General features: G+C 44.2%; 4 protein-coding genes and 1 long non-coding RNA gene across 13 annotated transcripts in view; 2 read left to right on the top strand and 3 right to left on the bottom strand.

The window, feature by feature from the left end:
* The window catches only part of Ltbp2 (latent transforming growth factor beta binding protein 2), a 90,856-nt gene extending 43,142 nt beyond the window's left edge, over positions 1-47,714 (bottom strand). Inside the window, exons 1-8 of one of the 3 annotated variants that reach the window (XM_052185415.1) lie at positions 46,928-47,714; positions 40,456-40,526; positions 26,742-26,994; positions 5,027-5,211; positions 3,970-4,140; positions 3,339-3,545; positions 2,399-2,682; positions 1,714-1,816 (exon numbers count right to left, since the gene is read on the bottom strand). In XM_052185415.1, coding sequence (XP_052041375.1) covers positions 1,714-1,816; positions 2,399-2,682; positions 3,339-3,545; positions 3,970-4,140; positions 5,027-5,211; positions 26,742-26,994; positions 40,456-40,526; positions 46,928-47,463 — 1,810 coding nt within the window. In that variant the 5' untranslated portion in view covers positions 47,464-47,714. The remainder of the gene's footprint in view (positions 1-1,713; positions 1,817-2,398; positions 2,683-3,338; positions 3,546-3,969; positions 4,141-5,026; positions 5,212-26,741; positions 26,995-40,455; positions 40,527-46,927) is intronic. The other 2 variants (XM_052185413.1, XM_052185414.1) reach the window with 2 other exon arrangements.
* A 38,024-nt stretch (positions 47,715-85,738) lies between these two features.
* Positions 85,739-139,078, bottom strand: Arel1 (apoptosis resistant E3 ubiquitin protein ligase 1). Of its 3 annotated transcripts, none has more exons than XM_052185421.1 (20): positions 138,929-139,078; positions 119,389-119,585; positions 111,593-111,653; positions 110,355-110,581; positions 108,752-108,989; positions 104,305-104,474; positions 103,907-104,087; positions 103,467-103,714; positions 99,465-99,542; positions 98,186-98,327; positions 97,959-98,080; positions 95,558-95,633; positions 95,000-95,109; positions 93,911-94,090; positions 93,155-93,280; positions 91,347-91,476; positions 91,209-91,267; positions 88,873-88,962; positions 88,284-88,459; positions 85,739-88,190 (listed from the first exon to the last, which is right to left on the bottom strand). In XM_052185421.1, exons 3-20 carry the CDS (start codon positions 111,606-111,608, stop codon positions 88,088-88,090), a joined length of 2,472 nt encoding a protein of 823 aa, XP_052041381.1. In that variant the 5' UTR covers positions 111,609-111,653; positions 119,389-119,585; positions 138,929-139,078; the 3' UTR covers positions 85,739-88,087. The 3 variants fall into 3 exon arrangements, with proteins under 3 accessions (XP_052041381.1, XP_052041382.1, XP_052041380.1); XM_052185422.1 differs by lacking the exon at positions 138,929-139,078 and adding an exon at positions 138,178-138,377; XM_052185420.1 differs by lacking the exons at positions 119,389-119,585; positions 138,929-139,078 and adding an exon at positions 119,236-119,354.
* Positions 99,552-101,993, bottom strand: LOC127687149 (uncharacterized). Its single transcript, XR_007978343.1, has 3 exons — positions 101,049-101,993; positions 100,975-101,011; positions 99,552-100,937 (listed from the first exon to the last, which is right to left on the bottom strand). It is a non-coding gene; the product is annotated as an uncharacterized LOC127687149 (long non-coding RNA).
* A 37-nt stretch (positions 139,079-139,115) lies between the features above and the next one.
* Positions 139,116-151,562, top strand: Fcf1 (FCF1 rRNA-processing protein). Of its 2 annotated transcripts, XM_052185454.1 has the most exons (8): positions 139,116-139,198; positions 139,450-139,517; positions 140,956-141,027; positions 142,356-142,504; positions 147,252-147,324; positions 148,509-148,596; positions 150,506-150,600; positions 151,434-151,562. In XM_052185454.1, exons 1-8 carry the CDS (start codon positions 139,196-139,198, stop codon positions 151,480-151,482), a joined length of 597 nt encoding a protein of 198 aa, XP_052041414.1. In that variant the 5' UTR covers positions 139,116-139,195; the 3' UTR covers positions 151,483-151,562. The 2 variants fall into 2 exon arrangements, with proteins under 2 accessions (XP_052041414.1, XP_052041415.1); XM_052185455.1 differs by lacking the exon at positions 139,116-139,198 and having other exon boundaries at positions 139,450-139,524.
* An 11,410-nt stretch (positions 151,563-162,972) lies between these two features.
* Positions 162,973-239,004, top strand: Ylpm1 (YLP motif containing 1). Of its 4 annotated transcripts, XM_052185408.1 has the most exons (21): positions 162,973-163,985; positions 178,305-178,541; positions 179,551-179,730; positions 180,258-181,204; positions 197,406-199,517; positions 202,515-202,632; positions 209,289-209,709; positions 210,535-210,627; positions 210,837-211,026; positions 211,627-211,745; positions 213,059-213,213; positions 218,132-218,194; positions 218,458-218,577; positions 218,937-219,113; positions 219,190-219,273; positions 219,535-219,618; positions 225,754-225,834; positions 228,811-228,862; positions 233,557-233,687; positions 238,134-238,314; positions 238,610-239,004. In XM_052185408.1, exons 1-20 carry the CDS (start codon positions 163,146-163,148, stop codon positions 238,278-238,280), a joined length of 6,351 nt encoding a protein of 2,116 aa, XP_052041368.1. In that variant the 5' UTR covers positions 162,973-163,145; the 3' UTR covers positions 238,281-238,314; positions 238,610-239,004. The 4 variants fall into 4 exon arrangements, with proteins under 4 accessions (XP_052041368.1, XP_052041371.1, XP_052041369.1 ...); XM_052185411.1 differs by lacking the exon at positions 197,406-199,517; XM_052185409.1 differs by lacking the exon at positions 210,535-210,627.
* The last annotated feature ends 11,774 nt before the right edge of the window (positions 239,005-250,778 follow it).

Here is a 250,778-nt window from a genome sequence, read left to right as displayed (position 1 = left end):
TTCAAATATGTTCTTTAAAATTAATGACATTCTTACTTATTTGTGTGTGTGGGGGCATGTGTGTGGTATGAGTGTGAACTTGTTGCTGTGGGCGTGTGGGGATCACAGGGCAATGTGTGTAGTCAGCTCTTCCACCATGTAGGACCCGGGGACAACTGAACTCCAGCTGTCTGAGTAGGGTGGGTGCCTTTCCCTGCTGAGCCCGCGCTCTGGCTCTGTCTTTCAAAGATCTTCTAGCTGAGATTGGTTGAATCTGCGGTTACAGAATCGTAGGTATGGAGAACCAGCTAAGACACGTACCATGTAGTGTCCCCACACACACACAGCAACTCTGTGAGCCTGACACTCTTATCCTTCAGTGCCAGACGTCACGGGAGAGGGGACCCAGGCAGGAGAGGTAGGCAAGCAGAACAGAAGCTGGACCCTGGCATGAGATAGACCTCCACAGAGGCTCACCGTACCAGAGGCCATCGGCACTTCATTTTAGCGTGGAAAATGCAGTTTACAGCTCTACTTCTGCGTCCGACGCTGGGAACAGCCCTGACCCTCCTGCCTCTAGGCTCTGCTCCAGGCTCCCCACCAAACCAGCTTACAGAAGGGATCGCCAGCAGGTCCAAATGGATGCCAGGCCCAGGCCCAGGAATGAGGGAGGCCTGGGGCAGGAAGACAGGCTGGGTAAGCGGAAGCCACACTCACACACAGGCACCTGGACACCCCTCCCTGGCATTGGACTGAGGCTTCTGGGAGCAGTGTGAATGGATTTTTGCTCACCAAATCCTCAGTACCAGGCACACAAGAGGCATCCAGCCAATATCTGCTGAATGGATAGATGACTGATTGACTGACTGACTGAATGAATGAATCAATGAATGAATGTGTGCTGAGTTTTACCCAGAGGGAACAAGGAACTGAGGCTCTCAACTCAAAATTGAGGGCATTTGGGAACAGGAACTCACTCATGTTTCAGTAGGGGGGAAGAGGTAGAGGAGGAAGAGGAGGACAAGGAGAAGGAAAAAGAGGAGGAGAAGGAAGAGGTAGAGAAGAAGGAGGAGGAAAAGGAGGTGGAGGAGGAGAAGGAGGAGGAGGAGAAGGAGGAAGAGGAGAAGGAGGAGGAGAAAGAGGAGAAGGAGGAGGAGAAGGAGGAGGAGAAGGAAGAGGAGAAGGAGGAGGAAAAGGAGGTGGAGGAGGAGGAGGAGGAGGAGAAAGAAGAAGAGGAGAAGGATGAGGAGGAGAAAGAGGAGAAGGAGGAGGAAAAGGAGGTGGAGGAGGAGAAGGAGGAGGAGAAAGAAGAGGAGAAGGAGGAGGAGGAGAAAGAGGAGAAGGAGGAGGAAAAGGAGGTAGAGGAGGAGAAGGAGGAGGAGGAGAAGGAAGAAGAGGAGAAAGAGGAAGAGGAGGAGGAAGAGAAAGAGGAGAAGGAGGAGGAAGAGGAGGCTTGAGGACCTCAGAGAAAGGAGGGAGACATTCCGGGTCCTGGAACCTAGGCACAGATCTATGTGAGTGTGGAGGGGTCCATCATAGTCTGGAATCCCTACAATATACTGCAAAACAGAGGTTCCCAAATGGACTATCAGGGTGAATGGAGACGAGCTGAATTGGCCAAGCTGTTGGGGAGGCTCCCTGAGGCACATCTGGATTGCCTTTCCCTGGGAACCCTGGGTGCTGAGGGATGGAGACAGAGACCCTCTAGCTCTCCATCTTAAGCCCAGTACTTACCTGGTCTGGGTGGGCACGGAGTACAGGAGGTCACCCCCCAGAAGGTCCCCACACTGCCACAGCAGTCCTCCTGAAAAGTCAGCTCCCCTAGGGGGTTAGCACACTGGAAAAGAGACCAGAGACAGCTGTGACGCCTGCTGTCCATGCGCCAAGGGTCCTAGGCGCAACTCACAGAAAGCTCATGTTCATCTGAGACCAAATTCTGAGCCTAGGGATGGCTCTTCTACTAGGGGACTTCCTTGGTCCCCTTCGGTGTGACTGGCACTCACTGACAGGCACTACACTCAACTTGGGGAGGAGACCCAACCTCTCTGTATGTAGCACCCCTCCCCCTCTTAGCACCATGAAACCAAGGATTACCTTGAGTTTCTGATCTGACTCCTAAGTGGTGGGATTATAGGTGTATACCACCATGCCCGGTTTATGGGGTGCTGGGGATCAAACTGGGGGCCTTTTGCATAGGAGACAAGCCCTCTGCCAATGGAACTATGGCCCCAGCATATAGGGGTACTTATACCCATATACATACTCCAATGTATTATTGAGTACTTTTATTTCGTGGATTTTTCCATCTGGGAAATGGAAACTTCTACAGTCACATTCCACAAGGACAAGGAAGGAGAGACATACACTCTGAGGAGCCACAGCTGTTCCTGAAGGCCTGAGGCAGGGACTTCCTTCTCACCTGTCCATTCACTGTACTCAGGTAACACTGGCCCAGAAGTCCATAATGCCTAGACAGCACTGGTGGTGGCCGAGGGGCCTCTCCGGCCTGAGCGGGTATGCTGTTGCTGGCCCAGTGGTCATGGCCTGGGCTGCCACGGGGGCGATGAGAGGCTCTGGTCTCCACACTGTTGTCTTCTAGCGCAGGGTCCACCTCACCCCGCACGCGGGCCACCTGGTGGATCTGCACAGAGGCCTCAGGCGGGTGATGAATTTGCACCTTCACCAGCGAGGGGTTCACAGAGGCTAGGCAGAAGGGTTGGGATCAGACTGGAGAAACAGGCTCCTAACCTCACTTTTCTGCCCTATGGAGAGTGCCCACTACCATAGGTCAGGCAGGCTGCAGACTAGGTGCCTCTCCAAAAGCCCCCTCCCATTTCCTGGCCTGTTATGTGTAACCAGAGCAATGCCCCGCCCCACTCCTCAGGACAGGAGAAAATAGTGACTCCTCCATCATGAAAAGCTTGGCATCAAAAGCTGCACACTTCTTCCTGAGTCTACCTCCTCTGTGACCCTGTGCAGCCCTGAGTGCCATCCAATCACATGCAGCCCATGGAATACCTTAGGACATCCCACCACACAGCCTTCACAGACACCCTGGGCTCATGGGTCCCAGCCCCCAACATCTACAGAATCCTGTGGGCTTGAACCTTTGATTTGCCTTATCGAAGGTAAGGAAATGAAATGTGTGCTGAGTTCTTCCCCTGCCCATTCCTCCCTCTATTGCCCAGGCTGGCGCATGGGGGAGGCTCCATTGGCTGCTTTGCCTCCCCCTGCTCCCCCCACACAGGTTAAAGGCACACACACATGGAGGAACTCCACTGGAATGGAAGGCAGAAATGTAGGGTATGAACCTGCCTGGTGCACCTCCTAGGCTGGCTGTCACAATGGATGGCACTCACCGAGCTGGTTAGAGAGAGGCAGTGTGAAGGTGGACTGCTTCAAGGGCCCTTCCAGCAGGGCTCTGTGCCGGGAGCCTCGCCCTGGAGGCTCCCTGTCTGGCTGTGGGACAGGCAGATGGCAGAACTTTCCTGTGGAGTTGGCTGGACACCAGCACTCGTCCCGGCCAATGCAGCGGCCCCCATTCAGGCAGGGAATTTGGCAGAAATCTACAACAACACTCAAGGTGATTGGTAGCTGATCTCCAGTTGGTGACAGGCAAGCAGGGGGGTGGGACACCAAATCTGGGGGGCTTGGAGGGTGCCGCACCCCATTGAAATTTAGGGACTTACTTTGAAGCCCTGACATAAAGAAAAGCCCCCTAGTGTCTTTCCAGCCCACCAAGAAGGACCTAGAACACAAGCAGAGGCTTAGTTCTTCTCTATCAACGCAACTTGGGCTCAGAGAGGTTGTGTGACTTGCTTGGAATCACACAGCCAAGCTGGGGACAGAGATGGGATAAGACTTTATTTATTCCCTGCTGTGATAGAGCTATAGGAAACAAGAGGTTCCAAATCAAGGAGTTCCTGAGATGTCATCCCCTACCACCCCTACCCCCACCACACCAAGACCATCTGTGGAAAGGGAACTCACAGATTCGGAAGCCAGACTTGGGGTCATGCCCATGGCCGCCCTGACTGTACAGGGTGGTGGTGTCACCCTTCTCACAGCTGTTGGCACAGCGCCCCCAGGCACAGGTCTGCTTGCAGATGGTGGGGGTGAAGACGACCTTGATCTTCTTGATTTTCTCAGTGAGGTTCAGCCCTGCAGAGAGAGGGGGAGGAACTTGGGTTCTGGACAGAGCTACACATAAACCTTATCTCCAGGCCCTTAGGATGAGGGGTGTGTCCTACAGCATCTTCTAAGACCTGGACACCAGGTCTGAGGTCAGGGCAGAGCAATGACCTCAAGAAGCACCCAGATGTGCCCCCTTCATGCTTTGTGCACACAGGCATGGCCTGACACAAGGTGAACCACTTACGGCGAGTCCCATTGTATCTAACCCATTATTTCATTTCACAGTTGGCCCGAGGTGGAGAGATATCTAGGGCGCCCGTTGTTACACAGCCACAAAGTGCAGAGTCAGGCTCTGAGCACAAGGGCAGGGAGCTCTGGCAGAGCTGGCAGAGAGGGGGTTTCCTAGGGGAAATGGAGGGGGTACAGATAAGGTCTGAGGACCTGCTAGAAACAGGGGTGGGGGAATCCAGTTATCAGCTTCATTTAGCAGGGTGTGGGGGAAGCCACAAAATATCAAGGAGGAAGTGGGGGTTGCAGGCATGACAGTGTGCATCGTGGTGAGTGCCCAGAAATGCCTGGGGAGGGGGGATTCCTGTGGAAGTGTGTGGGTCAAAGAATTGAGGCCCCCAGCTGGATATGAAGGAAGTAAAGACCCGCAGAGATGACAGAGCAGGAGACGGCAGACAGTAGTCAAGGGTCTCAATAGGAGCCATGTCTAAATGGATTAGTTTGGGACCCCGGGAATTGGCACAAAGCAAGTGCACAAAAACTGTTTGTTGGTTGGCTGAAAAGTGAAGGACAAGGTGACAGCTGAGTGTTCCGAGAGTGAAGGGGTGGGCAGAGGTGGGGCAAGAATGCGTCTGGTTTAGATGCCCTGCTCTCCCAGGTCCAGAGGCAGAGAGAGCAGTCTTACCCCAGGGGGGTGAGAGATGGTTCACATGTGCTGCTGCCTGTGGGCTGCTGTCTCTCAGCTCAAGTCCTGGTCCTGAGGGCAAAGCGTTGGATATCAGCTGGCCATTGGCACCAGAGGCCGGATAACGACGGACAGTCCTGGACAGCCCTGTGTGCTGCTGCAGGGGGCGGGTCTGGCTGAGGGTGCTGTGGAGAGAACCCAGGGCCCTGATGTTTGCATCCTGGGAGCAGCGTCTCTCTGGCCTCTCCCATCTGGCTGCACCCAGTCCAGTACTTGCTCTGGGAGAACACTCTCCATTAAGATGCCACCCCATACACGGCTGAACCCTGCATGTATACGTGCCCAAATAAAAGGACCTAGAATGGCCAATCTTCTATGGGGGAAGATCTAATCCTATTGGAGTATTCAAAAGAGACAACCTCTCTGGGCCTCAGGACCTTTGACAGCAACATGAAGTCGCATCAGGCTGTCCTGTGTAGCCCCGACGTTCTAGGAGTCTTTGAGAGCCCACTTACGAGCCAGCCCAGAATTAAAAACACGGTGTGTGCCAGAAGCCTGCTATTTTTGTTCACTAATACTGGCGATGAATCCCAGGAACATGCACATGCAGGAGTGCTAACAAGGGCGACATCCCCAGCCCTATTTAAAACATTTTATTTTGAAGCTTGGCCCAGACTAAACTCAAGTTCACTGTCCTCCTGCCTCAGCTCTCCCAGTGCTAGGATTACAGATATGCCTCATTACACCTGGCCCTGCCACTTCTCCATATAACCCTTTATGCGAATTATTATGGGGGAACTGATGAACAACAAGTAAATATTTATAGATCATTCAGGGGGCAGAGCCTAGATTTTATCTTCTGATTAATTAATATAAAATAATACAAGAACCAAAATAAAATAATAAAATACAAGAACCATATCCAAAGAGAAAAATGAATTCATCTTTCATCCTAACATAGCAAACATTTCCACCTGTTTTCTTTCAAACTTTGCTCACATTTATGACTTTTTAAGATTATCATCAGCTATGGATGCCAGTTTAAATGCTTTCACTTAACATTACCCCCTACTTAATACAAATACACATTTCCCCTGAGGCTTGTCATTTTCCTGTCCCAAGTCAGTGGAGCCGAATCACAGCTCAGACACAGGTTCCCTTTGCATTTTTAGATTATTGTTTTCTTTCTTTCTCTCTCTCTCTCTCTTTCTTTCTTTCTTTCTTTCTTTCTTTTGTTCTTTCGTTCTTTCTTTCTTTTTTTTTTTTTTTGATTTTTGGATTTGGTTTTTTTCAAGATGGGGTTTCTCTGTATAGCCCTGGCTGTCCTGGATCTCACTCTGTAGACCAGGCTGGCCTTGAACTCAGAAATCCACCTGCCTCTGCCTCCCAGAGTGCTGGGATTACAGGCGTGCGCCACCACCGCCCGAGATTATTGTTTTCTAAAATAATAATAATAATAATAATCACTATTCCTTTGGGAAATTCATTAACCTGTTCTGTATGTTTGATATTTTATGTGTGTTTATGGCTGTGCACATTTGTGTGCAATTACATGTGCGCATGTGTGTGAATGTGTGTGTCACCTTTCTCACCTACTCCCCACCTTATTTTTTGAGATAGGTTTTCTCAGAACTTATCAGTTGTGTTAGCATGGCTGGCCAGGAAGCCCAATGTAGCATGCAGAGCCCAAACTCAGTACTGTAGATGGTGGGAGGAAGAGGAGGAGGAGGAGGAAGAGGAGGAGGAGGAAGGAGGAGGAGGAATTTGGGAGGGCACCCAAGACAAAGATTTTCCATCTCCACCTCCGAAGAGCTGGAACTCTAGAGCCAGGGGTGTGACTCCACACCTGGGTTTTGTTTTGTTTTGTTTAGCATGATGCTTGGGACAGAACTCAGCTTCTCTTGCTTGTATAGTAAAGCCTTCCAGCATGTGAACCATACCCAAGTCCTGAAAGTTCCTACCAGAAGTTTATAGGTTTGAAAAACTTTTTAATAATAAACATTTTGAAAGCAGCTATGACATTAGGATTAACTCAGTTCCTCAGGCTACCAGGACTGCATCAAAGATTGCAAACAACTTCAGTTTTAATATATCTGGGGGTATTGTTTTCTGAGGGGGTCACATCAAAACAGTTAAGGGTCACAGTGCATACATCCATCAAGCATTACATTGAACCCCATTCACATATACAGATTTATGGGTTTTTTTTATTAGTTAAAATTTAAGGGGGCTGAAGAGATGGCTCAGTGGCTAAGAGCACTGGCTGTAGGGTGGGGGAAAACCCAGGAAGGCCCACCCTCTCAGAGGAGAAGGGAGGGGGAGGGAGGGAGGGACTCTTTGAGGGGGGACCAGAAAGGGAGCAGCATTTGGGATATAAGAGAAAAAGAAAGAACGAAAGAACAAAAAAACGAAAGAACGAAAGAACGAAAGAAAGGAAGGAAGGAAGGAAGGAAAGAAGAAAGAAAGAAAGAAAGAAAGAAAGAAAGAAAGAAAGAAAGAAAGAAAGAAAGAAAGAAAGAAAGAAAGAAAGAACCAGGCGGTGGTGGCGTACACCTTTAATCCCAGCACTTAGGAGGCAGAGGCAGACAGATTTCTGAGTTCGAGGCCAGCCTGGTCTACAAAGTGAGTCCCAGGACAGCCAGAGCTATACAGAGAAACCCTGTTTCAAAAAAAAAAAAAAAAAAAAAAAAAGAAAGAAAGAAAGAAAGAAAAAAACAAACAAACAAAGAAACAAAGAAAAAAACAAAGAAAGAAACAAAGAAAGAAAAAGAAAGACAGGCTGGTCTTCCAGAGGACCTGAGTTCAATTCCCAGCACCCACATGGTGGCTCACAACCATCTACCATGGGATCGGATGCCACCTTCTGGCTGATGCAGTCTTTTGTCATGCAGGCATATGCAAACAGACTGTTCACATACATAAATAAGTAAATCTTTAAAAAATGTTAAAGTGGGTTTAAAACTTAATAAAGTGTAAAACATATACCACACAGAGCACACACTCATTAGTGTAGCTCAGGCTAGCCCCATAGCTCTACTTTTCCTTTTGAGAGCTGGGGTTACAAGCATACACTCCCTACTACTCTGGGCCTTATTGCTAGATTGTGTAATATGTTAATGGAACAAGCATGAAAAAGATGCTTCAATGTTGCTTTTCTCTCCTTTCTAAATTTTAATTTTTAAAAGAGATTATTTTTGCCTGTGTATGTGTGTGGCTATGTTTGACTATGTCCGTGTGAGTACAGTTGCCTGCTGAGACCAGAGGCATCATATCCTCTGGAGCGGATGATTGGGAGCCGCCTGTAGGTGCTGGGAACTGAACTTGGGTCCTCTGTAAGAACAGTATGTGCTCTCAACAGCTTAGCCATCTCTCTAACCCTTGCTTCCTAAAAATACTTGAGGTTGGAATTTTGTTCATGACTGTATTTATGGCTTGTCCTTTGACAACTGCTTGACTTGTTTATTTCATAAACTTGAACAGATCGTCTACATGTTTGTTATTAGACTGCCTCTACTGTAAATACTCTAGCGTTCTGACAGTGGTATGAGCCACTGTATACACAACAACATCTGGACCATAGTGGGTGTGAGGACATGTGAACATGGAAGTTAAAAGGGGCTAAAGACTCACCCAATATTGTACAATAGCCAAACCAACACACTGGGATTCCAGATAGACCACCCTGACTCCAAAGCCTGTGTTCTGGGTCTGCACAGACCCCAGTGGAAGTCAGCCTGGGAGTTTCTGCTAGACCTCAGGCGTGCTCTACCCTTGGGTCCTACTCCTTACCTCCCAACTGAGTTTGTGCCCTAACAGGATATGGTCTGGGACCCTTGCTCCCTCCTACTCCAGAGCAGTTGGCTCCATGTGCTCAAGCCATAACACTGTTTACAGAAGCTAGATTTGGACAATGTCAGAACCTGGTTATCTCATCTACCCAGGACCTGCTCCAGCCACCTTGGCTCCTGGAAATCTCAATGCGGCTCCTTCTAGAACCATCAGCAGCAAACCTTCTTCCTGTTTCCCAGGTTTGGGGGTCAGAGTAGAAGAGGTCCTGTTGCCATGAGGAAATCCTAAGAATGATAATGGTCCAGAATTGAGGACCCAAACCTCAGTATCCTTCCTCTCAGGAGGAGCCTAGCATAATCCTCTCCATTGAAAGCAAACGCCTTCCAATGCTTCTGAGAGACTGCCCAAGAGAATTGTGCGCAAGCTAGTGTATCATTACAAGCTTCAAACATCTTCAGGACCAGTTGAATTACTTCTCAGAGAAGGACACTGGGCAGCCAAGCTTGCCTCTACTCGCTGTAGAGAGAGCCGGCTGACAGGAAGGGGTTTCAAACAGAAGGAAACTAATTTGGGTTCTTGCCAGCAGTGTAGTTTTGCAAGGCATTCCTTAGTCCCTCTGAGCCACAGGGTCAGGAATATCTACTTCACTGAGCGGCCTGGGAGAATTGAAAGGCCTGGGAGAATAGATGATTTTACTAATTATTTTACTAAAACAAGTGAGTGCTCACAAGACAAAAAGTATGTCAGGATTTTCAAAGTGCACGAAGAAAGAGATAGAAGATGGTGTGCCACAATTTGGATTAAATAGCATCTCCACACAAACCTACAACCAACCCAAGGAGAAAATATGATGGAGTCACTTAAAATTCTTCTCCATCTAAAAGGAAGAAGAAGAAAAAAGTGTGCTGTCCAAGCATCCATATACATAAAGGGCCAAGGGTCCAACCTGTTGTAACACATTGGTTTTTTTTTTTTTTTTTTAACATTCAGAGGCCCTCTCCTGAACCCAATTCATTGTCATCCACTCACGTGACAGAGATAGTTAAATGACAAAACCCCAAAAGGCCTGCTTACTGAGAGGCTTACAGCAAGCTAAGTAATGAAGTCCCAGCTCAACAATGATTGCAAGGGTATTCACTGCTCTGCCCTCCTGTACCCTAGCAAGCCCTCAGACTGCAGGGAGGGAAGACAGTGTGGAGGGGCAGCAGCCTCGTGGCTCACCTGTGGCCTCGTGGCTCACCTGTGGCCTCATGGCTCACCTGTGGCCTCGTGGTTCACCTGTGGCCTCGTGGCTCACCTGTGGCCTCGTGGCTCACCTGTGGCCTCGTGGCTCACCTGTGGCCTCGTGGCTCACCTGTGGCCTCGTGGCTGGGGCTTCCAAAACCACAGGCACCTGAGCTGAGCTGGAGACTGGGAGCCAGGAGTTTGTCCCAGCCACCCAACCTTGCTAACTGTGCTTGTCCTTAGACACACCACAACTTGACTGTTGTTCTGTGTGTTGCCTTGGTCTTTGGATATGAGACAGGAAGACAAGGCCTGGCACCGTGTTTGATCCAGTGTGGCCCTCAAGGACAACTGAATGGTGGCTACCAAGGCATGCAGAGCATCAGTAAGAAGATGGTAGTCAGAGACAACAGCCCCAGGGGAGAAGGGGATCTGATAACGCTCACAAGAAAGGCTTTTGTGTCCGCTATAGATGGACGTGTCTAAACTTCCTAAACGTGAGGATGACATCTGCCTTCTCCCCAGGGGTTGTTCCAGCCCAGTCCTAGTAATGGTACAGCGAACCAGAACTTCGTGATTTCATGAATCTGCCAGTTTGAATGAACTTGGGAGACCCACATAAAGCCTCCAGCTTTCTATTTAAGTGGTGTTATGACTAATCTTATTTTTTTAAATTTTTATCTATTTTATTTTTAGTGTATGTGAGCCTATGTGAGTTTATGTCTGCCTACAAAGGCCTGAGGCCATTGGATCATGTGGAACCGGAGTTATAAGTGGCTGTGAGCCATCTAAATGTATGTTTTGGGAATCGAACGCAGGGCTTCTGCAAGAGTAGTAAGTGGTTTCGGTGGTTTGAATATGCTTGGCCTATGGGAAGTAGCATTATTAGGAAGTATGACCTTGTTGGAATAGTTGTGGCCTTGTTGGAGGAAGTGTGTCCAGGCTTTGAGGTCTCCTATTGCTCAGTGCAGAACAGAGACCTCCTCCTGGCTGCCAGCAGAAGACAGTCTTCCTCTGGCTGTTCTCAGATCAAGCTATAAACTCTCAGGTCCTTCTCCAGCACCATCTGTCTGCACGCTGCCAGGCTTTCTGCCATGATGATAATGGACTGAACCTCTGAAACTGTAAGCCACCCCCAATTAAATGTTTCCTTTATAAGAGTTGCTGAGGTCACGTGTCTCTTCCCATCAATGGAAATCCTAACTAAGACAGTGTTCTTTAGCTTCTGGGCAATCTCCCTTCAGCCTCAGTGACAGTTAATCTTTATGGTCCATCTGATTGGATTAAAAACACCTAGAGAAATAAAGAGATGTGTCTCTGGGTGTGTCTATGAGGGAGTCCCAGAGATGATTAGATGATGAGAACCCCTACCTAACATCCATGGGCTCCTAATGTGAGCATTCTTGGAGGGGTGAAAGGTGGGGTCAGGGGGTTACCTGGGGAAGCAAGCTGGTGGGCTGGTTTCCCATGAGCTATATCTTGTCGTGGCTTCTTTCCCTTGACTCTCTTATCTGTTTCCAGTCCACCATAAAGAAGCTGCACACAAGCCCCCACCGCCATAATGCTCTGCTTAATAATTAGCCCAGAAACATGAAGACCAGTGACTATGGATGAATTCTCTGAAACTGTGAGCTGAAATACAGTTCCCCCTGTATGCCGCTTCTGTTTGGTATTTTGAAATGACAACAACAAAATATCAACTAGCATGGACAGATATGATGCTAACACACACACACGAATATGTACTGATCATTACCACCAGAACTTCATAAAGACCATCGATTCCAAAAATAACTATCTGAATAGATTTATTTTCTTCATCATTTCACTGGCCATGAAAAGTTTGTCACAGGCCATTACCAGGAGCAACCACTGGATCAGCCAAGAGAAACCTCTGACTTCTGATACCAGGACTTTTTCAATAAGCTAAGAGAGAAAAATGTTCCCATATCAGATAGCTGGGGCTGCAGACTTACAATGTGGCCATCTGGTTAAATGTGCAGAGTGTCTCCACCCCTTGCTCCCTTCATGAGGCTTTCAAACAGGCATGTGGAGTCACAGGTTAGGAGCCCCACGTTCTACCCCAGCCAGATTCACTGTCCTCTGGAGGCTCAGCTCCATCTAGTCTATATGCATAGCTGCACTTGGGCTTCCAGAGACTGTTGTATTTGAAAAGAGTCTTTAGGAAAAACATTTAACTATCAACAAATGGCACACAGAACAGCTGTGGGCACTGGTGCTGCGTATCCAGTGCAGAACCTTGCCCTGTCTGTGCTTCTTTAAAATGAGGGCAGGAAGTTACAGAATAACATGGGTATTACACTTCCAGTGAGAATAAACTCTCACTGGCCATGATAATGCACACCTTTAATCCTACTGCAAAGGCAGTGACTTTAGGTGAGTTCTAGGCCAGCCAAAGCCACATAGTAAGACCTTGTGTCAAAAAAAAAAATTCTCCTCCCTGCTGGTCTGGAAGGATCTGTAAACAGTGGGTAGGAGAGTATCTGTGTACATGCAACTGTGCTTTTAAGCTTCACATACGTGTGTGTGTGTGTTCTTAGATACTACATTATACCATTTAGCTTCATGTAGTATATTTATTTTTAATAAAACTATATACTTATTCTTGCCAGAATTTTATAATTTTATATTAATATATTATATAATCAGACATTATATATTATGCTTATAATTATATTATACTTAAAATATATAATATACAGTATATTGGTATATAATAATATATTATATAATGATATATAAAATGTATATACTTATACATTTTATAAATAAAGCAATCAAGGCTCAGCAAAGGTGTGGTAAATGTATAGAAATGTCTAGAACCCAAAATGGACTTTGAGGATGACAGAGTCACAGGGGTTCAGATGCAAAAACCAACTTATCTCATGGAAAGACTCCAGGAAGTCTCAGGCGAGAGAGTGAGGTTTGAACTTTTGCCAAGAGGCTGAATGGAGAGACTGGGTTTCAAGATACTTATGTCACGAACATGGAAAGACCAGGAGAGGAGGAGGCAGAAAGAAATGGGGGAGGTTGGAATGGCAAAACCATGGAAGCTGGAGAGACCGAAGGGCAGTAACGATGGTGGGGAAAGTGTTGTGTTTGTTTTGTTTTGTCAGACTTACACAAGCTAGACTCATGTGGGAAGAGGAGAAACTCAACTGAGAAAACGCCTCCATCAGGATGGCCTGTAGCCAGGATGCAGGCAAGTTTGTGAGGCATTTTCTTGATAACTGATTGGTGTTATCAAGGGCCTGGCTCCCTGTAGGTGGCACCACCCCTGGGATCCAGGGTTGGTTAAGAGAGCAGGCTGAGCAAGCCACAGACAGCAAGCCAGTTAGCAGTGTTCTCCTCTGCTTCAGTCTTCCACCACCCCACCCCCACCCCACCCCACCCCCACCCCAGGTTCCTGCCTTGAGCTTCTGATTAGATGCATGGAGGCCAGCCATGCTAATGAGTATGGTTCTGAAAAGCGCATAACAGAGCGGTCAAGGGGAGGAGCAATGCTGGGGAGTGTCTAGCATGTGGCGGGCACCATGCAAGTGTTTAACACCACTTGTCACTTAATCCACCAGCTCCGGGATCAAAACCCTCTGCTTGGCCGGAACCACCTTAAATAAAATGAAAAGACAGATGAGCGTTCGGGGAAATGCATGTGATCATGTCACGGACAAAAGAGAAATGATCGCGCCATCTAAAGAAAGGATAGCCCTGCAGCTCTGACAGAAAATCCGCAAAAGAGTCAAACAAAAACTCAGAGGAGGGGAAGAAGTCCAGGTGTGCAGTCTTCATGCTCAGAAGACGTGCGAATGAGAAATGCCCCTGCAACAGGCTTGTTTTCATCCACCAGACCAGCAAAACTCTCTCCCAGTTTAATTACATACGTGTTGGTAAGGCTGCAGAAACAGTCACTCTCAGCTGTTGCTGGCAAGGAGCTGAGCTGACAGAGCTCAGAGTCCTGGTTGCGCTGGCTCTCAGTACTCTGCACCGTGCAGGAAGGCTTTGCACCTGAGTGCCCACCTCTGAGACTGGTCTGCAGATAAACCTGCTTTGGGGGTGCTGCTGCTTTCCTGGGCACTTCTCCTTAGGTGCAAAGGTGGTGACCAATCACTTAAATCCATGACTTCCTGGGTCCTATATTTGACCAATGGGAACTACCTGAGAGGTCTCCTTACCACCATGACCATTGGAGTGATGTCCCCAATGGGAGGCCACAGCCCCCATCTCTCAAGATAGGATAGTTTTGAACATTCCATCCACAGTCAACTCAAAACTTGATTTCCTGGGGATTCCGTCCTTGGTTGGCTGTTTTGACTGGTCCACTCTGCTGTCCTCTCTTTGCTTCTCTCAAGGACCTGTCTGTCCCAAAGCACGTGTTCATATCCAAAGTGATGCAAATATAAGACTCTTCAGAGCAGCGCTGCTTTGAATTAGCAAAATATTCTGAATTGCCGGAGCGGCCTCCAGTAGAGTTGTGGGTAAATAAACTAGAGATGGCCACAGGATGGAGTCAGGTGCCCTCACAGCTCTTTCCTGTCAGGAAGGAACACGCTGGACTCTCCAAGACATATTGAAATGTGGAAACACAACAGCCCAAATCCAGCCTCCTGGCTGTTTTGTATAAGCTGTGACCCAACAATGGTCTTTACATTTTTAAACGGCTGGAAAAATAGTTAAAAGTCTGTTTCTTGACATGAGAAAATGATATAAAATTCAAGTGTAACTTTCCATAAATAAAGCCTCCTGGAGCAGGGCCACTCACTGGCTATGGCTGTCTTTGCTCTCCAGAGGCCCAGTGAGGAGTTGCAGAAGCCATATGTCACAGGAAGCTGAAAATATTTACCATGTGGCCTTTTATGGAAGAAGTTTGCTGACTTCTGGTATAAACGGCATGTAAAGTTATAAAAATACTGAAAATGCAGATCATATTGTGCATGTTCATAAAGCAGCCTTAGAAAAGGAACCCCTGGGAAATTAATAATGCTGGCTGCCTATGTGGGAGGGGCAGTGAGTAGGAAGTGGGAACTCGGGTTACCTGGTATAAAGATTTAATGAACACTTCACTCTGTGCAGGGCCCTGGACCAGTGACACACACCGTACGAATCCTCTCACGTAGGCTTCTCTATAACCTGGTCCCTAATTTCTACACACGATCCCCATTTTATAATGGGGATCAACAAACCAGAAGGTATACAGGGTTTACGCCCTGCGGAAGGTTACAGAACTCGTGATGCACACAGGCCAGGTTCCTAAACCAGGCTCACTTCATCCTATGTTCCCTCTCATTTGCTAATCATTACCATTTTACAGATGAGGACACTGAGGCTCTGAGAGATGAACAGGTTTGGATCCATATTCTGGGGCCTCTTACAACCTCCTCTATGCATTCAGGAAGCAGAAAGTGTTATGGGGCTGGAGAGATGGCTCAGGAGTCAAAAGCTCTTGATGATCTGCTGGAGGGCTAGAACTCTGTCCTAATATCATACCAGGCAGCTCACCCCACATGCAGCCCGAGCTCCAGGGAATCCCACACTCGCTTCTGGCCTCCTTGGGCATCTGCATACATGTGTGCATATACTCTCTCTCTCTCTCTCTCTCTCTCTCTCTCACACACACACACACACACACACACACACCACCACCACCACCACCACCACCACCACTATTAGAAGCAGCTATGCATGCCTGTCACTGGTTGGGTACTGGGTCTTTCCCTCTTAGACCCACTGGAAGCTGTGCCAAGTGACCAGCACCCAGCAAAGGTAAGGATGCCCAGGAGATACCAACATTAGCTTCGAGACACTCATAGTAGTAGGAGAGGGGAGGGCTGGAGGACAGATAGAAGGCTTTGGCTGTGGTCCAGGCTAGGAGCGACCAAGGATGGGACCGAGAAGGTATGGGTCCCAGAGATATTTCAGAAGTGGAGATGAGGAAAATTCCCAGCAACAGTTGGACAGAGCAGTGTCTGGGATGGTAGTGACAGAGCAGTGTCTGGGATGGTAGTGTTCAGGAACCCAGATTGCTTTTGTCATTCTGTTTTTTGAAGCAGAGACCCATGTATCCCAGAGAAGCATGTACCCCAGGCTGGCCTTGAGCCTCTTGTGCTGCTGAGGAGGCTCCTCTCAGGTAGGCCTCTCTACGCTGATTTTCCATTCTCTAGCTCTCAAATGGGATCACAGCCCAGGAGTCCAGATTGCAACCCAAGAGAAGTGGGTAGTGGGATCCGTTTGCAGCAAGATGTGTTTAGCATCTCAAGCTGAATTCCAGGGCACCTAAACGGCCAGATTCAGGCCAGTCAGTACAATACCTACAGTGGAAGGGTGTCCTGGGGGTGCCGGGGAGAGCTGATCTCATGGCTGGGGGGGGTTGGGCGACTGGGGGGTATGTAGACTGGGGGCCCCTGCTGAGCTCAGGCACAACTCCATTAACACCTCCTGACTTACAAGGAAAATCTGCTAATGAACAGCATGGCCTCAGCTTTAAGTAGCATTCCATAAATCCTCCAGCTTTGGCGCCTGCAGCTACTTGTCTGCTAGAGCAGGACTGAACAAATGATGGAGCAATAAACTAATATTAGTGGGAAAATGTGGCAACAGATTGTCACACTTCACTCAACAGTTCGCTCTTTCCATAGGTGTGTGTGTGTGTGTGTGTGTGTGCTCTTGTGCTTATAACTGGGTGGGTTTGGGTTTTTTTTTTTTCACAAACAAGAGATGTCATCATAGTTTCTGCTAACAAAACTTTCCAGCTAATTTCAGTCATGAGATCAACTGTATTGACAGTTCATGGTATTCCTTGAGACTTCCACACTCTGACACCTAAACATGTCGAGAAACTAAGATTGAGGAGAGAGAAGGAAGGCAGGGTGGCAGGGAGCATGGCCTGGCATCGTTTTAACCAAGCAGACTGTCTTTGTAGATCAAGGGCTCCGTGTGCTGACCGCCTTTGTAATCTTTGCTGTCTGAAATGTCCCTCCCTTTCTATCCAGCATGCCTAATGACAAACTTTTTGGGAAACTGACGTTCCATTTCACCTCCAAAGCCCCTTCCAAGAGCTTTCAGCTTTCTTCTGGGACCCAGCAGGACCTCCCAGAGCAGAGCCAGGGACACAGACTCCTCAGAAGAGAAGGAACAGATTCTAACCCTTTATGTCGTAAACAGACTTGACTGGGTACCCAGTTGCTGCCCTTAATAATTGATTACACCGAGCTTCCAACTTCATGGTTCCTTCATCTGTCTCTCCACTGGAGCCATCTACCTACCCCTGGAAGGGCCCTATTTCTCAGTCAGGACCGATATCATCTAGAAGACTTGGCAGGCCATAAGGAACCTAGGTTTTGTGAATTTGTAAGGCAATGTAGCCACGATATATTTATGATGCCCTTGGAAGGTGCACAAGCCTATCAGGTACTATGGAAGGAGTGCCTTGCCTACTGAGAGTTTACAGTCTAGCGGGAGTCCTTGTAAACCTATTGCCACAACGGAAGCTACCCCATTTCCTTCAGGAGGTTGTAGCATGGTACCAGGGCACGGTGACCAGAAAGCAGACTAGATTTTTACCCTGTTCATTCTGTAAATGGAAATTTGGTGTAGTAAACAATGCAAACACCTCCACATAGCAGCCAAGCGACCTGGTCCTGCATGTGAACCTTTTAGAAGAACCCAAGAGAGGAAAAGCAGAATGCCACAAGGGCCAGGAAGCTCTCGGCCAAGGAAGCTGTTCAACCCAAATATCCCAGGCCTCCTAAGCTGGCATGGTCCTGAGGCGGGAGCCAGCTTCCCTGAGTTGCGGAATGTGAGCTGGAATCGGAAGTGGGAGGGGCAGAGAAGACAGTGAACACATAGGGATAAATAAAGTATGTGCTCATGGTAATGCTCAATGGGGACAAAGGACAATTGAGGGGAGGGGAAACAGGAGGTGTCATGTAGACTGAGGCCTGTCCCTCTATGGGGTGGGGTCCTCCAGGAGCCATTGGCCTCTTTCTGGGCCCCACCATGCTGTGCTGAGCACGTCTCATACGTTAATTCATTTAATCACCATTAAAGTTAGGACCTAGATCCTTGGTCCAGTTCACAGATCTGGCCTGTAAGCTCGGTAACTTGTCTAAGGTCACCCAGCCAATGAGGAACAGAGACAGGCAAACTTTGCCATGGAATGTTATATGAACCCTTGGGTCTGAGCTGTAGAAGACCTTGTCTGGGCCTCATCTTATAGAACTCAGCAAAAAAGGAGAAGCCTTGGAGAGGTGTTGTGCTACGCGGCCAACCCCGGGAACTAACAAGGTTAGAGAGTGTCTGGTAGGAAGACAGCCATGAGAAACGTCCCTTAGCTGCAGCTGCCCACACAGCCCAGGAATGCTCTCTCCTTGCCTTCTTTCCGCTGACAGCCCCTCCAGATTGCTGGGAGCTCTTAGAAGATGGGCCTGAGTCCAAGCCATCCAGCATTCCATGTTACTTCAAAGCAAAGAAGAAGTGGAGGAGAGACAGAAGGATGAAGGGAAGGACAGAAGGCAAGCAGGCAAGCAGGCTATGCCTGAACAAAATCCTTGCCAGCTTCTGCTCGAAGCTCATCCCTTTTTTAGCATCCTCTCCTCTACCCAGCCTGAGAAATCCACTCAGGACACACAGACTGCATGGCGGAGGGGCGACTAGAGAGTGGGTTCACACTAGAGCTTTCTTTATTGGAGCCATCCTTTGGGAGATGAAACTGTGGGAGCAGCACACAGTGACTCCTTCTTAAGATGAGTTGCTATAGGGCAGACAAGTGGCAGTAGAGACAGACATGTTGCTAGAGACCTGTCCAAGGCCTGGGCCTCCCTCAGCTACTGGAACAGGATATTTGCTTACTCCAAAAGATGACCACTGTTCTCCCATCCCAGCGCAGGAAGCCAGATGAGCTGAGATTGTCTGAGAGCAGCTCTTCCTCTGGCTATCTGCTGTCTCAGGCTGGGTGGCTGAGGGGAGGTGGCACTCACTCTCTGAGAGCCACAATTCTCCCTACAGAATGCATCTTGTATCAAATACAGTAGTTCTCCTATAACACAGTGTGGATTTCCGCTGTTTCATCGCTAGATGCAACTGAAAGGATGGACCCTGGTCTGAAAATATTAAGTGGAAAATGCCAGAAACAATTCATAAGTTTTAAATTGTGTACCAGTCCAAAGAATGTGATGAACCTCTCTGTTCTGTACTTGCCAGAGTGTGAGTTGTCCTTCTGCCCAGCGTATATACCCTATAGATGCTATCTTCCAGAAAGCCATTTAGCAGCTGTTTTGGTTGTCAGATTACTCAAGATGGTTACCACAGAGTTTAAATGATGCTTCCTTTTGTCAATCCCGGTCACAGTGGGTAAGTGTGTATGTACGCTGGCAGCTCATAGGTGACAAAGAGGAGCCGTAAAGACAGGGAAATGTCTTTGTCTATAAAGTGCTTGCCATCTGAGTGTGAGCCCCAGATCCCCCACAAAAAAAGTCAGGTAAGGAAGGTGCTGTGCTCCTGTAAGCCCAATACCGAGGACACAGAGACAGGAGACCCCTGGGGGCTTGCTGGTCAGTCAGCCTGATCAAATGGGTGAGCCCGTGTCCTAGTGAGAGACTCGGTCTCAAAAACCAAGGAGAGAGTCCCTGAGATGTCACAGCCAAGGCTGCCCACACAAACAAGCACACATATGTGCATGTATGACCCTCCAACACAGACAGATATAAAAATATAAAAAGAGAAACCATAGATGCTGAAAGAAAACTGAACATTCTTGAATTAATGAACAAAAAAATAGAATAGAGTCATTGCTGAAGTTGCTAAGGTCTATGAAGCATCTATCCTTGAGACTATAAAGAGAAGAAAAATATTAGTATTCTTTTTTTGTCACATCTCAGACTGCAAAAGGCATAGCTGTCTTTCCCCAAGGAAGGTGTCTGGGAAGGGTGCAGGCTCTCTGGCGACTCAGAGGACCCCACCTCGCCCTCGGATCCAGATTCCCTCAAGCTGCTGTGATGTAACCCAGGGCACATGGGTGGACAAGTGAGGCTGTAGTCAGAGCGGAGGCGCCAGCAGGAAAGCACTGTGTGGGCAATCGGCTGGGAGCTCCAGAGGTTTTGATTTATAATCTTTGTTTTGCAAGGCTCGGGGATTTTTCCTTTCAAGAAGCACTCAGCTTCCTTGAATTTTAGACCTTTCACAAATATTTTCTTAGGAGAACTGAGGAGAAGAAAAGCTCTACCAAGTGCCTGCCGCAGCTACTCACTTCCACCATGAATCACAGACACAAGACCACAGCTCGGCAGCTCACAGGGAACTACGCATTTTCATAGTTCATCGCTGGGGATCATTTAGCAAGGTCACTGTCTTCTGCAGACAGACAGGTGGACCCATAGCCAGAAGCAACTCTGGGTTGGCATCTTACAGAAGGATTTGCATACCACCCTTGGGCTCTAATGCATTTCTAGGAAATTATCCTGATCAGTTTAGGTCTCTCCCTTAGGCACTCCCTTGAGGTGGAGTTCCTGTGTGTGTGTGTGTGTGTGTGTGTGTGTGTGTGTGTGTGTGTGTGTCTGTCTGTCTGTCTGTCTGTTGGCGTGTGTCTGTGTCTATCTGTCTGTGTCTGTCTTTCTGTGTGTCTGTGTCTGTCTTTCTATATGTCTGTGTCTGTCTGTGTCTGTCTGTGTATAACTGATGCACTGTGGCTGGGTCAGGTGGGGAACAGTACTCATCCCACCGGTGAGTGCCACCCGTAGAAACAAATGTGTATTTTAGAATTGGTGTCTTATTCTAACACCACTGGACTTTGCTGAAGCAAGTTCTTACCTGGGAAGTGCTCACTGGCTTTTCTGGCAGTGCCCAGTGAATGAACTGATGGCAGATTTACAGATTGAGTAACTGGAAAAACTACTGGGCCCATAAATCAGAAACTTCCTCCACACGCCTGGCAAGAGGTGAAATCTGATACAGCTGTGAGAGCTCTGAGCTCAAAGGAGTCTGGGAAACACCCACCAAGCAGTCTCCTGAGGCCCTCTCCACCCAGGCCCCGGTCACACGGTCCATCTCTAGGGCTTTGGCCATCTTTCCTTCCTTCTTCCCTCCTTGCTCCATAGCCTCATCCCTCCAAATGAAACTCCTGGAGGACTTCAGTCCACCAAGTGCAAGTGTGTTGTTCATATGAGGGTCACCCTCAGTTTTCTCACTGTAGACCGACGCCCCCCTTGCTCACAGGACACAGGCTACTCTGTGAGCTGGAGGCTTATCTACCTGCCTGGATGGCCCCAGATACCCCTCTCAGATCACACAAGACCCTGGAGCTTCTTCAGCCTGGATATTACCCAAAGGGGAATTCCAGGGAGAGATCAGAGCACAGGAGGCCCCAAAAGTGGAGGTCCCTCTTCTCACAGCCTCACAGAGAAGCACTGTAGGCTAGGCCCTGGGGGCAGCCTGCTCCTGCAGCTCTGCTGTTGTGGATCCTAGCAACTGCCTCTTGTCCCTTAAAAGGAGACCAGACTTTGTCACTGAGTTCCACCCCTCTCATTTCCCCATCCCCTGCCCACACCTTGTAAACAGAGTTTTTATTAAACTGTCCCCACAGAACCCCCTCCACTTTCCCATTGGAACCCAGATCGAAAGGAGAAACTCTCCTCGCTGTGGAGTACTGCATCCAGAGCCCTGTGACTCAGCACTTTCTCCTGGGTCTGTCATCTTTCAACCCATAGCCCTGTGTGGTCAAGCATCAGAGGAAGCTGCATATTACACTGAGTGAAGTGAAAAAAAAGATGCCCACCACATCCCACAGCTGGTGAGCAGAATCCTGTGAAACCATGCTGTCTGACTTACGAGCCTCGCTCACAACCGCTGGGCCTTCTTGTGGCCAGGGCTGGGTTAGATGGAACCCATAAAGCACCTAGCATCCCCGTTAGGACTCCAACAGAGAGGAGGTTAAAACAGCCATTCTACATACAAAAGACCCACAGTCTCAATCCTGATTTGTCACAACCCTGAAGTTCAACCTCTATCCTAATGCCACACCGGAAACCACCACACCACAGTTAAACTGTAATAACATCACCCTGAGTGCAGCCCTGGTCCTCCCAGCCTACCCTGAACATCCACCACGGTAGGCAGAGATGTAGACCTGCTAGCAAGGTGCAAGGAGCGCTGTGGACCTCTGGGGACCTCCTTACCCTTTGCTCTGGGGACTCACCTCCCTTGTCTCCATTTATACTCCAGAGGCATAACTGACCAAAAGACATTTGTACGGCATCCGCTTCCTAGCTATCATTAAGCGGCAGACTTTCATGCGGGGGTCGAAAGGAGGGTTGACTAGCACTGCAGCACTGTGTCTGAAACATGGTGGGTGTGCGGAAAGTCTGGGTGGTGGTGCTGGTGGCAGTGGTGATCAGTAGCCCCCACCACTGAGCTGCAGGATTTGAGCAGGTAAGCGGCCAATAGCTCAACTCCTTCTATTTGTAAATGGCTGGGGCTCAGGCAGAGCCAGGAAGAGAGCTCATAGGTTGTATCCGAACTGTCTCCCTACAACCTGGGGGTTAGAGGCTTGATCCCCAGGATGGTGCAATTTGGAGTTGGTAGAAATTTTACAAAAGTGGGGATGGCTAGTGGGAGATGAGGGGGAGCTAGTGGGAGGTCCTTCGGTCACTGGTAGGAGGGGCTATAGCCTCAAAGGGGATCTAGGACCATGGTATCTTCTTCATCTCTTGCTTCTTAGCCATGAAGTGAGCATCTAGCTTCCCCACACATTCTCTCTGGCTTGGCAATCAGAGGTCTGAAGCAATGGTCTACTCAATCCTGGACTAGAACTTTCAAAACTATGAGTCGAAACAAAACCATTTCTTCTTCTAAGTTAACCACCTCGGATATTTGGTTGTAGTGATGGAGAACTTTATATAGTTCTGTTCTAAAAACCACAGCTGGGGGCCTGCTAATCCTCAGCTCTGAGAGGTCTTTAGAAAAGAGAAATACTCAGATTCCATCAGAGATTTGGGGGTCTCTTTGGACCAGATTTCCTCATTCAGACTTACGGGTGGGGGAAAGGAAGAGGGGATTATGGGAAGTAAAACCTGACTGGCTGTTTCCTGAATGGAGCGGTGGGATTCTAGAGGGCCCCTGTTCCCTGCTCTCCTGAGTGAGCTGAGGCCTGCCTCAGCAACCCAGACATGTCTGCTTTGGGCCAAGCACAGCAGAAGGAAGAGATTCACTGGCTCTCCCACACAGGAGAAGGATGACACACTGTTTTTCACCTTCCTCAAAACTGCTCCCCGAACCCCTAGCTCTAGACTCAACGCTGGATTGCATGCCCTGGGCTACATCTGGGTTTCACTGTCATTCTGGCTGGCCTGGAATTCACAGAGATCCACCTGCCTCTGCCTCCCAAGTGCTGAGATTAGAGATGTTCACCACCTGACAAGTCCAGTCTTTGTATAATTTACACGAGTGCATCCCAAGGCCAGCCCTGCCCTGCCCAGAACCTAGGTTCTCTAAGTCTCAGATATCGTTGTTATCTGGGTATACGCTAACTCTTCAAAGGCCCAGAAGTCCTTACCCCTTTTGGGGAAGTCTCCCAGGAGAAAACTATCTTGAAGCAGCGTGCTTTGTATGCTTTGAAAGGGAGACAGAGCCTTCCCTGTCACCTCTCTTGGGAAGAAGCCAAATCAAGAATCACTTGCATTAGGCTGCAGGCTGTATAACTCTGCCTGGTCACTCTAGCTGCCAGGTCATTTCTGCTGGCCAGAGAGATGCTAGGGCAGTGGGGAGGGGGAGGGGACAAAGGACTCCCTATAAACCTTAGGTGGCCTTTCTACAGTCCCAGAACTGCCCCCAGCAAACACTCAGAAAGGGGACATAGGAGGTAAAGAAAGTTCTCAGCTGAGATGAGAGAGAGAAAGAGAGAGAGGTTCTTCAGAGCAGTAAGTAGTGATACCTGGAAAAACAAAACCTGTCCACTGATTTGGCTTCTCCGGTGTGGGTGGTAACAATGATCCTATTGTAAATACCACACCCCCAAGTCAGCTAAAGCTACCCCCAGTAGATCTGTATGCTGTACCCCTTTGGGCTGCACTTTTCTCTTCTCTACCCAAGTCCTCATGGCAAGAAAGAACCTGCCTACTGATGGCTGGCATACTAACTGACAGAATCAGATACCACACCACACCAAGTACCCTACTTAGCTGATCTAATTTCATCCTTCTGGTAATCCCATCAGATGGAGGCTACTGGCTCAGAGCGATTAGGATGTGTGCTAATGCCACACAGATGCTGGCTGTAAACTCAGAACAAGAGCCAGAGCTTAGAGAATCCAAAACCCAGGCAGGAAGCGGTGGCTCTGAACAGACCCGCAGCCTGAGCAGATATCACCTGGGGCCACAGAAGAGATGCTTCCTCCAGACTGTGGACTGAACACTGTGCATCGACAAGTTCCCGGAAATCAATTTTCAGGTTAGATCCTTGTCTAAAGCAGCTCCCCATAGCCCACTTGTCTCCTGTAACCAGCCTTGACTCCCAAAGCGCTTGTTCCTTTGCTTTGTAGGTAAGCAGGCCTTCTGCTCAGTTTTAGAGCAGAAGCCTGAACCTAGTGCTGGAGAAGGTCCCCAGGCTATGCAGCCAGCCACATCAAGGCACACTGGTCTCCATGAGCATCCAGCCTGCTGCTGGGACTCTCCATCCACGCCTCCCCCCATCTTCCTCTGGTCCACACATCCTAGCCTCTGCCTGGTGCTCTTCTGAAAGAGCTTCGACCATCACAATTCCTGCAGTGCTTTCTCCCCAGACATCTCCCCCTCCTTCCCTGTCCTAGAATGTCCTCTCTGTCATGTCACTGCTTTGTCTGGTCAGGCATGGCCTGTCCAAACCACTATCAGGACGGAGGCCAGCAGCTGTTTGGGAAACCTGGCCGGGCTCACAGGAAATGTTTAGCACTACCAGGCATGCAGGATTTGGCTTCTCAAAGCAAAACACAGCTGGGTGGACAGCGGCCGACGGTGGGGTGCTTATTCTCTCCCAGATTTCATGCATGGAGGCCTCGGGGCAGAACATGACGGGACCGGCCTAGACACTGCAGTGCATTAAGGACATCACTGTAGGCCTCTGGCCTGAGTGCCTGTGAGAGTCAGGGATGGCCCCGGTGTGGGCCAAAGACCTCACCCAGGCCCTTGGCCTCTGATAGGTCCTGCACCACGAACAATATCCCTTGGATATAAAACATACACAACTTAAGACTCACCTTGCAGTCATTCATTTACAGACTGATGGAGCACCTACAGTGTGCCAGGCACGGTGGTAGATGTTAGGGGCAGTGTACTTTATGCCTTTCCCCTCAGTGTTCCTGATCCAAGGAATAGCCTATCTGGAGGAAGAGTGAACAGCTCTGCAGAGGGAAACAGGGTCCCTGGCATCACACAGGCCTACTGCTTGCCACTCACAGCTTAGAGCAATCAGGGCCAGGGCCAGGCCCCGCCCACCAGCTCATAGCCAATCCCAGGCCTTCTCTATTGTCCACTCAGACCCTTGGTTCTGCCCTAACCTCTGCAAGCTTCGGCAGTGGATGCCTACTGGCTTTTGATCTTGGAGTGCCCTTAAGCCTCAAGCTGGGCTAGCCCATGAATCCTTTCTCCCTGCTGCCCTTGGAAGCACGTGTCTGGGTGCTCAAGGCCCCAGAACCTTATTACCTTAGAGCAGCCTGCTGACTTCAGACTCGCTGGGCATCTCCTCCTCTTCCTGCGTCTCAGCAGGTCTCTCTCAACCTTTCCTGCTGAGGACCTGCCTGACCTCAAAGTCAGCCTCCCCTCCCCCTGGTTCTCTTGGCTCAGAGAGGACCAACCGGTTTTCCCCTTGGTTCAGCAAGACAAGGTCGGTTGCAGCATTTCAGAAAGAACTCCCTAACTGGTGCGAATGGAAAAACCAACCTAAAAAGCCCAGAGCAAACAGCCTCCTAGAAAGGAACCAGTTTACCAAGTTCAGACTTCCCATCCTAAGCTAGAAAAAAAATCTAGCCAGATTTGGGTACGGGGGAGGAAGGGGGACAAGCAGGGCAGGGATGGCTGCCAGCCCCTCCCCCCACTCCTTTTATACTATTCAGTTTTTCCATAGGTACCTTCTCCTCCCTCTAAGAAGAGAAGCTTGGTGGTGAGTGGACAGAATGGGCTATCTATAGCTACATCTACATCTACATCTATATATATGTGTGTGTGTGTGTGTGTCTGTATGTGTGTGTTTGTGTGTATGTCTGTATATGTGTGCATGTGTGTGTCTATATGTGTGCATGTGTGTGTCTGTGTGTGTGCATGTGTGTGTGTGCGCGTGCGCGTGCGCGTGTGTGTGCATGCATGTATGTATGTGTGTGTCTGTGTGCGCGCGCGCGTGTGTGCGTGTGTGTGCATGTATGTATGTGTGTGTGCATGTATGTGTGTATGCGCGCGTGCATGTGCGTGTGTGTGTGTGTGTATGTATGTATATGTGTGTGTGCGCGTGTATGTGTGTGCGTGTGTGCGTGTGCATGTGTGTGAGAGTGACAGTAGTTGGAGGAGCTGTGACATGAATAAGGATGAAGTGGGGGGTTATAGAGAACTGGTACTTGTGCTCAGTGCTGCAGTCCTCACAGACCTGTGACACAGGTGTGGGCATTATTGTCTACTTACTGACGAGCAACTGTCCCACAGCACCCTCCCCACCCCAGGAGGAGACTTACCCAGATGGAGGTGGTGGCGGTGGTGGTGGCAGTGGCTGGATTCTAGTCACTAGACTTCCTCTGGCCTCGCTGCTCCTGTGGGGGCTGGGGGCTGGCTCCACTGAGCGTCTGGGAACAGGCCTGGCATTCTGAGGGTCAAATTCCTCCTCAGGGATGACCTCCTCGCAGCGCGCCCCACGGAAGCCGGAACGGCAGACGCAGAGCTGAGGCCTGCTGCAGGAGCCCCGGTTCTGACAGGGAGGCTGACACACAGCTGAGAGAACAGAAAGACAGAGTAATGACCGTAGGGCCCGGTACTGTGAGGCCAGGAGCCACTCACCAATCACACCCCAGGGGCTTCTGCCTCAGGGACAGGACCTTGCCCACCCCCTCATGGACATGAGAAGCCCACCACCTAGCCTCAGGAGGCTTCTACAACCAAAGAGTTGTGGCGTGGGCTCTTACCACACCACCAGAAGGGAAAGAACCACCTGGTAACCTATTTAGGCTTAGATATCCACTCCTATTGAGTTATAGAAACGCCATTACAGACATTTTATTTCCTATCCTCTGGTAGCTTCGGAACTTAAAAATAAAGATTCCTACTGAGTAGATTATCAATAAACAGTGAGTGAGTGAATAATGAATAAATGAATGAATGTCTTAATGGGAAAGGTTCAACATTAGCCTAAGAGCCTGTAGTTTGTGTTGCTTAGGAGCTATACGGCTTAGATGTATTTTCTGGGAAATTCCGAGGGTGGGCTGAGGAGACTGGGAGAATCTAAGGGCCTCTCAAAAGAGCATACTCACATCTGTCTGTATCCTCTGATAGCCCCTGCTTCTAATCCCCAGCTCAGCAAGATAGAATTCTGGTGTGGGCATTGGGATGATTCTGTTCAGCAGATCCTAATCTGTCTTAGAAACAGGTGAAGGCAGAAGAAACTGGCTTTCTTCCTCTAACTGGGTTCTCAGCCTACGGGTCTCAACCTTTGTGAATATCACCTGGGACCACAGAAGAGCTGCCCCTTCCAGACTGTGGACTGAACACTGTGCATTGACAGGCGGACTCTTGGTTCTGCCCTCACATCTGCAAGTCCTGGCAGTGAATGCCTACTGCGTTGAACCACCCTTTCACAGAGGCTACCTAAGACCATTGGAAAATATAAATGTTTTCATTACAACTCATAACAGTATCAAAATTGCATTTATGAAGTAGCAACAAAATAATTTTATGGATGTGGTCAGCACAAGATGAGGAACTGTATCAACAAGTCGCAGCATTAGGAAGGTGAGAACCACAGCAGTAAGCCTTGACCATGGGCAATCCTCACCAAATCCAGAGACATGCACTCCCGGTAATCTGCAGCCTCCCAGAATCCCCACAGAGGCCCACACCAAGATGCAAAGCCAGGCCTCTTCCTCCCTGGACCTCCCTGGAAATCAGGATTGATCATGGCCCAGGTCATTCTGGGCAGTCTAAAGCCAGGCCCCACCTGCCGGCCTCTCATTCCCTCAGTAAGTAGTTGTTGAGCCCTTTCGAGGACTCTACCACAAAGATTAAGTTATCTCTCATATGCAGTTTGCACATGTGGGAGAGGCTAACAGGAAGCGAGAGAACAACAGGATGCAGATCAGGTGGACAGACAGACGGATGGACAGACAGACGGATGGACAGACGGAAGGAAGGGAGGCATGGCGTTCCAGGCCATTCAGATGAAGTAGTCCAACACTTTACTGAAGAGGGAGGGGTAGTCCAGAGCAAATGGACTAGAAAGCTCTGAGTGGACTTCCAGAGGCAAGCACAGCCTCCTGGAGGCGACATGGAAGGAAGCGTACTGGGGAACGATCACTGGGTCATGGAGGCTAGGCTAGTCGGGTGAAGAGAGTATCCAAGGCCTTTCAAGGTTATGGAGGAAACAGCGCCCCAGTCATTCTAAGTGATTTTGAAACTATCGGATACCCCTACTCAGACCACATGTCTGCCGGGAGGGGTTCATGGGAAAGCTTTCGGAGTAAAATTCCCTATTCTAACCACTGGCCAGTTTAGCTAGAACTCTGCGATGGTTAATCTTGGTTGTCATCGTGTCTGGATCTCTACCGCTGCTAGCTCGGTAAGTCTCCTCCTGGGGTTAGAGGGAGATGAGCTCCTGGGTGCGTTCTCCTGGCCATTTTCTTTGTCGAGTTCTTTGAATCAGGGAGACCCTCCAAGTGGGTGGATCTTCTGGTGGCAGCCAGATTTAAGTAGGTGGAGGAGTATGTTTTGGGTTTTGCCTTGCTTGCCTTCCTGTTGTTCTGTCATGCCGGCAGGGTTCATTTGTTTGATTTGTAATCTTGGGTTCCTGAACTCTGCGGCTGCCCCCACTGACATCAGAACCTAGCGTGAACTGAAGACCAGGAATCTTCTAGACCTTCACTGCCAGATGGGGACGACTGAGACACCCCATCTCACAGATCGAGCTGCTTCTGGGCTGTCATTCTCTCCAGTGTGAAGACAGCTGTTGTCCGACTACCCAGACAGTATCATGCAAGCTAATTTAATAAATCCGTTCAGTGTATATTCATTCTGTTCCTCTAGAGCAGTGGTTCTCAACCTTCCAGACCTGTGAACCTTTAATACAGTTCCTCATGTGTGGGGACCCCCAAACATAAAATTACTTTGTTACTATTTCATAACTGTCATTTGCTACTGTTATGAATCATAATATAAATATCTGATATGCAGGATTGCTAATATGCAAATCCCCTAAAGGGGTCACAATCCACAGGTTAATAAATGCTACTCTAATGAACTCTGGCTAATACACTCTCCAGCACTCTAGTACATACCTGCCTTTCCCTCTCGGGAACCCTCAGTGTTCTTAGAATATAAGCACACACTAGCCACTGAAGACCTCCCAGCTCTGACCTTGCTGACAACACTCTAAGTCAGTCCACTCTGCTGAACTTGCCTTCTGGCTTCCTCGCCTGGCTGATTGCCTGGGTGCCACTTTTCCCTCAGAGTCACCTCCCCTGTCCTGGTGACCCATTGTTCAGTGGCTGCTGCCTCCTCTTTGAACAGACCACCGACTCATCCAGTGGATGGGTTTTCATGTTGTGCCTCTCTGTCCCCGTTTGTACCGGCGGCCCTTAGGAGTGTAATAGTTTAGCTCCTAGCATACAAAGCACCGTCTTTACCTTTCTTCAGCTGCTCTCAGTGGGTGCTGATATATGCACAACCTCATTTAATCCTCTCTACAGTCCTTTGTAGCAGGTGTGCTTATCATTCCTATTTTACCCACAATGCCTCTGAAAGTCAGGGAGATTAAGACACTTGCCTAAGGTCACCTAACTAGATAATGGACCTAGCACTCAAATCTTTGGCCTAAATAGTCCATCCTTATTCTTCGCCACCAACTCCCAGCATGACTTGTGAGGCTCTTTTTCCCTACCACCTCTGAGCCCAGTCTTGGAGCTGATGATAAGACAAAAGGATCTGTTGGTTTCAAACTATGCACCAAAGGGGGCCACTGGAAACCCAGGCCTGGGGATACTACACATCCCAGGTTGGCCCAAATTGGCCCAGGTTAGCCCAGGTTGGCAATGACAGCTCCAGGCCTGTTTGCCCTTCTGAAATCACATGCTAAATTTCAAAGTATGAGGGAAGATGTGTGCCAGCCAGCTCATACATCTGCTTTGATAAATATTTTTTATTTTTTTAAAAAAATTGCCAGGTGGTGGTGGCAGCAGCACACGCCTTTAATCCCAGCACTTGGGAGGCAGAGGCAGGCAGATTTCTGAGTTGGAGGCCAGCCTGGTCTACAGAGTGAGTTCCAGGACAGCCAGGGCTACACAGAGAAACCCTGTCTCAGAAAAAAACAAAAACAAAAACAAAAAAATGTTTGTATTTATTTCTTTATCGAGTGTGTTCACTGTAGCTGCCTTCAGACACACCAGAAGAGAGCATCAGATCCTATTACAGATGGTTGTGAGCCACCATGTGGTTGCTGGGAATTGAACTCAGGACCTCTGGAAGAGGTCCTGTGCGCTTATCCACTGAGCCATTTCTCCAGTCCCTTAATAAGTATTCTTAGAGCACTCCTCACAAGGTCTGAGATGTGATAAAAAAAAATGTCTCTCGTACACTTATGCAGAAAGGACACACAGAGCCACAGAACAAGTGTGATGTTGGCCAGAGCCTCTTACTCAGGCAGGAAATAGTGATAGTTAGGGAAGGTTTCCTGAAATAAGTGATGCTGACCAGCCATTCACAGGATGAGATTCTTGGAAATCCTACCCAGAAAGGAAATTCAGGGGGCAGGCTGCCTGATCAGTAGGTAGTAAGGAGAGTGTCTTAGTTTGGGTTTTATTACTGTAAAGAAACATCATGACTAAGGCAACTCTTATAAAGGCAAATATTTACTTGGGGCTGCCTTACAGGTTCACAAGCTTAGTTCATTATCGTCATGGTGGGAAGCATGGCAGTGTGTGGGCAGACACGGTGCTGGAGAAGGAGCTGAGAGTTCTACATCTTGATCCACAAGCAGCAAGGAAGACACTGTTTTCTGCAGTCAGCCAGGAGGAGGCGCTCTTCCTCACTGAGTGGAGCCTGAGTACCAGGAGACCTCAAAGATTGCCTACACTTCCTCCAACAAGACCACGCCTCCCTCAATAAGGCCACACCTCTTAATAGTGCCACTACCTACAGCGGAGCATTCAAAGAAATGAATCTATGGGGGTCAAACCTATTCAAGCCACCACGGGGATGAACAGTGACACAACTGAAAGATTCTGAACACGAGCTAGAGCCTAAGGTGAAGGTATCTTCTTTGGTGCCGCAGTGTCCCTTTCTGTCAGGTCCCTGATCCTCATGTAAGCAGATAATTCCAGAGAATTCTAAGTCAAATCTTTCCCAAGCACAAACTGCCAACACAGATCTTGGCCAATGTCTAGCCATCATCCATCTGCCCAAATATGACTAGTGACCACATGAGCACCTGCCCAGGCCCCCCTCATCACCATCTCAGCCACAGACATTATCTGCTAGGGCCAGCTCGGCAGGCAAACACCAAGGAGGGCAGATATGCCCTGAGTGCATCTTGAGCTTGCTATTTGTTTAGGAATGGAGAAGTCATGTGGGCCCACCCCTCTCGTCCAGCAGGAACCCAAAGCCTCGTATGCATGAGAGAAGGGTCTTGCAGCACAACCTCTGACCCTGCCTCAAAGGTGGCTTTTGATGTAAGATATCTTAACTTCTACTTTCCCCTTCTCTTCTGAGTCCCAAGGATGACCCACCCTTAATGTAGACAAGAACATCTCTCACTCTCTGGAAATATGAGACCCCCAGCCCTGCAAGCTAAGCCCCTGAGCCTCTTTCCACCACTCAGTTCTGGTTCTGCCTTCTTCGCCAGAGCTGTCTGGACAACACTGAGGGTACAGAGCTAAGTGAGCAGGCTACAGAGGAAGCCCTACCTGGTGGGGGTCCTGACGCTGCTGGGAGGGCTTTTCTTAACCAGGAATTCCATGCTCGTGGAGGTGTTTGATTGGTCCAACGAACCGCTCAGGGGAATGGGCAGTCAGGAGGGAAACTGGATATATCATTTCCTCTCTCATTATATCATCACAAATGAAAGTCATAAGACCTCCGGAGCAGCCAGCTGTGTTGATAGATAAACACCTTCCCAGGAAGGTGACCTTTCCCAGCTGGCTGAGGCAGGGCTTCCATGCCGGGAGGGTCTGAGCTTTGGACCAGCTCTCATCAGCCTGTCTTTTATGGTTTCCATACGTCTTGGCATATACTATACTGCAGTGTCCGGTTTGTTCTGAACCAATCACATGTGTTAAGAGACTGCTCCTCTTTTCTCTCCTACAAAGACACTCCTAAATGATCACAATGGTGGTTTCAATTGCCTATCTAAGGAAAGGAAAGTTATGACAGTTTTTACTCTGTGTGTGTGTGTGTGTATGTGTGTGTGGGGGTGGATGCATACGTGTGTGTGTGTGTTAAATGCTCTTTTAAATTTTCTTTTGGTGTGTAGACATGTGTTCACATGTGGGTGGGTGCACATGTATGTTCTGGTATGTGCACGTGGAGGCCAGAGGTTGGCAATGCGTGTTTTCCTTGATCACATGCCGTCTTAGAATGAAGCAGGGTTTCTCACCACGGAATCCTAGAGTTCAGCACGCGGCCAGGCTAACTCGCCAGTGTGTTCCACACAGCTCCCGGTCTGACACCTGGGATCGCATGCAGGCTGTCAGAAGCACCTTGCATTTGTGCTGTTGCCGGGGACTAGCTCTGGACCTTGTGTTACACAGCCTGCCCTTTATCCTCAAGTTACTGCCCTGGCCTCTAACATGGTGTCTTTAATAAATGGTGGTAGCATGTGGCAGTTCTTTTTTAATTCCCCTAATTCCCTCTCTTTGTAAAAAAAAAGAAAAAAGAAAATCTGGTTTTTATACGCCATCTCTCATTTCTATTTTTATTTCTGTTCAGTGTGCATGTGCAAGTATGGAGGTCAAAGGGCAGCTTTGCAGAGTCAGTTCTCTTCCGCCTTTACTTGGGTGCTGAGAGCAACCTCGGGTCCTCAGGCTTGTATGCCTTTACCAGCTGAGCCATCTTGCAGGCCTTTTTGATCCTGTACCAATGTGTGAAAATCTAGAGACACCGTGAAAGAGGGGAGCAATGACCGTGTTTAAAGAAGACTGGTGGGAAATAAATGAGCACAGATTTCAAAATGTAGCAAAAGCAAAAGCAATCTCAGAATCCCTGGCTTGTAGCAGGAGCTCTTTACAAGTAGCAAAAAGCAAAATGCTAAGCACCTAAGGCTTCAGGCAGGGCTGTGACAGCCGGAGAGAGACCCCAACCTCGGAGGCTTGTTGTTATTGTTGTTTTGTTTTGTTTTTGTATTTCCAACAGGGTTTCACTGTTTAGCCCTGGCGATCCTGGTACTCACTCTATATACTAGGCTGGCTTTAGATTCTCAGAGATCCTCCTGCCTCTGCCTCCCAAATGCTGGGATTAAAGGTGTGTACCACCATCTGGTGTTGAACTTTTATTTTGGTTTTGGTTTTTCAAGACAGGGTTTCTCTGTGTGGTTTTAGCTGTCCTAGAACTCACTCTGTAGACCAGGCTGGCCTCGAACTCAGAAATCCACCTGCCTCTGCCTCCCAAGTGCTGGGATTAAAGTGTGCCACCACTGCCCAGCTGGTGTTGGACTTTTATACCCACCTCAAACATCTGATTTTGCTTGTTGCAGAGAGATTACAATTTGCACTGGAGAAACTAACCCAGTGTGAGGTGTAAGACTCTTGTGGTTCTTTGGTGAATTACTGGTGGAGAGTTTCTAGCACAGAACTGCCTCCTCCTTGTGGAGGTTGATTCACTAGAAGGAGCACATGTAGCCTCTCCTCACTGGAGGGCAGCACTTGTGTAGCCAGGGGCTGTGTGTTCTCCAGCCATTCATAATTTGGACTCTTCTGGAACCCTGCCTTTTCCACCTTCCCCTGGCCCTCTCTTCTTCACTCAACATTAGGTACTCGGAGAGTTCAGCTCTCTACAGAGCTAGCAGGATGCCGAAAGAGGGAAAGAAACAAACTCTCCTGAAATTGCTTTGAAAGCAGGAAATGGATGGAAACCTTGTTCCCAGACATCCCACCTTTTTGGCTGTGCCCCTAGTACCTCCATTCTGCTCCAAAAGTTGGGCAAAGACATGTTCTCTTTCCACACAAAACACCTACCATTGGAAGGAGACCAAACTCAGAAAAGCAGGCCTGGGAGAAGGTTCTAGAAACAGCTCTCACAGTATAAACAGATGCTACCCTCCTCAGGTCCCCGGTGATCAGCTCCTTGTTAGTAGAAATGTCAGGAAGTTGGGGGTCAAACGGATATGATTTGAGCCAGCTCAGCCACCTCTGACTGTGAGACCTTGGATACTCCTCGAATCTCTGAGACACTTCATCCACCTTTAGTCTTGCTCAGCCAACAGACTGCTGGTTCCCCTCTCTCCATACAGATCCTGCCAGAGAACACCTTCTGAGCTCTCTAAAACCGTTTGCCCAACGTAATTCAGTACCACAGCCGCAAACTGTATGCGGTTATTTAAGTGCAAATGGCTTGGATTGAGATGTAATAAAATTTAAAACTCAGCTCCTCATTCTCATTAGCCACATCTCGAGTGTTTACTGGTCACCCGTGGCTTGTGGTGACCATATTGGACGGCAAAACATAGCACATTTCCACCATACTGAATAGTCTAGCAGACTACCCAAGGCTTAGAAACGGCAGTGGGCAGGGGACTGACCTTCTTAGCCACACCCCGTTCCCATTAGCCAGGCTGAGGCTATTGTGCAAGAGCAGACAGCCCCCACACACACCCCACCTCCCCAGATAAATGTTCCTGTCATCAGTTCTTCCTTCTGGATCCCAGAGACCCCTTCCTTTTCTCTCTACAACCTGTGAGCTTCCGCCACAGCCACACTCTCAGCTTCTCCTGTATTCTGCTTCTGGGAACTCTAACAACCTGTCCCCTGTGCGACTAAATTCTTTTTCACCCTGAAGACTTTACAGATCTGATGACTTCCAACCATTCACAGGACTTGCCCCAGGCCCTCCCTGGGCACCTCACCTTTGGAGTGTGTTTATGGGGTTGGGGGCAACACCTTGGGTCTAAATTCAGAGACCCTAAGAATCTCTGCCTCACCCAGCTCTCAGACCCTTCCAGCTCACCCCTTCCACCTAAGCCTGGTGAGGAAGACATTAAATCTCAGAACCTTGGGCCTCAGCCCCCAGGCTATAGAGAAGTCAGGGCCGCAGGCTCCAGAGCCCCTGCTCACACCACAGCTGGGCCAGGCCACTGCTCTCTGAACTGCTGCAAACAGCACTGAGGCCCAGAGGCCCGCCAAGCACTAGACTCCAAAATAGCAGTTGTATTCACATAAAAGCCTCTAATGAGAGAAAGATGCCATTTTTGGCCCCTTGCACACACTCTGCAGACGCTGTCTGGCAGGCCAAGTGGGCCTCTACCGTTTGGCGGCCGGAGGGGAGGAAGGGAAGGTGTGAGTCAGACTTTGGCCCCAGCCTCTAGGCCTGGACCGCCCTGTTAATTGCTTTAACAAACGCCGAGATGCTGGTCCACTTGGAGGCTGAGGGCCAGGGACTGGGGTAGAAAGCTGCCCCAGTTCCCACCATCTACCATGGGCACACAGAAGGAGACTTCGGGGGTATATTCATCCCCCAACCTTGACTTGGTTGAGAGAAATCAGAGCTTTGGAGATTTTAGTCTCAGCAGGGCCTCTAGGGAGGAGAGATCAATCATGAGCAGAACATGCACCATCAGAGCCCAGCCTGTGATGGGCCTCTTCCTGGAAAGCAGCAGCAAGACAGTTGAAGGATGCACAGGTAGCCATCTGCTCTTGGTCCCTCCAGCCCACGGCAGTGCATAGAGGAAAGTGACATCTTCCCATCACAGACTGAATCCTAGCCATGTGGATGCAGGGGCCATTACCGCTGGCCTGCCGTGTCTTTATCTAGAACATGGTTATGTAGCCAATACTTACTGCCTACATAGAATGGTAAAGAAGAGAGGCTGTGTCCATTCCTTCATGGAACTTCCAAATTAATCAAAAGGGCATAAGAAAACACATAGAGGAAGGGACAGAAGGACAGAAGTCAGGACATGAAAATATGGAGGTAGCAGTTAGGTGAACCAAGATCAGGGTAAAAAAAAAAAACAAAACAGACTGATGAGTGACAGTTATAAGCAGAATGGCTGGAGGCTGCTCCTCTGAGGAGGGGAGTATGACTCAGAGACTGGAACGGTGACAAGAGGACAGGAACCCAAAGCAGTGACTGGAGGCAGGGCCGGAGAGAGTGGCATTTGCTATAGACAAGAGGAAGCACATACCCAGCATCCAGGCAAGCTATGTGAATCAGGACAAGCGCTAAGAGCCCAGGCTAGAAGGGCACTGGTTCGGGGACCTCACAGCAGAAGGTAAGCTGACACATTCATGGGTTAGAGGGAGAGCAGCCAGCAGACACCTACAGACATCCAGGGGACATGGCCGCAGAGATGGTCAGGGAGACAATCTCAACAGATGTTGAGTAGGCAGTAGACTCAAGAGCCTGGAGATCAAGGGAGAAGTCTGGCTGTGGGTGTCTGTAAACAGGGGCTAGTGTGGACAAGACAGTGCCCACATCCTGCTTTCTCTGTATCACCTCTTCTTCTGACTATTATGGGTACCATGACCATCCCCGGAATATGGGAAACTGAGATTTACATTGGTCATAACCTTGCCTAACATTACCATGCTATTAAGTGGTCAGAGCAAGGGTTTATAGGGGATTCTGAGTCTAAAGTTGGAGATTTCCTCCTCTCGAGCCTTCTACAGGTATGACATGGGTGGACACAGGTGGGCACCATCTAGGAAGCCAAATGGAGCCCAGAAAATAAAACACAGGGTCCCTTAAAGGGACTGAGATAAGAATCAGAAGGAATCTGGTTCCAGGGCCAACCACACAGTGCAGAGGCTCTGGACCAGGACGCCAGGAGCAAATGCTTGCCCAGGACTCTATCACCAATCCCGAGGGACAGGGAGGGCTTCTGGGAGGGATCAGAGAACTGGACGACAGAGAGGGATTTTTCAGCTTAGCCAGGAACAACACAGAGGTCCTGCCCTTGGAAATCAAAGTGAAAGACTCAAAGCTCTCTATAAAGAGGCTCTAGGACACAGAAGACCATGAATGAAATGTTTAACCTAAATTACCTCAAGTGTTCCTTACGACTCTGGAAGGAAGCAATTACTGTTAGTCACAGCACACAGAAGAGGACCCAAGACACAGAGAGCTTGAGCAGCTTGGCCACACATCTACCAAGAGGGTCTCTAGCCCAGGCTCTGGGTGACTGTGCTCCAAAAACACAGCGTACCTAAGCATGCACCGTGCTGTCTGAACTGTGGCCTGGCCCTTAGTTGCTGGAGACTGGATTTACTCACAGGCTGCTGAATCCCCAGCTCCTGACTTGGACAACTATATAAGTTCATCTGCGGAGCAGGTGAAAGATCAACTCTAGCCTCAAGCGTCACTATATTAAAATCAGTAATATAGGTCTGGAGATTTGGCTCAGCGGTTAAGAGCACTGACTGCTTTTCCAGACGACCCGGGTTCGATTCCTAGCAGCTCACAACTGTCTATAACTCCAGTGCCAGGAGATTTGACACTCTCACACAGACAGGCATGCAGGCAAAACACCAATGCACATAACATAAAAATAAATAAAACAATTTTATAAAAGATTTTTAAGCCAGGCATGGTGGCGCATTCCTGTAAGCCCAGCACTAGGGAGGCAGAGGCAGGTAGATTTCTGAGTTCGAGGCCAGCCTGGTCTACAGTGTGAGTTTCAGGAGAGCCAGGGCTACACAGAGAAACCCTGTCTTGAAAAGAAAGAAAGAAAGAAAGAAAGAAAGAAAGAAAGAAAGAAAGAAAGAAAGAAAGAAAGAAAGAAAGAAAGAAAGAAAGAAGGAAGGAAGGAAAATAAAAGAAAGAAAGATTTTTAAAAATCAGTAATAGAAAGGGCTTATGATAGCACCTGGTATACTTCAAGAGTTATAGATTATCTTATTACTAATCCCAAAGCCTATATAAACTGTCATACACTGTGTAGCTGAGACTTAACTAAAAAAGGGAGCTAGTTACTTGCCCAAGGATGGAAATCTGAGGTTCAAACACCCATCTCCTTAGCTCTGTGCCACAATATTACTCTTAACCCCGAACCTTACTGCAAGAGCTGGGATTTAGACATGGGACCCTCCTCAGCCATTGCAGGAGATTGTTTCTGTCCTCCCCAGAGTGGACCCAGACTGTGTGTCTTCAGGTCAAGATAAGATAGGAAGGCTAGGGGAGGGTCTGTAACCCCTTCCTCAGCTGTGGAGACAGGGGTGAGCCGGAGTGAGAAGATGAAATGGTCTCCCCAAATCAGCAGCTATAGACGAGCTAGCCATCTCACATCCTATTGTCCTTCCTCAGTCCTCTGCCTCCACAAATACATAAACACATGACTCATGCGGAAGAGCTGGCGAGGCCACGGCAGATACCAAGACCAAGGGAGGAAACCACGGCCCGATTCCAGACCCCACCAAGGTAGAGGGAGGAACTGGGTACACACCAATGTGGCAGCCAGAGACACAGCAGCCCCCCAGGTTCCAGTGACATTCGGAGGAGGGAGCAGGCCAGCCAGGGAGGTGGAACTTTGTTGAGGCTTAGAATCGCTTCCGTGAGAGAAGAGAAAAACCAGGAATCAGGGGGCAACAGAGCCAGGACCAGCATTTCCGCACATGGCCAATGTATTGAGTCCTCTTCTATGAGGAGCCCGAAGATATACTAAGTCTCCATGTGGTTTGGGGGCCAAGACTGAAACGGGAGTGTGTCACACACTCTGTGTCTGTTCTTATCTCCCACCTGCCTGGAAGGCACCCCATGTGTATGAAATTGCTCGGACAGAATCCTGAACCTTCTGTGGCATGGCATCTCCCCGCGTCCCCGAGAGCCGCTGTGTAGTGGGCAATGAAAAGCCACTGGGGAAACAGAGAGCCAGCTGTCAGCGTATGGAGCCAAGCGCACCACATCCTAACACAGCCCTGGGCCCAGTGATCCGGGGCCAACGCCCCAGTACTCACGTGGTTCTCATTTGGCTCATTAGTGGCCAAATAGCAACAAGCAAACGGCACGGAGACCAACTAATCACCAGACAACTCTGTAGTGGGCCGCCCACTTTAAGCAGGGTAGGCCATTCTCCAAAGAGCAGCCAGCCTATGACCTGGCCCGAGGGTAGGGAGACAGGTTTTAGGGAGCTGGAGAAGCATAATCAGGCCGGACAAAGAAATAGAAATAATGGGGTGGGGGGGGGGGGTAGGGGTGGCGACCTGCACATCCCTCAGCAACGCCCTCTGAGACGTGAGGGCGCATGCGTGCTCGATCAGAGACGATCTGTGCTCACCCGGTCTCAAGTTTCCGGTCCCAAAACTACAGTTTGGCAAATCTGGTGAGTGAGTTGGGAGCAGCCTGCAGGCCTGGAGGGCTGAGTGTGGCCAGGCCTAGGTCCCCTCAAGCATCTGGGTTTCAAGCCTACCCACTGTGAGGCTGCCCTGTCCCAGTTGGCCCTAGCCACGCTACCAGGCAAAGGCTCCCTGCAAAGCCTGAGCTCCCTGGACCTCGCAATGCAAACAGAGTCCTCAGTGTGGTCCTAGGCCCTGCAGCTCAGCAGCCACAGGGCACTTGTGGGAACCATAGTCCCAGCTCTGCTTCAGACATACTTATCAGAATCTTGTCTACAGTAGCATTCCCTGAAATTCGCGGGTGGGGTGTGTGTGTGGGGGGGGGGGAGGGGGCGGCATTCCATCCCCGAGTAGCGGATACTGAACTCTTCTTTGTTCAACCACAGTTACAGCCATCTCTGGTAGCTTTAAAAATGGCAGCGTCATGCCCTAGCCGGTAGCCTTTGCCTTGCATAAAGCTACTGGGTCTGCTACTTCCCTGCTTTCTCTGCTCACGGGAGTAGCTTGGAGCGGATTTGGTCTTAGACTGTTTGTTCTCTAAGGAGGTGAGGGACCCTGAGCAAGTCACCACCTCTTCAAAGGTCATTTTATCACCTTTGAAAAATATGAATGAAGGTTAGGGAAATGGCTCCAAGACCCAGCACATTAATAATAATAATAATAATAATAATAATAATAATGAGGAAGAGGAGGAAGAAAAGAAGGCACTCACGTTTGATGCAGTGGTTGGTGCTGTTTGATGTCGTCCATCCCGGGCAGCACTGTCCCCCGCAGACATTTCTCCTGTGGAGTCACCATGGCAAAGTTAACACAGGGATGCTCGAAGCTGGTACTATTCATACATCCCTCTTTGACTGCCCCCACTCCACGGGGAGGCCGCCTACTCCAGGGATGAGGACTATGGTGTGATGGAGACCAAAGTTGAGCATTGTCCTAACATCCCCTGTTTATCTCTGGGAAACCTCAGTCTCTCCATCTACACAATGGAGAGAATGCCAGCCTCACTGAGTGACTGTGGTGAGAAAAGGTGTCTAATAAACAGAGAAGTCAGTACAGGGCAGAGCATGGTGGTATACAGATGGGGGTTCTAGGCCAGCCTAGGCTATGTATCGAGACCTCATCTCAAATAATAAAACACACAGACACACACACACAGACACACACAGACACACACACAGAGACAGAGATACACACACACACACACACAAAGTAACAGGGACAAGGTGGTAAGCCAGTTCATAGAAGTTCAGTCATTTGCCAAAGCCACATAACCAGAGTACCAGAACCCCATTCCAAAAAAAACTAAGTTGGAAGGCTAGTGGGTACCTCAGTGAGAAAGAGAGAGAGAGAGAGAGAGAGAGAGAGAGAGAGAGAACTTGCCTAGCTTGTTGGAGGCCCTGGGCCCTGGGTTCTATCCAGGACACCAAAAACAAAACAAAAAGCGCTGAGTTGGCTGAACTCTATGCCAGACCCCAAGTCTACAATGCCTCTCACCAAAACCCACACAGCATGTTCCCTGCCTGCTCTGCTGACAACTGCAGAGAAGTTACATATAAATATAGTCTTAAGGGATGTATATGTGTGTCACCTTCCCATGAATTCAGACAAGGAGGAGTCAACTTGGGCAGGCCCGTGTATGGTCAGACTGAGGGCTAGCAGGAAACTGAAGAAACAGGGCTCTCAGGTCACTGTTCAAGAAAGGCTTCCCTTCCACGGTGACAGGTGATAGGGAGGGGTCACATAACTAAGCCACCTTTGCCTGACAAGCACTTGGGAAGTGCTTTTCACTTGGGAAGGCCAATGGAATGTAGTTTATGGGTGATGCACCTGTCCCTGACACCCTTATGAGACCTTAGCTTTTGGTCTTGGTGGGACACACCCTCTATCTGCCCAGATATTGTCCTCAAGTGTCTAGTGAGGGCCATCAATACCAGAAGGTTTCCAACCCAAGCTCTTCACCTGTAGACCCCAACAACCAGGCAAGGGAAACTCCCAAGAAGGAGGATACTGGAGATGACTTCTTGGGTCAGACCTCTGGGGTCAGGACAACCAAGGCTGGCTCTGCCTCCCTGGGCCCAGTCATAAGGAACAGAAACGAAACACAGGGTGAGTGGGAAAAACAGAGGCTGGAGTGGGTGGCCATTCCTGAGATCCTTGGGGCCAAGATGACGAGCATCTGGTGCCGCTTAGGAGATTGTTTGACATTTGAGTGGACCCCAAAGCTTGTGTGGTTGTGGGAGTCATAAGAGGAATTCAAAATAAATTCCTAAAGCCTGCCAAGGCTGAGGCCCACTCCTGGCTCTCGGTCCCAACCTTATGGGGGCATGGCCTCCCAGGGAGCTTTCAGAATGTCCCTCTGGCCAAGAGCTCTGTTTTGCTGGTCACCACCTCCAGCATCATCCTGATTTCCTAATGCTCTCCCCCCAGTTAAGGCCCAAGTCACTGGGCTCTAGGGAGAGAGCTGTTCCCCAGGCCCAGGGCTTTCCAGCATATACCGCGGTAGAAGGGAAAGCAGTCCAGTTATTTGGAAGTCATCACCCATGGTGTTAGTGACCAGGCCTCTTTGTAGGCTGAAAAGTTCTCTGAGAGAAAACAGGCTGCACGCCCTGCGAGTTTTCTGACAAGCATTGCCTGTGGGAACTGAGCACAGATCTAGGAGCCTACTTGGGTGGGAAATCAGACCATAAGTCCTGCCCAAAGAGCCCCCCACAAGCCACCCGTCAACCCAGATACCCTCAGGATGACTTTGCAGCTAAGATGGTCAGGCCTGCCTGCCTGTGAGGAGTCCTGAGGGATGTCAGGGTCAGAGCAGAGACTGGCCAGAATCAAAGGCTGCCAGGCGTCATGGCAGGAGGGGTACTTAAAAGAGGCTCCGATACTCAATGGACATCTCTGAGGATAATGCAGGCCCAGCCAGGAGAGCAGCTGGGAGGTGATAGCCTGTGTTTGCTAGATGAGATCTGCATAATCCTTCCATATCAGACATGGTCCCTTTTGTGGAAAGCTCCTCTCACGAGGGCCTGCCCCTCCCCCCACTCGTTGTCTCACACCATTTAGCAGTGGCGGCTCACACCGCTGGAGTCTATCTCTGTCCTGGGTATCTCGAATGTTCTTTCCTTTCTCTCATTGCCTCCGTAGGCTAACACGGTGCCGTGAAGCATGGCGTATATTCAATGCTCCTTCTATCCGCCCAGTCCAAGGTTCCCTTGGAAGTGGGCAGAGCATTGCCGAGGGTAGGAAAGGAGATGTTAGGTTTACACCTCAGTCGCACTGACTCACATGGTAAGGAAATAATTCCCTGTCCCACAGTTTTCCTAACCTACATAGGCTTGTGAGCAGGTCTCCATCTGAGGCTGCGTCCTCTTGCTGGGTTCCACTGCTGGCCACACCCGGTGGTTCCTCCACACTTCATGGCCAGGGTAAGAGGTTCAGCTTCCAAGACAATGGGTGGTGCCTGACCAGAACTGAAAAACTTCACTTCAAAGTTTCTTACATTTCCTTTCTCTTCTTGTACTACTTTTAACTAGCAATAATGATGCAAAGTTTCCTTTTAATTATGGATTTATTTATGCAGAAAAATGAGTCAGGCTTTGTTCGTAATGATAAAAAAAATGTAATTCATCTAAACATCCAGAAATGAGAGGATGGATAAATAAACTATGGGATATTTAGACAAAGGAACAATATACGCCAGTTAAAATGAATAAACTTGGGCTGTATATTATCATAGTTAAATCTCAAATTCCTAATAAGGGAGGAAAAACATTGTAGGGGAATACAATATGCTACCCCTTGTCTAGGTTTAAGATGTATAAGGCAACATTGTATGTTTTATGGATACTTGCATCTGTTGCAATAGCATAAAATACATGTTGGAAATATTTAAATCTGAGTGATGGTTAACTATGGGGAAAGGAAGGCAAATTTATAGAAGAAATCTCAACTCTGGTGTACTGTGACTTTGATATGCCATGTTGGGCTGGTGTGCCTGGGAAACCTGCCCTTTATTGAAAGAAAAAGAGGAGGGTCTGGCAGAGGAAGAGAAAGGGGAAGTTGCAGTTGGGCTATAATACATGAGAAAATAATGAATATAATAATGAGAATATAATATATGAGAAAAGAAAAAATGAAAGTAAACTAATGTGTGAGCTCTGATATCTCTAATGCCTTTCGTATTCATGCAAAATTTCATAATTTACATCAAAAGTTATAGCATGGAATCCTGTTACTGTATTAATACAGAAAAAAGCTAGCACTGTGGCTCATTGGATAAAAGCACTGGCTGAGCCTTGTAGCCTGAGTTCAATCCCAGGAATCCCCTCGGTGGAAGGAGAGAGAATAGGAATAAAATATTAAGATGGTCAAGAAACACTGAGTACTGGAAAAGAATAAGTCCATAAGTAGACTATAGTACATAGTTACACGGCTTATCACTGCACCTCAGACAATTAGCACTGCCTGGAACACACACCCCCACCTCTCTCTCTCTCTCACACACACACACACACACACACACATTAATCTCTCCAGTACATTAGCAGTTCCATCAGACAAGGGTGTTTTGCTTTTGCTTGTTTCTTCTGGTGTTGCTGTTGTTGTTTTTCCAGACAGGGTTTCTCTGTGTAGTCCTGGGTGTCCTAGAACTTGCTCTGTAGAGCTGGCTATTCTAAAACTCAGAAATCTGTCTGCCGCTGGCGGTGGTGGCGCACTCTGGGAAGCAGAGGCAGGCGGATTTCTGAGTTTGGGGCCAGCCTGGTATACAGAGTGAGTTCCAGGACAGCCAGGGATATAAAGAGAAAACCTGCCTCAAAAAAAATCAAATACAAAAAACCAAAAAGGAAAAAAAGAAAGGAAGAAAGAAAGAAAGAAAGAAAGAAAGAAAGAAAGAAAGAAAGAAAGAAAGAAAGAAAAAGAAAGAAAGGAAGAAAGAAAGAAATCTGTCTGCCTGTCTTTAGAATGAAGAGATTAAAGGCGTGCACCACCACTATCTGGCAGTTTGTCTATTTTATCTACTGCTATATCCCCAAGGTTTTCAGAATAGTACATATTAAAGGAGTTCCACAAAAACCAACAAACAAACAAACACCAAAAAAATCCAAACAAAAAATTAGCAAATGTAGTTCTATATTCCACCAGCAGATGGCACTTGGTCCCTAGATCTGACCTGCTCACGATGGCCAGAGCGGACCTGGATTGAGGAAGTTTGGAATAATTTTGTCACTTGGACCTCTTCCCAAGAAATGAATGAGATGCCAGAAGAACTCGACATCTATCTACCAAAGCTGCAGGAGACAAAACTGAGGATCCGGCTCCAGGACAGGTATGTATATAGCAGGTGCCCACAACTTACATACCTGGCCGTTGCTGTCAGCTTTGTCCTGGTGCCAGTCTGCTTTGCTTCACTTCCTGACTTCACACACACACACACACACACACACACACACACACAAGCCTGCAGCATAACCATCCCCTCCCCATGACAGTCAGCCTTCACCTCAGGCTCAGCACCGCCCCACTTCCCGGCTCCCGGCTCCCCTATACCAGATCTTTATTCTTGTCCTCAGCAATGCTTATGGTAAAAAGCCCTAGTTCTGAGTCAATGTTAAACCTGCGTGACAGCATCATCTCCAGGTGCCACCCTGGCCCTCTCCTTCCTCCCTCAAGGGCCCCAGGTCACAATGTCTCTTCCCTGAACCACATTGTACTGCTCCATTGCCCTTAGCAGAACATGTCCCGTGTTTTTAGAAACACATTCACCAGCACATACTGTTCATGCCTCCAGCCGGGATTTGTATTCTGTGGGTCTCTGCGCCCTCTCCTATGCTCGCTCAGCACATGTAATTATGACGTTGCCCGCACAAGTCAGGATAGAGGGAAGGCTTAAACTTTTACCATTTGTCCATTAACTCTCCTTGAATGGTCCTATGCTGGGGCCACCTGGCAGCCCACGGCTCTACGCCCTGCAGACTTTAGGCTAGGCCTCCCAGGGTTGACAGGGAGTCCATTCAGACTCAGAGAGGGCCAGCTACGTGCAGACACTGGTCTGCTGGGAACCTGAAAGCTACCAAAACCCTGCTTAAGTAGAGCCTGTATAAGCCTGAGCACATAGGCAGACATTGAATTATGTTAGGGGGAATAAATGCTATAAAAAAGCATAAAGCAGGGTATGGGCGGGGAAGGGATGAGACACGGTGAATTCTGTGATAAGACCGCTGCAGCCAAGAGAAGAAAGTGCGTGCCCAGAGCAGAAGAGCCCCTGTAGTGGAACTAGGTGTGCAAGCACCGGGACTGCTACCTAGGACTACAGCAGGACAGGTAAACCAGACCCAGGCCAAGGGCCGAAGCCCCTCCTAGACTAACCAATGGCACCCTGCCCTGTCCGGCACTACCAGTCCTGTGCCCTCACTCCAGAGACACCTGGATACTCAGGCGAGACCCCCAGCTCATCACATTCTGGGCAGTGTGTTGTTGGGGAGGGGAGGGGGCCTCCTGTGATAATAGAGTCCAGGGCCCACAGCCAGTGGTCCAAAATAATAAGTTGAAGAACTGGAGCGAGGATTGGCCTTTCAAAATGTGCAAACAACGCTGACATACAGACTTATTGGCACACACAGACCCAGTCCTTTGCACAGCGTCAGGTCAGGGCAGCCTTCCCCTCCACAGAGCTCCTAAACCCCTGCCTAAGCCCTCTCTGCGAGTCCCAGCAGACCTGAGCCCGGACCATACACTTGTCTTGGCGCGCCTGCCTCGCTGTCAGCCCCTTCCAGGAGATGCGTCTGTCTTCGCGCCCTGGTGTCCCCACTCCCCCGCCCAGATCCTCCACCTACTGGCGCCCTGAGCCAATTTAACCTTCTCTGGGCCTCACGAGCCCAGAGCGCCCACCCAGTCACTGCGAGAACTCTTTAGCCCAGCACAGAATGAGTTAGAAACGCACAAGAGCTTAACGTCGGGGTTCTCGGAACACTAGTGCCCAAGGGAAAGGATAGTGGATTTATTTTCCCCTGAAAACTTTTGAAAGCTGGTCCCGAGCCCCAGCTTCAGGACCTCGGAGCAGTTTCTCTAGCAGTTACTGGGGACAAAGGGACAGGAGTCTCCTCTGCCCCGCACTCCACTGAAGGCATGACCGTCCGGGATCCCCGCATCCCTCGCCCCACCCCCAACCCCATTCCCTCTTCAGTGCTCACCCGGTGAGCCGCCCTCGCCGTGCAGACGCGGGTCGCTGAGGGGTTGCCAGGCGCACGACAGAAGGTGCAGCCCGGGCTGCTGGCTGCTGCTGGCCCCGGGGATGGCTTCTCCGAGTCTGGACAGGTGGCTGGACTCGTCGGAGCTGCTGGGCTCGGGACGGCCTCCTGGCCTCGGCCTCTGCGAGCCTCCCAGGGTTCCCCTGGCCCTGCTGGCTCCGCTCAGGGGGCGACAAGCCCGGGACCGGCGCGTCAGGCTCTCGGAACAGACTGTACACCTTGGCTGCAGCCGCTGCGGGGTGGCTGCCCACGGGGCGCCACAACAGGTTCGCATCTCTGTTAGCTGGTTCGTATCTCCCTACGGAATCCCTTTGGGCATGACTTGTCCCCATCAAGAGAGCCAGGACAAGTGGCAGGAAGCCCCTCCAACGCACCCGTGGGCTGCGTCCGGAGCAGCGGGCGGTGGTCGGCGCCCTCATGGCGCCAGAGTGGCTGCAGAGCTGTGGGCACCGGAGACCTCGCGGGGAGGTGCTCTCCATCCTTCGCTCCACGGATCCGCCTGGTGGCCGGCCCCTTCCCGTCTAGGGGACCTCTAAAACAGCCGTCTGGGGGGTCCGGGGGTTCCCAGGCAAGGGCTGTAGGGCGTGAGCAGCCCGGGCTGTACTCCCAGCCCGAGTCCGCCGCACCTTCGCGCTCGCACTGGCGCCGTCTGAAGGGAACCGGGGGGTTTTATTTTTGGAAACCGCCCCCTGCTTTTTCGTCTCTTTTATCCACGCCATGCCCCCTCCTTGGAGGGACAGCTCGGCCCCCTTATTACGGGAGACAAGAATTCCAGCAACACCCTCTTTGGCACCGAGAAGCGAGCGGGCGGCGAGGGGATTAACCCCTGAGGAGCTGCGGGCGACGCAGGGCAGACCCGGGGACTGGAAGGACAGATGGCATCTGCCTGGACAGGCGCATCTGAGCCGCCTTTCTCTTGTCCTGGGCAAGCTCAAGTGGTCCACCTGTCCTGGATGTATTTTCTGCTCCTGACCACACGGGCTCAGATGAACAAGGCAGCTTCTCAGACCTAAAGGAAGCTGGGGAAGGTACCCAGACCAGAATAATGGGTACCGAGCCTGAGGCATGCGCGCCTGCTCTCATCGCTTCCCCCTCTGACCGCTGGGGGCGCTAGGCGAGACTGCAGGTGTCCCTGGGGCAGCACCCAGGAGCCGGTTGCCTACGGGGAAGGTCAACTCGGGGCGCGCGCCCCCTAGTGGAGCTGGGGCACCGTCACCCTTGGCAACCGTGGTTTGTAGAGACACACTCTGCCAACCTGCTTAGAGCCTAGATATTAATCTGCTTCCTGTGGCGTCAAGCCTTGGCCTGGGCCCATGGTGATGGTGGCCGAACGCTGGAAGAGGTATTCTCTTTTTACAAAGGTAGACACGGAGCCTCTTGAATAAGGTGACTAAAGGAGAGCATTGCTAAAGATGGGCACTAAAACCCAGGCCCGTGGCCCCTGGCCCACAGTCCACTCTCTGAACTCCTATCACAGCCCCTCATTCCTTGGGGGATTTCCCCAGGGAGACTGCACGAGCCTTTGATTGGTCCCTGCTGGGCCGGGTTCTCACATCGTCTTGTGTTGATGAGGACAGGAGTGTCAGTTGCCTCCCACCTGAATTTACCTTCTTCCCCGTGTCCCCTGGCCCAAAGCACAGGCATGTATGGTTTTCCTGAAAGCGTTTTCACAGCCCACTGCCTCCTAAGAAGACAGGATGAAAATGACAGTAAAGGACACCAATTACAACTTCCCATACCAGCGTCTCCCCTCCCAGAAACCTAAGTAATACCTAATTGGAGAAGAAAGCCTCAATACTTGGCACTGGCCTATGGAATCCCCCCACCCCCACCCCCATCCCCATCCCCCACACGGCTGGTTCTTTGGCCGATCCGAACTTCATGCTCGGTATTCATTACACAATACCCCTCCCTCACTGGGTGCTCTGCTCAGCAAATGTTTGATCCATTGTGATGCCTCATTTCTCCACCTGGAGAAATCTTCCGGACCGCCTCTCCATCTCACCTCACAGGACAAACGTCAGCCTCTATAGTGGCCATGAGCGCTGTTCAGCTCCCCGTTCCTGTGAGGAAATATCCGAGATTACCCACTCAGGAGAAGGAATCGTTTCTTGGGGCTTTGTTGTTGTTTTGGTTTGGGTTGGTTGTTGTTGTTGTTTTGTTTGATTTTGGTTTTCTCAAGGCAGAGTTTCTCTGTGTAGCCCTCCCTGGCTGTCTCCTCTGTAAGATGGGCTGGCCTTCAACTCAGAGATTTGCCTGCCTCCTGAGCACTGGGATTAAAGGCATATCCTGCCAGTTCTTCCCTTCTCTTTTAAAAACATATTTTAAAAATTACTTTCAGCTGTGTGTAGGTATGTGTGTGTGTGTGTGTGTCTACACATGGGTATGTACACACAAGTGCAGGGACCTTTGGAAGCCAGTTATACAGGATCCTCTGGAGCTGGACTTTATAGGTGATTGGGAACTGAACTGGAGGCCTCTAGGGACAGCAAGTACTCTTCACCACCGAGCTCTCTTCAGCTCCATTCTTCTTTACTTAATACACGTCAGGCACAGTCCCTGGCTTGCCAATTTCTACCAGCTACAAGAACAACAGCCTTTGTAACTAAGATCAACTTTAGATGCTAAAGCACCAGTTCAGGTTGAAAGCTCATTCAGTTTGATCAAAATCATATCCAATGTAATCCTCTTCCCCTCCCCACTGCATCCCCATCAAAAAGCTGCCAGCCTTATAGTGAGGAAACTGGGATGGGTGGGATCTGTCCTTCAGACTCTCCTTTCATTCTGTGGCTCTCCAGGGGTCCCCAGGAAGTGTCAGAGAAGGAGTAACAAAGTCTTATTTAGCTGATGCCCAAGCATTGGTCAGCTTTTTCATAGGTGTGTGTGGGTTCTTTGGTGTGTGTGTGTGTGTGTGTGTGTGTGTGTGTGTGTGTGTGTCTTCCACCCCAAACTGTCATAGTGAAGTCATCTTTGACCAACCTCTTGACAATCCTGTATCCCTTGCTCCAAGAGACATTCCAGGCCAGGCTGCCAGGCCAGGCTGTGGTAAGGTGGCTAGTTACTTCCCTACCATGTAGACTATTCTAGCAAAGCTTCACAGTTACAATTCTCCATCAGGAAATGCATGTGAGTTTCTTCATATATGTTCTTGCTCAGGTCCTAAAGATGCATGTTGCGATCTGACAAGAACTTTCTTACTGTGACTTGGCACCTGGGGGGATCTGTAATAGCAATCAATTGTCCAAGCACCAGAGGAAGGGCAACTGTCACAGCATCTCCTCTTCTGGCAGATGATGGCCGGCATTAGGAGTGTCCTCTGGCTCAGGGAAACCTCAGCCCTGTCTACTAAGGTGACCAGTGTATCCTCACCCCAGTGACTAACTCCGTCCTTTTCACTGGTGGGAAGGAACCAAGGGAGTTTGTAAAAAAAACTGTTCTACTTAACCATGTCCTATACTTCTCTTCAGAATGCCATGTTCTAGGCTCTGGCACCTGAGCAGACATTGTGTGTGTGTGTGTGTGTGTGTGTGTGTGTGTGTGTATGTGTGTAAGGCACAGTAAGAAAGTTCTTGGCAAATCCCAACATGCATGTTCATGTGGAGGTGCACATATGTGTGGTAGCCAGAGGTCACCCTTGAGTGTCATTCCTCAGTGGCCGTCCATCACGTTCTTTGAGACAAGATCTCTCACTGGCCCGGGTTTACTGAATCACTAGACTAAGAAGCCCCGGAGATTTATCTGTCTCTGTTTCCCCAGTGCTGGGAGTAATAGGCGCATGTTTTCATGCCTTGTTTCTCTTTTCCTTTTTCTTTCTTTCCTTTTCTTTTACTGTTCATCATCATCATCATCATTTTAACCTGTGTTCTGGGGACCAAACTTAGGTCCTCATTTTTGCAGGCAAGCATGTCACCAACTAAGCCATCTTCCCAGCCCAGCTTCAGCAGACATGCTAAAACCACAGGAAGAGTCCTGCTCAACAATCTATAAAATTACTCATCCATCTGACTTCCCTAGCTACTGTATCTCTAACTGAGCTGGTACATTGTTCAGTTTTCCCCAGAATATATGACAAGGCTAGAATCTGGTGGGCAGTCAAGAGATACCTGGACGGTGGCTCTGAGATGACTGACAGAGTGCCCCACCAACCAGGCAGGACTGGCACCACTAAGCCCTTTTGAAGAGAGGAAATCTTGAGCTCTGGGTGGCCTCTCCTGGTCCAAACTCTCATGCTTGCTGTCCTTGGGGGTGGGTGCCACCTCCATCCCCAGAACGCTACGTTCCTTCCCCTTCACAGTGAAGCAAGCGCCAGCCCGTGCTGACTCTTCCTGCTGGAATGGGCGTCCATCTCTGCAGTCCACACCTTCCTGTTCTACCTGCCCGGTGCCTTCAGGGACCCTCCTCTCCATCCCCCAATGATCACCTCACATCCCCAAGAGCTTCTCAAGGCCAGAAACCTTGGCGTCATCTTGTCCCTGAGCTATTTTTTCCTCCTGTGTGTCCAAGTCATTATTACGGCTCTGTCTCCCCGGCCTGCATTTCTGGAAGGCTGCCGCCCATTCAGCGTCTCACTGTTTGCCTCAGCCAAAAGCCTCAGCAGACGCGCTTCCCTCACCACCCGGCACCCCTCCCACTCCTCAGTGAGTACAAGTGGTCCTTGGAAATCCCCACCCTGTTCTCCTGGGCCCACAGCCGCGATAATCTCCAAAGCTTGGCATCTGCTACCTTTCTGAGCACCGTCCTCCTGTCCCACTATATGCCTCACACATACACACACACACACACACACACTTTGAATCTGGCACTTAGTACGGCTCAGGCACTGTGTTAATCGTGCTAGGCAAATGACTCATGTACTAGACCTATAGGGCAGTGTTTCTAAACCTGTGGGTCAGAAATCCTCCCCGCCTCCCACCACCACCATTGGAAAGTACAGGTATATACATTATGATTTGTAACAGTAGCAAAATTACACTTACAAAGTAGCAATGAAAATAATTTTATAGTGTGGGGGGTGGGGAAGTCACCACAACATAAAGAACCACATAAAGGGTCAAAGCATTAGGAAAGTTGAGAACCACTGCAATCAGGAATCACTATTTCCGCAAACACAAAGAACAACACTGAGTCTGGGAACAGCTACTGGCTTGCCCAGGACCACACAACACACAACAATAAATAACAGATACAAGATTCAACCTGGCTCACCTAAACCCAAGCTTTTAAGACCATAGTATCCTGCCTCAACCCAGAGCTCCCATCACAACTGAGGGGGACCCTCCCAACTACCCCCACTGTTGTGACCACTAACGGATCTCCAGTGCCTAGTTTCAAATGCCTCCCTCATGCCTGCCAACTCACGACTTCATACCCTGAAGAACTGGGATGATCAGAACAATCTGCTCCCTCGAACCCTGTCTGCCCAGTTGGGACAAGGGTTAACTGTTCCCAGCATGGTCCCTGACTCACCATGTGTCATTTCCCTGTCACCGATGAGACAGGAGAATGCTGTTAAGCCCACTCATACATCTGTGGAATCTGGAGAGGGAAACCCTCTCTGGAAAGCCCTGAAGACTTTGTTCTAAGGGGTCAATATATTGGTCAGGACACTTGTCCGCCAAGGGGACGGCAGTGTGCTGGACACACTGGGCGACCTAATGACTTTCCCATGTCTTGCTGGGATGGTGCTGGCAGCCAGAGAGCTACCAGGACCTGAACTAATTTGGTAAATAAGACCAAAAACAAGAACTGCATTTCTGCTTCCTTCTCTGAGACCCAGACTCCCCACAGAATTCCAGAGATTCTTCTTCCTTGGAAGTCACTGGACCTCCAGCCCCGAATTCTTGTCCCCAGGAGAGCTTGTTCCCCTGCTCAGAACAAATAACATATTTCCTGGTTAATTGGAAGTCAGGATGGCTTGAAGAAGGATGATTGGACCCCTAGTCTTCCAGAGGGATCAGCTCCATGTCCTCCTCAGACTTTGGGCAACTGGGATTCCTGTATGGTTTTAAGGATGGAGCTGTACTGGGTGAGCTGGTGTCTCTTCTTTGCGATGACTTCTCTGCCCATAGAGGTAGGTTACCGGGACCACTCTGACTCAGCATCACAGCTTGGTATCCCCCAAACTTACAAGCACCAGAGCTGATCTGCTGATGCCTCTCCCTCCCAGGGAGCCTAGCATGCTGGCTTTAGTGATATCAGCCATTGCATGAATGCCCATGCAGAGATCAAGCAATCTGATCTAGTGTTGTAGAATGTTCTGGAAGGGCTGCCTTCTGTAAATGGGGCTCAGTTCAGAGCTGCTATTTTCTCATTTGAAAATGGAGATAATGATACCCTCTCCTGCTATTCTCTCCTTTAGGGAAAATGATGCTCTGTCAGGGGAGGGGACTGATTACTGCTGTTCCCCGTGGTGCTTCAAAAGTGCCAGGCCCTGTGCTCAGTGCCTCACACTCACTTCCTTACTTAATTTTAGCAATAATCCTGTGAAGGAAATGTTGTGTTTTACCATGTCGTAGGTGAAGAGGTGAAGACCCAGGGAGTAAAATGACATAGCCACAGTCACGGGTATAAGCAGCTACGTACAGACTCTGTCCTGGTTTATCTAACATTAATATATTGAATCCAGACATTCAAGCCACACTAACTTCCAAGGGCAGGGAGGTCGCCTCCAGCCATGATGCTCTGGGTGATCGGCATCATGAACTCAGCATTTGTGGTACAGTAAGGGTACTGATGGCCTTGGAACTGTTGTTAGTCCCAAGCAAGACTCCTGTCAGCCTTGTTCATCAGCTAGGGGTCCACTTTGTGTCAAAGCAGACCAAGGCCAACATGGTGAGTTTCAGAGACCCTGATGCCGCTCACCGAGGAGAAGGAGGGAGGTCACATTCAGCCTCCTGGGAGTGGCTTGCCATCCCTGGCCGAGACTCATCTTGATCTCAGATGTTCTCTTTGGGGAAAGAAAAGGAAAGATACAAATGGAATGCCCATGCAGCCACAAGACAGGCAATCTCCAGGTCACAAACTCGCAGGAGTAAAGGATCTTGCTTAAGGTTGCACAGGAGAGACGAGCCAGGATTCATCTAAAAAGTCTGGGTGGCTCCAAAGTCTGCGAATTCTCCACTATAGCGCACTGTGCTCACTCCGGGGTATCCTGCAAAGATGTGAAGAGGGCTGCCCTTCAAAACAACTGACCCCCTCCGTCCCCTGCATTTCCTGGCTTTGGTATAAGGGTGAACCGACCTGAAGTCTCTGTGTATGTACTACTAAGCTGAGATGTCATTTCCAAAACTTACTTGCGCATATTCCTTCAGTCTCTGACTAGGGTAGAGTGTTCTAGAACTCCTGGGATTTGGAGCACAACAATCTCCTTCCCCTCCTCTTCCTCCTCTTCCTTTTCTTCCTCCTCCTTTTGCTCCTACTCCTCCTCTTCCTGTTTGTTTGTTTTGTTTTTGAGACAGGGTCTCACTGTGTACCCATGACTGGCCTGGAACTCATCATATAGACCAGGCTGGCCTCGAACTTATAGAGCTCTATGGGCCTCTGCCTCTCAAGTGCTGGGATTATGTTTGTGCATTACCACACCCCACTGAAGTATTTCTTAGGCAGAGGCTGCATTCCTGAATCACATGGGCATCTGGAAGCCCCCCTTTTCATCCATCCTGTAAGGATGTGTTTCCCTGGGGTGAAGGTGGATGGGTGATTCTAAATCTCCAGGAAGATAATTCTAAAGTCTGGGGCAGGGGGGCAGACCTATGCAGGCTTCTGGGGTGGCTGTGCAGGACTTCGAGGACAAGACAGAGAGGGAGCAGCTGTCCTTGGCTGTCACTGAGGTTCCTCAGCCTGTTCACATCTTGGACTCCTGCTGGGACAGTGACACCCTCACAATGAGGCATGAGGATTGTAGGAACAGAATAAAGGGGCAGCTCTGGGCTCTTTCCCTGTGGAGACCAGTCCATTCTTTTCTTCTGACACAGAGAAGATGCTGTCTGCTCCCGTCAGCTGAGACACAGGACAAGAGTGGGTGACATTCATTAAGTTTGCTCTGTCTCTAGGGCCTCAAACCCTTGGGCATAGACCTGGACCCTGAAAGTCCCCAGGAAAGATCACAGACACCGGGCTAAGGGGGGAGGGGAGAGGTGCAGCCAGAGTCCACTGGCCCAGCCAGTCCCTGTGACTCATTCCCTGTTTCTGTCCACTCTGGTCTGAACGCCTTGGCCAAGGGGCCTTGAGGAGGTTGTAACATAGGCTGGCCCCTTGCCCATCTGGGCTCAGCAGACAAAAATTAAAGATCTCACCCCTTAGGAACTCACACAGACAGCAGAGGCATGCTCAGTGCGCTGCCTCAGAGACCAGACTTCAGGCCAGATAATGCTGGTTGCCAAGGAGGAGGGGCTGGCCCTTGGCTCCTCCCCCTTCTCTGTACCCTACAAGTCCAGCCCTGGAGCCCTGAGGACTGTTCACCTCCTTCTCATTTCTCCTATGGTCTGGGTGGGTCTGAAGGTGGCAATGCCAACCAGTGTTTCCTCAGGCTCCCCTTTCCCAGCCCTCCCCACCTCTGCCTGAAGACAATAGGCCACGTCGTCCAAGAGAAACGGACTTGTAACTAGCTCTCCATACATTTCTGGACTGACTATGTCACTCCCATTGCTCAACAACCTTCAGTGGCTCTCCAGTACTTCATTAATCAAGCCCAAGCCTTTTACTGGGGTTGGCACACAAGTCTGTCTCACATCAGACCCTACTCGATTTATGCTGAAACCCAGCACATCCACTTACTCAGAATCCCTCCTCATGTCTCCCCCCCCCTGTGCTCTTATCCCTAAACCTCAGCACGCACCATTTCCTTCACCTGGAATGCTCTTCACAACCCCCACTTGCTCTTCATCTCAAAGGCCACCTCCTCCAGAAACTTCCTAGATTACTTCTTCCACCCGGAAAGCTTGCTGCCTCCAGCAGACCTCTCTGCCTTCAGTGCTCCTCTCTGTCCTATCTGTTCAGTCCACAGCCGTAGATCCTGGAGTAGTGGAAGAACATGGAGCGCAACCATTGACCAGCCTCCCAGCCTGAGCTAACTGATGCTTTGAGCCAGCCACTCCTCACTAGTGGATGTTTTTCTATACACAGCTCCTAGAAAAATCATCTATATATTATCAGTGATGCAACAACCCAGACCACAAGGGACTGGGCCAGGGATGAGCCACCATCCTGAAAGCAGTCTCTTTGTTGTCCGGTGACCTAAGACATCGAGGGAGGAACAAATACAGACATCGTGGGATGGGTCATACTTTCAAAGAGACTTTGACCTAGGAGTCAATACTTTGAAAGTCCAAATCTGGAACTCCAATCCCAAAGTGGCAAGTGTCTGTTCTTCAGAGGTCACATTCCAATGAGCATCATTTAACCAGAGGAGTATAATGACTGGCTAGTTAGTAACACGGGGAAGGCAGGAGCTTGGGTCTACGGGCTTGGGTTTGGTCTAGATTGGTTGGCTCCTGCTACAAGCGCAGAAGGTACCCAGCTCTGAGTTGGTGCTCTGAAGACTGAAAGCCACCACACTCTGATGCCAGCCATGCAGAACATTTGGTGACTCTGGGGCAAAGGCTCTTCCATTCCAGACAGTTCAGGCCAAAGTCAGATGGTTACAGGAAACAAAAACCCTGGGTCTAATCCTGTATCTACCACTAATGGGACTCCTGACCTGCCCTTCCCCCTCCCCAGGTCTCAGCTTTATATATATATATATACAAATTCAAATCCCTGTCAACACCAAAACTTTGATTTGAGGAGCAGACAGACCAGGGCTATGGAGCCAAGAACTGTAAGGTCCAGAGAACGTGCCTGCAGGAGGGAACTTCCTTAGGGGACCAGGCAGCCAATGCTGTTAACTTACAGTTCAGGAAACTGAGGCCCAAAGAGGGAAGAGAGGCTTGTCCAAGGTCCCATGACTGATTTTGGCAGCACCCAGCGCTCGAATCAGGGTCTCCTGACTCCCAAGTCTTTCAGCTCTTTCTCTTTCAACTCCTGTGGAAAGCTGGGAGCGATTTGACTGTCTGGGCATGGGAGGCCAGGAGTCTCTGAGCATGTCAGAGTGGGGCCTCAGGGCCTGGGAATATCTCTGATGGGGAGGCCATGTGCCAGAGCTGCCGGAGGAGAGGAGGGGTGTAGGGCCAGGGGGGACGACCCAGAGATAAGCTGTCAGCATCCTGCTCTTCTGGTTGGCAAGAGGCAGAGAAGGATGCCTAGTGATGGGGGAGAAAACAGCCCCACTTCTGGTTCTCCATGGAGAACTCCCCACAATGGTGCTGCCCAGTCTGCCTTGATGCTGAAAGATTCCTTCTATTGCTTCATCTGCTACAGTATAGCCATCCACTCAGGCACACTCAGGAGTCCCTACACACCTGCTTCTGTCTGAAGCTCTGCCCATTTGTCTAGGATCACAGTGCTCTCCCTCTCATTCCACAGAGGTTTTGGGGACCTAATATGACGTGCCAGCATCATGCTAGGCCGACCTCATGGTGACCTGGGAGCAGAGAAAGGAAGGGATGAAGTAAGAGGAGCCATAGACAGCAGGTGTAATCAACAGCATGCTTCTAGGAACCACATGCAGCTAGACACCACCTCCTAAGGTTTCCAAGTAGCACTGCCCACTGGGGACCAGGCGTATAGCACGAGAACCTCTGGAGAAAATTCAAACAGCAACACCGACCACTGCACCAGCAGTGGAGATGCACTAGGTGCATGGTCGATCTGCTGAAGTACATGGGACCAAGTGGCCCTGACAGAACCATCTGAAACTGTGACCCAAAATACAATTCCCTCTTTTAAGTTGCTCTCTTGGATGTTTGGTTCACGATGACATAAACGTAAGTAATGCGTGAGTACACCAACCGAAAAATTAGCAGTCTCCCAGGCTTTCTGAAAACTGCTAATCATGCAAAGTTTCAGCTGATGAGGAAGGGTCTCTGGCAAGCTCAGGCCATTGAGTGAAGGGCTTAACCCTAGCAATCTCCTTTCAGGAAAAGGGATCTATTCCACATTCATCTGACCCAACCATCCCTGGAGTTTACAGGCTGTCAGTCCGGGGCCTTACTGTCTCTTGACGTCTCCAGTCAATGGTAAAGAATCAATGCTAGGGAGAAGAGGCAGGGTGTCCTTAATCTCCACCGACTGATCAAAGTCATCCAAAGAGATCGGTGGATACAACAGCCTGCTTCAAGCCTGCCCCTCAGAGGTACTCCTCGGTTTTACAGAAATGGAGAGAGCCACCTACACTTTAGGGTGGCCTGGCTTCTGACTCCTGCAATGGTGACCCCCATCAACCAGACTATGTCCCTTTCCTCTTGAGCATGTTCCCAGATCCCTGCATCTTTCTAAACCCGGTCGGAACATCTTACTTCCAGCCTCGCTGCAAGCCTCAGGGTCCCCCGTCTCCTCTCCCACACTGGGGTTACCATTGCATATCACTACACCTGGCTTTCTTAACATGGGTGCTGGGAACCAAACTCGGGTCCCTATGCTGTGAAATCAACATTTTACCCACTGAGCCATCTTCCCAGATAGTTTGAAGAAATATGAAGTCCTTGGTAATGCAGTTAGATGATGGCTAGCTGTCAGACACCCATCCCCCCAGGGTAGTGGCTGGGTGGAGGTTACAGAGGTCTGTGCTCATTCGAGACAAGGACCAACACAAGGCTTCTCACAGTTGGGGATTGGGAAAGCATTTTTTATTCTCAAAATTTCACATGATATAGAGCAGAAGGAATAGATGACAAAATTGGATGCTGGAAACAAGATATGAAATGAAGTAGATAAATTGAAAGTCAATAGAGATAAGTAAAAATGTCTTGCATCTTGGTCTACGTAAATAAGGAAGTACATGAGGAATGGGAAGTGCTTGCTGTGAGAACCAGTTGTATTAAATAACCCGAAATTGGCGGGTGGGGGAGGGGGTCAGGGTGAGTGTTACAGAGACTGTTGGAAATGGAAATCCTAGTTCATCAGTGGTTTAAAAATGAGCTCCTGCTCATGGTGGCACACACCTTTAATCCCAGCACTCTGAGGCAGAAGCAGGCAGATCTCTATGCGTTCAAGGCCAACCTGGTCTATAGAGTGAGATCTTGTCTCTTAAAAAATAAAAAATAACACTGACACCTGCTAAAGGATCTGGTATCTTCTTTTATTGCCTCCAGGTCTAAGAATACAGAGTGTGACTGTGTTGTCCAAACTGTTTGGATGCTATGGAGGTTTTACACTATTATACCGAATTTTGAGTGGCATGTTACAACCCTGAGGCAAGTCTGAGGGGAGGTGGTCAAATGGAGATCAATGTGACCCAGAGGAAGGACTGAGAGGCCAGCGGAGAGAAGTGTTCCTACACAGACTCTAACTCCACACAGGAGTCTGTGGGACTGTTGGCCAGGAGAGCGAGTCCTTGTTCTGGGTTCACATTAGTCAGAGCAGGCTGACAACCTCCACAGACAAGTGTGGTGACTTCAACACGCTTTTATTTCCAGCACTCAGGAGGCAGGAGAAGGTGGGTCTTTGTGAGTTCAAGGCCAGCCTGGTCTCTATAGTGAATTCCAAAGCCAGTCAGAGCTAGACTGATGCCCTATCTAAAAATAAACAAACAAACCAATAACAACACACACTCAAAACTGACACACAAAAAGAAACAACCAGAGCATGTAGTTGGTGACAGATCCCTAGTTTGGCCTTCTCAAGGCCAGGGCTCAAGCCCCAGGGATTAAAACAAGTTTGTTCTTGCTCACGGCCACACAAGCTTCAAGGATCTGAATCCTACCACCTACAGAGTTCCAACATTTGACAGAGATTCTTCCTCTGTGTGTGGAAAGGTGGAGCCTCAGTGGACCCTTACAATGAAGAAAGAACTCAGGAGTCAGGGACCCAGGAGCCCTTGCCACCAGTCGCCCCACAATGCTCCCAGCGGACAGGCTGTGCCATGCTGCCTTCTCTGCTCTTTCCTCAAGAGTCCCAGGGGCCAAGGGGTCCCAGATGACAGCACCCTCACTGCCACCTGTGCCAGCTACTCTTCCTGCGCTGTGACCAAATATTTAGACAACAGCAACTTAAAGGAGAAAGGCTTTATTTTGGCTCGTAGTTTGAAGGTGGCAGAGTCAAGGGGGCAGGGGTTTGCCAGAGCTGATCACTTTGTATCTGAAGTCAGGAAGCAAGGAACTTGCTTGTGCTTGTCATTCTATGTGGTCTGGGAACCAAGCCCAGGAATAATGCTGGCCTCCTTTAAGACAGGTCGTCCCACCTCAAATAACCTACTTAACATAATCCCTCCCAGGAGTTCCCAGAAACCAAAACTAATCTAAGTAATCCCTAAGAGGTGCACCTCCAGGCTTGCCTCCCGGGAGATTCCAGGCCCTGTCAAACTGACAGTGAACACGAACCGTCCTATACACAAGCATCTCCAGTAGCACCGGCCAGCTGGAAGCTGGGTTTTCAACCGTTTCACCACAACTCGCGGCTGGAAGCGTATCTTACGACATGGCTGGATCCTTGCTCGCTGGGGCGCATGCTCGTGGTCTCCATTACCTCTCTTCTGTTTTCCATTTTAATGCCAGCCGTGATTCACTTCGGTGATTTCACAGCCCTCTGATGGATTGCAATGCTCAACTCAGCCCTGGCGTTCCAGACAGACGCCAGGAAGCTTGGGAAGACCTGAAAGACACGGCGTGAAGCGGCAGCCAGGATGGGCGATGTGGAGGACCCAAGAAAGGCCCGGAAGCCCATCGAGTCGAAGGGAAAGGGAGCAGTAGGGCACTTACGTTTCCATGTTTATCAAGGCATCTTCTCTATGTGGTTTTCTTTGTGATCACTGAGAGTAGTGCTGAGACGGCTTATTGGCCGAAACTGACTGGGAAAGATTTCAGCTCATGAGGGATTGGCCGCTATGTGAGAAGAGAGAGGGCAGTAAGAGATGTTCACGAGGGCAGTAAGAGATGCTCATGGTAAAAAAAGCTCGTGACATTTCCCCTTATTCGTGGTGAGCTGAAGGCAGGTGGATGAAAAAAAAAAAAAAGCAACCTGTTTGAGCACTTGTTAATCTAAGATGATTGTGTTTTCCCAAAAGACAAAGGAAAGGCGTGCTGGCTCATGGGGAAATCATTCAGATGATTCCTCAGGGGTTCACAAACATCTCAGCTCACCCTGTCCAAGGTCTGCCTGTGGACCTGCACCCTGGCTCATGTTAGCTAAAAATACTCACGCAGAAAGACCTCCTGGCCTCCACACACCAAACAGAGAGTCAGGGTATGTGAGGCTCAGGGAGAGAGATTTCAAGAGAGTGGTTCCGTGGTTAGGGGCTATGCCTGTGCACCAAGCTGGGCAAGGGACAGTAAGTGATCAACCCTAGTAGAGCAGAGTCATGAGCTCAGTGTTGGGAAGGAGGCGGGTCTAGCCCATGTCACGCCTGCAGGAATGTGCTAGAAACAGGTGGAAATTGCCCAGGAGGTGAAGGTCAACAAAGGAAAGGGCTTTTCCATGCTTGCTAGACAGGAGGAAACAAAGGAGAGAGGCAACAGGCTCATCTTTCCCCCCATAACCTGAGTCTCAGCAGAAGCTGGCACCTCCGTGAGGGCTTCTCAGGTGACTGAGATAGACGCCCCCTGATGGTAGGAATCAGACAGGTATGAAGGGAGCCTATTGCAATCAGAAGGACGCAAAAGTTGCAGAGGCTCTGGGCAATCTTAGGGAGAGGAGAAGTCCTCTCTAGGGAGGCTGTCAGCTGCAGTCCCTGAAGAGAGATGTTGAATAGAGGCATAGAGACAAAGACGGGGCCTAATGACAGCCCACCAGGGCAGCACAAATGGCCACAAGTATTTGCAGACTGTAAACGCCAGGAGGGACAGGGTTTGTCTGGATAGACAGGGATCTGGCTAGAACTGATGGAAAAGGGCCCAGGGTAGGAAGAAAGCTGGAGCCTGGCACCTTCTGTGGTGACTGCCCCAGACCATGGGGGAAACTTTGGGAGACGCCTGGACAATTTAGAAGATCTCACCAAGCCAAGAACTAGACACCACTCCAGATAAAGATCTGGGGCCAGCGTGTGTTTCTGTAGGAGCAGGATACCTACAGGGCTCCCTTTGGAGTCCAAAGTCCAAAGCCTCAGACTGGCATTTCTGTTTGAACTTGATACATGGTGCTATAAAAGTATAAAGAGCTGGCTCTACCTCCCAGGACCAGGGTGCATCTAGGGCAGTTCAATAAATATTTATGGAGTATGCCCATCAACCTGGCACACGTGGGGTGACCCTCCCAGGGACTTCCATATGGACTTCACCACGCTCCTCCTTTCCTGGCGGAAGCAGAGCCTGTGGATCCAGGCTCTGTGCAGCACCAGGCTGGTGAAACACTCAGGGCCGACTGCAGGTTAGAACCTAGGCTGTGGCAAGGACACAAAGGACCTAGGCTAGAACTGCTTCTCAACCTGGGGCCTCCTCTGTTCACCCAGCTTTAGCATGAGGGGTCTTAGCCCTCTGGCAGCCACAGATTTCATTGATTACAGCCCTTGGTTTAGCCTGTGGTTGCTACGAGAACAGTCCATACGGGCACTCAGCAGGCTGGAGCGTTCGTTACGCTCAGTCTGTGACCCCCTTGTCTGCCCACTACCCCTTGTTTTGTTCTCATGCGATCATCCCTTTTCCTTTAGAAAGCTGCCCTTCTGTTTTCTAGGCCCTTTGATGAATGGCCAGTTACTATACTTGCCACAAGGCACCTAGCCCAAGCTGGCCCAATTAGATTCTCTCCCGTGATCTGACCCTGATGCAGATAAACATTCTAATAGAATCATCCAATTTGTAGCTCTCCCAGAAAGACATGGCCTAAGGAGTCCCTCAGGCCAACTACAGTTGTTGCTAAACTCCTGGCTTTCTTGACTCTTACTTCTGCAGCTCATGCAGATGAACCGCAGGCTCTTCCTCTCCACTTTATGGCCCAAGGGTGGCTAAGGTCTCCCCGTAACATTCAGTGGAAGTAGGAAGCACGGTAGGGAAGATTCATTTGTTGGACAAGACTAGGGGTAACTTCACGTTAGAGGATGTGCTCAGCAATCACAAGGCCCTGAGTTCAAACTCCAGCACCAAGAGAGGAAACAGTATGAACAAGAATTACCAAGCAAATCAGTTATCCCAGACTTGGCTTGGGAACTTATAGACCGTAGGTGCTCCACTGCATGGAACTGGATTCCTTTTTTTAATGTGTATTTTTATTTTATATATAAGTGTTCTGACTGTGTACATGTTACTGTACTGCACTTTTTTCTTTTTCTCCTCTCTTCCTTCCTTCCTTCCTTCCTTTTTTTTTTCTGGACACAGGGTTTCTCTGTATAGCCCTACTGGCCCTGAACTCGCTCTGTAGACCAGGCTGGCCTCAAACTCAGAGCTCCACCTGCCTCTGCCTCTCAAAAGCTAGAATTAAAGGTTTGTGCCACCACCACTGGGTGGAACCAGTACTCCTAACCACTGAGCCTTCTCCTCTGCCCTCTGAGTCAGAATTTTGAAGCCAGTAACTCCACTGAGAACAAAGCTTAATGAGTATCAGGGGACACTAGTCAAAGGAGAAGCATAAACAGCGCTGTAGACCCTGCTCTGGGACCAAGCAAGTCCCATTATACACAAGTGACTGAGGCACCGGGGAGATGTGACCAGGGCTTGTGTCACCTCTTCACTGTTATTCTCTCTAGAAGAGGAAAGATGCTTTCACTTACTCCGCAGTGGAAGGGATGGATGGGACTGGTTTCCTGAGCGGTAGCAAGAGGGGCAGGTAGCTAGGGGTTTGGGGGTATAGAGAGTCACAGTGATTTACACGTAAACTGTAAGAGAAAAGTAGAAAATGGAATCTGGGGTACAAGGAACTGTGAGGCAAGGCAGCTTTGGCTCTCGAACCTTAACGGGGGTGAGGGGGAAGCAGGAACTAACTGAAAAGTGCCGAGTGCTGAAGGGGGAACTCCACAAGGCCTGGGAAAGCCAGTGACGGGGCAGCTGTGGGGCTCTGACGGCAGGCACTCAGAAGCCATCTGGCCTCTGCATGTTCTCAGCCTTCATTGTTGGTAGTGACTCCCACCGAGACTCAAAAGTTCTCAGGAGAGTCTGATGAGGGCAGGGTCCACCCTTTGGGAGTGGAGGGACGGGGACATCCCATGGCCTGCAACACCATGAGGAATGTATGGAATTGTTGCAGGGTGGGGTTCCCCAAAGGAAAATTGGTTTTCTCTTCCCCAAAGAAGAAGGAGCACTGGGGCATAGGCACACAACAGATGTTCACAACACATGGGCTGTCAATTGAGAGAGGAGAGGGCTGAGAAGGGTGGGGTTTGAGAATTTCCAGGACTCTCCAGCATCTGCCACAGGGGCCAAGACTCTTGCTCCATCCCTGGATTGCATCTCTCTCTCCCTCTAAAAGAGCGAGCAGAGGAAAAAAAAAACAAAAAAGCTGTTTTTGCTCTTGACAGCTCGATAGAATTGTCCCCTTAGCTTCCAGCCACGGTCTACTTCTGCTAGAATAATTACCACCCACCTGTTCTCTGGGCAAGCATTCACAGCCAGTGGATGCACATCTGGCCTGTAAAAGACATGCTTGGAAGTCTCCCAGGCTGCTTGGAACAGGCTGGGGACAACGCAGGGTCAGCCACTGATTTGAAAGCAAGGAAACAGCTGGCCTGACAGAGCCATGGTCACTTGGCCTGGACAGTTGCCCACCCACTGCCTGCAAGGTAGCTCAGTGGATGTGGAATAGGTGTACCCCATAACCAGAAAAATCCCTGAGACTCAGAGAAAGTCTGAAGAGGGGGCTGCCCTGCTCCCTCAACACACCCATTTCTCTAGGTATATGAGGGGAGCTGGGTGCTCTTTGGGGGATGTTTTGATTTTTTTCTTAACATTACTGTCTACATCACTCTCTCCTAAGCATCTCAAAGGTAATAATCTAAGGTGGTTTAATCTAAGAACTTGGGAAGCAGAGGCAGGAAGATCTCTGTAAGTTGAGGCCAAGCCTGGTCTACATAGCAAGTTCTCCAGGACAGCCAGGACTACATAGAGAGACTCTGTCTCAAAAGAACAAAACAATAGAAAAACGGGGGATAAGAGATTTTTAATGGAGGCTGGAGGCACCAGCAATTTATTGGTGATAGAAGCAGCTGTGCTTTGGGATAGGAATGAAGAACTAGAACGGACCTGTGAGCTTCTCAGTCACTGATTCCAGGCATTTCAACTTCAGCAGCAAAAAACTTTGTTCAGTGTTCCAGCATGCATTACATGCCATTCTGGGCCATGTATGTTGGAAGATATAGCAGCGGCAATCCAGACCCCACCCCTGCCCTCGTGAGCTTACTGACAGTGTAGTCGGGGAGACCCACGGAGAAGTACTCAGGTGACTACTACAGCTTTCAAGGGAAGTAGAATTAGGAAAGAGGCACAGAGTAGACTTGTAGTTAGGAAAGAAAAAGAGAGACATCTGATCCAAGATCTCAAGGATACCAAGAGGGGAAAAAATCAGGGGTGAATGAGCCAGGCAGGAGAGGTTAGGAGAAATATCCCTAGTAGGAAGGCACTGTGTTAAGTGGCTACCCCAGGCAAGACAAAACGATAGTGTGGGTGACACTGGTGGGACCCAGAGGCCAGACCACCAGGGCCTTATAGTCCCATCAAGGAAGTGAACAGAAAACTTGGGAACCCCTGTGGCTGAAAAGGGGTTCACCATGACCTCCCCATCTTTCACCAGTTCTCAGTCACTGAGTAATCTTGGCAGAACCACAGGTTTAGTAGACTATAGCTTTAAAACCTCAGTACCAAAGCTGGACCTTGTGTGAGGTACATACTTGGGATGCTAAGGCAGGAGGATGGCAAGCTTGAGGCCAAGACTGTCTCAAGAAAAAAAAAAAAAAACCTGAAAACCACTATCCCAGCCTGCTTGACATTAATTTTCTTACATATTTATTTTATTTTATATTTATGAGTGTTTTGTCTGCATACATGTCTGTATGCACCACATGTGTGTCTGGTGCCCAGGGAAGTCAGAAGTGGGAATTGAATCTCCTGAAACTGGGATTACAGATGGTTGTGAGCTGCCATGGAGGTGCTGGAAATCGAACCTGGGTCCTCTGAAAGAATAACAAGTGCTCTTAACAGCTGAGCCATTATTCCAGGCCACCCTTTAGACAACTTGCAGACAAGATGCCATCACCGCACTGGTGGTCCACCACAGCGAAGCACTGTTAACTCTGGGCAGCTCACTGTCCTCTCGGGGGCAATGTGATGTGGGGACACTGCACATCTTAGCAGTTCATGAATGATAGGAATAGTCTCAGCAGTCACCCAAAGATGTGGCACGGGGGACGGAACCCAGGATGAGATTCGACCCCCTGAAATCCTATGCTGAGAGAATCACTGACCTCCCCAAACCCTGCCTGTCCCCATCACTCACCCCAAGACATAGACAGGATGCCTGCCAGGACAGCAGACCCTACTCAAGCTCCAGCCTTAACATTCCTCTTCACCCAGGGGTCAAGGTCAAGTGCAGGGTATTTTCCCAAGCTTTAAAGAGTAGCGGCGCCTCCTGATAACTCCAGTTACTACTTGACTACCAGGACAGCCAAGCTGGAGAACAGAGTAGTCAGCTGGACCTCAAAGCCAGAGTGCAAGGGAAAGAGGCCTGGGGAAGAGGGCCTGGGGTATATCAACAACGTCAGCCCCAGGAAATAGAAATCTAGCAAGACAGGAGTCTGAGCTGAGGCTCTGTCAGCTTCCAGAAGAGACTGGAATCTTCTTGCCCAAGCCAAGATGGTTCTCATATAACTAGCCCAGGGCTTGGCCTCTCTAGAGACCCCTAACGGCCTGTCTGCAGCTGAAGCAGGAACCAAAAGTGGCTCAGCCTAGAGACGGTAGGTACAGAGCCCCAGGCTGGAGACCGGTAGAAACAGGCACTGCAGATACCTTTGCAGCCTGCAAAGGTACAGGGACCCACCCAGTAGGTCTGAACAGAAGAAAGAGGACCCAGAGGCTATTACCAGAGCAGGAAAAGCTGTAGAGAGAATCTCTGGGGTCCTGGAAGGCAGTTTCATCAGTCAAGGCTGGCCTGTGGCACACGGTGTAACCACACTCTCCGCTCTTCCTGTCTCTCCCTTCTGCCCTCATGTGGCACACTGCTCAGCGCTGAGTACCCACTGCCCTTCCCCAGGGCAAGAAAATACAGAACATAGGAGCAGGGATCAGGAAGGCGTGAATTAGATCTAGCAGCTCCTTCTCTCACTGTGTGATCTTCAGCAAAGACCTCGGGCTCTCTGAGACCATCTTGTCTCTAAAAATGGGGTGTAGAGCTGGGCGGTGGTGGCGCACGCCTTTAATCCCAGCACTTGGGAGGCAGAGGCAGGCAGATTTCTGAGTTCGCAGCCAGCCTGGTCTACAGAGTGAGTTCCAGGACAGCCAGGACTACACAGAGAAAATCTGTCTCAAAAACCAAAATAAAACAACAACAACAAAAAGGGATGTAGAAAGGTTACTGTTGGCTCTCTTATACCCACATTCAAAATCCTCAGATTTGACTATCCACAGACTGAAAATTGCATCTGGATTGAATATGTACAGACTTTTTCCACTGCTGTTGCTCCTTAAAAATTCAGTATAACCATTGTACAATGAACATTTGCCTTATACTAAGTATTATAAAGAATCCAGAGGTAATTTCAAGTAGGTCCTGTGCCATCTGACAGATGGGACTGGGCATCCTTGGGTCTTGGTATCTTCAGACAATTTCCACAAGGATACAGAGGGACAAGCACTCTTCGGAGTGTAGAAACACTTGAATGAGGAAATGAAGGTAAGGCTCATGTCACCATGGCTATGCCTTACAGTATGAAGGGGACAGGAAGGGAAATAGGGCAAGAAAAGGGACAAAAATAGGGACAATAAAAGGGAACCTTTGAAGTTTAAAATGAGGAACCAATGGACCAAGTCCCATAAGTAAGTTAAAGGCCATGCTGAGGGTGGACATTGAGGACACGGGGTGGGAAGATCATTCTCTATTAAAAAGAGCAAGGAGAGAGGAAGTTAAATTCACAAGGTATGGGAGCCAAGAGACTGAGCAGACAGCCGCTTCTCTGGGGGACGCTGGTGTCCTGCACTCTGGGACTTCTGGCAGCCACCACCAAGCTCTGTTACCCTCATTATCACAGCTGCTGCCTGGCCCATCCACACTGATGTTAAGGGCCAGAATGAATTCAGAGTCCCCAGGCAGACAGCTGCAGCTTCCTTCAACCTCCTCCTCATGGAGTCGCATCGGTGGACTGAACTCGGGTGGACTGCAGGGAGTCGGATGGACAGCGGGTCCTGGGGGTGGAAGGTGAGAGTCAGGAGCCTCAACACTTGTGTGTCACCTCACTGAATCCACACAACCATGCGATAAAATGAATAGCATTGTTATTCCTAGTTTACAGACAGAGAAACCAAGGCATCAGGCAATACCACCCACCAATAGGCCTATAACTTATTAGGGAAATAAGACCAAAAGGTGACACTTTGGCTGAGAAAATGACAAAATAACTGTTTACCTCTGTCCCAACTAGCTCACTTCTCAGTTTTCTTCACTGACTCCATTTGCCCATACTTCTAGTTGCTACTATGGTGGCTAGGGACAAAAGGCAGCCCTCATTTTCTGTTCTTGGGATAGACATACTCATTGTACCAAAATTCAGTGAAGCATGATCAGAATTTCTCAAAGGAACTTAACTAGAAGGGCTGGAGAGATGACTTAGTGGACAAGAGTGCTTGCTTCACAAGCACAAAGACCTGAGTTCAAATCCCCAGAAGCCACATGAAAAGCCATGTGTGGCCACAGGTCTGGAACCCTAGGGCTGGAAAGGGGGACAAAAACAGGAGAATTACTGGGTGGTGATAGCCAGTAGCCTAGCTCTAGATTCATGAGAGATCCAGTTGAAGGGAATAAAGTGGAAAACAGAGCTAGACGTCTCCTCTGGACTCATATGTGAATGATATGTACACCCTCTCAAGAGTGCTCATATACAACACACACACACACACACACACACATACACTATCCCCTACTACCCTGCCCCTACCTTCCCACCCTGAACATTAAGTTGCTGAGAGACTAGGCACATCCTCTCCCACTAAGGATAGACAAGGCTGTCCATGTAAGGGTGTGGGGTCCACAGGCAGGCAGGTGGGCAACAGGCTCAGGGACAGCCCCTGCTCTACTTGTTGGGGGACCCACATGAAGACCAAGCTGCTCATCTGCTACATATGTGCAGGGGTGGGGGGAGCTAGGTCCAGCCCATACTCACTCTTTGATGGGTCCAGGTTAGTTGACTCTGTTGGTCTTCCTGTGGAGTCCCTGTCCTCTTCATGTCCCTCAATCTTTCTCCCAACTCTTCCATAAGACACCACAAGCTCCATCTACTGTTTGGCTGTGGGTCTCTGCGTTTCTTTCCATTGGCTGTTGGGTGGAACCTCTCAGAGGTCAGTCATGCTAGATTCCTATCTGCACTTTTGTGTTCTTACTATATGCCATTTTCTTTTGTCCTCAACATATGAGACCTGGGTTGTTATCCTCACTTCACAGATAAGGAGAGTGATGCTTAGAGAGTTAGACCACCTGCCGGCTCAGATAAATGAGGAGTCATCCTGCACACCTCTCTCCCTCCTCCTCTCTGTCGTTGCAGAATCAGGGACTGAACTTTTGAACATGTTACGCACTTTCTACCCCTGACCTATAACCCTTCCCCTTGTTTCTGTTGCTGTGTAGCCTAGGTTGGCTCAAACTTAAGCCTCCTGACTGCCACTACATTTGTCTGTGCTCTAAACCCCTAAATGAAAGAGGTGGTGACAAAGGGATGCTCTAGACTTCATGCCTGTGTGTAGAGAGAGGTGATTCTCAGTGGGAAAGTTTGGGTTGGCACCATGGCTCCATGGGATAGATTCCCAGATTTTTCCCAGGAAATAACGAGCACTTTTCCTCTTCCAGTTTATCATATGGTCCTCATATCTGCCAGCCAAAAGAAAATAAAGAAATTAAAAACTGTATTTCCACTTCTCCTTCATTTTAAGGTACCTCATGACAGGCTGTGTTTCCATATTCTATTAACTTTGAGTTCACAATGCCTGAGGTAATGTGAGTGGAGCCTCTAAGCCAGGGTCTGGCTTCCAGTCAACAGTCAGTGCATTACTGTGCTCATCACCTAGAGGCCTCTTTCTTCAACTACATCAGTAGGTCATCCTGGTTCTCTTGGTACATGAAGCATTCATGAAGTCTTCACTGCAGCTGATAATAATAGTTACTGAGAAGGAGCAGTTATTGAGTTCATGAGCTGTCTCTTTTAATCTTCATAGCAATCCAGAGATACAGAAATTCTTCCTGCTTTCTCTCATTTACAGAACAAGAAACTAAGCTCAGAAATGTGAAATAAGAACATGGCAGGGACACACAATTCCTCAATGACAGGGCCAGGGTCTGAGCAGCTAATACAGAGCCCGCACACCCTCTCTACCCTGTCTGTTCTCTGTGAGGATCTGACAAGGGATGCGTACCACAAAATAAGGGAGGGAAATGGCATCATGCTGGGTGTGGGAGGAGTGCATTTGGAGGAAGCATACCCTGCTGTATCCTAGAAGTAGGAACAAAGAAGGAAAGGAGTGGCTGGGGGATGGCTCAGCAGTAAATAGCACTTCTACTCTTACAGAGGACCCAGGCTCAAATCCCAGCACCAGACATGGTGGCTTGCAACTGTCCATAACATCAGTTGTGGGGTATCTGATGCCTTTGTCTGGCCTCCTTGTGTACCAGGTATGCATATGGTACATACATACATACATACATACATACATACATACATACATTCATACATACAGATAAGTAGATATAGATACACACACAGGTAAAACACTCATACAAATATACAATTTTTTTTAAAAGAACAAAAGAAAAAGAGAGATGCTTTAGGATGGAAATGATACTTGTATCTACTACATCCCAACCACTGGACATCAGAAGACTTTCCTTCCCCAGGCCATGAGGGTTTGCTTATCCTTTGAGACATATGCTTGGCCAACTGGTCTACCCAGGAAAGCAGTCAGCACTTTTAAGAGCACGAGGGAATGAGAGCTTCACTATGTCCCCAGAAACACTGTCAAACAACAGCAAAAGAATCCCTAGAAGTCCCTGGACAGGCTTGACCAGGGTCCAATTGACTCCCTGTTAGCTTCATATGAACTACAAGGCTGGCCTTGATGAATTTGTGTTTGGTACTCTAGGAGGAATGGACAAAGGAAGAACTCATGAGCCTCAAGTCTGTATTAATTCTCAGTAATTATAGGCAGACACTTCCACCTCTCAGAAGCCATAAAACTGGTGTTTGGAACAGAGTGTACTTCAAGACTGGGCAGTTGGAGTCTTCACCTCCCTACAATCTGACAAGACACAGTTGAAAGGTCAAATAAGGCACACTTGGCATGTGGCAAGCAACCTTCTGTAAGCCCATCACACATGGGACCTCACCTGTATGATCAAAATCTGCCAGCCAGTCCCCTAGCTGCCCCATTTGTCAACCTATGTATCTCCCCGTGGTGTGCTCCTGTATGCATATATATGACAATGCATCCACTAAGTCCAGTAAACAAGGTAAGGAATCATCTGTAGGGACACTGGTACCGTATACTTCATCTTCCTGGGATAAAAACCTAAAGTGACCTCAGATGCACTGAGATGCTCGAAAGAGAGGGTGCTAGGAGGACCCTGTGGCTGTGTTGAGGGTTGGGTGAGGGAAGGATATATCACTGAGGAGTACAGCTTCAGCAACTGGTGGTGTCAGCAGTTCTACAGCCTTGGGACCATTTTTTGCACGTATGTCTGGGGTTATCTGGCTCTGTGTCTGTGGACAGTCATACATCCAAGAGAGTGATGGAGGATCTCTGGGGGAGCCATACAACATGACCATCTCTTCTTGCTTGCAAGCTGCTCAAGTGAAGGCTCCAGGGAAGGCTGGGCCACTACTGGCGGACTGGGGTCTGAAGGGGAACATGTGTGCTCCCCAGGCATGGGCCTGGCTGTCACAGGCACCGATGGAATTTCTGAGTATGTCTGTAAGTCTGCACCTGTCCCTTCTCACTTAGCCCCAGTTTGGCCCAGGCAAGGCAGGCTACAGCCAGAGGCAGACTAGAGAGAACTGGCTAACACTTCTGAGACCCGGTCTGAGGCCAGAAATCATGCAAAGTCTGGAGTTCCCACAGCTGCTAAGGAATCCAGGTAGGAGCCCAGGCTTCAGCAGCTGGTGCTCACAGCTCTCCACACACAGGTCTGGGGCCTTGTGTGTTGTGTGTGTGTGTGTGTGTGTGTGTGCGCGCGCGCGCGCGCGCACGTGTGTGGGTGGGTGTGTGTGCATGCACAAAATTTGCAATCCTATCACATATCATGCCGTCACTCCTCACTGTGTGGTCTGTGGACCAGGAGCAGCAGATAGATGTATGTGAGAATCACGGCCTCTCAAGCTCTCCTGACTGGATCATAACCTATATCTGAACAAGATCCCTGGTGATTGAAATGCATAAAGCTTAAGTTCTGAGCAACAATTGAAGGAAGACCAGGGCTAATCCTTATTGGCTATCTAAATACCCACTTCTGTATCTCATGTGCTCAGGGAGCAGTAAGAACTAATACACATATGATTTCACCTGCTATTCTGAAATAATTGGTGACATAATGAAAAGTTGCAAAAATTAGTGCAGAACATTCTCATACACAAACCCCAATCTCCCCTAATAGTAATAGCTCATAAGACCATAGCAGAACTGGCAAATGAACAGGAGGGCGTTAACCTAAGAATGAGACTATTAACGAAACTGCAACCCCTTTCCATTGCCATCAGTGCCTCCCCATCCCACTCCATTGGCCTTTTAGTCTGTTCTAGAATACTCATGACTTTTAGTCATTGATGTCTTCAGTGTCCTACGATCCGTGACGGTTCCTCAACTGTCCTTGACGTCTATGACCTCCAGGGAGACTCTTGAGACGCTTCGCAGTCTGTCCCTCAACTGGGGGCTGTCTGCTGTTGTTTTCTTCTGACCAGTTTTGTTTATTTTTGTTTTGTTTATTTACTTTTTGGGGAAAAAGCCACTGTGGTGATGCCAGACTCCTCCCAGGACATCTTCTCAAGGAGTACCAGATGTTGGTATGTCTTACTACCGGGGATGTTGACCTTGGTCATTTGGCAAAAGTTGTGTCTGATGATTTTTCTTTCTTTCTTTCTCTCCTTAATAAACATCTCAGAGGAAAGTTTTGGTGACTCTGCAAATATGTTGATCCCATTTCAACTTTTTCCCATTGAGCTTAGCACCCACCCCCTGAGGATCTCTCCTACAACCAATATTGCTGCCCTGTCTGTCCAATGATGATTCTAAATTTCCCGTCTATATTTATTAACTGGAATTCTAGTAAAAATTTTTTATTCTAAAACTTCACTATTTTTTTTTCAGTAAGGCCTTTGTGGGCATTTGTTTGATCCTGTGGCTTATAATCTGATATTTAATTACCATTTTTTTTATTTTGCTGCTTAAATTGTTTCCCAAATTACTCTGCTAAGTTGGTTGCTGAGTCTCTAGACATGCTCCACCCTTCTCTAGAAACATCCTTGTTTACTCCTAGGCTCATCTCGTTAGTAAATTTCTAATAAATCCATGATAGGTGAAAAACTAGACAAATGTATAAGACCAATCTTCCTTCCGGTCCCCAACTTGGAAGCTGTAGGTGATTCAGCTCTCAGTCGGGAAGAGCAGATGTTCAGACACCTCAGAGTCTCTTGGCTCCACTGTTCATCAAGGAAGGCTAGAAAATCTTCTAACCTGAAGGCAAAGGCAACAAAGTGAGGACTGGGAATTTGCTTCACCCTGAAATCCCTTCACGAACTGTCCACATCTACCAAGCAGTGTGAGAGTGCTTACTAGCTCACGTAGCAAAGCCAGAGTCCCGACTGTATGACCTCCCTATGCCTCGGTTTCCCATCAGTAAAATGCAGGTCATCATAGGCAGTTATCAGTGACCTGAGTAATGATTGGCTTTGAAGTGTGGAAATGGCTTAGGCCATCTTGCACTATGCTACAGCAGTGACTTGTGACCCAGTTCTTAGCAAGACTTGCTTCCGGGTCCCTCATGGTAAGGACCATACAAGCTCAGCCTAAAGAATAAAGCCATCATCACTATTTCAGAGCCAGAGTGAAGGGAAGAGTCCTGCTGGCCTTGTCCAAGCCCCTAAGTCAAGAATATGTCTGAAAGTGGGCACAGGGCTGTTTGCCTGTGCCTGTAATAGCAGCAATCAGGAGGCTGGGCCAGGAGGATTGGAGTTCAAGGCCAGCCAGCTATCCAATGAGGCCTACCTTGGTCCTATGGTCTGCTTCTCAGTTGTACAAGCCAATAAATCCCCTTCCACTGCTGCTGCCTGTGTCTTGGGCCTACTTTAACCCTTTAGAAAACTGATACTTGAGCTGTTACTGTTCTCAATGCTTCATATTTCCATGCCTTGGCCACAAGTTCACAACACACACACACACACACACACGTACACATACATGTACAACCATAGTGCATTGCCTATCCTTGACTTCTCTCTTGCTTGCCTTGATCTTGCCCAAGCTACTCTTCCCAAGCTACTTCGTCCCAGGCTAGTCAGAATGAATTCCCAGTCCCCAGTTTGGTCCCTGGTGGGCTTGCCTTCTCTTCTTCAGAGGACGGAGGGACCATAGCTTCTCTCAGTCAACCAGCAGGGTAATGCTGACCCCAACCACCGAAGGCTCCCACTCTAGAGGGTCTTCCTATGCCATGGCCTCATCTCCTGCCTCTGAGATCTCCTGTAACTCCAGGCCTGGGTGTATTCAAGGATGTCTGAGCCCTTCCACCCATGCCCAGTTAGAAAGCTATATTCTAAGGGCAGACCAAGAGAAGCCAAACCCAAACTCCTTCACCCTTTGGAAGTATTCCCACCTCCCTCTCCCCTAAGGAATTCAGTGTTCAAATCACTTACACACTGATTGATGGCATTTCTTGTGCTCTTTTTCAACTTCTTTAACTGGTATGACTATTCGCCTAGCGTGGTACCTAGTCGACAATGAGGAAATTATGGCTGAAGAAATGAATGGTTGGGTAAATGGTGAAACGGGTGAATACGGAAGAAGAAGGAAGAAGAAGGCAACAATGGGGCCTGGGTAGAGTAGCAGAAGGTGAGAAAGCCCAGGGACAGAGCAAGGGGCTGGGGGGATGGGACAGCTAGCCTGACAGAGTGTCAAGAGCAACACAAGTCCCAGGTCTCTCAACTCTGAATCCATAAAAAATAAGGCCGGCTCTGGATCCTTCCACAATTTAGAACACACGTGCCATTTCTCAAGGACACTGCATCGTGCTTTGAGGTGACCAGTCATGGCAGATGAGGGCTCTGCTCTCATATCCCGTGCCCCAGATGGAGGAAGGACAGACTGGCTGGGTCAACAGCCTAGGTATAGCCTCTCTGGCGGGGCTCGGGAGCTGCCTCCCTGAGAGGGCTGCCAGTCCTCTGCAGGCCAGGGCCGCAGCACCTCTTCTCTCACACAAACCTTCCTTCTCTCTGTGCCACCGATTCCCATGCCTGGTCCTACACTGGCACTGCCCAAAGCCGACGAGACCTCAGGCAACCCAAGAGAGCTTTGGGTGACTGCATGGATGGATTTGCAGCTACGAATGAGAAGCCACGTTTTGTTTTGAATGGATTGTGCTCTGGCAGGAAAGCCTGGGATGCAAATCCACGGAGGGAGCGTGCAGATGGGAAGCAGATGTGGGGATGTTGCAAGCCCTGCTCCAGCGCCTTGGGCCCACCTTTGAGAATGTGTGCCTTCTGCTGTAGAAAGCTGATGGGCAAGACTGTGCCTAGAAACCGTGGGAGCGCCAGCTGCCACCCTTGCTTTCTCACACCCATCCCCCACCACACACATACGCACTCGGGATGAAACATTCCTTTTCTTACATTCTTTGAAAACATGTCTGTCCTTCCTGCCCTCTCCTCTGCCCCCCTCTTGCCCTGTCTCTTTATGTCACTTGCCTCTCTTACTCTGTCTCTCTCTCAGACATTCTGTCTGTCTCGTCTCTGCCTCTCCCTCCTTTGTCCTGGCTGCTTCCCAAGGCTTGTGCCCCTACCCTCACTGCTTGGATAAATCTGCCAATCAGCTTGAATCCCTGGGGTGAGGAACAGGAAGAACCTGCCAAGGGCAGACAGCAACCCTGGTTCCCTGAAGGAAGCTTGTTTTAAGCCAGCTAGGCCTGGGCGGGCTGAGGCCAAGAATTTCTCACTTACCCTCAGGGCTCTGATATTTAGTCTGAGTTGGGGAGGGCAGGTGGCAACCAGCCTGGAGCTCCTAAGCCTGCAGGAGTCCCGGAGCTGTCCCAGCCCTCCATCCTTCAGCCCCTGCCCCTCTGGACACTGTTCTCCCCATTTTGGCTGGGGCCCAATCCTTCCCAGCATTACAGAGAGGCAGCACAGCTGGGTACTGTGCTCACTATTTCCCAAAGGCACAGGTCCAGAAGAAGGGCAGGCAGGACAGGAAGAAGGATATTTTGTATCCTCCACTGCACCGCTAAGCAATCCTTCCCTTCCCGCCCCTGCAAGGCCCCAGCCAGCCTCCGAAGGCACACGTGCTTGTTCCTTGGCGTGTACACCGAATACATACTTTATCCAGTTGATACTGAGCTCCACACTTCACTTGTCTTGTTTTTCTTTATGTTCTGCAAGCCCTCTTAAGTTCTCAGACAAGACCTCAGGACCATTTCTAGCACGTTCCAGGGGTCACCGGCCATCTCAAATTTTGATTTTGGACTTTTGAGTGCTACTCAACTTTTGAGGAGAACTTGAGAGACATACTGAAAATCATCTAAAAATAGGATGTTGCCATTCCCAGAACACTGAAACCGTGTAGAGGGACATTTCACAGAGGCTTCTGTGCGTGTGAACGAGGATGCTGTCGGAACACAGCTGTGGCCTCTCTCTGGCGCCATCCAAGCATCTGTTCAAGGCTGTTCCTTTCCTCTAGCAAGCATTTGCTCCAGGACCCATGGGCACTTCATGGTCCCCTAATGGTCCTCAGTACTGGGAAGCTCTGTATCATAAGATGCAGTCTCAGGAGCTTGCATTCAGTGTGGTACCTAAGTGTGGTTCTGGAACCCTTCCTGCACTGAACATTCATTACACATGTGCCTCACACGATGCTGGGCCATGGTTTTGAGTGGTGGGTAAACTAGGAAGCTGCTCATGAAGGAGATGAACGGGCTGGTGACACATGAATCACAAGGGAATCCCTGCAGCTCAGGGTGACTCTCGCCAGGTCACGACAGCATCACTGAGATTCAGTTTCTTTACCCATCGGAGTGGGGGAGGTAGTCACAGGACTGCCATGTGGACCCACAGAAACTATCAATACAAGGGGTGATCATATACCACCAGTGAGAAGTGCAAAGCTAAAGCCATTAGCACATGGGGTAGCAGATGCCAGAGTAGTGGTCCCTGTTTACCTGTCCCCAGAGCCCCATGTTAGTGCAGGATATATAGTCCACTTCCAAGAGCCAGCACTGCGTCTTTGTCAGAGGCCAGCCTTTGACTGTTTGACCCTGCTTTGGCCATCTTGGGTGGTTACTTTCCTGAGCCCCAACAGCATCCCTAGGGACTCTGGGAGTAAAGGAGAAATGCCTAGTCTCCCTGCAGAGGCAGCCACTTCCCCTCCACAGCCCTTGGGTTGATATTGAACCCTTGCTTGGCCTCCTTCTCTCTCCAGCTCCACCCTGGGAAGATTCCTAAGAAACTGTCACTTTCACATAAACCCTTGTTTCTAAATCTGTGCCTGGGGAACACAATTGAGGACACTGGGAAATGCTAAGTAAATCTTAGGGTGTGTTTCCTAAGCTACGTGATTCCTCCTTCCTTTGGCCAAGGCAAATCCTTCCAAATCTCTGCAGACTCAGTCACAACACATTGGCCATCTAATGTCATGGCCATCTTGTCTCTGCTTCCCGTATGTGGCAAAGGCCAGACTCACAGAAGCTGGCAGCATGGCCCTGGTATATGGCCTCTCTCCCTCCGCGGACCAACACAGGACACCAAAGAGTAGTACAACATTCATCCTCGACAATCGTCACCTTACTCTTGTGCTAGATGCGCTGGGGTAATGCTGAAGTTAACCTTCCCTTTCCTCATGGAGTAGGCATGAAGTGTTAACAAAGGCCAGCTTGAGAGGTCAGCCTGGGGATGTATTACTGGACTTAGTGATATTTATGGACGTTGCCTTTAAGTTGCTTTGATTTGTTACGGTTGGTTTTCCTTGTTCCAAACATTCTTTCTTAACTTTCTGATTCCGCCCCCCCCCCCTTAAAGATGACTTCCAAAACTCCCAAAGCTTGAGGCAACCTGAAATCCTTTGATTATCTGATGTTTGGGAGACTTTGTCAGACCTCAGTCTCCCTCCATACACTCAACCCTTGCTTCTCTACTCATCCCTGTTAATCCCATTGTTAGATGGAACCAAACCGATACATTGTAGCAGGCCCACTTAAAACATGCCTAATTCCATTCTCCCAGTATCCAAATGTCCAAACCACCCACCACCACCTGACACAGAGGGACACATGGTGGAGGAGAAATCAAAGTAGAATCAGAGAATTTGAAAACCATTAAGGATGCTGTGATTGACAGCTCCTCTGGCTGTCATTTTCCCCCCAAATGTTAGCAAATAATGTAAAACATAGAACCTTGAAAAAAGATACGACTTTGGGAGCAGCTTGTATAATCGAGGGGCCCTGAAAAGAAGCCCAAAAAGCTTAGGAAAATGGCCTCTGGTCTCTGGACTTAAGAGAGTTCTGGACACACAGTATGTTAAGGTCTGAGGGTTTTAGACATGTCCTAAATGGTCAAAAGTACGGCTGTGCTGTCCATGGCTCTCCTTCCTTTGGGGCTCCTTGGTTGTGGCAGGAGGACCCTATAGCATATCCAGGTGGGCTGAAGAGGAACTGGAAATGTTCACCATGGTTATGGCTAACAGCAAACTTGGCTTCTGACGCTGGTCTTAATGTCAGGAGGTGTCTGTCACCCACCAGCCCAAGCGCTCCTCTCCTTTTACACATTTTTTGTTTGGGGTGACCTCTCCCTTAATTTTTCAAAGTTTCTTCTAAAAAAAAAAAAAAGAAAAATTCCAGGTTTCCTTTGGAAGGGCAAAAGGATTAGCTCTGTCTGGGGAGGGCTAAGGTGGGAGCCCAACAGAAACCGGAAGTGGGGAAGCGGCGTCAGCACTTCCAGACTCTGCTGTGGTTTTCAGAATGTGTCTCATCACCATTACTGCATTTGAGTTTCAAGTTCCCATTGTACTGCACATTGTAGTGCATATTAGAATCAATCTTTTCAGCTTCAACAAGAGACTAAGCCATCCATGTAACAGTGGATACTTATCCTCCATTAAATTCAGCATAGTCTAAGAGAGCTGTGCATATTGGTGTGCCATTGTAAGTACTTTTTAAAGAGGATGGGGGGGTCACAGTGTAACTCACCAGTGGAACATTTGCAGGGAATTTTGAGACTCTGGGTCCTCAATACCACAAAAGTAATGACTGGAGGCTGAGGAGACAGCTCAGCTGGCACAGGCTTGCTGCTCAAGAATAAGGACCCGAATGTACATTCCCAGCCCCCACTTAAAAGCTGGATGCAGGAGTGCGAGTCTATAACACCGCTGTTTGAGAGAAGGAAACAGACCTTGGAGGCTCACTGCTCTGTCTAGCCAAAATGGTGAACTCCGGGTTCGGTGAAAGACTCTGTCTCAAAACAGAAGATGGAGAGTAATAGACAAGGACCCGTTATGTTGACCTCTGGATCGCACAGGGCACACATGCTGCCCCTGCCTCCCAAATGCTGGTGGGCATTTTGCAGGCATAAGCTGTATCTACCCCCTTTTTTTGAAGGGAATGCCAACAGGAGCTGGAGAGATGGTTCAGAGGCTAAGAGCACTGACAGCTCTTCCAGAGGTCCTGAGTTTAATTCCCAGCAACCACATAGTGGCTCACAACCATCTGTAATGGGATTCAATGCCCTCTTCCAGTGTGTGTGAAGAGTGACAGTGTACATTAAATAAATAAATCTTACAAAAAAAAGTCTATGTCAAGATACACACCCCAAACACACACAAATGTGTTTTTTCTCTAACCCTCATGTCCTCTGACACAAGCTGGATTTATAGGCTGAGGATGGACAGTCCGAGAATGGGAATACGCCTCATTGAATGCATAGTCTAAGCCAGGAGCTGAGCTTGTTCAGCCATTCACCCGCACCTGGCCATGCCTGCAGAGGTACTGTCCCTGGACTGGGCCCCATCGGATAGGCCCCCAGCACGTCTCCAGCACGTCTCAGTGGAAAGAGGCTGGTCCTACATCAAGACGGCTCTGGCACAGACCGAAGACAACTGGAAAAGGCCTGTGGCCTGTCGTTGTCCATATGGCCCGTGCTCAGTGAGACGGAGAGAGGGTAGCCAGGGGGAGCTGGTATGTCACGAAGGCGCCCACATTTCCAGCCAAGTGATGGACTTGGCTTTTGCCCTGAGCTTTGAAACGGCAGCCCACAGCTTGGCCGGCTCTGGTGCCTTTGCTTTCTTCCATTCCCCACACGGGCCTGGAGCGGGACACAGGGCTGCGGCTCTTCCCCAAACATTTGGGAATTGAGAGATGGAGGGATGGCAGCTGCCCTGGAAGGAGCAGTCTCAGGGAGGCAGAGTGGCAGGATTGGCTGGGGACATGGCCACCAGATGGCTCCCTGGGGACCCAGAAGTTAGGGGCCCACACAGTCTGCCTCGGAGGATGAAGGACACCCTGGCCACTCTCATGCAGGGATCCTCTGGACTTGGCTCTCTGCTCCCAAGTCACCTCATTCGCGCTCGCGGGAGGTGAGGTGTTGGGACCAAGCTGACACCAAGATTCATCTAATAGACATGTAACGTTGCACAGATTACCCCCTTATGCCTCAGACTGTGAAACAGAAATACTGAATACAGCTTATAGACAGACATGAATACGAAGAGTCAACACAAGCCAAATGCTTACACACTTTATTGCCCTGTGTGGAATAAACTCGAATTAAATGTCACCTGTTATTACATAAGTTCTGAAACCATTCCTTTAATTATTTCCTGTTTCTTAGCAATGTTCTGAGAATCAGGACAAGTGCTAGAGAAATATAGCTTCTGTCTCAGGAAACCATTAAGGATGCTGTGATTGACAGCTCCTCTGGCCACCTAGCGGCAGGCTAGTTTTAAGGCTCCAACTTACTTGTGTCTGTTTCTGCTTATAAACCAGGTAGAGGTGTTTAAGGACCCATTAGCACCTCACTGCTTGCTGTAGGCACTACCTCTTCAGGCAACCTCTGGGCTGGTTGAGCTGCCTCTAAAAAGTAGTTCTGCCATGGTCCAGGCTTTCTCCAGCTATTCCCAATTCCTTCTCCCAGGTCACCACTCCCTTTACCCAGAAAGTGAAACAAGTTACTGGCTAGATTTTGGAGGCACTTGTGTTTTTGAAAAGGGTGTGTGTGTGTGTGTGTGTGTGTGTGCGCGCGCGCGTGTGCATATGCACAAGCATGCGTGCATGCATATGCGTACAGCTTCCTAGTTTGCTGTACTACCTGAAGATCTTAGAGCAGCTTTATCCAGAACCTTCTCTTCTTCCCCACCTGACACCTGCAGAGCCACCCTCACCCTCACTACCCATGGTTTAGTCCGCAATCAGGCAGGGGCAAGGGCTCAAATCTGAAGCAGATGTTTGGGATGGTGATTGAAGCTGGGGTGGGGACAACAGAAAAGATGTGGACCCTTCTAGAACTGCTTGCTCTGACCTGTTGCCAAGGCTGAGGGAAAATGAGTGAGTGTTCCTGGTTAAATACCCAGCTATTCCCTGTGCCAGGCTTTCCTGGGCCTCGGTCCTTTGAGGCTCTGGCTCAGCTTCCAGAGTTCTCCATATCCTTGTGCCAACCACTATCTTGGCCCCCTGTTCTCACTGCACCAAGCCCCTATGCCCAGGCTCACCCCAAAAGTCAGGGCTAGAGTTTTGCTTCCTTTTGTTTCCCCACAGCTGATCCATAGTGACATTTTTAAAACCAAAACTCAAGATACAGTCTGACAGAGAGATTTGTGCTGGTTCCTGGTGTGAGGCTGTCTGGAAGACATAACTTAGAAGCCAAGACAATAGAAGTTCCAAGATTCTGGGGGCAGAAATAGAGGAGAATCATGGAGTCTGCAGATGGCTGCTCCCCGTCCCCCATCCCCCCCCACACACACAAAGGTTCCCAGGGCAGCCCACATGAGCCTTCCTAGATTCGTTCAATATGTTCATTTCAAAGTACCCTCTATAGAAGTTTCACTTCCATTGCTGGGACTGAGAAAACCGTCTTGGTATTATCATGAACAAGGCTCCAAAGAAATCCTTTTAAGGGAGTAGAGCGAGTTGGTATTCTTGAGGCAGGGTTCAAACTAGCACCCATCTAGCTGCTGATTAACCAGAGCTGTCCAACCTCCAGGGAGGAACAAGATGGCCATGAAGGGATGGTCACACCGCACAGCAGAGAACTCAAGACTCATTTCCTGGGTTTGACTGACACTATGGGAAAACTGGACTTGAATGCGGTGTTTCCACCCATGGTGGCCACAAACCAGTGCCATGCTCTTCACCCAATGCCGTGCTCTTCAGTGCTGATTCACTTCCTCGTGCTTTGGGATTCATTGGAAACGGCTTGGTCTTTCCTCTGCCATCCAAATTATTTCAACCAAGCACAAATCTGTTTGATTGCTATTAATGTTGAAAACACTCCCTTTCCCCATTCACTCAAGATTTTAATTTCATTCACTGAGCTGCAGGCAACTGGCCAGGTCCCTGCAGCCAAAGTCAATATCTAGGTCGTGTGTGTCTGGGAGAGCAGGTTAGAGGAGAACTGGCCTTAAGATCACGGAGTTTCCTTTCCCAGCCTGGTCCAGGATCTACTAGGTGATAGACTATTTATGGTACAATGAGAACTTGCCCCTTGGGTCTATTTGAGTCCATCTTTACAAGAGTTCTTTCTTCTCTGAAAGTCAGAGAGAGTAATTTCCCTTTGTTAAAGAAGCTAGATATTTCATTTGCGGCTGTTACTGCTTGATACAGTCTCCAAACACATAAACATTTCCTACCCCTGTGAAAACGAAACAGAATGTCACACATGGAGGCATGTGGCCCTGAGTTTGTATGCCTAAGTCTCAGGGAAACAGCACAGAACTGAGGTACTCACAGGCTGGGACCACATTCTATTTAACGTCCAAAGCTCTCTGTGGTGTCCCACACACAAGATGTGTTTGCTGAAATACAGCTATGGACAGGACCAGGGGGGAAGGGGGGAGACCACAAAGCCAGGGGCGGAACCAGATCCCAGGAGTCTTTTGCAGAAGTTGAAATGACAACTTGGGAGAATTAAACCTAGGACTTAGGAGACCCCAAAATGACACATAATCTTGTTACACAATAACCCAACATTCTGCATTCAAAATAGCCTAAGAGTCATCCACCTTCTCCAGCTGGCTTGCAAATCCTGATATCTCTGACTCTGCTAATGGACCGAGGAATGTCTTGGCAGTTCCTCTGAGTGGGAGTTCTAGAGAGGGAACACTCAGCCTGTAAGGCATAGAAAGCTTCAGACCCCACCTTTGACAAGCCAACCAACAGTGCAGGTGAAATGTGGCAGGTTGTCAAGATGAACCCATCCTGGAGAGGTACAGGATCCTCTCACCACAGAAACTGACCCTGCTTATAGCTTTAACAGAATCATGGTGTCCCTGCTATGTCAGAGGACAACGGGTGTTTCCCTTTTTCTGGCACTCTTGAAACTGTATGCTTTTCAGTGAAGTGTGCTCCAGGAATTTGGCCTTTACTAACTGGTGCTGTTTCATATAAGGAAAGCATAGACAAGACGTTTATTCAAATGAGTCTTTCTCTGCAGACACAGTTACCAGAGATAAACATCAGAGTACTGTGTCTGACCTCATTGTAATTATCCCATTTGCATGTGACTAAGGATTTTCCAACGTAGAGATAAAAATAATTTTAGGACTCGCTCCCCTTCAGTTACATCCTCAAGGGTATCCTGTGTTCTTTATGAGGGATTATTTCAAAGTTGGCAGTCTCTTTCCTCAGGTTATTAGCTCACAGTTCTACAAAAATTCCTCCATGTAGATTTTAAAGCCATGACTACTCACTGCACCTCTTAGAAATTCTCTGCCCTGGAGTAGGGCCTTCTCTCCATCAACCCTGAATCACAGTGACTAGTAGGTAAACAAAAGTACAAAGTGTCCGTTCATCTGTCACATCCCGCACAGAGTAGATGTGAGGCAGGCAGGAAGCACTGGTGGCCCAATGCCTGGGTTCTCTACTAATCTTCAAGAGACAAAACAAAAATGTCAAGTTTGGGTTGTGAAAAGTAACGGATTCATTCTCAAATGTTTCTGCAGCCAAGCACATGCACATGATGGTGCATGACTTTAATCCCAGCATTCAGGAGGTAGAGGCAGGAGAATCTCTGTGAGTTCTAGGTTAGCCTAGACTGGACTATATATAGAGACCCTGACTTATAAAAGAAAAAAAAAAAAAAAAGCAAGAGATTTCCTACTGAGTCTGAAATACTAGCCCAGTCCTCAAGTTTGAGGATAATTTACCATTGAGTAATTTTCAGTACTCCCGTACTTATATACTGAGTAACATCTTCTTATCACAGAGAATCACAATCATGTCAGACCACGCCAAAGACAGTTTATAAGTACCTAGGAGCATCCAACACAGCAATCTCAGAACATAGGATTAATTGGGTTCAGCACCAGGTGTCTGGGCTAGATTCTCATGAGGCTAAGATGGTCTTCAAGGACTTTAAAAACCAACTGAGGACGCAACCATGGGAATAGCATGTGGAGGACGGGAGCCAGTAAATACGAATGCTGTGAAGTCTGGAGGGCTGTCAGTGCTGACAGGAGGCTGGGTGACTGATCCCTGAGCACTTCTCATCCACAGTTTTGTCTGGGGCTTTGTTACTGTTTGCTACTGAAAGGGTTTTGTTTTATGAGGCAAGGCCCACCATGTTCTCCGACTGTTCTCAAGTGACCCTCCTAGCATGCCCTACCTCACCACCTTCCTTGATCCTTCGAGGTTTTTTTTTCAGTGTATGTATGTGCCTGTGTATGTTTGTGTGCACCCTGTTTGTGCAGATGCCTGCGGACAACTTGGCTCCCTGGCTCCCCTGGAATTGGAATTACAGGCAGTTGTAAGCAGCTCAGTGTAGGTACTGGGAACCAAAGCCAGGCCCTACAAGAGAAGCGGGTATCCTGAACTGCTCGGCTATCTCTCCAGACCTCCTTTAACTTGTATAGAAATTCTCTCTACTGATTTCCTGTTGTAAAAAACAACAAACTAATCCTTAAAGACATATAGATACCCTTTGCTCATATCAAACTAGTTTCCTTCCTCAGACTCTGAGTACAAACACTTTCCCCACTGGATTGCTATCTACAATGAGTTAGCACAGGTGTGGGAGACAAGCCAGGCCCCAAGGACACACCCTGTCCACAGCAGATTGCTTCCTGCTTCCAAGAACACATAAAGCATCTGTAAACTATTTCCTTCCCATCTTCCATTTAAACACCGCCCACCCCACTCAAACAGACATTTAGCCCTTGATTATTGTAGGCATTTTATTTACTGTACAAAATATTTACATCTCCATCCGTAGACATCCAGTCCTGGTCTGAAAACGTGCAGTGGAGCTCAGCCTCTGCCAAGTTCTAAAACCAAGCTGCCACTCTCCTTGGTGCTCATGACTGGTCTCCTACAAGGACACCGAAAAGCCAGAAACCAGGAGGGCAGCTGGCCTCCCAAGTACCTAGATCACAAAGCATAAACAAAAGAACCGGCCAAAATAAGGAATATGAATAGAAAATTGACCAAGAAATAACACATGTTTTTATCTGTCCAACATCCTGGATCTCTTCCCCACACTGGCTAGGAACAAAGCAGTATTAGAAAACAAGGTGAAAGAAAATGCAAAAGAGAGCAAAGTGCTTCTGAATAGTCAGGAGAGCAAGCTGGAAGGATAGAAAACCACACAGTACTAGAGGGTGTTTTTTGTTAAAGACTCTGGGGTCTAAAGACCACCCTGGGATACGAGCTACCCCAGTTGGGCTGCAACAGTACCTAGGAGACTCTGAAAAAGTGCTATGACTAGAGCTTAAAATGAGAGGTCTAGCCACGTACACACACTGGCCCCCTGTGAGTCTGCAGAGGGGTGCTGGAGCCAGGGTTACAGAACCTAGGAGGAAGAACTGCCCCAAACGGCCAAGCAGCCATGTACCCAGCTGGAAGCCCCAGTGGAGGCCTGAGAGGCAGCAGGGTAGTGGCTAAATGATCGTGTACGTGTTCCTTGGGAAAGTGTGGGCAGGCAGCAGCACCTTGTCCCGGTCCCTGAGGAGAGCAGTGACCATGTGGCATGGAGGATCCTGGGTGGAGAGGTCCTGATGCCAGGTCCCAAACCCCGAGGATAAGTGAGGTGAGCACCCACGCCAAGAAGACAGATGATGACTGCGAAGGAGGTCAGGCAGGGTTCTAGCAGCTCAGGAGGGCTTGTTTCTCATGATCCCTGGGAACAGGAGGGCTCAGACTGCTTCCAGGAGGCCAAGGCACCATCACAAGAACTGCCTTGTCTCGGGATTCTGTGTACTTGCTGGTTTTGGCAATAAAATGGCTTGTAATATTCTGAGTGAGTGCCCCATGGAAAATAGTGGCTTGTAGAAAAGCCTTATTAAAGACAGAAATTGGGAAATCCATGTGATATTGAGCCTTCATGTTGTTTTCATTCAAATGCTCATGAAAAGATGTTATCTTCCTCGAGACTGAGAAGTTCTCTTTGATCACCATGTAACTGTGAACCCAATATAGCGTTCTCCCTCCATGCTTCCCCCAGTTCCTGGTAACTGATGAAGCCAAGTACTTAGAATTGCTAGGTATTTACTGCTGCTGGAACTCCACCTTGTCTATCCCCAATGGCTTGACCCAGGACCTGTGATCGCCGCTCCTTTGCCTTAGCGCTGCCCAACATCACCACCAGAGCTGGCAGGCTATGTTCACTGTCCCAGTCCATTGCTCCCAAAATTCTCCCAGCAGAATGCTGAAGACAGCTCTTAACAAACTCCATAAGTTGGAGGTCAGGCCAAGCTCTCCTTCAGTGCAAAGAACAAACTCAGAGAAAAGCATCAGCAGTCTTCAAGCCATCCACATGCCTGGACACGGCCCTTCTCCAAGAGAAAAGTGTCCCCAGCACTGGAGGCTCCAGCACGGACAACCTTCCCATTCTTCTGACTGCTTTTCTCACTGGCTCAAATTCAAGAGAAAGCTTAGCAAATTCCTTATAGATTAATGAACATCTTAAAAAATGCCCACAGGGAGTGTCTTTTCCAGTTCTGTCATCATAAAGAGATCCTTTTGTACTACCAGTCCCCATGAGAACTAATCCAGTGCCATGGCCTGTGCCTGCCATTATGTGGGAGGGCAGATCAGATGGCTTGTATGAGCCACTTTCTAGCTGTGCTTCTCCTGGCCACTGATGAGAAGAGGTGATGGGTTGCCCAGTCTGGTCAAGTAGTGAGCTCACGGAGGGCTGGAAGGAGGCACGGTGCAAGGCTCTCACGTGCCGGCTTTCCAACAGAATTGCATCCTCTGTGTCATGCGTCTCTCCCAGCCACGGAGGCAGATCCAGCCACAGAGATCTTCAAAGGACCGACGAAAAGACAGCAGCATGGTCCTCTCATGACTGAGCAGAGCTCAGATAGGGGCCACATGCTCTAGTGGCCTGTGGTAAATGTAGACAGAATGCGAGGTAAGAACAGTGCTCGTAGATGATGGAATACTCCAGACACAGGGGAGCATGCAGGATCTTCCGGCTAATGGCTGTGGCTAAGGTCAGAGGTTATGCTTGTTAACATGTGTCCAGATGCTCTGGAGAGCTTGGGAGCCAAGCAGGTGACAGAGGAGCAGTCAGAGCATGCCAAAGCCCTCGCAGCCTTCACTGATGGCCAGCTGTAGCATCCTGTGCACCTCTTCATATGAGTCATATGTAGGGAGGCACAGTTGGTTGAAACTGGAAAAACAAAGAAGATTAATTCACACTACAAGAAACATGGGCAAGGGCTAGGAAGAGAATCTCCCACAAGAGATACTTTGGGCAGCCTACCATGTGTGTGCAGTAGGAAGTGTGCTGTGGGTTGGAGCAGCGATAATCTGAAATGAGGGACAGAGGGCAGCAAATCCTCCAGGTGGGAGCTGAGAAGAGCCTGTGGTGAACTGAAGCAGCCGAGCCAGTTCCTCCTGGGTCAGACTGGAAACCACAGTCCAAAACCACCTCATGACCTGGCAGGAAAATATAGGGCTTTAATCAACTGGTGTGCAGCCTAAGATCTGATTCCTAGGAAGGACCAGGATACTGTGGGCAGGCATGTGCTCCCACTTACAGTACTGTAAGGCATGGATAACAACCCCCACCCCAAGAGAATTCACACTGCCACAGGGTCAGAGGGCAATCAATCACCAATGGATGGCTTGGCTCTGTTTACCTGCATCGCCACCCGCTACCCCAGTGGTAGTCAAGGTATCTGTCTTTAGAGACCTGAACTCCTTTCAGCTTAGATAAGTACCTTATTTTCACACATGAATCATCTTTTTGCCAGCCAACATATCAACTTCTTCAACTCTTCTACTTTTGTCTTCTAAAACCATTCCACACAAGTAGATATCAACCCAACCGTGAAAGTTTAGCCCGTTACCTTTTCTCTGAAATGCCAGGATCCACCAACCACTACAGCATGGGCTTTGAAGTCAGACACACTGATGTCTCCAGTCCCACACATCAGCAGCTAGACAGGCAGAAGGACAAAGACACTATTTAGTCAGTTACCTACAGACATGGGAATGCAGAATAAAACCAATGCCAAGAGAAAGACAGAAAATGAGATCACAGTGCTAGAATGAACTGCAATAGGCCAATGATTCCTAACCAGTGTGGTATAGAAAAAAAACACAGTGTTAGAAAACCTACACTGCTTAAATACACACACACACACACACACACACACACACACACACACACACAAATTCAGCAGAAAACAAAAGTGATTATTGTGCAAGCCAGCCTGAGTTGGATCCCCAGAACCCATGGGGGAGGGAAGTAACAAACTTCTAGAAGTGGTCCTCTGACCTCAGATGCATCACAGCACACAACAAACCCTATGGCACACATATATCTGTATCTTAGACTCGATTTAAAAGACAGACAGATGAATACACTAGATGTACTGAACCAGAATCTCTAAAGTTGAATTATAAGCTTATATAACTAAAGAGGTTTCCTAGGTGTTTCTGAGGAGTGTGCCTAGTTAAGAACTGCTAAGGATTCTCTGTAATTACAGAATGAAATGAAAGAAATAAAGGAGCCGAGTCTGTGCTCTTGTCTGCAGAGGAAAAGCCTCTTTACGAGTGCTTACTCTCAGGTCTAGCTGCCTTTTGTGGGTTGAACTTTTACTACTTCCCTTTAGCTCTGCTTCCAGCTGAATAGATAAACTAAAAGGTAGAGAGAGAGGGAGAGAGAGAGAGAGAGAGAGAGAGAGAGAGAGAGAGAGAGAGAGAGAGAGAACATTAATGACATCAGAGCCTTACATATCTTGTTGATGTGCTAATTTGGCTCAAGAGCCAGCATGTTACTTAGCAGACTCTGAGTACCCATCCAATAGCTGTAAGGGACGATACCTCTTAATAAAAAGACAAAAAAGCCCAAATTAAGCCCTGGAAGCTTTAGCCTCTTGAAGACCATGCCAGGTCAATGAGCGAGCAGGGGCAGTTGAGGAACAGCTGTGGGCTGCAGCTCTTCTCCCCCGCTCCAGTGTGCTGTTTCTGGCGCTCACGCTACAACAAAATACCCCGGTGCCCCAAAGCCCGAGCTAAGAGGGCTATCAGAATGCTAGACTGAGAGGTCAGGGTTTGGATTTTATATCTATCTGGAGGCACAGACGGTGATGAAAATCACAGAGGCTTTGACTGCTCTCTAGGACGGTTCAGCTAACCCAGTAAGAATGACACAGCCTCACCTGGTGATGACACTATTTTCTTAGGAATTTTAAAGTTTCTCTTTTTTGTAGTTTTGGTTTGTTTGTTTGTTTGTTTGGAGATAGGGCTTCTGTATAGCCCTGGCTGTCCTGGATCTCAGAGATCCAACTGCCTCTGCCTTCTGAGTGCAGGAGGAATTCAGCCCCTGAGGGACTGCTGGCGTCACTGCAGTTTCTTTGGCATCTCAGCACACAGTTCACAGTTCACCCACACCTAAACAAATACACTCTATATTCACTTAAATATACAAATACTCCTCATTAGTCAATTAATATTAATAATACTTGGTAGATAAATATTAACCACTACTCTTCATAACTACTTCCTGCTCTATGGCTTTTAACATTCTAATTTTTAAAAGATGAGGAAAGGGCTAATGAATAAAGAGTAACAACGTAAATCCAGGGATGGAGAGATGGCTCAGTGCTTTCAAAGCATTGCTGCTCTTCCGGAGGACCTGGGTTCAATTCCCAGCATTGACATAGCAGCTCACAACTATCTGTAACTCAAGTTCCAGGGGATCCAATAACCCTGCTCTGGCTTCTGCAGGCATCAGGCGCATACAAGGTACACAGATACACGTGTAGGAAAAGACTCATATACAATAAAAAAAATTTTTTTTGAAGCGAATCTAACACCTGTATAATAAAAGTCTTTCTGGCTACACAGTGAGACTGTCTCAATCTTCTCAATTCCCAAAAAGAAAAAAATGGACTTTCTTGCCATACCACTAACAGAAGGCACAGCAAGCAGGGGCCCATAAGGCATGCTCTCGAGAACAGCAGTCTTGGGGCTGGTGAGCTGGCTCAGAAGGTAAAAGCACGTGCTGCCAACCAAGCCTGACCACTTGTGCCGATCCGGAGACTCATGTGGTGGGAAGGGGAGAACTACGTGGGCAAGTGGCGTTCTGACCTCCATATACCTCACGTGGTACCGTGTGCCCCCTGCAAGTCAACAAAGAACAATACAAACAAGATAGGTTCAAATCCTAAGCACTTACCTCAAGCTCATTCTCATCAAAAATAGCCAAAAGATTCTCAGGAACCAGCTCATTCAAGCCTGAAACAGAAGTGTCCAAGTTAGAGCCACACCGCAACTCTGGCCCAGACGTCTGAAGCGCAGGGAGACAGGAGCCCACCTTTCAAGAAATGCTCCACCTCCTCTTTCACTTGACTGGCCAGCCGGTACTGAGCCAACAAGTTTAAATAGAAGATTTTATTTGCATTGGTGACTGGGGTTTGAGCTCCACCTGTCATGAGTTCTACAATCTGAAACAGAAGGCAAAAGACAAGACAAGGTGAGTTGTGGGTAAAACTGTAAGCTGTATCAGGTTGAAATGTTCTACAGGCAGTCCCTGGACTCCCTCAAGTTTCTCGCCCACATTAGTCTTTTTAACATACTTGCTTTTACTCTCCTATACTGACCTCCAGGGCTCACACCACTATTCCACACTCCTCGAGCTATGACTTCCACAGTGGGCATCAGGCAGGGTCTTCTCTCAGGCATGAATGGCAGAGATGTATCAAAGGTTCTATGGTCTCATTAGCATTCCTTTAATTCTTCTCCCTTAGGTAAATCACTAATGGCCTTTTCTCAAAGAAGCTCTTTTACATGACAGAAGCAGCTGTTCTCACACATTCCTATCTCCCAAGTACACAGAAGGAAAGAGCAACACCTGACACTTGGGGATTTGGCATGGTACTGACTTGCTACAGAACGCCAGTCTATTAGTTGTTTGTTCCTCATTTGTTCTGTAATTGTCTATCTGTGAAGAAAAGCTAAACAGGCTTCCTAAGTCACAAACAGAATAAACACTCACACCCAACAGACAGCTACCAAGGGGCATGTGAAGAAGTCCCAAAGCGTTAAAGCCTGGAGACTCTATAGAAACCAGAATTGTCTCTGTGAGTGTAGGAACACCTCCATTAGCTGTGAGTTCAGATATCTTAAAGACCTGTTAACATTTTAATTGCACTAATGTGGATAAATCTTAATAACATTTCTTAGGCCATAGCTAGACGTACTTATTCACAAAACAAACCACACCAAATTATAGCAGTAATATAATATTCATAATTACAGAAAAAAAAAGTTCTACTGTCAATCTGTTGAAAATCTTGCAGGTGAACAACCTGCTGCTATTCCTATGCCAAGACCTCATTCTGCTCACTAGCTACTTTGTTAAGTCAACTCAGGAAGCAAGGTGCAGACCTCACTAGCACAAAGACAGAAAACTGGCATTCCTAGCCTTTTCAATAGAGCATTTAGTTTTGTTCTCTTTGGCCTCTGTTTGTAGAGCAGGCTGGCCTCAGACTCACAATGACCCACCTGCCTCTGCCTCCAAAGTGCTGGGATCAAAGTGCATGATCACACTCAGCTGCCATATCTTTGCTACTTTCCTTTTAATTACATATTGATAACCTAGTGTTGCAGTGGCACTATCAAAGCTGATGAGGTTTAATTATCTATTATTACTCTGACTAGCTTCACTATTATCATTTGATATTGAACAACTCCACAATATAACAAAATATATTTGCAACAAATATATATCCGGCCAGTAATCTCATCACTCAGGCAGAGGCTGTGGATGTCTGTGAGTTCAAAGCCAGCCTGGTCTGAAAACCAAATTTAAGGCCAGCCTGAGCTACAGAGTGAGACCCTGTCTCAAAACCAAATCAAACCAAATCCAACAAGAACAACAACAACAACAAAAAAGGGTTTTACCACGTACAGTCATTGTGTTAAACAAAGAACCAGGCACCTATATCCAACCACTAATCAATGACAGTCATCCCTCCCAGACCAGCTCAGGCAAGGATGCTTCATTAGTATGTTACGCAGTCCTCTTCAGAGTCTTTCCTTTCCTTCACTGCAGAAAGTCCTAGTGGTGCTACCTTAGAGGTGTCTGGGCTCCAGGGACTTATGTGTCCTGGTCTCTCTCACCTTATCCAGTTGACCCGATTTGTTGTATTTCTCTTCTGCAAAGACCAGCTCCATCTCACTCATGTCATTGTTGAGGATAAAGCACACTTTGGATTTATAGAATTCTGGGTCATCTGTTTCAAAGTACTGTGGAGACAGGAAGACAAAGAAGCACATAAATACTCTTTTGCCATGAATGAGATTTTTAACTGCTTGACACCACTTATACTTTAAATCTTAAAAATAATCAGCTCAGGGGGCTGGAGAGATGACTCGGAGGTTAAGAACACTGGCTTTTCTTCCAGAGGTCCTGGGCTTTGTTCCCAGAACCAAAATGGAGGCTCACAACTGTCTGTAACTCTAGTTCCAGGGGACCCCAGGCTTTCTCTTCAGTGGGCACCAGGGATGCATCTGGTGCATGTACATACAAGCAGGCAAAACACACACATACATGCAAAAGAAAAATAAATCTTTCCTTTTTTTTTTTTTAAAGATTTATTTATTTATTTTATGAATGTGAGTGCACTGTCTCTCTTCAGACACACCAGAAGAGGGCATCGGATTCCATTACAGATGGTTGTGAGCCACCATGTGGTTGCTGGAATTTGAACTCAGGACCTCTGGAAGAGCAGTCAGTGCTCTTAATCGCTGAGCCATCTCTCCCAGAAAAATAAATCTTAAAAAATAAATAAATAAAAGGGAAAAAAGTACTTCAGAAAATCAGCTCATCCCGAGGCCGATGGCTAACCTGTCTTTAGTGAAAACCTAGTGTGTTACCTTGTAATGCATACGGAGTCCTATGATTTGGGCCAGGAAAGACCGAGTGAAACGGGCACGGACCAACTGCTTGTAGGCTCCCCCTAGAGAGGATTCATACAAACACTTGCCCACCAGCCGCCCTGCGAACTCGTACATCTTCAAGCGCAGGTGAGCTGGGCGATTAGGGTTAGGATGCACCTGTCAGAGAAAAAAACAAAAAGGCATTTGACCATTTTTTCATCCATTCTAGCTAATTCTGGATAGACTCCCAAATCCTAGGTACTGCAGTTTGGATCTAGAATGTCCCCCAAAGGTGTATATATTTAAAAGTTTGGGTCCCCAACCCAGAGTGCCATCAGTAGGACTCAGGCTGCTGATGGTATGTCCTGGAAGAGAACTACCTGGTCTCTTTCTATCTCTCATGCCCTAGCCCTGAGATGAATCTCCTTCCATACTCTGCCACTATGATGTGCTGCCTCACCACAAACCTAAAAGCAAGGAAGCCAACCAGCCACAAACTGAAACCTCTAAAAGTCTGTGGTGAAATAACATTTTCTCTTTATAAGCGGACTGTCTCGGGCATGTATTAGAGCTGACTCACACCCAATGCTAAGGGGATACAATTCCAGCTTAGGGATCACAGAGCAGACAACTAAGTGATGTAAAGCGACTGGAGGACAAAGACCACTGAAGAGCCTTAGGTCAGTCTGTGGTCCTTAGTTGAACTGAGTACAGGTGATTAGATGCCTGTTTCTAAACATGAGCATTTCCAACAGTCATGTACTGTGTTTGTGATTCCTTTCTAGTCAAAGATCTAATACAGAAGACAACTGGCATAGGCTTTTCTCTTTGGATAAAAGCTTAATTATTATAAGTGAGTAAAGTTACAATGTAATAATACTCTTAGCCAAGTGCTCAACTCTTTCTTCCCATTCTACAGATGAAATAATGGAGCCAAATAAAAGGTAGGCAGCTTGATTAATTCATTACGAACAGCGTATGAAGAGCCAAATTCAAGCTGTCCAGCCTCTAAGGTCAGCTGGGGAACCTCTGTGTATTCAGTGTAGCTTTCCACCCCCCCCCCCCCCAAGGAAGGCACGGACTCACTAGTGCTTGGTTGTTGTCACTGAACCGGGTGAAGAGCTGACTGGTGGTATCAAACAGTGCTTTGCAGATTAGCTCAAACCATTCCCGGCGAGGCCCTCCCCAATCCAAAGCTGAAAAGTATAATGAAAATTAAGAGATGCTGGCTTACACCACCAGCTATTACTTTTCTTCCTTTAGTTACCACTTAGCATTCTCCTGTTCCTTCTCTCTATTCCACTACCTGTTTCTTCAGTGCAGCTCACCGATGTGGTGAACACTTCTTGAAATCCCACTTCCTTCTATAGATTCCAAGGTATTCTAGTCACTGAGCTAACAGAAACACAGAAGGTCAGAGATCCAGGAAACGGACACTATGGATCTGCAGTGGTTATTCTGTCCTTCTGGTGTGAACGGTGAGTGCTCACCCCCATGTCTCTGTTCTCTAAATTCCAGCACGCTGTCCAGTCAGGCTCCTTTCCTAACAGAAGCTGGGGAGCTTGAATGGGCTGGTCTGAACTTTTTTGAAGAGTGGGAGTAGGAAGGAGAATTAAAATAATAAAATGAAACTTTAAAACCCACCTTCCTCATCCTGGAAAACCACTTCAAAGTTCTTGCTCCAATCTGAGATGGAAAAGTTCCGAGTGGCCTTCAAAGACTAAAAAGCAGAGTGAGGAAGGAAGCTGTTAGGATACTGGCTGCTCCCTCAGCGCCTAAGACAAACCCTCAAGAGCAGCACCACTGCCACTGAGCAGCCACTCCGTGGAAGTGGCAGATGGCACACAAGTAAGACTCATTGATATCATCTTATATTCAAATACACAGCTCTCCAGGAGAAATTCAGTATTTTAAAAAATTGGGGGCAACCACACCATGCAGCCAGGTGGGCAGACAGCACCAAAGATGACCCCAGAAACCCAGAATCCCTGTATGCCACTAAGATGAGCAAGTAAATGGTAGAGAGATGGAAGAGAAAGAGAAGGATGTGGGTACAATGAAGAGAGGTAGATCTGGAGTCTCCAGGAACAGCCTGATGTGAGGAGCCAGCAGTGCCACCTAAGGCCAGGGTAAGGTCCTGGCCTGTGCTGCCTCTGAGGGCCACGTCTGGGTCCGTAGCCCAGCAGCAGAGTGCGCATGTTACCATCAAAGGCTGCACAAACATCCCTGGTCTGGGTTGCCTCACGGAACCAAGCTGATGTCTGAGGGCTGTGCAGAGCTCCTGCCAGCTCTGCGGCCATGGGGGAAGAGCTGTGCCCCAACCTCTCCCAGGAAGCACACAGTGCTGGCCCTGGTTGTGGTGGTGGAGGGTGGAGGGGGTGTTGCAGGTGAGCTAGCCACGAGGACTTATTTGAATGCTGGAGAGCTGGCCCTGGCCCTCTTGATGGCAGCACTTAGGAGAGCAGGCCCTGCACCTCACCTTGGCAGCGAAGTAGAGCTGGCCTTACTGGCTTGGGTGTGAGCAAACTGGCCCTGAGGACACGAGAGTGGGAAAACTGCCTCTACCCTTGGCCAGCTGCAGCATCAGATGGGCTCGCTGGGGCAGTTCTAGAGAGCTGGCCCTGGTGGTGTGGGTGCAGGAGCGCTGGTGGGCTGACCAGCTTAGCTAGAAACCAGGTCTACATCCAGGGTTTTGAGTTGGCCCACCCCACCATCTACACCATCTATGAACTACTGGAGCATACGAAGGGGTTCAAGTCCTACAGATCCAAAGCTGCAGGATCTCCACGACACAGGGAAACAACAGACTATCCAAGAGCAGTTCCAGTGAGGACCCAGGATTAATAGAGCAGCAGAAGCCAGAGGCCTCAAATCACTGCAATGATTTACTGCAGTGAACATTTGCAAGTATAGAAGTGTGGACAAAAGGGTATCCTATGGGACACCCTGTGACACACTACAGCTTCCACAATGAGAAGTGTTTTCCATTTTTTTTGGGGGGGGGGGGGCGGCAGGGGGATGTTCCCAGGGCAGCGGGCAAGTACAAATGATGGGGAGGTAAGTACAACTGGTGTGTATGATATGACACATATAAAAAAATCAATAAAAAGCTAAATTATAAATAATCTAAGCACAGTAGCAAATCCCCATGATCACAGCAAACATGAGGCTGAGGCAGGAGGACTGCAAGTTCAAAGCCACCCTGGTCTACAGTGGGAGAGCTTCTCCCTGGACAGAAAACAGACAGACAAAACCATTTAACCTAGATTTAAAATTATAATTTGTAAGTAAGAATTGTTTCGTTTTTCTTTTTTTAAAACAAATTTCATTTTATTAACGAAAAACCTCTTACATAATTTTTTTTTTAAAAAAGTATTCAAGTAGTAAGCTGTAAACAAAGAGCTAATGAGTCTTATTTTCCAGTGAGGTACAGACTCTCCATTACTCATCTTTATCTACCACAAAGCAAGGCTACACAGGGAGCCATGCCACATGGGGTGTGTGGCTAAGAAAGGGGTTGCCAGTCAGTTACCAGAGACAAACACCACACACTTTCTGGACAGGCACCAAGCCTTCTCACTCTGGGGGAATGTCAGGCCCATGCCAGTGTCTGTGGTGGGGACAGACACTCATCAGGTGTTCCATTTCTACCAGACTAGAGGAACAACAAGAATTACTCCCTTCTAATCCAGCAGAAGCCTCTACCCCAGCGGTGCACTATCAGACCGCTTCTCCAGCCATGACTTCTACTCCCTACACTGCAGACTGTCCAGGAACTAGTCAGCGCAGACCAGAGAGAGCTGATGGCTCTCAGTCTCTCCGCAGTAGCATGCTTCTAACACAGTGGCCCCAATACAGTATAATAAAGTATATGTTTAAAGGCATAACATAAAGTATATGTTGAAAGTATATAAAGTAATATGTTTAAAGGCAGAAATTTATCATCCATTAAAAGAAAAGAAAAAAGAAAGGACACACTACAGGATATAGTCAAATACTAAAGAGCTCCTTAGCTGGAGAAATTGCATATGAAGACATTACATACCGATTCTAACAAGGCGTGTCTGCTGACCTTCAGGGTGACTTTGGAATGAGGTCTCTTAATATGTACCTGCCGAAGCTCTCTCTGGAAAAAGTTCACCTTGTCTTGAAAGGTCTCGGAGCCTCCTGAGGAGCAAGCAGCAAGGTACATCATGGCTTACTGTCAAATGTGCGCTGGAGCACGGCTCTACAGACACACACCCTCGTGGCTCACCACCTTCTCCATCTTACCAATGTTCTTGTGCAAGGAACGGATGAAAGTGGCGGCTAGAATGTTCCTTTCCTTGCAGCTGAGCTCCACGGGAGGCTGAATGCCATCATCCACCACCAGTGTGAGGAGCTTATGAACGGGGTCAGGGCCAAGGTATGAAAACTAGCACAGAAAATGTAGAAGGAAGTGGTTACTTCAGTCTATAAAGCCCTTCCTTCCAACAACGCCTTTCCCGTGCCTACTCTGCTGCACAAACAACAAAAACAAGACAATCCTGTTTGTTCCAAACCCGTACCTGCCAAGAGTACTCATCTCCCTTCTCTTATATATTTATTTAGTGCATGTACATGTGTATGTGTGTAGATGTATGGGCCACATATGAAGATCAGAGGACAGCTTGTGGGCATGGGTTCTCTTCTTTCACCACATGGGTCTGGAAGATTGAATCTGCTCACCAGGCTTGGCAGGCATGTTGAGCTACAGAGCCATCACATCAGCCCTCTGCCAGGGTCCTACAATTCAGTTTTCTGTTTGTCTCTGTCTCTGTTTTAGTGTGCATTCCCATGCTGTCTTCGGGAGTTGGTTCTGCCTTGCTGGATAAATACTCCAGGATGCTTGGCCCTTGAGCTTCCAAGCGAGTCTCCTGTGTGTGCCTCCTGTCCTGCAGTGTGAGTGCTGGACCATGTGCCATCACACTTGCCTTTTTACATGGGTCCTAGGGATCAACTCAGGTGGTTGGGTTTGGACGACAAGTATTTTTACCACTAAGCCATCACTAAGTTTGAAGAGAAACGGCCTTTAAGTAAGGATCAGGCAACACTGCACTTCATCATAAACTGTAAGATGGGGATACAACTATTATTCCAAACTGCCCGAAGGAAGCGATCTCTACAAACAACATATCCAGGTTAAAGTTTAGATTTAGACCCAGAGTAATTAAAAAACAACAAAAAATGAAAAAGACAAAATTTTCAATATATGAGAACATTCCATCTCATAGAATGAGCTCCAGCACACAGGAGACCATGTATAGGCACAGAAGCTGACATCCTTTAAAAGTGGTGCTCAAGACGGGTAACACATTCTGAATTACTATTGGTCATACTGGTAAAGTACCCAGCTCATTACCACACTTCTTGTTAAAAGTTGTATGTTCCTGGCCTTTAATGAGGAGATAACCTTCCCTTTGTTTGGAAGTAAGTCTGCACAGAGAGAGACCGTTCAGAAATACTGAAAGCCCTCAATGACAACGAAGACTGACCATCCCAGAGCCGAGCCTCAGCAGGAGCTTTGACTTACTTTTGTTCCGGGGCATACTCGGAAGGTGTAGAGGCGCCAGGGGATGATTTTCAGGTAGAATTCCTTCACTGAGAATTGCTGAGGGCCAACACAGAAAGTGGGGTGAGTGATGAAGAGGAGTGTCCAGTCTAGGCATAAACAATACAAACACCAAAGCCTTGTCCATGTGATAATTTAGTCAGTACTGCAGTATGTCCATGGAAGGCGGAGTTCAATCCCTAGTGACACCGTAATTCCCCGGGCACATGCTGTCCCAATGCTCTAGTCTGACACTCATTGTAGAATGCCTGCCATTAGGTCTTCACTTTCTGGAGAAAAAACATTTCACCTCAGAACAACCAGGACCCTCTGCCTTGCCCGCTGCTGCCCAGTGACTCACCAGCTACTTATAGCTCCCTATCTACTTGATGCTGCTGGTTTGGTTTGAGACAGGGTTTTACTCCCTAGCCCAGGCTATATTGGGACTCACTAGGCAGCCCAGGCTGCCCTTGATGTCACAGTGACCTTGCTTCAGCTTCCCGAATGCTGAGACTATAGGTGTGAGCTACCATGCCCTGGCTCTTTCTTCCTGACTGAATGGTACTAAGGACTTGGCATGGCTGGGGGATGTGATGGTTGGTCTACGCTTGGCCCAGAGAGTGGCACTACTTGGAAGTGTGGCCTTGTTGGAGTAGGTGTTATCGCTGAGGGTGTGTGCTTTGAGACCCTCGTCCTAACTGCCTAAAAGCCAGTATTCTGCTAGCAGCCTTCATCCTTTAGATGAAGATGTACAACTCCCAGCTTCGCTGCTGCCATGCTCCTGCCTTGAACCTCTGAACCTGTAAGCAGCCACAATTAAATGCTGCCCGTATAAGACTTGCTTTGGTCATGGTTGTCTGTTTACAGCAGTAAAACCCTAACTAAGACAGGGTGACAGGAGGAAGGGACATGTATACATGTGCAGAGAGGCCTGGGGAGAAGTACAGTGGGACTTCATGCAAAAGTTATCTAGATATCTTATCACAACAAGGAAGACCTTTCTTGTGCCATTTTTAAAAGACAATATAATGCAAGATCGATTTATTTTTAAATCTGCTATGTAACTGTTGCCATCTACTGTTCCTTTTTTAGTGCTTACACTGCCCCCCACATGACATAGGCATTAGATTGCCCCTCACATGACATTGGCATGTTCTACCTTAGACTGCCCTTCACACGACACAGGCATGTTCTACCTTAGACTGCCCCTCACACGACACAGGCATGTTCTACCTTAGACTGCCCCTCACACGACACAGGCATGTTCTACCTTAGACTGCTCCTCACACGACACAGGCATGTTCTACCTTAGACTGCTCCTCACACGACATAGGCATGTTCTACCTTAGACTGCTCCTCACATGACATAGGCATGTTCTATCTTAGACTGCCCCTCACATGACATAGGCATGTTCTCCCTTAGACTGCCCCTCACACAACAAAGGCATGTTTTACCTTAGAATGCCCCTCACATGACATAGGCATGTTCTACCTTAGACTGCCCCTCACATGACATAGGCATGTTCTACCTTAGTCCGCCCCTCACATGACATAGGCATGTTCTACCTTAGACTGCCCCTCACATGACATAGGCATGTTTTACCTTAGACTGCCCTTCACACGACAGAGGCATATACTCCCTTGAACTACATTCTCAGACCCTCCATGTCTTCCATGTCTTAAAAACCAATGTCCTTTAAAGAAAACTTCCAACAACACTAAAAACTTTGTCAATTTTAAGAGTAAGTAATTCAATTTTCCACCTCACTCATTACCTCACTGCCATCCCTTCTACTTCACAAGGCTAGATTTTTTTTATATTTATTTACATTTCAAATGATTTCCCCTTTCCTGATCCCCCTTCCTGAAAGTCCCATAAGCTCTCTTCCCTCTCCGTTCCCCAATCAACCCCTTCCCACTTCCTTGTCCTGGTATTCCCCTACACTGCTGCACTGAGCCTTTCCAGGACCAAAGGCCTCTCCTTCCTTCTTCTTGGGCATCATCTGATATGTGAATTGTTTCTTGGGTATTCCGAGCTTCTGGGCTAATATCCACTTATCAGTGACTGCATACCATGTGTGTTCTCTTATGATTGGATCACCTCACTCAAGATGACATTCTCCAGTTCCACCCACTTGCCTAAGAATTTCATGAACTCATTGTTTTTAATAGCTAAGGAGTATTCCATAGTGTAAATATACTACATTTTCTGTATCCATTCCTCTGCTGAAGGACATCTGGGTTCTTTCCAGCTTCTGGCTATTATAAATACGGCTGCTATGAACATAGTGGAGCATGTGTCCTTATTACATGCTGGGGAATCCTCTGGGTATATGCCCAGGAGTGGTATAGTAGGGTCCTCCAGTAGTATCATGCCCAGTTTTCTGAGGAACCGCCAGACCGATTTCCAGAGTGCTTGTACCAGCTTGCAACCCCACCAGCAGTGGAAGAGTATTTCTCTTTCTCCACATACTCGCCAGCACATTTTCTCCTGAGTTTTTGATCTTAGCCATTCTGTAGACCAGCTTGGTCTACAAAGTGAATTCCAGGACAGCCAGGGCTACACAGAGAAACCCTGTCTCGAAAAAATCAAATCTAAAAAAAAAAAAAAAAAAAAAAAAACCAACCAACCAAAAAAAATACTATTAACACAATTACTCTGTAGTACTGCTTGAGGTCGGGGATACTGATCCCCCCCCCCCCCCTGAAGTTCTTTTACTGTTGATAACAATTTTAGCTATCCTGGGTTTTTTGTTATTCCAGATGAATTTGAGAATTGCTCTTTCTAACTCTATGAAGAATTGAGTTGGGATTTTGATGGAGATTGCATTGAATCTGTATATTGTTTTTGGCAAGATGGCCATTTTTACTATATTAATCCTACCAATCCAAGAGCATGGAAGATTTTTCCAACTTCTGAGGTCTTCTTCAATTCTTTATTCAAAAACTTGAAGTTCCTGTCATATAGATCTTTCACTTGTTTGGTTAGAGTTACACCAAGATACTTTATATTGTTTATGGCTATTGTGAAGGGTGTCATTTCCCTAATTTCTTTCTCAGACTGTTTATCCTTTGAATATAGGAAGACTACTGATTTGCCTGAGTTAATTTTATATCCAGCCACTTTGCTGAAATTGTTTATCAGCTGTAGGAGTTCTCTGGTGGAGTTTTTTGGGTGGCTTAAGTATACTATCATATCATCTGCAAATAGTGATAATTTGACTTCTTCCTTTCTAATTTGTATCCCTTTGACCTCCTTTTGTTGTCTAATTGTTCTAGCTAGAACTTCAAGTACTATATTGAATAAATATGGAGAGAGAGGGCAGGAAGGCTAGATTTGTTAGTATTTATTTATATTACACTAGAAAGCACAAGGGCCTCTGAGTTTAAGGCCAGCCTGGTCTACAGAGCAAGTTCCAGGAAAGCCAGGACTGCACAAAGAAATACTTGTCTTGGAGAAAGAAAAGAAAGGAAAAGAACAGAACAGAACAAAACAGAACAGAACAGAACAGAACAGAACAGAACAAGGGAATTTGAAGTCAGTCTTGATCATGAGATTAGGAGCTGTAATAGGATGCTCCAACTGTCTCACTTTTGTGAGGACTGGATAAACATACCGTCAAAAGAAAGCCTCTAAGTTCAAGGCTTGGGACTCACCTTCCTGTGCCTCTGCCAAAACTTCATTACAATCTTCAAGTGGCTTCACATTTTCACAGAATGAAAGATCAAATTGTTTCCATACAGCATAAGGGGCCAACAGTGATTTTTATCCTCACACAAAACAAACCACTTCAGCAGCAGAGGTAGGGACCTGTTCTATGCTAAGAAGCCTCTCTTACTGTCACAGAAACACTACCTGGACATGATCCAGTCCTACTGACACTCAAGACTGTCCCTTTAGAGTGTCTATTACTACATTCTGACCACATACAGACTCGGAGGTGGGAAGGGGGATTTTATTTTAAGGATAATAGAGGCTCCAACCTTTGGTGACACATAGCAGTACACCTTCTTCGGTTTCTTCACCTTCTCAGGGGTGTGGCACTCTGAGGGGGAGTCTTCATCGTCCTCCTCAATAGCAGTGGAGGGACGGCGTTGAGAAGAGGTTGTGTGCATGGGCGGGAGATGCCATGGTGTGCTGGTACAGTTGTTAGCATTGTAAAGGTAAGCCTCAAAGTAAATGCTCACTCCTGACGTGGACACATTGCGTTCAACAATATTCTTCTCATTTTCTGAAATACAAGGAATAAGGTTTGAAATAGGAATTAGGGGAGGGCAAACTGATCTACTGATGGTCATTTAATGTACTACAAGGCAGTTAGGTAAATATGGCTCAAATAACAAATGTTTGTGGGGTGGGTTGGAGAACAGATATATAAAGAGGAAATAGCTAGGAAAAGACCAAGTCACAGCTTTCAACTCACCACTAAGGACAATAATGTCAAATTCGCCATTGTTGATGGGTTGGTTCTGATATGAAATGCAGGCATGGAAGCAACCTCGGGAGTGGAGGGTGAGCCGCAAGAACACCTGGCAAGTCTGCCTGTTGGATGTCACTGACTTCTCAAAGGAGACTTCATTATTCTCTTCTTCTTGAGGACCAAGCTATAGGAGGCAAAGCATGATATCACATATATCTCTTTCTGCTTCACAAAGAGCTTCCCTCTGGCTCCGTTAATCTAAGCCTCACATTTCCTAAAGGGACAGGTACCAGCAGATAAAGCCGAGAAGGCTCAAATGTCAGGGAGAAAAGTTAAGAGGGAGGGTACCAGGAGAGCCCGACTGTCCTGGACAGGGAAGAGAGTAGGTGGGTGGCACTCACCTCACGAATGGCTAAGCTGTAGCTGTGCTCATCTCTCAGGGACATGGAATTGTTGGTTGGGTTGTCATACTCATCTCGGGGCACTATTTGCAGAGTGTGTGGCTGCCCACACGTCAACACCAGAGTAGAAAAATGGCACACAATTTTGGTTTTGGAAGGAACCACCATTCCTGAAACAATCAATGAAGACCAATACAAAGAAGACTCACAGAAATGAACTGTGAAGATGTGGTTTTGCTGTTTTGTCGGAAAATGACTTTGCTTTTCTTGTTATTTTTAACCACTTTCTACACCAAACGAAATGAGAAAGAACTGAGAAGCACAAATACAGCGCTGCAGTCCCTCAGAGAGCCTTGGATGCACACCTTTAATCCTAGCTCTTGGAAGGCAGAGGCAGGTGGATCTCTGTGAGTTCAAGGGCAGCCTGGTCTACATGATGAATTCCAGGACAATCAGTGTTATATAGAATGACCCTATCTCAAAAAAAATTTTTAAAAAGCCAAAAAAAGTGTCAGGAACTGGTGAGATTGGTAAGATCGCTGAACAGTGAGGCACTGTGCAAGCATGGTGACCTACATGACTCCCAGAACACATGAAAAGGTGGAGGAGAGAAAAACACTCCACAAAGCTGTCCTTTAATTGCTATGTGCATACCTGCCATTGTAAGGTGCCCACACTCATATACACACAGAAAATAATAAGAAATAAAATAAGAAATGAACACTGAGAACGGCGAAAGCAAAAAAAAAAAAAAAATCATAGGGCATGAGACAGATACAAATCTAACAAAGCACACATAAGACTGCATCTGGAGCACCATTAATGCTGTGAGCAAAGAAAATACAGAATTTATTTTTTTAAGAATTACATGGCCAGGTGGTGGTGGCATATGTCCTTAATCCCAGCACTTTCGAGGCAGAGGCAGGGAAATTTCTCAGTAGAAGGCCAGCATGGTCTACAGAGTAGGTTCCAAGACAGGGGCTATACTGAGAAACCCTGTCTCAAACAACAACAAAACAAAACAACAACAACAATTTTCATAAACAAATAGAATACATCTGATCATACCTATCCACACACACCCAATCTCTGTCTGCCCATCACCACCACAGGCCCCTCCCAGCTCCACGTTCTCCTCTTTAACCCAGAGTCCAGTCCCTGTGCATGGGTGAGGGCATCCAAATAAGTAAGATACCATGCTTGTGAATTAAAGGATTCAACACAGAGGACCTGCCAACCTACCCATGATGAAACACGGGTTTAACATGGGTTTAATTTTTATTAAACTCTTAGGAAAATATTCACAGAATTAGACAGTATACCAAAATCTGTAGAGGAAGGAAAAGGAACTGGAATTAGCTAAAGCAATTTTGAAAAAGATAAGTGGAGGAGATCATGTGATGTGACAGTAAACAAGGCTCTGATGCTGAGGAGGGGCAGACACATCACCCAGCATTGTCATACAGAGCGTCGAGCAAACCACACACATACACCCACCCGGCTGATTTTGGCAAAGATGTAAAAAATCTATCCATGATGGAAAGACAACTCTCTCTCAAAGAACCTTATCACAAGTGTCACATATAAAAATCAACTAAATATGGAGGGTGACTTTAACATAAAAGTGTAACAAACCAGTGGAGAAAAGTCTTTAGGATCTGGAATTAACCAGAGACCTTTGACATCAAAAGCATGATCATGAAAGGAAAAAAATATGTAGGTGTGTATGTGTTAAGTTTTTCAATATTAAAAAGGGTTTTACACCATGGAAGATCCTAATATGACTAAAAGAGGAGCCGGATTTTAACTGTTGGGCAAGAGACTAGTGCAAGGAATTTATGTCAAGAGGCTCTGAAAGCACAGTGGAAACCCAAAAATTTGTAATTAAAAAATGTGCAAACGAAAAGATATTTTATCAAAGGTGATAACACAGCTGTCAGATGAGAACGTGCAAAGATGTTTATCATCCTTACCTCAGGGAAAGAAATGCAGGTTACGCCCACACTCGTCAGAAGGTCCAAAATAAAAAAGTGACAATATTACAGTGGCAAGGATGTGAAGAAATGGAGCCCAAATGCTATAGCCACTCTGGAAAGACTTTAGCAACTTCTTTCTTAAAAAAACTAAAAATGCAATCATGTCTTGGCAAACATCTTCCAGAGCATTTAAGAAATGGTCTCATTAAAAAAAAACAAAAACAAAAACACCCTATACATGAATGTTAACAGTAGCTTTGTTGATTATAGCTAGGAACAGGGAACAATCAGGATGCCCTTCAGTAGATGAATAGCTAAACAAACATTCATGTTATTGGACAGTACCCACAAAACAGAACCAGGCACTCACACATTTGACAACTTAGACAGATCTCTCGAAAATTCAGCTAGTTGTGAGAGGTTACTTCAAGCACTCTTCAAATAAATTGTGGAGAACTGTGGTTTGGAGCTTTGGTTTTAGATAGGAGCTGTGTATCCCCCATTGGCTAAGGAAGATCTTGAGCTCCTGATCCCCCTGCCTCTATCTCCTGAGTACCAGAATTACAGATGTAGGCATGGGTCACTGTACCTGGTAAAAGTAAAGAAATGGAGCATAGATTCCTGAGTTCTCAGGGAGTCGGAAAGAAGCCTGTGGAGGAGGAAAGATGAGAATAGATACAACAGAGCAGCAGCCCAGGAGGGAGCTATACAATGCCAAAGAGGTTCTGTCCTGTAAAATAACTTTTCCAATTTTACTTTTATTTTATTTGTATGTGTGCTATGCCTGCATGTGTGTGTGAGCACCATGTACATGCCTGGTACTCATAGAGGCTAGAAGAGGTTGTTGATTCCCTGGAACTGGAGCTACAAGATGGCTGTGAGCCACAATCTGAGTACCAGGAACTGAACCTGGGTCCTCAGCCAGTGCTCTGAGCTGCTGCGTCATTTCTTCAGCCCCATGTACCTTAACTGTATTAGTGCCAGAAACCCAGCTGTGATGCTGTACTGTAGCATCATTACACTACAATCTGAAAGATGTGACCACTGAAATACTAGGTAAGGGTATCCCCTATCTCTTATTTATCATGCATGAGAACATAATTCTCAACATAATAAGTTTAATTTAAAACAGAGATGGTGCATAGTCTCTGAAGGTGGACAGTCTCTGAATGAGGCATCCAGGCAGGAGACTGACAATGTGAAAAGAGAGAGCTGGGCACCACTCAAACAGACATTCCAACCATTAGGATTTAACTCCCAAAATTAGCTAATGTCCTATTATTTCTGAGAATACCAAACTAGCCGGTATCTAATGGCATGGTCAAAAAAATGCTAGAAAGGTACAAGTAGACAGGACTCCCAACACTAAACACTGATACCGCAGAACCAAGAGTCAAGAGTCAGAAGTTACAGTTCAGACTTCAGCATCAATGAGGGTTTGTTGTCCGGCACAGAGGCATGACTCGTGGATGCTCTTCAGGATGAAGTAAAATACATACTAACAGTACTTGTGGATTTGGGCCAAGGTGCTTTTACTTAAAAAGGTCTTAAAAAAAAAAAAATCAGAAAAATGTTTCTCCTTTCTGTTCTGCACCCTAGGCAGGGCCTTCGGCACCCATCAGACTGACCTCTCAGTAATTCTATTCCTGGAGAAATGCAAACACAGGCTAGCACAGAGACTCAAACACAGATGCTGGAGAGACCACAAAAGTAATCCTACTTCTCTTATTTGGAAAGAAAACATTACCTCCAAGCCTGCTGATCTGAGTGTGATCCCCAGAACCCACGGATGAAGGAAAGAGCTGATTTTACATGCTGTCCTCTGGCCTCCACATGCATGCTGTGGCCCGGGGGATGCCCCTCCCCCAATAAATAAGTACATAAATGAATCCCGGGTGGGTAGACAGAAACCAGTACACAAATGTTTATAGCTGTCAAGAAGTTACATGGGAAGAAACAACCCCGATGGCCACAGCTTACAAAAAGACAAACAATACACAACATGTTATTAGGCAAGTGAAAGGGGTGAAGGACCAGACAGGATACAACACAGTGGACCTGAAAGGGCCTCGTTAAGTCAGACAACAGTCAAAGGGCCTCAGAGTTTATGATTACACTCACAGAACTGCCCAGAGAAGGCAAATGCACAACGTGTATAGTCTAGGGTTTGGCTAATGGCTCTGGGGTTTCTTGGCATATAATGAAAATCCTCTAGAATGGACTGTGGTGATGCCTGCTGAGCAATAAATTTTAAAAGCATTATATTTAAATTGATGAGATCTGTGACATGTAAGCAAAATCTCAATGTAAGTGGTTTTTGGTTTGTTTTTTTTTAATGAAGAACTGGGAGTCCCGGTCAGAGACAGAGCCCATCCTTAACATGAGGTTATGGATCCTACCATACCCTACCAGGAAAGAAAAGAAAGCATGACAGAGTAAAAGGAGAACCAACAAATGAACCAAGAACCTACCAGGCTGAAAAATTTTGTAGTAGGGACTATAGGCCACATTTAATCCACCAAGCTTCACAGTGATCTCATAGCGCCCAGCCTTGCGCACAGTGAAGGCCACCTTCACAACGTTAGAATTTGGCTCCTGGAGGACTTCCTGGGTCACTGGAATGTCCACTGCTAGTTCAACGTGAGAGATGTGAACCCGCAGTCCCACAGGCCGATGTGCGGGGAAAGGCTGTCCATTCTTATAGAACAACTGCAATGGAGGAGAGGGGTGGGCACTCATTAGTACAGAGAGGGAGAGAACCACTTCCCGCATGACCAGGGTGTGGGGCAGAAGAAGCAGCTGCCCAAGGTCACCTGCTCCTTTCAGTTCTGGTCTTAGGAACACAAGGAGAGGCAAGTTTATATACAGAACAAAGAAAACCACTAAATAATGGACAAGTTCTTTGCCTGTGTAGGGGACAGGGCAGCATATGCTACAAAGTCAAGAAGACGCAGAGAACACTTGAGGTTTCTGAACAGTGAATAGAACTCAGTGTCCCCAGCTCTACTCTACCATCAATGCGAGCCCAACCGTGAAGGCAGCTGACCAGCAGCATGGCATCCAGCATTGGACTGAGGGGAGGAAAGCACCAGGCAAGGGTTGAAGGATTCTGGATCACACACCAAACTTAATGCTACCTAGTGCAGAGTTGCTGCATGGGTTGTAAAGTTCCTTTGTAAAATGCCAGAGAGTAATAAGTATTTATGGCTTATATGAACCACACACAGCTATCCTATCTATGCAAATAAGAAAGCAGCCAAAAGATGAATATGGCTGTGGTCCAACTAAAAGGCAGCTACAATGCCAGGCAGTCATTGTGGCCTATACCTTTAATCCAAATGTCAGAAGCAGGTGGATCTCCATAGGTAAGGCTAGCCTAGTCTACATAGTGAGTTATGGGACAGCCAGAGCTACATAGAGAAATTCTGTCTCAGAAATAACAACAATGAAAAAGGAGAGGTAGCATTTAGAGGAACAGAAAGTGGGCTAGCTTGGGCTTTCAGGCTACATTTACTGTCCTAATCTACATAACTCCTCCCACCTTTCCTTCTACCCAGTTCTTTCTTCCCTGCTCCCTTTTTTAGATAAGGTCACACAAGATAGCCCTGGCCCTGGAACTCATTATGTAGACTAGGCTGGCCCAGAATTAACAGAGATCTGCCAGCTTCTGCTTCCTGAGTGCTGGGATTTTTTGTTTTATTTTGTTTTGAGCCAGAGTCCCATCCAGTTTTGAGAACCCTATGGACACAGGATGACCTTGAACTCATGATCAGAAAAAATTCTGCCTCCCAGGTGCTGGCATCAGAGCAGCGCATCTAACCAGCCACAACACTTTTTTCTTATTTGAAAAAAAATAACATTAGGCTTTACACATCCTCAAAGCTATGTGCCCAGTAAACCAAATGATAGGAAAATTCAAGGCTCTCCAGATATTAACAATTCCCAAGTTGCTGGGAGGGACTGAAAACAAGGGAAAATGTTAACATTCCAGCCTGCACCACAAGACAGCACTGGTCCCTGGAAAGCAAATGACTCAGAACCATGATGGGTATGGAGACAGAAACATTCCCTTACATGCACTCGGAAGGCCATGCTGTGGCCCACCTCATAGGGGTCCTTCCAATCCCAGGACACTTTGCAGGACCGGGGATCCAGGTAATTGCCCCGCACGTAGTCATAAATAGTCCGGTCCCCTCGGCGCTCACGGTCTTCATTCTGAAGAAAGCTGACTACACGTGCGGCAAGCTCAAAGAGGAACTTAATTGTGAAGAAGAATGCAACCACAGACACTATGATTCCACCTACACGAAAGAGAAACACAAAAACCAACATCCAGTTATACATTACAGTGACTACAGAACAGATTAGCCAGCTCTCAAAGCTTAAAGGAGGTCAGAAGTATCTGTGAGATTGTGTGGAAGGGAGGGAGGGAGAGTGGAAGGGAGGGAGGGAGAGAAAAAGGAAGGGAAAGAAGAAGGAAGGAAGGGAGGAAGGGAAGGAAGGAGGGAGGGAGGGAGGGAGGAAGGGAAGGAGGGAGGGAGGGAAGGAGGAAGAAAGGGAAGGAAGGAGGGAGGGAGGGAGGGAGGAAGGGAAGGAGGGAGGGAGGGAAGGAAGGAGGGAGGGAAGGAGGGAGGGAGGAAGCACTGTAGTGCGTAGAGAGGCTTCTAGAGCACAGGCAGGTAACTGTGACCTCGAGGCAAACCCCACACTGCTGGTTCTGTAAATGAAGCCATGCTGGGACATGGCCTCCCCAGTCCTAAACAGACATCTATGACTGCTTGGGCACCACCCAGGTAGAGCTGCCAAAACAGGAGTATCTGTTCACTTGCCTTTTACTAAACAGCCTGCTGACCCTGCTCTGTCAGGAGGCCCAGGCGCGGCCCCATCCACCGTCCACCTTCCGGCTGGGCTGCCCCTCAGCACAGTGAGCTCTTGCTTCCCTCCACTTGGGGGCCTTGTGTTTTCTCATCCACAAGCCCCATCAGTTAGGGATTCCTTCTCTTGGGCCCCCTCAAACTTCTGTGTCTACCAACTTCTTCCTACTTACCTACCTCCCCCTCTTGTTGAGAACTCCTTACAGGCAGATTTTTGCCTGGAGTTGGACTTTACAGTAAACAGTGTCTGGCACAAGCTATAATTACTCAATAAATATTTCCCAAATGAACGACCTCTGCCAACTGTGTGAGGGTGCATTCTGGCACAAGTGGAGGTATTTCTAGCTCCATTTGCAAGGAGAAGGTGAGATAGGGAGGCAAATGAGCACTCGACAACATTAACCAAAAGTCAAAAAAGAAACCTGTTCGATCACATACCAATAACGTAAAACATCAGGTCTCTTCAATGCCAGCAGACAGCCGAGGATCACAGCTGCAACTAGAAAAGAACATCTGTTCAGTGTCTTCCAACTTTCCTTAAAGGCACCTCAGGGTATAAACTAGAGCACATGTCATAAGCCTACCAGCTCTCATCTAGTGGCCTAACACCCCCATCCTCTCTGCCAAGCCTGATAGGGGCCCTATGCCATGTGTCACACAAACAAATAAAGGCTGTGCTACTCTGCCTAAAGGGTTAGGATCTACTGACCATTCTCAGAGTGCCACAAGCAACCACCTGATTTAGTGCTAACTACATATGACATGATACAGCTCTCATCTTCTTAGATTCTGGCTTCCCTCTTCTATGAAGAGTGTGGCTAATTAGTACAAGGAAAGAGGATAATGGAGCTCTTCCCTCATGTTATCTGCCCTCTCAAAGCAATCCAGCTAAATAGAAAGAATGGCTACATAAGTTGAAGATATTTTTACAAGTAAATATGATCATTATGCTAGCATCATGAAACAAAAATGAACTCTGGGTAATCCCAATAATAAATAGTGGGTACAAAGGAGAAGTCATTCATGACATGACCAGATCAGACAAACCGATGGTCCCTAAGGAAGATGACTTCAACAGAAAGCCAAGTTGAGGAAAAACAGGAGGGGATGGAACCTTCCGTCCTAAATGGTGTCCACAAAGTCCAGAGTTTGAGGGGAAATTTTCACAGTTACTCAACTTGTTTCCCCGCCCCCCCTCAATGTGTACATCAGCACCCAGAACTCAGAAACAAGACATCTAAAGATTTCTAGACTCCAACCTTGGAGAGCACAAAACAATCTGAAAAGGGAAAAGGGAAAAGGAAAACAGGCACCTGTGTACTTTTTATATCTGATTGTGCTTCAAGTTTTTATGAGAAAAAGAGGTGACACATGGCTTGAGACGCAAGGACAGGAAAGTGCCTGTCTGTCTCTGACAACTACAACCTTTTCCCCACCATGAGGCAACTGGCAAACAGCAAGCCAGAAACAGGAAGCAAGGGCCAGGGCTATAACTAACTGCACAACCTCTGCGGGTGTGACAATTTTTGCTGCTATAACAAGATTTAGCATTTTCATCTCCTCAGCATGACTTTGGCATAACTCATCTCGGCAATGGCAGCTCTAAAGTCAGAGAGTAACAAATAGTAAAACCCAGAGGGGCAAGGCAGCAGGGCCCTGAGCCTTGAGTTAGATCCATAGGTTCAAACTGTGACACTGGCCAAGCCATCTAATCTCTCTACTGAGAGCCAGTTTTCCTCTCTGTCAAATGGAGAGAATACTCACATGTACTCATTTGGGTGTTATTAGGATTTAATGGGTTAAAATGTTAGCAGAGAACCACACAGAAACACGGGGAGTTTTTAGTCTTCATGCTGTTTATCTATAGAATCAGCATCATAACTTCTTTGCTTCAGAGCTGACAGGAAATTCAGGAACCTCTACTGACCCCAATGCTCTCCAGGGAGAAATGTATTAACAATTACGAAGGACATGATTTCTCATTGGATCAACAAATTATTACCCTTGAAGGGAATTCTTTACACTATTCTAATGTGATGACTGAAAATCTTTATAAGAAGTTAAGAACTTGCATTAAAGCAAGCCATCCAACAAATACTAAGAGCTTCCTGTGTCAGGCACTGGGGGACAGCCTTTGCCTTGCTGAACCTCAGTCATTATTTTTCCCTATTAGATTCTCAATCGAATTATTAGTACTGGCTTTCCCGTCACCTAGACCTTTTCCAGTAAGTCATTTCTATTACCTCTACCACAATCCTCTCACTAATTAATAGCCAGGACCAATGACTACTTTTTCCCAAGTGACTCTCCTCTTCTTAGAACTTATGAGTAAGGCATGAGCTCTGTCACTTGCACACTCACTGGTCTGACCTTTCTAAACCATCCTCTCCGCTAACATCACAGCCCTAAAGCCTTAAGGTCCCAGTTTCCCCAAGGTCACATTCTAAGCCTGTAATCCTCTCATCTCCCTCCCTCTCCTTCCTCCTCACTACCGGCACACAGCCTCCCTGACTGTCATGGGTTCTCTGCCCTGTCTGTCCTGCTCCACCATACACTGCTCTCCTTAGCCACACCTCACATACTCTTTCCTCATTTCCCCTCAGATTCCTGTTATTAAGGTTCAGTGATCAGAACCTTAACACTCACACATATACCCCCTGAATGCCCTGTCTCCATGTCTTTTCAAAAGCCATCTCCTGGTACAGTAAACCTGGTCAAAAGCCATGAGTGAGGTCTCAGACCCCAGCAGAAAAGCTACTACTATAGCTGGGCTAAATGGAAATGTCTTTTAAACTCTTCTAAGGAATGCTTATATTCAGAGGGCACTGCTGTTGTCATTAGTGGTTATTAGAGAACTTTTGCTGGGCAGTGGTGGCACACGCCTTTAATCCTAGCACTTGGGAGGCAGAGACAGGCGGATTTCTGAGTTTGAGGCCAGCCTGGTCTACAGAGTGAGTTCTACGACAGCCAGGGCTACACAGAGAAACCCTGTCTTGAAAAACAAACAAACAAAGAGAGAGAGAGAGAGAGAGAGAGAGAGAGAGAGAGAGAGAGAGAGAGAGAGAGAACTTTCAATTTGCTGTAGACAGGGGTAGCTGTACTCACGGCTAAACAAATGATAAGAACAGTGACTTGAGTGAATGCTCAAGAATAAATGAAATATCTGCATCATCCTACTCAAGGCTGAAGGCACACTGCAGAAGAGAGGCCACAGAATCTAAGAGGCAAAGACAGAGGGAAGTGGTGGGATGCTGTCGACCAGACACGGAGTGGCTGCCACATTTTTTTTTTTTCGAGACAGGGTTTCTCTGTGTAGCCCTGGCTGTCCTGGAACTCACTCTGTAGATCAGGCTGGCCTCAAACTCAGAAATCTGCCTGCCTCTGCCTCCCAGAGTGCTAGGATTACAGGCGTGCGCCGCCACTGCCTGGCCTGGCTGCCACACTTTTGAGCTCATAGGAGCTATATGACTTCCTGTACAAGACCTGCACAAGATGGAGCCTGCTAACCTCCTAGCATGGAGAAGGGATGAACTCACAAGGCCCCACCCCCTCCTGAGGATTTATGGGTAGTTAATGGACGCTATTTGGGGAGGTATTTTCTTCTGTGACACAGCCACTGGTAAAGTGCCCATGCTCCTGCAAAATATATCTATATAATATATCTATATATTACCAAAAATATATCTATATAATACCAAAATGTATATTTAATTAATATATGTTGATAAAAACTTTGTAAAAAAGTCATGGTCACTATCTACACATCCTCCCATTTTAATATCTGTTCATGCTGACCTCAAGCTCTAGGGAAACGCCTAACTAACCCCCTACTTCCTAAAATTGCTAATTTTCAATTTAGAAATTCTTTCTACCTCTGGATTTGTACATAACTTTTAAAAATTTGTTTTACGGCATTTACGTTCTTTTCTTCTTGTTTTGTTTTTCATTTCAAAAAGGTAACTAATATGAGACAAAACTAATCTTAAGCCTTCTCTTATGGGAGCTGAACGTGGCTTAGTTGGCTTGGCTCCTCATGCACAGGCACAGGGACCTGAGTTGGGGTCCCCAGAACCCATCTAGGAAAGCCTGCAATCCCAGCCCGGTTGGGGACAAAACCAAGCAGCTCTCTGTGCTCCCTGGACAGTCAGCCTAGCCAAACTGACAATAAGCTTCAGGTTTAGTGAGATTCCAGCTCAAAAAAAAAATAGAGGTGAAAGCCATCAAGCAAAGACACTTATCAATCTTGGGCCTTCACACGTGTATGCATGTCTTAGTGAGGGTTTTACTGTGAAGAGACACTGTGACCAAGGCAGCTCTTATAAGGGACATCATTTAATTGGGGCTGGCTTACAGGTTTTGAAGTTCGGTCCATTATTATCATGGCGGGAAGCATGGCAGCATCCAGGAAGGCATGGTGCTGGAGATGGAGCTGAGAGTTCTACATCTTCATCCAAAGGAGGCCAGGAGCAGACTGGCTCCCAAGTGGCTAGGAGGAAGGTCTCAAAGCCCACCCCTACAGTGACACACTTCCTCCAAGAAGGCCACACCTACTCCAACTAGGCCACACCTCCTAATAGTGTCACTCCCTGGGTAAAGCATTTACAAACCTCCACACTGCACATTATCTAGTTGCATCAGCATGCACATTCCATATACATACACAATACATACAAGAAATATTTTACATCCTTATGAGCATCCAGTATAATTGTAGACAGAAACTATAATAAATATGAATAAAGTATTGGTTAAATAGATATTGTCAACTGTCTGTTCTTTCCTTCATTTGCCTAAAGTTCAAGAGTTTCACAGAAGGAACCTGTCTTTTACATACAGCTTAGTTTTTGCCTGTTGTAGTCCTGGGATGGAAACCAAGGCCTTGTACGTTACTCAGAAGTCTACCACTAAGCTACACTCCTAACACCAATACAGCTTTTGCTTATTTGTTTGCTTTGAGACAAGGTCTCTCTATATAATTCTACCCGAACTGGAAACTACTATGTCAAAGAGGCTAACCTCAAACTCACAGAGATCCACCTGTCTCTACCTCCTGAGTACTGGGATTAAAGGCATGTGGCCACCACACCCAAGGCCTAATAGAGTTTTAAAACAGTTACTTAATCACCAGTATATTCACTTGAACCAATGTATTCATTAAGTTCTTTAAGATACAAATTCTTAATTTACTTCATTTCAATAAATATATCAAATGTCCACAAGGAGTTTGTATCTACAGTACCCTCTACTTTCTGCTGTTCCCACTTCTATGCAAACTACACTACTCTAATCTAAGCATAAGAAACAGAGTGAACATACTACTCAACACAACTTACTTCTGAGTTAGCTGACATTCCTCTCTAAAGTATTCTGGCCCTTATAAAGTCTCACTCTAAGCCCGAAGTCTAATAGTAGTACTGATGAACTAATAATTCATAGGTATATACAGCTGCAGCCAGTGAGCTACACGTAACCCAAGATAATTCTGAACTTGGCCTTACACAAAACCATTAACTTACTTAAGCATTATGAGATTTTCTGTTTCTTTATTGGAAACAATGCACAGTTCTAGAGTATGACCTCTGCAGATGACCAGGTTGCATCACAATAGTCAAAGGTTGGACTTGTTTCCATGAATGAAGGCTGCTCTAGCACTAAGCACTAAGCCAACCATTACCCAATGGGCTTTACACATCTTATCCTACAAACCTAATTGTGACCAAAAGATAAGCACTATTATTCTCACTTCACAGGCCAAGCAAGCAAAACAAACATGCTGGGCCTAGTAAAGTTATCTTGCTGAGGCTCTCCTGTAAAAGTATTTTTGGGGGTTTTCTCTGCCCCTTTTGTACCTGAGTAACTGGTGGGTATTTCTATGCCTGCTCTAGTACATTATAGCTCCCGAATAAAGACACAAAGACCTGGTATTTTTATTCTGATCTATTCTAACCCAACCAAGCTGCTACTACCCAGCCAAATGTCCCATGTGGACATTACTTGCCATCTGGTCTTGCCCTGGTTGGCTCTGGTCCACGTGTCCTCATGGCTGTAATCTCATGGCAAATCCTCCTGCTTTCTCCATGTGGATTCTCTCCTCCTCCTCTTCGTCCTTCCCCCTCCTCCTTCTCCACCTTTCTCTCCTCTCCTTTAAAAACCTACATACACACTGGGTTGGTGGTCCTGCCCTATTCTCTTCTTTGCCCAGCTTTTGGTTGAATCAGTTCTTTATTGAACCAATCAGAGGGTAAAAGAGGGTGTGTTTACAAACTATTGAGGCAGGAGATGCTTCATGAAAATGACCAAAGTCCAGACTATTCTCATCTCTCTGGGTACAGAAACCAGAATTTGAGTAATACAGGAACAACCTTTACACAGTGCCTAAAAACATCACTCCCATTGTGATTTAAGTAACAATCCCTTGTCTAACTGAAGCCCTCAACTTTGACCCTGTAATTCTTCTGAATCATGAAAAAGAATAAAGTAACAGAAATAGCCAAATATTTGGAAAAAGGGGGATTTAAGAAAACAAATAAGAGAGAAAGAGAAGTCACTCAACCTAATGTGAGGAATCTCACAGCAAAGCTAAAATCAGACTACAAATTCCCACAGCTTTTTTGTTATCTTTTGAAGTAAAAATAACACACGGCAACACAAAGTCGAGCAGGTGCCAGCCGTGCAGTGTAGAGATATCACTTGCTGACTGCAGGAGCCTAGGCGGGTTGCTTTATGCTAGAGCTTACTTTAGCTCACAGGACTAATAAAAAGGGAGGGAATTCTTAAAAATACCTATCTTCAGGAAATGCCAAATGATAACAGACATACATATCCTAAAGTTTGCAACATCCAATTCATTTTAGCCCCACTGCTGAAGATCAGTTGTAAAAAAGCTATTTTTCAAAAATGAAGAATTAGTTCAAAACTGTTCTGCTAGAGCCAGCAGCGCCTGCTCCCCGTTCTCTCTTGCCAGAGAGGCTGAGGGTCTAATGACTGACCCACGTCCTCCACCACAGTAGCAGAGTCTCCGCACAGTCTATGTGGCTCCGTGTGGAGACCAGGTTGCACCCTGTCCTAAGTTACTCTGTGTTGTATAAAAAAGTGACCCGCCCTAAGAAACTCCGACTTTATCAGCAGCAATTGGCTCTACCTTGAGGATGGAGGATCAAGGATGACTGCCCCTTGGTGGACACATAAGCAATGATCTATCTAGACCACCCATGAGCATAGTCTAACACACAACTTCTTCCTCAAGGTAGAAAGGGCCCTCCATACATTGACCGAAGTAAGTCAGACTCCAGGGGCGCATGTGTGGGTGTGAATCTTTTTGGGAAACACACCAGACTGAGGAAAGGGTGCCTCTCTCTCATGTGAACCACCCAGGGTGTGTGTGTGTGTGTGTGTGTGTGTGTGTGTGTGTGTGTGTGTGTGTTACACAGTGGTTTCAGCTCAACTCACTCCCTTCACTCCCTACTGTTGACACGGCTTTCTCAAACTGCTGCCTGTCTTGCCACTTCTCCATCTCCCTGTCCATTCATCTGAATCTCATCCCACTCTTCACCCCATCTGCACCTTACTTCCACAGCTTTACTAGACCCCGCGGCTAATCTCAGCCCTGACCCTGCAGCCTGGCTGGTGGCAGCAGTGGCTGCAGTGTCCAGCGTGGTCACATTTTATTCCTCTCAGCTGCCTAGGTTCTTTCCCAGGTCTCTCTGAAACACTTTGAATCAATTCAACCCATTTAACCCCTTTATAACCTTCAACTGGAAGAAAATGTGTGTGCATGTGTATATATTCAATACGTATTATATATACAATATATAATATAGATACATTTATATCTATAGATATAAAGAGAGAGTGCTTACTCCATGATGTATAATGTGTAAGCTGAGGGTAAATATTAGTAATTACCATTAGGGTGAGAGAACATGTTTTTGTCTTGGCGAGTTAGGAAACTGGAAGTCCTTGGCAAACTGCCACCAACAAAGCCTGTGAACAATGTGAGTTTACTGTTCTCCAACAAACAGACACTGGAGAAAGGTGGATGCTATGTTTCTGACACAGTGCACTTGACAATACTTACTTACCTTTAAGCGAGGGCCCATGTTCTAAGAATCAAGTTATTCACCAAAGCAGGCAATTTTCCATTCCTGTCACTTGTCTTCTAACTTGCACATTAAAAAAAAAAAAAAAAAAGAAAGAAAAAAAAAAAGAAAAGAAAAAAAAGAAAAAAAAGTCACCAGAAAGGATCTGTCCACCAAATCTTCATTGAGATTAAATGTGTCCCAGGAAGTGAAGAGTCAAGTGTTTTTGGACTGAAGCATTTGAATGCTGGGGTGAAGAAATAGAGCCCAAGAATAGATCATTCCTGGGTTCCTCTAGTGTAAGATACAACCAACACTGAAAGAGACATCTGCTCTGAAACACCAGGATCCTCCTATAAAGAAAAAAAGATAAGTTCAGTAAGGTTTTGCTTCTGCAAGAGATTTTACACACACACACACACACACACACACACACACACACACCACCACCTCCACAAACTGCAGAGGACTACACTGCCATAAGTGCAGTAAGGTAATCAAGAGGTGGTAAATTCTGACCAAGCTTTCCAATGCAAGCGTCACAGTTGTGAAGCTACTCCACCAAGTCCACAAAGGTCGCCTCAGCCTCTTCGCATCTTAATGGGGCTGGGGCCCAGGGTGTGGGAAGCATGTGGAGGGAGCAGGACTGAGGCAGCTTTCAGAGGGCACGCCATGGAGCGACACAGTTCTCAGCTGGAGAGAAAAGCCAGAAGAGCTTTAAAAACGTTCCATCACTCTGCACTCACACACACAGTTCAGAGACATGGTAAAAGATAACAATATCACTGAAATTGAAAAATCTGGGCTGGTGTGGTAGTGTATGCCTGTAATCCCACTACCTGGGAGGCTAATGCAGGGTGATCATGAGTCCAAGACCAAAAAAAGGAGATACAAGTTATTGACTTTCAAAATAAAGTTGCTGAGTAAAATCACTTATAAACTCTCAGACATTCAGGGACCAAACGTAGCAAAAAGGGGGTTGTGGGTGTACAAATACAAAGAGCTACCATAAACCAAAGGAAAAGGGGCTACTAACTAGTAAATGGGAAGAGACAGTCTCATCAACAGCATAGACTATTATCAGTCTTCAGAATTCCCAATGCAGATACAGTTCTTTCTTAGGCACAGATACAGGACTACTTAACCAGATTTTACAGCCCAGACATGAGGAGTAAGATACTTTCTCAGTTAACTCACAAAAGCAGCAGACAGGCTGGTCCCAGAGTCCACATTTTTAATGACCATTCTCCTATCTTTCTGCTAAGGGAAACCAAGGGAGAAAACACGAAATGCTAAACAAACCAGAACAGAAGGATTGGAGGCCAACAGATCAAATAAGTTGGCAGACTTTTATAATTAAAAAGGGTAAGTATATGCAAGTATTTTAACACATGGTGATGGACTTGCCAAATACATGAGCCAAAACATGGGTCAACCAGCAATTGGAACCAGTTTAAAGGATCTACAAACAAGGGAATGGTTATGTAAACTATTAAAGATCTTCATGATAGAATGTTATATGATAATTTAAAAACGAAACTTTTAAGGAACAAAAACACCAGATTGGGAAATGCTCACAAAATGTTGAATGAAAAAACAAGCACAACTTTGTTCATACAGTACAAGCCCAATCTTAAAAACAGTATTATATAGTTATATAAAGTCTTTAAGAGACTGGAGAGCTGACTCAGTGGTTAAGAGCACTATCTGCTCTTCCAGAGGTCCTGAGTTCAATTCCCAGCAACCACATGGTGAATTACAACCATCTGTAATGAGATCTGATGCCCTCTTCTGGTGTGTCTGAAGACAGTGACAGTGTACTCACATATATAAAATAAATAAATCTTTAAAAAAAAAAAAGGCTTTAAAAAGGGTGGTTGGAGATATTCCTCAGTGATTAACAACAATTGCTCCTCTTGCAGAGGCCCTAAATTTAGTTCCTGGTTCCCAGTACCCACACAACCATCTATAACTCCAGATCCAGAGAATCTAGTGTCTTTTGGCATCCACGGGCACACATACAAGTGGCATATATACAAATACACATTAATAAAAGTATTAAATAAATCTTTTAAAAATTATTTTTAAACAATCTGAGAAAGAGGGATGAGGTGATGGCTCAGCAATTAAGAGCATCATCTGCTCTTCCTGAGGTCGAGAGTTCAATTCCCAGCAATCACATGGTGGCTGGTAACCATCTATAATGGGATCTGATGCCCTCTTCTGGTGTGCAGGTGTACATACAGATAGAGCACTAATACATAAAATAAATCTTTAAAAAAAATCAGAGGAAAACAAAAATGTTAATAGTGGACATCTCGGAATATATGTAATTACAAATAATTTTCACATCCTACCTATATTATTCTTTAAGATAGTCTCATGTAGCTCAGCTGGCCTCAAACTTACTATATAGCCAAGGCCTTGACCTCCTGATGTATACAGCTATGCCTGGTTTATCAAATTCTTCTCTCTCTCTTTTTTAAATATTTGAGAGAGAGAGAGAGAGAGAGAGAGAGAGAGAGAGAGAGAGAGAGAGAGAGAGAAAATAAAATAGATACGTGTGCTTGGGTGCAGGTGCCTATAGAGCCCAGAAGAGGGCGTGGCACATGTGGAGCTGGAGTTAGAGGCAACTGTGTGCTCCCTGCCTGACACAGGTGCTGGAGACTGAACTCAGGGCCTCTGGGAAGGCAGTACACATTCTTAACCGTGGAGCTAGCTCTCCAGCCCCAGTTTCCCAAATTCTTAATAAAACAAAGGCCAAGTAAGAAGTTCCTATTTCTGAAGAATATTAATTTTGGGAGAGCTACTTTCTTTTTGGGGGGGTTCCTGTTTTCTCTTTTGGAGATAGGGTCTCATGTTTAAACCTGGCCTCAAACTCTCCATAGAGTTCAAGGAAATTCCAGGGTGACTTTGAACTTCCCCTCCTACCCTACCTCCCCCTACCTCCCAGCACTGGGATTACAAGCAAAGCAAACAGCTTGCTAGGTTTAAGTTATCTATTCCAAGTAATGAAATGGCATAAGGAAGTTAAGATAAAACAGACTGAAGTTTTCTTTCTATTCATTAGGATTTTGGTGGCTTTCCAGTGCTGTGATCAGCTCCTTGGTTATCGTAACGAGTCTAATACACGCTGCCCCTGCCATGAACATGCTTATCCCCCATGTTTCAGGACCTCTAGCGAGCTTCTAGCTCAACCGAAGCACGCTACAGGTTCCCAGCCCAGCTCCCAATTTCTGTGGACTCTACCCATGCTAGGCAGAATCGATCACCTCCTCCTTTGTGATTTTTCTAATCCAAAAATATCTATATTACAGCAATATAATCCGCATTATAATAATTTGTTTACACAACAGTAATGCAGTAAAAGATGCACGCTCTGAGGAGTGTCTAACCGTGTTCAGTCCTGGGCTCTCAGGATCTGTACTCACAAGTTCCTCAAGTGAGTTTTGCACACTTAAATGTTTCAGAAGCATTGCCTCAAATGTAGAGCAGGAAGCCCCAATGCTCCCGGTGTTCTAATAGTCTTACAGAGAACCCTCAATGCTGCTGGTATTAGAGACTATATGATCAGGTACAAGAGACCTAAGATAGGAGTTGGTAAAATAATTTTTAGGTCAAATTTATCTGTTTGGTCTTGTTTTTTTAAAATACAAACAATAAAAATATCCATGTTCATTCATTCACATGACCAGTCTATACTTGGTTTTTGCACAAGGCAGAGCCAAGCAGCTGCAGTAGAGGGTGTGTGTGTGTGTGTGTGTGTGTGTGTATTATCTGATGTGTTTGATGCAAAGACTATAAATATCTAGGTTTGAGACAGGACCTCTCTACATAGCCAAGGCTGGGCTTGAACTCACAATCCTCTTGTCCCCCCTTCCCAGGAGCTATGTTTATAACCTTGTGCTACTAGACCCAGCCCAACGGTCTTATTTTAAAGTTATATAGCTGCCTTTTATAAATATGAATACATTTCTATAAAAAAAAGTCAAAGGAAGCATACAATTATTTTCTTCCCATTCTACTATACCCTTTCTAGACCAAAAAACAAAAACAAAAACAAAAACAAAAAACAAAAAACAAAAACAAAAAACAAAAAAACCCAAAAACAAAAAAATAGAAAACACACAAAATTCTGCAAAGGCTTCTCATTTCAATTCTTTTCCCTCTCCTACAGTTGGAGAACAGGCTTTCAATATTTAATACAGGCTAGCCTGAAATTCACCACCCTCCTGTCCCCTGCTTCCCAATTGCTGGGCTTACAAGTGTGCATAATCATCCCTGGCTCTTAACTCTTATGTATGTAAAAGTCTCATGTCTGTATTCATAGAACAACTAAGAACTTTATTCAATTGTTTCCAATGGCTAAGCATGAGGGTATTTATTATACAATGTACCTGAAAGATCAAATATATTATTGTTCCAAAATTATTTTAATACATGCTAATGACTTGGTCTGTTTTCAAAATCCTATTCATATATTTTAAAGATTTATTTGGTTTATGTGTATGAGGGTTTACCTGTATGTATGTATGTATGTATGTATATATGTATGCACCCCATGTGTGCTTGGGGGAGGATGTTAGAAGAGGGCATTGGATCCCCTGGGACTGGAATTGTGAATGGTTGTAAACCACCAGCTGGGTGCTGGGAACCAAACCCAGGTCCTCTACAAGAGCAGCAAATGTGATTAACCTCCAAGCCATCTTTTCAGCCCTTAAAATGCTATTCTAAGAAGCCAAGAAAACACCCATGTGAAAGTCTACTTCAGGTGCATTTAGCGGTGGTGACAGCATGCAAGAATTCTGTTGTCACCTACTGGTTTCCACAAAACAAGACGGAATGTAAAAAAAAAAAAATGTAGTTCTCTAATGTATTCTCTAATGTTTAAAAGAAAAACCATTCAGCTGGGACAAGGCCCATAGGGTGGAGCAGTCTGACTAAGAAGATTCCCACAGACACAGCATCCTATCATGTGTTTTGATCTGTTGGTTTTTTGTTTTTTGCTTTTTTGGTATTGAATAGAGTTTATTCAGAATAGGGGATGGGAGTTAGTGGTAGAGAAAGGCAGAGAGAGAGAGAGAGAGAGAGAGAGAGAGAGAGAGAGAAGAGAGAGAAGAGAAGAGAAGAGAAGAGAAGAGAAGAGAAGAGAAGAGAAGAGAAGAGAAGAGAAGAGAAGAGGCCGGCCATGACCACGTGGAGAGGGGGAGAGAGAAAGAGAGAAAGAGAGAGAGAGAGAGAGAGAGAGAGAGAGAGAGAGAGAGAGAGAGAGAAGAGGAGGCCGGCCATGACCACATGGGGGGGGGAGGAGAGCCCAAGGGGCAGAGAGGTGAGAGTATGTGGGAGAGCAGAGAGAGCAAAGAGAAACTGTTAGTTTATAATTATACTGTGTTCATTTTACTCTTGGCCTTTTTCCCCATCCTACACCAGACCATAAAGAGCTGCCCTCCCCCATCAAGTTTATATTCCTGAGATATTTATACAGTTGTATACTTGTGCTGTCTTGGTTCCATTTACACTCTTTCCTCATAAGTCTGCCTCTCTGGTCCTTTAAGCATTTCTGTAGGACTCTCCTGTGAACTCTCTCCAACTGGTCCCCAGCACTCTTGTAATGAGGTGTCTCCAACTGACTGCAGCCTTCTAGGAACAACCCAGTCAATCACAACAAGATGAGCTCATGTCCCATGACATAATACTTCTGAGTGGGCAATGCCCCAACCCACAGAAAGCTGCTGTGCTGCTATATTAGACTACAAGCCCATTCCTTGCCTGTCAGACCTGGGCACTGGGGCATGCAGAAAATGCAAAAGCCAGAGAACGGATGACCTATGTTCTTGCAATCTCTCTCTTACTAGAGGAAGTAAGCAGAGAGAAAAAAATTACTCAAGTTGAATATGCAGCCAAGAACAAAGAACACAAAGTTCCATGAGTTTCTAAAGCTAAAACATGGGCATGTTCAAATAGTCATACATATTTTATACTTAGGACCAAAAGGCTCCTTGGTTCTCCACTGCCAGCTTCTGTCTTCTGCCAAGGTCCTTAAAGCTCTTATGCATTAGAGTCCGAAAAGCACACACCTCTTCTGAATTCAGGTTACTACCCACTGCCACCTCTCACACATTTAAACATCAGTTTGCTGTCCCCATTCTTAGAAAGCTACATTTTCCCTTTGGTTAGAATTTTCTAAAACTACAGACAGTTCAACATGTAATTTGCCAACAACCAGCATCTTTGGTTTCTCTGCATAACTTACTCTTCATTGTACATTTCTTGAGCATCTGGTCTGACTACCTGCTAAAAGCTGAAGTCCTGAGGCAGCAGGATAAGTAAAATAGGATTTCCCCCTCTTTTTGTTTCCTTTTCCTTTCTTTTCTTTTTCCTTTCTGATCACTAATCTGGATGTTTACACATGGTCCTATCATAGAACTACCTCCCTGCCCTTAACCATGAATTCAGACTGGCCTAAAACATGGTATATTGTCCAAGCAAGACACAATACACAAATTTTTTAATTAAATTATCTGACAAGTTTATAAAATCATATAATATATTTTGGTCATTTTCACCCCCTATTACACCCTCACATCCCCTCCCACTCCTGCTGAATCCCCACTTCTTCCTAGCAAGTAAGCCCTTTTCCCACTTCCACGCCTTTCTGTTGCTGTAGACTTCTGTGACGACTGAATTTAGTTAGGGTTGCTCACATGAGAATGTGTAGGGAGGGGGTTATCCACTGTACTGCGGGCAAGTTCCCAATGGCTATTCCCATGAAGAAAATGACTCCCCTCTGCTAACGGCCATTAACTATCAATGTTTCCTCAGGGAAGGGTGGGAAGACAGGAACTCTATTAACTCAGATACACTCGATTCAATATGGAAAGTAGACAATTCAATGTGCTAAGTGCAGCGACTGAGAAGTGTAAAGGACAGGCAGTAGAGAGGCAAACTTGCCTTAAGAGACAGACAGTATCTTCACAATAGAGGCAATAAGGCCACCTAAGAAGAGTGTGAGGGGCTCGTGGCTAAGAGTACACATTGCTATGCAGAGAGGATCTGAGTTTGGTTCCCAGCACCCAGTGGGGCAGCTCACAGCCTCCTATAGCTCCAGCTCCAGAGGCTCTGACTCCCTCTTCTGGCCTCTGTGGGAACTTGCATTTTCAAAGATATCTCCCTACCAGATATACAAATAATTAAATAATAAGTAATTAATAAACATAATTTAAAAATGTTTTTTAAAGAATGAGTGAATACTTGCAAAGGTAAGTGGGAGAGTCTGGTATCCTAGAGACAGGTAAAAACACTAAGCCAAAAAGGGGAGTGATGACAAATTTCAGCATCATAAAAGTCAAGTATTTAGAAAGACCACCAGAGACAGGGTGACTGCTGCTAAGTACAGTCTCCAGAATGGATTTGGTCTTGGACTAGTTACTTAGCCTTTCTTGGTTGTAAATGTAAAGTGGAGACATGTTGAGAAAAGAAAAAACCCAGCTGTTCTAGAAGAGCCAGTCCTGAACTACAGGGAAAGAGAGCTGAGGACAGAAATCCCAGACCTAGGTGGTCTTGTTCTAAAGGTCGCTGGATTGCCAAATATGTCTGTAACTTATGTCAGGCCACGGCAGCTCCAATAAGTGAGGAAGATGGCTATACTCTCCCCCAAGGGATTAGCTGGTTTTCTAGAGAGATCCCATGTGGAAATAATCATAGCAACCATCCAAAATACTGATGTTCTGGGACTCTCTCAAGGACCATGATAGTAACAAGAGTACACTACTGAGAATTTACTGTTGGCCAAGTACTGCGTGAAGTCTTTTGTCTGCATTACATCATTCAACACTCACATCAACCACACCTCAAGCAGATCTACTATATGATCTACTAGATTAGGAGACAGAGGCATAGAGAGCTGAAATACATTGATAACCAGCCCCACCCCCACCCCCACCCCCAGCAAGAGGAAGAGTTGGGAGTTGGGAGATAGGCAGAATGAGAGCTCACATTATATATTTAATTTGAAAATTAAAAAAACTATTACTTCATTTTTAGATTTTAAGCACCAAGAAAGATTTTTTGTTTGTTTGTTTTGTTTTGTTTTGTTTTGTTTTTGGAGACAGGGTTTCTCTGTGTAGCCCTGGCTGTCCTGGAACTCACTCTGTAGACCAGGCTGGCCTTGAACCCAGAAATCTGCCTGCCTCTGCCTCCTAAGTGCTGGGATTACAGGCGTGCGCCACCGCTGCCCAACTGAAAGATTTTTTTGTTGTTATTATTTTTTTAACTGAAGGAGAAAGAGGCTAATAGATTTTAAGAGAAATAACCCTGGGGGTACAGGAATGAAAAAGACAGACTCCTAGCTGAGAGGCAAGATCAGAGCAGCCGTGGTAGTGGTGCCAACAGTGCCAGCACTCAGGAGGCTGATGTGGGTGAGCTCTCACCCTAACCAATGGAGTAGGAGAGCTGAAAGAAAAACAACACAATACAAACAAACAAAGGGAAGCACTGAAGAGCTTCCTGCTACATGGTCACACATTCCAAACTATAAACTGTATGCCAGTAATACTCAAAATCTTAGGAGAAACCTTGACTTGGGAGAGAATTACAGCAGGAGCATGGGCACTTTACCAATGGCTGTGTCACAGAAGAAAATACCTCCCCAAATATCGTCCATTAACTACCCACAAATCCTCAGGAGGGGGTGGGGCCTTGTGAGTTCATCCCTTCTCCATGCTAGGTTAGCAGGCTCCATCTTGTGCAGGTCTTGTACAGGAAGTCATATAGCTCCTATGAGTTCAAAAGTGTGGCAGCCAGGCCAGGCAGAGGCAGGCAGATTTCTGAGTTCGAGGCCAGCCTGGTCTACAGAGTGAATTCCAGGACAGCCAGGGCTACAGAGAAACCCTGTCTCGAAAAAACCAAATCCAAAACACCAACCAACCAACCAAACAAACAAACAAAAATCATAGAATCTCACTGAAATTTTAAGACTTATTTTAAAAATGTATTTTATGTGTATGAGTGTTTTGCCTACATGTTATGCCTGTGCACTATGTGTATGCCTAGTGACTGCAGAGGGCAGAAGAAAGTATCAGATCCCCTGGAATAGGAGGAGTTACAGACAGTTGTAAGCTGCCATGTGGGTGCTGGGAATTGAACCCAGGTCCTCTGAGAGCAGCAAGAGCTCTTAGCTATCTCACTAGTCCCAAACATACCAGTTAGATTTGTTCATGCTGTTACTTATATCAATAAGTAGTTTGTTCTTGATTGCTGGGTAGTAATCCCTTCTAATGACAGAGTACAGGCTGTTTATCCATTCACCAGATGGACACTTAGATTATGTCCAGTTTAGTGCTATTATGGATAAAGTTGCAATGAATCTTCAGGCATGAGTTTCTGTATGAACACATTTTTATTCTCTGAAGTAAATACCCAGAAGTGGAACTGCTAGTTCATACGAGAAGCATATTTTCAACTTACAAGAAACTGCCCAGCTGCGTTCCAAGGCAGCTGTAGTACTTTACATTTAGAGCAACACACAAGAGTCCGGTCGCTCTGCCACCACCAACACTTGGTACTGTCAGGGGTTCAAATTTTACTCATTCTCATATCTGATCCTCTCCTTCCTTACTCACTAGGGTTTCATTTCCTAGCACAGGCTGGCCTCTAACACAGAGGTGTTTGTTTCTATCTTCCAAGTGCTGGAATTAAAGGCTTGTGCCACCACATCTAACTTCATTTGCAATTTCAGAGGGTTAAGAGTTCTGAGCATCTTGTCAGGTATGTATTAGCGATTCCCTAACTTCTTTGATAAAATGCCTATTTAAACATGCTGTCTTCTTCCTACTGAGCTTTAGCTCTTTATAGACTCTACATGTAAGCCCTTGGCTTGCCCCTTGTTTTCTTTGTTTTAAACTTGCGTGAATATTTGGGTGTGTGCCATGTGTGTGATACCTGTAAAAGTCAGAACAAAGTGTCAGATTCCATGGACCTGGAGTTCCTGACTATTGTGAGCTACTCAACATGGGTGCTGGGAACTGAACTCAGATCCTCTGGAAAAGTAGAAAATGTTCATAATTCGAAGCCATCTCTCTACCTCTCCTTTTCAACTCTTTTTTTTTTAAATGAAGCAATTTTTAAAGATTTATTTATTTTATTTATGAGTGCACTGTCGCTGTCTTTAGACACACCAGAAGAGGGCATCAGATTCCACTCCAGATGATTTTGAGCAACCATGTGGTTGCTGGGAACTGAACTCCAGCCCTCCTTTTCAATTCTTAATGGAAGCTGAACTTTCTAAAAAGTAACCATTTCAGGGCTGGAGAGATGGCTCAGCGGTTAAGAGCACTGACTGCTCTTCTGAAGGTCCTGAGTTCAAGTCCCAGCAACCACATGGTGGCTCACAACCATCCGTAATGAGATCTGACGCCCTCTTCTAGTATGTCTGAAGACAGCTACAGTGTACTTAAATAAATCTTTTTTTTAAAAAATAACCATTTCAAATTTTGATGAAATCCAACTTTTTCTTTTATAGTTGGCTTCTTTTTATTTTTAAATTGTGTGTGTCTTGTGTGTGTGTGTGTGTGTGTGTGTGTGTGTGTGTGTATGTGTGTATGTGTGTGTGTGTGTAGCACCTAAGCTGGAATTCATCATGTTCCCTGCTGTGAAATTACAGGTGTGAACTGCCTGACGACTTGACCTGCAAGAACAGTAAGTGCTCTAACAACTGAGTTCTGTGTTTCCTGGGTTCTATAGTTTTAAAGTCTTTGCCTAACTCAAGATCACAATGACTTTTTCCTGCTTTCTCCTAAAGTTTATCTAAAAGCTTCAGAAGGAAAAAAATGTCTTGTCAAAAATTTTAACAAGATTTTATTAAGACCCTGCACTGAACTCATCTCCTAAGTGCTCGGTTTTATTACCTCTTTGTTTCCCTCAGAGGCAACCTCCCACACCGCTGAGCACGACTGGAATCAGAGCCTATTTCTGAATCTGGAAAGACTTTTGTCTTTTAGCAGGTTCCCCCATCCACCCAGTAATCGGCATACCTAAATTTAGCCAAGATTTCAGTCCCTGCTGTCTTCAGATCAGCCCCAAATCTCTGCAGCTCTGGATCTGCCTCTGTGGACAAATTCTAGAACCCAGAACACACTTCTTGGGACACAGCTGATCAGCCGCATACCATTCTGGTGTGAACAAGAAGATTCCAGATCATTCTGTCTAGTTCAAGTGTTATTCTCACCTATAGAGAGTGGAACTGGAGAAAGCCATGCTCCTCACCAGTTAAATTAAAATTTAGCCTAATAAAGGTTAAGGTGACCAGAACCAAAGCAATTCTACGTTCCTTAATTCTCTTTAGATTTTCTTTGCACCATTCTCTTTGAAACAAGACTGAGTTTCTCAGAATCAAAATGAAGTAAGTAGCAGATATATAAAATAGAGCTTAGCACTCCACATCCATCTGAGTCAGTTTGCTAATCACTCTGAGCCCTGTGCAGACTCAGTAGGACATTACAGACATGGCCCATAAAGAGAGGCCTAGAAAGCTAACTGCTTGCTCTGTGTGTGTGTGTGTGAGTGTATGTGTGCACGTGTGGTGGTAGGGGTGGGGGGATGGGGGCGTGCATGCATGGATGGGTGGGTGGGTGGTTGCGTGCGTGCGTGCGTGCGTGCATGCGTGCGCCTGTGGAGGCCAGAGATCACATGTCAAGCTTCCTTGGTGGTTGCCTATCTTCTTTTTTTCCAGATAAGTTCTCTCACCGGACCTGAGACTCAGTTATTCTGCTGGCCTGGCCCGCCATCATGGCTCCCTAGCCCTCTCTACCTCCTCGGAGCTGGAACCCCAGCCCCGCGTTGCCACATCCCGCCTTTTACTCGGATGCTAAGGATCTGGACTCAGGTCCTAAGAACTTTACCAACTGAGCCTCTGCCCAGCTGGTCTGTTTGATTATTTTTTAGAAGTCTGGTGTAGCTAAGGCCAGCCTTTATCTCCTGATTCTCCTGCATCTACCACCCAAGGGATGAGATTACAGACACTATGCCACTATGCTTGGCTGAAAATATTACTTTTTTAATTTTAACAAATGTTACAATTAACAGCAGTATGTAATCTGTAGCAATTAAAACTAATACACAGTTTTCTAAAATAATAATAATAGGGGCTTTTGGCTTATTTTGGTAGCACTTTTTAATAGGCCTGGGGATACAGCTTAGTGGTAGAATTCTTGTCTCTTAATATATGTGAGGTCCCATGGTGACCCTCCGGTACTCAGTATGGAAACTGAGAGATACAACTCTGCTGTGGACCTGGCCTGACATCCTTCATCACTAGCCACTGACACTTGTCAGGACAGGGCTAGACTTCAGAGAAATGGTATATAATCCTTAATACTTAGAAAGAACTGCCCAAACAGTGTTTCCCCAAATACAGAATGACACACCATACAATGCTGCTTTAGATGGAATTCCTACAAAAAGAGTTTCTCCCTGGGGTTGGAGAGATGGCTCAAGAGTTAAGGGCACTGACTGCTCTTCCAAAGGTCTTGAGTTCAAATCCCAGCAACCATATGGTGGCTCACAACCATCCGTAATGAGACCTGACACCCTCTTCTGGAGTGTCTGAAGACAGTTACAGTTAACTTACATATAATAATAATTTAAAAAAAAAAAAAAAAAGAGCTTCTCCCTGTAAGTCCTCATTTGCCATAGGGCAAGCAGACTGCCATTCCGTGTGCAGGACATGGAAGAAACTGTATTTCAGAAACTCTATGTGTGTGGAAAAAATCCTAAGAGTGATGGGAGAGTGAACGGAGCTCAGGGAACACTGGCTCCATATGCCTGCATATGTTGAAAAATAATAACACCTCAACCTCTTGTGATCATTAGATACAGTTGACAAGGTGCTTAAAGAGAGGGCTCAGCAGTTAGGCCGAGCACTCCTCAAGCAGAGGACCAGTCCAGTTTCCAGCACCACGCCAGGTGCCTCACTGCCGCCCATAACACTAGCCCAGGGGATCTGAGGCCCTCTTTGGGTTTCTGTGGGCAACCGTGTCCACATGTACATATCCTCATATCAATACACATGCAGATATGTAATTAAAATAATAATGCATTCTTTTGCTTAAAGCTTCGCACATTTTCCCAAACTCTGTCATTCATTTTAATTGGGTGAGTTCTGACCCACTCACTCCTTTCATCTGTCAGGGATTTCATTTGTTTGGAATTTTTGAGATACTGTCTCTCTGTGTAACACAAGCTGCTTCTGAATCCTAATCCTCATTTCGGCCTTTACTGAGAGTAAAGACACCACACTTAGTGTCTGAATATATTTCTCTTGGCTTCTTCTTCTATTTCTTTAAGCTTCTCTTTTATATATTCAATCCAGAATGTTTGCTGGGCCATTTTCTGGAGCCCTGTTAAGCTCAGAAAGATTAAGGATTTCCAAAAATTTTGGAGCTAACAATATGTCTAAATAAACAATAAATTTATTTTTAATATTTTTAAAGGAAAAAATAAATTATTGTTCAATTTATTACTTCCTCTTACCCTGACGTTTTTTTCTGTCTAGAAATGAACTGCTGTGTGTTGATCCACAGAATGAGGACAGGCCCCCATGTTCCCATCCCACGGCAGCTTTTCTGCTCAGGTAACTCTGGACTACTCAAGCTTGGCTATAGCAGGAATATTTCAGAAGTAATTCTCTGAACCTGACAAGCCGTCTCCCTCAATAAGTCCAGGAAGTTGTTATTTTATTAACTGCGCATGAAATAGCAGGCAAATGGCCAGATACACAGTCCAGTGGGGTAGACTTCTGCAAATGTTATACACATACACACAAACACACACACACACATTCACACGCACAATGAAAGCTAAAATTCCTGCCTCTATTATGATCCACTACTTTCAAGTTGCTTTTTTAAGGCAACTTTAAATGTTTACTTATATTTGTTACTATTATCAGCGTGTGTACATGGTATGCATGGGCCATGGCTTGGATTCAGGTCGGAGGACCATTTCCAGGAGTTGGTTCTCCCTCTCCACAATGGGTTCCAGGGATCAAATCCAAGTTGGCAGGCTTGTGCGGCAAGCACTTTCAGTCTGACACTCCACATTGCTGGCCCTCTACTCTTTTTTATCTTATGTGTGTGAGTGTTTTGCCTGCATGCATGTGTATGCTCTACCTGTAATCATGGTAGGCACTGCAACTTCTAGAACTGGCAGCTGTGAGCCGTCATGTGGATGCTGGAAACAGAACCTGGATCCTCTGGAAGAACAGCAAGCACTCGTAACCACTGAGCCATCTTTCCAGACCCCTCCACTCTTAGTTTTAAGGGGAAAAGTATATAACTGAAGAACAATCATTTTTCCGTTTGTTTGGCTATTCTATGGAGAGGAAGGAGGCAGGGTTTTATGTAGCCTAGGTTAGCTTCAAGCTCATTATGTAGCTGAGAATGACCCTCACACTCCCACTCCCCCATCCCCATCTCTCCAATTCAGGGATTATAGCCATGTGTCATCACTCTCAACTTAATATGAAGAGAAGCTCAACATTGACATGTTCAAAACAAAGATCCTGACAAATCTGAAGCTCTAGATAGCAGGCACTAAGCTATATAAGGAGACCACATTAAAAAAAAAAAATTACAGTTTGACTGCAGTATGGACTTCTGGATTGGGTTCTGCATAGAAAAAGAAGGTGAGTTGAACTTTTTGTGATATCCAAAAGTCTGTAGTTTAGTAAAAAAATAATCTACCAATTCTTAGATGTGACAGATGTACCGTGGTTATGTAAGAAGCTAGCATTAGAAAAAGCAGGGTGAAAAGCTGAGAGGAACACTGTATTTTGCTTCCCTAATCACTGCCTCAACTTGGGCAATGCAAAGTTCAAACCTTTATTAATATTTTTCTACTCCTTTCTACATACTGTTTGCCCACTTGCATTTCCTTCTTTACCAAAATGTGAAAAACTGCTTCATACTTGAAAGGTCTCCATAGTCTTTTCTTCCAAATAGCTTTAACATTTACACCTGAAGCTATCCTTGCATTTGAATTTTCCAAATATTGAAATTGGAGGAATCATATTAACTACTGACTACTAGTTAATACTATTATCATATTACACAAAATGTTTGTTGCTTATTATTAAATTACCATTATCTGATTACTGGCCAGAAAGTACAATGCAACACAAAATGCAATGAATATTAGCATTTAAACACTAATACCAAACTGCACTTAAACAAATATATTAGCTGTAAGCATGCACATATATGAACACAGACATGCACATGTACACACACAGGACAACATGTAAACTACGTCATAAGTCTGGAAATGTTACTATAAAAAAAATAAAGACTAAGCATTTAATAACCCTTCAAAAAATATGTCGCCAAAAAATAGTAACTGAAATTTAAACCTAAGATAATTAATGGCTAGAGCCATTTCAAAGGTAAAATGAGGTCCTCTGGCTATAGCTCAGTTGGTAGAGTTCCTTACCTAGCATGAGGTTTGATCCTTAGCAATGCTCGAACTGGGTGTGCTGGTGCACACCTGGGATCTTAGGGCTCAGAAGGTTGAAGTAGGAGGATCCACTACTAAGCATTGAGGAGCACACCTTTAATCCCAGCACTTGGGAAGCAGAGGCAGGCGGATCTCTGGGAGTTCCAGGCTAATCTGGTCTACAGAGTGAGTTCCAGAACAGCCAGGGTTATATGGAGAGACCTTGTCTCAAAACAAACAAACAAATGAAGTTCTAGGTTATCCTCAGTTGTTCAAGGCCAGCTTGTGATACACTAAACTTTTCTTAAAAAATAAAATAAAATAAAAAAGATAAAATAATATGCTATGGTACTTACTAATGTTACAAAATCTTAACACAGGCATATCCAGCAACCACACTCTAACCAGGACCCTTGCAGAAGGCTGAACATGAACAATAATTTTTTCAAAATATGTGAATTTATATATCGGCACAGTATTTAACTATTTACAAGTTATTCCTCAACAGAGGCTGAGTTTTTTGTTGTTGTTGTTGTTTGTTTTAACAGTAACTAGCATGTTGTCTGGAACAGAATGGCCTCTCAATAAATGCCTTGTGAATAAATATATGATGTACCTCTAAAATGTCATGTAACCAATCCAACATTAAGACTAGGAGAACATGCTGTACCCTATATCACCACATTTTAAAGATCTTCTATTTTTATTTTATGTAGATGGGTTCTCTGTGTGTGTGTGGTTTCTTGTAAAGGCCAGAAGGTGTCAAATCCCCTAGGGCTGAACTTACAGACTGTTGTGAGCTGTCAGATGTGGGTGCTAGAGCCAACTCTGGGTCACTGAAACAGCAGCCAGCGTTCTTAACCAACAAGTCATCTTTCTGGCCTGCTATGTCATTTAACCTGCAATGCTCGAACTGGGTGTGCTGGTGCACACCTGGGATCTTAGGGCTCAGAGGAGGTCATCAGGTTAAATTAAAAAGTAATTAACAGCAATAAATGTTTGTTGGGGAAACAACATATGACCCATCAGATAAATGTAAACATGTAGTTTGAAACTAGAAATAATATCTCTATATTAACTTGAAATGCAAGATGTTCTCTAGGGTCTCTCCCACTAATCATAATTGTATTCAAGATGTACTTAGACCAATTAATAAGGAGAACAAAGCACAAGGCCAATTAAGTATTCAAACTGTGGACTCGGGGGCATCAGAGACTCTTTCTCTTCAGGACTACAGAAAATACACAACAGGTGGAGCATCCTCATGGAGGCAGGGGGAGGGAGGATGGGTTGAGGGTTTTCTGGGAGGAAGGGAACCCGGAAAGGGAATAACATTTGAAATGCAAATGAAGAATATATTCAATAAAAAAAAAATTCCTCCCCCCCCCAAAAAAAAAAGAAAAAGAAAAAGAATATCCACAATGATCCTCTGAACCACTGAGAAGGATTACAGTAATTCTTTTCCTCACAAGTGTGCAGTCAAAAGTAATTTCTTTCCTCTTCCATCCAACACTGTCAAAACCATGTTACTTTTCATCCCTATCAAAGGATGGTATATAATAGCTGAGTGCTTTAATCGTAGGCTTTAAGACTCCCCAATTATGACAAAATTACAATGCAGCAAAAGCACTCTGCTAACTATGTTCTCAACCCCCACAGTGTTCCTACACTGATTCAGCTCCTTATCAAGTATTAACAATCAAGGATCAGAAAGTTCTCAGAACAGAAGCTGCAAAACGATTTAAAATAAAAGGGAAAAAAAAAACAGTTCATGGATTTTTTTTTTTCGAGACAGGGTTTCTCTGTGTAGCCCTGGCTGTCCTGGAACTCACTCTGTAGACCAGGATGGCCTAGAACTCAGAAATCCGCCTGCCTCTGCCTCCCAAGTGCTGGGATTAAAGGCGTGCGCCACCACTGCCCGGCTAGTTCATAGATTTCAAACTTAGAGGAAAGGGTTTTTCTTTCAGTCCTGACTTTAGTAGCAAATTACAAATTACCTAGCTTTGAATTTTCTCTTCAAGTGCTCTCGATCAAGTACACAAGGTAGTCTTTCTTTCTTTCTTTCTTTCTCTCTCTCTCTCTCTCTCTCTCTCTCTCTCTCTCTCTCTCTCCCTTATCTTTTCTAATCAGTCTCCAGATGTTTTTTTTTAAATAACTGACCATATTTACTTAAAAGGCTAAATGCCTAATCACTAACATGTTTCATTTTTTAAAAATATGGGTGCTGTTAATTCTATCCATGAATGGTAGACAGGCAGAAACAACCTGTTGTGGAAAGATAAGGAAACTCCCAATGGGGGCAAAGCAGAAGTCTCTGAAGACATGCCAATAATAAAACAATTTCAACACCAAAAATTCACAACCCACAGATAGGTGAATGACAGAGTGACCTGCACACGTATATCTCAGAGAGCACAACAGGGAGGACACCAGTGCTATATCCAAACCAACATAAAAAGACCATTATAGAGACCTGGACATTCAGGAAGAGTTCTTAGGTTCACAGACATGGTCAAGTTTCAAAATAGTAAAAACACATGAACCTGCAAATGGTCTAACACTTCGGGTTGTTAAAACATGACAGGGCACTTGGGAGGCAGAGGCAGGTGGATTTCTGAGTTCGAGGCCAGCCTGGTCTACAGAGTGAGTTCCAGGACAGCCAGGGCTACACAGAGAAACCCTGTCTCGAACAAAAAACCAAACCAAACCAAACCAAAACACCAGACAGTTATTCCCTTTTTGTTTGTTTGTTTGTTTGTTTTTTCGAGACAGGGTTTCGATTACTAATTATGAGCATGAAAGCACAAGTCCTGGTGAAGTCTCAGTAAAACAGGTACTATGATGATTATCTTAGCTTTATAGACAAAGAAACAGAGGCCCCAACTGATGGCCCGAAGTAATGCAGCAAGTAAGCAACTTAAGAGAGGGATTAAACTGCAGCCAAACTCCAAAGTCCCATAACCAATGCTGTCTTGCACTGTTATACCGTGAACATCTTTTAACCCAATAACACTAGGTCAATGTCATGCAATAAGAAAAACACGAGCTTTAGAACCCAACAGACCCAAACTGACCTCTGAGCATCTAGAGCACAGCTTCAACATCAGTAAAACAAAGCTATCTAAAGTGCCAACTAAAATGAAGTTTACATAGTCTACGAGTCTAGGAAGCTGCACATCCATTTCCAGGAAAACTGTCCCTGGTCTTCCACAGACTTTCCAGGAGGTTTCCAAGAAACCTCTCCAAATAGTTAAGCATAACTTTTACATTCTAAAAGCAAAAACAAACAACCAAACAGAAAAAGGAAAACAAAAACAAACACTGCATAAGTTCTCTTTCTGATTCCCACAAATTCTCCCCCTCCATTTAAGGACCGCACACCAGGCTTCACAACGAATAGCAACGATTCCCCATCATATTCCATACTTGATAAGCACTTGTATATATAAGCGTATGCACCTGCTTTCTTGTGATCATCTAAAGAAGGCCGCTGCGATTGGGGTAGTTGGCTCAATGAAAAAAGGTGCTTGCTGACCAAGCAAGAAGACCTGAGTTTGGATGCCCAGGATCTGGTTAGAAAACAAGCCAGGCGTAGTGTGCTTGTCACTCTAGCGCTGGAAGGCCGGGATGGGAGCTGGAAGAGCTGGAAGGCAGGGAAGGGAGTATCTCTGGGGCTTTTTGGTCAGTCGATCTAGAAATAAAAAGGAGATGGGGTGGGGGTGCGGGGTGCTTCCAGGTTCGGTAAGACAGACTGTTTTAAAAAGTGGAAGATAAAGACAATCACCTTCCCCTGGCTTCTGCTCTGATGCACCTGCACGCTCGTGTGCACACACACACACACACACACACACACACACAGAGAGAGAGAGAGAGAGAGAGAGAGAGAGAGAGAGAGAGAGAGCACAAAAAAACAGAGACATATAGAGGGAGAATATTAGGGGATGTCCTCAAACGCTATTACAATCTTCCCGAAGAATCGTACACCCAGCCTCACGAAGTTCCAGCAGGCGAGGAAAACCAATCAATAATCGGAGCCTCAAGGCTGAACTACAGAGGCCTGATGTACCAGAGGAAAACCAGAATGAACTGTCAAACTATGGGGCAGCCCAGGATTCCCGACCCCTCTGCCCTCATCCCCTCTTCTCTCAACTCTGGTGCCTCCGGGTCGGCGGGGCTCTGCCTCCGGCTGGGGCGTGAAGAGAAACGTTACCCGAACTGGGGCTGAAGCGTGGCCAAGTCCTAGTTCTGGGGTCCGAGAAAGCGGCGGCCTCATCCAACACAAAACCTATCCTCCACCCGCCCACCAAAAACACCCTACAAGGGTCGATCTCCGCCTGCTTTAAGTGCCGGCTCGGAGCTTTTCCGTTTCCCAAAGTAGCTTCCGCCTCCGGTTTGGCCTTTGCCGGAAAGAGCATGTGGATGACGTAAAGTGTCGCGCTGTGAGCGATTCCGGAAGACACTGGAGTGTGGCGTGAACATGGTGAGCCGACTGGAAGAACTTTGTCAGGGGGCTTTGGGGAGCAAATGGGAGCTCAGCCCTTGGCCAAATATAGGCTCGGCGCGTCCTTGTTTGTTTGTTTGTTTGTTTAATTCCATTCTGGACTTTGTTCTAAGGAACCTATGTTGTAGAGAGGGGGATCGGGTGCTGTTTGGGGAAAAGAGAAGGGGCAAGAAAAATAGAACTTTAAAAGCTATTTCCAGCTCTTTTAACTCGAAAACTTCTGTTTCAAGGGGAAGCAAAAGAAAACAAGGAAATTTGCGACCATGAAGCGAATGCTTAGCCTCAGAGATGAGCGACTGTGAGTGGTCAGAACCAACTGGCTTCTTAAATTGATCAGAAATACAAGAGTCACGATGGGCTAAGTAGAAACATTTGATGTTTTTGTTTTGCTTATTATGTCTTAGATCTGTATTGCATGAAATTATAGTCGCACATTCGGTGGGGCAAGGGATGGTATCATTGTGGGAAAGCCGGTGAGGTCATATCATGCTTGTCTCAGCAGTTCCTGCCACCCAAGATTAAAAGGGAGGATGGATAAAGTCCAAGACAGTTCCATTTTATAAATTATAAGAATTCAGAGCCGGGCAGTGGTGTCGCACGCCTTTAATCCCAGCACTTGGGAGGCAGAGGCAGGCGGATTTCAGAGTTCTAGGCCAGCCTGGTCTACAGAGTGAGCTCCAGGATAGTCAGGGCTACACAGAGAAACCCTGTCTCGAAAAAACAAACAAACAAAAAAACAACCAAAGAATTCAGAACCTTAGAAGAAACTAGAATGATATTCCTATTATGAAGAATACTCCACCAATTTCTCTGTATCAGACTGGGTAAACAGATTAAAGGCTTGTCTTTGTGTTTAAGATTTTCGGAATAAGAGAGTGGTCATTAAAACCTTCAGAATTATTATTCTCAGCTTCCGATGTGGATTTTTATTTTATATCTTATAGGAACAATGTCCCGCTGATCACTTTATTGTGTTAAGTCTTCATTTTATATGTGTGTTTTGGTTCAGGCCTTTATAAAGAATGTAGAGAAACTTTCCTCCTAAACTTGTAATTTGAGTCCTTTTCGGTTTGGTTTGGTTTGGTTATTTTGTTGTTGTTGTTCTCGTTCTTGTTGTTTATTGGGACAGGGTCTCACTAAGTAGCCTCGGCTACCCTAGAACTTGTTATGTAAACCAGACCTCAAACTCATAGAGCCCTGTCTGCCTCTCCCTCTGTGGTGCTAGGAGGGCCACCATGCCTAGCTTGGGATATTCAGAAGTCTTCAGGAGGTTAATACCAACCTCTTCACAGCCTCGTAGAAGTGGATTTTTTATTACAATATATTGTACATAGCAATAAATTTCATTATATTATTTTTCAAGTAGGTATATAATGTACTTTGAATATACCCAACGCCCTTTTATACCAAGAAAAAAGTTAATAATTAGAATTTACTCATTAACAACATCTTGAATTTATTGGCCTTATTGGTTAATTTTTATCTGTTTAGGCTACTTCCTATTTACTTGTTCTCAAAGTGTATGTTGATACTAACATCACAAAATCCACAACTAGATTTCATTGGTAGCAGAATGAATGTGGAACTTGAGGTGATAGAGACTGAATGAACCTAGGGCTTCACACATGCTAGGCCAGCGGCGCCTACAACGGAGAGACAGCCCCAACAAACTTGAAACTTCCAAATGAAATTTCAGCTGTACCATTTTTCTCTTCTCTGGATTTGCTCTTTTGCAGCAAAGAAAAGGATAGGTTGAAGCCTAAGAAGAAAGAGAAGAAAGACCCGAGTGCGCTAAAGGAAAGGGAAGTGTGAGTACTGAAAGCCCCAGCTTCCCTTCCCACTCAGAGGCGCGAAAGCCTCAGCCGTAGGATTCCAGGCCTCCCGACTCCATTGCTTGTCAAACAAAAGTGCTATCGATGGGTACATTCTGATTTCAGAGCTTTGAGGTTTTGGGTTTTGGTGGTGGTGGTATTTGTTTTTCAAGACAGGGTTTCTCTGTGTAGCCCCAGCTGTCCTGTCACTCTATAGACCAAGCTGGCCTTGAACTCAGAAATCCACCTACCTCTGCCTCCCAAGTGCTGGGATTCCAGGCGTGAGCCACCAAGGCCAGCAGAAGAGGGCATTGGATTCCATTACAGATTGTTGTGATTGCTGGGAATTGAACTCAGGACCTCTGGAAGAGCAGTTGGTGCCCTTAACTGCCGAGCCATCTCTCCAGCCCCAAGCTTTGAGGTTTTGAATCCCATTAAGCAGTAAATTTTCCCTGAAGGCACTGGGACTAAACTTTTTTTCTTTTCAAAAAATCTTTTAAAGTAAATAATTTCCATTGTTTTCCACACCAAAATGTCACAAAAGAGAAAGACTAAATTGCCACAAATCGGTGAGGTTATATATTCTGGAAGAAGGTCATTCCTTTAAAGTAAGTAACTTTAACTTCATAAAAAAAAAATCTCACCATGTTTTGCATAGTTTTCTCTTCCTGCTCTAGATTCACAGAAGTTGTATTGTCATAGGAGATGCTGGTCCAGGGACATCGTAGGTTTTTAGATGAGTAATGGGCTTCCCTATACTCCTAATGCTAGACGGTCTGTTTATATTCCATACAACCATTTTAGGATTTTGAGAATAGCAATGTGCTGTAGCATTGATTTTAATGCTGATAACTAGATTCTCTCTGTGCCCTGAGGCTAGTCTCCTGACCAAGGGAGAGCTAGGTTTGGTATAATTGCATTTTTAAAGTTGTGTCAGAGCTTCCTAGTGGGCCTGAAAAATAACATGCTGTTAACTCTCTTTTAAGTATGTGTGTGTGGACATGTACGTGTCTGTGTGTGAGCATGTGCACATGAGTTCAGATGTCTGTGGAGGCTGGAAGCCGGAATTACAGGGAGTAGTGAACACTCAGGTCGGTGTAGAAACTGAATCTGGGTCCTCTGAGAGCAGCAGTACATGCTTTTACCTGCTCAGCCATTTATTCCGCCCTTTTCCTGCCTTATTTTAAATTCTTACTTACAATGAACAAGGGGGAAAGACAGTTTATCTGTAGTGAACTTTCTGAGATACTTCAGTTTTCATTCGTTAGCATCAAAATTACCACAGTGGACTTCAGCCTGTGATCTTACTTTCCTTCTCCTTTCAGCCCCCAGCATCCTTCCTGCTTGTTCTTCCAGTATAATACACAGCTGGGTCCGCCTTACCACATCCTCGTCGATACCAACTTCATCAACTTTTCCATTAAGGCCAAACTGGACTTAGTGCAGTCAATGATGGACTGTCTGTATGCCAAGTGTGAGTGTCGTGCTTTTACATCTCCGTGACATCTGTTCAAAAGAATCATAGTCATCCAGATGCGTAAAGAGAGGGAAGTGAAGAGCCCAGGAATCGAGCTGCTGGGCATAGTTTCCAATATACCCAGCAGTGGCAGCTTTCAGTGCCTTGAGATCTAATGCATGCTTGACCAGGAGTAATCCAGTTCACAAAATTCGGAAAGCAGTGTTTTCACTCTCCTCAGTTTTGAACCTGGGGGTTTTAAAATTCTGAACAAATGAAACTGTATTTTTGATATATACAGTTCTTTTAAGCAGGATACACTCTCACTTCCAATCTACTATAGGAAAGCTAAGTAAAACCTATGTCCACTTATGGTGACAGAGCCAGAAGTCAACTATTAGGCAGTTCTCACGTTTATCCAGTTAGCGTACATTTGTGTGACAGAAGATCTGAGGTAGTTTCTACCTCAGGGTGCAGTTCTCTTGTTTGTTTGGGTATCCCCTCCTGAGTGGGAAAAAGAAAGCTTAAGCCAAGAGAATAGCTTCCTAATAGTCAGGCATGTTAAATTGTGGGGGTTGGGAAATAGCTCAGGGGTTCAGTGGTGGAGCACTTCCTAGTGTGTGAGAATCTCTGAGAGTAGTTCCCACCACTGCAAAACAAGTGACCAAAATAAAAAATATATGTTTCATTTTGTGATAGGTTCCTATTCATAGGTTATTGCTCTGCTAAAGGAACAAATGACATTCAGAGTGGCACTTTATCATAGAATAAGTTGCTCTAATCAAAGGGAAATCTTACAGCTCTTTCTGAAAAAGACACATAAACATACACACTTACACAATAGGCACACATTGCTGTGGCTTTTCTTAGTAAGCATCACAGATAGACTACATTCTTTTTTGAAGATAGAAAGCTGTTGTGGCTGCTGCAAGCAGGTCTGTTGCCATTTTTTTTTTTTTAAGACTTATTATTTTATGTGTGTTTTCCATGTGTCTGGGGTGTTGGATCCCCCTGCAACTGGAGTTACAGATGGTTGTGAGCCTCCATGTGGTGCTGGGCCCTCTGCAAGAGCCACAGCGCACTTGCCCACCCTGGGCTTTCCAGCAGCACGCATATGTGCCCAGCAGCATGCACATGTGCCCAGCTGCATGCACATGTGCCCATGTATGTCTTCATCATGCTGTCGTCATCATCACGGGATCTGAAGATTTTTCTTTGCAAGGGTGAGGGTTTGAAACGGTCTCACTGGTAACTCTGGCTATCTTAGAATTCTCTGTAGATCAGTCTGACCTCAAACTCTCAAAAGTAGACTGCTTCTGCCCCCCAAGTACTGGGATTAAAGGTTTGTGCCATCATGCCCAGCCTTAGGCTTTTTCATTTTGTCTTTTTTTGTTGATCAATGAGTTTTTTGTTTGTTTTTGTTTTTTTGAGACAGAATTTTACTGTGTAACTGGGCTGTTATCACAATATAGACCAGGTTGGCTTTGAACTCAGAGTGATCTTCCTGGCTGTCGATCAGTGGGTTTTTTTTTTTTTTTTTGATGTTTACTAGTATAACTGTTTTGGGTCACTACAAACTAAGCTAAGCCTGGCAGTGGTTGCACACGCCAGCATTTGGGAGACAGAGGCAGGCAGATTTCTGAGTTTGAGGCCAGCCTGGTCTACAGAGTGAGTTCCAGGACAGCCAGGGCTACACAGAGAAACCCTGTCTCAAAAAAAAAAAAAAAAAACTAAGCCAATATAAGATAGCAAACATATCAAATAATGTGTAACTTTTTTTAAATTTTATTTTAGTTGTGAGCTTCCATATGGGTGCTGGGAATCAAACCAGAGTTCTCTGAAAGAATGGTTGGTTAAGCTGCTCTTAACCTCTGAGCCATCTCTCCAGACCCTATGTGAAACTTATTTTATCTTTTTTTAAGATGTATTTATTTAAGCCAGGCAGTGCTGGCACACGCCTTTACTCCCAGCACTTGGAAGGCAGAGGCAGGTAGATGTCTAAGTTCGAGGCCAGCCTGGTCTACAGAGTGAGTTCCAGAACAGCCAGGGCTATATAGAGAAACCCTGTCTCGAAAAGACAAAAAACAAACAAAAAAGATTTATTTATTTAGTATATAGTGTCTGCATATATATATATGCGTGCACACCAGAAGAGGGTACCAGATTTCATTATAGATGGCTATGAGCCACCATAAGGTTGCTGGGGATTGAACTCAGAACATCTGGAAGAGGTTTTTAACCTCAGCCATCTCTCCAGCCCTATGTATAACTTCTTACTACTCCAGTATTCCAATGGCCAACTGTCCACAGATCTCTCTCCCTTTCCTTAGGCCTCCCTGAGACACAATAAAACTCTTAGCCTTTCCTGAGACACAACAAAACTCTTAGCCTGCAGTGGCCTATAGATGTTCAAGGGGGCAGGAGTACCAAATGCGGTTACCTGTAAGTCAGAAGATAAACATGTCAGCTGAAGACCTATAAATTATTATGCTTAGGAAGGTGTGGTAAGCTGAGAAAGAAACTGAGTGATGTCATACACCTGTACTCTCAGTGTTCAAAAAACAGGAATTCAAGGGTCAAAAAAAAAAACCCTGATGATTAAAATCACTTCAGTGAGCACATGAATGATTAATAAAGCAAAGTGGCATTATTGTTGGCAAGGATGAGTTTTAGTGCTCTGGACAGGGACAAAAATATCAAAATTCTAAATATTCCCTTACTACAGAGTCCAACAGAGAGGACTAACTCCTAACTCCTCAGTTCTGTGAATGTAAAGAGAGGCAAGGAAGCTATAGAAAAAAAAAGATTGAAGCTTGAAGAGTTTGGATTATGAGGCTTAAGGAAAGACACCATCTCCATAATATGGAGCAGGTGAAGCAGCGAGTGCTAATGTGGAACCGTAGTAAGTTATCCAGTAGCTCAACATAAGACAGTCAGTCAGTAATGACACTGTAGAGTTTTCACTGTGCACAATACATGCCTATATTGGAAGAAGGTACTAAGACTTTACTACCTACAGCAGAGAATCAATGTCTGAATTCAAAGGACAGGCTGACTCCTACTAGTGGTTTATAGGACTGGTGACTTTAAGCTAAAGCTAATCCTATTTACATTTTATAAAATCCAAACCAGGAATATAGCTCAGTGGTAGTGTTTGCCTAGCGCATAAGATGCCCCAAATCTAATACCCAGTACCACACACACTTGAAGTACAAAGCCAGAGAAACCTAGGGCTAAAAGGTAAAACAGGAATGGAAACTAGAAATACAGCTCAGTGTATAACACTTGAATGACCTAGCATTGCCCCACTATACACAAAAAATCCTAGGCCTCCTCTCTGCCTGTATTTTATAAATAAACAAACCCAGATGACTGCACACCTGTTTTTAGTATGGTTGATAGACATTTTTCAAGTCTAATATTGAGATGGGCTGTTCAGCAAAAATGGTTCTTTGAAAAATGAAACTGCTGGGGTAGCGGGTTATGGTGATGGAGAGGTGGCTCAGCAGTTAAAGAGCACTTGTTAGTCTTGCAGAGGACCTGGGTTCAGCTCCCAGCACTCACATGGTGGCTCGCAACTGTCTAACTCGAGTTCCAGAAGATCCAGTGTCCTCGTCTGACCTCCACAGACACCAGACATGAACATGATTGTACATATATGTAAGCAAAACATTCATACACACTAAATAAATATTTTTAAGAGGATATTTTTAAAAAATACACTAGACTAACAAAATGGCTCATCTGGTAAAGGCACTTTGCAGCAAGCCCATAGCTTGAGCCCAGGAGCCCAGGCTTTGGAGGAGAGAACAGACTCCTACAAGTTGGCCCCTAACCTTCTCTCATGCTCTGCATACAACTCATGGTTCCAACTCCCTCAGGAAATAAAGGGACATGATTTCAACTTGTAAATGTGTACTGATGCTTTATAAAGACAAGCAGGGAGAACTGAAAATAAATATCAGTGAGAATAGAATGGAGATACTAGGTCAGTACAGTTAGGTAGTTATGGGACCTGAGGCAATGTGTGCTTGAAGAAGGCTGACTTCTTAGCCCTCTGACAGTGAAACGGGAGGGCCTACAGCTGAGTAGGACATGGGCTCCAAAAGAAATCATAGTTCCTTTTATTACACCCATAATGGGCAGGGCTACCTATTTTCCCCACGCCTAAGTGACATTAAGCTAGTCTGTCTCTATAGATTTGCCTAGTGGGCATTTCATAAAGATAGAACCTCTTATTTGGTTTTCTTTCATTCAGCTTGATTTTTTTTTTTTAATTTTTTTTCCGAGACAGGCTTTCTCTGTATAGCCCTGGCTGTCCTGGAACTCACTCTGTAGACCAGCCTGGCCTCGAACTCATAAATCTACCTGCCTCTGCCTCCCAGAGTGCTTGGATTACAGGCGTGTGATACCACTGCCCGGCTGTTTTGATTTTTTTTTAATTATTTATCTGCATTGATGGTTTTTCTGCATCCATGTCTGTGTGAGGGTATCAGGTTCCCTGGAACTGGAATTACAGACAGTTGTAAGCTGCCATGTGGGTACAAACAATTAAACCCAGGTCCTCTGGAAGAGCAGCCAGTGCTCTTAACTACTGAGTCATCTCTCCACCTCCATTTCTTTTACTGGTGATTTCAGTGAACTTAATCTGCTATCATTGTAGAAGTCTATAGGATTTTTATTGCCTGAACTAAATATACTTCAGAGAATATCTTTATAAGTTCTGTTACTAATTTCTGTGCTGTGTTTTGTTTGTTCCTTGCAGGTATCCCTTGTATAACTGATTGTGTAATGGCTGAAATTGAGAAACTGGGACAGAAGTATCGTGTGGCACTAAGGTAAGAAAGACTTAGTCTAGATTTATGGTACCAAGGTAGACTGCAGATACTTTTGGAATACCTCATCTCTTTGCTAACCAAAGATTTCCTGGCAAGTTAGTTTAAAAATAAATAAATATGGGCTGGGGAGATGGCTCAGTGGTTAAGACCACTGACTGCTCTTCCGGAGGTCCTGAGTTCAAATCCCAGCAACCACATGGTGGCTCACAACCATCTGTAATGAGATCTGATGCCCTCTTCTGGTGTGACTAAAGACAGCTACAGTGTACTTACATATAATAAATAAATCTTTAAAAAAAAAAAAAAAGCCGGGTGGTGGTGGTGTACACCTTTAATCCCAGCAGAGTTCCAGGACAGCCAGGGCTACACAAAGAAACCCTGTCTCTAAAAAAAAAACAAAAATAGATGATAGATAGATAGATAGATAGATAGATAGATAGATAGATAGATAGATAAAATGTTTAAAAAAAAAATAAGAGACTGGAAAGATGGTCAAGCAACTAAGAGCATTTGCTGCTTTCCCAGAGGACCTGAGCTCAGCTCCGCCTCGCCATGCTGGGCAATTCACAGCCACCTGTACTCCTCCACATGCGCTGTTTGCTCTCACCCAAGAATGACAGCTGAAAGGAACAGGGAACTAGAAAGTATCAGGAAGACCTGTCTCCGTCTTCTCTGGATCCTACACCACACACAGTTCACTGACCTGCATTATTGGGAGTAGCAAGGTCCTCTTCTGGTCATACATTCAGTCTCTTTTCGTAATCAGACAGACACAGAAAAATGTATTTCACTTTTATATTGCTGAGTGGCTGTGCCATAGTGACCACCCTTATGCCTGTCTTGCAGTGTAAGAAAACTTCCTAAAATGTTTAAGATGGATTTGATTTCCATTGCTGGCTTTTCTTAACTCTATAGACTTGAGCAACTTTATATGAACCTCCTTTCCCTTTTGTAAAATGGAAATGTAAAAAAATTAAGAGTTTGGTGCTTAGTAAATGGACCCAAGTGCTATCTGCCCATGGGTTTGGTGCCCCTCCTTATGAAAATTAAAGTATGAAAAATGGTCTTCCAGGGCGAGAACATGCCTCATAATCCCACACAGATCATGTCAACCACTTACCTTTGCTTTGCTGGTTGTTTTGCTTGAATCTTTTCTTTACTCACTTTTACCATGAATCCTGCAGAATCGCCAAGGATCCACGATTTGACCGTTTGCCATGCACACACAAAGGAACCTACGCCGATGACTGCTTGGTACAGAGGGTAACTCAGGTATCATCAGCACTTGGAATGTTTACTGTTGCAGAGGTGGTGTTTCAGTGGTTAAGTACTAGCTGTTCTTGCTGAGGACCCAGATTCAGATGCTAACACTCACATTAGGTGAGTCACAACCTCCTGTAATTCCACTTCTGATGCCTCTTCTGACCTCTACAAAGAGCTGCTCATACTTGGTGCACACATACACCAAACACACACAAACACTGTATATTTAGTTACATATACTACCTATTTCTATGTAATGATATAGTATATACATATTATATAGTATATATCACGTTGTTCATAAGTAGCATAGACACCATTTACTTGAAAAAGCAGATTTTAAAAATTGTGTTTAACCATAATAGGAAAAGCATGTGATTGAGGTGGAAGTATAATTTCAAATCTCAGCTCCTTGCCCATTGGTAGAAGCAAACCAATCTTTTTGAGTTCAAAGCCAGCCTCCACTACATAGTGAGTTCCAGGCAAACCAGGGCTACACAGTGAGATCCTATCTCGAACTAAACAAAAACAATCCCAACATCTGTGCTTAGTATTTGATTTGGGACAGTCACTAAGTCTTTATTCCACAAATCCCCTGTAATGTGTTTAAATGTATTCATGTAACTATAATGATATATCACATCCTATCACCTCCCCACCATTGGTTCTTAAAATAAGGTTCCATTTCCACCCCATGCAGGAATGGTGTTCCTCCCCACATCCCTAACTCAGAAATATTTTCTCTATTAGGTCTTACACTCTCCCAGGGTGCTGTTGCATACATACATATTATGCATACATAATTAAAAATGATAATTCCTTTTTTAATTCTTCCACTCTGAACTACTCACAAAACAACACAAGACTCTCGCATAAGAACTTTCCTCATTGGGGAGGGGGGATCCGGGAAAGGGGAAATCATTTGGAATGCAAACAAAGAATATAGAAAATAAAAATATTAAAAAAAAAAAAAGACAAAAAAAAAAAGAACTGTCCTCATTGCCTGGCAGTGGTGGTGCATGCCCTTAATCCCAGCACTTGGGAGGCAGAGGCAGGCGAATTTCTGAGTTCGAGACCAGCCTGGTCTACAGAGTGAGTTCCAGGACAGCCAGGACTACACAGAAAATCCCTGCCTCAAAAAAACAAAAATTTTTTTTTTAAAAATAGCATCCTCAGGTTGGAGTTGTGGCCCAGTGGTAGAGTGCTGCCTAGTGTGCTCCAGGCCTTGGGTTTAATCCTCAGCCACAGCACTGGAGAGGAAGGTAGAGATGGGAGGAAAGAAGAAGGGAGGGAGGAGGAAAGAGCCTGACCCTCACAAAAAAGAATGGAGAGGGCAAGAGTATGGTGCTGGCTAAGGGCGGCCGTCTTCATTGAATGAGTGCTCTGCCCTGTGCAGCTCGACCCGTGTATGGGCCACCACACAGCTGCTGCCGCAGTGGTAAACATTTTCTGAAACTCCGTGGGACTGGTATATGAAGTAAACTGTAGCAAAATAGCTAGCTTCCAGCTAATAGTTACGGTTTTGATTCACAGAGATCTGTGTCCTGGTGAGGGGCTGTCTACTTATGTCACTAAAGAACTTCAGAGTACATCCAAGCCACAAGAGCAGAGGAAGGAAGATGTGCCCTGCAGTGTAGGCATTTACATGGAGTCTGTTGGGGCATTTTCCCAAAGCTAAGAATTACCTGCCTTAAGTATGGCACTCCCTCCCATGTATGGGACAGAAAATAGTTTGAAGCTTATGAATACTTCTTACCTTCTTCCCCCCCAAGGTTCATAAGACCACACTGAAGCCAGGTAGCCTTGATGTTTTATTCTGTAGATATTTTGTAAGTCTCTGATAGTTACTGTGAATATGAGAGCCTGTTCAGTGGTTGTGTGTACATACACTGTCTGAGTCAGTGGGCTTCTCTTTCAGCACAAGTGTTACATTGTGGCCACAGTGGACCGTGACCTCAAACGGAGAATCCGGAAGATTCCTGGCGTTCCTATCATGTACATTTCTAACCACAGGTGAGAAGTTGCTATTGAAAAGTGATTACAGGCACATAGTTGGTCATCAGTTATAGTGAGAGCAGGTTATAAAATTATAGAGAATTTCAAAGGAATTACACTATCTTGTTTACATATAAAGTTGAAGAAATGAGAGAAAATATCAAGAATGGGAAAAAGACAAAGACAGGATTTGAATTGAAGCAAAAATCAAATTGTTACATGAAGATTATTAGAAATGCAAACATTACTTTATACAAAGCATTATTTTAAGGCAATCTCTTCCTTTTGAGTAGAAATATCCTTTTTAAAGATTTTTTTGGGAGGAACTTGACTCTTAGCATGGAATAAAACTGGGCATAGTAGAACACCTATATTCCCAACGCTGAGGAAATAGTAACCAGTAATTCAGGATCATTCTTGTTACTCAGTGCATTTGAGGCCAGCTCAGATGGAGAGGGGGTGGGGGAGAATACTCTATATTAACACCTTATCTGGGAAACTAAAGGTTTGTCTTAATAAACAAAACTGTTCTTTATGCTTCTTGGATGATCCAGTGTCTGCCTATAAAAACTTCTATGCCCAGCTTTTCCATCTGGAGAGAGCACAGTATATTGATAAAAATACAGGCTGACTAGGGCTCACCTGGATGACACGTCCTAGTTGCCCCTTGTTAAAGCTGTGGCTTTGAAGAACAAAAGTAATATAGTCAAGATTTTGGTATAGGTCACTCATTGATGGGTCTCTCTAAAAAGTTTCCTCTGACTTTAGGACTTGAGAGTAAATGGTGGTGTAGCTCAGAATGGCTTTGTACATACCTCCTCTCGTAACGGTCTGCTTTCCTTCCTGGTCAGATACAACATCGAGCGGATGCCGGATGACTATGGAGCCCCTCGCTTCTGATTCACTTCTCAGACTCTACCTGTCAGTCTTGGACCAGCTCTCTCTCGTCAGTTGATTAAACGCACTTTCTGATTTTTAAAGATGCTGTATTGTCTCAATTTTTTTTAAAGATTTATTTTATGTAAGCACACTGTAGCTGTCTTCAGACAGCCAAGAAGAGGGTATCAGATCTCATTACAGATGGTTGTGAGCCACCATGTAGTTGCTGGAATTTGAACTCACGACCTCTGGAAGAGCAGTCAGTGCTTTTAACCACTGAGCCATCTACCCAGCCCCCTATTGTCTCAATTTTTAAAATAGCTGCATCTTTTTTTGATGATATCTTTTAATGTGTATATGTAAGTCTGCATGTGGGTATGTGCATATCAGTGGAATGACCTGTTAGGGCGAGAGGCCTCAGATCCCCTTGGGGCTGAAGTTATAGGCAGTAAGGGGCTTAAGTAGATGCTGGGAGCAGCCACTGAGCCCGTCTGCATCTTCTTATAAATCAGATGTTCCAATGCTTGTTCATATAATTTGATTTACTTAGCAAACTTTTAAATGTAACAAAACAACCGTGTTAGGGTAAAATATCAGGGGCAAGTTGAAGACAAGGGGTTTTGTTTTGTTTTTTAAAGAAACTTAGTATGATAGCACATACCTTTAATGTTAAGACTGGGAAGGCAGGTGTAGGTAGATCTCTGTGGGTTCAGGGCTAGCCTGGTCTATATAGTAAGGTCTGGGATAGCTAGGACTTAATAGCTAGGCCCTATTTTAAAAAAAAAAATTTTTTTTTTTGTTTTCACTTCATTCTGTTAGGAAGGGAGGAAGGGAGGAAAGGATATTTGTAGTAATTTTAGGGTTTTTATTGTTCCCTAGTTTGCCTTTGATTTTTAAACATTGTCTCATATTTGCCAGACTGGCTTCAAACTCTGTGTTCTTGAATGTTATCCTTGAATCTGTATCCTCCTGCCTCTGCCTCCTTTATGTTGGGATTATAGGCACCAGGTTGGTAGGGTGCTGAGACTCAAATCCAGTGCTTGCACTCTTACCAACTGAGCTGCATCTCCTGCTCCTGTTGAGTAAATCTTAAAAGTCAGTGAGGCAAAGCAGATGAAACACAGGGAGCGGATGGAGCAGAAGCACAGAGATGTGGACGGTACAATGGCGTGGCATACATGTGGTTGGGCTGCTCAGATAACTGCCAGAGAGCCTCTATGACTAGGTGTGGGGAGATGGGAAGATGAAACACATGCATCCAACCTACCCCAGATAGGGAGCCCACAGCACACCAAAGTGTGGATAACCCCAAAGTCCAACTTGGTGAAACTTGGAGTTTTGTTGGAGTTCCTTTCAAGAATATGAGTGAGAAGCTGGGCAGTGGTAGCTCACACCTTTAATCCTAGAACTCAGGCTGTCAAGGCAGGTGAATCTCAAGTTCAAAGCCAGCCTGGTCTACTGAGTGAGCTCTAGGACAGCCAGGACTACACAGAGAAACTACTTTGAAAAATGAAGGCAAAACAAGAATATAGGTGAGAAGTTACAGGAGCAGAGATGACTCAGACAGCTGCATCGCCACAGCAGCTGCATCGCCACAGCGCAACCCAGCATGAGTGACAGCTCCCAAAGCTGGGAACCTGGAGCGCACCGCACAGCCTGCAGGCAGCTCAGCAGGTTGGAGAGGGTCCTTCTAGGTGCCTCAGTTGGTCTGAGCTCTTCTAAGTAGTTCAGCTGGTATCACTTTTGTTGTTTTCAGGTCGGGGTCTCTCTGTGTAGCCTTCACTGTGATAGAACTTACTTTGCAGACCAGGTTGGCCTCAAACTCAGATCTGCCTGCCTCTGCCTCCCAAGTGCTAGGACTAAAGGCAAGTGCCACCATGACTGATTACACACATACTTGTGTGGTGTGTGTGTGTGTGTGTGTGTGTGTACCGTTCTAATTCCTGGAGAGTTAGAGAACGTAGGGAATAAGATTCCATAGTATCCTGTAGCAATCTTTAAATTTTCTCGAAAGAATGAGAAGAATGTGAAAGGGCCTGCTTACATATACAGTGGTGCTGGAATGATGGCTCAGTGGATAAAAAAAGCACTTGCCACAAAAATGAAGGCCTGAGTTCCATCCCCAGAACCTGTGTAAAGTTGTCCTCTGACCTCGACACTTACAGTGATGTGTATACATTCCCTCCCTCTCTCATACATACACAATAATAATAATAATAATAACTATGGAAAATATATAAAGCAGCAGGATGGCCCAGCAGGTAAATACCCTGCTGCCATGCCTGACTCTCTTCAATCCCCAGCATCCATGTAATGGAAGGAGGGAACCAACTCCTAAAAGTTTTCCTCTGGCAGTGGTGGCGCACGCCTTTAATCCCAGCACTTGGGAGGCAGAGGTAGGCAGATTTCTGAGTTTGAGGCCAGCCTGGTCTACAGAGTGAGTTCCAGGACAGCCAGAGCTACACAGAGAAACCCTGTCTCGAAAAACAAGAAAACAAAAAAGTTTTCCTCTGACCTCCACACACATCATTGAGTGTGTAACCACACATGTGCATATACACCAAATAAATAAAATGTAAGAAACTAAATACTGCTATCCTCCTAGTAGGGGCTGGGAATGCCTGGGGTCAGAGAAGTTCTGATGGAGGCCTGGACAGCTAGAACGGACAGGGAAGAAGGGAAAGGGAGAACCACCGTAGGGAGCCTACTCCACTTCCTGTTCAGCTTCCCTGACTGACTCCTGTCATCTTTTCTCCCCTGCTTTGTTTTGTGTAGCACAGCACACAAGTGAGGAGGCCTGCAGCATAAATGGCCAGCTCTATAAATTCCAAACCTGCTAGCAAAGCGAACACCTGTGAAATTACCACTTGTGCACAAAACAGTTCATGCCAGCATGGAAGCCTGGGCAGTCTCCTTCCTTCTCTGGAGAGGCAGTTTGAAGTACCTTATTAACTTCTAAGTTTCCCAGGCAGGCCGTACAGCCTCACGCCTTTAATCCCAGCACTCGAGAGGCAGATACAGGAAGATCTCTGAGTATGCCTGGCTTACAAATTGAGTCCTGGGACAAGCAGGGCTACTCAGAGAAACCTTGACTTGAAAAACCTAATTAATTACTTAATTCTCTTTTGAGACAAGGTCGAATATGTCCCAATCTGCCATCAAACTTGCTATGTGCCCAAATATGGATTTGAACTCCTGACCCTTCTACCTCACCTTCTACACACTGGGATTGTTGGCCTACTCCACCCCGACCAGTTTTGTGGGGTTCTGGGGATCAGATAGCTTCAGTCATGCTAGGCAAGCACTCTTAACCAAGCATAGTATAGGTTTTTAAAGGTTTTGTTTGTTTGTTTGTGTTTGTTTTTGTTTTAAACGGGGTCTCTCTGGTCCTGGCTGTCCTGGGACTCATTGTGTAGATGAGGCTCCCAGAGAGGCTCCACCTGCCTCTGCCTCCCAAGTGCTGGGATGTGTGCCACCATGCCTGGCAATTTTACGATGTGTAACATTAGTATAATAAATATCCGTTAGAACTGAAATCTCTGTACACTTCTGTGGGAGAACATTTATTGAATAATACTACGTTATATTCCTCATTGCTATGACCAAATAACTGACAAGAAGCACCTTAAAGAAAGAAAGGTTTGTTTTAGCTTACAGTTTAGAGCAGTTGGGGGAAGATGATAGAAAAGGACACTGGGAAAACTACCAAAATATTACAACTTCTAAGCCACAACTTTCCATCCTTTGCCCCCATAGGCTCATGGCCGTCTCATAGTGCGAAATGTATTCAGTCCAACGTCAAAAGTCCCCATAGTCTATACCAGTTTCAATATTGTTTAATAATCCATATCCCGTCAGAGGCTAAAGACAATCTCTTAAATAGATTTCTTGAATGATCTTCTGATAACATCAAAAATAACTTCCACAGTTCCAATATATAATGGCAAAGAATGAACATTGCAGTTTGTAAGGGAAGATCACAGGTATTACAAGGAAAGATTGGACCCACTCAAGACCAAAACCCAGGAGGGAAAAACAACCAATACTTGCAGCTCCATGTTTAAATTCTGAGATTTGTGATAAAATCTTCTGGGTCCCAGTGCCCTTGAGCGCCCCCCTTATTTCCAGCTCTGTCCCCACTGTCTCCACACATGGCCTAACTCCATTCTTTAAATGCAGCCTTCCTCAATGGATTCCTGTAGTCCTGGTATAACTGTCACCATGTTTTGTGTTGGCTTGTGCTTTGTCAACTTGACTTGGGAAAGTGAGAAGCCCAAGTGAAAAAAAAAATGCCCCCAGCAGATTGATCTGTGGAAAAGCCTGGGGGGGGGGCATTTTCTTGATTAGTGATTGATGGAAGAGGGTCCAGTTCATTGGGGCAGTGCCACCCTGGACAGTATAAAGAAAGTGTGGCTTTCTGGGAAAGCCCCAGGCAGCAAACCTGTAAAGCAGTACTCATCTGGGACTCCTACTTCATTTCCTGCCTCCAGGTTCCTACTCTGCTTGAGTCGTTCAGTGGTGTAAGCTGGAGATGCTGTAAGCTGAAATAAATCCTTTGCTCCTTAGGTTGCTTTTGGTCATGGTGTCTTATCTCAGCAGTGGAATCCCTACTGAGGACAGGCTGCCACTGCTTCCCCATCACAGCTTCACACATAGGCCCCAGAAGGCCTCCTTGCAGGGACTCAGACCCTCCTATACATTGTTTGACTTCTGGCTTTCTCAAACTGTGATACAAAACTGTAACTTCTTCAATCTTGTATCTTTCATTGCTGAAAATCTACTACTAAGTGGACAACACTGCCAAGTTCTGCTGGCAATTCGTGATACAGCCTGTCCTCTTGGCAGGGCATTAGCTTCTGAGTACCATCTCTGGGAAAACACTTCCTATAGCAGTTTTTTCCATAGGATTAGTGGAACACCCACACACACCCTCAGTGGCGTTCTCAGTTTAGGCTCTCTCCTTGGAAATTAATTTTCACTTGTATAAAATGTAGTTTCTGATGAGTGGAGTCTTGTGCTCAGGGCAGTTTTCAAATTGTTCTCATTTAATCAATCAGTTTTCTCTTTAATGGTGGTAATCTGTTTAACAATTACCTATGCTTTCAAACCTGTCTGTCTTTAAGTCTGAACTTAATTTTTTTTTCCATGCCAAGCTGCCTTATATCTTTCAGGTCTGGTAAGCAGTAGTGATGCTGCAGCCTGAATGCTATCTCCACTAAGCAAATGGGTCCACTACCTGAGATGGCGTCCTTAATCAAGCTGTCAGGACACATGCAGAATACAGCCAGGTCGGTGGGTGCTGGGGCTCCACATCTTTAACCTCAACACTCCAAAGTAGAGGCAGGTGGATCTCTGAGTTTGAGGCCAGCACAGTCTATAGAGCAAGATCCAGGACAGCCAGAGTTACACAGAGGAATGCTGTTTAGAAAAACAAAACAAACAACAATAAAAAGCCAGACTGTCAGACTGTCGCAAGAATAGGTTCTTGCCTGGCTCCTAACAGTCTTGTTTCTCTTTGAAACCTCATGAGCCTGGCCTTTTTGTGTTTTTCTTGGCATTCTGATCCTCCACAGCCCCAGCAAAACACGCCATTAAGCTCTGCTTACAGCTTTCAAGAGCGTTTCTATTCTAAAGTTTTAAATTATTCTACAACCCTCTTACACAGCAGTTCCAAAACATGATTGGGTTTATCACTGCCAATTTTCTGAATTAGTTACATGCCTTGTTGCTGTGACTAGATGTACCTTAAGGGAAGAAAATTTTGCTTCAACTAACAGTTCATTACTGTGGTGAAGGCATGATAGTAGGAAGCTGAGGAGGTTGGTCACCAAGAACGGAAGCAGTGGTGGCTCCAGATCTCAGCCCAGTTTCTCCTTGTATCCAGTAAGAGATATCTGACCATAGAGTGGTATAACCCCCATGTAGGGTGGATCCCTCACACCTCAATTCACATGATTTAGAAATCTCACAGAACTAATCCCAAACTGACAAACAAGATTAGCCACCATAAACACAAAAGTGTATAAATCTCGTGTGCTCTAGCTTACAGGATGTTCATAACTGAACTGCTTTATGTAACTAAAGGAAGAGCAAATCTTTAGCTGGGCATGATGGCACATACCTACAAACCTGAGAAGTAGAGACAGGAAGATCAGAAGTTCAGGATCATCTTTGATGACATAGCAAGTTCCAGGCCAGCCTGGGATACATGAATTCTTGTCTCAACAAACAAAATGGGGTATGGGGGTTAAAGGAGAAGATCTCTTTGTGAGCCTCTGATCACTATTTGTGTTAGTCAGCATTCTCCAGAGACAGAATAAATATATTGTGTGTATGTGTGTGTGTGAGTGTGTGTGCTTGTATGTTTTTGCGTGTGCCCATGCTCATGCTGTGTGCACCTAAATACAATATAAAGGATATGGTTGCCTTTACAGTAGCACCCCACCCTACTGTTTTCTGTGAAGTCTTAGGTATCTTCATATGGCCATATTAGTATAAGAACTCTTGTTTGTCATAGAAGATTAGGTGCTGTCTTAGGGTTTTACCGCTGGGAACAAACACCATAACCAAGACAACTCTAATAAGGACATTTAATTGGAGCTGGCTTACAGGTTCAGAGGTCCAGTCCAGTATTATCAAGGCAGGAACATGGCAGCATCCAGGCAGGCCTGATGCAGAGAAGCTGAGAATTCTACATCTTCATCTGAAGTCAGCTAGATGACTAGCTTCCAGGCAGCTAAACTGAGGGTATTAAAGCTCATCCCCACAGTGACACAACTACTCCTACAAGACCACACCTCTTAATAGTGCCACTCCCTGGGCCAAGCATATACAAACCATCATAGGTGCTAACTCTTCTTCGGTTTGACCTCATCTGTAACTATCCTATTTCCAAATATGGATATACTCTGGATTACTGGAATTACAACTTCTATATGTCTTTTTAAGTACTACAAAATGCAACTCATCTCAAATTGATTATCATAGATATCTGCTTTTGGTTTTAGTGAGAAAACTAAACTATTCACCATTCTGACTGGGGTCTGCTGTAGGTTTTTTATTTCATTTGTTTTGGCTTTGGGTTTTGGATTTTTGGAGACAAGTTTTCATTATGTACCCAGGTTAGACTGCCAAGGGCTGAGATTACAAGTATGTGCTACCACACCAGTATCTCTCTGTTTAGTAAATATTCTATTAAATGAAAGACATTCTCTATTTTTTGTCTGCTAAATGTATTAGCCTTCTGTTGCTGTGACAAATCCTAAAAATAAATCAATTTAGCTGGACAGTGGTGGCCCACACCTTTAATCCCCACATTCCAGGGACAGAGGCAGACAGATCTCTGAGTTTAAAGATAGCCTGGTCTAGAAAGCAAGTTCCAGGACAACCACTGCTACATAGAGAAACCCTCTCTCTCTCTCTCTCACACACACACACACACACACACATTTACAGAATTAAAAATGTATTTTGACTCAGAGTTTCAGAGTTTCTTGCCCATGGGCACTGTTGCTTTGGACCTGTGGCAACACAGAAAAGTGTGCTGTTGCGGTAATTTCTTATCCCAATAAGCCCCTATAAAAAGCACACAACCCAGTTATTGTATTTATAAGCTCTATGCCTAGATTGGGCAGATCTATCACTAATCTATTCCCCAGCTATGAGATTCCTTGCTCCTTGGCTTCTATAGCCATGTGGTTCTGCCCCATCTTTCTTCACCTCATCTTCCTCCATTTTCTACAGCCTCCCTTTCCACCTTTCCCCTCCATTGCCTTATCGTCACCTCTTTATTTGACCAGACAGAACAGGGAGAAGTTTCCATGAGATCACCTGAGTACATGACCCACTCCTCATCACAGGCAGCCCCTCTTGAAGAAGCAGAATTAACATCAAAATACAAACAGCATCAGTGCAACTCACATTTCCCCCTTTTAATCCAGTTAAAAGTCTCTTTTCTCTCAGATATAAATTGAGCATAACCATTATAATTATGTGAGTTATAAAGTATGATATACAATTAACATCTAGTCTATCAGTTAGTCAATTAAAGTACTCTACCACCTATCTTAAGAGCTTATAATTCTATATCTGAGTTACATTCTGATTTTAGCTTACAATATCATCTGGAAAACATCCTTTCAACTGTTTCATATCTCTCAATGCTAAACAACTCAAGTTTGCTTATGAGACTATAACTAGTCTTCAACCCTGTCAGAAATCTGAGAACAAATTAAATATTACCTGAGTATATAGGAAGCACAAAACATAGCTTTTTAAACTTAAATGACTTGTAGACAGCTGACTACATGGACAGCCCCTAATTTCTTATAACATTGGAGAATCCATCTTCAGCCTTCTGACCCAGAGCCATCTGGCAGACCTTATGCCAAGCAGGAAATAAAAAGGACTATCATACACTGTCTTGGCAGAGGTTAGCAGTCGACTATCCCACATTTGTTTGTCCATTTTGGACAGTATTTTGTCTGCAGATGATATAGATCATTTCTGCCCAGGGGCTACCTTGCCATGATAAGTAACCTCGTCTGGAGGTGAAGATGCTCAATATCTTCTTGGAAGCATGAAGGGGGTGCTGTCAGGAGTAGACATGTCTCTAGTCAAATTGTCTAAAAATAATGAAATGATTAAATGTCAGATTCTGTGGATTTCTGATGTTTTTGAAGACTATCTACATAAAATATCTCTGTCCTGTTACAGTTACTCTTAGCCATTTCTATTTGAGTAAATGGAAACACTTTATTATAATTAAATCTGAATCTAACATAACTATGAATTTACTATCTGGCCCTTAACTTCTGTTACTTAATCATCCTAAACAGTTTATAATAGCAGCTATTAGAAGGACTGGGTCAAAGCCTTGTATTCCTAAATGATTTGCATAGGCACAATGTCTATCTAAGAGTAACAATATTAACTTCAACTTTTGTATCAATATAAGAAATTCATACCAATAAAAATCTTAAATCTGTATCAATCTATAAATTTTGTACCAATGTAAAAACTATAACTATGTGGCACAGGAGAGCTGTTCATTGTGTCAGCAAAGAAGCAAAGTAAAAGGGTAGGCCAGGGTCCCAGTCTTCTGGAGGATGGAGGATGGAGGTCAATGGAGGATGACCTAGGACTTCTGCTCTTTTGCCCCCACTTCCACACTGCTGGGAAAGGATTGCAGTTGTGTGCCACCACACCCAGTTTTGTGTGATGCTGAGGAACTGAACCCAGGATTTCATGCATGGTAGATAAGCACTCTACCAACTAAAGTACATCCCAAACTGTTGTGCAGCAGTTTCCTCTGAGATTGAAACATTCCATCTCTCAGCAAACTCCTTCAGACAGAAGGTAAACTACACAGAATAGCTTCAGGAAGTCCCTGCCTGAAACTGAGCAGATTCACTAGGCTCCTCCCTCCAGAGAGTAAACAGGGAAGACTTCCTAGAGTCTGGCTGAGACAAGCCTAAACAAGCCTGGCCACAAGGAAGACTCTTAGACAAAAGAAGCTGACTCAAAGCAGAAACCAGCTAAAATGTCTGGAAGAGTTGTAAACAAGTGTTGGAGGGTGACACTCTCCACACTGCCATGTGCTCTAGCTGACCAGCTTTTGGTGTCTGAGTCATTTCTGCTCTTGATACTCCTTATCCATATTTCTTTAAGTAACTCTAATAAAACTCATTTTCTTGGACTTTGGTGGTATCCACACTTTGGTCTCTTGTGGGTTTCCTCTCTGTGCTGAGTAGATGTGTATTATTTCCCTCTAGGAAAAGTCTCAGCAAACAACACATGGCTCTTTTTTGAGCTGGAACAAATGTGCTTGGGGTATGAAAACTCATTATGTTTTATACTTATGTGATGGTTTGTATATGCTCAGCCTAGGGAGTGGCACCATTAGAAGGTGTGGCCCTGTTGTAGTAGGTGTGCTACTGTGGTGTAGGCTTTAAGCTCCTCTTCCTAGCTGCCTGGAAGCCAGTATTCTGCTACCAGCCTTCAGATGAAGATATAGAACTCTCAGCTCCTCCTGTGTCATGTCTGCCTTGATGATAATGGACTAAGCCTCTGAACCAGTAAGACTGCCCCAGTTAAATGTTGTTTTTTATAAGAGTTGTCTTGGTCATGGTGTCTGTTCACCGATGTAAAACCCTAACTAATACAACTTATGACATGCAGTTTTATGTATTTCTATTCTGCTTCAATAAAACATTGAGAGAAGTATTTCCTAACCTCACACCAACTACTACATTTACCGGAGACAGGTGATGATCTGGTTGCTAGGAGAAAAGCAAGGTCACATCTTCAAACTGACATGCTGATAGAATTAATAGTCTTAAAACTAGGCATAGTTTCTCTCTCCCTCCCTCCCTCCCTTCCTTCCTTCCTTCCTTCCTTCCTTCCTTCCTTCCTTCCTTCCTTCCTTCCTTCCTTCCTTCTTTCCTTCCTTCCTTTCTCAGAATTGGCTGTACCACTTCTGATGTTCAAAAATCACCCAAACCAAAGGAAATCTTTAATATTTTGCTGCTAGGGTTCAGAAGATTAGCTTTTAAGTTACCCTTTTCTGGCTTTGCCTTAGGTTTAAGGATTCTCCAACAGGGACATTTTCTGAGTTAAAAGATTCAACATAAGATGGGTTTGGTGGTTCTGGCAGAGGCAGAGAGGCAGAGGCAAAGACAGAGAGGCAGAGGCAGAGACAGAGACAGGGGCAGGGGCAGGGGCAGAAAGGCAGAGAGGCAGAGAGGCAGAGGAGTGGGAGGCAGGGGAGGCAGGGGAGGCGGAGGCAGAGGCAGGAGGATCTCTGTGAGTTCGAGGACAGCCTGGTCTACAAAGTGAGTTCCAGGACATCCAGGGAGGTCACACAGAAAAACCCTGTTTTGAAAAAACAAAAATTAATGGGGGCTGGGGGGGGGAGAGGAAACCAACTAAATAATTCCATTACTTTCCTTTTACAGTACCTATAGGAAAGAATCAGGGCCATTTTCATATTTCTTCTTCAGAATCCATTTTCCATTCTTCATATCATTCTTCCCAGTCAGGCTGTGGGTTGACTGAATTAAATCAATTTAACTTGGAAGAACTGTCATTTTTACAAAACTCCCTCTTTTTTACTTAGGACTACAGTAAGCCTCTTCGTTAGTTCAAGTTTAATTTTTATTCTCTGGTAGAATTCTGCAGTTTTCTTCATATAATTCCTAAATTTTTCTTATTAGAGTTATTACTTGCATTATGTTCTTGTTGTTACTGCGAATGGAATCTTTTCTCCCACCCCACCACCCCCGCCCCCATTCAAAACTGAACACATAAGGCGTTAGGATCTCTATCACTCCTTTTGGCTGTGAGACTCTATGGTTTCTTGGTTCTATGACAACATTCTATCACCGCCTACATTTTCCGAACCTGAAGGAAGGAGGCAACAGCGAGTACCTGCGTAAAGTTCCCCTCTATCTGGCCTTTGTTCTCCTCTCTATGGTACTGCGCATGCGTGGTTGCTATAGTACGGTCCCCTCCTTCCCGACCGCGGGCCCAGCTCCGTAGCGCCGGCGCACTGGCGCGCTCCGTTCACACGCTCCGAGGCCTGTAGACACCGCGAGTTCCGGCTGTCGCCGTCACCGCCGCGGCTCCTGGAGGTCGGTTGCGACGAGTAACGGCGCCGGGACGAGCCCCGCGCCTTCGTTACCGATATGTACCCGAATTGGGGCCGGTATGGCGGGAGCAGCCACTATCCGCCGCCGCCGGTCCCGCCGCCGCCGCCACCGGTGGCGCTTCCCGAGGCCTCGCCGGGGCCCGCGGCCCCTTCCTCTTCAGGCTTCATGAGCTTCCGAGAGCAACACTTGGCCCAGCTCCAACAGCTGCAGCAGATGCACCAGAAGCAAATGCAGTGCGTGCTCCAGCCCCACCATCTTCCTCCGCCCCCGCTGCCGCCCCCGCCGGTGATGCCCGGGGGCGGCTACGGAGACTGGCAGCCGCCTCCGCCACCGATACCCCCGCCGCCTGGGCCAGCCCTCAGCTATCAGAAGCAGCAGCAGTACAAACACCAGATGATCCACCACCAACGAGATGGGCCTCCCGGTTTGGTTCCAATGGAGCTGGAGTCCCCTCCTGAATCTCCCCCTGTACCTCCAGGATCCTATATGCCCCCATCTCAGTCGTACATGCCTCCACCTCAGCCACCACCCTCATTCTATCCCCCTTCCTCCGCTCAACCCTACCTGCCTCCTGCTCAGCCGTCCCCTTCACAGTCTCCACCTTCCCAGTCCTATCTGGCGCCTACCCCTTATTCTTCCTCTTCCTCCTCGCAATCATATATGAGCCATTCCCAGCCCTACTTACCCCCTTCTCAGGCATCTCCTTCCCGCTCCTCCCAGGGCCCTTCTAAACCCCAGCTACCACCACCACCGTCCATCCCTTCTGGGAATAAAACAACTATCCAACAAGAGCCTTTGGAGAGTGGGGCCAAGAACAAGAATGCTGAACAGAAGCAAGCTGCTCCTGAACCAGATCCCTCTACAATGACTCCACAGGTAAGAGCTCACCTGCTGGAGTCACAGCTTTCATTTAGGCTTTACTGGAGCAGGCCTTGGGCTTTAACCAGCTAGTGCCTATCATAATTCCAATGACTAGCCCATTCATACTCCAAAGATCCCTTAAGAGTCAGCCCTAAAGCCAGGTTTTTAATTGACTGGATTACTAAAAGAACAGTAAAGATAAGACTAGACCCTTGAAGTGTAGTAGGGTGGCACTAGATTTATTTCTCAGATGTATGCCTTGGCTTTCTTTGACCAGCATTCTAGATTTATTGCACAGAGCTTTGTTTTAAATTTTTTTAACTAAGATTTTCATGGGGGAGGCAGTATAAAAGAAAATTCTTAAAGGGCTGATGTTTAAATGCCTGTAAATATTGACCAGTTAATTTCTTAGGACCAAGAAAACATGCAGGGGCCAGAGATAGCTGTCTGTTTCCCCGAATTGGGTTCTCAGCACATAAAAGATGGAAGTCTCATCATGACATCCTAACTGATGTTGTGAGTTCATGTGGACTACATAGACCTCTAGAGACTTGATCCTTGGAGAATCTGTTGGTATATTTCAAGAGTTGATTCAAACATTACCATGTCTTCTCTCCCCCCCCACCCCCCAGGGTTTCTCTGTGTAGCCCTGGCTGTCCTGGAACTCATTCTGTAGACCAGGCTAGCCTCGAACTCAGAAATCCACCTGCCTCTGCCTCCCAAGTGCTGGGATCAAAGGGGTGTGCTACCACTGCCCAGCACATTACCATCTCTAAAGGATAATTTTACCACATAGTGAATTTGCTACATTTCATTGTTTTTACACTTTACTCCAAAATAATAGCCTTGGAATTTAGCTGAGGTTTAAAAAAGAAAGTTTTGTGATAGCTGCTCCTGTGAGAGCCATCCCCTTTGACATCTATTTTGAAGATGTTGCTTTCCACAGAACAGTAAGAAGTTGACAGGGTTGTAGGAACATAGAAGCTGTGCCTACATCCACTATTTGGGCAACTGAAGCAAGCAGATGGAGAGTTTGAAGCCAGCCTGGGCCTCATAGTAAGACCCTGTCTCAAAATATAAATAAATAGGAATAGATCATCTGTTGTGTCTATTTGAAATACACATTAATTCCTCATCTACCTTAAATTCACTAAGAATCTTACAATATGCAAGCTCAGGGTAATGTATAAGATTCCAAAAGATAATTGTATATTATTCTAGCTTTACAGTGTTTTAGTTTTTAAGAGAAGCAGGTTCTGCACAGGAGACACTCAGAGGACAGTAGAATAAGTGATTTTGCTGTATACCAAAGTTATATCGGCTCCTCAGGGTTATTCCCTCCAGTTTCCCAGTTAATTCAAGCTAAACTATGACCTCAGTCTGACTTTTTCTGGGCACGTAGAGAAACAAATGAGTTATATAGTTGGCTTGTTGTTGTGCTTGGGATTGAACTCAGTGCCTTGGGTATGTTAGTCAGGTGTTCTACCATTCAGCTACACCCTCAGCTTTGGCTTTTTAAAAGAAGAATGTGCATACTAGACTACTTTAATATAAGTACTCACTGGAAACACTACATTTGGTTTTCTGCTTCATCTGAAATGAACTTCTTTCAGTGTTTTGAAAATGTAGTGCTTTTGATTCTTGCTGAAAAATAGAAAATAATAGAAGGGTGAAGCTTGAGGTCTGGGTGTAGACCAGATCAAGAAGAGCCTTGCCTGTGGCTCAAGATAGAACTCATTGGTTGAGTGTTTGCATAGCATCCCTGAAGCCTTGGAGTTATATTCCTAGCACTGCATAAACTGGACATTGTAATACAAAACTCTGTAGTCCTAGCAGAGGCTGGTGATAAGGAGTTCAAGGCCACCCAAACTACTGGGAGTTTCAAGCCTGCTGGGTATACAGAAGGAGGGATAGAGTGGGGCATTGCATGCCCACCCTTTCTTAACTTTATGGAGTTATCCCAATGTCCTTAACTTCTCTTTTCCCTTTAAATGGAATACTTTCAAGGCACATCTCAAAATTCAGTCTCTATGAGCCTTACATGCAAATCACCCCTGTGATTTGGTTCTGTTTGTCGTCTTAATCCTCTGCAGCACCTAGGACAGTGCCTTGCAATTTGTAGAACCACTGTAAAGATTTGTTGTGTAAGATTCAAGAGTTATTCTTTTCACCTAAGGTCCTTGCTTTATTAGATGATAAACATTGTATATCCTTCTGTATATTTTAATCCATATTTTAGTTTTGGAAAATGTTATTAAATTTATGTTATATATGATGGGAGTGTGGACCTGCCGCACGTGTACATGCCTCAGTGTGCATATGGAGGTCAGGAGGTGAGAGAGGAGAACTTCTGGGAGTGAGTTGGTTTTCAGGGTACTGTATTCAGACTGGTAGGATTGCTTGTCATGTGCTTTTACCCACTGTCCCTAAAAAAAATTTATGGTGAAAGATTTAAGCATTAAGTAGCGAAAATATCATAAACATAATTTTAAGTATTTTAAAGCAAAATCTTTCATCTTCTGTCCTTTGCTCATGTTTTTTTCTCTTTTTTTCCATACTGGAATCAAGCCCCAAGGCCTTGTGCTTGCTAGTTAAGTATTCTTAAAGCTACATCCTCCTCTCCATTGTTCTACATTCTTGATTAGGTTCTTAGTTGGTTTTCTACTACATTTTTTCATTTATTGTGTGTGAGTGGCAGGGGTGGACGGGTGCAGGTCTGCTGCTGTGTGTATATGGAAGTCAGAAGGACAGCCTGTGGTTGCCGGGCTCTCTTAGATGTCTTTGTCTTGGCAACAAGTACCTTAACTGCTGAGCCATCTCTAGAGCCTCAGTTACCTAGTTTTAAAAGAAAAGGGGGTGGAGTGACCTTTCATTTCTCAAAAAATGAAACACAGTCTCAGTATGTAGCACTGGCAGCTGGAACTTGATATATAAATCTGTCTGCCTCTGTTTACCTTAAAGGTATGCACCACCATGCTGGGTCAAAATCTTTTTTAGATTGAGTACATTATAAAAGCTTAAGTCTTTGTATTATCTAGTGCTAAGTCTAATTAGATTTCCCTCTTGTCTCCTGTTATCAGAATTCAGAGGAATTCCTTGTTAAATCCTCCAATTGTCTCAGTAATATTTTGTTGATTTGTTCAAATTAAGATTCAACATATAAATAGCAGATTCTTACCATGTTGGTTAGGGTTTCTGAGTCTGAGCACTGTAAACCTTTGGGACTTCTTTGTTGCGGGATTGTTTTCCACTGTGCATTGCAGGGTGGTTACTGATGTCTCTGACAATGGTGCCAGTAGTGGCCGCCCTGTTTTGAGAGCCAGAAATGTTTTTAGACATTGCGAGATACACTTCCATAGGTTCTGGAGGGAAGAGCCACTCTTCTTTGAGAACCCCTGATCTAGATCACTATTTCTTGTTTCCTTTTCCCTATATTATGTCCTCAATTTGATGAAAAATCTGTCATTTGAACATCCCACATTCTGAGACTGCTTCTCTCTTGATAATTGTGCCATTTTATTTGTTGAGTCATCTATTTTCTTTTTTTAAATTAGAAATTAACTCCAAAACACTAGACTGAAGTTCAGTTGATGTTGTCAAGTGTAGTGTATAGGTGTTACATTGTACAAGATCTTTATTTGCACCAGTCTTGAGTGCCTGGTTGTCCCACTGTTCTGATGCTGAGCTTGATCAATGGATTTAGGTGGGGGCAGTCTGGTCCTCACTGTTAGCTTCTCAGTCAGTCTTGCATCTTTCTAGTGTTTCTCTAGTGACTGACTCATTGATGGTCTTAGTGGGTCTAAATCATTTCATTGGAATTTTCAGTAGTGTGATTTTAAATCCTCTCTGCAGTTTCTTCCTAACAGTGTATGGAATTATGTAGAGAAAACTTTCACTTGTGAACTAGAGCTATTTGATTGGAAATAGAATGAGTGAGTACTGGAAAGATGGCACAAATACTTCACTTTTTTCCATTTATTCTCTAGATACCTGAGTAAAACATTGATAACTTAATGGAATATTCTTTTTGAAGAGTTACTTTTTCTGTGATTAAGGGGTTGACTAGTTAAAGTATATAGTAGTCTTCTCAATGAGTTGTGGTTTTATTTCTTTCATTCTCCAAATAACTCATGTAAAATGTTGACATGAGTATAGTGTTTAGAAGTGTCATTTAAGATGAAATACTGTGTTTAGTACTGTAGATAAAATGGTGGACAACATGCATGTGGTACTTGGTGTCAATGACTTTTATTTAATAAGGAGAAATACAGGATACCATGGGATTGGAAAGTATGAAATATTACTAGAATATTTACTAGAAACTAGAAAAGGTTAGGTTTAAAAGTTTTATTATTGTTATTTTGGCTTTCTGAGACAATGACTCTTGTAGCCCAAGTTGGTTTTAAACTTGGTATGTAGCTAAGAATGACCCTGAACTCCACATCCTTCTGTTTTCCTGAGAATTGGAATTACATACATGTAATAACACACACACACACACACACACTCACACACACTCTCACACACACACACACTCACACACACACACTCACACTCTGTTGTTCATAGTGCTTTATACACATTGGAAGTGAAAAACAGATACCTTTTAAATGATTGACTTTTGCTAGGACCTCTATCCTAATTGAAGAAGCCACCTTTACAAAGTAGTATTTAGCTGGTTTGGTGGTTTGGGGCTATATAGAGAGACCGAGGCCAGCTTGGGTTACATGAGACCCTGTCTCAAAAAAACAAAAAAGAAAAGTCTGTGTGTGTGTGGGGGGGGGGGGAGAGACAGACAGACACCTAAAATATAGGCAGAAATTGTCCAAAAACAAGTTCAGGAATGGTCTCTGACAGCACAGGCTGAAAATAATATTTATGTAATACAGAAAGCTTTAAAGACAATTTCAAAGACTGTATTTAGCTATTGAGGGATTTTGTAAAGGCAACTGTGATACACTGATTATTTTAGTGGTGCACAAACATGTTAGGCTTGTACTGCTGAGCTGCTTCTCCCATCCTAGATTGGCATTTGTATGGGTATTTTACCTGCACTTATATCTGTTTGCTTCCTGTGTGCCTATCACTTGTGGAACTGAGAACTGTGTTAGATCTGCTGTAACCTGGAGTTACAGATGTTTGTGAGCCATCATGTGGGTCCTGGGAACCGAAAACCTGGGTCTGATGCAAAAGTAGCCAGTGCTTTTAACCACTGAGTTATCACTCTAGCTCTGGCATTTAGAAAGATTTGTTTTTATTTTATGTGTACCATATGTATACACTGCCTATAGGGCCAGAAGTGGGTGTCAGATTTTTTGAAACTGGAGTTATCCACATTTGTTAGCCATTATGTAGGTGCGGGGAATGGAATAGATTCCATTCCCCTGTAAGTATTTTAACCTCTGAACCATTTTTTCAGGCCCTGGATTGGCATTTTTGAAAGCTTGCCCTGCTTTTGGTTTGGAGAGTGAAATTAAAAGGCAAAAGAATGATTTAGGATAAATACTTGTTAGTAATTCAGACAAGAGAACATGGGTGGGGGGGTGGGGGGTGGGCATGAATGGTATTAGTGGAGATGTGAAGAGGTAGGAAGACAGAAGACAAGCCTCTGCTAGGGATCCATCCAGTTGGATAGTCATGGCAAGCGTAGGCATCAGGGATTTGTGAACTTGGGGGTGGGCTCCTGAGTGATTAATAATACCACTTAATAAAATAGGAAACCTAGAGAAGAGAAAGAGAAAGCGAAAAGGCTTAGGGATGATGTGGAAAATAAGAGTTAAGCTTTATGTGTACTTAGTTTGAGGTCCTGGGGCATAAATTCCAAATGGAGATATCCATGTAGAAGTTAGATTCAGACAAAGAGTCTAGAAACAAGATTTGGAACATATACATATACAATATGTTCTAAGACATATTAAACGATAAGCTCTTCTGGGGAGTGTGTATAAGATAAGAATGGAGGCACAAGACCTGTGGCTGGCCTCAGAATCACCAGTCCAAGTAACCAGTGGAGGAAAGGCCAACATGAGGAGGATGGAAAATGAAAACGGAGCAGGGCTACAGATTGTGAAGGGAAGACACTTCTGGAGGAGTAGCCAGCTGTGTCAAGTACTGCTAATCGGTCAAACAAGATAAAGATTCTGAGTTATCTTTCCCCCTTACTGACATAGAGATTATTGTTGACCTTGGCAGGAGCAGTTTCATAGTGACTGAAGCCATATTGCATTGATTGAGGAGTGATGGAAGGTGAGGATGGGGATGGTGAGTATAGAGAACTCTTTTAAGAAGTTTATAACTGAAGGGGAGTGAGAGAGAATGAGGGAAGATGAAGTCAAGGAGCATTCTCTTTAAAAATGAGACTAAATATGCCTGGTGATCCTGATTCTTAACGAAGAGTGTGAATCTTAATGATATGAACAGTAGTCATTTTAAACCAAGTAGATATTTGATTGATTAAGCAGGTTTTCTTCCATCATTTAAGATTTACACAGAAAATAGTCATTATTACAGGTGTTGGTAATAACCTAGACATGGATGGTAACTTTGCAATATTAATCTCTAAAACACTGCGCACAGCTGGGCTGTGGCAGTGGTGGCTCGCACCTTTAATCCCAGCACTTGGGAGGCAGAGGCAGTCGGATTTCTGAGTTCAAGGCCAGCCTGGTCAGTGAGTTTCAGGACAGCCAGGGCTACACAGAGAAACCCTGTCTCGAAAAAACAAAACAAAACAAAACAAAAAAATACTTCTCACAGACACACTTTGTAACACTCTTCTTGCAAAATTGTGTAGTCCTTGGTCTTATAGCTGTGCCAGTAGTAGGTAGGTAGTGCTGTCTAAATAGAATCTATTGGTAACAGTTTGGCAAATAGTTCTAGAGTTCTCAATGCCTCAGACCCCGTCATTCAGTTTCTCTGTGTTGAATGTGGTGGTGGCAGCAGTGTGTGTGTACTTGTGTGCACATACTTTGGAGGCTAGAGGTTGATGTTGGATATCTTCTGTAGTTCTCCACTACATCGATATAGACACGGATCCCAGAACTCTGGCTAGTCTCACTATCTAGCTTGTTCTTTTTTCCCCAAGTGCTGGGATTAAAGGCACAACATCATGTCCATTTGCGTTTACGTAGGTGCTGGGAATCAAACACAGGGCCTTGTGTTTCTGCAGCAAGTGCTTGACTTGCTGAACCATCTCTCTAGCTCCCATTCAGTCTTTTAAAGGTAACATGTGCTACCTTTTCCTCTTTTTATAAACCAACATCTCATAAGACATGAAATTATCTTATATGCTGGAATGTTCAGAAGAACTCGCACCTACTCTCTTGTTAACTAGTCCAAACTTGACTTTCAAGCTCACTAAGGACATTTCTAATGGCATCCTTATTCATTGTTAAGCTTCAGAAACACTCTAAAGCCTAAGGCTGAACTAGTTATGTTTCTCGCTTGGCTTTATAATACTAGAATGTGACCTACAAAAACGTACTGTTACTGAATCAACTACTTAAACTCTAACAAAGCTTATATACTGGATTGGATCTAAGAGAAAGATGGAAGGAGTAAGAAGAGGTTGTGTTTAGATTAAAGAATCTAGACTTGTGTCATAGGCAGATGGCTTAATTGATCAAACATATAAAAGCAGCATGGCAGACATCAGTAATCCCAACAGATACTGAGGAGGTAGAAACAAGATCCCTGGGGTTTACCAGCCAGTCAGCCAGACACAGTTTAGCAGGATTGGCTTGCTTCAGGGTAAGTGAGAGATCCTGTTTTGTTTTTTAAAGATTTATTTATTTATTATTTATTTATCATTGCTCTCTTCAGACACACCACACTGGAAGAGGGCAGCAGATCCCATTACAGATGGTTGTGAGCTACCATGTGGTTGCTGGGAACTCACGGCCTCTCGAAGAGCAGTCAGTGTTCTTAACCCGCCAAACCATCTCTCCAGCCAGAGAGACCTTGTTTTTTGTTGTTTGTTTGTTTGCTTTTATAAATGAAGTGGAGAAAAATTGAGTAAGGTATTTAACATTAACTTCTGGGTGTCATACACAGTACATACATGTTCATCTGTATCTGTTAATCTTCATCTTTGTATCTTTTAACTTGTGAAAGAGCTGGTGTCTTTGTCGTTTAGTGATGTTCTAAGCGACTGAAGCAGCTACACATGGCAAACCAGGCTCCAATGCCAGTGTTGGCCGACAAGCAAGAGTTTGAGGCCTATTTCTCACAAATAAAAATGAAGAGTATCTTTGGTTTCAGTTGCTTTGCCTTTTCATACCTTTGTCCTTTTAAAAATATTATTTTATGTATATGGGTGTTTTGGCTGTATGTATATCTGAACCATGGGCATGAGGCCTGATGTTCATGGAGGCCCGAAGAGGGCATCAGATCCCTTGGAACTGGATTATAGAAGGTTGTCAGCCACCATGTGGTTACTGGGAACTTAATCCAGGTCCTCTGGAAGAGTAGCTGTCACTCTAAATCACTGAGCGGTATCTCTAGCCTTAACCCCAGCATATACTCCACTTGAGACAGGTTCTCCATGTAGACCTGGCTAGCCTTTAACTGGCTATTAAGCTTAGACTGATGACTTTGAACTTATGGCCTTTTAAAAAATTGTGTGGCTATGTCTTGTGTGTCTCTGTTTGTCTGGATATGGGCACCTGTGCTGTGGTTCACATGGAAGGTGACTGTTTACTGGATTTGGTTCTCTCCGTCCTTTATATGTAGGTTCCTGGCCTCACTAGGCTTTTGCCCAGCAAGCACCTTTACCCTGCTTGTCTCGTAACCTTGAACTTTACATTCTTCTGCCCCAGTTCTTGAGTGCCAAAACCATAGGTATGTGATACCCTGCTTGGTTTTATTTTATGCTGGGAAAAGAATTCAGGACTTAGTGCGTGCTCGGCAAGCAAATACTCTATCAACTAAGCTGCATTATCTGATTCTGCCTTAGGTTTTTAAGGTGAATGATGTACCTATTGATATTTCCAATATATTCTTTGGTTTTTCAAGTCAGAGTTTCTCTGTATAGCCTTGACTATCCTGAAATTCACTCTGTAGAACCTATCTGGCCTCAAACTCAGAGATTAGACTGCCTCTGCCTCCCAAGTGCTGGAATTAAAGGCGTATGCTGCCACTGTCTGACTTACTATTGTCTTAAAGTAGTAAAGGAAGTTGAATTCTTTTTTTTCTTTTTCTCAGATTGGGGTTCTTGTAACTGAGTCTGATATTGAACTCACTGTGCTTACTGTGTAGTGAAGATGACCTCTACCAAGTGCATATGGTGCCTGCCATGCCTGCCATGCCTGCCTGAAAAAATGTTTTAATATTTCATTATTGCTGGCTTTTAATTTCTTTTATGTTGTATTATTATTACTATGTTTTTTTTTTGGTTTTAGTAGTAGTAGTAGTATTTTTTGAGACAGGGTTTCACTATGTAGTTTTGGCTAGACTGGAGTGGGGTATATAGACCAGAGTGGTCTGAACTCAGAGATATGCCTGTCCCTGTTTCCCAGACTCCAGGATTAAAGGTGTGTGCTGCTACACACTTTTTATTTTTTAATTTGAATAGTAAAAGTAATCTTGTTCTGGGAACTGATGGCTATATGTTTGATAATAAGAGCCAAAATACAGTTAGTAAGATAAAATGTATTCTTGCCAATAAATTAGAAAAGTTTTAGGTCAAAATAATTGGCGTATGGTAGTCAGTATCATTTATTGCTATCCTCTTATGGGCTTAGCACTTTCCCAAAGTTACAAGACTAGATCAGAATAGCAGAAGAGGAGCTGAGGCACCATGGCAGGGCCTTGAATCCCAGCAATCCCTCTGCTCTGAGGGACAGAGTTAGACCCTATCTCAGAAGTGTCTTTTCCCAAAGAAAATTACACTGTGTAAGCAAACAAATAACAAATCAGTCTAGTTGGGAAAAAACGTATTTATTATGTATATTTTATACATCTCTTTGCACACAGAAAATTAAGAGAGATTAAAAATTAAATATTAACGATGTGGGAACTGTTCACCTAAGATAAATTGGGTTAGAAAGTGTTGCAGGTGCTGGGTGGTGGTGGTGGCAGCGGCGGCAGCGCAAGCCTGTAATCCCAGCACTTGGGAGGCAGAGGCAGGCGGATTTCTGAGTTCAAGGCCAGCCTGGTCTACAAGTGAGTTCTAGGACAGCCAGGGCTACACAGAAACCCTGTCTCGAAAAACCAAAAAACCAAAAACCAAAAACCAAAAACCAAAAAAAACAAACAAAAAAAAAATGTAGCAGGTGTGGTGGCATACACCTTTAATCCTAGAACTGAGAAGCAGAAGCAGGTGAGTCTGTATTTCTGAGTTCGAGGCCAGGCTGTTCTATAGAGCTAGCTTCAGGACAGCCAGGACTATGTAGAGACCCTTCCTCAAAAAGCTAAAAATAAATATTCTAAAAATGAGCGTGTAAAATTAACCCTTTTGACACAGAGGCCAAAAGTTTATTATCAAAAGAAAAAAAAAATCAGCTGAATGTGGAAGTTACACCTTTACTTAATCTCAGTACTCAGTAAAAGATAGGTAGATGTTTGAGTTCAAAGCTAACCAGGTTTACATAGGAAATTCCAGGACAGCCAGGGTTACATAGTGAGTTCCCATCTCAAAACAACTAATAAGGAGTGGGGGTAAAGGGAAGGGGGAGGTATTCTGATTCAATCTAGATTAACAAGTTTCAAAATTATAAGAATAAATAGATTGTTTCAAGTAGGTTTTTGTAAATTAAAATTATGTCTTGAGTTTTAGAAAGAACAAAGAATAAAATGTAGAGTGAATTGGTTTTGTTTTTCCTTTCTGATAGGAGTTTGTGTATCACAGACTGACCTAGAACTTGATATGTAGACCTTACTTCTCTCAAACTCATTCTTCTACCTCTGACTCAGAAATGCTGGAGTTAAAGGCATACACCACCACACCCTGCTAGATTGGGTTTCAATCCTGTGTGCATACAAATATTTTTAAAATATTTTTTATTTTGTTTTATTTATTTAGTTTTTGGTTTTTTAAGACAGGGATTCTCTTGTAACTCTTGCTGTCCTAGAACTTACTTTGTAGACCACCCTGGCGTGGAACTCAGTTCCACTTGCCTCTGCCTTCCCGGTGCTGGAATTAAAAGTGTGTACCACCACCGATGTTAGACCTTTGTTCTAAGGAAAATACAGATGAATCTGAGCTTCTGATCATATGTTCCTCAACATATAACTTGTTTTCTTTCTACAGACACTTTATTTTTTTAGTTATTGTTAATTCATTAGTATTTAGCTCTTGGTAAACAGTAATGCTTTCTTGAATGAAGTTTATGGAACATATATTTTCTTGTAAGGGGAATTGCAGCCTGCTTAGGGATACAAGACAGCATTCAGCATTATGACTGAGCAGCCTTGTATTTCTGTTTATTCACTTTTTGTTGGTTGGTTTTTAAGGCAGGGTCTCACTGTAGACCAGACTGGGCTGGTCCACCTGTCACCATTCCTGAGTGATTGAGGTGTGTGTGTGTGTGTGTGTGTGTGAGAGAGAGAGAGAGAGAGAGAGAGAGAGAGAGAGAGAGAGAGAGAATGACATTTTAAATAACTAGCAAAAAATGTTGGATTTTGTGGCAGTAACTGTGCTGTGGCCAGAAGGCTACGTCACATTGTTCTGCCTCAGTTAGGAATACGCATAATAGGCCGCTCAGATCTTTCACTGTTTTCCATATGTTTATAAAATGACTGGGAAACCTTATCAAGTACTGTTATTTGGAGTTGGAAATTTTAGCAGATGAGCAGATTCACATATATAGAGTCTATGAATAATGAGAATTGATTTTTTTTTCTATTTCTGTGTGTGTGTGCATGGATGCAAAGGCACTTGGAGGCAGGGGGTTGGTTGATACTGGGGTGTCTATTTTCAGTTTCACTTTATTAGTACAGGGTTTCACTGCACCTGAAGCTGGGAATTTTATTTAGACTGATTTGCCTGTGAGCTTCCAGGGATCCTCCTGTTGTAGGATATTTGATCACACTGTGAACTCGGAGATTGTGTTATTTACTGGAAAAACCTGTTTTTAGTTGTGTGCCTTGGTCTTTGCACATGCCTTTAATCCAAGAGTTTTCTGCTTGAATATTGTAAACAGATCAAGCAGCCCGGTAACAGGAAGTGAACATAGGAAAAAAAACCACACAGAGTAAGAGTCAGAGATGCAAAGGAAGCAGAAGGGAGAGACATTCAGTTTGAAGGAGGTCTTTTGAGCTGGGCCCGCTGAGGAGGAAGGTCAGCTGGAGCTTGCTCTGCCTCTGAGCTAGCAGGCTTTCACCCCAGGATCTGACTCTTGAGTCTTCATTGGTAAAATAAAACTTGAGATTTTGTTTAAAAAAATAGCATCCTTCTGACTCTGCCTTCTGGCATTAAGGCTGCAGACCAGGACTGAAGTGCCTGTCTCTTTTTTGGGTTCTGGAAATCCAAGCTCAGATCCTCATTTTGCATAGCAAACATTTTCATGTAACTACCTTCCCAGCCCCCCTCCTTTTTTTGGTGGTTTTGTTTGACAGGCTGGTCTCATACTCAGAGATCAATTTGACACATACCCCCTTCTAAGTCTAAGGTTTGGGCTCCCACACCCATCCCTCAGAAGCATAAATTTATTTATTTAATTTTATATGTATCAATGATTTGCCTGTGTGTGTGTGTGTGTGTATACCACATGCATGCCTGGTGTCAAAGGAAGTCAGAATAGGGCATCAGATTCCCTGGAGCTGGAGTTAAAGATGGTCGTGAGTGAGCGGGCGGGGTGGTGAACGCCTGTAATCCCACCACTTGGGAGGCAGAGGCAGGCAGATTTCTGAGTTCGAGGCTAGCCTGGTCTACAGTGTGAGTTCCAGGACAGCCAGAGCTATACAGAGAAACTCTGTCTCAAAAAACAACAACAAAAAAAGATGGTCATGAGCCACCACGTGGATGCTGGGAACTGAACAGTTTTCTTACTGCTGAATCGTTATTTCTCAAGTCCCCAGAAACATTTTTTTTCCTCATTCATTTTTCTTTGTCCTTTTATCTGTCTTTTTTTGTTTTGTTTGTTTGTTTTGGGGGGGTTGTGTGTTTTTTTGAGGCAGAGTTTCTCTGTATCAAACAACCCTAGATATCCTGGAACTCACTTTGTAGACCAGGCTACTATGTGTGCCATCATGCCTGACTCAGAAACATTTTTTTAAAAAGTATTATGGAGCTGGAGAGATGCTCAGCAGTTAAGAGCACTGACTGCTCTTCCAGAGGTCCTGAGTTCAATTTCCAGCAACTACATGGTGGCTCACAACCATCAATCATGGGATCCAATGATGCCCTGTTCTGAGTGTGTGTGTGTGTGTGTGTGTGTGTGTGTGTGTGTGTGTATTTTTAAATAAACATGTTAGCTGGGTGTAGTAACAGGCCTGTAATCACAGCTGCTCAGGAGACTGAAGCAGTTCAAAGTTCAAAGCCAATCTGGACAATTTACTAGGATTCTGTCTAAAAGACTAAGAGATCTGGGTCTGTAGCTTGGTAGTAAAACACTTGCCTGCCCTCTACAAAACCCTCAGCTCAGTACTTAGCACTGTCTTAGGGTTTTACTGCTGTGAACAGACACCATGACCAAGGCAACTCTTATAAGGACAGCATTTAATTGGGGCTGGCTTACAGGTTCAGAGGTTCAGTCTATTATCATCAAGGCAGGAACATGGCAGCATCCAGGCAGGCCTGGTGCAGAGAAGCTGAGATTCTACATCTTCATCTGAAGGCTGCTAGCAGAATACTGGCTCCCAGGCTGCTAGGACGAGGGTCTTAAGCCCACACCCACAAGGCCACACCTATCCCAACAAGGCCACATCTCCCAACAGGGCCACTCCCTGGGCCAAGAATATACAAATCATCACAAACACTGAAGGGGAAAAACAGAAACATGCTGAATTATGACATATAGTTTAATTTAACTTTATAAATTTGAGATAACTTAAAACCCTGTCGATCTTGCTCACCTGGCTTCCCTGCCCAGCTTTGCTTTGCCTTTGATCAGGTGACGAAGGTGTGTGAGTGTGACCCAGCCAGCGCCAGCCGCAGAGCTAGGCGATTATCAGTCAACATTCTTAACAGTGAGCCAAAGAAATGGGTCAGCAGCGAAGGTGCTTATTGTCACTCCTGGTGACCTGAGTTGTATCCCCTGGGACTCACATGGCAGAGGAAAACATCTCCTGAAAGTTGTACCCTGATCTCTACACACCGCCATGCTTTTGCCCATAAACACACATACATATGGAATAAATAAAATAAAATAAAATTCTTAAAGATGATTTGTATTGTAGGAGCAACAACAATATTGGTATCGACAGCATCTACTTAGTTTGCAGCAGAGGACAAAAGTGCATTTGCCGGGACATAAAAAGGGTCTTGTCACAGCCAAGGATGTACCGGAGCCCATAAAAGAAGAAGCCCCAGTGCCAGCTGCCAGTCAGATAGCAGAGCCTCTTGCAGCTGAGGAGCCCCCATTACCACCTCCCAGTGAAGAGGCACCACCTCCGCTCCCACCTGAGGAGCCCCAGGTAATCATTTGTATTTATTCAGTCATCTAAATTTTGTCTGATTTGTTTATGAACACTTTTGTCATGAATGGATGTATATTTTCATGTGCTCAGATACCTGTAAAATTCTACTTTTGAAGTAACCAGATGTCAGCTTATCAGGTTTAACAAAGAAATTATGGGAAGGTTGAATGAAAGTGAAGCATTAAGATCCTGCTGAATGCCCGGTGGTGGTGGCACACGCTTGTAATCCCAGCACTCTGGGAGGCAGAGGCAGGTGGCTTTCTGAGTTCGAGGCCAGCCTGGTCTACAGAGTGAGTTCCAGGACAGCCAAGGGCTATACAGAGAAACCCTGTCTCGAAAAAACCAAATCCAAAAAACCAAAAAAAAAAAAAAAAGATCCTGCTGAATGGGTGTGCCAGCACAAAGAGAAATGTCCACACGCCTTGATGATTGCAGTACAGAGCAGTCATTTATCTTTAGCTTTTATGGTCAGTTTCCCAAACACTGCCACTTAATGATGGTGACTCTGGACAGATTAGCTAATAATTCTCTTCTATTTTACTCATCTGAAGAGTGATATATTCATTTATAGTAGCCACCTTACAGCACTGAGGCATTAAAAATGACCATCTGTCACACTGAGCATGGTGAGTGAAGCATGGAAAGTCTCCACATCAGTAGACAGTTGTTCTCACAACTTTACTGAACTATAATTATATTGTTGTACACTAGTGAACAGTGACTGAGAGGGAGAAGGAAGGAAGGCACAGAGGTTCTCTACTGCTCAGTAGGTTGAAAGTACTAGACTTGTAGATTCACTTCCTGCTGGGAAAATGGTTGTCCTATCTAGTGAAGATGGTGGCCCTTAAATCCCTTGTCCTACCATCCACAATAACTGTGTCGAGAGGGATTTGTGTTTTGTCTAAATATAGGAGAGCTCTTCTCAGCCGGAGTTAGACGGATTCTGGACTCAATTGATTTGGTTGCTGTTTTATGACTTAGGAAAGTTTGTATTTCTCTTATTTAGTCAGAAGACCCAGAAGAGGATGCTAGGTTAAAACAGTTGCAGGCTGCAGCGGCACACTGGCAACAGCACCAGCAGCATCGAGTCGGCTTCCAGTATCAAGGAATAATGCAGAGGCACACTCAGTTACAGCAGATCCTACAGCAGTATCAGCAAGTTATCCAGCACTCACCGCACATACAGGTAAGTGTTTCCAAAATAAATAAGCAGGAAGAGTTCCCAGGGATGATGCATAAAGGATTTGTTGCTCCTAAAAGAGATGTGAGTATGAAAAACTAGTGATAAAAAAGTATTGATGGGACTGGAGAGATGGCTCAGCAATTCAGAGCACTGACTGCTCTCCTGAAGGTCCTGAGTTCAAATCCAGCAACCACATGGTGGCTCACAACCATCTGTAATGGGATCTGATGCCCTTTTCTGGTATGTCTGAAGACAGTGACACAATAATTACATACATGAAATAAATCTTAAAAAAGTTATTTAAAAAAAGTATTGACAAGTAGCTGTTTCAAGGGATACAAGAGTAATGTGATGCTGTCTAGCCCAAGGGGAAAAAATGATGATCACTGAAAGTGTCTAGCAGTTTTATCATTTCCCTTGGGAATATTTTTATAATTTCCTAAAATTTCATGTAGTCTGGATTTATTAATGTAAGTTAGGACTAATCCTTTCATGGCTGTCTTGAAAGAATGTTTGTCCTTTATTTGTAGACCATGTCTCTGGATGTGCAGCTGCGACATTATGAGATGCAGCAGCAACAGTTTCAACATCTCTATCAAGAGTGGGAGCGAGAGTTTCAGCTGTGGGAGGAACAGCTCCATTCCTATCCTCATAAAGATCAGCTTCAGGAGTATGAGAAGCAATGGAAAACATGGCAGGGACATATGAAAGCCACTCAGACCTATCTCCAGGAGAAAGTCAACTCAATTCAGACCGTGAAGAACCAGTACATGGGGAACATGTCAATGCCACCTCCATTTGTCCCGTATTCTCAGATGCCTCCACCTCTGCCAACAATGCCCCCTCCAGTATTACCTCCGTCATTGCCACCACCAGTGATGCCCCCTGCACTACCCACCACCATACCACCACCTGGCATGCCTCCGCCTGTGATGCCACCTTCTCTACCAACCTCTGTTCCCCCACCAGGAATGCCTCCATCTCTTTCTTCAACAGGACCACCTCCAGTTCTTCCCCCACCTTCCCTTTCTTCAGCAGGGCCACCACCAGTCCTCCCCCCACCATCTCTACCTGGGGCACCGCCCATCCTGCCCCTCCCACCATTATCTTCAGCTACACCTCCCCCAGGAATACCTCCCCCTGGAGTTCCACAAGGGATGCCTCCTCAGTTAACCACCCCAGTTCCACCAGCCTCCAGTTCTCAGAACTCACAGGTCCCAGAGAAACCTAGACAAGCACTGCTTCCTACACCTGTGTCTTTTGGTTCAACCCCACCTTCACCGTATCACCCTCCACTTCAGTCAGAACAAGTGAATTCCAAACCTCTGAACAAGGTGTTCTCATCTGAGCAAGGACTGGGCGAGTCTTCTGCTCTATCTCAGTCCATCATTGCAGCTAAGGACACACCAATGAAGTCAGGTGGATTGCTTGCAGACCCTCCTAAGGGCAGTTTCTTGGAAGGTCCGAGAGGTCCAAGGTAGGTCAGTGCTCTTACTGTGGCTGATTTTATATAAGCTGTACTGGAATCCAAAGGTTATACAGTTTTTGTGTTTCCTTTGTACTTTCATGTGTGCACTTAAGACTTTATGGTTAAAATGTATTATTTGTTAATTCAGCCTAACATGACTTAGAAAAAGATTACATCTTCCTATTTCTTTAATGTAATTACTTTTATCTTATCAGGTTATAGTAGCTTAGAATGAATATATTTTAGTGTAATGCTGACCACTTTTTACTGACTTTGCAGTTTTAGAAATATTTTAAGCCAGCTATAATGGCACACTCTGTAATCCAGCACTTGGGAAGTAAAGGCAGGAGAGGATTAGGATTTCAAGGATTATCTTGAGCTATATATGTTAAATCAAGCCCAGGCTGGGCTAAATGGTATACTGCCTCATAAAACAAAAAGGATAAGACAGAGACAGAAAGAATGGGAATACTTTAAACTTACCTGTTTTCCTTTTTGTTTGTTTGACAAATAATTGAATTAGCAAGTATCATTTGCTAGATTAGTATAAGGGTAAATAGGATCTTTTAGAAAACCATTCTACAGATACCATGTGTTTTAGTTAGAGTTTGACTACTGCTGTGAGCAGACACCATGACCAAGGCAGTTCTTATAAGGACAGCATTTAATTGGGGCTGGCTTACAGGTTCAGAGGTTCAGTTCATTATCATCAAGGTGGGAACATAGCAGCATCCAGGCAGGCATGGTGCAGGAAGAGCTGAGAGTTGTACATCATCATCTGAAAGCTGGCTGATAGCAGAATACTGGCTCCCAGGCAGCTAGGACAAGGGTTTTAAGCCCACGCCCACAGTGACACACCTATTCCAACGAGGTCACACTTCTTAATAGTGGCACTCTCTGAGCCAAGCATATACAAACCATCACATTCTACTACATGGCCCCCATAGGCTTCTTAAAACACATGAGTCTATGGGGGCCATATGTAGTCATAATATCATTTAAGAAGTTCATTTATTTCAACTTCCAAAGTCCCCGTAATTTTTAGCAGTCTCAACCATGTCAAAAGTCCAAAGTTCAAAGTCTCTTCTGAGATCCATCTGATCACTTAACTGTAATTCCTCAATCAAGAATCCAGCTGAGCAAACTCCAAACTCAGCATCTCCATGCCTGATGTCAAAGCAGTTTTCAGATATCCAATTCCTTTTTTCATCTTTGTTGACTGAAAGAAACTTCTTTTCCTAGGCTGGTTCCACTCCCTGTTAGCAACATTCTTTAGGAGATATCCTATGATTCTGAAATCTCGAAAATCTTGGGGTCCCCAAGGCAACGTCAATGTTACAGCTTCTTGTTTCAATGTCTGGGATCTACACACAACCGTCTGGGCTCCTCCAAAAAACTGGTGTCACTTCTCCAGCTCTGCCCTCTGTAGCACTCTAGGTTCAGGTTGAACCACTCCCCTGCTGCTGCTGTTCTTGGTGGTCATCCCATGGATCATCCCATCCAATACACTGCTGTCTTCCACTGTAACTAGGCTTCACCAATAGCTTCTCATAGGCTCTCTTCATGGTGCTAAGCCTCAAATCCTTTGCATGACCCCTTCAATCCTTGGCCATCAACTACAACTGAGGCTGCACCTTCACTAGTAGCCTTCCCTGGCCTCTCACAGTGCCAAGTCTCAATTGTTCTTTATGACCCCTTCATGCCTTCAAAACCAGTACCAGGCGATTCTTAACCATTATCAAGTACAGTTGGAGCACGAGGTACACACAACCTTGCCTGTCTCTGGAACACAGCTTCTTTGCGCTCTCAGAAAACACTTCCCAGAATATTTTACCTCAGTGATGCTGGTCTCCTTTTAATCACTGCTAATTTCTTAGCTCCAGCTAACCAGCATGAAGTGTCCAGCAGTCTCTTATTATTCACTCTAAAGCCAGAGCCACATGGCCTAAGCTGCTGAGGTCTGCTGCGTGAGGTCTGGGGCTGAACATGGCCCCTACCATGTTCAACTTTTTCAATGCTGGGATTAAAGGTGTGTGCCACCACACCTGGATCTAGAACTTGCTCGGTCCCAGGCTGGCCTTGAACTCAGATCTGTTTGACTTTATCTCTAGGGGTTAAAGGTGTGTATCACCCTGCCTGGACCGAAATTTAGCTGGATAGGATCTTGCCCTAAAGTCTACTACTCCCTTAATTTGCGATCTCCTAGAATGTAGGACTCAGCTCCATTCTACTTCCTGGTGTCGCTTTAATATTTAAACTATACATTTTTATATTTTTTCTCTCTAAGCCTGCTATGTTTGTTCAAAACACTCTTCATGAGACTTGAGCAGAAAATAGTCTATGATGGGCGTTTCTGAGATTTCCTTTGGCAAGGCAATTAATCTGAGTCTAAACCTTAGCCTTAGGCAGACTTTTCAGAAAAGGGCAGAAAGCCACATTCTTCACCAAAACACCACAAAACCAGTCGCTAAGCCACATAATGAAATTCTCCACTGGAACCTCTTGGGCCCGGTCCTCACAATTTAGATCATTCTCAGTGACAGAGTCTTCCATGTTCCTACTAAGATAATCCATTAAGTTCCATTTAAAGCATTCTACTGCTTTCCAAATCCAAAGTCCCAGTGTCCACAAAAGCATGGTCTGGCCTATCACAGCAATACTCTAGTCCCTGGTACCAACTTCTATCTTAGGGTTTTACTGCTGTGACCAAGGCAACTTTTTAAAAAAGAATTATTTATTTATTAATTATTAATTTTATTTATTAATTATTAAGAATTATTTATTAATTATTAATTTTTATGTATATCAGTACACTGTTGCTGTCTTCAGACACACCAGAAGAGGGCATCAGATCTCATTACAGATGGTTGTGAGCCCCCTGTGTGGTTGCTGGGAATTGAGCTCCAGACCCTTAGTAGAGCAGTCTCTAAACCGCTGAGCTCTCTCTCCAGCCCCCAAGGCAACTCTTTAAGGACAACATTGAGCCTGGCTTGCAGGTTCAGAGATTCAGTTTATTATCATCAAGGTGGGAACATGGCAGCATCCAGGCAGGTGTGGTACAGGGATGTAGAGCTGAGAGTTCTACATCTTCATCTGAAGGCTGCTAGCTGACCTCTAGGCTGCTGGGATGAGGGTCTTAAAGCCCACACCCAGAAGGGCACACCTACTCCATCAAGGCCACACCTCCCAACAGTGCCACTCCTTGGGCCAGGCATATACAAACCAGCACATCAAGTTCCTGCTTTTACTCAAAATAGTCAACAAAAGAAAAGTTATAAAATCTCTGCCATCCTTCCACCTGCCCTACTCTGGAACCTTGCATCCTTTATATTTTCCTTAGGAGAGAGATGTCTGTCTTTTCTTTAGACCACAAACACACACACAGTTAGAAATGGGAAAAAATTAGTGGTTGCTGTTTTGTTTTCCTTATAAAAGCATTAAATTCAGCAGGGAATGGTGTGCCTGCAAGCTTAGTAGTCAAGAGACTAAGCCATGAGCTTAGCTAGAATTCCTGTTACCGTGTGTGATGACCTGAGTTCTGTCTCTAAAGCCCAGATGATGGGCAGAGAGAACCTGTCTCCTCTCAGTTGTCTTCTGCACACCATATGGGCCAAGGAGGTTGTACACCCACATGTATACAGAATGTAATTAAAAAAATGCATCTATGCCTGGTGAGATACATAGTAAGGGAAGCTTGGTCTGCGTGGCAAGTCTCTCTCAAAATAAACATGTCAAATTCATGTTTCCAAGCTTACACGAGTCTAGCGTGCTCTTGGGATGACATAAATGTCAAGTTTTCTGTGGAAAATTTTTTATTTTTGTATTGAGGCAGGGTCTTGCTAAGTAATTCTGACAGACCTGGAATATGCTATGTAGAGGAGGCTGGTTTTGATCTGCATCTGCTTCCCCAGATAAAAGGCGTCCACCACTTTTGTCTAGCTGGAAAAATATTAATCGGGTTTTTTCCCTGTTTAGAAGTTATAGTAGAAACATATATATATATACATACATACATATATATATGTGTGTGTGTGTATATATAAAATTCATTTATTGGGAGATTTAAAATACACACAGGATTATACTGAAAATTTTGTAATTTCCTTTTTGCCACTTATATGTATATTACTTAGTGTCTGGTTTCAGTCTTAGTACATTGAGGTCATTTTAAATTTAAGCCTTTTCATATTTAAAAACAAAAATATATGGTCTGGGTATGTGTCTCAGCTTGGGGAACACTTACCTGGATATGATCCTTGGCACCACAGTAGCTGAGTAGGATGGCACATGCTTGTTTTCCCAACATTGAGGAAGTAGAGGTAGGATCAAAGTCTAAGCCTAGTCCTTGACTGTATAGTAAGTTTGAAGACAGCCTGGATTACAGGAGATCCTGTCTCTAAAGGGGGAAAAATGTACTCTTTTGTTTGTTTCCCAATATAAAGTTCTGAAACTAACATGATCAAAAGTCCATTCAAAGTTAAAGCTCAGAAAAAATTAATTGTAATTAATATGAATTCCTCTGCATACTCTGGAGCCATGTTAGAACCTTTATATCCATTTTTACCTTGGGGAATCTTGTAAATAATCTGTGATTGAAAAAAAAACAAAACAAAAAACCTGTGATACTAGGTGAGTTATTTCACATTATGATCTACCAACTGGAGGGGAGAAGATAGCTAACTTGCTAGGTCAGGGTTGTGTGACTGGGATATAGAGCTGAGGCACTAACCAAAGCAAATTTCTTTAAGCATTGTGTGGAATGCTGTCATTCAGAGTCATGCTGTTGTGACTACATTTCTGCTGTTCATTCATGTGCAGTGTAGCTCATCTTGTTGATTTGAACTCATATCTGTCTCTTGGAGCAAGCTTTGCCTTTTAGCAACTAGTTATCAGAGACATGTAGTCTTTTTTTTTCTTTCTTTTTTTTTTTTTTTTTTTAAATTGGTTTTTTGGATTTGGTTTTTTCGAGACAGGGTTTTTCTGTAGCCTTGGCTGTCCTGGAACTCACTCTGTAGACCAGGCTGGCCTTGAACCAGAGACATGTAGTCTTATCACCTCATAAAACAATGTTTCTAGCTCCCTTGATTTCTCTCATACTTTTTTTGACTACCAAATATAAGACCTATTTTAAGTTCTTCCCTCAAAGGTTCAATTAATAATCATAGTGCTAAATTAGGAATTATCTATTGTAGTCCCTCTCTGGCAGCTCATGTTCATGTTGTGTTTTAGCTTGCTGTGATAGGTCGTGTGTACATCACCTTATTATGTAAATCATCTCTCAATGATTCATGTCTGTAAAGAGGTAAAGAATGTTGAAACTTGGGCTTATTAAGTGAATTACCAGGGTCAGTGAGAAGGTGTTTGGTGGTAAAGGTGATTGCCAGAGTGTGATCCCCAGAACCTACATGCTGATTGACACAGGTTGTCCTTGACTTCCACGTGCATACTGTGACTTGCATGTACCTGCACACATATATACACAAACACAAATAAGTGATAAAATGTATAAAATTCTTAAAAAATAATAAATTGTCCCAGACAATTATTCTAATTGAGATGAGATTGGACTCAACAGCCTTGTGATCCACTTTTAAGTTTATTGTATTTTTTAGGGCAAGAAGTTGATGGGCTGTGCTTGAATATTGGCGTGTAAATAAAGGAACATTGGCTTTTAAAACTTTTGAGTGTTTTAGAAAGGTTTTTAAACATTAAATCTAAGTATATTTCTATCATGTCTATCTGTTCCAGATCTGCATCTGTGGAGCAACAGAGTGGGTTATTTTATCCCTTTTTCACAGTGCATTATTACAGATACTAAAAACTGTTCTTTTATCTCATTGCCTTAACTTCTGCAAGCCATATAAACTCAAGTTCTTTTCACTTACTCAATGGGTCTTGCTTTTTCCTGCTTCATTTTTAGGAGCTTGTGATTTGTTCGTCTCCTTCACAATGAGCACTTACTCAGGGCCTGGGCCAGTTTACAGCCTAATTCTACATATTGCAAATATATATATTTAAGGATTTACTTTATGTGCATTTTATTTATTCATTTATATTTATATGCATATTAATGTGCATACAGGTGCCCAAGGATGCCAGAAGAAGGCACAGTATCTTCTAAAGCTGGAGTTATAGGTGTTAGCTACCTGATATATGTCTAAGAATCAATCCTATCAACTGCAACTTTTCTCAATTAGTTTGATTTGTTGGTGTCATTTCTTGAGACAGAGATACAGCCTTGCTACTTACCTCAGGTTGACCTGGAGCTTATTGTGTAGCCTAGAGTAGTTGCAAAGTCCTGCTTCAGCCTGCTCAGTGCTAAGGTGGTAAGCATGCATCACAATGCTGCAACTTTGATAAGGTTGGGGTTTTAGCCCTAAAATTGAATTCTACTTATGCTGTCTTTCTCCAACATTAGTTTGTCTCGTTTCCATTTCTGCCCGTCTTCTTCCTTTACTCGTTCATTCTTATGTTTTTTTTGTTTTGCAAGACAAGGTTTCTCTGTGTGTAACCCCGGCTATCACGGAACTTGCTTTGTAAACCAGGCTGGCCTCAAACTCAAGAGTTCTGCCTGCTTCTGCCTCCTGAATGCTGGGATTAAATTTGTGGGCCACTCATACAGCTCTTAAGAGACAAGTTAGTGACTTACTCAGAAACCTCTTTTTTATTCTATATAGCTGAGTTAAAAACAAAATCAACAAGAAGCTGATTAGTCAAGGAGATTGAGTTAGAACAATCTATACTCTTAAGAAAAACTGAACTTTATTATTAGTTATTTCAGTTTCCGTTATGAATGCCTTAGGAATCTATAAGCCGTAATGGAAAAAAATGTCCTAAAACAAAACTAGAAGACAAGAATTGAGAATGTAGTTAAACTGATTTACTAAAACCACAGCAGTAGAATAGTTATATGTTCTGTAACATGCATTAAAGAATTGCAGAAGTTCAGATTGAGGTAGTTTTCTAAACTCTGAAGGTTTCTCAAAGTCAAGTGGCAAAAGCCTATCACAGTATATTAAGTTGTTGACCACCAAGGGTGTGTGTCTGTGTCTGTGTCTGTTCTTATAGACAAGTATCCTTGTACTTGTCAGCTCTCACATAAGTGGATTTGAGTTCCCCAGAACTTGTATTTTTCAGTAATGAAACTTTGTCTTGATAGTAAATATAAAAAAGTACCAGGTTATTGTATACAGCACTATGAATTTTCACAAAGACAAATTCATGTCATCACTTCTCAAATCAACAGATGAAAATTACTAGTGTTCAGTCTTCCTCAGTGGGCTAAAGAGATAGCTCAAGAGTTAAGAGCATTTGTTGGTCTTGCAGAGGACCTGGGTTTGATTCCCAAAACTCATGGTGGTTCACAAACATCCTTAATTTCAGTTCCAGGTGATCCAATGTCCACTTCTGCCTTCTGTGAGCACAAAGCCTGCATATGGTATATAAACATACCTCCAGGTAAAACAAATATAAAAGGAATAAACTGAAGTTTTAAAGAAGTCCTCCTTATCCCCCTTCTTAGTCATTTCCCCTCAACCCAAAGATAACCACTATACTGTCTTTTATACCATGGGCTGCCTATTTTTTGAGGTTTATTACTAATAGGATCATCATATTTTACACACTCCTTTGAATATGGTATATTTTGCTTAATATTGTAATGTGAGATTATGTCATATATAACATTCTTGTCTGTGGGGAATAGTCCATTAATTTGATTTGATCATAACCTGTTTATGTGTATGAATATGCACTCATTGTAGCCTTCTGTGGAGGTCAGAGGACAAATTGTGGGAGCTGGTTCTCTCTCTCCTACCATAGGGATACCAGGGATGGCACCTAGGACATGGGGCTTGGCAGCAAGTGCCTTTACCTACTGAGCCATCTCATTGGGTATTGCAGTGTGTCTTCTGGTGCTGACTATATCTTGACTGTGCCTGAATGTATGCATGTGCTTTTGTTCAGACGTTTTGTATGTGTAGTTGTAGTCACACTCTATGTATATTTTGAGTTCGTCATTTTCACTTGACTGTTGCTGTCAGATTCATCCTGGGCTTTGCAAGTGTTGCAGAGGTTTGTTCTTTCTTGTTCCCGTATAGTTTGCTGTTGTGTGGACATACTGCAGTTTACTTAAAGGATTGCAATTGTTTGGCCATAGGGTTTGTATATGTTCTACACTGGTACATATTGTTAAATGGGTTTTTTTTTTCCAGAAAGGTGGTTTTAATTTATTATTTCAACAATATTATTTCAGAGCATTTTGTTTTGTTTATTATTTTTTAACCTCCATGTCAACTCTTAGTATTGTTAAACTTAAAAAAGGTTAGCTGCCTTGGAAAGTAGTTAATGCTATTGTGATAAAAGTTGGAATTTTGTATTTTTTGGCACTAGTAAAGTTATACTGCTTTCTATTTATCACTAGGTTAAATTTCTTCTTGTATGAAATGATTTATTAGACTTTTTCTATTTCTTACTGATATATATAGAAATGTTTTATATATTCTAGGAACCAGTTCTTAATTCTATGTATTACAAGTCTCTCAGTCTGTAGCACTTATTCACTTTAACCCATGTTGTAGCAAAAAAGGTGTCATCATTGACTATCTAGGTTCAGTGCGCCCGTTTTAGTTTAAATTTTACAAAAGAATTTAAAAGAATTGTGAAAAACAATTTTGAAGTTTTACTGAATGTTTTTAAGAGTAAATTTACTTTGTATCAAATAGTTTGACATGTAACATCATAAAGGATAATTGTCATTATATCCTTTTAGAGAGTCAAGATGGTCTAAATTCTTGCCACAAAATATGCTTAAAACTCTTTCCTGTTTAATGACTGAGAGGTACTGCATGCCTTCCATTGATAAGAATGTATCTAAAGCTATTTAAAGGAAGGGGGTTGGTCGGGAGAAATGGCTCAGCAGTAAGAGTAATGGCTGTTCTTCCAGTGGACCTGGGTTCAATTTCAGCATCCACATGGCTGCTCATAGTTGATCCAGAGATTAAGCATTCTCTTTGACATGCATGAAAACAAAATACGCATACATAATAAGTAGAATTTATCCTTTGCTTATTAGTTCTTGAGCTTGAGAATACTCATCTAGAATATGGTCATCAGAAAACTCATGGTTGGCAGACTCACATGATGAGTTGGATATGACTTTTAGAGCCTGGAGTTCTGTTCTTTCTGCACATATCTTTTGATTCTAATCATTTTTTTTTAAAAATATTTTGTTCATTGTAGTGTTTTGCCTACATGTATGTCTGTGTCCCACCTGCATGCCTGGTGTTGGTAGAGGCCAGAAGAGGGTTTTAGACTCCCTGTAACTTGAGTTACAGATGGTTGTGAGCCACATAGGTGCTGGCAAACTAAGGCAGGCCCTCTGGAAGGGTGGCCAGTGCTCTTAACTGCTCAGCCAGCTCTCCAGCTCCCAAGTTGCAGTGAATCTGAAGGAGTTCTGTCTGTCAGCTTCCTTCCCTTTATTACTACAGTCAGGAAATGGAAGTTTTGAGTTTGCATTGTGCTTGATGAAACCCCAAAGCAGTGTGCTATTTTGGGTAATTCTAAGGTGATAACGTTTCTTTTATCTTTGTTTCTTTCTCTTTGATGATTCTTTTTGTATTGTAATTGTCTCCTTATTTTGGTTTTTAAAGCATAATTAAGAAAGATTAATGTTATGAGTAATCAAATCTAGGATGAGGAAATTATGGAGTGTTTCAGGATACAGGGGGAAATCACTAAGATCTCAATTCTTGTAATTTTAAGAATGAATTCAAATGATAGTTGCAAGACAATATATACATTCTGTCTTTTCTTAACATTTATTATGTCTGCATGTGGGATTGGAGATCACAGGACGTGTGGAAATTGGGTCTTCGTTCCATCCTGTGAGTTCCGAGGACAGCACACAGGCTTAGTGGCAAGCACATTTACCTACTGAGCTGTCTCACTGCCCTTTCTGTCTGGTTGTTGTCGTTGTTCTTTTTGTTTGTCTTTTTTTTTTTTTTTTTTTTTTTTTTGAGACAAGGTTTCTCTGTGTAGCCCTGGCTGTCCTGGAACTCACTGTGTAGACCGGGCTGGCTTCGAACTCAGAAATCTGCCTGCCTCTGCCTCCCAAGCACTGGCATTAAAGGCATGTGCCACCACTGCCCGGCCCTTTTCTGTTTTTTAAAACTTTAAAACAAAATTTTATTTGTTCGTAAGTTAGACCTACAAGGAAAATTGTTAATGAAATATGGTTTTATATGTAGCTAGAGCTATTAAGAATTTTTCTAAAACTAGAACTGTATATGAAGAAACACTAAAGGTTAATAATCTCCCTCTTTTTGGTCCATCTTTTATTTTCTATGTCTGTGTTTTGCCTGCATGTATATGTACTACATGGTTCCTGGTACTTTTTATTTGTGGGACAGGGGATTGAGTCAAGTTCTCTCTGTGTAGCCCTGGCTGGCCTGGAACTCTATGGTAGACCAGGCTGGCCTCGAACTCAGTGATCATCCTGCCTGTGTCTTTTAAGTGCTAGGATTTAAAGGCATGTAATGTCAGACCTGCTATGCCTGGTGTTCTCAGAGTTAAGAAGATGGTGTCAGATCTTCTAGAACTAGAGTTATGGGTGGTCATGAACCACTGTATGTGTTCTGATAACTGATCCCAGGTCCTTTGCAAAAGCAACAAGTTCTTTTAACCACTGAGTCATCTCTCTAGCCTACTGTTTCTCAACCTTGTTAATGCTTTGACCATTTAATAGTTCCTTGTGTTGTGGTGACCCCCAGCCATAAAATTATTTCATTGCTACTTTATAACTGTAATTTTGCTACTGTTATGAATTATAATGTAAATATCTAATATACAGGATCCCAAAGGGGGTTGTGACACGTTGAAAACCAGTGCTCTAGCTCTTGTGGCTAATTGCTCATGGTTTGATAAATAACTGTATCTATGCTCCACCAGCCCTAGTTAAACTTAGTGGTATGCAAACACGAACATGAAGAAAGGGGTAATGGTTGGAAAGAAGGGGTTCATTGGAAGTATTTGGGGCAAAAGAAGGTAATGGGAGGTATATGTGGTCAAAATACTTAATACATATTTAAAAAAAATTAAGTTGTAAGTTCTTTAAAAAGATTCATGTCTCATCATTTGTAATCTCCTAAGCCTATAGTAGTTGAGCAGTGTTTCTTGACTGGGCCATTCAGGTCTGAATTGAGTTTAGCAAACAAGTATTTTGGTTTGGTTTTTTTGTTTTTCGAGACAGGGTTTCTCTGTATAGCCCTGGCTATCCTGGAACTCACTCTGTAGACCAGCCTGGCCTTGAACTCAAAAATCCAGCTGCCTCTGCATCCCAAGTACTGGAGATTAAAAGCATGCGCCACCACTGCCCGGCTGGTTTGGCTTTTTAAAGATTTATTTGAAAACACTGTAGCTGTCTTCAGACACTCCAGAAGAGGGCATTGGATCCCTTTACAGATGGTTGTGAGCCACCATGTGGTTGCTGGGAATTGAACTCAGGACCTCTGGAAGAGCAGTCAGTGCTCTAAACCACTGAGCCATCTCTTCAGCCCTAGCAAACAGGTTTTATCAGTGCTGTCTCAGTACAGTATTCAACACTTCCAGCTATTTTCATTGCCACCAACTTGTTCTCCTTAATGCCACACAAAAACTACTGTGAAATGTGTGCCCAAATTTGGGATGGCATGCCATCTCCTGGTGAATAAATCTTGACTTTTCTAAGATGATTAGCTCTTCCTGTACTGAGCAGCCCCCCAAGTGGGGAGCAGACCTGGGTGCTGAGTGGCAGGCAAGGTTTCCCTAGGCTTTGTCTATCTAGCTCTGGGGAGCAGACCTGGGTGCTGAGTGGCAGGCAAGGTTTCCCTAGGCTTTGTCTATCTAGCTCGGCCTTGGTTCTTCCAGGCCTGGATCCAAGACCATTGGCCACACGTGAGTGACTTGTTGCTCCTTTTATTTTAGGAAGCTGGGTAACATTTTAACTCCTCCTTTCCTCTACATCCTAGGCACTGAGGAATCCTGACCATTTGGGATTCTGCAGGCAGCTAGTCACATTTTTACTTTATCCTCTCCTGCTGCCAACACAGTTCTTCTGAAAATTGCTGCCTGTAATTCTTTGTTGTTGTCCTTTGTCTTCCAGAATTTACAAACAAGGGCCACGTATATATATATAGCGCAGCTTGCAGAGTATTTCTCTGGCATGTAGAGGCTGAGGCTGTTGTTGATCTTCAACAACTCCACAAAATGGAATGGTGGACTGTGTTTGTATATATAATCCCCACCCTAGGGAGATAGAGGCAAGAGAATCAAAAGGTATCCTTGGGTACATAAAGAGTTTAAGGTCAGCCTGGATTAGATACTCTGTCTGTAAGGACAAAACAAGACAAAATTTTTAAAAATACTTCAAACCTAAGATTCTGGCCTATTACCTTCTCTTTATTGTGGGTTCATATATATGTGTGTGTATGTATGTGTGTGTGTGTATCTATCTATCTATATATATATTCATTCTACTTTCTTGTGATGGGTTTGTAAAGTATCAGCCACGTAGGCTGAACTTCATTATCAGATTCTTTTCCATATGTTTCTGATTGCACTTGTTCCTAGGGAGATTTTGTTTTGTTTTGTTTTGTTTTGTTTTGTTTTTCAAGGCAGGGTTTCTCTGTGTAGCCCTGGCTGTCCTGGAACTCACTCTGTAGACCAGACTGGCTTCAAACTCAGAAATCTGCCTGCCTCTGCCTCCCAAGTACTGGAGATTAAAAGCATGCATCACCACTGCCCAGCCCTAGTGAGATTTTTATGCCTAGTATGATGCCTAGACAATCAAAAGCACTCTAATCCTTGTCCTCCCCCCCCCCCCCCCCCCCGAAAAGAAGTCTTTGGTGTAATTATGGCACCATTGCATATTAGTGTTGGCTACCATTCCATATCCATATTCCCTTTACTCTCAGTAGGCACCTCAGCTGAACCTAATTTTCTTGTTGGCCCACAGAGAGTCAAGGCCTCTATTATTATTGTTGTTGTTGATAATAATAATAATAATAATAATAATTTGTGTATATATGTGTGTTCCAGAAGAGGATTCCTTGGAACTGGAATTACAGGTGTCAGTGAGCTACCTGACATGGGTGCTGGGAACTGACTCTGGTCCTCTGCAAGAACAGCTATCACTCTTAACTGCTAAGCCATCTTCCAAGCCTATTTCGTTTTATTTTGTGGGTGTGTCTATATGGTGTGTGATGCTTATATGAATGTACATGTGTGGGTATGTGTGTGGAAGCTAGAAATTGACATTGGATGTCTTTCTTTCATAATCTATATTTACTGAGTCTGGGTCTCAAAGCTGGCTAATCTGGCTAAGTTAACTAGCCAGTCAGTTTGTCTCAGTGATCTCTACCTCCTGTACACAAGTAAACTGCCATATTCACTCATCGTCATTTGTTTTTATGTGTATGACTGTTTGCCTATGGATATGTATGTGGACCTCATGCTTGCCTGTTACCTGCACAGGTCAGAAGAAGCTCTCAGATCCTGGGACTGGAGTTAATGGTAGTTGTGAGCCACCATGTGGGTGCTGGACCTGAATCCAGGTCCTCTGCAAGAGCAAGTCCTAAAACTGAGCCATGACTCCAGCTCTCCCTCCAGTGTATATGTGGTGCTGGAGCTCTGAATTCCAGTCTTCACACTGAGCCATCTCTACGGCACCCCCATTTAATGTCAGGCATCGAAGTAGTGAGGGCTGTCTTGAATCTCTTACACTTCAGACATACTCTTTACCTCATGTGGCTCAGTGTCCTCCCAGAAGTTAGGATTTGCGGAATGTGGTGACATACACCTGTAATCCTGGAATTTATACTGACACAGGAGGGTTGTGGCTTCTAGGCTGGCTGACTACGTGGAAGGACTTGTCTCAGACGGGATCAGCCCCTCTCAGTCAGTACAATACCTTCCATTTTGCTGATGTAGAACCTCCAAGTAAAGTTGTAATCTCAGCTTCTGTTTCTTAAGGTTAGTGTTGGTTCCTGCTATTGAAGTAGTTCCTCCCTTTGGCAAAGCCCAACGTGACAGAGAATGAGAGCTAAATATTTTGCTGAAATTACTTTTATTATTCATCATTGGTTTCCGACACAGTGAAATAAAAACCCTTCATTAAAGGCATGAAAAGTGTTGACTGCTTCATAGTCCCTAAAGTATAAACTTTGCCATCATCCTAAATGCTTCTTTTTCCATACTTAATTCCCATTGGCTACAAAATGTTGTCAGTTCTAACTCACTTCACATCATTATGTTGCTGCTACCTTCATTTACCCAAATTGTTGCTCATGAGTTCTATTGGCCAGCTGGGGCTGCTTAGTGAGGCAGTGACTCTGTAAACTTTCTTCCTCTTCATTAGTTTTTAAAAACTAATCTTTGAAAAGTTGGACTATATTAAGTGACTTTTTTTTTTTTAATTTTTTTGGTTTTTGGTTTTTTCGAGACAGGGTTTCTCTGTATAGCCCTGGCTGTCCTGGAACTCGCTCTGTAGACCAGGCTGGCCTCCAACTCAGAAATCCACCTGCCTCTGCCTCCCAGAGTGCTGGGATTACAGGCGTGCACCACTGCCGCCCGGCTTAAGTGACTCTTAAGCAGTTATGAAGTAACTCTAAACTCTGTATTAACCAGTCGAATTAATTAATCAACCTTTCAGAGATCCAAAGAGAGAAAGAGGTCTCTTAACAGATTAGAAATGTATTCTCCCAGGATTTATACAGCGGTTTAGGAACTTGCCTTCTTCACTGTTTGCTTCACCAGCCCTTTGTGCATTGCCCGTACTGACATAGTGCAGTGGAGTTGTTTGGAAGCAGCATTAACAAAGGAAGTGTGAGGAGGAAGCGGTAGTATCTACAAGGACAACCCAGAAGAACATGTCAGTCATTTTCAGTTCTTTTGCTAGAGCTTGGTGCAAGTTCTAGCTGCAAGGGAGGTTGAGAGAGTCTGCACTGAGCCTGAAAGTGGGGAGGCCAGGTTATAGTTGGAAAGGGAGTGAGTTTTGGAGATGGTCGGTTAGTACCTGCCATACAAGGCAAACAAGCAAGTTCTTTTGGAGACTGACAGTGCCTGCCTCTTTGCCTTGTCTTTAGCGTGCTGTCTTTCTGTGCATCCTTTTCTGCTCCTCTCTGCTTCAGCCACACTAAACCATTTGCATTTTCAAACTCACTATGTGCTTCTCTGCCTTTTCCCTCTCATATTGCTTTTTTGGTCTGAGGTACCCTTGCCTGTCAGGTACTTCTGTCATCACTAACACCCTGATGTCTCAGATGCTGCCTTTCAAGTCTAGCGAAGCATCTGTGCTCTGTAAACCCTTTGCGTGGCAGCACACCTCTCACCTGGGCGAGGCTGACTTTTCTCTGCCTGGTGTCTTTTCACCTGTTGACACTTATCAACACTTATGGGTTTGTTTTGTTTTGTTTTTTTGATTGTTGATCCTGAAGTCCCCAACAACATTTTCTTATGCCTTAGTGTAGCATACTGTCTATTGGAAGGAACATTCTTTGATTAGTGAGTGGTCCACAGCAAACCAATTTCTGTCCATACTTTTCAAACCTCAGAGAAAACTGGTGTGTGTGTGTGTGTGTGTGTGTGTGTGAGAGAGAGAGAGAGAGAGAGAGAGAGAGAGAGAGAGAGAGAGAGAGAGAGAGAGAGAGAGGGAGGTATGTACTTGTATGTATATATGACATGTATATGTATGATATGTATGTACATGTGTGTATGGCATTTATTAATAAAGATTTTAGTTCTGGCTTTTACAGTATTTACAGTTATATTTTATTTTCCTGTTAATTGTTCCATACTTGGTTTTTAGACATAATTTAACTCTAAAAGTACTCATTGTTATGGATTTATTATTTTTCTATTAAAAAAAGGAGTAGACTGTTCCATGTACCAAGGTACAATACTTATAATTGCTTTTTAACTTTTCAGAAGGTCAGTCTTGCTGCCGATTGGTTGAAGTATGTTAGATAATGCTGACATGATTTCTACATCTAGACCTCAAGTCCTCCAAGCACTGCTGCCTTAACATTTGGTTTTTGATAGGTGACATGGATTTACTAGTGATCATGAGACACTATTAAAAACAAAGTCTAAGGCAAGGTGCCTTAAATAATCTTACATGGAGAATTTTCTTTTCCTGCTTTACTGTCTTGAGTAATATCTTTTGTTTTACTTGTAGATTTGATGGTCCTCGAAGATTTGAGGATTTAGGGTCAAGGTGTGAAGGACCGAGACCCAAAGGGCCTCGTTTTGAAGGAAATCGCCCCGATGGGCCAAGACCCAGATATGAAAGTCACCCAGCAGAGGGCACTAAAAGCAAATGGGGAACGATCCCACGGGGCCCAGCATCTCAATTTTATATAACTCCCAATACATCCCTAAGTCCTCGACAGAGTGGACCACAGTGGAAAGGCCCCAAAGCAACTGTTGGACAGCAGCAGCAGCAGCCTAAGCAGCAGCTGAAGTCACAAGCAGAAGCTCTTTCAGGAAACAAAGAGCCATTAGCAGACACAAGTAATAACCAGCAGAATTTAAAAATTCAATCAGCTGCATTTTCCATTTCTGCAGATGTCAAGGACACCAAGGCAGCTCAGTCAAATGAGAATCTAAGCGACTCTCAACAAGAGCCACCTAAAAGCCAAGTCTCGGAAGGGCCCATAGAGCCCTCTAACTGGAACCAGAATTCTCAAAGTATGGAAACTGAAATGGACAAAGCCCAAAGTGTTACTCAGCCTGTATCCCTTGTAAATAAACCTGTACCCACCCAATCTACTTTTCCCTCAAAAGTAGGGAGCATGGAGGGAGGAGCCGGAGCAGCAGCATTGACTGCAGATGATTTCAAACCTTTGGGTGTTGGTTTGCCCCACTCAGAAAACCACCAAGAAAAGGATCTTCCTCAGCCAGACAGCAGAGAAAATAGATTAGAAGGCAATAAAGGCAGCAGCTCATCCTACAGAGGTCCCGGGCAAAACAGAGTGGAAGATTCACGGGATAAAGGACTAGTAAACAGAGGCCGTGGCCAGGCAATTAATCGAGGTCCAGGTCTGGTCAAGCAAGAAGATTTCCATGATAAAATTATGGGTAGAAGAGAAGACAGTCGTGAAAAAATGAACAGAGGAGAAGGCAGCCGGGACAGGGTGTTTGTAAGGCCAGGAAGCAGTCGGGATAAAACGCCAGGTGGTCTACAAGACAGCCAGGATAGTAGAGCCAACAGCAGAGAAAGAGGGCCGCCTCGCAGGGCTGGCAGTCAGGAGAGAGGACCTCCTCGAAGGGCTGGAAGTCGAGAGAGAGTACCCCTTCAAAGAGCTGGGAGCAGGGAGAGGGGACCACCTCGGGGGCCAGGTAGTCGAGAAAGGGGGTTAGGAAGGCCAGATTTTGGTCATGATAGAGTTCCATTCAGACCAGAACCAGGAGATGGGGGAGACAAAATGTATCCTTATCACCGAGATGAACCTTCTAGGCCTTCGTGGAACCATGGAGAGGAGAGAGGACATGCAGAGTCCCCAGTAGATGGTAGAAATGCTCCAGTTGAGCGAGAAAGACTCGATGACTGGGATAGAAAGAGGTACTGGAGAGAGTGTGAACGTGACTACCAAGATGACACACTAGATTCATACAGCAGAGAGGACAGGTTCTCAGCACCACCATCACGGTCTCACGATGGAGACAGGAGAGGCCCTTGGTGGGATGATTGGGAAAGAGATGAGGATATGGATGAGGGTTATGGTAGGGAGATGGACAGGGGCTTAGACAGAGATGTGGATCGGATTAGAAGACCCGTGGATATATATGATAGAAATGTGGATAACGAGTGGGACAGAGATTATGGGAGACCACTGGATGAACAAGAATCACAGTTTCGTGAACGGGATATTCCATCTCTTCCACCTTTACCACCCCTCCCACCTCTTCCACCTTTGGATAGATATCGGGATGATAGATGGAGAGAAGAAAGAAATCGAGACCATGGGTATGACCGAGATTTCCGTGATAGGGGTGAGTTGAGGATTCGAGAGTATCCAGAAAGAGGAGATACGTGGCGGGAAAAGCGAGATTATGTTCCTGACAGAATGGATTGGGAAAGAGAACGGTTGTCAGACAGATGGTACCCATCTGACATGGACAGACATTCCCCCATGGCGGAACATATGCCACCCTCACATCATTCCTCTGAAATGATGGGGCCCGATGCAAACTTAGACTCTGACCAAGGCCTTGGAGGGGTAATGGTTCTCAGTCAGAGGCAGCACGAAATCATTTTGAAAGCTGCACAAGAATTGAAAATGCTTCGGTAAGTTCACTCCTTACGATCGTTTCTTTTATTGAAACAGATTTTCATACTGCTCTTTTTTAAATGAAGTACCTTTTTTGCTTTTGTTTGTTTGTTTGGTTGGTTGGTTGGTTGGTTGGGTTTCTCCCTGTATCCCTGCATGTCTTGAAACTTGTTCTGTAGACCAGGCTGGCCAACAACTCAAGAGATCCACCTGCCTCTGCCACCCAAGTGCTGGGATTAAAGGCGTGTGCCACCACAGCCTAGCTGAATGAAGTCTTTTAATGGAACCCTCTAAACCTTGTTTCTTATCATACTTTGAATATGTATTTCTGGTTATTCAATGCTGTTTTGGGGTTAGGATGAGTATTTGGAAACTGGTAATTATTCACATATGTCCTAGCGTGTGCAAATTGATTGCTGCTCTTGGTTGTTGTAGATGTGTTGCGGATGCCTTGAGTGTGCATGTCTCAAGTGTTAAAACTACATTTCAGGACTCTGGGTTTCTTGGGACTTTGTCTATTGAGCTTTCGTTGTTTTTGGTAGGCAGCTTCTGTTCTTTGGCAGTGAACCTGATAGGCCGCACAGTCCCTGCTGTTTGATGGAATGGTAGAAGGTGATTTATTTTCTCTGCTGGAGTTACGAATGGTTATCTGGGAGCGTCTTCAGATTTTACTGACTACTGATAACTTTGTTTTGAGGCTGTTCATCTTTGATTTTAACCAGAAGCAGATTTTTTTTCTTATATTTTCATTATGAAGTTGGATTTTTTTTTTTTTAACCTGCAGTCAACTGTGTGGGTATTGTGTAATGTTTCTCATATAGCTACAACAGTAAGGCTTTTTTATTTTTGTTTTCCCCCCCCCAAACAGGTTTTTGAGAAAAATAAATGGTTAATTTTTGATAGATTCTAATGTGTTTGCTTCATCTGTCAATTTTGGTCTACATTTGTGGGTTATACTAATTGAATTTGTAACTAAAATGTTAGTACTAGAAAAATGTGATGGCAAAGCATAACTGTAGGTAAGAATGGAAGTTTGGAGGGTCAGGTGGCAAGACGATCTCTTGTCTGTAGTCTGAGGTGGTTCTCTCTCGATCCTTTTTCTAGATTACTCATGAGCATGATGTGAGAGGCTTGCTGTAGAACGTTTAGCTACTTGCTTCTCAATTGTGGGCGCTTTTAATTCACATAACTGCTCCGGGCACTACACTGATCCTCCCATCTTAACCTCGTCTGTCCAAAGGCTTGCAAAGGAAAATACCATCCCCATTCACAATAACACTAAGACTTGCTTAAGTTCATTTGGTTACTAAATGCAGACCCAGAATTTGAACTCTGTCTGACTCTGAAGTCTATTTTATAGAGAACATAAAACTGATTGGTGATTGGTAACTAAGCTGCCAGTTTCTTTCCTTTCTTTAAAATTACTTTTTCATTCGTTGTTGCTTTGCATAGACTTGCTGGATGAAAGGTGCTGCATGTTCTCCTTGTTTTCCTTCAACCCCTTCCTAGGCAACACAGTCTAACCAATACATGTGAGCTGATGGGTAATAGTTACCACAGTTAGAGCACGCCGGGTACAGTATGCCTTTATAGAGACAAGGAAGACCATAAGCAGTATTTACATGAGCTAGTAACAACCCTTATGTACTTGGTGTCCATTTGGATCACGTACTTTATGATATTGTGAACATTCTGGAGACATTGTAGTGGATATTGTAAATGTAGAAGGTAGGAATTACAATAAAAAGTAAAGTGATATTATGTTGGCTAGGGATTAAAATAAAGGACTATATAATTTTAGGAATAGAGAGTAGTATTTTAAAGAATATAGACCTGTGAGTGTTGTTACCATTCAAAGCAGATAGTAAACTAATATGCATATGACAAGTGGGACTGAAGAGATGGCTTAGTGGTTAAGAGACTGACTGCCCTTTCAGAGGAGCCAGGTTCATATACTCAGCACCCGCATGGCAGCTCTGTACAGCTGTCGGTATCATCAGTTCCGAGAGGATCCACTGCCCACTTCTGACTTCCATGAGCACTGCATGCACATGGTACACATACATGCAGGGAAAACATACACAAAACAAAAATAATGTAAACATTTCAAGATAGGGTTTCTTCATGTAGCCCTAGCTGTCCTGGAACTTACAGATCCATCTGTCTCTGCCTCCCAAGTGCTGGTATTAAAGGTGTGCGCCACCACCTTTGGGCATGAGACTTTTTTTCCTTTGAAAAAAAATTTTAAAGAAAGAATCAGACAGGTTAACAAAAATGAATGGAAGTATGCCAGGAGGAACTCTGGAGGCTGGTGAGGACTTGATAAACTGCTTCATTTAACATGGTTAGCCATGGCTCCATGCAGCTACTTGTTGACTTGGCAGAATGTAGGTGTAATACTAATCAAAACACTTGAAAAACTCGTTTTCTATGTAAAATATTTCCTTTACAAATAATGACAGCTAATTCAGGTTTTAAAGGCTGACATGAGAGGCAGGTATAGCAGCGCAGACCTTGTAACACAGGCACTTGCAAATGGTAGCAGAGGAGCTCAAAGCTATTTGGCCAGTGTGAGCCCAGCAGAGGTCCCTGACAAGGTTCCCCATCTCCCAGACAAAACAAGCCTCCTGTGGAAGCCTAAAGTGCCTTCTTAGACTGGATTTTATACAGAGTCCATTTTGTAACTTGTGCAATATTGAAAAAATTAACAAGAAAAAATTGGGGATTTCTTAAAAGAGAAACATGATTGGAGGGTAACACTGTGAAGGCAGGTTGTGGAATCAGTTGTTGAGGGTCATTGATAATTTATAATTATAGGTCTTAGATGGTTGATGGTTTAGTTGTGTAAAAGCAAGAGAATGTTACCATAACTGAGGTGCTATATGGGCCCTACATAGAATTTTAGCCTTTAGGTGTTTTACTTTCTTGTATTTTTTTAAATTTGTTTTTAATCATAGTTGCTTGGGATAATGTAAACATGCTTTAAGTACAAATGCAATTTCATTTGTTTACAGAGAACAGAAAGAGCAGCTTCAAAAGTTGAAAGACTTTGGGTCTGAGCCACAGATGGCTGACCACCTACCACCCCCGGACTCAAGACTACAGAATCCATCAAGACCTGGGATATATCCGGTATGGAAAATGTGTGCTCAAAAAATGAAATTTTTTTTACTGTGTATGTTTATGCAGATTTGTTTTGTTTTTGTTTTTGTATTTCCTGATAGGGTTTCTCTGTGTAGCCCTGACTGTCCTAGAACTTGCTCTGTAGACCAGGTTGGTCTCAAATTCACTGTCTCTGCCTCCAGGGTGCTGGAATTAAAGGCATGGGCATCCAGTGCATGGCAATGATGTTAGTTTTGTTTGGTTGGTTTTGTTGTTGTTGTTGTTGTTGTTTTGGATTTGATTTTTTTCAAGACAGGGTTTCTCTGTGTAGCCCTGGCTGTCCTGGAACTTACTCTGTAGACCAGGCTGGCCTTGAACTCAGAAATCCGCTTGCCTCTGCCTCCCAAGAGTGTCAGGATTACAGGCGAGCGCCACCACCGCCTGGCTGTTAGATTTTTAAAATTCCAATAAGCATAAATTTTTCTGAGGTCTAAATCCAGTGTGCTGCTCCCAGGTGCCACTCATAGGCAAGTGATCTACCACTGAGCTAAACCCCCAGCCCTCCCTACTACTTTTTAAATTATTATTATTTTTAGATTTGTTTAGTATGTATGTGAATGTTTTGCCTCTGTGTATGTATGTGTACCTTGAGCTTGCCTGGTGCCCGTGAAGGTCAGAAGAAGGCTTCAGATACCTTGAACTGATATAGATGGTTGTGAGCTTCCATGTTGGTAATGGGAATCAAACTTGGTCCTCTGAAAGAGTAATAAGTGCTTGTAACCACTGAGTCAGCTCTCAAGTTGTACTGTTTAACAACTGTATTGAAATAATAAATTTTGATCACATCAAAAAAGTTTTCTCGTGCTCTTGTATTTTGGGCAGTGCCTATTCTTTATTCCACTTTAGACAGTACTAATATGTATTTGGCCAAACAGACATTGTGTGAGAGAGATAGATGGCTTTGTGTGTTGAAGTTTATATACATGCTATGGTTGCCTTCAGAACTCAAAAAATGATGTCAGATGCTTGGGAGCTAGAGTTAATGGCAGTCGTGAGCCTAATGGTGGCTGCTATGGACCAAACTCTATCCCCTGCTAAAAACAGCAAGCACATCTCACTGCAGAGCCACCTAAATTATGTATTGTGTGTGTGTGTGTGTGTGTGTGTGTGTGTGTGCGCGCGCGCGCGCGCGCGTGTGTGCAGGCGCGTGTGCCATACCACATGTATGAAGGACAGAGGACAATTTGTAAGAGTTATTTTTCTCCAGATGACTCCTTTTTTTGTTTGTTTGCTTTATTTTTTGATTTTTTTGTTTTTTGGGGTTTTTTTGTTTGTTTGTTTTTTTGTTTTTTTGTTTTTTTTTCTGAGACAGGATTTCTCTGTGTAGTCCTTGCTGACTTGGAATTTACTTTGTTGACCAAGCTGGCTGGCCTTGAACTCAGAGAGATCTGCCTGCCTCTGCCTCTGCCTCTGCCTCTGCCTCTGCCTCTGCCTCTGCCTCTGCCTCTGCACTGCTGGGGTCAAAGGCATGTACCTAGCAGGATTTCACTATCTAGCCATAGTGGGTTTGGAACTTGCTGCATAGACTAAGCAGACCTCAAACTCAGAGAAATCTGCCTGCCTCTTCTTGATATCATGCCTGGCATTCCAAACACTTGTGAAAACATCAGTCTTATTATGTTGCTCCCTGGCTTATACCTGCTGAGGATTAGCTCGGTTGGTGGAACCCCTGCCTGCCTAGTGTACACGAAGCCCTGGGTTCAGTCTCCAGTACCACATAGAACTGTGCAAGGTAGCACATGCCTTTAATCTCAGCACTTGGGAGGTAGAGGCAGGGGAATCAGAAATTGCTATGTAGTGGTTTCAAGGCCAGTCTGTGCTTGACAAAACCCTGACTATAAGAAAATGTCTTCAGGGGCTGGAGAGATGGCTCAGAGGTTAAGAGCACTGACTGCTCTTCCAGAGGTCCTGAGTTCAATTCCCAGCAACCATATAGTGGCTCACAACCATCTGTAATGGGATCTAATGCCCTCTTCTGGTGTGTCTGAAGACAGCTACAGAGTACTCACATTAAACAAACAAACAAACAAATAAATAAATAAATAAAATGTCTTCAGACAGCTACAGAGCACTCACATACAATGAATGAATGAATGACTAAATGTATGTATGTCTTCAGGATTTTCCCAGTCACTCCTAGGCTGCAATCTACTTTTCATTTGTATTTTATGTTTTTCCTGTGTTTTCCAGTCCTCTCCTGTCTACTGCTTGCTACTATACTTATCTCCTAGGACATGGGATCACTTAACAGTTGTGAGAATGCTGTAGTCTTTCACTTAGAAACACCCTTGCATGTGTGCATTGTTCTCGATCCCCCTCTCTACCTGGTTGGTTCTGGTTTATCTTTTAGGACTCTGCTCATTTCTTTTTCCAGTCTTGGGGTGGTCCTGTCAGCATTTAGCATTGTTTGATTTATTTTCTTATTATCCTTCCTTTCTAAACTGAGTCCCCAGGATGACAACTGTCTTCAGCCTTCCTGTCTTGTAGCAAATGGTAGTCTCTGGATCAGCAGCTCTCATCCTTTCTGCACATCAGATGTCCTGCATGTTAGATATTTACATTTTGATTTATTACAGTAGCAAAATCACAGCTGTGAAGTAGCAATGAGATGATGGTATGGTCAGGGGTCCCCACAACAGGAAGAACTGTGTTAAAGGGTCACAGCGTTAGTTGAGACCCACTGCTCTGAATTATAGATCCACATTTCTGTTTTGTTCATCTGACAAATCATGCTTTCCCATATCGCTCCATTACTATTTTGATGCACAGTAATTCATTGAACTCTTCTATTTATCTTGGCTATTCTGATCTTCCACTATTATTAATGCAACTTTAATGAATTTCTCTGTATCGGATTTTTATTTTGGGAATCTTCCTATAGTGGGAAACTTCAGTCAAAAAGTAGACATTCTTTCTGCTCAAGAAATGTTGCTTTTCAAATCTATACTTCCCAGGCACAGACAGAAACACTTGGCCTCATACTTGTTAATAAAATTATGCATTGACAAATAAATAAATAAATAAATAAATAAATAAATAAATCATTTAAAATTTTCTCTTAATACACTCAAACAACTCTATTACATAGAGTTGTCTAATTGTATAACATCAATACCATATCCAGGCAATCATCAGCTACTTTATATTTTAGAAAATATAACACCACATTTTTTAAAAATTCCTTTTTTTTTTTTCCCTTCTTTTTAGTTTTTTTGAGACAGGAGTTCTCTGGGTAGTGCTGACTGTCTGGAACTCATGCTTGTAGACCAGCTGGCCTAAAACTCAGAGATTGCCTGCCTCAACCTCTGAAATGCTGGGATTAAAGGCATGTGCCTGGAAATTTTGTGTGTGGGGGGAGGGAGAGTGGTAGTGGCAGAATTTTTCTCTGTAACAGAACCCAAATTGGCATTGGACTTTGAGCCTTTCCTCAGTTTCCAAGATTTAGGCATCACTCTTAGCCTTTAGAACATTTGTTTTTTTTTTAGGTGTATGTGCATGTCTGTGAAGTGTGTGCCATGTGCATGTGGATATTGTAGAAGACAGAAAAAGAACTTTGATTGGATCCCCTGCAACTGGAGCAACAGACGGTTGTGAGCCCTGCAGTTCAGGTGCTGAGAACAACACCCATGCCTCTGAAGTGCAGTGAGAGTCTCTCACTCCTGAGCGTCGTTGATAACTAGGAACATTCATATTTCTTCATGTTAAATTAATATTCCTTACATATTAGCAAAGCCTGTTTTTACTCTAAATGTTTCCTTTTTAAGCTTTATTTATTTTTAATTTTATGAGTTTGAGCATTTTCCTGCATTTATATAAGTATACCACATATGTGCTTCATGATATCACATATGATAGATCCTTTGGAACTGAAGTTACAGATTTTTGTGAGCTGCCGTGTAGGTGCTGGAACCAGAATCAGTGCTCTTAACCACTGGGTCATCTCTCCAGCCTCAGAAATTTAATTTTAAAGCACAGCCTACAGATGGGTAAATACATAAATAATATATAATGTTGGCTTTCCAGGGTCCAAAATAGCTGCCATTGAAAAATAAGTAAACCACAACCAGAACTAAGAAAAATAGAAAGTGTTTGCATTGGGCATTTAACTGACCGAGTGATCGCAGCACCGCACTAATTGTTAAATTAAATTTACTGACCACCTGTCACTATAATCTAATTTTAAAACACCTTCTTATTCCATTAAAATATCTGTGCTAGTTTATAGGGTTTTTAAAAATATTTATATGTGGGTATACTGTCGCTGTCTTCAGATACACGAGAAGAGGGCATCAGATCCCATTACAGATGGCTGTGAGCCACCATGTGGTTGCTGGGACTTGAACTCAGGAGCTCTGGAAGAGCACTTAGTACTCTTAACCACTGAGCCATCTCTCCAGCCCCTTGTAGTTCATAGACCCAAGTAGTCTATGGTATGTTTTCTGTTTGTGTAGTTTTGCCCGTCTGAGCAGCTCATATAAATTCAGTTTCTGTATCATACAGTCCTGTATTCCTGGCTTTCATTTAGCATAACATTTTTGAGTTCATGTCATAGCATGAGTTAGTACTTCACTTCTTTTCATTGCTAGGAAATACTCATTGTGTAGATGTAGTCCACATATTGTTTGTTCATGCACCAGTTCTCAGACATCTGGATTGCTTTAAGTCTGGATTGACTTAAAGCTGCTGTGGATATTTATATGCTAGTCTAGGTAGAGCAGGCTGGTCTTGAACTCATACAGATCCACTTACCTCTACTTCCTGAGTGCTGGGATTATCAGCAGCACAGCATTTCTTTTTTTTCTTTTTTTTTTTTGAGAGGGTTTCTCTGTGTAGCCCTGGCTGTCCTGGAACTCACTCTGTAGACCAGGCTGGCCTCGAACTCAGAAATCCGCCTGCCTCTCCCTCCCAAGTGCTGGGATTAAAGGCGTGTGCCGCCGCAGCACAGCATTTCTTACAATTTTTGTTTTTTTTTATAAGACAAGGTATCATAGTCTGGTTTTGCCTCAAACTTGTATGTATCTGAGGATAGTCTTGAACTGATTGATCCACCTCTACCTTCCTAGAAGAGTGAATGGTTATGCCACCATACCCAGCTAGAGTTATAATGTTTTTTAATATTAATTAATATAATTATTTTATTAGGACGACTTCTGTGTTTTTGCTTTTCTATAGCCTATCTTCATTTTTCTGCTGGTGTCTTTGTCTATGTGTGTGTGCACACGTGTATATACATGCATATGTACAGAAACCACTGGTTGGCCTCAGTTATTGTTCCTCAAGCAACTATACATTTGTGTCTCAGCTAGTTGACATCTCATAGACCTGAGGCTCACAATTAGGCTTCCTGGCCAGGGAAGTCCCAGCCAGGATCTACTCTGGTTCTGTTTCCCCAGCTACAGGATTATAAGCATGATCCACCACTTCAAATTTTTTTTTCTTTTTTTTTTTTATTCGATATATTTTTTATTTATATTTCAAATGATTTCCCCTTTTCTAGCCCCCCACTCCCCGAAAGTCCCATAAGCCCCGTTCTGGTTACCACTTTCAATTTTTAAAAAAGATTCACTTATTTTTATTTTGTGTATGTATATATTTTGTTTATAAGTATAAATGTGCACAGGTGCATGCCCCTCATTTTGAGACTGTAAGAAGGTATTAGGTCCCATAGAACTGGAGTCACAGATGGTTGTGTGCCACTGTATGGGTTGCAGACATAGAACTTAGGTCCTCTTCAAGAGTAGCAAGTACTTGTAACCATTGAACCATTCTTTGAACCTATGACCAAAAAGTTTTATGTGAGTTCTGTTACTTTAATTAAGGGCCTCATATTGCATAGTAGGCATTTTACTATCCATCTCTTGCTGGTATCTTTTATTTAAAAAAACTTTTTTTGAGACAAGAGTTTCAGTATGTAGTCCTGGTTGGCCTAGAACTCACTACGTTATCTAGGCCAGCCATAAACTCATAGAAATCTTCTTCAAGTGTTGAGATTAGAGGCATATACCATTATAGGTGTGTATGAGTGTGTGTGTTTGTGTGTGCATCTGTTTTGAATTACGTGTATATGTGTATATGTGAGGCAGATATATGCCTGTAGGTGCCCACAGAGACTACAGTTCTTAGATCTTCATAGAACTAGAGTTGCAGATAGTCTGCTCAGCATGGGCTGTTCTTTATTTTTATTTTATTTTACTGGTTTTTTTTTGAGACAGGGTTTTTCTGTAGCCCTCAGCATGGGTACTAGTAAATGAACTTATGTCCTCTGCAATAACCGTGATCACTGAGCCATCTCCCTCGTGCCTATTTGTGTCTTTAAACAAAAGTGTGGAGCTAGGGAAATTGCTCAGTGGTTAAGAACACTGGCTACTCTTTGACACAATCTGGGTTCCATTCCCAGCACCCAAATGGCCACTCAAAACTATCTGTAATTCTAGTTCCAGAGGATCTGACTCACTGACATACATGTAGGCAAAACACCAATGCACATAAACTAAATAAGTAAATAAATTAAAGCCATAAAAGCTTTACACTTTGAATATGTCTTATGTATTAATTTTTAAATTGATCAAAAACTGATCTGTGACAATGTAGCAACCAGCTTACTTGCCGTGTACTGTCTTCTCTAGCCTCCAGCATCCTATAGACCACCCCCTCCTATGGGTAAGCCTCCTGGGCCAATTGTAAGACCCTCTGCTCCACCAGCAAGATCATCTGTTCCTATGACTAGGCCTCCTGTGCCAATACCACCACCGCCTCCTCCACCTCCACCACCACCACCTCCTCCTCCAGTTATAAAGCCAAAAACTTCATCTGTGAAACAGGAACGCTGGGATGAAGATTCTTTCTTTGGGCTCTGGGATACAAATGATGATCAAGGACTGAATTCAGAATTTAAGCGAGACACTGCGACAATTTCCTCTGCTCCGGTATTACCACCCCCGCCTGTTCATTCTTCCATTCCCCCTCCTGGTCCAATGCCTATGGGTATGCCACCAATGTCCAAACCACCACCTGTGCAGCATACAGTTGACTATGGCCATGGCCGAGGTGAGTAATAATGGTCAATTTATGGTTGGGGATCTATAGGAATTGTTTGGTGGTGGTGGTGGTGTTTTGATTTTGAGACAGAACCTCTTTGGCAAGGCTGGCTTTAAATTCACTATGTAGCAGAGGATTTCTGTCCTAGTAAGGGTTATGGTTGCTTCGGTGAAACACCATGACCAAAAAGCAAGTTAGAGAGGAAAGAATTTTTTGGCCTACACTTCCACATTGTAGTCAGGAAGGAAGTCATTTGAAGGAAGTCAGGACTGGAACCTGGAGACAGGAGCTGATGCAGAGGCCTGGAGGGGCGCTGCTTACTGGCTTTCTCTTCATGGCTTGCTCAGCCTGCCTCCTTAGGCAACCCAGGCCCACCAGTCTAGGCATGGTGCCGTGCAGAATGGGCCACTCTTCCTTGCGCAGAAATCACCAGTTAACAAAATGCTCTATAGTTGGATCTTAGAGAGATATGTTTTCAACTGACGCTTTCTCCTTTGTGATGACTCTAGTTTGTGTCAAATTGACATAAAACTAACCAGGACAGAGAACATAAACCTCTGCCCCTAACTGCCCACATTCTAGGATTATAGGTTTATACCACAGCACCTGGCAGGAATTGGTTTTCCAGAGAAGAGACTCAAGTTTTTAGAGACTCCATCTTGCTGGCCATGGAACTCCATATTCCCCCAAGCTCTGGGTCCTCCTGCCTTAACTTCCAGAGGGCTGGGATTATAGGCATATACTATCAAGCCAGATGTGTACAGGAATTATTAGTTTGAGATTTGGTTTTCTTAAGCTTCATGCTTACATTTCATCCCTGGTTTTCTTTGCCAGATATGCCTACTAATAAAGTTGAACAGATACCATATGGAGAAAGAATAACTCTACGCCCCGATCCATTACCTGAAAGGTCAACTTTTGATGCAGGTAGGATTCCCAGAGAGGAGAGTAATGTTAAGCTAAGCTTGAGGGCCTAATTTTTACAAGGTTTTTCTTATAGCAAGGTTAGTCCAGGCTTTCCTTTAATATCACTGAAAGATTCCTAAATTTAAGACTAATTTATATTCTTAAATTAAAATTGTACTTCTTTAATTTCTGAAAATGCTTCTGGTTCTTACTTTGAATTGTTTTAATAGACCATGCAGGCCAGCGTGATCGCTATGACAGAGAGAGAGACCGTGAACCTTATTTTGACCGTCAAAGTAATCTAACAGATCATCGTGACTTTAAAAGGGACAGAGAGACACATAGAGATAGAGACCGAGATCGTGTTCTTGACTATGAGCGGGATCGATTTGACAGAGAGCGCAGACCCCGAGATGACAGGTGTGCAGTGAAAAATAACTTTGCTAAACATGCAAAATAGCTTGTGTAAATCCAGCAAAAGTGATTTGTTTGTTTGTTTTTTGGATTTTGGGGGGGAGTTTATTATTTTGTTTTGAGATAAGATCCTTTCTATTATATAGCTCTGACTTTCCTGTTATGATGACCAGGCTGGCTTTAAACTCACAGGTCTATCTGCTTTGGTCACCTGAATGCTTGGAGTAAAGGCATGTGCCACCATGCCCGGCCAAAGTTGTAAAGAGATTTAGTGAATAATGTACACTTCCCATTATATGTATAATTTGGAAAAGAAAGAACAATTTCTAGGCAAATACATGCTTGAGTTCTCTTAGATTGAATTCCAGAGAATTAAATTGAAATGTGGACAACAAAATTGAAAGGAAGTAAAGTGCAACCAGTAATTTACAGGCAAGCAATTTATACAATTCTTGATTTTTTTAGGCAGATAAAGTAAGGTTAAAATTTAAATACAGACTATGGAGTAACTGCCCATAGAGACAATGGGCAGATAATGATGTGTTACAAAGCAGAGACCTTCCAAGTTTTTATGTATTTACAAAAAATTCCTGTTACACCCTGTAGGAATCAATCATATCGAGACAAAAAAGACCATTCTTCATCCAGAAGAGGGGGGTTTGATAGGCCATCTTATGACCGGAAGTCTGATAGACCACCCTATGAAGGCCCACCCATGTTTGGAGGTAAGAGTAATGCCTTAATGACAGTAACTACATTGCTAAGGTAAACAAATAGAAGGAGTTTCTCATTGTAGCTATGCATTTAACATTCATGGTAAACTGTACTTGAAGATAGCATTATTATAATAAATAGTAACGCATGGCTGAAGAGATCAAGTGGTCAAGAACATGTACTGTTTTTACAGAGGACCCGAGTTCAACTGCCAGCACCCACGTCAGGCAGTTTACAACTGCTTGTAACTCCAGCATTCAGGAGATGCCCCACCTTTGGGTACATCTACATATACAGACATACACACATGTACACATAAATAAATAATAACAAAAAATATTTTTAAAAATAGTAGCGTAATTAATGAAATAAGATTTAGGTCCTAAACTAGTAAAGAAATTTTGAAAAACAGAAACAAAGTTACTTACAATCTTACCATACACCATACGGAAACATACATTTATTTCTCTCAATTTTCTCTTAAAAATTACTATTTCATTTTTTATTTGTATTAGTGTCCAGGCCACCCCTTAAAGTGGAGTTGTGACCCACCTTTGGGCACTGGTCATTGACCCTTGGTCCTCTGAAAGCGCAGCCAGGCTCTTAAGTGCTGAATCCTCCTCACTCCAGGCCTCTTGTTTGCTCTTCATATTCTTGTTTATGAATCAAGAATAGATGCCACGAGTTTCCTTGAGTTTTTGGCTGCACTAGGCAAGGCATCCAGAGCCCTCACGCCTGCTGGGCAAGTTGTCATCTCTATTGTAGGTCCTCTGTCTGTTCAATAACTGCATCATCCACACTGCTTATATTCAGACCTCTTCTGGCTCCATGACATTTCCTGGGATTGATAAAGTGTAAAAGGCCCTTATATTTAGACATTAAATTGCTTTTATCTCTTCATTACCATGAGTTGCACTAAAACTAGAAACTTTCAACTATTAAAAGGAATAACCTTTCCTAGTTGATGACTCTTCATTTAAACTATAAAGTGAAAATCATAGAATCCATACAGTATCAGTTGTGCTTTGGTTTATCCAGTAAAATATTTATTCCTTTATGTCCTGTTGCTGAATGTGTCCCTATATTTAATATAAGGTGAATTAAATATTTTGCAGAACAATCTGTTCTGGTTTTTGTTTCCCCCAAATGGGCTAGTCTTTCATTTTCTTGATTACAATAAATTTATATTATTAATTAAATTTAAAAGTGACTTTCAGTTCATTAGACCTGATCTGAATTGTAACTGAGGTGAGAACAGAAAGTTATTGGCTTTCATAAGGATTACTGTGTAAATAATAATGTTATTCAACTACTGTGACTCTAGGAGAAAGAAGAACTTACCCGGAGGAGCGCATGCCCCTGCCAGCGCCTGCCCTGGGCCACCAGCCACCTCCAGTTCCTCGGGTTGAGAAGAAGCCTGAGTCCAAGAATGTGGATGACATTCTAAAACCACCAGGCCGGGAGAGCCGGCCTGAAAGGGTGAGTCCTGTAAACTTGACTAGCTTACTCTGAAGAGGGTAAGATGGTCGTGTGGCAGCAGTGGCAGCTGCAGCAGCAACACCCACACACACACACACCCTGCTTATTTTAAATGTCCACTAGATTTCTTCAGTTTTCTGCAACATAAAAATACTGGTTTCAAAGCCTCATAGTATCCAAAATCAATAAATAATCTCAGATACTGCCTGCACTTTAAAAATCTTTTTTTTTTTTTTTTTGGTTTTTTGGATTTGCTTTTTTCAAGACAGGGTTTCTCTGTGTAGCCCTGGCTGTCCTGGAACTCACTCTGTAGACCAGACTGGCCTCGAACTCAGAAATCTGCTTGCCTCTGCCTCCCAAGTGCTGGGATTAAAGGTGTGCGCCACCACCACCTGGCTGCACTTTAAAACCTTAAAGTTTAGCCAATAATGTTAGAAATTTTTTTTTAAGTTTTTGAGCACTTAATTGCATTTTGAAAAGAGGAAAAGTATATTGAACTTAATGGTATATGGAACAAAAAAAGGGAAAATTAAGAGACTTGAATAGGTTTAATCTCCTGATATATTCTCTCTATATAATTTCATATATATGAAATTTTATATATATATATACACACACACACACACACACATATAGATAGATAGATAGATAGATAGATAGATAGATAGATAGATAGATAGATAGAGAATAAGAATGAGAATATGTCATGGATAGATATATACACAAGGGTATATAAACATACACCATACACATATATACTTTTTTTTAAATGTGTATAATAATGAATAATCCTATAATAAAGATTTTAGCCAAATACTTGGATTCCACATACATAGATAAATAGGTCATTGTATTCTAGATTTTTTTAATACGTATGAGTATTTTTACCTGTTTGTATTTGTGTGCACTACATGTGTGCCTGGTGCCAACAGGAGTCAGAAAATGGAGTCAGATTCCCTGGGACTGTATTTACAGATGGTTGTGAGTTGCCACATGGGTGCTAAGAATCAAATCTAGGTCTCTGCTAAAACAAGTGCTGGAACTGCTGAGCCATCTCTCCAGCCCTCTCTTTACCCACTTTTTAATCTATAGCTATCCTATATGTTCTGTGGTTGTTGTTTGAATGATAACAGTAGTCTACCATCTTGTCTATGGTTGTACTTTCTGCAGATCCACTTATCTGAAGTCAACAATGATACAATAATTTTAATTAAAATATTAAAGTTGATATCTAGTGTAGTGGCACATACCTTTAAACCTAGCAGAGGCAGGCAAGTGTCTACGAGTTTGAAGTTAGCCTGTGTAAGAAGTAAGAAGCCTGTATAAGAAGACACTACGGCTTAAAGAAAAAAAAGAAAAATTCTAGAAATAATTGATAAATTTAAAATCCTATGTGCCATGGTGACATCTTCCGATTGAGTCATCCCTTGCCATATCCACGCATCCCACCTGTTGATCACGTAGTAGTTGTCATAGTTATCAGATTAACTATTGTGGCGTTACAGGATTTGAATATTATTCATGCTTTCAGGCATCTGCTAGGGATCCTTAGAAGATGTCTCCAGTGATGATATGGCACTTGTGTATATATATCTTTTATCATCCCTTTACTTTCAGTATGTTTCTTAAATCACATTTTCTGTGTACGCACCATGCCGCCCTACTCAGTGTAGGTGAGAGGACAGACAGCCCTTGGGAGTTGGTGCTCCACTTCAACCATGTTGATCTCAGCGAACAAAAAACTGTCAGTTTTAGCAGGAAGTAATTTTATTCACTGAGCCAACTCAAGAGACTTCTCCTTGTGGAGACTGTGTGTGTGGAGTGTATTTCCTATAGATAGCACATAGCTGATTTGTAGTTTGTGTTGGCGTTTTTTGGTTATTTGTTTTTCTTTTTGGTAGTGCTGTAGTTTGATCCTAGATAGGCAGGTGCTCTACCATTGAGCAATACCATCATTCTAGTTTCTACCTTTTGATGATATTGTTGTTAGTTTTGTTTGTTTGAGATAAAAATCTCACTAGACTTGGCTGGCCTGGAACTCAACTGTGGAGAGCAGGCTGGCCTCAAACTCAGAGATCTGTCTGCCTCTGCATCCCAGTTGTTGGGATTAAAGTTGTGTACCACCACACCTGGCTTTGATTGGATTGTTTAATACATTTACAGTTAAAATTATTTTTATATAACTAGCTTTATTTTATTTTTGGTTTGCTCAATTTAGGTATAGAAATACAAGTTTTTCTTATATTTTTATGTGTTCATCATGTGCTCAGTAACATTAACTTTTCATTTCCAAAGCTTTTCAGCAAATTCTTAGAATTTTCCATATATAAGAATGTTATCTGCAAGGTAATTTTACTTTTTCTGTTGTAAGTTCAGTGGCTTGTATTTTTCTTGCCTAATCACCCTAGCTGACACCTTCAGTACCTTATTGAGTAGATAGATGTCTTTGAAGTGGACATCTTTGCCTTATTTTTGTCTTAGAAAACATTTAGTCTTTTACCATTGAGCATGTTGTTAGCTATGGATTTTATTATTTGTATATGAAGGGAGGCACACATGCTATAACAGGTGTGTGGAGATCACAGGACAGCTTGCAGGAGCTGGCTCTCTCCCCGTGTAAGTCCCGGGGATCAAATGCAGATACTGAGGTGTAGAGGCCTTTACCCTCTGAGCCATCTTGAGGAGCCCAGCTGTCTGTTTTTATGGCTACACTTCATCAGGTTGAGGAAGTGCCTCCTATTCCTACTTTGTTGCATATTGTTAGTCACAAAGGGTTGTTGGATTTTGTTGCACCTTTTTTTTTTTTTTTTTTTTTTTTTTTAGATTAGTTGAAATGATGCTGTAATTTTTTGGTTTTTAGTATATTGGCATAATTTAGTACATTAATTGATTTTCATCCAAACTTTTTTCTGTGTTGCTGGATAGTTCATAATATCATAGCTTTCTTATAATGTCTTTGCCTGGTTTTTGGTATCAGAGTGATGCTTGCCTCATCATATATTTGGAATTATTTCTTTTGGTTTTTTTTTTTTTTTCAGATAAATTCTCAGAGTATAATATGTTGGTCTCAAACTTTTTAAGTACTCAAGGTTGGCCTTATAACATTGAACTTTTTCTGATCTTCCTGTCTCTACCTTTCAAAGGCTAGCATTCAAGCTACGTGTCACCAGTGCCAGCTTCCATTCACCTAGGTTCTCACTCTATATTCCTGGTTGTTCTAGAACTTACTATGTAAGCCAGGCTGACTGTACAGAATCCACCTACCTCTGTCTCTGCCTCTTTCCTGCTGGATTAAAGGCTTATGTTACCACACTTGACCCTGCCCCTTGTTTAACTCTGTCTATCACCCCCCCCCCCCTTTTTGTCTGTTTTGTAGGCAAGTTTGGTCACTCACATCAGTGTAGATATTTGTTGGTTTGATCTAAGTTATCTTCTTTGTTAGCACACACTTATATGTATCTATTCCTTTATAATTTCTTTACATTTCTGTAATATTAATAGTGACATCTCCAATTTTTATTATAGTAATTTAAGTCTTTTTTACTTAATCTAGGTAAATCAATTTTGCTGGGTTTTTTGTTTTGTTTTGTTTTGTTTCTAGAGGACCAGCTTTTAAGTTTATAGATTTGGGTGTGTGTTTGTATATGGAGTGTTTTTACTTTTTAGCTCTAATGAAATACCTGAGACTGGGTTCTTTATAAGGAAAAGTTGTTTATTTAGCCCCTGGTATAGGAGATGGGGGAATGCAGCATCAGAATGTGTTTGGCTATGGTCAGGGCCTTCTGTTTGCATCAAAACATAGTGGATGCATCATGGTGGGAGCGTGTGTGTGGTGGAGGGAAAATCAACAATGCAACAGGAAGCTGGAGAAGTGAAGGATCAGGGTATAACATTCCACATCACGGAAGCCATCCTGGCTCCTTCAATAATTACCTGCAGTGACCTAGTTAACTTCCCACTAATCCCCACCTGATCAAAGCTCCATTATCTATATTCTGCCAGCTTCTGTACTGTTGAGGAAAACACAAACCACATCCAAACTATAAAGTTTTACTGACTTTATTTTATTAGTATTTGTTCTAATCTTTGTTCTCTTGCTTCTGTTTTGTTAGTTTTAGCTTGTTCTTTCATAACGTTTTAGGTAGAAAAATAGGTTTTCAATGTTAGATCATTTTTCTTAATTTTTAAAAATTATTTTGATTTTGTGAGATATCTGCATGTGTGTATGCATAGCGTGTGTGTGCCTGGTGCCTACAGAGGTTAGAAGAGGATGTTGGATCTCCTGGGTCTAGTTATAGCCAGCCAGTTGTGAGCCACTGTGTGGGTGCTGGAAGCTGAACCCAATGCTCTTACCTGCTGAGCAATTTCCCACATTCACAGAAATGTGTTTTAAAAAGGAGGGAGGGGTGTGCTGGTTGAGTTTGCTAGCACCTTTGAGATCCCAGCTAATCCATGTCTCCAGCCCCTAAACCTTTTTTAGTTCTTGATATAGACATATAAACCTAAAATTTTGCTTCAGATATTTGTTTAGTTTTATCCCATGAGCTGTGGTATGATGTCTTTATTTTTATTCATGTCAGAGTAATTTCTGATACCTGTTGTAATTTCTTTGAGCCCTTGGGTTTTTAGTAATTTATTCTACATATTTATGCATTTCCTTTGTTCTGTTTTGGTTTTTTTTCGTCTGATTTGAGACGAGGTGTCCGGTATAGCAGGCTAGTCCCCAGAGTCCCTGTGTAGCCAAGAACTTTGTTGTTGACCTCCTTCCTCTGCCCTCTGAGAGCTGGGACTGTAGGCATATGCCGTAGTGCTGGGGTGGTGCTCATTGTTTTCTGCATGATAGGATGCAGTCTGCCAACCAAGCTATAGCCCAACCCCTCAGAAAACAAAATATCTTACCCACTCCATTGTGTTTCAGATTGTTGTTATAATGAGAGGATTGCCTGGCAGTGGAAAAACACATGTTGCAAAACTTATCCGGGTGAGTATGGGAAAGTAAGATAATAAAAAGGAAAAAATGGCTTGCTTGTTAGTGGGTAGTATTGTATTCATCCAGCTATCTCCCAGTGATAACTTATGGACGTCCATGGGGCCTTATAAGTTTTTCATCTATTTAGACAAATAATTTTGCCTCTGATTGATTTGAACCCACCAGAAATTTTTATTTTAGCCCTAAGTGGGAACTTGAGTGTTCATCAGTTTGGTTCATAATTTTTTTAAAAAACTTGATTGTTGTATTCTTAGGATAAGGAAGTAGAATTTGGAGGACCTGCACCCAGGGTTCTAAGTCTAGATGATTATTTCATCGCTGAAGTAGAAAAAGAAGAAAAAGATCCAGATTCTGGAAAGAAAGTAAAAAAGAAGGTATGTGAATCCTACCAGACCTCTTGGTGGGATGTGTTTGTTTTTGAGGCTGGGCTTTACCTGCCCAAAACCCTTTACAAGCCCTGGCTGACCTTGAACTTGTCTGGGAGATCAAGTTGACTTTGAACTCACCATATCTGCCTGCTTCACCTACTTAGATTGAAGGTGTGCGCCACCATGCTTGGCTTGGGGTTGGTTGGTTGGTTTGTTGGTTTTTTGAAGATAAGCATTTCCTTGTCATCTAGACACAAAACTGGTGCTTAGGCGAGAAGAAAAGGGTGCGGAGTCTCCTGTTTCAGTTAGCCAGGCCAAGTTTGACCCTTACTCCTGCTAACCTCCTTTCCTCTGTGAAATTTCAGGTGATGGAATACGAATATGAAGCTGACATGGAAGAGACTTACCGCACCAGCATGTTCAAAACTTTCAAAAAGACTCTAGATGACGGCTTTTTCCCATTCATTATTCTGGATGCTATCAATGACAGAGTTAGACATTTTGACCAGTTTTGGAGTGCAGCAAAAACCAAGGGTTTTGAGGTATAGTCTTAACTTTGAAGCACTTTGAGTGTGAGTTTTATATTTCTTGGCCTAATTGTTACACATTTTCATTTAGGTGTATTTGGCTGAAATGAGTGCTGATAACCAGACTTGTGGCAAGAGAAACATTCATGGAAGAAAGCTTAAAGAAATAAATAAGGTGAGTTTAGAAAGGTAGTGTACTGGAGAACCCCAGACATCATTCCTTCAACACTAGCAGTGCTGTCTTAAGTCTTACTTAACTTACAAGTCTTTCTGCCTGCTTTAGGAAGTAGTCTCCTTTCTGTATTATAAGTGGAAAGTCTACCTCTTCTTGAAACTAACCTGTTAAAGTTATAGCATTAATTGTATTTCTCTAGATGCTTTCCTTGGTCTTTATTGGAGTAGTTGTCTGAGTTAACCTGTCTGAACATCTCACTAGATGGCTGAACATTGGGAAGCTGCACCTCGTCACATGATGCGTCTAGACATCCGTTCCCTGCTGCAAGATGCTGCAATTGAAGAAGTAAGTGTGCTTCTGCCTCCGGGCAGTGCAGAGCAGCAACATAGTCTTTACCTTCTTGACTTTGAAAACTTGAAACTTCCAGAAAAGTTACATGAGCGCGCGCGTGTGTGTATGTGTGTGTGTGTACCATCTTAACCAAGTCAGTTTGTTAATATTTTCCTACATTTTTCTTTATAAATACTTAGTAACATTATTTCATACCATTACTGTACAACCATATGAGAACTGAGTTGAAAAATCTCATAACCCATCACTGCAAAATATGTTGTATCTTCTAAGAATAAGGACATTCTCTAATAAATGCATTTAATTATAAAATTTAAGAAGGTGAACATTAGCTGGGCTGATGGTGCACACCTTAAGTTCCCTGGAGGAATATTGCATAGTTGGGGATTGTAAATTGATCCTAAAGAAATACAGGAAGGGAGTTCCATTGATTATCCAGGATATAGGATAGGTTTATGAGGAATTCAATCATGGAAGGTACAGATTAAAACAGATTGTTTACAAACTCTTGGTGACTTTCAAAAATTGCTGGGAGATTGGAGCTCACTCAAGAGCTAAGTAATTTATTTCAAACCTTACAAGGTGATTAAACAGTCCAAGAACATTATCGACTGAGGCTGAAAGAGAATTTTCTCTGGTGGAGACATTGCAGGAAGGAGGCACATGTGGCTCCCTTGGATCCCAAACTGGATGGCGGTTCAGTTATTCTGTCTTGTACTCATTCTCCCACGGGAATTCTTATACATAGAGAAGATAATATCTTAGAATGAATGTTTTTAGCATATAAACAGTAAAAAATTAAAACCCTATATAAAATAAGTTTCTAAATTAATTAGAAGGGGGTAGGAGGAGGAGAAGAAGAAGGAGGGGTTGGTGAAGATGGCTCTGGCTGCTCTTCCAGAGGTTGGAGGAGGAGGGGGGGAGGAGGAGGAGGAAGAGGAGGACGAGGAGGAGGAAGAGCAAGAAGGAGGAGGAGGAGGAGGAGGAGGAAGAGGAGGAGGAGGAGGAGGAAGAAGAAGAAGAAGAAGAAGAAGAAGAAGAAGAAGAAGAAGAAGAAGAAGAAGAAGAAGAAGAAGAAGAAGAAGAAGAAGAAGAAGAAGAAGAAAGGCGGAGAAGAAAGAGAAGAGGAGGAGGAGGGGTTGGTAAAGATGGCTCTGTGGTTAAGAGCACTGGCTGCTCTTCCAGAGGTTCTTGAATTCAATTCCCAGCAACCACATGGTGGCTCACTACAGTCTGTAATGGGCTCCAATGCCCTTTTCTGGCATGTCGATGTATATGCAGCAGAACACTCAAACAATAAATAAAATTTGGGGTGGGAGACATTAAAATGCATTGAAAAACACAATGGGAAAATCAATGTTTTCATTTGGGTTACAGCTAAATTTATTTTTCATTCACTGAATTAGATCTAGCTAGTAGAATTTAATACATAAAATATTTTTAAAAGCCAGGTGGTGGTAGTTCACACCTTTAATCCCAGCACTTGGGAGGCAGAGGCAGGCGGATTTCTGAGTTCGAGGCCAGCCTGGTCTACAGAGTGAGTTCCAGGACAGCCATGGCTACACAGAGAAACAACCTGTCTCAAAAAAAAAAAAAAAAAAAAAAAAAATTAAGGAAGAAAAAAGAATTGGGCTTTATCAATTTACAAAAATAGACTTAGCAGAGATGTAGTGCCTTATACTAATGCTGAGATTGCCTAATTATGGGTAATCAATAAAGACTAGCAAAGGGCTTGCAATACATTTTTGGAAGAAATTAACAACAAATACTTCAAAAGCAAGCAACTTCAGTTTATAAAAATAACTAACTGGATTCTTCCATCTTTAGGAATTTAGAAACACCAATTTCTAAAGCTCCTACCTTTTATTTACACAGATGCCAATAAATCAGGAATGGCAGGTTATAAGTTAGGAAATATAAGTGAAGTAATTCAAGGCCCATAGGCTTCAGTCCAAAATTCAGAACTGTATGCTATTTTCATGGTTCTATTAGCCGTTCCAGAATTTAATATAGTCACTGGCTTTTAACATGCAAAAAGAGCTGTTTTGCATAAAAAAAACTGCTAAACTTATTCCAGATGATTCAAAATTAACTTTGTTATTTATAATCAAGCTTCATTACCTACTGAAAATAACCCTGAAGGTACCCAAAGAAATGAAATCTAGTAGATGGATGTGTTTCATTTTACAGAGTTTGGATAATACTAGAGGTCAAGCAGTTTGTGGAAAAATCTTAACATACTTTAAAGGAAATGCTCATAAAACAGAAGGGGGATATAAGGTCTCCCAGAGATAGATTAAATAATGCTTTATTGACTTTAAATTTTAAAAATGTCAGTGAGACAGGTAGCACAGCTGCTGAAAAACAAAGCACTGGGTTTTAGAAAGGACTGTTGTGTTAAATCATCCTGTACATGGTAAGGATGTGTGACCCTCAGGATAGAAGTCAGGAAGTGTGTGCATTGGGGAAGAGGTTTGCTCTTCTTTCAACAGGAAGCAAAAGCTGTGGGTGGATTCCTTCAATGTTAATTAAGATTAGATTTGACCAGGAAGACTTCCTAAAAATCTTGACTTCGGACTTGCAAAAAAAAAAAAGAGAGATCCAAAAACCCAACAAGACAAGTGACACAGTTGCTGACCCCCTCCATGGGAGCAGCGCACAAAAGACTGGCTGACACGTGACTGTCTTGCAGAAGCCAATGAACCTTCCTGGCTGCTGTGATTACATGTCTTCCTCTCATATGGCATGGATCCATCATACCTCACATGGATGAAGACATATTACAGTCTGGTTATTGAGTCCAAACTGACCAGTAGTTGCCTTTCACCTGCTCAAACATGGAACACATTAGCTGATGTGTGCACACTGCACATTCTAAATATGCGTTAATACAAAAATGTCCCTACAATGTTACCTTTAAAAGTTTGTATGTTTTCAGAAAAGAACCAATGAGGCCTATCTGGGTCCCAGCCAGAAATGTCTGATATCACCCCACTAACCAAGAAGATGGTCTGCACCTCACTGCTGGGTCAGGGAAGGAGGAGACAGAGGAAACACCATCCCAAACCCTGGCCCCGGCCCCGGCCCCGGCCCCAGCCCCGGCCCCGGCCTGGGCCCTGCTGGCGGGGGAGAAAACGAAAACGAGGGACTTGTGTTGTACTGAGGGAGCAAAGTTGCTTTTAATTGCTTGGTTCCTTCCCCCTCTCCTCCTCCACGACCCCATCCTAGCTATTGGGACCCTCCTTATCCTAGGCTCCTGCCTTATTCACTTCCTACAGGACAGATAAGCAACATTACCAGTACTGTTTCAGTCTGGTCCAATACCAGAACTTCCCACAAATGGATACAAGTATCTATTATGATACTGCCCCTTTATAAAACAAAAAGAGATGTGGGGCCAGGGTGCCATGGCACCAGGAAAAGCTGGTCTGGAGCAGGAGTGAGGTTGAGACATGTCCAACCCTGGGAATCTCATCCTGAGATCCTCAGGAGTAGGACCACCCCTGGGCCTGCATGTCTCAGGCACATAGTCCTGACCCCCAACTTTGCTCAACCAGAAGAGGTCACATAATCTGTAGCCAGGTTAAATCTCCTCTCTTTATAAGGTCATATCCAGCAAGCACCTGGAATCTAAATGATGCATCCCAGCACATTGGCCTGACTGATGTACATTCTCTCTAATATACCCCACTTACCCACAAAGGTTTGAACACACACACACACACACACACCCTCCTGACTGTTCCTTCTTCAATCTCTCCACACACCCTCTCCTGACTGTTCCTTCTTCCATCTCTCAGGATCTGCCCAATTGCGTGCTGATGATGAGAGTCAGGGAGCAGAACCAGGAACAGCACTTGAGTTAAATTTACAGTAGTTTGTGTTTATCTCTTGCCCTGATGATGCACTCTATAACACTTCCTTTTGATGGGAAGAAGCATTGTGTGCCCTGGCTGTCCTAGGACTCCTTTGTAGATCAAGCTGGCTTTGAATTCACAGAGAAGGCATGCACCACCATGCCCAGCCTTTGTAACACTTTTATGATAGGAAAAATGGCTCATTCAGTAAATTGCTTGCCATGAGTTTGATTCCCAACCTCATATAAAAACTGGGTGCATTGACCCTTGCCTGTCTGTAATCCCAGCACTTAGGAGGGGAAGATAAGAGAGCTCCCTAGGGCTCACTGGCTAACTGGTCTAACCAGATTGGTGAGTTCCGGGTTCACTGAGAAACCTTGACTCCGAAAATAAAGCATCACATACTTTTAATTCCACTAGTTTATGTTTAAGTTAAATAATATGTTTATGTTAAATTAAATAGCAGAAGATCTTGGGAGATGGCTAAATGGGTAATGAGGTCATAGAGGGGAAATAATTCCTACAGATTGCTCTCTGGCCTGCTATGCACCAGGGCAGTGTCACATGTGTACATTCACACATACAGACATGAGTGAAGCCAGTGAATGAAAGAACACAGAGATGTGTAAATTAAAACCTCAACAGGAATCTATGTGAAGTATGTGTTCTCAGTTCACTACGTTTGGTTCACATTTGATTTTTTTTTTTTTTCCTGAGTCAGGGTTTCACTGTGTAGCCCTGGCTGTCCTGGAACTCACTCTGTAGACCAGGCTGGCCTCAAACTCAGAAGTTCACCTGCCTCTGCCTCCCAGAGTGCTGGGATTACAGGCGTATACCACCACGCCCAGCTTGGTTCACTTTTGAGATGACAGTTTACCTTATTGTGATGTAGGCATTGGTCTAAACCTTGGCGTGCCAGATCTGTTGGTTTTTTTCTGCTTTTTTTTTTTCCATTTTGTAATAAGTGATCTATAAGTGCCCATTAATTTCTTGTTCCCAACACATTTTCACTCACTGGTAACTTGCATAGTAGTTACTCGTTTGGTGGAAGAACATACCCTGAAAGGAGGGTGACTTTCTGATTCATTCGCTTGTGTGCTTCTGTTTTGTTTGACCTCTGACCTCGTTCTTTGAATGGTGCTGTCCTTCCTGAGTGAGACTCTGGCTCAGCAGCAGACACTTGTCTTGTCCAGATTTCAAAGCCTCGTGTGATCAGTCATGCCACCTTCCTAAAACATATCTTTCTCCTTAGCTTTCATGAGTCCACATTCTTCCACTACATATCACTAGATCATCTTGAGAATCTCCTTTTCTGGTTTGTGCCTTCCAGGCCTTAAAGTTAGGGTGCTAGCCTTAGCTCAGGTTTTACTTACATATGAAAAGAACTTATTTCTAGGTTTGCCAGTTTTATACCCATTCTAGTTTCCTAGACTGCCTTTTCTATACCTTGTAAATACTGGCTTGTCTACCTTCAAAGGAACAATTCTCATGAGGCCTGATGGTGTTGCCTTTTATGCCAGCACTTGGGAAGGAAAGGCAAACAGATCTCTGTGAGTTTGAGGGTAGCCTGGTCTACATAGCCATATCCTGTTAGGGAAGAAAAAAGTTAACAATTTTGAGTGGAGTGCTTTAAATTCTTTTTACAATTATTTTCTGAAGTTTCCCTCAAACACACCATGTTAGCGTCACACTTTGCTCCTCTTACCGAGTTTTCTGTTTCTTTAGTAGGAACCACCATGTTGGAAACATCAATCCACTCTTAAACCAGCTCTTGATGGCTCTCATCACAGTGTTCTGATATTCTTTTAACTTGCACATCCATGTGGTCCCATGTGTATCAAAATCCCTGTGGGCCAGCCTCTACCACACTACTGTTTGCTCTGTCGTCTCTTACATTTGTTGTTGATGTACCCCTCCCTCTCTTTCTCATATTTTGAAATTTGATTAAAGAAATTAGAGTTTTAAAAGACTCTAATCTCTTAAGTATTAAAAACCTATTTACTTGGAGTAAAGTATTAAAAACCTATCTACTTGGAGTAAAAGATTTTACCCAGCTTTAGAAGGATAAATAGATGACAAATCCAGGGAAAGTTGCAGAGGTATTGTTTGTAGTCTTTTAGTCCCACTTCAAAGTTCAGAGTGTTAGAATTCATGTATTATGTGTTGGAGGAGACCCCCTGCTGTCTTGTGCTCATTCCAGATCTTAGTGAGTCAACACTTTCTTAAATGCTAATGCAATCCTGTTTTTAAAATGATTTTTGGCATATTGTAGGTAGAGATGGAAGATTTTGATGCAAACATTGAAGACCAGAAGGAAGAAAAGAAAGATGCAGAAGAAGAGGAAAGCGAACTGGTAGGAGACAGACCAACCACTTTGAGCACAGTGTCTCTTTGTTATTCTTAAGGAGTGTTTATATTCAGATATGTAGTTTGATTAGTAGTGTTGATACACACTCTTTACAGTAAAGGTTTCCGTAATCATCCTCGTGGAGACTATGTATTCTTTTTATTTTTCCCTAGTCCAAGAAAAATCCTGTGCTGTTAGGGAAATTTTAAGAGTCCTAAGAAACTCGTCTTTGTACTCATCTAGCTGTGGGGGGGTTGTAGGGGAGTAGACTTTTCCAGAAAGTCAGTTACATATGAAAGGACATTTCCCATTCCAGCAGGCATGTGGTATAGCCTACCCAACAACATATGCAAACTCTTGTCTCTTTGCTGTAAGATCTCAAAATTAAGTTCTGTTACTTTGAGGCAGAAGAACTTTCTGAGTGAAGAGGCAAAGGCTGTCACTGGCTGCTGGATTCGTTCTTGTTTTCTCTTGTTAAATGATGGCAAAAATGACTGTGTAGGCAATGGATTTTAACCCAGGCTGATGAGATACTTAATGATGTGAGTTTAAAGTTCTGTGTACCTCCTGTAAGTGCTTTGATTAAACCTCTGTGGAGATGCTTCCCTAACTCTGTCACTCAAGAAGTGAAACTTATAAAATTACTGATGTTTCAGTGTTGGCTAATGAGGTACATAGATTAACAATGCCTTTAGATAGTATTACCTTTAAAACCCACAGTATTACTTGGTTTATTTGACATTTCAGCTCTTGCTAAAGTTGCTTCTCCTTACTTCTCTTAATGAAAATGTATAAACCGAGATCCCCAATTCCTATTCCCTAAAACATAGTCTACAAGGAGTGGTCTCTTTAAAGCCATGTATGACATAAATGATTCGTGATAGAAACTGTGTTTATATAGCATTGGTGTCGACCTCTACATTCCTAGATGTCTTAAAATGTGGATTAAAAACTAAACTTTAAAGGTAATGATAATTGAGTCTCAGTATGTTTTTTAATTCTCTTATTTTTCTTAATCAGGTTGCATTTTGACATACATGATCTAAAATGTGAGGGGAAATTTACATAAAGGCCCACATTTCTTAATGGTTATTAACCTCACTTGCTACTTGTAGCCTGTACAGGAGAAATCCATGGTGTTTTGGCAGCTCCATCTTTTGTGACATTTTTATTTTATCTCACTTGTTTAAATGTAGTCAACTTGGAGCTTTTAATTAAATGTACAATTACCTTTTAAAGGGAAACCATGTTGCAACTCTCTAGTTTTACATCAGAGAACTGGTGAAGAAGCCTTAAAATTCTACTCTGCTGGACTATTTCTGAGTGACCTGTTACTTTAACAACAGAAGGATGATTGTTTTAAGAATGAATAAAGATAGCTCCAGCATGGGTAACGGATTCTCTTTACTTTAAGGCTTCTTTAACCCAGTCACATAGCAGAGCCCGGCTCCTTTACTCTTGGAACCTATCCCAAGGGTAAAGGATTCCTGCAGAATATTAGCCAAGGTGATGTGAGTTTTGAGTTTCCTGTCATTCAAAACAATTTAATAGAAATCTCAGTAAACTTTGCAATTTCCGTACTGTATTGAATGAAACCCAAGCTTTTCTTAGGTAAAAGAATCCTTAGAGATTATTGGTGAGATACATTACTGCCTTTAGTGCTTCTGCATTCTAAATCATAGGCTATATGATTTAGAATCTATAAATATATCATTTCAGTGATGCTTAAGGTTTTAGGTCACACTTGTACAAGTTTTCTTGGTATTTATAAACACCATTGCTTTAGCAGAGCTTTTTCTTGATTTGATCTAACGTGTTCTTGGGAAATATGTAATTTATAATATGAAATACTACCTACTAATTCCTAGTTCTGGCATAAAGACTTGCAGTATATAAGCCTAAAGGTTTCCTGGAGTAAGGTTGCTCAAGAAAACTCTCCTGTAGAGATTGTTACACAGTCTCCAGCACGCTTTCCAGCTCAGCTGGGGGTCAATCTGTGTGTTGACCTTGAACATTCTCCACAGTAGAGGACTCCTTAAAAAAAAAAAAAAAACAGAAACCTTCAATCAATTGATCTGGTTTACTAGGTCCTAATATTAATGTTTCTGTATAATGGGATCTATTCGAAAACACAGTCCAAATAAAGGAAAGGGGAAGTTATAATAAATGACATAGAATTAGATGGTTAGGAGAATAAACAGAAGGGATTACTACATAGTTTATAGGCACCCTGGGACATTGGAAAATTTTGGGGAAGTTTGTTTAAAGTAAATTACTTAGTTATCTTATGTAAGCTGTAAATTGCCTGTGGTAATTTCTGGTTTTATCACATAATAGGAAAATATAATACTATAAGATATCAGAAATAACTTAATTTTCATCTGGTGAAATAGAACTGCTCTGAAGTTGATTCAATAAAATTAGCCTTTGTATGCTCAAACTGGTACATGAACTGAGTCATTTTAAATGAGTGTAAGCTTCATATGCGGGAGTTGGGTCAGTCTTTCTTTTCAAGTACTTAAAGTGACACTCAACTATCAAGAGATTGTCTTGAAGAACACTTTTGGACATCATGGCTTCAATTATTTGAGAATAGCAGTTGTACTTTGAAAGTACCTAGCTAGTTTATAAATTCTCAGAGTGAGATTGATCCTACCTAGTTCAGTAACTGTATATTCTTACCATAATTGTTGCTCATCTGCTGTTGAGGGTACAGTTGTGAGACCTCAACTGGACTTAGCTCAAAGCGCCTTCATGATCCTACCCTGATGACTGAAATCTGAGGTCTGCAGGGAAATTTGGTGAATTTGGTCACTTACTTTCTTCAAGGATAATAAAGTTGTGTTTCCCATAAGGATATATGTGTAACTAGTGAGTGGAAACTGAATCCAGTCCCAGTTTTAATGCTTTTCCAGTTCAAACGTGTTATGCATGTATGTGTCTCTTTCTAACCCTTCGAGCTTCTCTCTGTGTACGATTTAGGGTTACATTCCGAAAAGCAAATGGGAGATGGACACTTCTGAGGCAAAGCTAGGTGGGTATTTCCTTTTTCCTGTTTTTATATGTGATGCCTGATGGTAATGGTCATAGAGCTTTCACTGCACCAGGAGGCAAGGGCTGGAGACTTCTGCTTAAACAAGATTTTGGCCAGCCCACATCCTTCGGTCATTTCACCAGCTTTTGCCTTAACTATTTATATCTGTAACAGATTAAAAAGCATATTTTCTACAAAAAATGCTTTTGTATCATTGGAAGTTTTTAGGGTAATTAGAAATATTTGATAAGCATAATAACATACTGTCACTTTTGACAATCACTTTTTAGTATTAATCAGAAATGTGTCCCTAACATTTTTTAAAAGAATATTTATCTGTAATCCAAAATTGAGCTTGTTTGTGAGTACTTAAGTAATAATTTTAGTAAGTATTTGGGTTTTAAAAAGTAACTTAAAAAAAAATACCTTGGGTAATAAATTTGAGTTTCTATGGTAAGGAAAGTAAATATATAATATTCAAGGGGACTCCATTTAAATTTGCCCTCAGGCTGTCTTTAGTGCTGTGTTACAAGGTTAACCTTTTAAAATAATTGTTTAAATCAAACCTTTGAGTTGCTTGAGTAAAAAAAAAAAAAAAAAAAAATTGTATTAAATGGATTCCTTCAGTATTTTAGTGTGATATTGTAAGGTAGTGTTTTTGGGGTTTCGTTTTGTTATAATTTTTTTTTTACTTCATTTAAAGAGACTAATTTAACGTGTCAATTAAGATATGTCAATAAAAACTTAAGGAAGGATGCCATGCCAGGCCTTCTGATTATAAAGACATTGCTGTAATTAGGAAAGGTGACTCTTGTGTTTCTCTTCCTGGTGTACTGTTACTCCAAAAACAAGCAACCATCTAAACATCCTAAATCTGCAGTAACTTTGGCTACTCAGCAGTCTTGCGGCTTAGGTTTTGTGTTTTATATCAAAGGGGATAGATATATTGTATATATACTTGCATGGGTCATGTCTTGCATTGTGCCCAAGTACTTGGGTTAGAGATAGTTGGTTTTGACTAGGTTGTATGTTAAAAGATAAGTTCACAAACTCTACTATTATTGTATTATGGGATAGGTGTTTGCTGTAAAGTCTAAAAATGTTTTAGGGTGTGTCAAATGAAGATTATTTGTGGTTTATTGATATTCATCTACAAATCTTTCTTGAGAGAAATCTTAATAGTCAGCTGTCTCCTTCCACATACCATAGACACTTATTTGCTTAAATGTAGTTAAATATTTAAGAAAATACTCTCTACATCTTCCTTTTTAAGAGGGGGGGGTGTTTTAGTTTTGCTTGTTTTGAATTAGGTTAGCCCTGTTTGAAGTTCTGTACTTTTAAAATAACCTGTGAGACTTTAAGATGATTTGATTCTGTCAGTGCTTTATTGATTAGCTTTTGTGGCAAAGAACAATCATAAAAGCAAGGGAATTGTCAAAATGTTGCATATTTTAACAATTATTATTCCAAGGCCGTGTGTAATATATGATTTGGGATTTTGCTTAAAAAAAAATGCCATCCCATTTTCTATTTCCCTTTCTAGTTTTAGAGGGGAAAAGAAAATGGAATGTAGCCATGATAACTGTTCAAGAAGAATGTTATTAATATTTGTATTAATTTCTGGGAAATATGGCTTGTCTATTTATTTCTCAGAAATGTGTCTTACACAGTCCTGTCAGTTTTGAAGATATTACACAGTAAATTGCAGAAATGGATTTGTTATAAATACTCTCAGTAATGGTCTGGTGATAAATCTAGAAAGGGGAATTTTTAATTAGTTTTAAAAAGAGTGACAGTAATGTTTTTTATAATGACCTGGCATCTGGCACTGCTGGATTATTTTGAGAACTAATCCAGCCTTGGAAGAAGGAAAGTTGACTATAAGATGTATCAAAGTGTTTACTTTGAGATTAGGCCAGTTGAGAATTCTCTTCAAACTCATGAAAATCATCTGAGAATTAGCCTATTGGTGTTGCCTTTTGTATCAAATTGAATGTTTGATTACCAGGTAGAGATTGCTTCCCTGAGTACTCCACCAGCGTTCTGCCATGTCTTTCGGCGGTGTGATTATGCTGAGGTGGGAGCACACTTGAGCTTCCCCTGTGTGGTAGATTGAGTTGAGAGAGCTGACACATGGAGCTGAAGAGTTCTGATCATAGAGGAGTCTTCAGTATGAAAATACTTCTATACTCTTTCAAGCAGATTGCCAGAATTCTTTGCAGAATCTTCACTTGTGCTTAATATACAGGTCAGCCCGTGTCTGTTAAATTGGAAGCAGCATCAATTTCAAACACTTCAGAACTGGTCTGAGCTGTAACTAGCTTAGTATTACAGTGTGATTGACAGCTGCTTGACCAGTGTCAGTTACACCTGACTGTTCTTTCCTAATTGGGAGATAGACAGGGTAATGCACAAGTTGGGTTTTACACATATCTGCTGGACTTAAGTACTAAAGCTACTTCATTTGCAGTAATATGAGGTTGTTTCTCACACCTGTAAGACCTAGAGTGTTGGAGACTGTTAACCATCCTAACAAGTCTCTCCATAGAAAGTGCTCTGCTCTGTCATTACGTCGGTGGTATTCTAGCCTTCAACTCATCAGACAGATGGGATCATCCTTTCACAGTTGAGATGTAATTGTCATTGATGTAGACACATAACTTTTGTATGCTCATTTGGAAAATTTTTCAAATACCATTTACATTTAGAAAATAATAGATGTATCTATGGAATTTTTCTGTTGTGCTATAGTTATATGCAGTGTTTTAAAGATGTGGTAAATTCTGTGACTTGACCAAGTTGGATCAAAAAATTCATCCTCTTTAAACTTCATCTTTTGCGACCCAGGCCTCTAACGTGTGAACAGATTGGACACCAGTCTTTCTTCTGTAACCAACACCCATATGCCTCTTCCCTCACTTTATATCGTCTCAGTGTTTGTGACTCTGGTATTTGTTGGACGAGGTGTTCAGCCTTTCTTCCATACTCAAATGAAACTTGAAACATGACTGCACAGTACAATCTCAAATAAGCATACTCTGACTAGAAATGCAGGCTCTGGTGCTTCAAGGTGCAAATACCCAATTCCTAGTCTGTGCCTCCTGCCGTTACCTAAAGTCAAGGAAATACTCTTGCAGGTTCCACCCTGCCTTTCTGTATTTCTGTCTGGCTGTGCTGTTAGAGTTGAAATGTGGAACCTTCCCTTCAGAGTCTGTCCACGCGGAGTCGGTGGTACTAAGTCTTGAGAATCCTTGAAGTCTGTGATGAGTGGGCTGGGGCTTCTTACTCCCCTCATAAGCGTGCGTTGGTGACCTGAGGTCAGCTTGATGACTTGTGGGGGTCGTGGGGTTTCCGGTACCATGTTGATATTCCTGTGTAGTCAAGGATCCTGTACAATACGGCCTGTCAGTAGAGCCATTTACCATAGCATTTAATCAACATAAGAGGTAGAAGATTGGTTCTGTGGAGCCTATCAGAGGAAGTCTTGTTGAAACAAGGTGATAAAAGTTTCTTAAGTTTTATAAACTGTTGTCATTTACATTACTGATTTTTTAGTAATTGCTTTTGTGAGGAAAGGGTATGGGAACTAAAACTTTTGCTAATTATGCAAAATCTTTATGGCTTTTTAAAGTTTGTGTACGGTTAGTTGTGTGTGGAGTTTGTTTATTTGAAAGCATAACTCCTCCCTCCTGCCACCACACGCTCCATGTAGAATTCTCTCCAACTTGGTGCTAGCCATTTCTGCCACACACATTCTTTGTCCTTTATGGAGCTGAATGTTGGTGCGTGTGTCTGAAACAGTTAAGCTTTATGAGCCTACCTTAACAATAGTGTGTTCAGATAAGTACAAGGGGTGCCAGCGCTTCATTGAAATTCAAATGTACATAACTCATAATATGCCACATCTGTATTCAGAGTCAATATTAACCAATAAAAAAAGACAACACATTCTCACTGTGTATTATTTAAAACACCTAATCTCATATCTCACAATTTCTGAATGTGCTGCTTATTTGATAATAGTGAGCTATTAGGAGGCCAGCTCCTTTCAGTTTTATGATTCAGAGAGAAATGCCAGATCTGGTTACTGGGGCTGACTTGCCAGCTTTTAGCATGGTAAGTCAGCAGTGCTTTACAGTATAGTCAAAGTACGAGAGTGGCCATCAGTGCTGTCCATTATACAATGGAGTCCTAGTTGTCTGCTCATACTTGTTAACTCATGGGTGCTCCTTGGAAAACCATAATCAAACACATCCTTAAACAGGATCTTGTTACTATCTTGCTGTCTGATTTTCATATGACACATCACACATCATTGTAGATCAACTGAGTGCTGTTAACACTGTGGTAAAGAAAAAGGCAATAATGAGACCTGCTTTTCTTCCTTTCAGAGCATAATAGCTGAAGTGTGATTTTTCTGAGGGTGGGAACCCAGGAGACAGGATCTTTTTTTGCCTTGTCCATACTAAAACCATCAAAATAAAAATATGACTACCAGTACAAACACCAAACGGATAGTGGGAATCACATAAAATCTGATATTTTTTTAGCCAAGAAGATAGCTTGAATCTGAAAATGATGCTGCATTGAAAAATGTAGATATGCCCTCTGGGAGCAGTCCAGCCCTCCTTCTCCTCTGTGCGCTGTGCAGATTCACATGCCCTTAATGCCATGGCTCTGTGTTTGTCCCTCAGACAAGTTGGATGGCTTAAGGACTGGCACTAAAAGGAAGCGAGACTGGGAAGCGATTGCCAGCAGAATGGAGGATTACCTTCAGCTCCCTGACGACTACGAGACTCGCGCGTCTGAGCCTGGGAAGAAGAGGGTAGGAGGCTTTTGTCATTAACTACCAAACATGAAGCATTTGGGTTTTAAAAAGTTGGGGATGGAGAAATGGCTGTCCCTAAAGTGTTTGTCGTGCAAATATAAGAACCTAAATTTAGTCTCTAGCTCCCAGTAAAAACGAAAAGCACTACAATTACAGACATACCTACCCTGTTCCACATAGATAAGTCAGTTCTTAAGAACTTATTTATTCATATTTTATTGATTGTTAACTTACATGTATGTTGTATGTAACATGTGCATGCCTGGTACCTCTAGAGGCCTGAAGGAACATCATATCACTTAGATCTGGAGTTACAGATGGGTATAAACTACCATACACTTGACAGACCAAATCAGGGTCCTCTACAAGAGCAAGTGCCCTTAAACCCTGAGACATCTCCCTAGGCCCTCTGTATTTCTTTCAAATTAATTTTCTTAGTGCTTAGATATGACAATATTTTAGTATGAGAGATTAAAAAAAATCTAAGTAGATTATTTTTATGATGGGTATTGTTTCAAAGAATCAATATTTTAAAGCTTATTGCTATACTGCAGACAAGTAAGATACGCTGCTACACCTATAATCCTATAACTGAAAACCAGAGCAGCCTAGTCTACATAGTGAGTTCCAGACTAGCTCTGTATTAGGAAACAAAAAAGTTCAAATACTAAGAACGTAGTAAAAACTCACTCTTGTCTGTATAGTTTGAGAAGATGGGAAAATCCCAGTAATGGCCTTAAACCTATGCCCAGACACACATAAGGACCTGAACACTGTCATAGAATTGGCTCAAGGTAGGTATGGTAAGGCACCCTGCAATTTTACCACCTTGGGAGTAAAGGCAGGAAGATTGCCAAGATTTGAGGCCAGCCTGGACTACAGAGTAAGACCCAGTGTCACACAACAGAACAGGTTGAACTTCTGCTTGGGAAGCGACTTGAGAGTTACAGTTCTGGTGATAGGAAATTATTTGATATGGGAACTATTTTTCTCTATTTTTTGCTGAAATAACTATGACTATCTTCAAAAAGTGATTCTGTAGAGTTGGTAATATTAGAAATTACTTAAATGACTAGCTTGTAAAATGTAATTTGTGCTGGTGATGTTACAGAGTTTGAGCACTTGCATTTTTCACATATAAACTAGAAAAGGCAGTCTTGAGACAGCATTTAATACAACCTCAAACAGAAAGGGATTGATCTTCAAGAAGTTTTAAGTTTCTTAGAAATATTTAAACAGCATTGAACTCAAACCTTTGAGTGTTGGTCAGGTTTTTCTGTGTGCTGTTTTGTTTTGTTTTGTTTTGTTTTGTTTTGTTTTGTTTTCCAATTACCCTCTCCATCAAAAAAATGACATGATGTTGTAAATCTCAGAAGCATCTTTAGGAAAATTAGAAGGAACTTGGACAATTTGCTTTTTCTTTTTGTTTGTTTGTTTTTGTTTTTGTTTTTTGGATTTGGTTTTTTTGAGACAGGGTTTCTCTGTATAGCCCTGGATGTCCTGGAACTCACTCTGTTGACCAGGCTGGCCTCGAACTCAGAAACCCGCCTGCCTCTGCCTCCCAGAGTGCTGGGATTACAGGCGTGCGCCACCGCCCGGCTCTTTTTGTTTTTTCTAGACATGGTTTCTCTGCATAGTCCTGGCTGTCCTAGAACTCTAGGACACCTAGAACCCCTGGAATAACACACCCAACAATTAAAAAAAAAAATCGGGGCTGGAGAGATGGCTCAGTGGGTAAGAGCACTGACTGCTCTTCCAGAGGTCCTGAGTTCAATTCCCAGCAACCACATGGTGGCTCACAACCATCTGTAATGCTATCCAATGTCCTCTTCTGGTGTGTCTGAAGACAGCTACAGTGTACTCACATACATAAAATAAATAAACCTGTTTAAAAAAAAAAATCATAGTAATCTATGCAGCATGTGTGAGTGTTTGCAGTTTTACCCATTGTCTTAGTTAGGGTTTCTATTGTTAAATACCCTAAACAAAAGTAACATGAGGAAAGGCCAGGGCTTTTCCTCCAGATGCTCAGCTCACACTCCAGTCACTGACTGAAGTCAGGGCAGGAACCTGGAGACAGGAAGTAAAGCAGAAATTACGGAGGGAGATGCTTCCTGGCTTCCCATGCTCAGTGTGCTTTCATACACAACTCAGGACCACCTGCCCAAGGTGACGTCACTCCCATATGGTCTGGATCCACCCACATCAATCCTAATCGAGAAAATGCTTCACAGACTTGCCCATAGACCAATCTGGTAGGGTTAATTTTTTTCTCAGTCCAGGTCCCCTCTTTCCAAATGATTCTAGTTCTGTCAAGTTGACAAAAACAACAAAAAACTAGCCAGCATAGCCATCTCAGTGACCACTGAAATCAGTGTTTTCTCTTAAAATAATAACAAATAAAATTAATTTTCTGTTCCAGAGTCTAAACTTTAGATTCAAAAGTAGCAGGATATGGGGCTAGAGGGATGACTCAGCAGTTGAGAGTGCCTGCTTCTCTTGAAGAGGACTCAAGTCAGGTTCCTAATACCAACATGGTGGCTTACAGCTGTCTTAATTCCAGTTCCAGGGCATCTGATACCCTCTTCTGGCAAGGGACACTGCACATTTGAGTTGCTTATATAGGCAAATTACTCACACAGTATAGAAAATAAATCTTTTTTATGACAGAGTAGCTGAATACAATTACTTATTCTACTTAACTATTGAGGATGCTCTGTGCATTTAAATTGACTGTGGGCTGAGTTAACTTTTTCTTCATTAAGTGGTCACTGAATATCTGCCCATGCATCCTTTAACACTCTTAACACTAGTAACATTTCAATAAATGTGTACTCTTGATCCTAAGTGGAACTAAGAGTAGGTATGAATTACTTAGAGTGCATATTTTTTGGATATAAAGCTCAATGATAACGGCAAGTACAAAGCCCTGGGTTCAATCTCCAATACCACCAAAAAAAAAAAAAAAAAAAGAGGGAGGGAAAGAGAAAGAAACATTTTCATGCATACTTGAAATCCCAGGCGGGAGAAAGCCACATTTGTTAAAGATCCCCACCAGTATATCTGAAAAGTTTGTTTACTTTTTGTTCTGTGCCTGTTAAACCTGATGAAACTGCTTCCACGTTGGAGCATACTATTTGGTACAACTGTAATCTGTGTTCCCAGGCCATGGTCACTCATATTTGGCTCAAGAATAAACTATTTAAGAAGAGTCAAGTGTGGGACTAGGGAGATGGCTTGGATGAAGTGCTTGCCGAGCAAGTGTGAGGACCAGAGCTCAGATCCCCAGATCAGAAGTCAGGTGGGTGTGGTGGCCTGCCTGTAATCCCAGTTTACTATAGAGGATGACACCAGAGATCACCTGCTAGCCTCCACACTGACATGTGTTTTGCACCAGTGCACGTGTGTATTGTACAACCAAAGTAGAAATAAAAAAGTCAAGTGTTAACCAGTTTTCCCTACTATTGCTCTGTCTTCCCTCCAACCAGATGTTAGAAGCCTAGGCATTTTATTGTCAGTCTTGCAGATGTTAAGAAGGAAAGTCAGTATACCTTAAAGCAGTAATGCATTTCCATACCAATGTAAAGAGCACAGAATTCCACTGCTCTGTAATTTGGACATAATAAATCACAAGCTGTATTTAAAATATAGCATATTAAAATATAGTCTATGCTTTGGTACTATATGTGCAGTACAAGTAACAGTATTATAATCTCTCAAATTTTTTGCTCTTAAATAATATGAGATATATGCATATATTTTAATTATAAATCTACCTTTTTAAAGTACCAATAGGAAATACTCCTGAACCCATATATCTGCAGTTGAAACCTTACCATAATAACATTTGAAGCAGTGGTCTCTGTTTAGGAATGAAAATGACACTACTAGCCCCCTGTTTTCTTTCTCTGATTAATTTCAAGCAATAGTTATTGTGCAGAGATAAAGCTTTGTCCATGATCTAAGTCTATATATATGTAGTATATGTTTCTATTTACATAAACATAGTCATCATGAAATATGGAAATTCAAGTCGGTATGTCAGGCTCTAGACAAGCCTAGGGAAGCAATGGTTAAATTGCAAAGGATAAAGTGGAGAAAGGTGTCTGCGCTGACACTAAGTAGACAGGGCTGTAAATGAGAACTAGAGGGAAGTGTTTTGCTCATATAGAATGCCTTTGACACTGGCCAGAGTTGCCATAGAGGTTATAGGATGTGTCAAGAGACCTTTAGTGGTCTTTGTCTTATAATTATGGGAAATTTTGAAACAGGTAAGAGTCATAACTGTATTTTAAGGTCACGTTGGCGGAGAATAGAAACAGTTTTTTGACTTGTAATTTTAAGTCCATTAATCTACCCAAATAATAAAACAAATTGTCCAAAGAGGCTACCTTTGGGTTTCCCTCCCTCAAACAGCCCAGTCTAATGCTTTTTTCTCTTTAGGTGAGATGGGCAGACCTAGAAGAAAAGAAGGATGCAGATAGGAAAAGGGCCATAGGTTTTGTGGTCGGACAGACTGATTGGGAGAAGATCACAGATGAAAGTGGTCACCTGGCTGAAAGAGCCCTCAATCGGACCAAATATATATGAGACTTAGTTTTGAATGGAGTCGTATTCCTCTAAGGTAAGGGCACCCAGTCATAGAAATAGCCTGTCATATGGTTGCTTCCAAGGTACTGAGGACAGCATGCTTTACTAAAAATGGTTTGTCTAGTTCTGAACAAGTAAGTATGTGCTAATACTAACATTTGCAATACAGAATATTAGAAAAGAAAGCAGCTGTTTGTAAAGTAGCTCACTTGTAAAAGACTTAAGAAAGCTTGGATTCTGTGTTCTTAGGGAGGATGGAGCCATGCTGGGTAGATGCTGAGTCTTCTGTGTGCCCTTTCTGGAGTGACCCTGTTTTCTTTTCTTTCCAGGTGGTTCGATTTGAGGTGACCTGAAGCCAAGATCTCATGAAGGAAGCTTCTTTGTGTTGGGAAGCTTCTTGTGTCTCCACGTTTCAATTTTGTTTTGTTTTACCACTTTCAGTTTTAAAAGTTCTCCAGTATCCCCAAGAAATTTTAGAATCTTGCTATACCCAAGCAAGACATCATTAATATTTTTTTTAACTAATTTGGGGAGGGAGGGTTAGCTTAAGTGCTGAAGTCAGGTGTGGATCCACAGGAGGATTCCAACGGAATATTTCCTCCACTGTACACTGTCACAGACTATCATCATTGCTTTGTGGCTGTTTTTGTTTTTTTACTGTATGTAACTAGTAGCTGATTGTACTTGGATTAAAAACAATAAACTTTCACTATAAAGCCAATGAGATTCATAGGCTGTCCAGTATGGGCCCTTTTCTCTTATTTTCTCAAATTTATTTTTATTGTTAATTAAATGCAGTATGTCCTGCTTGCTGAACACTCCAAAGCTCTTTACAGTTGAATATTAGCACAGCTGTTTGGTAGCACATTGTAAAACTCAGTGATTTCAAAGTGTTCAGTGATAACCAAAATATTCAACTTTATAGATGGATTTCTTTTTGTGTCTTAAAGACTAACAGAGAGATCAAGTCTAAATATCTGTCAGTTTTCTGGGGCATGTCTGTCTGTCTCTCTGCTTGTCTCTCTCTCTGTCTCTCTGTCGTCCCCGTTTCCCCCCCATCTCTCTGTCTCTCTCTCTCTCAAGGGGAAATAAGGTGTTACCTCTTTCTTTCCTCTTTGTGCTGCTTTGTTTGATTTTTTTCCCCCTTTAGCTGGTTTTGAATACAGGTGAACAGAGCTAAAACGTTCCATAGAACTCAAGTTGTTGCCTTGCTTAGAACTTGAATCGTTGCTTTCTAAGTCAGGATCCTGGTAAAGGCATAGGAAAAGTCCACAGCCCTCTGGCAAGTAGCCTTTGAGCCTGCCAGCTTTTCAGGCTCTTGCCAGATTGCTCATTATTGGAAAGCTTGGCCTTCTGCATAGAATTTCATCTCACTCAGATAATCTCACTGAGTGGGAATAATCCCACTCAGAACCCAGAAGCAGAGGGTTTTTTGTTTGTTTGTTTGTTTGTTTGTTTGTTTGTGGGTTTTTTTGTTTTTGTTTTTGTTTTGTTTTGTTTTTTGTTTTTTCGAGACAAGGTTTTTCTGTGTAGCCCTGGCTGTCCTGGAACTCAACTCTGGAGACCAGGCTGGCCTCGAACTCAGAAATCTGCCTGTCTCTGCCTCCCAAGTGCTGGGATTACTGGCGTGTGCCACCACACCCAGCTCCAGAAGCAGAGTTTACACCCAGATATCATTCTTCCTTAAATATAGAAAGAAGGTGCTTTCCTTTTATCAGTCTTCAAAGATAGAGGTGAACTTTCTTCCTCAGACACTATTTCTTGGTGGTAAGCCAGCTCAACAACTTGGGAACATGTTAACAGATGACCTCAGCATCGTGTCGCCTATGGAAATCTTCTAGTTTTTCCATCTACATTAAATTGAATGTTTTTGGAGCTAATATTTCTTAGCAGTTCAGGAATGCCTCTTTGGGCTCAATAATGGCCTTCTCAGACTGAAGACCCCAATGGAAACTCCAACATCTTCTGTACTCGTCCCTGCAATGCTGAATGTGTTAAGCCTAAAAGACTAGGTTCATTAACAAGTTAATATCGTATAATTTGTTTCATTAAATGATTTCCAGTTTGCAATGTTTAATAATCTATTTTGGTGGCTTACGACTGTAATATATTCTGCATATGGATCCATCTCAGCTACCTTTATTATACTGGAAGATGTTACATGGCTAGATAACCAAATAAGAATTATTGTTTTTACAAAGACTCGCTTAACACTTATTATTAGAGCTTCCCCGTGTCTTTTCTCACTAAAGTAAGACTTGTGAGGTTGTTTTCCTGCTTGAGAAGAAAGGAAGGCCTCTTTGTTCCTCAGTTACCTTTAACCTTTGTGTAGCATTTAAAACACCCAAGAGATGAATGTCGGTTACCCATGCATGAGTCATGGTTCTCAGCATCAGCAGCCATGACCTGTGCCAATCTTCGGGAAGTGGTTAGAGGAGCCTGCCTGCCTTCAGAAGTGGGTAGAGCAAACAACCAGCATCTAAAAAGAGTCGGAAAGAGGAGCCAGACAGCAGTCAGAAAGATAACCAATTAATGTTTGATTCTGCTAGGCCAGGAGGAAACTGTTAAGAAATCCTCATTTTTATAATCACCAAAACCAACAGAATAGAAAGTAGTCCACTGGTATAATGGGAAATTTGGGGATGGGTAAACATTTTGTAGTAATTCAAATCTTCTAAGTTATAGTACCACTCCTAGAGCCCGTGCATTTGCTAGTATTGCAGCTATATTAATGTTATCTTTCTTATTTCAGAAAGGAACTGGGTGTTCTTTTGCATTTTTATTTAAATCATTTTAGTTGTGGTTTATCTGGTTGAATTTCTCTTATGGCAGAAAGAGCAAGTCAGAGTAGATACCACCTCATCCAGAGTCTTGACTATATATTTTAAATTGAACTAATAGTTTTCCACTTAAGTTTCCTTGGTTTGCAATCACTTGAAGTTTGTGTTAAATGTTTTATCCCAGTAAGTGCAAGGTGCAGATATTTGTTAATGGGCATCTAGGGCTTGACTTATTAGCTAGGACTATAAAAGCAACAAGTTCTCAGATACAAATAGACTGGATCGATCTAAGAATTTTAATTGAAGTGTTGAGGCAAGCCAAAGAAGGAGAATGATTTCTTGTTTTTGTATTGATAGATTGTCATACAAACTCTGTTCCTCTCTCAGAACCTATGTGACCTCAAGCGACTCTTAACTTTCTGAACACCAGTTTCATCTGTAGAGAAGAAAATGTAATTATAAACACCGGCTGGCCCAATATGGATCATAGTAAAACATACTTCATTATTCTGAGGATTAAATTGGAATAATACACTGCTGCTTTCATAGGACCAGTCACAAAGTAAAAGATAAAAATCAGTAGTGTCGGGCAGTGGCGATACAGGCCTTTAATCCCAGGTAGAGGCAAGTAGATCCCTGTGCATTCAAGGGCAACTTGGTCTACACAGAGAAACGTCTTGAAAAATCAAAACAAAACAAAAAACAAATTAGTAGTAAATTACTTAACTTATTCTCACATGCTTTTGAAACTCTTACTTTCCGAGTGTGCTAAAAATAGTTCTGCCACTGTATAGACTGAGCTGAGCCGTATAGAGTCAGCTGCTATAGACTGAGCTGAGCCAGAGGAAGCAGTGCAGGGCGCAAGGAGGTGAAGAGTGGTCGGTTCAAAGCCTTTGTAGGAAGCTGGTGGCCTGTCTTCAGGACCAGCATGGGAGCTCAAGAGGCTCAGGAGCAAAGAGGAATCATGACAATGGAATCGGCAGACCATAGGCATGAACACAGCATCATACGAGGAAGGCCCATGGTGCTCATGAGCATGTGTCACGTCCCTATGCTATAAAACTGGAAACGGTCAGGAATGTTACTACCGTCAGCTTCCCACACCTAGAGACAACATTAAAAGTTAGTTTTGTGCTTTATAAGAAAAACTTATAAAAAATGTTATAACTTAGAAAAAAATGTTGGCTGAGTAGCCTCTTAGTCAATGGTTTTTCTGAACTACTTTGTATTCCTTTTAGAGTGAGGTTTAGTTGCCATGCAAATCATACATCAAATATGTCTGTTTTCTCCCTTCAGTTTTCCAAAGTTAACCTCTTATAAAGGGTATTTTCTGAAAACTTTTAGAAATGGTTTTAACTAAATCACTATCGGTTTTGTGGCATTGAGCATATGATATAGATGTTATACAAGTCTCATCACTAGCTGCTTTAAGAAGTCATCCCTAAAACCCCTTGCACATTTCTGATTCTAGACAACCACAATTCTGTTTTCCATTTGTATAATCTTGTCACTTAAAGAATGTTGTTACACATGTGAAATACATTACATAGACCTTTCGGATTGGTGTAACCATTTGTCATTTCCTAGTTCCTTTGAGGTTTTTTTCAAATTGTCATGTATATCAGTTACTCAGTTTAATGCAGAGTAGCATTAGATCCCATTCTCTCTTGTGGTTGTATCATATAATTGACGTGATTATGAAAATTCACTTACCAGGTCTCCATTATTGGGTACTCCTGTTGTCTTTTGCTGCTCTAAATTATGAATTTCCTATGCACTCAATCTGCCTTCCTGCACCTACCTAATTTCTAGCAATGAAGGAGCAATGCCAGTGACATCCTTTGCACAGACGTCCTCCAACTGTCACCCCACTCAACGCAAGCATAGCGCAGTGGTAGACTGCTATCAAGAGACGGTGACTGTAATGTGACAATGGCAGACTGGCTTTCCTAGAAAACCCTTCATGATTGAATTGTGACAAAGCAAGGACCTGAATGCCCAGAGACTGGTGGCGCCCTGATCCATCCATGACTTGAGAGTTGGGACCCCAGACTGCTGCTGTCCATGGGACCTGGATGTTTATATGTCCCTGTACCTCAAGGAGTGAGCCGGTCTCAGTCCTGTGGCCCTTGCTTCATGGGGGAAAGCCAGGAAGATCCTGGTGCTCTCTCTGCAGTGGTGGAAGGCGCTTGGGATGCCAGCAGCATTTTGCATTTGGGATTCCACAGGGAACCTGGGAACTTAATGCTTTACGATGTAGGCAAAGCTTAACTTTGAGTCTTCCGCTTAAATTTGAATGTTCTGCCAGATATCCATAACCTTGTTTTTGAGAGTAAGTCATAGATAGTAATAAAAACATCTTACTTGTTTGAGAAATAGGAACAGTCCACTCCACTGTCCTTTAAATCCCACTCAGGTCTGCTATTTTGCTGAGGGTTGACTTGCTAACTAGGAATGATGGTCGTGAAGTATTCCTGCCCCTCCCTTCCTCTTTTTCCTCTCTCCCTCCCTCCTTTCCTTTCCCTTTTCTTAGTACTTCATGACTCCATGAGGAAGACATGGAACCTCCAGTGGATCAGTAATGCCTCTCTCACCGTCCTCAAGAATCAGCAAAATACTTTGGGTCCCTTTATGTTGTCGCCAGAATTGTTGCAAGATTACCACAAATTAAAGACTTGGTCTTCTTAGTTGCTGTGCCAGAGCTGGGCAGCATCTTGTTCTATAAGTGTTCTATAAGTGGCTGAGTGTTCTTATGCTTGTTCCTTTCCATGTATTTAGCTCCATATGTAGCTTATGTCTTTGTAGAGAGAATAAATAATGGAATGCTTCTTGTATAAGTGCAGGAATCACAGATTCGTGTAGACTTGACAGATGACACCAGAGGCAGAGGGTGCTCCTTACAGTGCTTGGATATCATGGTCGTTATGGTCAGAAGAAGGCAGCACTTTCCAACCAGTGAAAATTGTGGCTGTGGACGGGTTTGAATTTTGGCTTGCCCAATTTTCTATATTTTCTAGAACACTTTCTGGGCACAGTGGGACATGCCGTAACCTCAGCACTTAGGAGGTGGAGTCAGAAAGACCGGGAGCCCAAAGCCAGCCTTGGCTCTGTAGACATTTTTTATTCTCTAATAATTCCCTGTGTGAATATAGTGAATCTTAAACAGACATATTCCCGCCATCTTCATGTCCTCACCTTTTTTGTTGTTGGGTGTTTTGGTGGTTGGTTGGTTGGTTGGTTGGTTGGTTTTGTTTTAGTGCATTGATTTCAGTTAATGCTGCCTGATGGAATGTCAGGTGGTCTTGCTGGTTTGATCTTGTACAGATAACCACAGCAGCTGTGAGTTACAAGGGCACTGGCTGTTTTCAGAAGGCAGCATCGCAGTGTTCTGACCATTCTAGGTCTTCATCCTTTGCACCCTTCTTCCACAATGTTTCTTGGGGTGGAGTAAGTGTAAGCACTCAACTGCCATTTATTTTACTTTACATTATTTTTTAACGTGAGAATTTCAGTGTTTTAGCAACAAGAACGTTGTTTTGGAAGGTGAGTTGCAAGCGACTTAACTCGTCCGACTCAAGGGCTGCCACGCAGGAGCACTTGACATTTAACAGCTTAGGTGGTCATGGGCACCTTACCCCATCGCCTTTTATTTTTATTCTTAGTTTTTATTAAATGTGAGCTAAACAAAAGGATTTCATTAACTTCTTACAGTGAGGGACAACCTGGAGTTGGGGTTTCCTGGACTGTAACTCAGCACTTCGGTTTTCTTTACAATTCCTTCATGAGGGCTTTTTAAAAAAAATATTAGGATGGTAAACTCTCTACTATTGTGTATAACTGAGCCATATGAACCTAAAATACATTGTGTAAGTTTCCCTTTGAGGAACATTTAAAACATCTTCCTGAATCCTCACAGTCACCAGGGAGCTGTACATATTGGATCACCCATAAACAATTACTGTGTGTTTGATATTTTTCTTTCTCCTCGCAGCTTAAAAATTAATCATCTTAAATGTTGTTATAGTGCAAAAACAGTGGAGTTTTCTCTCAGGTTAGGGAAAATCATGATTAATCATGATTTTTTTCCTTTTTCTTTCTGTGTGTGTATGGGTTGTTTATTTGTTTTGTTTTGTTTTTCAGAACAGGGTTTCTCTCTAGCCCTGGTTGCCCTGAAACTCGCTCTGTAGACCAGGCTGGCATCAAACTCATAGAGGTCCACCTGCCTCTGCCTCCCAAGTTGAGCTTAAAGGCATATACCAGCAATGCCGGCAGTTGCCTGTGTATTTAGCTCTAATAATTATCATCTTATCTACTTCAATTTGTTATTCCCCATTAAGCACCTTATTAATTAAGGACAAGCTCACCCACTTCAAATGGAGGTCTGTTAGCAACCTGGTTCCCAGCACTAGCTCCAGCCTCCTCCAAGCTGCAGGAACACTGACTCAGCCCCCTGAATATTCCCTCTGGCTTTCCTGTGTTTCCTCTTTATGAAGTATTATTACCTGAAGGCCTAGTCCACGTGTTCCCTCCTCCCTGAAGCTGACTCCGTGGCCCTCCTCCAAGCTCTCGTGGATTTGCCCTGTCTGTCTCGGCGTGCCTTTATAAGCTGAGTAGCCAGGCACTTGTCTTTCACATCTTCTCTGAGTCCTAAGAGCAAACTCTTAGAAGGTAAGAACTTTCACTCCCCCTCTGTCCTGGTATTGGCCTCAGATCTGTCTCTATTCTGTATAGCTGGGGCTTAGCATTGGTACCTAGAGAACTGAAATGGTAATAGTTCATGTAGATCAGTATATGTGCAATTTACACAAGCAGTTTTGTGCTTGACTTTCATTGGCTCTGTGTCTCGCCATTGATTGCATACCCATTCATATATAGAGCGGGCATCATGAATACATATGTCCAGAGCAGAGCAAGATAATACAAATAAGAGGCTTGGCCAGTACAACAGGAGAGTTTTCAAATTAGCCATATAGGAATATTCTCATGGAAAAATCCCCCCCCCCTCATGAAACAGTATATACAGTATATATAGATTGCCTTACTTTTCTCAATTGGGAAGTTATAAATACAAGCATTCTTCTTACTGTGAGAAAGGCATCACTGAAGTACAGTGAAACGTGGCAGTTGGGAGGGAAGAGAGCGTGATGCGAACTGGGCTGCTACAATGTGCCTGACCCATGGGATAGTAATTGCCTTCAAGAAAAGTACCCACATTCCCAGATAATTGGAAATCTGGTGTTTTATATGAAGTGGTGTTTACAAAATAATATGAAGACTACTAGAAGCTATAAATTACATGGTGATAATCCTGAAAGTCATTGTTAGGAAAGGTTATGTGACTAAGCTGCATGTATAGATGTATGATCACTTTTTATCTGATATTTTGGAAAGGCAGTTCTTTTCCCTGAGCAAGGCAATACAGTAAGTGAATTTGCAATGGGGTTACCCTTACCCAACCTCAGAAGGTACAAGTAGGCCGTTTACACATCCTCCAGTTTACACTTATGTTTACACACCTGCCACAGAAAAAAAGGAGCCCATGAGCATGCCCTTGAGCTCAGTGGAGCAGCTAAGTGGCTGTGTGAGCTGGTGAATTTGGCCAGAGTACCTGCTGTAAATACGCTTTGTTTCCACTGGAGAAAGACTGTAGCATTAAAGCTTAGCGCCTGTTACTAACCATCAAGGTAGGTATAATTTGATGTTTCTTAGAGTGTTGAGCATTATCTCTCTCTCTTTTTAATTGGTGTATTTGTTCCAGGTACAATATATGAATTTTTATTACTAAATATTAGTCAAAGCATATCAACACTCAGTCCCCCTTTAGGAAGTATTTAGTGATACCATTTGAAGGTTGGTTTTCCAAATGTTCTTGTTTGTACAAATGTAGAGATACATTAAATAGCTAATCTTTTTGACATCTGTAACAACCCTCACACTGTTTGTGATTCCCTATCTTGGATGCACATAAATTCCTGTGTATATGTTCAAATTTTTTGTTTGTTTGTTTGTTTTTTGGGAGAGGGCCTCGCTGTAGACCTGGCTGTCCTCAAACTCACTGTGTTGACCAGGCTGGCCTCAGACTCCCAGAGAGCTGCCTGCCTCTACCTTCCTTTCAGGATTAAAGGTAAAGGTGTAGAGGTCAGAGGACAACCTGCTCAGGAATCCATCGTTCTTCCATGAATCCTGGTATCAAGATGAAGTCATCAGACTTGACAGCAAGCACCTATATTCGCAGTTATATCACCGTCCCAGCACTCGTACTATTTTGGAATGCTGCTTTGAGGTTCAAGCCATGACTGCATGTAAAAGTGTATAGTGCTCCTGCAGAGGACCAGGGTTGAGTTCCAGCAACAGGCAGTTTTTAGCTTCCTGCAGCTCCAGCTGCAGGGGATTCAACACCTGGCACTGCGCTCATGCACAAGCCCACATGCACACACACACATGACTTGCAAGTAAAAATACAGCTGAGTGTGGTGATGTACCTGTTAGTCTAGCACTCAGATCTGAGTTCAGTGTATGCCTGATGTACATGAGAAAGTTCCAGGCCGGCCAGGACTACACAGTAAGATCTTAACTCAAAACATAAGAAAAAGAAAAAAAGCCAGTTTTAAATCTAAGGCTTAATATATGTTTGGAATTAACATATATTAAAACAGAATAGGTAAACAGAATAGGTTCTAGTACAAAATTAAATTTTTAAAATAGGCATCAAATGGTTTTAAAATGGGGTCAGTCACCTCTAGGATCTTTCTACCTCATGTAGTGAATTCTGGAACACTTTTCATAGAAACTGTTTACATAGTTAGACATGAAACTTCTTTATTCAGAGACAAAAGTTTTTTTGTGTAGCTCTGACTGTCCAGGAACTCATTTTAGACCAGACTGACCTCAGACTCACAGAGTCTTGCCTGCTTCTGTCTCCCTAGTGCTGGGATTAAAGTTTGTGCCACCACTGCCCAACTCATTAAACTTTTTATTGAGAGAACATGCCCTGAGAATTTTCTTTCTACTGGTCTTGGTGTGTTAGTTGGAAAGTGACTGATAAATGAAGATTCAGTGTTGTGAATCCACTAGGTCATGGTGGGATGCTTTCTTAGAGTCAGTAAATACATGATTACCCCTTTCATTATGTGTGCATATTAGAAGGATAGTGAAATAGGGAGTATGCTATGTGAAGTCATGTGAAAGAAATTGGTTTTGGTTTCCTCCGAACTCCCAGGAAACATTTAAAACTCCTAAGATTGGGTAAACCTCATATTTGCATGTCAGAACTTAGAGTGGGACTCAGATATTTGTAATTTTTATTTACTTGTGTTTTGAGATAGTCTCATGTGATGACTAGGCTGGCCTTCAACTTAACCTGCTAAGGGCTTGCATTACAACCTTGTATTACACATGTGAATTACACATGTGACCTTTGGTTTGGTGATTTTAAAAAATAATTTTATATTTATTGTGTATGTGCATGTGTATATATTGGGGTACCGATGTGCCACAGTGAATGTGTCAGGTCACAGGACCTCACTTTAGGCATCAGTCTTCTCCACTGAATGGGTTCTGAGGGTCAGGCTCGCTGGCAGCCATCTCTGGCCTTAACCCACTCCCCAGCCTCAGTGTTTTAGTTGTGGGCTTTTGTTTTGTTAAGAATATATATAATTTTGCGCCGGGCAGTGGTGGCACACACCTGCATGTAATCTCAGCACTCTGGGAGGCAGAGGCAGGCGGATTTCTGAGTTGGAGGCCAGCCTGATCTAAGAGTGAGTACCAGGACAGCCAGGGCTACACGAGAAACCCTGTCTCAAAAAATCAAAAAAAAAAAAAAAAAAAAGTATGTGTTTTGGTGCACGCCTACAATCTCAGTACACGAGAGGCTACTGCAGGAGGATAAGGAGTTGAAGGCCCTAGTACATAGTAAATTTGAGGCAGGTCCAGGTGATATGAGATCCATTTTTAACCAAAAAGAAGGAAAGGAAGGAAGGACAGAAAGGAAGGAAGGAAGGAGGGAGGGAAAGAAAAGGAAATAAAAATTTAGAAATGTTTACAATTCACCTAGCTTCAGAAAGTTAGTTTCCAGAGGTGCTTTGTGTCACAAAAGAGCTTACAGGGAGAATCAGACTTAAGACAAACACTCAAAACCAAGACTAAAAATGTATCCCATTAGCCAGATATGGTGCACAACTTTAATCCCAGGGCTGGGGAGGCAGAGCAAGCAGGTCTCTGAGATTGAAGCCAGCCTGCTCTACCCAGCAAGTGTCAGGCCATAAAGAGACCGTGCCTCATCAAAACAAAACAGGTTCTAGTCAGCCAGGCCTTCATTGGTGAGATCCTGTCTCAAAAGAAAGAAAAGATAAGGAAAAAAAGATACAACTTATTATAAGTGAAACTGTATACTTGCTTTGAATACCTACAGAAAATTAGGAAAATATTCAAGGCCTGGCGGTGGTGGCGCACGCCTTTATTCCCAGCACTTGGGAGGCAGAGGCAGGTGGATCTCTGAGTTTGAGGCCAGCCTGGTCTACAAAGTGAGAACCAGGGCTATACAGAGAAACCCTGTCTGGGGGGTGGGGAGGAAATTCAAGTTAAAAACAGTCTACTCAATGGCGTGGCGAGCACAACAGCATGGGACTGTCATAAGGAAAAGCAAAGACATTGGAGTTGACGGGGCTTTAGTGGTGTTTCTTCGCCCTCTGGATGTATTAACATCTGTTCACTGTCAAGTTTTACTCTGCATAGAACACATTAGTGTGTGTTATAATTACTAAAACTGAGATTCAAATGTGTCTTCTCAATAGTGCCACATAGTAATAACACTCAAGTCTTTCCCATTGGAAAGCAGTACAAATATATGTCTTTGCTCAGTTTGACAGCTGAAATCACAGCATAGCTAACATTTCCAGGGAACATACCATGCACCAGGAGTGCTAAAAATTTCACGTGTACTATCTTCTCAAACCTAGGGCAGTACTAGGAGATAGGTGCTTTTTATAGATGGCAAAGCTGAGGCCAGAACAGAGGCCCACACAAGGCCACAGCTGGTAGGTCCCTGGGCACAGGCTTTGTAGGAAGGATGCTGGGTGAGTAAGAAAATAAAAGCAGAAGAACGGCATTAGGTCCAACCCCTGAGGAGTGGAACAGCTGGCAAGGAGAGTTGGTGTTCCTGCATAGGTGGAGGAGGGTGAACCACAGGGCCAGGAAACAAAACACTTTTCTAAGAGAGAAAACTGATATTTGAGAGTAAAAAGCATTTGGGTGTGGTAAAAACAGTTGTAGGCATTAAGAAGCCAGAGGGTGGGGCAGTGTTCCAGAAAAACTGGGTCCAAGAGAAACCAGACTATAAGTAGATGGTCCTGTGAGGTCTGGGGGACTGCCTTTTCTGTTTCCTCTTGGGTGTTTCCCTTCTGCTTTCCTCTGATGCTCTCTCCCCCTAGGCCAGCATCGGTGTGTAGGGTTATCCTTATTTATGACACTATTCAGTGTCTAGGCCAGTGGTTCTCAGCCTTCCTCATGCTGTACTCCTCGAATACAGTTACCCAGGTTGTGGTGACCCCCAGCCATAAAACTATTTTCACTGCTACTTAACTATAATTTTGCTACTGTTATGAATCATAAGTATCTGATATACAGGATGGTCTTTGAAGATCCCTGTGAGGCTGGAGATGGTTCAGCGGCACTGACTGTTCTTCAAAGGTCCTGAGTTCAAACCCCAGCAACCACATGG

This window comes from Apodemus sylvaticus, chromosome 6 (assembly GCF_947179515.1).
Source record: "Apodemus sylvaticus chromosome 6, mApoSyl1.1, whole genome shotgun sequence".
Taxonomy (NCBI): Eukaryota; Metazoa; Chordata; class Mammalia; order Rodentia; family Muridae; genus Apodemus; species Apodemus sylvaticus.
The sequence above is the reverse complement of the archived record's forward strand: the minus strand, read 5'-3'. Positions and strand labels throughout refer to the sequence as shown.

Coding starts and splice junctions, on each gene's coding strand:
- Arel1 (XM_052185421.1), bottom strand. Junction 104,088..104,304: donor ACAGCTTAGCCATTCGTGAG/GTGAGTGCCACC, acceptor TGCCTCCTATAG/CTTGGTCCTCAAGAAGAAGA. Junction 95,634..97,958: donor GACACGCCTTGTTAGAATCG/GTATGTAATGTC, acceptor TCTGCTTTTTAG/TCTTTGAAGGCCACTCGGAA.
- Fcf1 (XM_052185454.1), top strand. Junction 139,518..140,955: donor AGCCTCAGAGATGAGCGACT/GTGAGTGGTCAG, acceptor GCTCTTTTGCAG/CAAAGAAAAGGATAGGTTGA. Junction 148,597..150,505: donor TGGTACAGAGGGTAACTCAG/GTATCATCAGCA, acceptor CTTCTCTTTCAG/CACAAGTGTTACATTGTGGC.
- Ylpm1 (XM_052185408.1), top strand. CDS start 163,146: ATGTACCCGAATTGGGGCCGGTATGGCGGGAGCAGCCACTATCCGCCG. Junction 163,986..178,304: donor CCTCTACAATGACTCCACAG/GTAAGAGCTCAC, acceptor TTTGTATTGTAG/GAGCAACAACAATATTGGTA. Junction 210,628..210,836: donor AAGGTCAACTTTTGATGCAG/GTAGGATTCCCA, acceptor TTGTTTTAATAG/ACCATGCAGGCCAGCGTGAT.